This window comes from Vanellus vanellus, assembly GCF_965231255.1.
Source record: "Vanellus vanellus genome assembly, chromosome: 3".
Taxonomy (NCBI): domain Eukaryota; kingdom Metazoa; phylum Chordata; class Aves; order Charadriiformes; family Charadriidae; genus Vanellus; species Vanellus vanellus.
In genome coordinates, this window is record NC_138907.1 from 24,032,580 (window position 1) to 24,320,937 (window position 288,358).

The following is a 288,358-nucleotide window of genomic DNA, read 5'->3' on the forward strand; positions in this document are numbered from 1 at the left end:
CCCAGTTTCAGCCCGGAAACTCACTGATGTGGAACTGAAAGCAGTTATTTGTGGAATTTCTACCTCCACGGGCTGGTCAAGGGCCACATTTATATAATTCACATATTTTTCTGAGGACTATGAAGGCCTTTTCAACTTAAATTCTTTTGGTTGTATTTTGGGGTTATTTTTTGTTTATTTGGTTGGGTTTTTTTAATAAAGGCAAAACCTATGTAAACGTGGATTTTTTTTCTTTCACCAGCTACTTCTGTTCCTCCTACTTATATTATGATCTTTCCACTGTGGTCTCAGGGTGCTGCAATGAAGAGATAAAACCGGCTGACCATAGGCTGAGACCTTTTCCTTGTCACCCATCCTGGCATTGCTCTTGCCACTATGATCTATTCTGTTGTATGTCGTTTCATTTTAGCTACTTCAGAGAATTGCAGCAATTCCAGCATATCTTTTGGGAGGATGTTTGGCCATCTAATAAATTTTTCCAGTAGGAACTTTTTCCTCTTGTGCTCAGCCTAAATTTTCCATTTCTTATTTTCATTCCATTAGCCCCCGCTGCACTTTACTGTACCTTTCAATAATTCTTCATTCCTTCTGGCTCATCCACCCTACAGATCATTGCAAGCCATTAGCTCATCCTCCTCTATTTGTTGTTTAGCCAAGCTTTCACTATGTATCTTCAGACCTTTCAACCTTTGTTTCAGTGAAGTGCTATTAACCTTTCAAGTATTGACTCTGGAAATATAATAGTTCTTTTATAATGAGTTGCTCTACGCATGATAGTTTGCATGAAAATTTAATAACGATGCTTTATCTTCGTTTTAGAAAAACAGTCCCAATCAAATTAAGAATATATTTTACAAAACTGTAACAAGCGTTTTTGTAGTTCGGAACAGAGGGAAACTTTCCAGCGATAAAATTAAATGAGTTTGAGGTTTCTATTCTGTGTTGCTCTCTCGGAAATCTGAATGCTATTGATTACCTGTCTAATTTGTAGTATTTCCCTGGGTCTTGCCAGACGAACAGGGTTAGTACGCCAGACTATCTCCCCTCTGTTAAACACTTATGGTCTAATCCTTAGAGTCCCTCTCCACGCACAGAAAGTCTCTGCCTGCTTTATATGGCAGCTTCCTCTATGAACCGACCTCGCTGCTCGAAAGGGCAACGTGCTGCTGGTATAGGCATATTTCAGTAAAGACAGTTCCACCTTCTATCAGGCGTTGGCCTGTGTTCACCTTTTTTTAGTTATGGAGATGCATATTTTTGGAGTAGCTACAGTACATCTGGAGATGTCCTTGGTGTCAGGGCGAGCTCTGGAGCTGGAGGTTATCAGCACCGCTGCACTTGATGAAAGCGAGTAGCGAGCAGAGAGAAGGCAGCAGGAGAGACCCTGCGCTGGAGCTGAAGCGCAGGAGAAGTTTCTTCCTAAAGACCAGCCAGCAGCTACAACAATTCAAGGCCTGACCCAAAGCTACTGGAAATCATCCCCCTTTCATTTTTTGGTGCTGTTATCAGCTGTGGCAGCACTACCACTGCACACACAGGAACTCCAGTTGTGAACCAAGGCACAGATGGAAAAAGAGACTAACTGTACCTAAATTACCTTCTCTGTACTTAATTTATGCTGATGCTAAAGTTTGTTCTCTCAGGACTTTCCAAATATAGACACAAAATCCTGTTTCTGTTGGAAAGCTGAGCATCTCTCCCCTCCAGAAGGTTAGAGCTCCAGTTTATAACCTTGATATATTGTCTGATCCTAACCTTGTTATTTAATTAAGTCTGGGCTCCAGAGCGGTGCAATTCTGAGGTGCTAATACTGTGTTCAGCGAAGAGGAGGACGTTGCTTTGCGTTCTTCAAGGGAAAGCAGCAGGGTAAGAATGCGTGTTTAAATACAATGACAATTATCAGCCACAGGAATTACTTTTAGTTTTATAAAGCCTTTTATCCTTCTTTGCTTCCCAAAAGAAAGATCCAGCTAATTTAGGTACGTACACAATTATTTTTAGCAATGATTAATGGATTAATCTAACCATATGGAATTAGCGTATTAGTCTCAATATAGCATCAGATGTCAGATTATTTTTCTGGCTTAGGACTTTGAGAGTTCATAGAATTGTTCTGAATGGATTTGTGGAACAAGGAGGCAGTAAATTTCCTTTCTTTTTTTTTTCCTTTTATCTTTTTTTTTCTTTTTTTTTTTGTTTTGTTTTGGTTTGGTTTGGTTTTTTTAGTAGAAACAGAATACTGACCTCACCTCTCAGTTCCATCATACAGATTTTTTCAGGGGCTGCAAGGTTTCTGTGAAGAACTGCGGTAAGACCTTTCCATATATTGTTCCACTCCTTTTTGCCATTTATGGCCCTTTAAAATGACGTGAAATGGGTTAGCTGAAGGTTGCTGACATATCCAGCATTTACTATGGTTAGATAAACCTGCTTTATGTATAGCGGCAGGTTGTTTTGTGGTTTTTTTAAGGGAGCTATTTGATGTTGATCAGATCTTTTAAATGATAGAAGTGGTCCCAGTGGAGACGGATTAGTAAGCAGAGGGTAGATGAGGCAGTCAAAAGCGCAAGCTGCAATTTACCACATGGTCTGTGTAATTTATCACACAAACGTCTCCGACACATACGTGGTACGTGTGTATCCTACAAGTTTGATGGCGTTGTGCTTATCTACTCACTTAAGACGTTACCCAGCCTTCTCCTAGTACTGAAAAAAGGCTAAGTTGCACCGGGCGTTTGCTACCCTTCGGTCTACAAAGCATGCTGTAATAACGGAAACCTTCAAAGCAGAAATTCTTTGTGCTGAGGATCGCCACAAAATTTTTATTAAGACAGATGCTGAATATAAGGCTCACCCTCAGGTTAGGTACGAATGCGTAAGAAAGAGAAACGTAACCTTAAGAACCCGACACAGGTTAATTTAATCAGAAAATACTCCGTGCATGTCTATACAACCTAAATGCAGTACTGCACAGAGGTATCTGTGCTAACCAATACATAGAGATGTATTTTTTTGTGGTCTGCAGATAACTGCATGGATATTAATGAGATTCAGTCATTTGTGCTAGAGGCAACATTTCCGCTAGATCATTTTATTTGTTCCATGTTTTTATCTACTCCGCAATCAGAAGGTTTTAGTTTGCTGGAGTTTCTTTAAAAATTACATCGTGAAAACAGTTCAGGCATCATGCTGTGTGCACCTGATAACGTTCTGCACCATCAGTAACTCCTACAACGCTTTGTGCTTTTATGAAAACACTGAAACAGAATCAGTGTTTCTATGGAAAGAGCCTATTGATTAAAAATAACACATATATACTAACATTTTTTTCAGCTGGGACTATAGATCCTATATAGGTGTTTCAACAACCAAGAATGTTACCAGTAAAGAGTGAATAGTCACGATTTCTTGACTATGTTTTAAATTAAAAATAACAAATTATGTAGATGTTAAGACAAAGATGTTAATATGAAGAAAAACAGGAGAATAAGATACAAGTTTAAGGGTAGACTTTTAGTGATTATATAACTTAGAAAATGATTTATAATATCTTGCTATTTGTTAACACTGCCTAAGTATTGACTGTAAAAGATTTGTATGTGCAGTAAGGAGGAGATCCAAGCTCTAAGACGAAGAATATATAACATTTTCCTTGACTAAGGTTTGACCAAAGGGATACCCAAGACAGATCAAAATGAAATAGCTTGAAAAATGCATGAATTATTACAGTTCCTTAAATACTTAAGAAGTAGACTAGCCAAACAGAGGATGACTCCCAAAACCTCAATGGAGACAGATGAAAGGATTTGTCACTGCTAGCTGTGTGTACATGAATAATAAGTTAGTTATCATCCCAGCTAAATAACTGGTGAAAAATGAATGAAACGCTCTGCTTTGTTCTATTTTAAGGTAAGTACATTTCGCATACTCCCTCCTTTTATGTTGCAAACATGGGAAAGCTGAATTTTAAGACAAATTTCAGAATTCAGCTGAGTTCTCATTTGTTCAAATGTAGGAAGGTTTAAGCAGCACTGATGGTTACTGATGAACTGTTACTTAAGAAACCTACTAGAGTTGCCAGAGGAAGCTTGTGACATGCTGTAAGTTTAATTATGTTCAATTCATTAACACAATTAGAGCTGTGAACAAATTTATCGACACAGCCAGAATCACTTAGAAACAGCTAGTAAGTCATAGATTATGGGGACTTGTTCTCCACCCCTACACGTCGAGCATGATTCCCTGGCAAAATACATCAGCTGGTCAGTTGGGAACATGTCTTTAATGCCAGGGGTTTGCTCTTTTCCTGGATTAGATTAGTTTTATTTCAGCAGAAAGGTCTAATCACACCCTATAATGAAAAACAGCCTGAAAGCAAAGGCGTTAATGTGCATTAATATCAAGCAGTTGTGAACGATTCCTTTGCTGGATTTACCTGCTGATCCATTTGTTGATGGAGGAGAGATACGTTTCAGGTCCAGAACTTGATCAGAATCAGAATTCCCTCACAATTTCGGGGGAACCCCTCTGAGTTTGTTAGTATAATAAGTAAGCCAATGAAGTGATGGATTCAAGGAGGAATGTATAGGAGAGTATCTAAGGGGGGAAAAGGCTTCCCAAAATTTCTGTTCTGTGCTTTCGACACAGCACTTCCCTATTTGTGATCCAGTCCCCAAACCTGTGGCTCACAAGACATTTCTGCAAGGTCAGAATAGTCTTTGTGAACGTCTTTTGATGCCATTGTAAGAACTACACTTGGGCAGGATTGCTGACAAATCCCCGTGGTTGTTTTCACAGGCCCACTGTGATAAGCGAACCAAGCAGATGGAAGGAAATTATATGAAGCATTTTGGGCTGTCTTCCCCAGTCTGTAGCCTGATTTCTCTGCTTTTCCTCCACCTCGCGGGTTAGGAGATTTAAGGAAGTGAGATAAGCTGCAAAGTGAACCTTTACTGTCTTGATTGTGTGAAGAGTTTATGTGAAGGGTCCCTTCTAATCATAGATGTTTGGGAAATTCGCTCAGTTCAAGGCTGCGCGGTGCCAAGTTGCTCCTAAGGACTGTTGAACAGTCCCAGTTTTGTAACCAAGAGATGATGAAAGAGTAAAGGCTGTGTGCTTACTGGTCTTTTTTCTTTCATTTTCTTTAATACAGTTTTAAAAGCACACCTCTCCTCCCCTTGAGCTTCAGGGCATGGAACAGTCCCGGATAAAACAATAAGTTTCACGAAAGTTTGCTTTTCATATCAGCCAGCTAGGAACAGCCTAAAATTCACGGCCGTTAGGAAATTTACATACAGAGATTTGTAGTGAAGCTCAGAAACAGCTTGATCTCTTTTTCCAGGCAGGATTTTGTAGCTCTGGGGGAAATAAAACAAAATAAAACAAAATAAAACAAAATGCGGGAAAAGGGTACACTGCTTGTCATTAATCTGTGACAGTGAGGCAATAAACAGCATCATCACTGTTCCTCTGTTAGGCTTTGTGAACAATATGAATAGTCTTGATTCTGCTGAACAGAGGGCAGCAGTCTATAACTCCACATTGTCTGGTTCACAGATTTATTTCCTTGAAAATAAATTTGACCGAAATAGTCAGTTTCCAGTAGATCAGTAGTCAGTTTCCATGGAGGATGTCTAGAAAATCGCACACGGTTCTCTGTTGCGTCCTGTGCAGGAGGTATGAATTCTACATGTGACTTCTCACTGTGGATGAGTAATATTCTCTGGCACTAATACATGTTATCATTACTTTCCGGAATCACTAACTCTTATTATTATCTTGCAGAATGAGAAAAGGACAGGATAACCCCCCTCTTGGGTCAGGACTGGTGATGCCAGTAACCAAACACCTGTTTTAAACTAGGCTGGGATGAACTTACAAATTTGCAGATACCTGCATTGTGGGCCAAAGGTATCTTGAGAAGTTATATTTTTTCTTGCTTTCTGCTGAATGTTTTAAAAATACTAAAATAAAATATATGCTCTGGTATATGCATTGCAGAAGTAAAATTATTGTGCTCCTTTTGCAGCACTTGACATCTATTAATTGCAGAGATGTATCTAATAATGTAGTAGAGCTGTTGGATCTTCGTTAATTGCACTATTGAAAACCATATATACTGTACATACACTATTTCGCACGCAAGCCATAGAGCATCTGAAGGCCTTTAATAGCCATCATAAAAATTAATAATAAAACACGTGAAGGATAAGCTACCGCGAAAATTGCAGAGGAAAATGATGACCTGTGTATTTTAGATGAAGTAGCTTACATGTATGTTACGGTGTTACTTACATTCACTTAACGATTTATTGAAAAGCTGCATTTAAGGGTTAGATACCCTGATGGGTTAATGCACTAGCTTTTCACATCAGAAGACTGAAGTAAAATTTGATTTTGACTGTGAGCTGGGTTTTGCTAGGTTCCACTTCTTAATGAGTCTTTCAAGCAGCAAAACTGTGATAGACCTTGGTATAATTCATCAGAATTAACCTTTCCCGCACAGGAGGAATCCAGAAAAAGTCTATTGGAGGCCACGAAAGAGGTTGCAATGGAAAAGCTAAACTGCAAAGCTTCTATCTGACCAATTACGCCTTTCATGTTATTAAGCAAATAAAAAGTAATTCACTGAGCTGCTGCGCTGAGCATTATTCCAGAGCCAGTAATGGACTGGTGATAACAGACGATCCTTTTTATCATTAAGTGAAAGAGCAGGGAACGTGATTATCTGTAATTACATACACATCTCACTGTGTAGCACCAGGAAGAGATCCCAAGTCAACCCCGGGCTAGCTAGATCCAGCGCTTTTAGATATGTGTACTCTTGTGTAGATTCCTGTGTCCTTTCTGGGAAGCAAAGCCAGACTCTGTCCCCACCACCTCTGTTTGGCACCGCACTGAGCTGTGTTAGACACACCTGCCCGATTAGCGCCTCTGCAGGAATTTCTTATACAGGGCTGAAATGCACCAGTGTAAACCAGCGGTGACTCCAGAAGCTAATTTAACTGGTTTCTTTGAAAAACAAAAAAAAACCCCAGAAATCTAAAAAAGGTTTATATTCCTAAACAAGCAACAGCTTTCAATCTGTAACTATGCTTTTGGCTGTCTTAACACTAACTTTTTTTTTCCGCATTATGTTTTGGAACGATCTTTCAATGCACGACAGCAGAAAGTCATTGTGGATCTACCATTGCCATAGGTGTGGTATGAAACTTCCCTTTAATGATCAGGGATAGAGTTGTGCCCCTGGTTCCCCAAAGTCAAGCTAACCAGCCTCTTGCCTCCAGCACAAGAAATGTATCTCCTTGGAGTTTGAATCAGCAGAGTGGCTGAGACCAACTCACATGCACAGAAGCTGATTGATGAAGCATGATGCATCCCTTAATTAAGCAGAAGCTACTAATAAAAATGAACTTAGTGGATGATTTGTGTGATTCTTGCAAGGCAGCCATATGTGCTGCACACTGGTGGTGGGAAAGGGTGATATGCAGCTGATGCTGGGAAACTACAAAAGAGGAAACTTGTTAAGAGAGGCAGTTTGGGTGCTGTCACTATTTCAGGGCAGTCCATAATTAATGCCCTCCTCGCTTATCCTTTCTTCTGTGATAAGTTGTCCTCTCCTCCCTCTCTGCACCCTTGCAGCGTTAGTCCTTGCCGTCACTGCTGCTCCCACAACTGCATCTTTTACTTCTTCTTTAGCTGTGACTGCAGCATTTGGGGGATAAAATTCCTTGAATCTGCACATCTGTTCCCTTTTCTGTGAGCTATAAACATGTGTTTGTCTCAGCAAACCTTCACAGCAGTCGGGGTCCAGATGCCTCTTCCTGTGCTTGTCTACAGCGATTCACTGCAGCATTTTCCTAGGGAGCTGGAGTAGGAGCCCACTTGGTGGCTGGGATCAGGAGGAGGCTCCTGGAAGTCATTCTCTGTGCCATCGGCCAGCTGCAGTTGCTTTACCCAAGTATGCAGTTCACCTCTTGAAGATCCAAACTAGCTTTAGTAAGGTGGTACAACCTGGTAGGGTTGCCCTGCCAACCAAGCAACTCAGTAGCAGCCTAGAGGTCAGGACGTTGTGAAAACGTGGCAACACTTTCTTGGTTACTGTTCACGGTCTGCAAGAATTCCTGCTGCGAGCCAGAGATACGAGCACAGAATTTAAAGGGAGAAGCGATGTGTGACGCTTGTATCCTCAAGCTTCCCACTCCATATGTCTGAGAATTAAAACATGACTTCCAGATGTACGTTCCTTTAACAGGCTGAAGAAGACTCTTTCACCTCATTTGCTTGGGGGACATGATAATGTCTTCATGCAAATAAATATTCTTTTTCTGCAACTGTCTGCAGTGAAAAACAGCTAAGAAATCCCTTCTTCAATATATTCAGTCAACTTTAATTAAAACCATTTCGGAAATGAGCAGCTAGGCAAGAGTTCTGTTGGAAAAGAACATGAATTTAGCACAAATCAACAAAGCCAAACTTTAGAAAAGAAGTGAGCCTCCTACAATATTTCTGCAATGGGAATACATAACAGGAATGTCGTCCAGAACACGTGATACAATCCTTTCTTTCTGCTGAGCACAGCTGAGAGTGCAGCTCCAATATTCGGTTTCTGACGCCTTTGAGAGAGATGTAGCCCTAGTAAAGGGAACCCAAATTATCAGAAGTCTAAATGGGAATAAAATGAAAGAACTGGGATTGCATGGTCTAAGGAAAAAAAAAAAAAAAAAGAAAAGGAAAAAGCAGGGAAACATAGGAGTGATCTTCCTATTTGTCTTCCTATTTGTAAAATGCACCTGTTAAAAAAAAGGAATAAACTTTTCTCCATGACCTTGGTCAATAGTTTAAATCAGAGCAATGGGGATTCAGACTTAAACATTAGGAAAAACTTTCAAACAACAAGGATAGTTAAACACCAGAATAGATTGCCTAGGGATGTTTTGGAATCTCTGTGATTGGAGCTTTATAAGAACAGGTTAGACAAACATCTGTCAGGAATGATTTAGGTACAGTTGATCTTGCCTTGGGGTAGGGGGATGAACTAAACGACCTCTAAAGGTTCCTTTCAGCCCTCTTTCCTATGATTCTATAAAAAATACACGAAACGATTGCATGTAGAATTGAATTTGGCACCTTTTAGTAAATCTCATTGTTTCTGCTTTTCTGTTGTTCGCTTTGCAGTTCAGCCATGCTGAAGACTCCAGGTTTCAACAAGAATCTTAAAAAGCTGTTTGATGCCAAATAATGCTCTGGTTCTTTTACACTGTTACATTTAATTAGGGTTTCTAATTAATCTTCTCTGTGTATCACACTATATCCAGCCATCAATGTTAATAAAATCTTTGCTTAGTTTAAAGACTCTCTGAAAGTTTTCATTTGGAAAGTGAGACCATCTGGCCTCTCTACCTCACTAGGATTAGATTCTGGGTAAAGTGTACTCCATCTGTTTCCGAGATTCATGTACGTATTACACAGGAAAGTGTGTTGGGGCAAGGCTAAGGAGGGATTTCATTGCCAAGATAGCTGAAATACAGTCAGATCTGCCTAGAGAATCTCTTTGATATTCTCGAGGCAAAAAAATAAACAAATTTCCTTTTCAAAATGTTCTCAACATCTCTTCAGAGAAGGGTTGTTTATTGCTTCCCATCGTGTGAGGTGAAGTCTTCCACTGAGGATACACTTCAATTCTGAATGTATTTAGGATGAAATATTGAAACACTAATCCCTGTTTTACACTGGGGCTCCCAAGAGAGATTCTTCAGCCTACACTGGGTACTGCTGAGGCATCCCCGACAAAGGTGTCGTACTGGGAGCTACGAAAGTCTGCTGCTGACAGACAGGTACGGCACTGCAGAACAAGGCCACGTATTCAAACACAGATTGTGAGTGAGGATGAGCTCGGTCCCACCTGCTTGTTCATGCATTCATATCCCCTTTGCACCCCCCATATGATGACTGGCACCTCCTCGACTTCATTAAATAGGCAAATCAAACGCCTTGGTTTACTAAACAAAGTACAGTATGTTTTGCAAGTGGGTGTTCTGGCAGTTGTAGTTCTGCCCCAGCTGTGGTTATAAGGTGACCTTTTAAAATGGCCTTTCATCCAGAGGACTAGGTTTCCCAGTCTTCTCCCTTTACTCTGTACACAGCGAGTTATTTGGAGCGACCTTGTGGTTGAAGTCCCTGTGATCTGGGTTCTGTTCCAGCCACAGCACACCCTTCCTTTTAGTCTCTGCCCTCATCCTCTTACTTAAAGAAGACATAAAGCGGTTATGGGGAGGTGGCAGTCACACCCAATCATCTAACTGACAACAGATGCTTATTTTATCATTTTAGGTTCATTCACATCTTTCTGTTCTGGTTTAGATTGGAAGATATTTTAAAGATCCTGGGAAGTACTGTCCATACAAAATTTTGGGTCAGTCACAGATTTCTGTCCATCACTGGGTGAAGATCCAGGGTGAACAGAACGTTTCCCATAGCATTTTGATCAGAACAACTTGTAAGGCTTCACTACTGTTGAATTTAAATCCTATTTCTGATTTGACCTTGAACCACAAACTGTACATTGACATTTAACAGGAATATCATGCTTCCAGAACTTTTTAATTCAAATTTGTTTGCCATAGTCAATAGACTGCATGCATGGAAAAATGCCATATCCTGACGGGTTCTCATCCTTCTTTACTGAAACCCACAAAAATAAAAGATGTGCAAAAAAGCTTCGAACATTAAAACCACTTCATTAAAAATTACCATGGGTATGTGGAATTCCTTCCTCTTTTTAATGCGTCCTGGTTTAGTTCATGTGTTCTTTAAAAAAAAAAGAAAGCAGAAGGAGAGTTTTGAAAGAGATAAGTATGACAATTCAGCTCCTTGATGCAAAGAACCATTAGCTACAACTTAGTTTCCTCAGTGTGGCCATTTAGAACCTCGAGAAGATAACAGTGACTTTCATTGATACTGGCAGATTTATGGGGTCATCATTAAAAAAGAGCGAAGTGGCCTTGATCAATGTTTTCAATGGATGAGGTACATACTTGCTTTCCATCAATATCAGACATGCATCACTACTTTTCCTGCCTGTTCTTTTTTTAAGAAAAGATATAAATTGTGACCACGGGAAGACGAGCTCTTTGCTCGAGGCTCCCTGCTTTAGTTTTTGATGGAACAGACAGAGGTCCTCACAAAAATTTGTTCTGCCCCACACCTTCCTGTTTTCAGATAGGTTCCACTTCAGGTCCCTAAATAAAGATTTGGATTATCTGGGCACCATTTTTATATTTTGGAAAAAATCAACACAATCATTTTCTTTGACACATGAAAATACAGATTGTATCTGTCTTAGAATCCATCACTGAGTAACAAATACAAGCAGGCTTTGTTAGCAGAAGGGGCATCACTAGGATCACGAGGATGAATAGATTATTTTCAGCTTCTACTTCCAGTTGATGACATGGAAATAACTTTCACTTTCTATGATATTGTTGTTTAGGTATACTTTTTAAAGTCAGCTCTGTCAAAAAAAAAAGTGGTGTAAGAATATTTAATTTTGCACGCACTTTGAGCAACTTGTCAAAGGCTTTATGACGGAGAGCTATAAAACATATACTGACTACCTCTGATGTTCCAGGTGTGGTTCAAAGCAAGTGGTAGCAAACAGCTTCTGAACAGCCCCAGTAAACCAAGGCAGCCAGTTGGATTAGGCCCACAGCTGGGACCCTGACCCGCTCTTCTGGGACCCTCATCCCTCTGCTGACTTACTTCGCTCCTCAGCTGGCAATTTATTTCTACCTTCAGCTTGGTGCCCCATCACAGTCCCACTACCAAAGAGGAAAACCTATCATCTTCTGCATTAAGTTGCTTGGCAGCCACACAGAATTCCAGGCTCTTACATTGGTCTCTTTTGAATTAAACTCTTGCGCTGTCTATTGTGTAAGGCTGTGTTCTGGCAGCTAAGTTTCTAATGCTTATTGAAATAGGGGGCTATGCCATCTACACTGTTCTTCTATGTGTTTTATAGTACAGAATTTACTTCCATCTGTACTTTAGAGTACAAAATCATCTGTACAGAAGTTGAAAACTGAAGAGACACACATATGAAGCAACTAAGTAGTGAATGGTCCCCATATTCCTATTTTGTCGGTGCACTAGTGTCCCCTGAGTGACAATTCAAACTATGCCTTTTCATTTCTCTTTTCAGTTACTTGTAAGTACTCTAACACCCCAGGCATGTTCCAGTTTGGAGTAGGACAAATATTCTGAAACCACTGCCATTGTCTACTCAGAAAGCTGTTGGACATGACCAGGAGATCATTTCTGTGAATTTTAAATCTTTATTGTAAAGCCATTTTTTCTAGTTATAAAATTTCGCATACTTTTAAAGTCCTTTTGCCCTCCTTAATTACTTTCCCTTGTCAGAGATGACTTAGTTTTTTCTAAGATTATTCACTTATAAATTCTGCACAGAAAGTGCCAAGACCTATCCCCCTAGTCCTTGCTTCTAACTTCTACATAGCAACAAAATACTTAATATTTGAATTGATTTGCTAATTCTATGCGACAATCTGAGCAACAGATGTATCAGCTAAATGTGTTCTTGCTGTGAAGAGCCAGTTTATCAACATATTTTGAGAAAACAGCATGGCCAGATTCCTTTTATCAGTGTAAAAACTGGGGCAGCCTACTAGTTTTCAAGCTCAGCAGAAGGTTAATAGTGACTTGTTCAAGGTGAAACTTCTCTCACCTAAGTTACAGAGAAAATGTTACCTTTATTCTAAAGTGCCTGTAATCTGCAATTTATTACTAACTTAGTTTTGAATTAAAATTATTCAACTCAATCTATCTTTATGTACACATAATAAGGAGCAAATCTGTCTTTCAAATTTCAGCTGTTTATATGAGCTTTTCATATTTATAATAGAATTTTATATTCTTCAGAAAGAAGAATTCTCAAGAATCATTGGCACAGATGTTATTTTCTTCCCAAATGGACAGAAAACCACAGTTTAAAAAAAAAAATAATCCTGGCTAGCTGGTGGACTTTGAGAAAAATATATGAATAACAAAATTATAACACTTAGTAAACATTCACAAGACTGAAACACAAGTTTTAATTTTTCTAATTCTTTAAATGGTCAGAACAATTTTTTTTTACCCACATTAAGACAAACAGCTTTGTAAAAAACTACCCTTATTTTCCTTGCCAAGTCCTCATCTTTTCTTAAAAAAAGCTATGATGAAAGAATATTTTTTTCTTTCCAGCTTGAATGCCTTCAGCTAGAGTGGCTTTGAAAATCTTTTGCATCTAAACACCTTTACAAGTTTGTCTCTGTCAGTCAGATGTGTGAAGAGTGGAAGCAAAGACCGGTGAGAGGTGAGTGTGTGCTATCAAAATCTGCTGATTTGGGAGCAATCATTACCAAAGAAGAGCCAGACAAGTGGAAGAATATGATAGGAGGCAGAAATAGAGATACCTGAAAAAGTCAGATTTTACACACTTCGCTGCTGGGGATAATATTCTGGGAGAGATATGCAAAAGTTGTAATACTTTGTGAACTCAAAAAAATTGTGTACAAACCCTCACACACATCTGCCTGTACTCAGAGCTTCTAAAAAGCTCCCACAAAAGGGCTATGTTTGCACAATGTGCCTCGTTGCCTTCTTCAGGACAAATGAATAATCCTGCAAGAAACCTTTCCAGCCAGCGGAGATCCTCTCCCAGTCCAGATACGGTGATCTACCAGGTTGCTACTGAGCAGCAAATTACGTACCACATGCTATCCCTAATAAAGCTAAGTGTATGCATGTGGAACTATTGCAGCACTGGGAAGTTCCCAGCTGGCCATAGATTTATAATTTTTTTTCTTTATTATTGTGAGAGAAGTGTAAGTTGGCTAAATATCGATGCAGCAGAAGCACCTTGTCCTTTTAGGTACAATTATACTGGAGGAGGAATCATGCAGTCTTCACTATAAAAATATGATATTTAAAAAGGAGACATGCACTTGGAAATCCTTCGAGCATCTTATCTTGTTATTACACTTGCTATAACATAGGTGCTTTCATCTCAATGAATAGTAGCTGTGAAGAATTAAATAAACAGATGGATATATTTTACAAGAAATTAAATACACCATCGCTGTTTTCACTTTACTAGAATATGCTGGTGCTTAAGCAGAAATGAAATCTTCAGATCAACAGGACCAAATATTCTTATTTTTTAGCAAGAAACATATCTTCTTATAGTAAATGGTCAGATCTCACCATTTGATTATGCATTTGTAAAGTACAAAGTCATCAAAAACCTTTCCTGATTCTTGGTGTTCAGCAACAGCTGTGAGATATATGACCATGAATAGAAATGAATGAGAGCTAAATCATGTGTTAATCATTTCCAGAACTAGGTCACACATAAGCTCTCTCTTGATGCTTACAGACACAGCTGTCTGTCACGGTCATCCTCTTCAACTGTCATTAGACTACAAGTGACGAGTTAACAAGTTGCAGGAGCTGTGGTACCAAGTATCTACATAAAAAGTGGTCTCGGAATTCCTGCCTCCTTAGGAGCAACAGTGAATTTCCAGTTCATTCCTTAACACAGAGATTTGGCTTTGAGTCACCGAGCTGTAGATCAAGAGCAATTGGTCATGAGTGGCTCGCATAAGGTAGGGAGTGACTCGCGCTCTTGCCCAAAATAGTTCTTTCTCTTTCTTTTTCCTGTTTGAAGCCTGGATAAAATGTTCCCACGGCTTCCAGTATATGCCACTGGCTAGATTTCATGGGGAAGATTGTTTCCGTGGTTCTTCCAGTTGCTACTTTCTTTGTTTGTTTCCCCTGGTTCTTAAACCTGTTGTACTGTCTTTTCCTTTTTTAATTAAGTTTTTTTTCCTTTAGATTTGTGCAGCAGTACCAGCGCAGAAAGGTCTCTGATCTGAATAGGGCACGTGAACCCTCTTGTGAAACCACAACAATGTTTATCCTCACAACAGACCTCCCCCAAAAAATGCGATGGGCAGAGAGCTGGACAAGTTTTTAGATATATGGAGTCTAGTGCTCTTCCGTATCTAGTTTAACACTGGAACAACTATGTACTTCAGTGGAGTTGTAGCTGATCATATTGATTATAAATGACTTTGGAAACAGAGCCTAGCAATATGGATAGTTTAAAAATCATCCGGACTAAGGAGGGCTTAGGGATGAAATTTAAGTGTTAGAAAATACAGCTATCATTGACTACATTGATATATTCTGAGATTAAGATATAAGCTGTGCAGACAGACCAACGGTTGCAAAATGCTCTTGTTTATGGCACTGTCATATGCGTGTTCAGGCACCTGGGGAGAAATCAGAAAGGCCTTACTGTTCCAAAGAAATGTTTAGGCGTTGTTTAAAAGCTGCCCTGACTGCTTCAGAACACTCCATTTGCTCTGTTGTCTAGAGCAGAAGACTGCTGGCAAACCAATTCTCGTCTCATCTGCAGATGGCAACCCTTTGTGGTGGGGGAGGTACAGGAACTTAAGAGGGAAAGAAATCTTACACAAATTTCTTAAAGATTTGAGAATTTTATTCCCAATTCATCTTTAACTAGTTTCTGTCAAGGTTTTTTTACTCAGTTATTCGCATAAACTAGAGGTATCCTACATTGCAGGGGAAATGGAAGAAGTGGGAGGAAAAAAGCAAAGATCAAGCACAGAAACAAACCCAAGAGGGTGCACGATTCCTAACAGGTACACGGGAATCTCACCTATCTGGCACACAGCTTTGGAAAACAGGAAAAATGAAGCCAGCAAATGTCTTCTGAAGTAGCGAGAGACTCATGACAGAGGGTGTTTGGTCAGTGTCTGAAACACGGCTGACTATGCATTCTTATTCAAAACTGCTAGGCATGTGTGAGATTATTATTGCTGCAAAACCATAAAGTATGGGCAGCCTGTTCCATATTTTTTACATGCTATGCATATTTTCTCCTCTTAGCAGTGATTCATTGGCCCAGATTTTGGTCAAAATACCAGTGAGAAAAACCAAGAATAATCCTACTCAAGGGAGAGGAGTTACATTAAGGGCACATTAAAAGAAAGTTTAGCACCTGTTTTGCTTATCTATGAGCGATCACAAATTTGCAGCTCAACTCCTTTCTTTCTTTCTTTCCACTTTCTTACCACTGAGTAGCTCAGACTTCTATAAATCTGAAGAAGAGATGATAGACTGGAAGAACAGTTGCCAGTAGAAAATGATCTGGTGGAATCAAACGAAGCATGTGGACAAGGAATCACCACAATACCATTGTTACAAACTTAAAAAGAAAAAGTGAAAAGGAAACTAAACCCGGCCTCACCTTCCTCTCACAGTAGTACGCGAGAAGCATGTCCCTCTTTAAGAACGTTGTGAGGTGAGCGTGCACAGACTGCGATTGCAAGTGCCCCTTATTTGTACCAGGAGCAGAGACACAGAATGTAGAAGATTAGGTTTTTGATGTTGTTGAATATCTTAGCCCGAAACAAAAACAACCTTAACATTCATTAGACGGCACAAAGTAATTAAGGGTAAGAAAGAGGGTTCAGTTTGGGATAATTCTAATCTGGTTTATATGTGTTATTACCTGTTACAATAGTCTAAATTTGCATTTGAGTGTGAGATCATGTCACACATACAATAGCACCAGTGAATGATTTTTTTTTTAACTAGATGTTATACAGGTGGAGTCTCAATGTTTTTTCTTGAAGTGCCTGAGTGATTTATCTCAACAGATTTCTGCACTTAGGAATTTCTTAACCAAAAGATTCTCAAAGGAAGCAGTTTAATGCAAACTCTCAATATGTCACATTTTGGCAGTGATTGCTTAATGCAGCAGTGCACTAATGAATTGCTCCACTGCATCCTCTGATCATGAATATGAATCGGCATACTATAAACTGAACTCAATGTACTGATAAGTGACTGTATCTGATTGTGCCAGCAGCCAGATGATTTTCTCATTAATGAGCTGAACTATTAAAAGATGGAAGAATGCGAAACCAAGCCAGCTTTGCATTGTCTGAGCTTCTTTGCTGACATTTTTCCAGGCCCACCAGAAACCTTTGTCAACTAGCAAAAGAAAAATCACCAAAAAAAAGAAAAATATTTTATGAATGCAGTTGAGACAAATGAAAGCTTCAAGGCTCAAATTCTGTTTCTGATTACATGGATGTGACTCCTTTGAGCTTGTAGTGTTTCTGTTTTAATATGGGGTATCTCAGATTTTAAAATTAAGGAATTATGCGCATCCTCAGCTTTTCAGTCTCTGGTATCCTGAGTACAGGAGCTCGTGGCTGCTAGTAAAAGGCAGAGCTCCTCACCCTTCTAGCAAACTCTATACTGTGCAGAACTTCTAAATTCATTAAATTGAGGACCATGGCTTTATGAAAGGCATTTTGCAAACACACCCTGTGAAGTATCAGTAAACTGTTAGAAATATTTTTTTTTTAATTTTGATGCTTTCAGAGTCTTATTCAATGTCAAACATTGGCATGTCAAACTCCATTATTGTTTACAAGCGTCACCATTTGGCTTTGCAGTTTAAGTGAGGCTACACCTCAGCTGGAGACAACTTCCCCTAACAGTTCTAGACCTCTGCTCCTATAGAAATGTGCAGTGTGGCCTATTTAAAAATAAACGAAATAATAATAATAATAAATAAATAAATAAATAAAGCTGTTGCTTGGAAGCTACAGCATCACCGTTGGACCAGAAAAGTAGAGTAAATCTCTGGTCAACACTATTACAGCAATTCTGCCTCTAGAGGGCATTACAAGCTAAATGTTTTCTCTGACAAGCATTGAGAACATCTTGGATGAGCCCAGAAGACAGTTCGTAAATTACCTAAATTAAGAGATTTTCTGTGTTTCCAACATCAGCTATGTAGGAGTCAAAGAAAATTATTGGACAGGAACACTTAATCCACTGACTAACAGCAGACAGTTTTTGGTAAGGAAAGATGTCACCAGACATTTTCTAATATCCCTGAAACTTCTGATGCTGCCGTATGTTGTGTGCAACTTTTAGCACGTTGCTGTTCCATTTTAATGACTTTGCCTGCATCCTTTTTATGAGTGCTGTGATCCCCACTGGTGGTTAAACCCAAAGATCACTGGTCATCACCATAGATGCTTTGAATCCTTAGCTCCTGGCATGTAGGCCACTCTATGATCCATACAAATTGCTCAGATATCAGTGGACATCAAAGTATTATGTTCCAGGCTTTTTATGCATGAGACAAAGACATGTAAGTGACGTCTCAGAGATATTCTTTTAGTGAGCTGGTATGACAGGTTCTTCCTAGGATTTGATAAGCCTCTTCAGCCACACAGTATGAAAAAACCCAACAATATATTTTTTCCTCTGTACACATGGACTGAATCTGTCCAAATCACAAAAAATATCTGCGTTTCTGTGGCTGAAAAGCAAAGATTGTGCATGTCTTGCTGCATGCTGAAGGGCATATTATTGCAGAAAACAGCAACCAGGTCACTTTGATACAGTTTGGCTATATATGTTTTACTATTCACATTTGTTCAACTACAATTGACTGAAATACATTTAATGGGGCAATTAGAGACATTACATTTCTTTTTCTGAAGACTGATATAAAGCTTCTTATATTTGTCTATTTCTCTGGCAACACAGTGATTCTCTTTGATTTTTAGATACTGCTGTTCGTAGTTTGCTAAATGTCAAGGCCAACTACATTTCTAAGAGGCTACATGTCTTGCAGACTCAACAAGATCCATGAGTCCATTTCAAATTTTCAGTGTACCTCTATCTATACCCATTCTGTGTTGTTAAGATTTTTACTGTGAGACTAGATTGTAACACCCTCTATAAAACAGAAACATCTTCTCTGAAGTGCACGCACTATTTGGTATCGGAATTTTATAAAACAATTTTATTAATAAGAAAAACCTACCGTAAATAAAATATGAAAAATACATTACTCAAAGATGTTACAAAAAGTAATTTGACAATTAAAAGTGATATGGTAAACTATATAAAATAAGAAAGATAAAGAGGGGTAAAGTAAAATCACACAATCAGTGTTTATATTGATAGACTGGTTACATAACGACATCATCAAAATGCTTACTCTCTTGTTCACTCTATTATTGCAGTGAATAAAAATATCAAAATTTTAGCTTTAACTATCCCTAGATAAAATCTGTAAATTTGCTACATGCAAACATTTTGATTTAAACAAGAGAGCAAAACAAAACTTTCTCTGCCAGACAGACACATTCACTTGCTGCCACAGAGGGTTACCAGATGGAAGTGGTAGCCTATCCCATAGTCACAGAAATTAGGTCCACCCCAGGGCTAAAATTTATATTTTATCTCCTTTCCTATATATTACAAAGTGGCTAGCATTCACTTCCAAACTATTTTTTAAATTGTTCCTCTATGTAATAAAAACATACCTGTGTCTCTGGCACTATATTATGTATTCTGAGCTGCTTTTGTAATCGAGGGGGTCCAACATGCTGAAGGTATCCCAAGACTGGGTTCTTAATTATTATTAGCTGGTGGGAGTTTTCTCTGTCAGCCTCATCCGTACATAGAAAAAATGCTGGCGCAGGTTCTCTAGCCCACGCTCGCAAGGGTTCCTGGACTGTGCAGCATCTGGATAGGAATTAAAACTTAAAAAAAAAAAGATCAAGATCCATCTAAAGTTTCAGAGATTGATATGCTATTATGTTTCAAAATATCTTCAACTTAATCCTCTGTTAATCTCTGCATGTCTTTATATGACATTTAAGAGAGTAACGGAAATAATAAAAATCTGCTAAATAATGGAAGAATTGGTAGAGGTCCCACTAGAATAATTATCAAGTGGTTTGTATAAATGTACTGAACGAGTGCTGAATGTATTTAACGAGAAATGGAAGGATTCTGGGATTATAGTGTGGCCACACAAAATAGTTTGGATGTTATATGACCAAGAATGACATACGTTCTATGTGAACTCCCGTTAAAGAACAGTACTGGATTCCCTATGAAATGTAGTTGTCAGAAGAACCTGAAAACCCAAGCCTGGCAGGTAATATGGTTGCTATTTTATCAATTTTGTGGATGTTTATTTGGCTAATAAAATGAACAGACCTGTTTTTGTGTAAGAAGGTTTCTGGGAAGTAGCCAGCTGCTTAGAAATGACAAAGGTTGTTCTGGTTGTGGTGTTGTTTGTTTGTTTGTTTGTTTTTTCTTAAGAGGAGGAAAAGTGTGTATGTATGAAACAATTAAAATTAGAAGTGTTGGTTTTAACCTCCATCTCTGTTCCAGACCCTTAGCTATGAGCACTGCGGCCAGTGCAGTGCTGGTCTGCATGGTAGGCTTTGTTTTGTCCTGGGGTCAGAGATACTGGAAGGAAGAAAGAGAAAGAAAGATTAATCTGATAAAGGCATTGCCATTTCTAATCGGACTGATGGGAAACTGTGGTATGAAGTTAAAGAGGCAACACAGGGTGAATTACTGTGATGAACTACCTTAAAGCTGAAGCAATCAAATAGATAGCTCTCACATATAAAAATTACTGTGGCATCTTTATTCATCGACAGTTTTGCACAAGCGTCTCATGTTCAATCCCTTCCACGAACAACTACAGCACTCTGATACATTTGATCAGATTAAATCTTATCGAGGAAACTCAGCCACTGAGGCAGCTGCTTCTCACTTCTCAGAGGTAATTTCGCATTGCTGTGCAGAAGGATAAACTTTTCAAAGCTTGAAAGTGACAAACTCCAAAAAGTAACACCACCACAGCCCGGTGCCTGCTCTCGTAACCTACTGTAATGGAAATCACAGAATCACAGAATTATCAGATTTGGAAGGGACCTCTAGAGATCATCTAGTCCAACTCCCCTGCTAAAGCAGGATTGCCCAGAGCACATTACTCAGGACTGCATCCAGGCGGGTCTTGAAAATCTCCAGGGAAGGGGACTCCACAACCTCCCTGGGCAGCCTGTGCCAGTGCTCTGTCACCCTCACCGCAAAGAACTGTTTCCGTGTATTTGAACGGAACTTCCTGTGTTCTAACTTGTGCCCATTGCCCCTCGTCCTGTTACTGGGAACCATTGAAAAGAGCCTGGCTCCATCCTCCTTCAACCCACCCTTTAGATACTTGTACGCCATAATAAGGTCTCCCCTCAGCCTTCTCTTCTCCAGGCTAAAGAGTCCCAAATGAAAGTGCTTTTACTCTTGTGTGTGATAGCAGTAAAACTTTTTCACATAGACCCTGCAGAAGTGAGGCTTGTGACTCCTACTTCAGAAAGTATTCATACAAACAGACATCTCATGCAGGTTTTCTGCGGATCTGTAAGGGACAAAAGAACCACATAACAAAATTCAGTAATAAAAACCCTACCACTGAGTAACAGATAAACAGATAGATTTGATTCAAATACAGTCAAATGACATGAAAAGCAAACGCGCTATCCAAGAGAATTCAGGATAAAACTCCTGTAAAAAATCACTCACATAGTTTTAAGGATTAGCTTATGATTTGCTCTTAAGAAATGCTGAAGTCTTCCCATGATGCTGAAGTCTTTGAGTATTTTGAAGGTAACGGGCTCTGAAGATACTCAATGTGTTGCAGGATTGCATGCCAGTGAACACAGCAAACGAATATCAGTTTTGTATAATCAAATGTGTTCTTCCTTGCCAAGCATCACTTGATTATGGACCCACATATCAATCTCCTTAACACGGGACTAGGAGTAAACAAACAGCTATTGGTAAGGAAAATTAAGGGGATATAGAAAAACTGATCTAATAATAAGGCGTATATGTTGTTAGAACCTTTTTTTTTTTTTTCCAACACTGATGTTATATCACCTACAGAAGAGCTAAAAGGATTTAAAATAGTATCTTCCATGTAAATAGCCTATCCTGCCCTTCTGAAGAGATAGATCACTATCCAAAAAGAATATATACAAACACTGAAAATGTTGAACAACAATGAACCAGATACAGTTATAGTTGAGAGAAAAAAAAAAACAACAGATGTAACTTTTAAACATTGTTTCTTATTTTAGTGTTAACCTCACTTACGAATTTGTAACAAATACAATGTGATTCCAAGTCTTTTACTTGATTACTCTGGTTTTCTATCCTAAAGGATTTACATTAAATAAATTACAGCATTTACAGAAATCATTTTCCTAAGATAATACTTTTTTTGGCAAAACCACAACAATTTTTTTTTAATAAATCTTGGAAGCTGTATTGCTTAAAGACCAAACAAAATCAATTAACACTACTTCAGACATAGTATACATCACTTTACAGAAAGAGTACTTTATGGGACAATCAGTCAACACACTGCTGTGCATTTGCTGAAATACATTTATTGATTACTTATCAGGTGCCTTATATTGCGTGGTTTACAGGGCAATTACACTATTTGCCCAGCTCTGGAATAAGTTTTTCCAAACTTTTCGAAGAGAAGAATTGATGGTAACACTGTTTGGAAGTCCTAAAGAAATAAGAGAGACACAAAAAAGTGTTAAGTTTGACTTTCATGGTTTTACCTTTTCTTTTTTTTAAGGTATTTTAGAGCTCTAAACATTGTCTTTTAGTTACATTTCATTATAGGAGTTAGAATGTAAATTATGCAAAAGAATGCATATGAAATGTACATTATATGTACATTACATGTACATTACTTTGAAGAGCACAAGATTCATTGATTTAATTGCAAGTAAATATGTATTTCAAACTCTAAGTAACTATAGGCACTGCAAAAAGTCCCTGCTCCAAAACTCAGTTTTTATAGTCTTTTGCAAATCATGGTATACAAAATTATATTCTCCTCCCTGGCAACCAAGTAGGTTAAAGACAGCAAGATGTCCTTGCGATATTTTGACTTTTCTACCTTAGTTAACATTAAAACATGGATATTGAACCAGCTCCATAAGAAATGGCCAGAAAAAGAGAATATATATTAAATAAGTATCAGCGGCAACTAATTGATTAGGAATTCTGGTAGAAAAAGTACAAGCAGGGTGATTCCTGAACACTTTTTTTCCAGGAAAAGTTCTTGGTTATTACATTCATTTTTTTTAAAATGCAAATGCTTACAAATCTAAATTGATTAAGAGAAATGCAAGTGAACCTGTGCCTTAAGAGTACAATGTAAATACAGCCAACAAACAAGAAAGTAAAACAACCTAAGTATTCTAAACAGTATTTTGATTTAGCTTCTTACTAATAAACGCTCATGGCAAATGATAAGCAAGTCTATGGTGTTTAAGATCAAGGTTTTAAAGCATTCTTAATCAAATTATTTTCTTTGACTCTGAAATACTGGCAATAGTATCAGCAACACAAAATACTCGTTTTGCATTAAAATTGTTTTCCCTTTCCGAAAGTAACATGCCACAGATGAATTATCAGCTTTCCAGGATCTGATGATTAATTTTTAAGAAAGAAGTTGATCCGGACACTTTCTACTGTTTTCTATTGTCAACATGATGCTCTGTGAAAGTGCATGCCAACGCAATGTCTTCATAAAATATCTGAGGCCATGAGTGAATGAAAGCTAAAATCTTTACCATTTCAACACATTACACAAGTTGAAAGGTTTGGTTTTCTCTCAAAAACAGAATGAAAACTTTTCTTTTTTTTTTTCTGAAAATGACAAGAAGCGGAATTATCATTCCCTGTATAATTTAGATTTAGCTGCTTCACAGACTGCAGTTCAGCTGAATCTCCATAAACAGCCAGAGCAACTATGACTTCTGGTAAGCTTCATGCAAGCACTGACATGGCCCACCTGAGTTTCAACCGCACTGTGTATTGCCGAACTGTGTCCATATTATTTCTTACATCTCGTACCTATAGTTACTTGGTATGATTTCTCCAACAGTGTAGTCCATATATCTTAAAATAGCAAGACGTATACATTCAAAATGAAATATACTCCCTGCGTGGTGAGAAAGTGAGTACTGCCCCTTTCTTAACTGTTCACAAGATTTAATTTGTAATGTTGCTTTATGCCTTGTACTGCTCAATTTCTTATGCAACAGCCTATTTGCATATTTCCGTATTATACCTTAAGAGTGGCACAGTATTTTAATTTTCATTTCGTGTTTGGCATCACCAGCACCTTCTTACTGCAGGAAAAATTGTCCATATAATTATTATAATAAATATTATTATAACTCCAGCATAACAGCAAATAATTTCCTTCTAAAGTGAAGCTACTTATGTTTATTTCAGTAAATTCACCGCGCTAATATTGTTCACGGGAACGGAAAAAAAGCCAGCTCTAGTTGCCGAGAAAGCAAACAGATAATACAGCCATAATTTAGGATTAACAGCAATTCCGAGCAGAATACAGTATCCTGTATTTTGAAAATAGGAAGTATATTTTTAATTTACGTGCAGGACAGTTAGGTGCGGTTTAACAAAAAAAGCAGCGAACTTGGGGTAAGACGGGGAAACCAGTAAAAGGTGTACACCTCCCACATCAGGATAAAATCAGGAATGGGAAGTCTGAGCATTGAAGAAGTCTTCATTTGCTGGAGCAGACGGCTTTTGCTATTAGGATGCCTGGCCAAACAAAAACAATTGGCTGCCAAAATTAGCTCCTTGGGACGATTTAGGAGCCTTTGAAGTGAACAGTTTTTTGAGCTGGAACTAAGCCCAGGGCCAGCTTCAAATTCAAATCAAAATGACAAAGAGGAAATTTTCTGTGCCACACGCCCCCTCGGTGTAAGATTACTTTGGGTTGGCAGCTGTACTGTTTATCTTGTTATTTAAAGCTATTTCACTAGATACTCACAACTGAGCATTTAAACAACTGGCTCCGATTATGACGACAGCAGTTGTGTTTGACCACCTTTAGGAAACATCACGCAGTCTGATGGATAAATAAAAGTGTTGCTGGCTTTACAGTTAGACTAATTAAAGAAATTTAGAATGTGTACTGGATAAATGATGCACAGTATGCACATAAAATATAAATACCTTTCTAGGAAAAGAACCCCATCCATTTCTGTGTTTGAAGATCTAGATTTTAATCAGGTTTCGACAGCGTGAGAAAGTAATGCCTGAAAATACCACTTGGCCTTGCAAGGTCTACCTCACAGCGCTGAAGACAGTCTATTCCACTGTATCATTGTAGGACCGTAAAGGGAAAGGAATTGGGAGCCAGGTTCTCTTGTCTAACTAATTTGATGGTCAAATGCAGCTTCAGTGGCGAACTGCAATGCACTGCTGGTTGACTCTGGTGGACTGCCAGGATCACCCTGAGTTTAAGCTGATTGCTACGTAGCGTAGAAGTTATGAAGTTACGTAGATAATCCTTTTGAAGCTGCAAGAACAGAAGTTGTGAGTGGAGAAAAACAGGCTTCTTCAAAATTATTTTCACGGTCAGTCCCTCATTGTTGGTAGCTGCAATAAATTGCCTTACAAATATGGATTCCCACATATTGGTGAGGTTGACCCTACAGTTTTGCAGTCTCGGGATCATAGGAGCATGGAGCTGAGCTTTATGGAATTTTTGCACAATGCATTCTTAAATCATGCCATATAATTCTCAGCATCTGCAATTCTCAGGACCAAGACCTATTTTTAAATTCCCAAAGGACGTTAAGATAAGACTTCCTTTTTAAACTTGCCAAGCTTTGACTCCTTTCACTCTAGTAAACTGTAAGTGACTCGAGTCCAACTGACAGAGCTTAACAAGACCTATGGACCCTTTCAATATATTTGACTACTTGACTGTCGTGTCATCAGTTCTAAACAGAACTCATCAGTTCTAAACAGTGGAGCCAAAACAGGAAACACCAAGCCACCAAAGATTTGTCTCAATCAGCACACTCCGATGTCATCAATTAGACTTGCCAAATGCTCACATAGTTTATCTTTGAAATGTTAATATTAAAGCAAATTCTAAAGAGATTTCACATCTGAGTATGCAGACGTACAACTGTAGGTAACTTCTGTTAAGAACCAATGGCAGAAGGAACAACTGAAAAGCGGGCACAGCTGCTAGAATCCTAATTCTATGCTACTGAAAAGTAAAAACAGGGAACAAACTTCACTTTTCTTTAGCCTGAAATCAACATCCACAGGTACGCATCAAGACTTTGGAGGACGCAATGGGAAATTCTGCACAAACGTCCAGGCAGCAGTTATGTCCTTTAGGGTATGTTTAGGGTAAGCCCACTGAGCAATCTTGCTTTCCCCACGAGGCTGTTCATGTGCACACCTCCTTTGAAAACCAGGCAGCACTGCCGAGTGCCGCTGTACAGCCACAGTCCACAACCCGCTCTGTCTAATACTAAGGGCTCATATTTAAGTATTCCCTATGATCCTAACGCTTCGAATAGTAAAATTAGGGTTTTAAATTGAGCTGTCACAGTGAGCCTCCTGACCTACTAATAGCCACGGAGGGGTCTAACAAGGACGCAAACCAGAAATGGCAAGCTCTTATAGAAGGAAAACGTTGATCCAGCTAACTTTTATTCTTAGCAAATTTATCAATACTGGTTAACAATACTTCCAACTAGTACAGGGCCTCCTGACATGACAAAATGAGTGTAGCAACCCATTCTGTCAATACAACACAAATGTCATTTCAAGTGCTCAAAACCCACTAAGCTACCCTAAAAAAGATTGATTTATCTGCTCCAACGTTTCTTTGGGGCAAACTTTTCTCACAACTGAAACCAATTAGTGGGCCTGGCACTTGTAGTGCAGAATGTAGGTCAGCATCAAGTAATAAAAAAGTATTGACTTTTCTCTGTCTGTAAGCAGCATGAAAGGGGTGCCGTGGCCTTGTCGTATATGAAAAGAGCTCCATTAATTTCACTTATTTCAACCAGTGCTGTCAAATACTAATGCTTCTATTGCACTTTTCACACAAAGTACATTGACACCGATCCTGGCCCCAGCGAAACAAGTTTACAATATTTCAGTCGGTGAAAGGGGTACTATAATTTTTAATTCCCCGTTGTACATTTAGGCTCTTTAAGCAGCACTGCTCAGAAGACCTATTGAGAGAGATGAGCTGGGACATTAATAATGGCTACACGCTTCTTCCCATGGGCAACAGAACCTATTTCTTGGGCATAGCTTCAACAGCTAATTAGCCATAAAGTTCAGGACACAGTTGTTTGGCGTAACTCTGGTTTTGTGGCTGGTGGGCACAGACTGCCAATTTTGCTTTCCGCTGTGGAGAAATATCCAAAAACGAGGAGTAGGTCTTCTGTGACTTAAGGCTATAAAATTGAAAAGCTAATGTGTTAACCAATTGGGTCAACTAGCCCCTTCAAAGAGGGGATAATAACAAAAGCCTGGATGGTGCCTCAGGGAGTGGATCTCGTTGTGTCGCGCAGAGGTATTGACTTCCAGGGCGAAGCGTGCCTAATCCGAGTTCCCTGCGCTACACTGGACAAGTGACCACTGCTGTGACTAAGGGGGTAGAATTACACCTTTCCCTATTCAGCTTGCCAGCGCAATGCGGAGGAGGAGAATAAGGAGAGACCATCTATCTCCTCCTTCGACTCTCTACTACCGCTATCAATCTAAACCCTCTAAATTTTGTTCTTTTGGGTAAGTGCAATGAAAAAACCTGTGCTTGCACGAAGGCTTTATGAGCTTCTCCATATTGTGGATTGACACAGACATGGTCGAACTGACCTAAAATTTTATGATCTTTTTTTTTTATTTATTTATTTTTTTTTCCATTCTAGTTTATGGTTCTTCTTGACAAGCTTGAGGACTCTGTGTGAGGTCTAACTCATTCCCTAATTACCAAACATCATCATCAACAACAATAAAACTCTTTGATTTAAAAAGACTGGGTGACTATGGTAGAAGGCAATTTTCTACTTGTTTTAATGACTTCATAAGTGCAAGTCTTACCCTTTGAATCAACTTGTTATTAGATCTTAAAATAAAATGATATTGTATAGCCATCATAAAAGACAACTTTATAACCTTCGGTGTTACACTTACATCAGGCAAATTTTTTTCTACTTGTTAGTTTTAGTCTTTTATTGACATTATGATAATGTGTTGCAAAAAAATATCGGGAAATTATGTTCACAGTAGGAAATCCAAGAACGCTATTTTAATATCCTATCTTCCAAACAAAAAGAGAAAACATTAATTGCTATTTAATTTATGTAACAAAACATTTCATTATTATTACACTTAAACTTTCACGGAGATTTATAACTATCACTGACTCTTACACATTTCATCTTTTGGAATTATAAATGAGGAAGCCAAATTCAAACAGTGCTTGCTAGAAATTACAAAAGACTTCTAATTATGGTTCATGAGTTTGAAAAAACACTGATCTGACAATCACATAGGCTTAGATACTTTCTGCATGACGTGTCCAGTACCAGCAGCACAGCAGTGTGTGCTCCTCTGTGACAGCCTAACATAGAAACGACAACTCTATTCCTCCCTTTCTCTAGTATTCCGAGAAGAAAGTATCCTGCTACTAATCTGTGCTCACTCAAGTTTGCTTTCTTAGCTCAGCAGCTCAGCTGCGGTACTTTGTGCTTTGGAGATAACTGGCTAACACAAGTCAAACTCCAAAACTTCTTGTCCTCATCTGTGCAAGGTAGGAGAGGACATGTTCCAGCCTTGAAAAGAGCCTACTTCTGCTCCTGTGTGGTTAGAAGCAGCTGGGACAAAGGAACAAAAGCATATCCCACTGTACCCTTCCATTGCTGCACAAATTAAGCTATGACATGACAGAAAGTAATGATGCTTTTGAGAATGCGTTTGAGCCATTGCACAAGGAAAGCACAAATATTTGTGAATGAAAAGCATATTTTGCAATAGATATGTTTATTAAGGGTTACAAATGCATTAACACATACAGTGCTTTCTTACAAGCAAAGGCACGTTATCTGTTGGATTTGCTGGAAGTTTTGTGTAAGGAAGGACAAAGGAAAAAAGGGGAAGAACTTGGTCCAGTGAATTACTTCTTCTCATAAATGTGGCCTCTCTAAAATTAACCTGGCATCTGAAACTAGCCTGTCCTTTTTGTCGTGTGCAATACATCCAGCAATGAAGATCTGTGGTCCAAATCTCCATTTGTTACATTTACTTAGTACCCTGCAGTTGTTGTGGTTGCCCAAGGGTAAGGAAGGGTGGAATTCCCAGCTGTACCCTCTATGTTCATTCATTCCATTTACTGATGATCTGCAAGCCAGACACTGTCTGGTCCTTCCTCCCAAACGTGTACTAGCTTTACAATGCTTTAAAAAGAAATATGTTCTCCTTTATAAATAATAATTTATTTTATAATAAATTATAAGATAATGAATTTATTTATGTGCATAAAGCTAACCTACTGGAGAAGAATAAATCACCTTTATGTAGACACTTTTAAGGTACTTTTAGACCTCTTCAGAGCCAGTATCAATATTAAAAGTACAGTTTGCCACACAGAAAGTTCCGGTGCATGCTGTACCATACGTTAGTCAATGTTACGAGACATCATCACCCAAATTCTGTTCTGAATGTCTGTATTTGAACCAAAACTGCCAAAGATAATATTCTACTTTTTCAAGCAATGTAGCCTTTTTTTACAAGTAAATTGAATTAAGAAACCAATGTGAATTTCTCTGCAAGCTATTTCATACTTGGATACCCTTGAACTTTACTGAATCTGGGCTAAAAAACAAATGTGCATTTGAAATAGTTCAGTAGGTATTCAGAATCCCAAGAGGTGTTTATTTGCTATTGTCACGCAAGTGTCTGCTTCTTGCAGGGTATTTTACCAAAATATTTTTGAAGAGGGGAGTAGATGTTTGTCTTAATTTATTTAAGATGTATAAATAACATTGTCAAGTATGAAAACACACTGATGAGTAATACATAACCTTTTATGAAGTTATTAAATCTGAAGTGGAACTATGCCTAACGCTACTTTCCTGTGTACAGAAAAATACAGAGTCTTAAAAGCATCTGATGAAAAAGTAAAGGACACATTTTTGTCATAGTATTATCATAGTATTTTATCATAGTATTATCATAGCTTGTATTTTTAAACCGACTCCTCCGTGTCCTGTCCATCACAAACTCTGCTAGCAACAGGACTTGTATTAGAAAATAATGCACTTAGGGATAAGTATCTTGACCTGTGCCATTTATAAGCTGTCCCTTTCGTTCTCTAATCTGTTCAACCCCAACATTCTCTATCCAGCTGAAAATCAGCCAGTGCCAAGTGTCGACTGCCAAGCCAAACTCAGAACCACTTTTAACCTGCTGGACTAAAGCCAGAAAATGTTTAACCTGCCAAGATCAAGTTGCAACTATCTCTAACTTGCCAAAATCATGCCACTAGGCATTAAGGAGGAAAAATTCTGAGTTGAAATAATCAAGTGAGAATACATTTTATCTTATCGGGTTAAGTTGTATCTGTTTGAAAAAAAAAAAAAGTTGTAATCATTGAAAATCAATTAAAAAAAAGCACATTGATTGCACTGCATTTAGCATATGCGGCAAAAACAGTACTCCAGTTAGATTTCATCTGGTTTGGCATTGTTCTGGATGATGCTTTCCAATCCGATTGCTTTCTGTGATGAAATGACTAGATATGCAAATCAAAGGACAACAGTGGATGCTGCCTAGCTGAGCTTTAGCAAGGCTTTCAACACAACATCTCAGAGAGTCCTTTTAATCAAGTTGGTAAATTATAGTCTAGATGAGCAGACTAATAGATGTAATAACGTCTGGAGTATCAGGTTCAAAGCGTAGCAACGAATGGTTTGTACTCTGTCTGGAACCTGGGCACAAATGTATTTCCTCTTGGGACCTATCTTGTCTAGCATCTTCGTCAGTGACCCGGAGGTGGAGATGGAACATACCCTCGTCAAGTTCATGGACAACACCAAACTAATGGGTGCCATTGATACACTTGAGGGTTATCATTCAGAGTGATGTAGGCAGGCTAGAGGAACGGCCTGACAGAACCTCACAAAATACAGCATGGACAAACGCACCTGATACAGACTAACCTCAGGAGCAAAGCAGGCTGGAGGCTGACAGGCTGGGTAGCAGCTCTGCAGAAGAGGTCCTGGTGGGCACCTAGCTAAACATGAGGCAGCAGCGTGCCCTAGCAGTGAGGCAAGCTAAAGAGAAAAACAGCTCTCCTGTCCTGTAAATATAAGCTAGCTTCAGAAGAGACCAAAGTGATCAAACAGGAACAGACCTTTCTCATTTTGCAGGCAGCTTACTTTGGACACTAGCTAACACTAGGAAAAAACACTCATCTCCTGTGCAGTGCTCACAAATGTTCTCACCAATAAAGCTGGAACAATAGCTCTTAGGCTAACACCTACTGCTACTTTTTTGTGTCTGCATTTATTCATATGAAACACAAAGATGATACGTTATCATGGGGTTTTTTTAATTTTTCAGTGGCACTTTTTTTCTTGTCTAAACCCACCAGTTCTTTGGTACGCTCCAGGAATAGCATCAGCAACACTGATTACTCACTCAGGTGCCAGGGATTTGTTTTGGCATTGACATGAATCTAGTTCTATCAAACTGCTGCCGATTAGGAAACTTCAGGGACAGGAATGGTCGATATTTATAGCCAAGCATTATTTCAGATTCAACAGTGTTCAGAAAAATTAAGAGGATTACACATATTAGCACAAGATTAAAAACCAGATTGTTGAACACTTCAAAAACTAAAATCATGCTATCTTGGTTCTGATATGAATACACGTTAGATATACTAAATGTAACAACTTGTGCAAACATATAATATAGTAGTGCATAAGCAAAAGTTTATTTCATTTTTCAGCTGGATAACTTCCAAACTAAATTCTACACTCCCTTGTCCATGCTGAGGGAAGAATTTACCCTTAGACTTTAACATCTATGCCTTTAATATCTATGCAGAACTTTCAATGTATAGCCGAGTACTGTTATATCTTATAAATGAACAGGAACTAGGAGTTTTTACAATGTTTTATATGCTAATTTATTCATTGACAGTGTAGTAGCAATATAAGCTATACTGTAAAGTTTCCCATACTTCTCTGAGGACTTTGGATTTGACCTGAAGTGTGGAAATTCTTTAAATAGCAAGGCATTTTGGTCTTCCTCCTGCCAAAGGCTTGGGCAACTGCAAAAACTACAAATCATGCCAAACTCTTTGAGTGATATATGCAGGACCACAATCCACTAGGAAATAAGCTAAGACGAACTCATTCATTTCATTTAGGTCCTTCATTGGGATTTGAACCATCCAGCCCACAAACCATGTCTCATGAGATTGCAGTATACATCCAGCCCACCGTAATAATGATTCATATACATATATGTGTATATGCTTTATTGCTACCTTTAGCTGGATTAAAAGCAATATATCACATTTTATATTTCTGCTTCTTTTATTAGCTTTCTAGCATTTGATCAGCTGATAGAGGCGATAATGAAATGTTTTTTTATAAACTGGAGTTTGTAAGTCCTGTCCTGAGAATGTAATATTTCAAAAAATAGCCTAAGCTTTGGGGAAAAAACCAATTACAGAAACAGCATTAAAAATGCCAAGCACTGGGCAGAGGCAATTCTGGATCAGTTTAAAAAAGTGATTGATGAAACTCTAATCTGAGCTGAAGGAACAGTTTCACGACAAGCTGTGACCATTCCACACACTTCATTAGCTGCCATAATTAGCCTGGTGTTTCAATTTGTTAGAACTGGTGGGGACAATTTTACTCAGAATGCAAACATCAAAAAACAGGGTGCCTCAGACTTCAGAAGAGGCTGATGAGAAGCTTTTCTAGTCTCTGTTAACTAAAAGATTAATTACAGTTGATGGGAGGCTGTACTCTGATTGTCACTCTGTCTATGTGCATTACTTTTAGCATTAGAAGAAAGACATGGTTGACACTACACTGCTCAATCAAGCAGCTTTGCATTAGTGTACAAAGTCTGTTAATATGTAACGTTTTTATTGTTTCTCTTTCTTCCCCCCCCCCCCCCCCCCCCCCCCAGGTTTGGGACTTTCATACCTAGCAAGTTATACTTTAAAAGAGGAGGGTATTCAGTTGCTAATGATAAGCGCTTACCGCTCACTCATGCTGTCATTCCTTCGTACAACTACAAGTGAGAGATCCAAACACATCTCTAAGCTGCTGGCTGGGAATATTATTAGTTCCTGTTAGCACAGTCAAAATGTAAATTCCTCCTCAAATAGTCTCATTATGGAAAACAAAAACAATACAGTTGTGAAACAGACACTGTGTGCATCAAAGCCTTTATATCTTATCCCCTTCACTTTAGGTGCTATTACCTCTGTACATTAATTCAAAGCTTTAAGGTTATTTGAATGGAAGTGAAGTCTGAATTTGAAGTGCAAAGGTTATCCCTGAATAATTCCATAACTCTTATTCTAGAATATTAACACATAGTAATACACCTACTTGTAAATAACTCCTTCTGTGGATATGCCTTTCAGTTTCCCTACATATTTTATGCTGAGATCGACAAAAACTGTAAGAGAATAAAGAATATAGTTTATCTCTATCATGGTGGAACGTCCTTTTAACCTGAGTTTATAAAGGGCATGTTGAAACCCGCTCCTCATTGCATTAAATGAATAAACACTGAGGTGTATTCCAAACGGGATATCATACTACTGTTTAAAATGGAGCAAACTAGTCCTAAGCTGATTCATAACAAATTTTAAAGAAAGAAGCAGTAGCTACTTACCTCAAACCATTAAAGCAGCAAGCAGTCTGTACTACTTATAGTCTCTTATTCACCCCAATGTAAGTGCACAAAGCTATCTTTTACTGTGATTTGTCCTATTCAAGGAATGTAGATTACTCTAAAATCTAAAAATCTCATTTTACCGCACTGAAGTCCTACTGCTCTAAGAATAATCTACTCTTGCTCTCTGGAGCGATCATTAAAGCAACAAAAACTTGTAGTCTTTTGCTCAGCTTGAGCATACACCTGATATAACCTCTTAGAACCCATCCAGAAGAGCTACCTGTATTGACAACACTAAAAATTATACAACTACTCAATCATAATGGGTCAGTGTGACAAAATACGTCATTCAGGCATCATTTTAAGATGCAACATTCTGTAGCCCTAAGTGTATCTGTTGCAAGAATTCACTAGCATATGTACTTCTGATCTTGGACTTCAATTTGCAAACTCACCAGCAACGCGCATTTAAAGATCAGCTTAAAAACAGTGTCTATTTTTCCATGAAAATGGGTAATGCCATTTTTCCTAGAACTTTCTTGCTAAATAGCATTTATCTACATATTGATTATATTGTTATGGGCCAGATCCTTATCTGATGCAAATTAGCCTAGCTCCACAGATATATCTTGTTTATGCTAGGTGCTGAGGATCAGTTCTCATACCTGGATTTTTCAAGTTACATGGACCATGCAATTCTTAGACAATTGTGAAAAGCTTTCTGTTACTTTCATTTCAACTCTATTTAACCAGCCCAAACAGGGTCTAGGTGAGTATTATCAAATAATAAGTAGCTTGCTTTTGTAGATATGTTCCATGAAGAATTTTAAGTGACTTCAAAACATAGCCTTTTGAATCCAATATCGTGGCAGATTGAATCGAGTTCAAACATTGTTTGGCAGATATATAAATAAATCTACTTAATTCCAAGAATGCTGAACAGTCCATCCAAACCCATCATCAAAAGGCAAGGCCAAGCACTTCCCAGTTTAGTGTGAGGGTTTTCAGTTCCAACAAACAAAATAATATCCAAGCAGTGAAAACCTAAAAACAATGTAAACAAACCAAATTTGGTGTAACTTCAAACTCTACCGTTTCCAGCTCAACTGATTTTTTTTTTCCCCATTAAAAGCTCTGCCACAAGTTACTGTAATGTACTCTAAGAATGTACTGAAGGAATTGGTCAATATACTCTATTTCTAAATTGTTTCTGAATAAACAAGAGGCTTTAAAATGTTTAGGCAATGTGTACAATGGGAATTATTTAGAAAGTTAAAACATACATATATGTCCCTCAAAGAAATACTGGCTAAAGTCAGCTCTTACTAAAAAGATTTTCTTTTATGCTGCTAACATACAAGTTACATTATTAAATGAGGAAGGTAGGCAAAGCAAGACATTTATCATCCAACAGACAAATGACACAGGATTGCTAGTTAGACAGTATAATAAGTACCATCTAATTTTCTCTTTCGAATCAATTTATTCTTCAAAGCCTTGGATCATCATCAAGGGACTGCATTTTCCCGTTGAGAAATTACAGAACTGAAAATCAGGTTTTATAAAATATTCAACTAGTTGCCGGCAAACCCTTACAAATAACCACTAGAATGGATTTGATTAGAAGAGTGGTGACAGTATCTTTTCTTATGCAAATAACTGAACGGTTTGACGCTTCTCAGTCACTACTTTGTAGTATTCCCTCAAAATCAGACCCTGCAACTCATCAGTAACCTTCACCAGAAAGTTTTTCCAGCTTTTCTTTTCAGACTTCCAGTTATCCACAGATTCTTTTCTGCATTTAGTTAAACAGCAGCCAGGGATACATTTTCTACATTTTAATTTGCTTCACAGTGTTTACCTTACTTCTACACTTAAGAAAATAATGTGAAAGATCACTGATAGTTAATAATCATTTGCATTACATATATCAAGAGTAGCATTTTTCGAAGGCAGCCCAGCAGTGGTGACCTTAAGGATCTTCTCAAAGGAAACAATCAAGAACTTTTCCAATCACAGCTCTGAAAGTGGTCTTCATAACAAAGTGTATTTCCGTAAATATGACACAGTCATTCAGTAAAGAATCTGGAAAAAAACATTATGTCAACTATCAAAAGTTGAAACTGTCGTTTGCTTTCCCAGAAGACTGAATGAGTGCATGTTATAATGAGAGATATTTCATTCTAGTCCTGTGAATGAGAGGTGATATCTGGTGTTCCCACTGTTGGATTTGACATACTCTTGCCTTTAACATATTTGCTTCTGAACGGTACATTATGACATGTACTAAAAGAAAGCAAAAAATTCAGAAGTACAAGCTGCAAAAAAGTGACCTTAAGCCATTTTTTGTTACCCAGTTTCAGAGACCACTTGCTTATTAAGCTGGTCTGTGATATTAAATTGTGCGACATCGCTCGTTTGTACTACCTAACCAGTTGGCCAAACACCTGAGCTCCAAGGAGCTCGCAGTTCTGAAGAGTAATGCTGCTGTGGGAATCACCCTATACGGAGGTAAGGAATTGCTCAAGCTTATTTTCACATGAAGATACAGCAACGTTCTGAGAGCAGAAAATATATTCTACAGGGTACAACAGATAGACTTTCTATCAATAGTATAGGATAGGACGTATTGTTGTAAGACCAGATGCTTGGGTTGAAATTATTTTGTTTGGCACAGGACTCAGGGTAGGAAGAAAAGTGACAGAAAGCAGCCTTATCATCTTGGAAAGAAACAGTTGATAACTCAAACTAAGGGTCCATTTGGGGCATCTGAATAGCTACATCAAGTCATGCCAGCAGTAATAATCATACAGGTGCTATGTCATTGGCCAGGGATTGCTGGAGTGCAACACACTTTGGCAACAACCCTTATTATCCCAGACATGGCTCATGAGGAAACCAGTAGTGTAACAAGCAAACTCTTACAGATCATCCAGTAATTCCCCTACAATAGAGTCACTTCTGGCTGCCACATTATGTCAGCTCTGCATTGCCTAGAAAAAACACATTGCAGTTGAATTGGGGAACTAAGAATATGATGTTCAAAATACATGCTAGCTCTTCTTATTTTATATTAGTAACTTCTGTCACAAAGCACACTAGCAAACATGGCCTTAAAAGTTTTAGAACATGTAATAAGGCTGATAATACAGATGCACATCAGCTAATATCATACTGTATATAGAAAATATCCTTGTGTATTCTTTTCATTTTAATTAGGAAAAAAACCAAAACAAGCAAATTCCTTTAAAAAAGTGTCATGGAGTCACAACCTAAGATAGGTATAGTGTATGTGTAAACTTTTTCTATCTCAAGTCCAGTCTCTGCAAGGTTAGGAAAAATAGAGTTGAAATTTAAATAAATTTCAGTACAGTCAGGGATGGAAAATCATGAGTGTTCCAAACAATTCTGCCACATAATCACGGAATCACGGAATTTTCAGAGTTGGAAGGTACGCCTAGACATCATCTAGTCCAACTCCCCTGCCAAAGCAGGATTGCCCAGAGCACATTACTCAGGACTGCATCCAGGCGGGTCTTGAAAATCTCCAGAGAAGGGGACTCCACAACCTCCCTGGGCAGCCTGTGCCAGTGCTCTGTCACCCTCACCGTAAAGAAGTGTTTCCGTGTATTTGAACGGAACTTCCTGTGTTCTAACTTGTGCCTGTTACCCCTCGTCCTGTCACTGGGAACCATTGAAAAGAGCCTGGCTCCATCCTCCTTCAACCCACCCTTTAGATACTTGTACGCCATAATAAGGTCTCCCCTCAGCCTTCTCTTCTCCAGGCTAAAGAGTCCCAGCTCTCTCAGCCTTTCCTCATAAGGGAGATGCTCCAAGCCCTTAATCATCTTAGTTGCTCTTCGCTGAACTGTCTCCAGCCATTCCCTGCTGCTCTTGAACTGGGGAGCTCAGACCTGGACACAGTATTCCAGTTGTGGCCTCACCAGTGCAGAGTAGAGGGGGAGAATGACACCATCCACTAGACACATGATTGTTGTGAGTATATTGTTGGTCCTACAAGAGATGAAACTAATTTTCAAGTAGAACAAATCACTTCCCCCCCCCCCCCCGCTCTGTTTTTCGGCTCACAGGAATACTATATAAAGATAAATTTGCTGTAGAACCACAGGACACAATGGTCTCAGAAGAATGTGGAAGAAAATGAGTTGGCCATGGCCATCTAGAAGAGTCACACTCACTTTCTAAGGCACTGAGATTTTCAGGCCATATTACGTTCTCCTTGTGGACCTCTTCCCACATATCTGGAACTTAGGGCCCTACCTGACAATGTGATTCCACTTGGACCATAATGTGAGCAACCATGAAACCCACAGAGGCTACTGAACTTTCAGAGGCAGCAGACTATATACAAAAAGGATTAATTCCTTGGACACACAGGGGGTTAAGTCCAAACTTAGTGAAGTCATGTGAGAGGAATTATGCAGTTGAGACATTCAGAGATTTGACACTTACAATCTTCTTTACGGTTAAAAGCAAGTAATAGATCAAGATTTTTTTTTCCATTGTCTGTTATCCCAGATAGGAAGTTTCTGCCAGTTCTTGGACAAAGAACCAAATTTACATCAGTATAAATCAATGAGAGTCTGTACTTTGCATTGTACTTGTGTCATAACATTCTTTCTATAAACTCTGGCGTAAAGTACATAAACACCAGTGTGTCTGTCTGTTATATAGTCATGATTCAATTAAATACTTCCGCAACTTCATATAACATCAGTTGAAGGCAATCACAGCCCAACAAAATCGACTGAAGCTGTTGATTGTACCTTTATCCACGCTGGCTGAATTTGATCCTGTAATTCTCCGCCTCTGGTGACAAAGATGGAAGTGATATAATTTATACAAGGAACAACTATTGCCTGCTCTAATGGCTGCACAATAGTGTGAAAATGCCAGTAGTGTTGACTACAGCCCAATTTCTACTGTTCCAGAAATCGAATGGTGTTGGTGGCGAATTACAAAGGTAATTTTTCCTAGCCAAGGCAAGGCCACGACAGTCAGAAATATTTGAACTTGATATTTGATTAATGCTGGCAGTACTCTATAAGTGATTTCCACTCGACAATGTCTAATTATTTAATTATTTCACATTATTAATGGAATGAAACAATTCAAAACAAACAGCTAGAATGACTGTTTTGCAAGAAGCTCATAATCATCAATTCATACATGTAGAAATCTTCCTAAAATTATATTAAGCTGGCCTGTTGAACTTGAAAGGCATATTTTATCCCAATCAATGCATAAAAGTAAAATTATCCATAACTAAGGCATGTTTCTCTGCTGTACAGTTCAGCTGTAATGATCCCCACACACTGCACTTGCACATCAATTATGATAATCATAATCACGGTCGTTAAGCTGAATGTTCATTATTATCAGGATGCTGGTGACAGCAGATTCAATCATCGGGTGCAATGGGCAGGCAGTCACAGTCCCACCCAAGTTTCTGCAGACAGCGTTGTGCCACATTAAATCTATGATGTGTTCCACATCCCACTCCATTCCAAAAGCTGTAGACGGTAAAGGTCAACTTTATGTTCTGTGCAATATGCTTAGGTTCTCTAAATTAATTCTTTGCAGTACTGGGTATTTTTATGCTTTGTAGATAATAAAATTCTGTTTAGGGCCAAAATGCCTGTGCAAATAATGAAACAGTGATGCAGTCGTACTGTAATTCACCTATAATAAGGCATCAGAGGAAAGAATCTATCAGGAAGGAACATTTTGAAGTGTCACTTCCTGAATTTTGCAAATAAGAAAACATTAAATGCTGTCATTAAAGTCCGTTTTCTAAAATGCCTATACAAACTAATTCCAATGCCGATTAAAGGCTATAAGCTATCATTTCTGCCTCAGTAAATACAAACATACGTGAGTGTTTTGACAACTGAAAGATTACAGTTAGTGTATTTGATCCTTTGACTGTCCAGCTACATTGGAACCTGTCATTGTAGATTAATTTCATAGCGACTGGTAATTTTTTTTTATATTGATATTTCTCACTAATTCTATCAAAGGCATTCCAAGGTATTTCAACATACAATATTAAACTTAAAATATGCAAGCATTTTTATAGTGGTTTACAACTGGGTAAACTAACTAGATTCAGGTTCACTAGAGATATAGTATTCCCATTTCTTGTTTATTTTTAATGAAAATTAGAATACAACGGTTTTTCCCTTAACTCAAACTTCTTTGAAATGTAAACAGAATGAGACAAAAAAAATTCAGATTATAACTAGATGAAAAGAAGAACGATTAACTTTTCCTCACATATCTATGGTAATCATTATGTTTAGAGGAAGTCTATGCTAATACTTTTTCATTTTCCAGAAGAAATATAACAAGGCAACGTTTTTCATTGTTGCTCATTTTACTTCTAAAGTAATTAGATAATTTACATATTGATCTTTTTGTGACTTGAATTAAAATGCATACTAATAAACACATGAAAACCTCGGGAAAATACAACTAGGACATGCTCATGAATGAACACGGGGAAACATTTTTTATATGTAGTTTAAAAAAAGCCAGCCAATATCAAATAATACCTCAGCTGCTCAGAAGGGTCACTGATCCACTGACCACTGAACTGAGTCCTTGGAAGAACTTATGCACTAGTTTGTCTTAACAGCAGTGATAAGAGAAACTTTATTGTCAGAAGCTGAATATACCTCATGGCAGCTAGTCAGGGTGTAAAGGAAGTTGCATCCGCAAAAAATATCATCTCATGGGAAATTCAAAGGAGGCTTCTGTTTAGCAGACAAACTGTTAAGCAAAAATCTGATTTTTTTTTTTTTTTTGGTAATATTTTGATACACACCCATTAGCCTCGTGATTCATTAGAACAGGATAATTTTGTTCATAGCGCTGATATATACGAAGTTTTAATACAGTTTAGAAGTAAGAAAGGGACAGAGAGTTCTTTCAAATTTAACAGTTATGAAAGTATGACCTCACACGTGCCTATAGGACCTTTTCCATTAAAATGTAGTGAGGAGGTGGAGGTTTTGTTTTTTTTTTTTTCCCTGATAGTAATGACCCATTAAAGCAGCAGGTAGGTCATAAATAGCTCTTTTCTCCTCTTATCTCTCTGTTTGGGTAAGCGGCTCCTAATTGAAGCTTCATATTGATTTAGAATTGGGGTTGGAAGGCTGTATGTCATGTTGGGTTAATGTATACAGCTATTCACCTCCAGAGATTTAGGTTGAAATGTATCCAAGACCCCAAGTAAAGTGAGTTTAGTTGTTTCAGTTAAGCCCATAATTTATATAACATTATATATGTGATACAATATACAATGTAAGTATCTTTACATTGTTTGATATCATCATCTGAGCCTGATCAAGAAATGCTAAGGACCGGAAAAGGAAGAGTTTTTACAGGACAAGTACCACCAATAAGACTTTTAGATCTTTTTTTATATGTCATACTTACGCTGTGTGACTTCAGCCAGTCATATCCTCCATTCATCGCTTTTAAAAGAAATTCAGATCTTTTTGTTTTAAGGCTGATCTTTGTGCCTTTATTTGCAATGAGATTTAATTATTGTGTGTTAAAATACCAAACTTCAACCTCATTTTTAAAACTTAAAGCTGTGAGAAGCAATTCTTTTAAAAAATATTACTTCTCAAACTAAGATTCCTTGGAACTTGTTATATATTTACAACGGTTAAGTTACTTATGGGAAAATAAGTAATTGTATCTTACAAAATTGCTGAGGTTGAAAGAGGCCTTTTGAGATCATCTAGTCCAACTCCTCTGCTCAGCTAGACCAAGCCACCCAGGACCATGTCCAGCTGGGTTCTGAATACCTCCAAGGATGGAGACTCCACAAACTCTTGGGCAACCTGCGGCAGTGCTCTGTCACCCTCACAGTAAAAAAAGTAGTTCTCATGTTCAGATGGAATTCCGTGCATTTCAGTTTGTGTCCATTGCCTCTTGTCTTGTTACGGGAAACTACCGAGTCTGAGAGGAGGCTGGCTCTCTGTTCTTCATTCCCTCCTATCAGGTGTTTATAAACATTGATAAAATATCCCCTGAGCCTTCCCTTCTCCAGACTGAAGGGTTCCAGCACTCTTTACCAAATCCATTATCCTTCTTGTACTGGGAAATTTTAACGTGATTATGGTACCTAATACAAATAGAGGTAATGCAAACACGACACAAACTCATGTTAGAACATATTCTGAGGAAAATTACCTCTTGCAGCACTCCAAAGCCAGAAATACAAGAGATGCTCCTAACAAAGCAGGTAGTTTAATGAGACTACCTTAAATTAAAAATGGCTCTTCACTAATTTTTAGAGTTTTACAAAGAATGTAAGCACTAAAGTATATTTTTTTGGTTTTAATCAGGTTTTGCCATAATTTTCTGAAGGTTTATCTTAATGTGCAAGTGACTTACCTTGTTTGCTACCCACTTCTGAGGCTGTACTTCTCGGAATTGTTTAGTTCCATAAATTTCTTGGCCATATTTGCCTGACCTATGAATTGATGGGTCATACTTCTCATTTTTATGATATGAAGAAAATGGCAGAAACCTGAAATTCAAAGATATTTAAAAATCAGTTATGCTTTACTCTAAATGCCACAGGGTTGATAAATGGCAATGCTACAGGAGGTAACACGGGCCCATGTTCCTGCTGTTTTCCACTACCTTCTTAATGTTCCTCCTCAGTATCTCAAAACAATTACTGCAATTTCTCCTGTAGCTGCTTTTAAATTACATTTTGGGCAAAGAGATACAGAGTTTCAACAGGATAAAATGAAGACTTTCTGTAGAAAGATATAACCTGCATTACTAGATTATTACATTGTCTGTATCTGCACTAACAACTGGTGTGCTGTGAGGAGAGAATGAGCAGGGTCCAATTTGCTGGAATCCACACGTTAATACCTCGAGTCCTAGCAGGCGGTGCAGTGGGTGCCAGCTGTGAGTGGCAGGCAGGCGCCGTGCACAAGTAACGAGCTGATTTCTGGAGAACTTGCATCTATTTTGCAAGTCACGCGGGCCCCCAACACATAACCTCAACCTGATTGTTACATCAGGACAGCAACATTTCAAGCAAGGCAGCAGTGTAAGCATAAATCAGGGCAAACTCGCAGCAGAATCCTCTCTGTCCCTTAAACTAGGTATGCATCCTTTCATATCTGTTAACCAAAGCTAAATAAACCATATTCTCATTTAGCAGAACAGAAACGTATATAAATAGTACTGGTGACTTCCACGTATTGGCAGAACACAAAGCAAAGAAATTATTTCTTCTGAATTCACTAATTGTGTACTTTATGCTCAAGTTATAATTATGTCCTAATTAGCTATCTTTTGGAGCCGGATTCTTTCCCCTTTGGTCATACTGATGGGGGCCTCCCTGCTTACACAGTGCCACTGAACAGTGAAGCTCCAGCTACCTGCTTTGGGTATGGATGAGATTTTTAGATGGATGTCCTTAACTCTCATGGACAACTACAGGTTATCTGGGCAAGTTCCGCAGCAAACTGTACGGAGGTAGGTTAAAGATATCTTTTATATAAAGGATCTGAAAAAGACCCTACAAAGGTGTCTTAGGTCCATCTATTTCAGTTTGTAAGAGGGTTATGACAGCAAACAGGTACATTTTAATATAAAGTAAAATCTTGTTAATTAAGCCTATCATTGCTGGTATTCTTAAAAAAAAATGCAGTCTTAATTCTACAAGTGCAGGAAAAAATATTATACAGTAAAATTAGAAATATATGCTTCAGAAGTATAAAACATCACTTTAACTGCCATGACTACAGGTGTAGTTAATTAAAACCTTTTCTGAGTTAAAAGCTTTTTAGATTCCGGAGTCCCTATAAGACTTAGACAGTCAAACAAACTTTTGATAAAGTTGGGGATTAAAATACCTTTCTTTGTCTCTCAGTTGATACAGACTTAGAAAATTATTTATTTGGACTAACTGATCCATTAGCAACTGTTTAAATGTCCGGGTTTTTAAATTACGTGCTTTCTTCCCACTTAATAAAAAGAAACTATTTTAGAATTTTGCCAGCTATATCAATTTATTCTATAAAGTACCACAAAGAAACGTCATGTAAAGTTAGCAAAAGAAAAACACTGAGTTAGCAGACTTTTAAATTATACAAAGCTATAGTAGCATGTGTATACCCATGGGAAAGGACACTCTCACATAAGACAGATTATGGTACTTGTAATGCTAATTTGCACATGGGATGGACATCACACACACAAAAAAATTAATGTGGCCCCAGTGTCCCAGAGAATACATCGAAGGTGCTGTGAGCCGGCTGCTCCACTTGCAGTTTTTATCACTTCTGAATTGCATTTTAATAGTACATTTTTCTTTTGTTCAGACACAAAAGAAAATTGGCTTTCTCAGGGGACTGGATAACTGAGAAGACAAGGCTAGCAGTTTAGGGATTTGCCCATATATGCATAGAATTTAGTCGAGGCACAGCATTCATAATTCAATATGAATACTATGTCTGTAAAATTTATACACAAAGTGGCAAAAAATAGTTCTTGAGGAAAGTAGAAGATAAAGTAAATTATTATAGTTTTCCCTATAAGATTTCCTACATAGAGGTTTTGATTTTACTGTAGATCAGTTACACTGTCTTTTTGGCTAACCAATAATCAGAGTAACCTATGTTATACCACGATTCCAAACAAAAAACCACCACACATATGTTTTAACACTAAGGTACAACTAACACTATATTCTACATGTAGTTTAGCATATATGATCTTCTGCATTCCACTGCATGTCTCCTCTAAGACCATTAACTGGAGTATGTGCCATACAGCCTGAAATGTACGCCTATGGCTGAGGAAAAAAAATAAATATATATATAACTAGGAATTTTTGAGGAAGAAGATTGAACAATAACAAATATTAACATTTAAATGAAAGAACTTTAAAAATATTTGTCCTGGTTTGAGCACAATGTAATAGGTTTAATAGCATAAAGTTGTCTAAAGCATAAAGTTTCTTTTTTTCTTCTGTCTATAGTTCTGATGTCAGAGCCAAGTGGGCAGATCCTTATAGTGATAACGATCTAATTACAAGAAAGGATCATATGCTTGCAAATTTAATGCCTGTTTAAAGCAAGTAAGAATTTTCATTACTCTACGTAAATAAGTAATTAAAAAGAACATTAAAACATTTTTTTGTGTTAAGTAGGGTAACCAAATTAATGGGAGTCATACAAAAGTCATTAAACCCCCACAACCAATAATAATAGTAAAAAGCAATAGCACTGCAAAACACTTCAGTAATGGTATTGTGTTCTGGAGCTCTATATATACACCTGACACAGCTTTTCCTCAAATTAATGACAGTATGTGCTCTGAATGTGACAGAAGAGAGTGATGGAAGGAGAAGAAAATTAAATCCAGACAGTGGTATGATGCCATTATCAACTGCACAAGTTTAGACTTCAATTTTTTTCCCCCACAAAAAGCTCACTCACAGGATTCTTACATCTGGGTTTCAGCTTTTCCTTGTGATTTAAGTGTAAATTCAGAAAATCTTAAAGGTTTTCAGTAAATATGATGGAGACAGAAGTAGCAGGATCAAAGAAGAATTAAATTCCATATCAATGTTATATCTTGCCATAAAACATAATCAGTATAAGCTGAGCCTTTCCAAAAGCGGATTATTTTATTGGAGGTGAACTTTCCCTAAAGAAATAAAGTTTAAAAATGAAAAATTATTTCATTCCACCCACCACAAAGGCTTGAATGAGAGATATGCCAAAGAATACATTCAAGATGGGGGAAAGATTTGGAACCAAAAAATGGGAAACTATCTCAGGTTCTACAAATAGCAGTATTACACATACAGAAGCCAGGGGAGGACCAGGACCAAAGCTGGCAGTGTCACAGGTAATGAAGGCCAGCTGCGCTGCTGCCAGGACCACACTGTGTCGAACCTAATTAGTGTAAAAAGACCTAGAAGCCTCAACTTAGTAGCCTGTCCTGGACCAGACAGCCGCTGGTGGCATGTATTTAAGTGTCAAAAGATACCCTAATATTTGTTGTTAACAAAAATAAAAATAGCACTCTCCCTTCACTCATCCTACCCTGTACCTCCCTGCTACTACTAATTCCTTCTTTCTAATCCTTCTTTTCCCAACTTTTCTAGCCCTTCGTGACCTTCTTTCCCTAATTCCTCACCTACCATCTCTGCCCTCCGTTCTGTCTCTTTGATTGTAATATCTCTCGCTATTGCAACAGGAGATGGAAGAGGCCTTTTAGGCACTGACGACTTTCCATTTGGATCAACCAAGACGATAGAAGCAGCAGTAGGTATTGGGCTCTGGTGGCTATGGCAATGTGAGAAGACAGAGGGTAGCATAAATAGGAAGGAGGATTTGTCAGGTCCATCATTTACTGCTGGGCGGCAGCATCCCAATGCTATATGGTACTTGCCGACAGGACACAGTTCAGAGGCATTCACTTTTTCCTGAATTTAAGTGGCAGCAAAAAACCAGAGTGGTCCTTCAGCACGTTCTCTGGACCTGCCTAAGAGGCAAAATCCCAGGAGTCTAGCGGTTCAAGCACGTAATCCTGACACCAGAAACGCTTCAAACTTTACCCAGGCACCTGAGAAAGAACTGGCAGTAGCTGTACTGCCAGATTGCCGTACGGACTGCACAATAAGAAATATTTAAACCAAAGGAATGTTCTGCTTACATGATTTTTCAAACTTTCATAGTATTTGTATGTACTGCACATTTTTGTAATTTATTAGTAAGAACACTACCAAAATGTTAACTTTACATGTGCGATAGTGTTGCTAATTTTTTATCTAAAGTGGTTCTATTCAATAGCAATTCAATTCCTTGTTGTTTTTTATCTAAGTCAAATAAAACAATTTTATCCCACTTTGAAGACCATGAACAGTTAGCTCCAAACAAACTATGGTTCTCTATCAGGAAGCTGCAAATCTTTTGTCTTTTATTTTCTTTAAATAAAATATTAAATTAATTTTAAGCTTTCAAATTTGGATTATACCTGAAGTAATTTCTTCATCAAACCCAACAGTGTCTATCTTTTCACTTGGGAACAAAGGAGGAAGCACAATCATTTTCCGTATCAGAACAACTGCAGCAGGGCAGCCGTTATTTAGTTCATAATGAGTGCATATTAAAATCAAAGTGTTATTCACAAAATTAAAGACAGAATATTTCACTTAATATATCTAGTCGGGTTCCCTTTAGCGTAGTATTTTTGCCATAAGAAAGTTATTTTGGGTGCCTTATTACAAAAATTTTCTACAGTAATATACTAAGTACATACTTTTTCAATAAACTATCAGTCACTTTTATCCTAACATCAGTAAATCTAGGAAACCTCTGGCTGTTTTTGTTTAACCCCTGTCTGTGATAATGAAAACTGGCAAGGAAAAGCATAGTCTACTTCACGTAGGAAGTAAAAGAGATCTCGTCTGCAGCAAATTCCGGAACTTCTTAATTATACAGACTTATTATCTGCATCCCCAGTGTTACAAAGTACCAGAACTTCATTAGAAAAATTAAGATGGAAAAACGAAGGCGCTACTTTGTAAATTTCCAGTGGAAATTAGCTGGAAGAAGCAGAGGAATACTGGATCAAAAGAGGGTAATCATGCTTAACTGTGCCCTAGAGCACCCGCATGTATAATACGATTTGCACAGTAACTACCTCTCCTATTACTGCTTGTTTGGAGTATTCTGTGTTAATGGGGTTAGCTAATTTAGTATTTTAACTTAAAAAGACTCTGCTGATTAATAAATGTTGCACACTGTGCTAGTAATTAAAATAAATGGAAGAGTTACAAATAGAAGTTGAATTGTTAAGAAAACATTATCTGAAAATATATGATAATCCCTGTTTATCATAATACAATAACAGTCCAGAAAATATGCAAATTGCTGAAGTTGCACAGCATATGAAAAACTAAGTATAATTTGAAAAAAGTTTTCAGATGTGTTATATTTGTATGACAAAATGCAGTAGCCATTTTTACTGCAGCTAAGTCAGAAATACAGTGAATGATCTTACAAATGTAGAAACTGAGATTTTAAAATCTTAAAGCGACTTGCTTTTTTGCACTTTACTACCATTAATACCACGCAGCTCATAGCACTGCACTGATGCTCTCCCAGTATAGAGCTTATTGAGGTCATAACCTTCTCCGAAAGCGTACCTCTGGCGCACAGCGCTGTGTAGCAGAAGCACCTCAGCTGGTTCTAAAGGGAAGCATGATCTTGCCGAGTATAAGCCCCTGCGGAGCTTGATGCTGCGATGCTCGCACAGCGTGTGAGAGGCAGGGTGTGCAAACATTGCTGCACACAAGCGAACCAGCGTGTTCAGGACGAGCTTGGCTATCTCCAGTACAGCACCGAGCACGGACATCGCCAAAAGCCGAGATGCTTTGCCTGATGCCACACCAAAAGACTACAATAAATGGGGAAACTTCAGCCTTACACTATGGCTGGTTTACCCCTTGTCTATCACCACACCACAACTCATCCTGATATATGTTGACTTTATAAAGATGTTTAATAGTATACTTTGAAACATGAGGCATATTACGTGACACAGATTTCCGCAAAGTTAAGGAAAATAATTTACAGTTTTGTCCTCTGGAAAATTAGGCCGGCATGCAGCTGCGTGCAACTGAGTAAAGAACTTTTCACGCTTAGTGATCTAAATCCGTTAGATCCAGCACTTGGTGCTTCAAACTAGACACTAGTTTATTAAGTGGCCATCCCAAAGGAGTCCAATTGTCATTCCTATCCAAGCAGAGGGGGAAATCACTTCCTTTGTATGAAAAATAGCACAATAAAGCAGTAACAGCTTCAATTATATGAGAAAAAGGAATCATTCTTATTAGGCTAGATTACCCAGTTGGTCTTTCGTTACAAAATAGGAAATTCCAGTGGTTGCTTTATGCACAACGTTCTCTCTTGCTTTCATTTGTTCTGCTTCCACCTGCCTCAAACTCTCCCACAGTTTTTCAATTACTTCTGCATTTTATCAGAAGCAAAAACTTTCTCAGAACTTGAAATACTTAGAGAAAATATATTACTGCTTTAAAGATGGCCGATAATCAGTGGTGATTGGGAATTCTGAATGTGGTTGGAAATTGCAGGTATACACTGACTATTTTTCTATCTTAAGAGGTATCACACAACATTCACTCTGGAAATATACAGATCAAGGATTCAGTTTGTTATTTTATGCAAACACAAGGTTTCTCAACAAATGCCACATGCTTCTACTGCACATTCTCTCCTTATTTTCTAAAATAGAAGAATAATCAGCACAGGAAGCACTACCAGGAAGAAATACAGTCCCAAAGTACACAATTACATAGAAAGAGACAGAAATTTGTCAATTCATAATAGACATTGCTGAGAAAAAACTACTGTAGAATCTGAGTAACCCTTTGCTGACTCCTCCCTGGAGACCACCATCCCACACAGCAGCTGCAGCATTACTCATGAGCGTTAGTCCTGTTGATGACCTGCGACTGTGTCGTCACCTTTTCAAGGTTACGCACGTGACCCGTGCATGGCTGGTTGAATATGAAGCGCGATTGGAATGATCACAGCCTGAAAATATATAATACACTATGCATTTAGCGTGTATGAAGCTGAGAATCATTGGTGTCAGGGCATCGCTTCTGTGCATTAGGACAAGAGGAAACGGGTTCAAGTTATGTCAGGGCAGGTTTAGATTGGATATTAGGAAGCATTTTTTCACTGAAAGGGTTATTAAACATTGGAATAGGCTGCCCAGGGAGGTGGTGGTTTCGCCATCCCTGGAGGTGTTTAAGAAAAGGGTAGATGAGGTGCTTAGGGACATAGTTTAGAAGTGGTGGTGTTTTTATCAGGGTAGGTTAACGGTTGGACTTGATGATCTTAAAGGTCCCTTCCAACCTCACTAATTCTATGATTCTATTAAGGATGCACCAAATGCTTCCTTACTCATAAGGTAAATATAGACCCCTTATCAATTAATATCCGTCAAAGTTGGAAAGTCCAAATTTAAACTGTACAAGAGCAAAACTTCACAATTCACTCACTGAAGAGTCAGTGAAATATTTATTACAAGATCTGACCTTCTGAAACTGTGAACACAGTGATGACTGGGATAAACTTCATCAAAGAAAGACTGGGCAATATAGTCATGGCTGTAAATGAAAGATATCATCCATCCTCACATGGAATGCATCAGTCAAAACTTATACTTTGAAAAGGACACTTTCAGTGAGAGCAAGAACATTAGTTATTACCCAGTGTTTCATTTAGGTGGTTGGTTTTTTTTTTCTTTCTTTCTTTAAATTGCACCAGCAGAAGCTAGAATTAAAAATAAGAAAAAAATGGCCCAGATTTAAGCCGAGATGTGAAAGTTAAGCTGCTTCCCCCTCACCCCAATAAATGGAAGAACACTGAGACGAATAGAAAACTGAAGTACATTTTTAATTGTGACTTAACTCAGTTACATTTCTGATATAAGAAGAATAAAGAGTACTATATCACATTTTTGGCACCAAATATAAAAAGAAAAACATGCCCTAAAAGTGGCAAAGTAGCCAAACCAAGAAATTTTTTTTCTCTCAAAACTGTTTTTGAGTGGAATTTCCATTTAAAGTCTCTGTTAATATTAAATCAGGGAAAGTGTGAAGAAAATGGTCCAACAAGAAACGCATAAAAGCCAAACCATGCAAGTGCAATTGATTCTGGCATTCTTAAGTCCCAGTGCTGAAGTTGACACATGGCACCATGGAACTGATAGAAAAGCTTAAAACAGATCAAAGATAGCAAAGCATCATGTCCCAGTGAATCAGTGGATGACAGGCTGCTCATGAGGAAAAATGATTCCTTTCTGTCCTGAATTCTGGTACTGAAGTGTCAAAGGATTGCCCAGAGCAGTGAATTCAAGGAAAAAGTTGACAAAACGTCCTTTTTTTTTGTTGTTGTTAACTATAAATCCAGAGCAGGTGACTTAACAGGCTTTTATTATGATTGGACAAGAGAGTTCCATATTGATAAGAAAAGAATTGGAAATATTTTGGCAATAGCCTTAAATCTTTTGGGATGGGTTATGTGTGTATTTGGGATTGAATGGAAAAGAACTGGTCTGTCTGACAGTCTTACAGATGTTATGGCTTAGGAACCCAAACTGCTTCAAAGATGATTACAGTTTTTGCATCATGTTCTAACATGTGCAACATACGCTCCGTTCCCTTCCAAGTGAGCTTTGGTAGTCTACTGGGAGAGAAAGCAAGTCTCACTGGCATGCAACACCATTTTTTCCTCCCATAGTCTGTAAGCTCCCTGAATAAGAAGACTGAAACAGTATTTTTTCCGTGGCAAGGTGCGTGTGGCAAAACAGAACTCACATTTGTTTTCTTATTTCCCATTAAACCCATCTGTTGCATCATATATTATTATTACAAGTTCTTCTATAGATTCTTAGATATGGATGGCACATGTCACACGATTACAAGATAGGGTCTCTGCCCTCAACAGTTTATAATCTAAGGACACAGAATTTAGAAGTACGTACATAGAATGTTTGCTAGTAAGCTGTCAGGTTTGACATTTCATTTTGTCAGGCATGAAAGGTTTCTGAAAGCAACGGAATAAAGAAAACATTCTCATAACAATACAAGAAAAAACAAAGAACTTACTCATTGTCATGTATACGGTTTCTCCATTCCTCCTTTCTCATTTCCTCTCTGGCCTTCTCTAGTGGTGAACTGATTGATGCTGCCCCTCGCAAGGTTGGTTCCAAAGGCTTGTACCGCTGCTGCAATACTTCAGCAGTATCACGGAAAGGCCCCTGAAAGGTATAGCATAATGTAAGTGTTTTATTATGGGGTTACAGTTCTTTTCCTTCCTTCTTTTATTCATGACGCAGCACTGATGAAAGAGGACACAGCAAGTCTAGGAAGCGTAGCAAGATTTTTCTTCCAAAATAATTAAAGCAGTTCATTTTAACAGAGAGTTACACAAAGGTTGATAACGTGCTCTAAAGCTCCAAAGAGAAAATGCAAAATGACCACTCCAGATTTATTTAACTACTAATAAATATCTATTACAGAATCACAGAATCACAGAATTATCAGAGTTGGAAGGGACCTCTAGAGATCATCTAGTCCAACTCTCCTGCTAAAGCAGGATTGCCTAGAGCACATTACTCAGGACTGCATCCAGGCGGGTCTTGAAAATCTCCAGGGAAGGGGACTCCACAACCTCCCTGGGCAGCCTGTTCCAGTGCTCTGTCACCCGAACCGTAAAGAACTGTTTCCGTGTATTTGAACGGAACTTCCTGTGTTCTAACTTGTGCCCATTGCCCCTCGTCCTGTCACTTGGAACCAATGAAAAGAGCCTGGCTCCATCCTTCTTCAACCCACCCTTTAGATACTTGTATGCCATAATAAGGTCTCCCCTCAGCCTTCTCTTCTCCAGGCTAAAGAGTCCCAGCTCTCTCAGCCTTTCCTCATAAGGGAGGTGCTCCAAGCCCTTAATCATCTTAGTTGCCCTTCGCTGGACTCGCTCCAGCAGTTCCCTGTCCCTCTTGAACTGGGGAGCCCAAAACTGGACACAGTATTCCAGTTGTGGCCTCACCAGTGCAGAGTAGAGGGGGAGAATGACCTCCCTCGACCTACTGGCCACACTCTTCCCTATGCAGCCCAGGATTCCATTGGCCTTTTTGGCGACAAGGGCACATTGCTGGGCCATGGATAATTTACTGTCTACTGTCTATTGTTTCAAAACAATTCATTGTTAGTAGGAAAACTTAGTTTTTCCTTAGGAAAAAAAAATTGGTGAAATAAAATCCAATACAAGAGTACTAACTGTATCTAGATTCTGCTTAAGCAGAAAGCTTAAGTCTTTTCCTTTTCATTGGGTAAATAATGTTTTACCTTAAAGAATGTGCTTTTTTCAATTTAACTATAAAGCTCCCCGGAAGGGAGCTTAATACACGACTTAAGATATAATTCTTTGAATACAATTCAAACTAATGACTTCAATAGCATAGGTGTATAGTCCATTTTTGAAGAGTCTAATTCTGCATTAATTTCATTATTCTTAAAAGAAAAATGAAAGCTCATAATTCTTTCACAAGTCTCTCTCTCTCTATACAAATATATATCTTTTTTCCAGAATATATTGTTTAACAACTGATGATATCAGCAACTACCATTTAACAACACAGATAAATAGCAGCAGGAAGTCCTTTCCTGCACTGTCAGTGACATGTCCTATGTCTTGCTTTTAGTACTAACCAGTAAGAACTTAACTGGAGTATAATTAGCGCCATATTACGCTCAGGACAGTTTAGCGGCAACTTCAGAGTTAGAAGTGTTGCTAATTAATTTTTATTTTAATCGTTGTTGATCCTGCAATGAACTAGTGAAACCTTCTGAAACAAAGAATCCTAATCACAGCCTTCATTCTTAAAGATATCCTTCTTTAAATAGGTTATCACTAACAAGTCACAGCTGGAGTTACTGCAAGCACTGAGTGAAGACTGTGGGGCTAATAAAAAGAAATGATTCACGCCTCATTTATGTTCACTTATGTTTTACATTAATAGAAACCAATAATAGGAACCAGTTACCATAAAAGTCATGGACCGTAAATAACACAAATGGCAAATAAGTATCATCTAGTACTTTTCACAGCTGGACAGGAGGATTGCTATATTTGAGAGTAGTTAATGGATTTTTACTGGAACTTTATTTTTAAAGGCACAGCACCACGATTTGGAGAAAGATCGCAGAAAGCAAGTAAGCATAATTACACTTCTTGCAGATATTTTCTTGTTTCTATTTCCTAAATCTGTGTAAAAAAACCCGTTCATCTAATATGACCACCATAAGTCTTCAAAAACATAATGAAAAGTGTTATTGCTTGTGAGAGAATAATTAATACTAGAACAGGTCATTAAAACCAGTAAGCAATGCTCTAGTAACATATAATCTGATGATAAGTTATTAAAAAAGTTTAAAATTTATAATAAAAAAATTAATACTCTGTATTGCCAAATGTTTGCAGGAAGTGGATATATGGACCAAAGAGGAAAGAGATGTAGTATTGTCAAAAAATATCAAGATAAATATTTTTGCTTTTAGAAAAGAGTCTTTCAGAATATTGTATTCCTTCTTCATTGTAAAATATTGACATATATTCCATCAGGGTAAGGGCCAAATGAGATATCCAAGCAAGGATTTTTTTCCATCTCTAATTTCTAAGACCTTTTAACTCTTTCTCAATCCATAGTTCACATGAAATTAATAGAGCCCAACTTCTAATGGAAGGAGGGGGGAAAGAGTGTAACTAAGCAAAGGTCACTCAAACAAGGCTGTGTCATCACTAACGAAAGTGAAGTATATATGTTAGCATATTAAGATAATTCTAAACACTCCCTGCAGATTTTTTCACTCCTCCGAATCATGTTTTTGAAGAAACTTACCTAGCAATAGGCACCTAAGGAATATATCTAAGATGACAAGACATCTAAAAAAATCAATTTACCTAGCAGGGGGGTTGAACTAGATGATACCTAGAGGTCCTTCCAACCCCTACCATTCTCTGACTCTGTGATTTCCATTTTACAAGATTAAGATTTGTGGAATCTGAAGTTGAATGGTGCTTACGACTGTTTTCAAATTGGCGGTGCCTGCAAGCATTTCAGGCATCCTGCTTCAAAAGGGAAATGTTCCTGGGGAGGTCAGGCTAGGAAAGGAAGTTTCACCCTGAAAACAAATCACACAACTCTATGTTCTACGTTTGGAATTTGTACTGAGTAGCATAAATCTTTTCACTGCCAAATAAAGGTTAGCAGATCGGCATTCTTACTACTTTACCATAAAAGCAGAAACTTGTGATAAAAATTATGATCAACATGAAATCATATGTTCTTCACTGCCTTCCAGGAGAGATAACAGCATGCAAAAAATCCCTTAAAAATGGCAATATGTGCTTTCTTTTATTAATGCCTTTTAATGAACAGATGACTAATTTTAGCATTACCTGTGTTTCCATCAAACTGTAATTCTAGTTAACTCAGTAATAAAAATGATAGATCTAACTAACTGATGTATAAGCATCATTAAAACTTTTCTTTTAAATACACTATCTTACATATACAGAGCTTTTCTATAAAATGCTAAATACCCATTTCCCTAAGAGAAAGCTGATAGATAGCTAATTTCTGTTCTTTTAAACGTATATAATTGACATACTCATATAAAATATCCAACCCTACGGGCCATACAAATTTTAGATACCTGAAAGAACAGTGAAGTAACAAATGACTCACAGTGGGCCATATAGATATTAGAAAAAGAAGCTCAGTGCCAAAAAGTGTTACCACAGAGAACTAGGGCACAAGTATATCTAGTAATTAAATTCCTTATTGTCACACCAGACAACTTTTAGGATGATGCGTTCTGATGGGTTTTCATTTCCAGCTGTTTCATCAGCTCAAACCAGTGTCCTTTTCTTAGACATACAACCCTAAATTGTCAAAGTGTTGTGCAGGGATTTAGCCGTGTGACTCCCATTAACATCAATAAGAGTCGCGCAGCTAAATCCACGCGCTGTGCTTTGAAAATTTACCCCACAGTGTACATCCCAGGGTGCTGAAAGGATTAAAGTATTATATAGTAAATTCCCTCTTTGAGGTGCAGAAAATAAACAGAACTCTTCTGGTTTGTTCTAAAAGGCTATCTGCGCACGACTGCTGTGCATGCATGTGAACTTAGAAAGGTCTATAAAATATTAGAAAGCCAAACAGAAGCTTGTAAAATACTTTGTATACAGTAAAGCGGTTTTGCAAGAGCAACTTAACACTGGAAAACCTCTGAGTTCTGTCTCTATTTAAAAAGCATGACTCCTGTACCATCTCCACTAGGCAAAATCTTTCCCTCTACCCTTAGAGACAACGCATTCTGTCACATCCCACCGAAGGATCATCATAGCCCCTTTGGTCCCAGAAGGTAAGGATAAAATGTCATATTTATCTCAACTCCAAACTCCCTGATAACCCAAACTGTTTGTTGGCTCACAGTTTGTCTCTAGTCTAATGTGAGTCAATGAGTTCATTCAATGAGGAAGCTCAACCAGTCACGGCAGGGAGAGCATAAGGGGGGAAGGACAAAGGTGGAGAATTGCCCTGAAGTTGATCCTTACTGCTATAAGCAATGTGGATCTCTGTGCGGCTCACCTCTATTCCTCCAGAGGTATCCTGGCAGGCCTGCATCTTCTCCTCGTGCTCTATCCCGATTGCCTTTGCCTTTGTGTCCCACCACCGATACAGACTCATCCCACTAGTGACAAGTCAGTCATGACATAAAGATGAGAAAAGACTCTTCCGTGTGGGTTAGCCAGTACACCCATGGCTGTCCCCGCTGAAGAACAAGGTGGATGTAATCAATAAACTGCTCACAAATTGTGGCAGCTGGCATGCATACACATAGTTTGAAGCCAGCAGTAGCTCAAACCTAAGACTGTGTTCAGATCCCCTCTGCCAAGGGCTGCAATAATACAGTGAAAATAACCCCGTTGATTCAGAGGAGTAAAATACCAATAAAGATATATTATACATTGCTTATTGTTCATTATTGTTGTTTAATTTCTGTAGCTAAATGGTAGCTTCAGTGAAAGTTACTGAGAAGGACTTACTCAGAAGCATTGTCTTTCTAAGCAAAATACAGAAAACAAAATTTAAATGTATGACAGACTACAAAAAAAAAATTGTAAGAGGTTCTGAAGACATTGTGGTCATTCAAAGTCAAACCAGCACGGAAAGCGTATGTGAGAGGCAAGTAGAAGGTTCAGTAGATTGGGCAAACTGAAAAATTCTTCAGAGTAGAAGGACTGGATAGGAAAGACTGAATACTTCTATCCCAAAAGTACCTGTAACTGGCATTTACTGGCAAAAGAGACATGTTATTGTACTGTCATCAAGTGAGGAACATAAAGGTCTGAAAAGTCTATCTGCTGTGTATATTGGGCATACTCCCAGTAGGTTTTGATAATAAGGTGGCAAAAGCCATTTTGCCATCTTGTGGATGTTCACTCTGGTGCGTTATCTCTGAGATCTCCATTGTGTTATGGGAGAGAAAAAAAAAAGCTATCTACAACATATGTTGACGTCAACTGAAGTAAAATTGAGACCATGACAGTTAAGAATGGGAGCTGGGCAACTTGGCTGTGATGCAGAACAAAATGTAGAAATTTTTGTAATTAAAGCTGACACACAGCTAGTGGACACGAAAGTGTCCACTATGAGCTATTCTATACTGAAAGGATGCCTCTTGGCCTTCATACGGAAAACAATTGCAAAAAATTATCACAACCGGTTAATTTACCCTATTAGCTTTCATTTCATTTAAAATTGGAAATTAAGGACTCTACCTCTAATGAATCATAGTATTGATATTCAATTATATCAGATCTTCCATTTGAAATATCGTCAATGACATTTTGTTTCCCAAAGAACAAAAGTAAAGGCTAAAGAATCGCATTTCCCTGTTTGTACATATCACCTAGGTTTCTTTTTATTTGAGACAAATCTGTTTCAAAGACTTTATATCCGGAATGCAAGCACTGGATCTATATATAGAAAACAAATCCACTTGATGGTCCAACTCGAGATATTCAATGACAATCTGTGATAAAAGATATGAACGAAAGCTGCCTCAGAGACACTGAAAAATATTACCTGAGGTTTCTGTCTGCCAATAGGTGGCAGAGGCTGTGCTGTGGAGAAAATTGGAGGCCTTTTACAAGTGGGCCAGTCATAGAGCTCATAGGAAAAGGGACTCTTCATTTGCTGCCGCCTGTGGCTCAATGGCTTTGAATTCCGGAGCAGCAGTTCCATTGGATCTGGGGATTTTCTGAATGGTGAATTGTAGATGCCTGCAATCTGAGCAGAAGATGGGGTTATCTTTGGCTTCAACTAACTTAGAACTTATTCTTGCATTTATTCTATAAATCAAACCAATTAAGAAACCTGGTATGATAAACAGTTGTACACAAAGTTTCTGACAACTGCTGACATAGGATAGATCTATAGTTTAAATGCAGCTCTGGGCATTGCATTACAGTTACAAAAGGGTTTAAACAGGATAATGGAACATATACATTGGGTTTCAGCCCTTCAAATGTGGGTAACATTAATTTTATGGAAGGAAGAGCTTCCTGTATCTGAAACCCATGTTTTCTTTCTGTCACTTTCAATCTTCCATCGTCCACAGCAATAGACAAGAAACATGTCAGTTTTCCCTTAAAAAATAATTAAAAGTTTACAAATTTGCATCTCATTTTAAAGGCAAACTATTACAGTTGTTTTGAAATGTAAAGTTTAATTTAAATTCCGACACACAATAGGAACAAAAATATATTACCTATGATTTCCAATCACACATTTAAAGAGTAAAATAAATCCTTATGTAAGGGAACATAACTCTTGTCCCTTTAAACTCTGTGCTAGCCGACTGACAACGTGGACTAAGACAGTGGCAACTGCAGCCCTTTTAAAAGTAAACCTGCGTGATTAGTTAAGGGGAAATACAAGAAAATTTATGGAATACTAAAAACCAGTAATTGCTTTTTTCCAACAAAATGTTCACATTGAATTCCTTTAACTATTCGATTGTATTTAGTTTTAATAGTATAAAACTTGTAAAAAACAAGAATTTAGAATAAAAAAATTCTGAATTGTTAATTGAAATGAAAGATTCATTCTTCACTAAATTTGGTATTTCATTCTTTCAGGATACATCATTATTGACATCACTAGTATGATCTAATACAATAATTACTAACATAAAGCATACATTTCAGATTCTAAGATAGTAATCTACATCATTAACAATCTGTGAATATCTGGCAAGTGAAAATTATGTGACAGACTGTTCCCAAATCATTCCTATAAATGTAGGGATTTTATCAGTTGCATATAAACAATTCTCAAATAGACATATGTGAGTTTACTCTATTAATTATGAACTGTTAAACATGAGAATTCCTGTACCGTATTGCACAAAGGCACTAAATCTCCTATAAAACACATCATATACGCTTAAAATACACCTGGCCAAAATTAATTTAAAAATTTAAGGATAATTATATTTCCTACAACTGTCTGCTCAGAATATTAAGACTTTTAAAGCAGATTTGATCAGTTAAAATATATTGTCCTTTGCTTTTATCATAATTTTAATTGCTAAGAAGTATTAAATAAAAACAGTAGGAAAAGAAATCAGTTTTGTGATGCGGGGAAAAGTAAGAAAAAGAGTAAATGTTTAAAATCTTGCATTTCTCCTTTGGAACACTACTGAGGACCCATGAGAAAACTAAGTAGAGCATCAGCCTCCTCATAAAGTATTAATCTCTTGGGGCTGAGAGGATTGAACGCTCCCCAATTAGCTCTAATGCATTTTTCATTAATGTATCCTACTGGGAAGTTCCAATTTCTTGTGTCAAAACAGTTAAATAAGGCCCATATAAAACTTATTGTTTAATAGACAAGAATACTCAGAGATGGTTGCTTATTCAAAATATTGTTGGGCTATTCAAAATGTTATGGGCTATATTCTTCAACTCTGTAAATGATCTGGCCTTAATGACAATGTATTTTGGCACTCTGTTATATGTTGCCCTCTTAGTGCAAACCCTATAAACATTTCAGTTATACTATCAGTCTAAATGTGCAATGGGCACGAGGACAGGAATAGAGATAAATGGTAGAAACGTATGTATGCCAGACAACCGCTGGTTGTGCCTTCAGCTTTTCAGGATGCCAGACTAAAATGGCAGGGATCCACGCTTCGAATAGCAGGCAAGCAGAATCACCGCAGTGAATGCAAAATTGCAGGTCCGTCTGTATGATCTGGAAAATCCAGCTGCATCTTAGAACTTTGGTCCTTCAAGTCTGGTTCTTACTCACGTAAACATCCCACGAAGTTACAAATTCTCCTAATGCTGTTATTATTTTTCTAGTATTTCAGTCATTGTCCTATCGCAATTTTCTTATCAGCCCAGTACATTTTTTCTTGCAAACACTCGGTGACCTGTAGCACTACATCAACACAATTTCCATATGTTGTCTCAGGCTTTATTGCACTATTCCACAATTATTGAACGCATTTACACTCTATACTTGTTAGACAAGTTCTCTCAAATATAAAATGCTGCAGTCAAGATCTTCCATACAAATTAGATTCCACGCTGGAGATATACAAGGCAACTCTGTGCCATGGTCATTGTGGCTCTTCACCCATTAGTCCTATCATGGCCATCGGATCGGCCTACATTCTGATGAATTAATTTTTGCCTTCACTCTGTTGATGACAGTAAAATAGAAAAGTGATCGTCTGTGACTACCTTTTTTTCACATTTCACTGAGTTGCTCATTGTATCATTACTTTATCTTTCCACCCATTCCTACGCCATCTACGGTCAGCTGTTTTATCCTGCCTAAGGTGGAGACTGCGTGTTCTAGCCATGCCATGTGTCTGCAGAGGTCACCAGCTAGGGGGAGAGATACTGCTCTCTCACAGTACGTGTGTGAAACACATATTTTATAAAAAGCTACAATTTCACTGAAAATGTAAACATTTTCCAGAAGAAAAACATCTCCATATGCACCACTAAGAATCAGGATGATCTGGAATAAACCACTATGGCACAATAATGACCCCATGAAGTTGGCGGGCACAGATTTGTTGATCGGTAGCAAAACCTGATCAGGGCTGCATCTGCCCAAAATGTAGACCCCTTTTTAAGTCTTTTCTTTAAAAAATGAAATAAAATAAAAAAGCTGAAGAGGAAATTGGGTCCGAAATTTTAACCAAAAGGAATTAGATTATTTCAATGTACATGACACAGATTTGGGTTTTGGTTTTTGTTTCCCCAAAGTGGAAAAATACAACATCTTAAATAATTTAAACACTTTTCCTCTGAAGAATTACTGGCAATAACTTTCAAGTGATGTGTTGTCTAGATGATCTTTAAGGTCCCTTCCAACCCTAACCATTCTATGATTCTGTGATTCTATAACTCTATGCTTGACTCTAGGAAATGGCATTGGTTCTGTTAGTCATACATATATATATATATGCAAGTATAAATGGTTCCACGAATATAATGGCTTTCTGAAACTGCATTCTGCAATCTATATTGAGATACTATGTATACTCGATGTTTCTTTCTTTAAGTGTTTGGCAGTAGGAAAAACTCTAGTTCATAAAGGGTTCAAACACTGCGAAATGCTGCTGAATATCTCAAGGTGCACAAATAGGACTGGCTTTTAGCACTTTTAATGACACCAAAATCAGCTATAATAGGTGTGGGAATCCATTGATTCAGTGTCTTTTGAAATATTATTGATGAAAGGGTGTCTTGACAAAAAGCCGTATTTTGATGTTCTTTTTTTACATGCTATCAGGTTAAACATACAGATAGTGTACAAACTATGAAAATAGATTTGGAGTTTTAGTGAAACCAGTTGGACACTTTAAAAGTTGTTGCTTCTTCTACAGTTGAAACCCTTTGTAATATCTGAGTCAAAATTGATTATGAAGTGTATTTTTAAAGAATAATTTTTCAAGCAATCCTTGTTAATTAGTTTACACTTTAATTATATATGTTCAAGTATTCAAATAGACAAAGAGCACAGCAACCAGAAGAGTTAGTATCTAGATAGATAAAATTAATATGAATTTACTCTAAATTCCCCAAAGTTTGTGGTAAGGTTTCAGGCCTAGATTTAAAATTGGCAAAATTTGGCAGTACATAAAAGAGGGCGAGTATGATTCTACTTTCCAGTTCAGACCAATCTCTGGCAAAATTGCTTCCATTCATTTCTAAATATCTCTGCAAATCAGAGTCTTATTTTTGCAATTTCTTGCACTTGTGCTGTGCGTGATGGATGCCCTGTTCACTCTGTCCTCTGCAGGGAGCTGGCAGTCTGCAGAAACCTAAGAATCTCGAGGATCAAAGCCTTTGGTACTTAATAAATTTGCATATCTTCTTGAGACTAGTACAATGTGTTAAAAGCATTACTTCATCTTTTCCCTACTTTAATACAATATTCTCTCAACTACGAAAGCACTGTAGTTAATACTGCTTTTTCAATGGTAGAAGACTATCTGTCTTGAGATATTACCTCCTACTTTGATTCCAATATTTTCCCCGCCTTTAGTCTGTAAGAAAATATGTTACCCTCCAAAATATTATGATAGGTTACAAAAAGTACCTCTTGTCTGCAGGGAGAATGACACGTTTTTCTGTACCTGTGTTCTTCACAACTAAGAAGGGCCTCTGTCAAAGCCAGCTTCCTGGGACTTCATTTCCAGGAACAATTTTTAAAGTGACAAACACTATGGGGAAATCTGTGCTAACTATTAGAAAATCTACAACCGAGTTATTTGCAGTACTGTCATGCTAACTTCCACCTCAATAAGACCAAAGAAATCTCAGGAGGGGACTCTGCTAATAGCTTCTTACTGACCTCCTTGCATCAGGCCCTTCTGGTGAATGGTGGCCCAGTGGTGAATATGGCAAATGAGGTGTGAAAGCACAGATTTATTTTTTTTTAAGACTATGGTTCTGACTCGTCAGGGAAAATAAAAAAAAAAAAAAAAAAGAGAGAGAGAAATGAGTTATACAATAGATATATTTTTCCCCTAGAATTCTCTGCCTCAGACCTTCCATCATGGAAACCCAAGCATGACCTGGAATATTAATTGTGTAAGGTCAAGCATACTGGCAAATGTACCATTTGTTACCCAGTCATCCTTAGCATTACATTAATATTTTGAATCATTTTGCATTTCTAACACTCTATCATTTAGTTTCCTCCCAATCATTTTCTTATCTCTATAATTAATGGTGGCTTATAAAGAAAGAAAAAAAAATCATAAGAAAACAAACATTAGTTTAATGAACATTAGCAAAGAAAAGATTTGTTGGGCTTTTTTTATAATCTGTATTGCTTCCACCTCTAGTCCTATATTGAGTCTGTACTGTAGAATATCCATTTTTGTCTTTTTCTGTTTATCGTTTCTATACGGACAGAAAGACTTAACTGTTTTTTCCCAGAACACAACAAAGAAATTATTAAGGAGCTTGCCTTGAAAGCTAAACTATGAAGGAAGAAAGCAGCAAAAGAATAGACAGAAGGAAGAAAGAAAGGAAAGAAAAAGGTGCAGATAGAAAGGGAAAGATTGTGTTGATTATGCTGGATAATTCCTCAGAAAAGATCGGTGATCCCAAGTGGTATAATAAAACATGAACAGTTTTAGATGCTGCAATTTTTATTTATGCATGAATTATTTCTTATTTTTCTTTCTTATTTCTTGACTGAGTTTTAAAGTCTACATATAAAATCCCAAACAAAATATGCCCTAATAGATACAGTGTAGCTATTGCACTGCAAATAATTACACATATGCAAAATTAAAAATCGATGAAGTTCAGCTGAAGATAAAATGTAAGCATGAAGTCAACAGAAAGTGGTATCCTCATATCGTTAAAAAAATTACTGTAATTTAACTAAAAATAAAAAAGTTATTTTAATTATTTTTCTATATCAAACCTGAAAGTCTGAAATAATCAACACGTATCATGAATATAAATGTTTCATTTAACAGTAATTTAATCTTGAAAAAAATATCTTTGAAAGAGGAAGCCTTTGCAAGTGATTGTCACAGTAAGAACCTAAATAAAGTCCTACTTTCTCTTTCTGGTCTTTTAATGAGGAGTTAAACAAGAAGGAAAAGACTTCAAGAAAATAGGGACTTAACTTGAAAATCCTTTTTTGCCCCATTGTAATTTGTAAAAAAACTAAGCAAGCTGAGAGGAGAGGTAAGAGATCTTTAAAAGCCATAAAAGTAAAAGCATGAAGGAGAGCTGTGAATGAAATATTTGCTAGAGATGGGATTGCTGAATCAACACTGACCAGTGCACTTCATCATAATTATCAGGACATACTACTGCCAAGGGATTTATAAAAATCCCACTCAGCAAATAATTGCCCTGCTGTTAGGAGATAGTCGGAGTGTTAACACACTGTCACAGTCCAGAGTTTAGTAAGATATTCAACATTCAATTACTCTTGCTGAGAACTAAAAGGAAACATGATCATTTCTCAGCTACTGCAGTTATGCTTCCACATGAATTCCAGTGAACAATCTTGTTAATCCCCAGATATAGTTTCTCTAGGAGGTAAAAGAAATACCTTAAAACATTAATGATCCACAAGGAAAAAACATGTTTAAACGATGCTGCAACCATGTCTATAAAAGATAAGGATTTTAAAACTTCTAAATTACTAGTTTATTACAGGCTGTCGGAATATTCCGTATGTAGTGAAAAAAAGAGAACAATATCTTTCATATGAAATTTACTGGGGAAAGACCTATCTATAAAAATTCTGGAAATACTCTTCTAGCAACAAGTATAATAAAAATGTGTCCGTGAACTCAAATCTGAAACATAAAAATATTTAAGTGACATTAGAACGTATTCTACTAGGAATAATCTGTGATTTTTTAACTAATGTGAACACATTTTTATATTAACAATTAAGAAATACAATGTAAACTTTATTCAGACATTGTAAAAACACCAAAGTGTGGTTCAACATTTCAAACTGAGATAAAATTTCCTTACCATGGCTGACAATAGGAAAAATGTCACCCAGCTTTATGAATGTAGGTTCAGGTCTCACTGAGCTAATGCTTCTCCTTAGGCCTGATCCTGTAATCCTTATAAAAATATACTTTTAGGAATTTCGTCTAAATAAGAATCGGATGACCCAGCCTATTACTGTACCTAAGGTATTTTAGCTTTGTTTGAGATACTGCTTTTATGCAGAGACTGAAAAATTCATAAATGAGTGATGAGTAGTGTGTATTCTTTCAAGTGGGATTAATTACCTGTCTTCTGCTTAATATATATTCTGTTTAAACAGAGTAATAGAAGCATTAATTATTGTTATTCTGCCTTCAGATTGTAAAGCTTCGTTCAGTCCTTTTCATCTGTGAAATGTTTGCTTGATATAAAAATAATAGTGCAATCGTGTTTTAAATGCACATTTATAAGTAAACCAGGCTGCAATTTTATGGACTATACAACGAGGTGTTAAGGAAACATTCGAGCCCAGTATCCTGGCCACAGACCATAAAATCAACCTCTAAACCTGCACAGGCACTAACTGTTTCCAGTTGCAGGAAACAAACCTGTAATTTAGTCTCCAAACAGGTACCGACTGCTTGGGTGTTTAGGCAACAAGAGAAAAGAGAAAAAAACCCGTAGTTCAATGCACGGGTCATTGTGGCACAATATCCAAAACACAGCAGCCCAGCAAATGCAGAGGCATCCCAAAAATGTATCCACCTTTCATTGATTCTCTCTGACTGAGGCTTACTCTGTCAAATCTAATTCTTACGCAGGCTCTTGATGACACGACTAGATCAGGGATAATAACGTGAATGAGTGAGTGATGGCATGGGTAACAATAACCTTATGATGAAGACACCAAACAGAGACAGAACATTCAAAGTTCTCCTACTCAATTCTCATTTGACTTATAACTGATTTCAAAGCAAGCAGAAAAATACATTTTAACTCGCTTAATAACTTCATTTTAAAAATAGGAGTGGGAAATTCCATTACTGTTATAATTTTTTCTGTAAGAAGTGTTGGAGTGAGTATGGGATGATGTACAAATTATAGGAATCTCTGAAAACCAACCCGTTTCTACAATCATCCTGTATAAATGCGAATTTAAGAGCTTACTCTGAAGAATAATCTCTGAAGGTGATTTTATTCTTCTGTGTCTCAATAACTGTATATGAACACACAGATGGTATTTCCTTACTTCACAGGAATATTTTGAGGCTAAAATTATTTATGCTTGTGAGAAGTTTTCAGAGCCTTAAAACACTTATTTAAATATGTGATATTATTTACATCTTTAAAATTAAAATTCCATCTACTGTCATTGTCATAATGGGAAAGATCAGCTTTGTAAGAAAAAAATAAACTTGAAATTCACTCTATTTCTTACAGGATCGAGAAAAATCCTTGTAATGATACCATTTGGTATCTTTGAATTTGTAACATCAAAAGCTGCCTACAATAATATATCAGAAGACAGGAGAAGCTCTCCGTAAATAAATGGAAATAATACGGAAATAATAGATGGAAATAATATGGAAATTTCCTTTGTTAATGAAGTAATTGCTAAATAGGGAAGTCATTCACTTCTCCAAAAAATACATATACGCAACTAAACAATTTAACATTTAATTTCTTTTCATAGTTTCTTATGTCTCTTGCATTGTGCTTGCATGGGAATCTTCCCTCACCTTCCCGTCATCCCCACCATGGACATGTATTCTGACAGATTTATTAAACAATTTGCTGTAGCAAACCTATAGGATTAGACAATGACTAAAAACTCGAAAAGTGGCAGTATGTTTAACAAAGCAGTCTTCAATAAGACCAATAAACAATGACGTGAAGCTTTAATGAATGGTCATCTCATTGTATACAGGAAAGAATAAAGAAGAGGGAACAGAGCTGTGTTAGTCAGATTATTAAAGGTACTCAGAAATGAGTAGAGTGACATAATAAGAAAAAAAGGAAGAGATGAAGATTTTATTAAAAGATTGTTGAAACAGAAAAACTGGAAGCAAAGAGAACATGCAAAAGAAAGATAAATAAAACAACAGATGGGGAAAGATACACAGTTTTCATCACATTTGTTGCAGGACAGACGCAATTCCCAAATTAACAATATACATTACATACTAAACAAAAGCATTGAATATTGAGTAAACTGTGAAAGTTAATGAAAGAACTTTACCATTATACTATTCACTTGCCTAAGAGCTGGAAAACAAAAGAATTGGTGTGTACATCACTCATCTTGAAGTCTCATTAAAGCAAGGATACCATCAGTGCCACTTCTTAATCAACAGGAAGGTTTGCTGTTGAGAAATGTACAGCATTTTATCTTCATGACTTCTCCCATGCCATTCCTAACCTTTTTCTTCTTGTGCATTTATCTCTTATTAAGTGTGTACTTCTTCTGATATAATAGTTTCAAAAATTACCTGAGCAAGACCGTAAATCACATCAAACTTGTGCAAACGCCAGACAGACTACTATGCCTCAACCAAATTTATCCCAGTAACAATTTCAGGAATGTCAGTGGAGTTCCACTCTGTGTAAGTGTGCGTGAATGTGGCTCTGTGTGTGAGCTATTTATTTGATATTTGCACTACATTGTAATTTCCTTGCAATAGAGATTCTTTCTTAAATGTGTGTACCACATCATACACACATTCAATATATAACTCACCAGTTTTCTGACCCTGCAGCAATCCAACCCTTCTGCCACCCCAATTGACTGTAATACACAAAACATGGTCATGTTTTTCTAAGATCTCAGCATGTACACTTTTGATAGATCACACAGCTTGTCCTTTAAACTCTGCCATTAATCCTACCCACAGGAGTTGAGCAAGAAGTTTGTTGTCTAGAAAAAATCCGCACATACAGAGATTATGCAATTCAGATGCTGAAAAAGACACTTACCTTCTAGTTAGTGGATTTTTAAATGGCTAATGCTAGATGCAGAGAGGCTAAATGCTGTAGTACATGGTAGATACAGCAGAGATGCCACTGTGCTATAATACCATATGCTTAGTATGAGTGACAGGGCTAGAAACAAGCTATTTAGAAGAAGCTCTGAGAAATACTGCCATGTCTACATGGGTATGACTTTAAACAACTGAGCTTGCATAGGATCAAACACAAAACAGTACTCAAACTTTACACCCTATTGTGTGTTAAGCTCTTTCTAATGACAGATGATTTTTCCGCGTAAACTCTTTCTCATTTCTTTGCACAATTATCCAGTTATCAAACAAACTGAAATGATTTTATAATAAGCAGCCTTTAGGAAAAATAGAGTTTGCAATACTGTCACAGAACATGCTGAAAATTATTAAATTTGTTCTATTTTTAAGTTCATTCACTCACTAGCTTTAAAAAATAGGATGCGAATATCTTATTTTCTGGGAAGTGTGGCAAAAGGAGAAATTACTGATTTCTGTTGGAAGCACTTTAACTTACCACTTGTGCTAGAATGAGACTTATGAGAAGAGCGAACAGGAAGGAAGTACTTTTCACTGGCACTGGGGAGAAATACATCCAAAATGGTGCATAGCCATCTCTTTCTTATAGGAGGTAGGTTACGGTGTCAGCAGAATGCACTTCCCCATCCTCTTCCCGTTGCTCCCTAACGTACGGAGTTACCCTTTTCTGGGGATGGAGATCACCATGTTTGCTTGGCTTTGGCTTTGATTGCACTTGCTCTCTCTTGGGAGAAAACCACCCAGAAAGGCCGATTGAAAAAGATACAAGCAAAACTGGAAAATCTACAGAAGTTGTAAACTTTGTCACTAAATGATTTTGGCAGACTATGCATCAGACAGATTTTGGAGGTATATGTTGGCTTCCAGCACTTGTCTTCTTTTTACGCGACCATGATACTGTGTTGAGTAGCAGAATTAGAGTCCTGAGCATTCACAGGATGAGTAATTCCAAAAGGCAAGAGCTTGACTGAAGTTCTCAGACAACTAAATATTTTTGTGTGTGTGCAAATCACTTAAAGGTCATTTTTGGAATTCAGACCTAGTGGAACTAACCTTCTAGACATAAACAATTTTCTTTGTTCAGGTACCATGTCTTCCAGAATCACAAACACCTCAGTTACTGGATGCTTTCAGTTTACCTTACTTTGTCCTTCTTTTTGACAGAAACATTAGGCAATATTAACTGAGATTCCTTTCAAGCGAACTGAGATTGTGTGTATAGTGCCCCGTGAGGCACAAGAGTTGAATGATTTTCCTATAGTGAATACCTGTGAATAGACTGATACATCTGGCTTCCAAAGTGGAAGTGACTACATGAAGAAGGCTTGCTGATCAAACATACCTGTCACAAGTACTGTAAGAAGGATTTAATGTAAATTGAGAATTCTTTGGAAATAATATTTTGTAAAAACAGAACACTGTAGCATGAAGTGCTTTATATCCTAATGCTATTTAAATATAGCTGCAAGCCTGCCTGAGAGCTAGGAAAGCTCACTCTCTCCTCTTTAATTTAAATGGGATTTTTTATGGTACAAGCTTTGGAAAGTACTCAGAAATATCTGACTTCTTGGCAGAGAAGCGATGAGTGGATATTAAACTCCCATGGATAGGTGGGGATGTTCAGTGATAGGGGCACCTACATCTAAAAAAAAAATTAACCATTTTAGTTCATCTTCAGGAAGTATTAGTATGATAATTTCATCCCCTGAACATTTTAGAGACAGGATAATAAAATTACAACAGTAAAGAGGGAGGAAATAAAATGTAAAAGGTAAGACCTAATTCATTCTTCATGCTGGCTCAGTCCTTGGCCTTTCCTGAACAGACACTGCCAATAGTAACAAATTATGTATAATCATTTTGTGATGAGGACTGTTCACTTGGGACTAAGCTCAAATGACCAAACTCACAGCCTTGTCTCTTAAACTGTGGATCTGAAGATCAAAGGCCAGAGCTTTATCCACTGAGTCCTCACCTTTATAAGAATAAAACTGCCAGGTGTCCAGAGACAGAGTGGGTGTCAAACAGTGTCATTTTAGACCAATTGTTTTTCAAGCTCTTACAGGACAGCACATTAGGTTAGAAGCATATTAATCAGTTGTGTCTTCTGAATATTCATTAGCCTTGTCCAGGAAGGATTTTCTGGCTTTTTTTATTCCTCACTTAGAACATTTACACCTGATATAAGTATAGTAACTTCAATAGAATTAACCTTAGCTTTCCAGTAGTGTAAAAAGGGGAAAAATACAGTCAGCGTAATGTTTATGAATTGCCATCTCTGTTGACAGAAAAAATGTAACAAAAAATATCTTAGCATTGAATAGAATTTGAATTTAAAATATTTTACTCTATGAACTAACAAACATGAAATAACAACTGATTGCATTTGATAAAAGTGATATAATTTTGAGTTCTATAATAACTCCAGAAAAGCAAAATGAAACTGGTCTGATAAACAAAAGCTGAAAAGTAGCCCTGGGGCATATTTTTGCTACCTTTATACACAAAAATCCTAATCCAGAGTCCACAGAAGTTTGCTAAATTACTGCCATTACCCTAAAGTGGAATTGATTATGGAGTGTGGCTGTTACAACAGAGAGAGTAATAATGGAAAAATCTCGGTTCTTATTGCCAAAATTAGAAATTTTCACTGTTACTCACTTGATGCTAACATTTTCTTCCTCCCCACAGAACATTATTCTTATGTTTGGGGTTTTTTTTAATTGTTTTCTATACTGCTAAAGTATTAAAGATTTATTGTCTCACATGTTTATGTCTCCCTGGAAAGGGTTACCTCAGTCAGGACTAGTTCCATTAAAAATACTTCCTTATTTTATAGCACCAGTTATTATATCCCTACAAGTAATCCTTTCCAATGCCTTAGTTCAATGGGAATAAATATGGGCAAATAGCAGCCACATGTCTAAACGCATTAGCCTTGACTCAACAGAGAGACGGTGACACACTCGAGCAAGCACTGAAAACTGAAGGAACTACTGCAATCCAAAAAGATAACTCATGTCTTGTTACTGGCAGTTACTAAAAGAAAAGTCATAGATTCTGTAAGTTTTACAACAAAAAGGGCCTACTATTACACATGGGCTTTGTTCTTCTCTTGCAGCTCGAAATTACCTAGGAGCTTATGAGCGGTATCTGTTCACAAACTGCCAAAAGATATCAGGAGAAACTGTCACCCTGCTAAAGAGGGCTGAAAAGTGATGGGCTTTACTGTTGCTTGGAGTAGGAGAGGCAATCCCCAGAACCTCACCTGACTGTGGAGAAAGAATAAGGCACTTTGCAGTTGCATATTCTTCTGTGGTGGAAAGACAGAGACAGTATATGCTGTGAAATGATCGTGCTGCAAAACGGTACTGCAAGAAGAATGGGTGAACTTGGTCTTCCAAGGAAGAGCAGTTTGAGAGGCAGTGTTGTGGGCCTAGATCTTTTACCACACTCTTTTTGTTAGGTTATTCCTTCTCTGAGTATCAAGAGAGGCAGGAATTGGAGGAATACAAAGACAAAAAGTGAAAATACAAGTCCTTCAACTACAGATTGCTGGAAACTGGGAGACTATTCTTGGCACGTCGTTATTCATCTTCCCTACGCATGTGCTTTCGGCCACTGTCAAAGATAGGATGTTAGGTCAAAGGAACCTTCAGACTGACTCAGTCAGATCTGTTAATTGATCAGGACCCACCAGAAAGAAGATTCTGCACAAAAATCAAGAGTAGGCATACACAAACAACTGCATGATTGATTTTTCTCAAGGTTTCAGTAGTTAAAGCATTCAGACACAACAGAAGATCCCACAGAACAGAGGATCAGTATTAGTTCATCTAATCTCAGCGTGATTTATCACAGAGCAGAAAGTCCAGGTTCGGAAATGAGGCTGGGACTGAGTTCACCAGCCAAAGCAATAATAAGCTTAAGTGAAGCATATATCACATCACATTCTTATAATAATGTCAAAATATGTTTTGTAATTGTGTGACAAAGCTCTCAGGCTTTGGTAAGATAGATCACAAAGGGTCTTGGCTTTCTGGACTAGTGGTACCTTCATTTTCTCTGAAAAAATGTAAATGTGGTTTATCTGTTTCGAAACAGAAGAAAGTTGGGGAAAAGAGAATTAAGATACTCTTTTACCTCACCCAGTACTGCTTGCTATATAGGAAAAAACTATAGAGTAAAGGGAAAAGATTTGCTGCTCTGCTGATTCTCCAACCCTTTTCTCAGTGACAGGAGAAACTCTAATAGCAAAAGGCTTCTTCAGCTGCGGCACTCTGAAAACTGATTCTGTAGGAATCTTTTCCTGATCTCAATGACTTCACAAGACACATACCACTCTGCTCCTCCCACCACTTCTCCCGCTCTAGCTCCTTTCAGTTACCACTGCCTTCTGCTCCCCACAGCGCTGTGGACACACAGGTCCTCCACCCGGGTAGCAACAGTAGTGCTTGCAGCAGCTGACACGCTTGCTCCCGCTCACAGCCTCACCTCAGCATTGCTGCTTGCTCTGTCAGCAGATGCTTAAACAACACAGGTCTGCATTCCGGCTTGATACTGGATCTCTGGATTTAGTCTATTATACACCGAATTCTAACCATCTTTCTAAGACAAAGACCAACTGCAAAATTTCTTGGAAGGTTGGAAATACCGATGACAGGAATCATGCAACCACACGTTCCAACAAACGTGGGCTCTTCATACCCACTTCTACAAAGTGCCATCAACGTACTTAGCGATTCTGTCGTTCATTGGCTTTAAAGGCCATTTGTCAGCACTTTGCAAAGGATGGCCCTTACTACAAATGTCTGCCTTGCGAATATGACAAAGAGCAGAAGCAAGAACCTATTCGATTATAATATATTTTGTTAATGCAGAAAGGGGAACTGCAGGGATATAGAAGGGTAATCTACATAGGTAAACATGTTTCTAATAGAAAACCACATTTAATAAGTAGCTCATTTATTAATGACAACTAAAAAAAGGATTATTACCACTCTAGTGGAAATAGCATACTGTGATTATGGACTAATAAGAAAAACTTAATTATTATAAGTTTCATGTCTCAATAAGAAATTACAATGCAGTTCATGATAAAACAGATAAAAACAATGAAAAAGTACATGTTTCAAATAAAAAATGACAAGAAATACTCTTAACAAAGGCAAAGGTTTCTTAAACATGTACTGCAATTTTTATCACGTTCATCATGAAGTCAGAATTTATCAGACTCTTAAGGTAAAAATTGTTATAGATACATAAATTTTAAAATCTGAAATATAGAGAATCTTATTTTTAAAATGGAATTTAGTTTGTAAGCCTCAAAGTTGCTACCTCACATTTATTTCTTGCTGTGTTTTATGCTGGAATCTCTTCTAACAAGCAACCAGTAGGCAGAGCAGACAACACAATTTATCACGTGATAAGAAGGGCATGGACTTGACTGTTGGGTTTTTTTTTCATAATTAGGGGAATCATGTGGGAGAAATTTCCTTCAAACAAAAGAAGCTCATGTGTGTAAGATGTTACTTGACTAGTTATTGATACTACTGGCATATATAGCAAGTTGATTAAAAGCTCAATATTCCATTACCATGAAGTTTTAGAGCTCATGCTTTATTTCTCCAGACATTATTTGGCAACTAACTTAATTTAAATCAAATAAAAATTTACTTTCTTTTTTCAAGCCCACTCTTATGCCTACAATTAGGGTTATATTTGTGTTGCATGGATATTACTGGCACTACAGAAAAAAAATACATAGCTGTTTTTTAGTAAGGCAAAAAACTGTGTTTTGAAGTTGGCAGGATGTATAACATTGTACTTTCACAAAAAGACAGACAGTAATTAGATTATTAATATAAATTATTAATATATGTTATTAATAACAGCAAATTAACATTACTCCTGTTAGAAACTATTGATTATGCAAATATCCTAACTTCTTCAACTTTCTTTTCTTTAAACTTCTTTGCTAAAATACTAACATTCTTTTACTCAAATGAACTGCTTAGGTCTTATGTGGATTAAAATGTTTGTGTAAATGCAATGTATTTCTACAAGTAACAATGGGAAATAGTCATATTATAGCAAAATACACTCAGTCAACTGTTTCAAAAAAATATAGGAAAATTGTTAAGTATAATATAATACCATATGCTTTTATCATCCAGTGATTTCCCTGACTGTCACTTTCATAACAATGGTACTCAATACACCTTCCCCCAGAATGGTGGGGAACTGCAGACAAAACAACTTAAATGTGGGTATGTCTATATAATATTTTGTAGGTAAATCAAACTCCTTGTTCCTGAGTTTAAAGCATGCACACACTTATTCTGCCCATATTTTGAGCTGACCAGAAGCTGTGTAACTGCATTAATTCTTGAGCTAATATACCGTGGGTCTCAACAGGGCTAATTAGTTTGGGTTCAGCCCCATGTTATAGCTCCAGATTGGCTTGGAAAGTAATCAAAGCAAGCTCACATCTGTCTATATAAGACTATGTATATATACCTGGTACCAGTAACAACAAATAATGCATACTAATTCAGAGTTTGACATCCATTTCTTCCTCTTTTTTTTATTTTTCTTTATAAAGGTAACAGTTTATGGAAGAAATAAATGCTTGAATAGTAAGATCATTCATGAAAAAGACAAAACGTGGACTTCATCATAGGCCATGCTATTATATACACACTAGACACCCCTGTACATTCATGATACTTGCATTCTTACTTTTTGAAATGTAAAATAATGCTAGCAATAGGAATGGGCACAACTTATATAAATACATATAATCTGTGGAATAAGAAGAGCAAATTCTGCAATCAATAAAGGATTCATAGACTTCAAGGCCAGAAAGGATCACTGCATCATCTGCTACATTGTGCAATGCCACGATGTCTGATCATCTCTCTTTTTAACCTGTAACACACTTCTGAGATGGGTTTCTGGGCTTCAGCTTGTAGGCAGTGGAGAATGGAACTTGACATGCCTTTCTTTACTCAAATTGAGGAGCAACAACTCCTTACTTCCTTTCTGTCAATAAGCAAGCACCCTTTTCACAGCCTTTCGGCCTGTAGTAAAATAAAAAGATTCAAAACTACAGGATATATTTGAAACAATTATTCCCCATACAGATTTTGCAACGCTGTCAATATAACGTGGCTGAACATTGGCAGCCTTGATGCATGAGGTGGCTCAGCTCCATCATTGCACCTTGTTATGCATGGAAGGAAGGTGAGGAGATTGTTGCAAACTTTAGCAGATCGTCTCTGTAACTTGTTGGGCTTTAATTAATGCATAACTCTACAATAAGTCCAGCTCATCAACATCCTCTTTTCATTTCCTATGCTCCCTGCTTACAAATTGTAGTTTTTCCTCATATCACTTAAAAGTGTTGACTTTTGCTGTCTGGTTCTACTGAGACATGAACAGACCTTGCTCAGTACTACAATTAACTATCCTTTGAAGACAGCAAGACATAGCTGTAGTCAGATCAGGAGACCAGGCATATCAAGAATAAAATGTCACTGGCACAGGTTGCCCAGAGAGGTGGTAGGTGCCCCATCCCTGGAAACATTCAAGGTCAGGTTGGACAGGGCTCTGAGCAACCTGATCTATTTGAAGATGTCCCTGCTCATTGCATAGGGGTTGGAACTAAGTGACCTTTAAAGGTCCCTTCCAACCCAAACTATTCTATGATTCTATGATTCTATATTAATGTTTATGCATATATTTACATAAATTGTTCTGTTTGAAACAAGAGTTCCCAATATTCTACAGTTTAAAAAAATAGAAAAATACTGTGCAGATTATTCTTAATATTCTAGACCCACATCTGGACAAGTCAATTATTGTGAGCTAATTTCCATTATTAACTAGATCCCCTGTCTAAAATCCACTCAGAAAACTTTTAATGCTATTTTTTACTGATATTTTACTATGCTATTCTTTTGCAAATAAAATTACTTAAATTTGATTTACAAGTTGAGCTTTCATAACAGATAGCCAGTGAGTTAGACTATATTTCTATTTGTTGGATAGATCACAAATGATTCCCTAACAGAGGGAAAGACTAAATATTCTGTCACTAAGTGTCACAGTATTTTCCTGCATTCTTTAGGATTAACAGTTCTTACACACAGATTATAATTAACAAAGTATAAAAAACAAGCACTTAGTTCATCCCCTGATTGCGTGTTAATTCCTTGTTCATATGAAAAACAACAAGTCACCAAACATTTATGGACACAAAATATTTTTTTTTACAAAAGTTCACATAAGGAAAAAAAAAGGCAAACCCACAAGCTTTACCAATCATATCAATTTTGTATCTACTGCCATATTCACCTGTCTGTAAAGCAGCTTACACTAGAAAGCCTGAAAAAATATACCACTTCTATCAATACAAAACAAATTAATCAGTAAATATTTAAAATTTATGAGGCATTTCTACGTGAACAATCACACTAAATAAGCTGATTCAAGCAGTTCTAGGAAAAGCTTTAGCTGAAAACCTGCATTTACAATCTATCCTAAAAACAAGCAGAACACAACACCAATCCAAGCATTAGTTCAATTAAAAATAAGGAAAAAAATGAAATCCCTTCTCAGCTTAATAACTTGTTAGTTCTTGACAAGTGCAACAACACAACAATAAGCCAGTCAAAATGAGTTTTTAAAGCGAGGTTATGCCCTTCGTGTTGTGTTATCACAGAGGCAGATCAAACTGCTGACTTGGACTCTTTCTGCCAGCAGTGCTGATGCTGCCTCTATGAAGCTGCTGTCACAGAATAGTCATGGTACCTGCTCTTGCCTATAGAAAAGCACTAAATTGAACTCGAAGTAGTGTCTTTGTGATATCTTTTCAACAAGTCATGTCCCATTCAGCCTGCTAGTTTATCTCTGTCAGGCTGGGGGCCCAAGTGGTTTGCATGAGCTGTCAGGGACAGGTATACCAACCTGCTCAGTGCTAAGGAGGTAATGCATCTTTCGGGCTTGGTATTTCTTCTCCTTTTCTTTCTTTTCTAGGTCTTTCCTTTTCTCTTCATTTTCCTTCATGTCTGCATACTCTTGGAGTTCGTTCCTGTAATAAAATAAGTCCGCCAATTGTATTACAACAGTAAAAGCCAAGCCAATGTTTTATTTTACTTTAACCCTTTTATAGCTTCACAGCATTCTTCTATCATGTAGTAGCAGTATACTGACACCACTGGAATGCAAAATTACGGTTCGTTCAGTTCCACAGCAGCAGGATTGTACATGGGTATAACTGTGAAGAAATAGGATTAAAGTAATAAAAACTATGAACAGTGTATTAGTTCATATTGCTTGCTCTTTTGAAGAATATGTCCACCTACATATTTTTATAGCTTGATAAAATGGCATTCATATATGTCCTCTTTTTGTCTTTAAGAGTCATTTTAATTTGAATTTCTCTAAGCAGAAGTTATAGTTTAGTGGTTTTCCTTCAAATGGTTTCAAAATACAAGTTGTTCGCTTATGTTTTAGCTAGGAGAACTGAATGTAAACCTTTTATCGCGTGCAATGTCCTTAAGAGGAGCTTCCACACATGAGGCTTCGTGCACAGGTCACTTTCTACTCTGGTCGGATAGCAACGGTACAGGCCACTAGAAGAAACAGGAATATAGCTGCCCCATGAGCCACTGCATGACAGAGGTTTGCAAACACATAGCGTCATCTAAACGGCTGGGTCTGTGTATTCAATAGGTCATAGAAAATTCTTTCATCGTAAAAGAAATAAGGAACTGTACCTAATAACAGCTCTTGAAGGATGGAGAAAACTCATTATTTTCACTGAATGTTTGGAGGAAAACGTTCACAGAAAATGGGCGTAGATTTTCTCCTCAAAAGGCTTTTTTTCCTAGACCCAGGCTTGCCATAAATTATGCAAACAGTGGAGTGAATTAATGTTCTATAAGAAACGAAATTCCGTGCTATTGTGCACAGCGCATGTGTATGGAATTTTTTTGACCCAGTTAAAAAAGGTTAGTTTGATTAACATTTGTTATTTTTGTTATTAAGAAATGGCTAGTTCAAATTAACCTGGGTGCCAAAGACACCGAGCATATTCAGTCAAGCATTTAGATTGTTTCAAAGTTAATTAAGTGAGTAAATTCTAGTCTTTATTTTTTTAAGCATGTGTGTATATGAGAAAATAAAAAGCAAAGAAAAATACACTATTCACATATCTGGATATGTGAAATATTCCAGCAAAACAGATTATTTAGAGAGGTCCATATTAATAGTCTCAGTTTCAATGAGTACCAAATAAGACACTCTAGGACAAGGGTCAAATCCTGTCAAAATATGCACATGAATAAATTTGCTGATACGAATAATCCCATGGGAAAGTCATATTGCTCCTTAAAGTTTTTTTAAGATTGTGACTCAGACTTATTCTCAATATTTTAATTATCATAATGTTTTTTTTTTATCAAAATATGTGAAAGAGCAATAATTGCTTCATAAATATGAACACTATGAAACCACATTCTTAAATACAAGTTGCAATGTAGAATTTTTATTTGTGTCATGCTATCTTTCAAGTTTGTATCAACTAAAATAAGTAAAATATTAAGTAATTAAATAAGCTTTATTTCAAACGTTAAAGAAAAAATAGAACGAAAAGGAAATAAATTAAAGATCAGAAAAGATGTATAGGTCTGTTTCAATCTCTGGAAATATTTTTTGTTGCAGTTTACTGTTAAAGGCTGCTAATACAATATTTCATACAAGGTTACTTATGAAGCACACTGACGTTTAAAAATCACCATGCTATGCTTTTGCAGCAGTGTAATTTTTTTCCAACATAAGATTAAATTGCAAAATAAATGAATTACTTAGAGTGGCATGGCCCCCATTTTGCCACCCTTCTCTTGAAAATTGCTTATTAATATGAAAAAAGAAGTTGGAAAATAGCCTGTTTTACTTTATGCATAGCATTTCGGGGCCTCAAAGCCTGCAGAGCCGGACTAGCTGCACATTTTAGATTGTGTTGGCAAGCGGGGACGATGACCTTTCTGACCTGCATCTCAAGGCTATTATTAATCGCTAAGTAACCTGGTAAAGCCAAACAAATTTGTTTCCATTGAAAGGATCTCTATCTGTGTCTGAGAATTTGTGCTGTACCAAACAAACCTCATTAACTGTGTCCATTTTTGACAAAGAACTAGGAGTTGGAGAGATTGGCGACCTTTCTTTGTCCTTAAGGTAAAGATTTCAGAGTCACTGCATGTAGGCACATAAGCATTTTTACTTGGAAACTCTTTGTTCTATATCAATCAATCATAAACAAATGAATAAATAGACAATGCATATAGTATCAACTTTGTTCTTTTATTTTATGCCACTTTACCTCCAATATCAGAGTGTATGATCCATGTTTTACATATTTAATATTTCTTGTTCCTTTTTGATTAGAGTCTGCTATTCAGCTTTAGTATCGCTACCTATAACTGATGAAATATCTATCAACATGTTACTATAGTTCATTCATGTTCTTATATACTCATCTACTTCTCAAGAGTGGATACAGAAGCTTTGTTATTTAGAAAACAACTGGTGATGAAAGATTCCAAATAATGATAAAAATATAAATTTGTATTACAGATGTAATGGTAATGGGATGCAAAATGTTTCCTATTGTCATTAATCTGAATTTACCAGGTTATTTTGAATGAATGATTAATAATCATTATTTGCTGAAATTAAATGAAGTCTAAAATACTTGTTGAAGTTCAATGTAATTCACGATCTCTTTAGACAGTACTATCATCCAAATTATCATGATCCTTCCTGATTATCACACGTCCTCACTACTGCCGTACAATAATGCATTTAAAAGTTTGAGTTTTTTTAAGCAGTTACAAATAATTTTCAACATACTTTTGCAGCCTGCACCCTTGTCAATAAGACAAAGTGTGTTTTCCTTGTCATAGGGAATGCTTCACGTAATTGAAAATAGGCATAGGATTATCAACATATGTGATCAAAGCCCACAATTAAAAATGAACTTGTGTAACAAATCTGTGAAGCAGCTATTGATTTGTTAATGGTAAAATGATTTGCTTTATATAGGTTGAAAATAAAACATTTTCATATGACAGGGTAACTTATTGTTATTCTGATATTTCATTATGCAGTAGGCAGTGGTGTTGGTTCCAGCTATGAGATGCAAATTCGGTTGACAGTGCTCCTGCTGTCTGTATAAAGGTTAAAAATACACATATAATATTGCTCCTGGCACTTTTGGAAAGGTCTTCAAGTGATGATTTCAGCAATATACAGATTGTAATAATTCTGCATAGAACTGCATCATCTTACAAATTCACACTGACCTACATTTATTGAACTTTATCAAACTATTGCATTCTGTTTGCATTTTCACTGGTATTCTGTAGTCATTTGACCAGATAACCATAACGTTATAATATTAACCAAAGCAAAGGGCATCTGAGAAAATCAATAATCAGTATTGTTGCCTAAAGTACCCAGAAAGACTATAAAGTTATCGTGATTTTAAACAGTTCAGACCCCAAATCATAAAATTCCTGCAACACAGGCACTAGGCAGCCTTAGCATAAAAGGAGATAACCTAAATCGATTTTACCTTCATGACTATATATCATTCTCCCGGCTCAAATACAGAATATAGAAGTGAAAATGAAATTAGTGGGACAATACTTTTGATACACCACTGCATGCCACTTGCTTTCACATTAAGTTGGTGTAGGTGAGAATGGAATACGACCTGCCATCATAATATCATTTGACTTAATCTATTACATTTGGGAAAAAATTAAATATATGTATAGACTAGCCTAGGATGTAAAAATAGTTTAGAGAGCTCTGTACTTTAAAAGCAAAGTTTTAACAGAATATACAAACTACATACTTATGTTAGCTATATACCTTCAAACAGCTTGATCATCCTCAATCCTTTTCTGATTTTTGAATGAAGCTGTACAGATTTACTGAGCAGAACAGAGCAGCTCTTTAACACCCTTACTCCTCTCTACCATGATGTATACTCCAGTGGGTATCCTGGAGACAGAATCCCTTGACCAAATGTTTGATCTCGAGTTACAGTGAAACAGATGCTCAAAGAGGCAGTCCATTATTAGTAGTATGAGGTATCTTACTGCCTAGGAGACCTACCACAAATGGATATCCAAAATTCGTACTAATTTTAAATGTGAATGTTTACATCAATCCACTTGACAACTTAATCATGACACTTTCTCCAAAATCTGGAGGAATGGTACTGCTCTATCATTGCAGTACAATGAACAGGAAACCAATATAACTCCTTAGGATGAAAAAAATTAAAATAAATAAAGGTAATGTGTAGGCATGCAAAACCACCCTATAGTTTCTATTATTATTAATTTTACAGAAAGGCCTTAAAATCCCATTATACTTTGTGCATAGTAGAACATACTCTGCCCATCTTTCCTTAATCACATAGTGTACGCTGCCAATGGAATTAAGTGACATACCAGTTCAACTGTCAAGGTCCACAATGTGATCAATATACTACGTAGGAAATGTGATGAACATAGCAGCGAAGGGCATACAGTGAATGAATACCTTGTGCAGATCAGGAGATCAGGACACAGCATGTACCAGACGATAGGAAAGAACAGACTGATGTATCCTTCTTATCCTTCCAATTTCCACTGCTGCACAGTTACTCAAGAGAGTGCAACAACTTTTCAAAATACTGATTGCAGAGCCAGTTTATAACTAAAAAGGGAGTATTTTCCCTACTCCATTATATAGAATCTTCTAATTAAGGTTTCAATAACAACTCTCACAGAATTTTTCCTCACACCTATTTAAAACCTACTTTTTTGGTAATATATAGTCTTTTCAAATTATTCCATTCTCTGGAAACACGCAAACTTATTGGTCCAAATGTTTTTCCCTTGTGTATATAAATCTTTAAGCTGAATTTACTTCATACTCTTTGGCAGCACAAAATGCTGTGAAGTTAAAAATAGGTTTTTTACAGGTCTGAATTAAAAGATGGTGTTTTGTTAGCTTAAATATTTTGATTTAATTAAACTGTAAAACCCAGCCATTAAGGACATAGCATAAGAGTAACTACAACACTGAAGCTTCTGTTGGCTGAGGAACTGGATCCAAGTATACTGGTTCAACTTTATTTATGCTCAGGTCTATACTAATAAAGCAAACCACAGCAGGAAAAATGCTTTCACTCCACGTCTGTTTGCTATTTACCCCTTCAGGGAAAATCGGCCTGGTTGATTAGCTTAAACATTGAAATTAGTATTTGGGGATAACAAAGCTGATCTAGCCCAGAATGGCTAACAGAGCCCTAACATAAATTATTCCGATAGCAGTTTAGCAGCAGTGGTCATTTCTAGCACAGTGTCAGAGCTAAGCTGCTAAGAGAGCAGTCATGTTCTTAATTTTTCCAGCAAGATATAAAAGAGCATGTCTAACCACAGCAAATACCATTGAAAGTTTTCTAGTGAATGTCATGTGAAAGTATCTGTTATCTTCTGGCACTGCAACTCCCAGAAGACTATATATGCTACCATCTGCGCAGTAATAACTAGAGGAAAGCACACTGCTATGTTTTGCCACAGTTAAGCTGTTCCCAGTACTAGAATGAACTCATTTAAGCTGTTATCTCTCTGCTGCAGTGCAGGACAATGTCGACATATCTGTATTCCTTTTACTTTAATATATGGTACTTGGCAACATTTACAATATACAACATTATGTGATTTAGAAAGCAAACATGACGTTATAACTTCTAAAGGTCATCAGCTAAGTTGATTTTCTTTCTCAAGGTATTATGAAACAATTTGACTGAGGTCTACTGCCTGATTCACATTTTTCACTTACTTTCATATAAAAGTCTGCATATGTTTGCAAATAAAATGGTACGCTTTATTCACATTAAACAGGTTTTACAGTGGCAAGGCAGGGAGACCTTTTATGTATTGACCCATTACGTAAAGCAGAGCAGTAATGCCAGATCTCACAAATTCAGAGTGATTTTCACAGTACTTGATGGTTTTCTCAAATTCCATATTCACGGAACGGTGTTACCACTTGACCATCTATGATGTCATTTTTAATGAAGCATAGAACGTTATGAAAGACACAGCAAACAAGTATATTTTTATATAGCAAATGCAAATATTTTGGGAGAGATCTGATGCATTTTTAAATACTGCAGTAGGATTTGTATGTGATTTCACAGCAGTGGCTAATTACCAAACTGAAATGATCAACTAGATCCCAATTTTCAGAAATGCAAGGAAACCTTATCTCTTATTGTCTTGAAAACTTTGAAGCAATCAACATCCAAAAAGATCAGGCATTTTGCATTATGGCATGCAAGAAATTACACTCAGAATTAAAGTCTGTTCTCTGAAATTTGTGTTCTACCATATAAACCAGACTACATTTAATTATGTATTTAGGCATCCAATTATGCGTGCATAATGAGTACATCCAACACTAGGTTCTGATGTCTATACCTAAGCACATAATTTTCTGATCTGAGTACTAGATCTCTTCTTGAGTAACTAAGCACAATGCTAGATGGTTGTGAGACCTCCCAACTCCAAGTACAAGTAGGCTAATGAGTGCTGCATCATTTTGGGTGCCGTGCAGCTGAAAGATCAGATTAGTTTCCTAGACGAAGCTGTAAACACTTTGCAATTAGTTAGTTAATTGGACAAGAAAAGAATAGCGCATTTGGACAAAAAAGGTGGAAAATGTTGCTTTTTTGAAATACCGTGTCATGTTGATTTAGTTTGAAGGCAGTAGAAACTAAGAAGTTCAAGGTAAAACACTGGGATTTAGCTTCACTATCAAGGATATACAACTTAATGGATTCATGTAATTAACCCTACAAGGTGAAGAGTCTGAAGAATTTGAAAGGGGGATAATAATAAGTAAAAGTTTTGCACAGCTTAAAAAAATCATGCTGGCAGTATGAGGAACTATGGCTTTTAAAGGAGGTATTCTGAGTAGCGTTCATAGACATGAAGAAGTTCTTTTATGATACTGTGATGAAAAGGTATATAAATTGATGCATAAGCTGAGAATATATCAGAAGGAAAAAAAAAAGTATTATTTTTTCAACTTCTTATGCACCATAAGAAGTTGCCCTTGTTCTTGTGGGGGACCTCAACTTCCCAGATGTCTTCTGGAGATACTACGCAGCAGAGAGGGAACAGTCATGGAGGTTCCTGGAGTGTGTGGAAGACAACTTCCTAACACAGCTGGTGAAGGAAGCAACTAGGGGAAGTGCCCTACTGGACCTACTGTTTGTTAACAGAGAAGGACTTGTGGGGGATGTAAAGGTTGGAGGTCGCCTTGGGCAGAGTGATCACAAAATGATAGAATTTTCAATTCTTGATCAAGTAAGGCGGAGAGCCAGCAGAACTGCCACCTTGCATTTCCAAAGGGCAGACTTTAGCCTGTTTAGGAGCACGGTCGAGAGTGTCCCTTGGGAGGCAGTTTCGAAGAGCAAAGGTGCCCAGGAAGGCTGGGCATACTTCAAGCAGGTGCTCTTAAAAGCGCAGGAGAAGGCCATCCCCATGTCTCGAAAAACGAGCAGACGGGGAAGAAGACCAGCCTGGATAAATAGAGAACTTTGGCTGGACCTCAGGAAAAAAAGGAAAGTTTACATTCTCTGGAAAAGGGGGTTGGCAACTTATGAGGACTATCAAGATATAACAAAGGTATGTAGGGGGGAAATGAGAAGGGCCAAAGCTCAATCAGAACTCAGCTTGGCCACTGCAGTTAAAGACAATAAGAAGAGATTCTTTCAGTATATCAATAGAAAAAGGAAGACTAGGGAAAATGTAGGCCCACTGGTGAATGAGACAGGTGCCCTAGTGGTGGAAGACACAGAGAAGGCAGAGTTACTGAATGCCTTCTTTTCTTCGGTCTTCACTGCTAAAGCTGTCCCTCACGAATCCCATACTCTGAAGGCAAAGGGGAAGGTCTGGAGAGTGGAAGATTTTCCCTCAGTTGAGGAGGACCGGGTCAGAGACCACTTGGCCAAGCTGGACATTCATAAGTCCATGGGCCCTGATGGCATGCACCCCTGAGTGCTGAGAGAGCTGGCAGATGTTATTGCTAGACCACTCTCCATCATCTTCGAATGGTCATGGAGAACAGGAGAGGTGCCTGAGGACTGGAGGAAGGCTGACATCACTCAGATCTTCAAAAAAAGGCAAGAAGGAGGACCCAGGGAACTACAGACCGGTTAGTCTCACCTCTGTCCCTGGGAAAGTAATGGAGCGACTCATTCTGGATGTCATCTCCAAACACGTTGAGGAACAGGAAGTTATTGGAAGTGGTCAACATGGATTTACCAAGGGTAAATCGTGCTTGACCAATCTGACAGATTTCTGTGATGTTATAACTGGTTGGCTGGATGAGGGGAGAGCCGTAGATGTCATCTACCTTGACTTTAGCAAGGCTTTTGACACTGTCTCCCATAACATCCTCATTAGGAAACTGAGGAAGTATGGGCTAGATGAGGTGACAGTGAGGTGGATTGAGAGTTGGCTGTGGGACAGAACTCAGAGGGTTGTGATCAGTGGCACAGAGCCTAGTTGGAGGCCTGTAACCAGTGGTGTTCCCCAGGGGTCAATACTTGGTCCAATCTTGTTTAATATATTCATTAATGACCTGGATGAGGGGACAGAGTGTATCCTCAGCAAGTTTGCTGATGATACCAAACTGGGTGGGGTGGCTGACACCCCAGAGGGCTGTGCTGCCATCCAGCGTGACCTGGACAGGCTGGAGAGCTGGGCAGAGAAGAACCTAATGAGGTTCAACAAAAGCAAGTGCAAGGTCCTGAACCTGGGGAGGAAGAATGCTAGGCACCAGTATAGGTTAGGGGTGGACCTGCTGGGAAGTAGCTCTGAGGAGAAGGATCTGGGGGTCATGGTAGATAGTAAATTATCCACGGCCCAGCAATGTGCCCTTGTTGCCAAAAAGGCCAATGGAATCCTGGGCTGCATAGGGAAGAGTGTGGCCAGTAGGTCGAGGGAGGTCATTCTCCCCCTCTACTCTGCACTAGTGAGGCCACAACTGGAATACTGTGTCCAGTTTTGGGGTCCCCAGTTCAAGAGGGACAGGGAACTGCTGAAGAGGGTACAGCAAAAGGCTACAAAGATGATTAGGGGACTGGAGCATCTCCCTTATGAGGAAAGGCTGAGAGAGCTGGGACTCTTTAGCCTGGAGAGGAGAAGGCTGAGGGGAGACCTTATTAATGCTTACAAGTATCTAAAGGGTGGGTCGAAGGAGGATGGAGCCAGGCTCTTTTCAGTGGTTCCCAGTGACAGGACGAGGGGTAATGGGCACAAGTTAGAACATAGGAAGTTCCGTTCCAATACACGGAAAAACTTCTTTACGGTGAGGGTGACAGAGCACTGGCACAGGCTGCCCCGGGGGGTTGTGGCGTCCCCTTCTCTGGAGATTTTCAAGACCCGCCTGGATGCAGTCCTGAGTAATGTGCTCTGGGCAATCCTGCTTTAGCAGGGGAGTTGGACTAGATGATCTCTAGAGGTCCCTTCCAACTCTGAAAATTCTGTGATTCCGTGATTCCGTGATAACTGTGCCTGATAACCTGAAAACCGTAACCTGATAATCATAACTGTTCTGATGCTGACAGTATTTCAAAGAATGTTTGAAAGCCTGTCCAAAATGGTCGCAAAAATGATTTTAAGCAGAGATATAACATCTTGCAATGACCTCCATTGTTTATGTTTAGCACAAAGCATACTAAGAGGTGGCTAGATTAGTGTATGAATTCTGAATATTAAAGGAGTTTTCAGTCTAGTCGAGGAGAATATGACAAGAAGCAGTGGTTCAAAGACAAAATGAAACTATTTCAATGGGGAAATATGGGACATATTTGAACACCAATGGTAGTTAACTCCTGGAGTAGAATAAAAAGGGTATTTTCTATCTGTTGATGCTCTTAAATCATTGTTCAGTCAAAGTTTAACGGGCTTTTTATAGATATTGTTATAAATTTGTTATTGAAAGATATGATACTGGTGAGTCAGACTAGACCATCTGATTCACAATAACATTATTTTGAGCGTCACTATAACAAAAAATAATCCCACTTTTTTGTTATTCTTTATTACTGTTCCGGACTTTAAAAATAGAAGACAATTAGTTTTTCTGTTTTCTTCTCTGAGTGAGTACCTAAGAGAACTAACTCTTCTTAGATAACAGAAGGGTCTACTTATAATGATCTAGAAAATCCAAAAATAATTAGCCAAAATTTAATTATGGGGTTTTTTTTAAATCCCTTTTTTTCATTTTGGACATTTTTCTTCTAAAACAAACAAAAAAGTTATTATGAGAAACTGTATACTGTTTTGCATCTCATGCAATTCTATGATACTTCATGGGATGTTATAAGATGTACCAATATAAAGGGAAGGAAAATAATTTTCCATCATAAAAAAACCTGAAATGTCAAAGAAAGATCGAAAGATCAATAAGCCTCTACATCCTCAGTCGAAAATCAGATCATGAACTTGCAAAAATGCAAAGCTTAGATACCACACTTCTAATAACAAAACACAACTTTGGTGTGGCTCTTTTTAAAGGTCCTCACCACTGTAGTCTCTATTTCTCGCACATAAATGGGAATGAGAAAGGCAGTCTAGCCTCAAAAGCCTTCCATTGGGTACAGTGGTGCCAAAGAACACCGTACTTAGTTTGGTCTTCATTAAAATTCCTGCTATCTCTGAGTATTTTGTTAAATTGTGAGGTATACTACTTATTTAATAAGGAGTTATGAAGTATGTGATTTATCTTCTAGTTGCACTCAGACACTGTATCTTACATTATGATAAAAAAAGCATCGTATTAAATTGACTGGACATTGTGCATTAATTAAAAAAGAAATTGACACTTATGTCCTTTGATTTTCTTTCACACATGAGCTGGAATATTTGGATAGTATAGAGCAAGCTTAGTTACATAAACATTTGTATACAAATTGCTTCTACAAATAAAAGAAATATCTAATTTTCTAATGTAAGCCATAAATTCCTACTTTTAAATTTTATGCTTCATTATTAAACTGAAAATTACACACCAAAAAGAACCATCACTTTGTTTTAATGACAAAAGAACTGCTTTAAGTAAGTTGAGTAAATGGCACATAAAATTTGTCATACTCCTAATGACCTAAACAGCTGCAATAACTAGTTCTCCAAATGGCACACAAAAATATTTATATACTTTTTCACAAGTCTTTAGTCTTCAAACAGAAGAGCTCTTCCCTGATAACCTAGTATAGCCTGTATATAGATGGCCTGTCATGTCTCTACAATTAGATAAAACCAGAACTGCTATAATTTAATCAGTTACAACCTGAAAATTATATTTTGAAAATCAAGTTTATTAATATGTAATCTTTAGGTAATCATATTTATCCTCCTAATTTACACAATATTTATGATACTCTACACGTCCTTGAAATAGGGAACAGGGACACTACAGTATGAAAAGCGGCCTAGCTGCTGGAGTTCATAAATTTTGTTCAGCTTTGGATGAGTTCAAAGAATTGCCATGTAAGAAAAGCCTTACAGAGGGAATTTATCTGATTATGGCAGTAATAATTACCCAGCTGTTTATTGCAGATAGAGAAATAATTCATGTAGGCAATAGGCCGTGGTGGCAATGACACTCCGCATTTAGTAAATATGCAAACTGTTCACTTCTAATTAACCAAGCTAGAGGATGCCCTTATTAAATGTATAAACTAAAAGTGCCTTCCTGACAAGTGATGAATTGTTACATTGCACAAACTCTTGCCACAGAATTACTGGAGTGAACTTGGGGCTTAACTTCATTAAGAGATCTTGTGGGATAGTTAAATGAGGATGGACAGCATAACAAGACCTACCTGACAGTCAATGATATGTTAGAGCTTAATGAAACTGTACCTCTTCCCCTTTCCTACTTATTTTACAGTGAAGAGCCTACTTCAGACAAAATATAAGACTGTGAAATCTGTCTATATAAAACAATACAAAATGCTAACATTAGTTGGTCTTTGTCTGCAGAAAATGTTTTATGAGCTGTCAATAATTCTAACAGACCTATTTCAAAATAAAAAATCTATCCAGACACTACAGTGCCTTCAAAGCTCACAGGTATAAAACTATAATTATTCTACAATACTATGTTGTCACACCTATTTTACTCTACCTTCACCAAAAGTAATCAGCTACAGCACACACTATTTGGTCCAACGAGTGAATGCAAGGATCTCAATTCCTTTCTACACACTCAGATTAAAAATCTTCCTTTGGATAGAAGAGAAATAAAGCCTAATGTTACTCCAAATGGTGTGTTTAGTGCTATACACAAATACATGAGAAAATACAGCCTTCATATTTTTAAAGTCTAACCAGTTACTTATATTACTTATGTTATTCGTGTTTATCTCCAAACTTGACCTATATTACACAGAACTAGCTAAAAACATGGCAAGGCTGCCTTCACCACTTGCTCAAGAGAGGCATGAATAGAATAAGGCACACGAGGCAGAATCAGCAATGGAAATTCAGCTTACTGTGTAATCATAATGGTTCCTACCTTAACCTCACTGCATTCAGAAAGTGCTTTGCTATGGAGTTAAAACAGGGTATTGCCTGCTCTGTAACTTTAGCTAGTTCATTTCAATTCCGTGATCAAACTGAAGAGACAAAAAGTCCATCTTAAATGTCCTGGTTTGCAAAATGCATTAGTAAAAGCCTGTACGTATATAAACACATATGCTGTATAAAAGCATATACGTAAATGAAACTGGGTTAATATGCATAAAGGTAGGCAAAGAGCCTAAAAATGGACTGACTAGTCAAAGAGGGACTTTATGCTCGGAACCTGTGAAGAAAGATGGATTTATGGACAACATGATTAAGAAGGCACAACCACCACAAAATACATGGCTGTAGAGAATATTTTAATTTTTAATGAGTCTTTTTAAAATGTATCATTTTAAAGCTTTTCTCTGGTCTAACTCCCACTTAAGTTAATATAAGCATCTTAATATTGTTCAATGGAAACTATGTCAAATCCCAGAGAAGAATCAAATAACTTTTTTTTTTTTTCTCTTATTCATCCTAGCATCAGGTTTGTAGCTATGGAAGTACTCTGGGAGCCTCAGTGGATTACAATTCTAAGTTTCCTACAAGTTCTAGCAATTATAGCTAAAATCCGCTGTAAAAGGCATAGATGTCTCACATTATGTGCCCTCCCACTTAAAATTAATATTTAAATACAAGAAAGCATATTTGGCACTTGTCTCTATTTCTATGGCTCCCAAGGAAAGCTGAGAGGATAATTTTACATTCAGAAAATTCTTAGTACAGGTAAATAAGTTAAAAAGCATAATGTATTTCCTCTAGATATCTTTGAAGACAAGGAAAAGAAGATGGGTTGAAGATAAATTAGTTAATTAAACATCAAGTGAAAGACAACATTACAAAAATGAGTTTTTTATTGTTGCAAGAATTCCAAGGAGCTGTCTGAAAGGCTTTGACATTAATTGAAAATAGACTACAGAATCAATTGCTTCTGCAGTCAATGAGGAGGAACATTTTAATTGAATTATAAGACAATATCTACATTCTTCAAAACACTTTGACACTTGAGAAAATGGCCAGCACCTGGACTTATCTTTATCAGAAAGGAACAGACAGACGGAGGCTGAGCAAGTTCTCCTCATATTACTACGACAACAGATGATTTATTTCAAGCCCACTTCATGGAAAATAGTGATACCTCAAAAGTTTTAAGAAGCAAAGTACTTCTCATGTTAAAGGTAAATAGACCTCACTAATGCTCTAGTAATCAAGAATAAGCTAGATACTCTTTTCAGTAGTACATGCTCAGGTATATTTGCAGAAAAGCTAAACATTGGATTACATCACCAGCAACAAGTAACAGTGCTGCATTTCACTGTTCATTAAGATTATAAAATATCAGACTACACAAAGGATTTGTGAATATACATATTGCCAAGGAAGTGATTTTTACTTCTTTGCATTATCTATTTCCCTGACACTTCTTGAAGACCAAAAAGCTTTAATGATGACTGATATTCAATCTGCTGATAGAACAGCTAGTCAAACTTGGATGAAAGTCACACCCTTCAGGGCCACTCTCAAGGCTTTTTCACTACTAAAGCAAACAACAATGGAAAGGAGAATTTGGTGTCAAGCCTCTAAGTGTGTGAAATTCACAATTTACAATCATAACAGTGTTTACATACACTATGATGCCTGCTAAAGCTAGACTCAGGTCTTAGTTTGCTACCTTTAAGTCACTGTTTATTCAATAGCCAAGAATGCTAAACTACCTTCCTTGATTACACAAGAACCCCAAAGCCAGTACTTTGCCACTGCTTTGTTAGTTTTCTGATACTACTATCTTACTGAGTTCTGTGCTAAGGGAAAAATTTAAACGGTGCCATTCATCAGTAAATGGAGCACTACATTCCAAAATTTTATCTCTAGTTGCACACCTGACATACAGCAAAGTTGCTTTACTGTAGTTTAAAAGCCAATGTGTAGATAACCTCAGTCAAAGAACTGCATGTTAATCACACAGTTGGGCAACTGATGTCATCCATAAATTCTTCTGATATAATGGCACCAGCATGCTAATTTATGTGAAGTGATGTCCATTTGCTTATCATGGATTGGAAACTGTTTCACATAAAACAAAATTCTAATGCATCATATGGAGTTATAGCCTATGCTAATTGCTTTTGGCATATTTCCCCTTGTAACCATTTTGTCAGCTCTTAGAGATGTTAAACGCAGCTTTAAGAATGTTTCAAAACAAGGTATTTTCCCTTAAAATTAAATACACTAGCTTCACTGAGAGGTAATAGAATTTATTTTAATGCTTGCATTTATATATGCAACCACCCAACTAATCCATATTCAGACAGAACACAGTACGCGTTAGTATTTATTTAAATACAAATGGATGCTATAGATGAAGACTTACTACTAAATTCTAAATAGCAAGATTTTGGAAAATAAATATTTAAGAATATGTTTCCAATTTGGTTGGTTTAGAAGTTCCTAAATCTTGTAGGGAAAACAGGATTCAGGACTAATGAACTCATTTCACCATTACGCTGAAGCTAAACTGCACAAATGTCAAGAAAAATCTGAGTATGCCCTTATGCAGACAGAGTGCAGGGTTCAAATTCATTCCTTTGCCATCTGTCCAGAGATTCTTCGAATCACTTCTCAACTCAACTACCGGGGACCCTGCTGAAAACACCAGCAGCCATCACACCGATTGGTTCCGTAGCAGTGGGAAGTAATGGGAATGCTGGAGGAAAACCCACCCACTCTTCAGCCAGTCTGGGAGCTAAAGCCGACAGTTATCTTCAGTTCATACAAAAACAGTGCCTTAAGTTAGGATAAGCAGTCTGTTAAGTGAGTGCAAACTCACACATAACATGACTATTATTATTTAATTATATTTTAGGTCAATTTCTGTTAAATCAATTTCTGTTAAACTTAATTACATCCCTCTATGGCTTTAAACTGGGGCAGCTTCTATTAAGTTTACTTTCTCCTGGGGTTTTCACAGTAAAGATAAATGATAAAGGTCTGGCTACTAAATGAGGGCAGCTATTAAATAAGGACGCCTTGTATTAAGGCTGAATGGTAAAGATGTGGCTACTGGTTGAGAAAACCCCTTAGTAAGGGCAGTGTCCTGTATTTTGAAAAAAAAAAAGAGGTTGAAGGAGGAGAGAGGAGGAAACAAACTTTGTTCAATAACTCTTATAAGATACTCTCATAAGAAAGTAACAGAACGTCCAAAGTTTCATGGCAACTTCCTCTGAAGTTTCTCTTAGAAACAAGTGAGTGGTAATTTGATACAGGCTCCTCCTTAATGAAGGAGGAGAAAATTAGGCACAGCCCCTGGTTCTGGACCAAGAGGTAAAAACGTATCTCAGTCAGACTTGCAATGTGATTTCAGATAGTTGTTGATAAAGAAAAATTCTGTCAGCATTATTTGAGAAGGTAAGACCGAGAACAATATATTGTAATTCAGTTTAGAATTACATCATAATTCCAGAAACAACACAGTTTAAACAAACTTTTGAAATTATAAACTTCTAGTCTGCATTCTGTTTGGTGGTTTTGTTTTTTTTTTTTCAAGGCGGAGTGGAGACTTATACCACTCTGGAGTTCTTAAAATCAGTCTCTGCTTTACTTGCCACTATACCGCAATAATGCATATATGCTGATGAATATAGCTATAAAACAAATAAGAAAAAATGCATCACTTATGTATCATGCTGTGTTTTTTGTAGTGTTCTACAGAAGTGAAACACTCAAAGCCAGCCTAATCTGAGTGCACAAGTATATTAGTGGCTCTGTCCACCAACGTGTAAATTTCCATAATGCTGGTGCTGGAATAAACCCCAGCCATTTCATAATTGTAGTCCTTCAATTTCAGACAGTTCCTGGTGTTTCTTACAATGAATATCCACAATAATTTTATATACACAAAAATGTTTATGAAGAATGAAGTTATACTCTTCCACAATTGATGTGATGGCTGATAAAAATATGCAGAGAATCTCTCCTCCGCCTTGTTCAGTACTCCTTGTAAGAAACACGATGGGCCACCTTGGGGCCAAAGTAGTTGGCAGCAACTTAGCCCAACGACAGGAAAAATCTGTTTGGCTGAGGGCCTACACCCAATCTTTGCTAAACATCTGTTGGATTTCATAAGTAGAATGTTGAAGATAATATACATATTAGTTTTCAAATGTACCCCAGTGAAGAGATTTCTGCAGTGATTCTTGATTGCACTTGAGAACTGATGCCTTTTTAAAACAGAAACGATATGATCCATTTGACCAAATTCACTCCAAAATTCATTTTTAACTTTTTTTTTAATCTGAAAGGTGGAATTTTTAACCTGAAATACATATATTTCTGTGAAATTTCGAAGACAGAATTTAGCAGAATATCAATATATTGGTTGCCAGGTAAGAGATCACACAGACCAACTTTGACACAGTTTTATGTACCTGAAGTCATATTATTTGCCTTACCTGTTAAAGAGAAACAGCACAAAAGTATTTCTTGATTAAAATACCTAACCAATGCACAGGCTTTATGGTTTTTAATGACTTGGAACAAATACTAGGGAATTTGATGAACCTGTTGAAGTACTGAAAGATAAGTATTTTTGTAGTCCTCCAAAGTTAGATGTACCCAGCAGAGATCTGTTTGGGGTGTGGGGAAATAAAATAGAAAGTTCGCATCAATCTGCGTTCGGTACAATGGGAATACCACTTACTGTCTTGATTTGTTCACGCACATCAAAGGTCAATCAGGTCAATCTGACAGGTTATGAGCCTTCTTACAGATTTACGCAGGGAATGGAGATGAGTGATAGAACTATTATGAACAAAGAAGCAGGTTGTGTCGCTGCAGTTCATCCAGTTATATTCATTTCAGACCAGAAAATGACTGCTTCATTTACTTACCGAGATTTGGTCTAGTCTTCCTAGTACTCTACCTTTTCAAGAAGAGAATGCATTTCAAGGATTTCAGAACACAAAGGTACAGTTGAAGAGATGACAGATATTTTAAGTCTGGTTTTGCTGAGTTATGATGTAACTTTCTACACAGAATATATTTAAATGAATAGTAATGAGAGATTACAGGTAGGCAGTCATCAGTATTCTTCATTATATGTAACAACATAATACATGAGTTATAATTCTTTGACAAAGAGGATGTAGCATCAGCTATAATTGTGGAAAAATAATATACATTAATAAGCTGCATCCAAAAAAGTTGGATCATCCTTTTTTTTCATATATAACTTGCATATGCTGTTGTCTCCAACAGTCTCCTGGCTAAATTGTTTTTGCCACGTGATCTAGAGGAGACTTCCAGAAATTCTTTTTCACTAGGCTCCCTTATATTTCTATGCTTCAGGAGCCAAAGATTTGTCTCAGGCTTTCTGAACAGCAAAAACTGGACAGATTTTGTCCAACATCCTTTCACTTACAATAAGAAAGTAATGATTACGGTCACCCAGTATTATGTCTGCTTGTTTCCACTGTTATCTGAAGAAATAGTCATGGATCAGGACATCAAATGTGCTAGAGGGAAATAATTGCCTCTAGTTTAGAGAGCTTTCAACTTAAATACAGGGAAAGACAAGGGATGGATAGGAGAAATACAGTAGGAAAACACAGCAACAACAGTTCTAGCCAGAAATCTAACAGTCAAATTAATCTCTTCTGTAACTATGAAAAGAGTCTGCTTCACTATGTCCAGCCCAGTATCTTTCACAATTAATAGTCATAGTGTGGTTCATGCATGTAACTTAGAGCCAAATCTTCACTTTCATTTATTGTCAATAATTTTCAAACCATATTTAGGTCATAACAAGCTATGAGTTCTGAGCATAGGTGAAGAGACAAATTAGGTTTTATTAAACTGGTATAAAACCAGAGTACGACTAATTAATTCAAAGAAATTATTTTGGATTCATAACAATGTAGATGAGAACAGAATGTGGCACAACATGCACAGACTTAGGACAAAGAGAATGATGACTGATATATATATATTTTTGATAATGGACGGGAACTTACACTCAAAGAAATAGTTTAAATAATGCCATAAACTTTTTACAAATGAAAGAAGAGGAAATGAAGGCTTTACCACGTGGAGTTTTTATCTTTACCTGACAATCTCGTTATTCACAGAAATGGCTTCCAGGTATTTTTTCAGTGCATAATAATTATGGATATATTTCCGAATATAATAGCCTCGCCATCTTTTCTGAATCTAGAGGAAATAAAAATTTGTTTAGTATATTTCAAATCAAAAGTCACCAAAAGATATAACATATCTGCCGTATTTCCCAAATTACATGGTTTCCTTAAAAGTGGTATCAAGTAGAAGCACCAATATGTTTCAACAAAGAAAATGAGGGTAGGATGTAACATATTGTAGTTAAATGGTGATATGAATTTCCTATTAAATGCCAACATTAAAAAAACAATGTCAAGCTTTAAACCACTGTTTATATTGGGGTGTGGCAATGAAAAGAAGTGTCTGCTACTGCCAGTGGCATTGCTTTATGTAAGAACACTAGAAACAAACAACAGAAGTGGTGCCTTTTCTCAGGTACAACATTCATTCCCTACTGAGTCACTGCCTCACCAATATCTTCTGCTACAGTCTCACCTTTGTGCTCTGGATATAATCTAAACTGAATAGAAGCCTTCCCAGCAACTCAACGAATCAGGCTTCCTGGAAACACCATTTAGCGTTTGCAGTTCTTTCATCTCCAATGTAAGATGATGCATGTCTATTTGTTGCACAGTAGTTACAACCTTCTCACAAAATACTATTCCTCCTGCATAACAGATAAACCTTAAACTGGAAAAGGAAACCTCTTTATCTGTCGCTAGCCCTAAAGGTGTATTAAGAATAGAAATTAGGTAGCGTCCTCCACCAGAAAGGATTCATGTTTTGGTGCATTTTAAAAAGCATCAATTAAAAAAAAAAAAAAAAAAAAAGAGGGAAAAGAAAAGTCTAGCCTGACTGCCCAAGAAGTTATTTCAACAAAACAGTTTAAACCTCCTCTGATATTTAAAAATTCTAATCATGATGTCTCTGAAATCAATACAGGTTTACTGGCTATCTATTTTGTGGGAAGGGAAGTAAGTATTAATTAGGTAAAAAATTATCAGTACTGCCATCTGGTTAGCCATATTTACCCCTATGCCATGACATGTACAGGTGCCATGACAGGTACAGGTGGAAGATGTAACTTGCTCTATTCATTCATGTTGAGGGCAGCCCTCACTCCTCATTTTCTTTCCTATAAGAGGTCAGTGTATTCTAGATCAATACATCTGAAAAACAGATTAATGATCTTTTCCTCTGTTCTCAGTGTCTAGTTCCTCTTTCTCTACGTTATTCCATGCTTGAACTTATTTATCTGGCTGCAAAATATTCTTTACTTCATTCCATGCATTTTGTCTCCTTTTTTTCTCAATGTGTTTCTAAATTAAACTCGCAATTTCTGTCTTCTAATCTGCATTACCTTCACTGCTGCTCCAACTTCCACCACTTTGACCTTTACAGCTATGAAATCTTAAGAGATGTAACAGATGAAATGCAGAATCTACATTAAAAAAATCAAGACGACTGAGGTCTTATGATCCAGAAGCATCTCTAAGGTGAGAAGCTACTCACCTTCACAAAGTGCTGTAATTTGATAAGAGCTCTCCTTTTCCTGCGGGCTTCTAGCTACCAGACTTTTCAAGAACTTAAACTCTTCAGTGTATCTGCAGGGAATGTTTTTTCTTTTTTTTTCCTTTACACCAACCCTTCCCTTTCCAGAACTAAGGTATGACTTGGTTAGTGGAGTGCAATCCATGTGTTTGTGTTGGGTTTTTTTTTTTCCTTATACTATCTCTTATTCCAAAGAAGCATGTAAAAAAAAAAAAAAAATAAAAGGAAAAAAGAAAGTCATGTTTTGTTGTGTTTGATTCAGGAAGAATGCAAGGGAAAAAATTTGCCCATTGCCCACGCTATCAATCAATCTTTACACTCAGTGACTTCAGAGTCTGTATCAAGTCTTGGGAGTGCTCTTCAGAAATAGCCAAAATCCCCTCTACTCCTTCCAGTTCCATTGCAGTCCAACTCTGTATCATCGTTATAACTGACAGAAGTTATTGCAATTGTCCATCTCCCACCATTTCCTGAGCTGAAAACAATAACACACTGGAGCCATCTATAAGGAGATTAACTAAGGCAGGGTTGCACATTTTCATATTTTGTCTTTGGTACCATTTTGCAATCACAAAAGCCAAAACGCTGTTCTTCAAAGTAAAAACTAGTATTCAGACTCAACTGATGGCACCTTGTGGTAAGGTTGTGATTATCTCTCTATATGAAACTTAACAAGAGAGTAAGTATCACAGTAAAGCTTTCAGAAAGTCTTAGAATGATGTGCCACCAAGAAAATAAAATGATGCACTTGTGCATCACCTTGTGCATCACCATGTGTTTTCCTCTCTTCTCAAATAAGACTCAGAACTGATTAGAAAACTTGGTATTTTCTTTTACCTACATGCTGTTGTTTGGGTTTTTTGGAATAAAAATGGTTTGGACTTCTAGACTTTGTTATAATATCAATAAATAATAGTTATGTGGGCAGCTGAACATGGTAACAAGAAAGGTTAAGTGCTGGATATCCTTCTTTGCACTAGGTGATAGTAAATTTCATACTCTTTGCAACTCCACTTTCTCATACACAAGCTTACTGGGTTAAACAGGGATAGAGAAAGAGCAAAGAATGAGGACGTCTTCAGAGATCTGGGATTAAGCAAAATCCTTTGCATGTGCATAAGGATCTGAGCTTTGTTTTTCTGTTTGGCTTCCAAATTTCTCAACAAGAGCAACTTGGCTCCCATATAGCTCTGTGCTCATTAATGCAGGATTATGGTCCCTTTGAAACTCTTTCTGACAGTCTTCACCTCACAGTTATAAATGCAGAACTGGATATTTCTGGGTTAAAGGATCAAAACTCAAACTGAAAGACAAAAGACTCGAATTGTATAAAGCTATAATTATTTCCAATGGGCTCAGTGTACCAATTAAATGCTGCATTCTACCTTTATTTACACCACTTTCTGTTCCGAATGAGCTCACTGATTTCAAGTGAATGAAACATAAGTAAGAAAAATTGCATTATGTCTCAAATTATTTTATGCTAGATTTCTATACATCAGAGATCACAAAACTGAAGAGTAATCTTTTTGGAAAAGAACATTTTACACAAAGCTTCTGAAGATGCTCATATTTTCAATGTGAAAGTTCTAAATGTTTGCTTTTATAAGGAAGTATAACATGTTACGACTATAATTCTTTTTAATTCCAAGGTGAATGGTTAAAAAATTCTTGAAAAAAAAGAGACAAGTGTGTATGCCCTTCAAAGTAATTAGCAAGTTTCAACAGTGATTGGTACAAAACAATTATTGTCATTGATCAGCACTGAACAGATAATTTTAAACAAAGTCATTGTGTGCTCAGCAGATTACAGCTTGTTAACGGGCAAGTTCTAAATGACCTCTTAAGCTAGTCAAATCAATGATGCATATTCCTCATTAAGTAACATCAAAATGTAAGTGGTCTTATAAATAATGTTTATTTTAAGCACTAAAACAAATGGCAAAACCTTGATATATCAAAAGCCATCTGCTCATGGAAAATTTTTCCATAGGATTACTTTTGTTGCTGAAAATGTATAGCAACCTTAAATCGTTTAAAGGAGAGAATCATATTCTGACCTAGTACTCAAAAGTGAAATTGATTAAAACAAGTTCTCTGATTTAATTTAAAAAGGTGAAACTGATAGTTCTGGTTACAACTAAACGCAACCCAGGGAGACAGAAATGTAGACTGATTTTGAAACTATGAGCATGTGTATGCCCTCAACGATACTTCAATTGCCAAAATCTAAAGTGCCTTTCTAATCAGTGACTATAAATTGAAATAAATATTTTAATAATACTATGAGGCAAAACTAAGTGATTAAACAGAAAAATGTATGCACTCGTCGTATTTTCAGAACACTGAAGTATATTAATCATGAATCAAGCTCACAAAGTGTGAATATGAGGCACTGTTGGCTTAGGAAACCTAAAATCTGACCACCTATCTTCTGTGCAGAAACTCAACAGGCCTTATTCTCTATTGCCCTGGACCTTAGTTAGCTCTTCAAAAAACAGATGACAGCAAAAAAAAAAAAAAACATTCAGTGTTTCAGAATGGTAGCATTTTAAATCTGGTCTGCAGCTATGGCTGCGCAAGATTTAGTCAGAGGATAACTGGATTCTGACATTTGCAACTAAATAAAGATCTGTTCTATTGTTTTCTACTGATTTAAATTACCATTAAAGAAAAAGACATGACTGAAAAAATGGTACTTTGAAGATTTATATCACCTAATGATTCAACATTATATTTCCATTACAAATGAATGGGAACACATTCAACTTCTTTTAAAAATGAAAGACCAAATGCAAAACTCCATTTGACTAGAATACATAATTACCTCTGAAATTTGGTCTTCAAATGCCTTCTAAAATTACACAGTCAACTTTTAAGAGCTGGCTTGCATCTTGTGGGTTTTTTCACTGATTTCAGCTGCATGAGTATACAGCATTTATCCACTGTGGAACATTTTCAGACTAGCTAACTAAGAAATAACCTCAAACCAAAAAAAGCACATTTCTTAGGAATTAGATTGCTGTTAAATGCCTTCAGCTCTCTAACACGCACCAAATATAACATTTTCTTTTGTGCCTTTGAGAGAATCAGCACTAAGTCAAAAACTTGATGGGAACACATCTTTTGAGTCTGAGTTACTCTGGAATCAGGAAGGCCACAAAATTAAAATCTATTCTGAGAATCTTCCTATTTTACAGGAGTTTCCTTGGGTTACTTTCCATCCCCACCACATCACTACATTTGGTAGAATTCAAAAGGCAAGATGCCTTGCCTAAAAAGATATAGGCCTCTAAAGTAAAACAGGTTTATTCCAGAAAATAAAAGAATTAGGTAAGATAAAAAGAGTTCATCCCAAGAATTATCTCATGTCCTTCCCATGTTTGTTTTACATATTTGTTTAACTGCAGTTCCAAAGTTCAGGGAAAAAAATGCTAATTTCTAGTTAAATATATTTTGCTTTTTTCCCCATAACTTCATTTGCTGTATATTTATTAACGTGCAAGGACTGTTAATGCTCTTCTTCATCTAGCAAAATTCACTCATAATATCATCAATGAAATCAGAGCAGTTCCACCTCTACGTTTAGGCAATGAAATTGTCCTGTGCTCTCTGAGTAACGCTTTTGAGATTCACTATATCAAATGTCGTGTATTAACAGAAGAAAAAGCACAGCCACATCAATGAACATAAAAGCCCTATAGTTTATCAGAATTTTAAATACTTGTCTACATTTGTAAGAACACTCACAGATAGAATGTTTGAGGGTTTTATCAGTATCATATACAGTAAGGTACAATGAACATTTAAATGGGGCAAGACATATTCAGATGCCTTAAATTCAGCTACAGTGTACAAATACAACCCAGACTACTGAGTGTAACTTTAATTTTTAACTATGTAGTATTTCCCGCTGTTGCCATCAGCATATCAATCAAGTGTATATTATTCTGGTTTGCTCATTTTATTAAAAGCAAATTCGGAGCACAATTGACTTTTCATTTGTTTAACAAGTGAAGAAATATTTACCCTGACAGCCATTTCATTGTAGAAATTCATCTTCATAATAAAATATGCTGTCTGTGAATCAAGGAAAAAAAAAAAGATAGCATATATTTCAGTTACACAAAGACAGTGCTCCTATTTTTACATATAAAAGATAAGAATCTTTATACATAATACATAATAAGAGTTCTAGGCTTAGAGAGAATAAAATCAAACTTTGTATTGAAGAGATAGGCTTCCTAATACATAATGCAGGCTTAACCAGAAAAATCTATGGTAGTCAAACTAGGAGCTAATGGAGATATATGATCATAAAATGCTCTCCGCTGAGTTTGATAATCAATGGTGCTCTACTGAGAGTAGAATAACAAAGCAGAAATATTCACAAGTGCTGGTGACACGTAGTATTGTATGATTTATTCACTGGGGTTCTTTTAGCCAAAACTCACAGAAACATAAAAGGAATTCATATTTCAAGACGTCTGGTTTAATGAAAAATTCAAAGAAATGCTGTCTTCAGTCGAAATCGTTCAAGGATACGGATGCAGTGATGGAGCAAAATTGTGCCTTCCAACCATCTGTACTAAATGTTATGTACTTAGCTGCCTCCCGAGTAATCCTTGCGAATTTTGTTTCATTTAATATTCATTTTAACATCATAAAATCATAAATACAATGATACCATGTTACAGTGAATCCCCTGATATAGAAAATATTTCCTGAAGTCCTGGTTTCCTTCCAATAAAGTAGAATTCCTCTCATAGTGAACGAATCCCCTATTATACTAAGCAATCACTTGGCAGCATAGGTTATTTTAATGGATACATCACTTTAAACTAAGCTTTCACATCTGTTCCGCCCTCTAATTACAAATGCAAAATGAACATAATTCACAATTGTATCATAAAAAGTAAAATATAAGTACTTTGAATGCAAAAGTATGTCCTTTATTTAGCACAACATGCAGCTTTTATGTGTTTCTCATGTTTTAGACACAAATCAAAGGCAAAAGTGCTTTCCCCTGATATAGTGATTTTCTCCCCCATGGCAAACAGGAATTCACTATAAAAGGGTTTCACTGTAATTAGTGTTATTTGAATTGCCTAGTCTGATCCAAAGCAAATTGTCTGTGGAGAGCAGCAGGACTGGATTATTTATCAACAGTCTGGGCAATTAAGAAACAGTTGGCTGCAATATGTTATTTACAAATGAACACAATGATGCTACTTCATTTTAAATTCTCTTTCTTCATTACATTAAGCAAGGCATAATTCCTGCAGTTTAATTAAGGTGCATTTTAAATGCTCACTTTAATATTATACCAATCTGCTAATAATGGAAACAGTAGAAAAGATATTTCTTATATGAAAGAAAAATGCTGGACTGCTAAATTTCAAAAAAGTTTCACGTATATGCATAGAAGTATACGCACACACATATACATATATATATTTGAGGGAATCTTCACCCCAAAGGTATGAATTACAATCAGTAGTGGACTCTGTCTATTTTGTCTCCATAAATGTTTTCTGAGTGATACTAACTGTAGATAGCTAATATTGGAATGAAATAATGGTTGGTAGGTCTAAGTACATTCCTAAACTGTTCAATTGAATTGATATAATTTTGCTTTGCAGCTCATCTTTTCTTTTTTGGAAGGGAATGTAAGAGTTGCTGCACCACCAAGTACAAGTACATTTTTAAATTTCTAAGCTTAAAAATGATCATCAGATTTCTGTCCATCAATAATTAAATTAAACAATCTCACACCTTTTTGTTTATTCTACTCATATTTGAAGGCTGTGAGCACTTAGGTCTGAATCCATCCCATTTCACTGAAGAACCTAGATTGGAGACCTAACATCATTATCACCTTTATATCATCAATACTGAAAGACAGCGGGACCACTTTCCCTCTGAGCTTGGCAAAGGATTGAAGAGCTCAGCAATTGCGTCTATGTCTATTTACAGAGATAGTCCATGACAACTAGGGTTCTAACTTGCATAACTCACTTAGGTGTGAGAACTCCAGGCCTTACCCTACCATCATTTAACAAGGTCACTCACAATAAAAAGGAAATTACCCATTTCTGCTTTTACTCAATTTCATTCTAAATCACAAGCCAGGCAAATGCAGAATTGCTCATACAACTGCCTTACAACCTTATCCTTGTGCCAAAAGCCAAAGCCTGTGTCACCATCTATGTTCTTTGGCAAATGGATTTGCTTCCTCTTTTTTAATCCCGATTAGAATAATATGTACTAGTTCTGCTATTACCAGTGATGGTGAATGTGTTCATCCCTATTTGCAAAAGTATAGCCATAGCCATAATTTAGTGCTCCAACCCAAGTCTATATTTATGTGCTTTCCTAGTAAACAAAAGATTCTTTCCTGAACTGGGGACTATGTGGAGAGGAGACTTCTTTCTTATGCTTAAGCAGAATTTCCTGCATCTCAGCTTGTGCCCATTGCATTGCTTCTCATTCTTGCACTGGGTTCCAATTCCAAGGTGACACTGCATGGTTGATTCTCTGGAAAAAATTACCTTGCCATCTCACCTACATGCACCACCTCCACTTCCAAACTGTGAAGTCTTTGTATCTGTCTCTGATGTTAATGTACAGATCTCCCAACCAGTTTACTTTAAGTCTATGATTCCAAAATATATTTGAAGCCTTTTGTGTATAAACTGTTGTCCTACTTTGTCCTTTTCTGTTTAAAAGCATGTTTGGGGATCACCTCCAAATGTGATCTGATCCTGATTGGTGTTTTCTTTTTAATACAAAGAGACAAATTCAAAGGAGAATCAGAAATTTGATTGAGAGTAGATTGAGAGAAGGAACCAACGCATGGCCTAAGTTGGGAACAGGCACTTTTTTTGTTTTAGATATAGAGAGCAAATAAGCGTTAACCTAATTCCTATTGGACTGGGACTATTTAAAACTGCTTACTATTTTGGGTGGTGTAAAACTACATCACATAAAATATTCACTTTTTCAACTGCATCTCCTTCCAAAGTGAGCTGAAAATATGGTCATCATGCATGCCAGCTTCATGTAACAATGAAATGCTATAATGCCCTTTTTTTTAACAAGTTATTTCTTGAGTTTGAGGAATATTATAAAAAGGAACAGTGACGTACAGTTTGATTCATGTTCCAGTGTTCGCCTGGTTTTAAAATTCATACTTTCCTGCAGGTCATGCAAGACTTTCAGAATCCAGTACAACCAATGTAACTAAGTTATTAAGAAAATTATAGGAGCACAGTTCTTAATTTTAGCTTGAGAGTAATATTAGGAAACAGAGCTTTATACAAAGGCACCTATATTTAGAATATAGAAAGTCACATAACTTTAGTCATATAAACACCATCAATAGTGTTTTTTTTTTAATTTAAAGTATTTCAACAATCAAAGGAAGAGGCACTAGAGGAGTAACAAATGAAATACCAGTAGTGATGCACATATGGACAGGCAATCTGATGAGCCTCAGCCTTTGTTATTTTCCGCATCAGTACCACTCACATTTCACAATTTTGAATATAATCATTAAAATGATTTATTATCAAGTAATCATGGGTATTTTGTGCATATGCTTTGCCTTGTTTGCTGGCAGCAGATACCAATGCAATCATTATCAGTGGACAATTTTAAAGTGACCAATTTTTTTTTGTATTTAAGGAAGAATCATGTCCAATGTATCGTGTTTCATAATCAGGAGTCATTACAATAGTTATTAGCAAGAGTTCAATGAAAACATTAACTGATACTTTAACTTAAAAGTTACGTTAAACCGCTAATAATATTTTTGTTTCCTTTTAAAATATTCCAAATTCAGCCACTGATTGAGTAAAGATAGTATAACAATGAATATAAGGAATGAAATTGTGTATTTAAGTCCACCCCAAAACATACAATATTGAATATAGCAGTCTAAAGGGAGAAAAAGGTGCCTTTTTATCTGCTACTTGTATGGTTTTCAGGTTAGCTTCCAATCAAGCTCTCCTATTTAGTCCTCTCCAATCAAAGAGACAACAAGCATAAAATAAAGCATTTGAGGGAAAAAGGTGGTTTTCTATGCTGATTGCTGTAAGCTTGCTGGTGAGATTCTGTTTCTCTACAGCCCTAACTTATGTTGGATAAGTACTGATATCCAGAAACTGGATGAATTCATGGTCTGATTTAGAATGTGTATATTAAGTGTGGGCTTGCACAATTTTTTGTCCTATGTTATTCCACAGACTTCAGATTTGGCAAGGGCTTGTCAGTTTTGTCCATTTGAAAAACTACATGTGAACCAGGCTTTATTGGTTAAAGTCTTTTTTTATTTTTATTTTCAGAAATATATTTCAAGAACAGAAAGCTGAGGGGTTTTTATGATGCTAGCTATCTCAGCTTGGCTATTACAGAAAATCTCTGCTAATTTGAAAGACTATCTTAAAATGTAACTTTCAGAGTGTTTTTTAAGAAAAGAGGGCAAAAGAATAAAGAAGTAATAAAGAGATGAGGTAAAAGACCTCCAATTTCATAGATGCATAGAGCAATTGAGGTTGGCAAGGAACTCTGGAGCTCCAAACCATATTGTTCAAAGCAGGGTCAATTACAGCAAGTTGTGCAGGGCCTTGTTCAGTTGGGTTTTGAGTATCTCCGAGGACGGAGACTCTACAAAAACAGCTTCCACTCTCTGGGCAACCCATTCCAGTATTTGATCACCCTCACAGTAAAAAAGATTCTTTCTTATCTTTGAGTGGAATTTGCTGTATTTCAGTTTGTGCCCACTGCGTCTCATCCAGTCACTGAGCACCAACTCCAGACGCTGTTGCAGGCATTATCTTACTATCTCACCTACAAAGCACCACTCAGAACAGTGCAATGGACAGTAGGCATAGTGGTGATGTGTTCATTTTGTGTCTTACCTGGGCATCCCTGTTTTTACAATCTTTATATATAAAAATAAGTCTCTGAAGTGACAACATTCTGTTCAAACTAGAAAACTGATTACTATTAACAAAGAAATTAGCATTTGAATATGGAGCGGGCAAAAGATAGCTCCTAACAATTTGGGGGAATTGAAAAATATGTAAACTGGCCACCATCAGACCTTTGTCCTGCTTAAGCCCTCCTAAAGACCTAATGATCAGATGCCAAAAACTGACATGACTCTTATTCTCATCTTGAAAAACACAGAAACACATAAATCATCTTGTTTCCAAAGTGAAATTCACCACTCTACAATATCTAGAACTTGTTGTCATGAGATGAATTCACCTAAAATATTGCCTGAAGCATATCTAAGCCATCCATAAGCATTTGTCTATCCTCCTCTTAAAAACAGAATCACAGAATCACAGAATGGTCAGGGTTGGAAGGGACCTCTGGAGATCATCTAGTCCAACCCCCCTGCCAGAGCAGGGTCACCTACAACAGGTTGCACAGGACAGCGTCCAGGCGGGTTTTGAACGTCTCCAGAGTGGGAGACTCCACAACCTCTCTGGGCAGCCTGTTCCAGTGCTCCACTACCCTCAAAGTGAAGAAGTTCCTCCTCATGTTAAGATGGAACTTCCTATGTTCAAGCTTGTGCCCATTACCCCTCGTCCTATCAATGGGCACCACTGAAAAAAGACTCCTCCCATCCCTCTGGCATCCTCCCTTTAAGTATTTGAAAGCATTAATAAGATCGCCCCTCATTCTTCTTTTCTCTAGACTAAAGAGACCCAAGTTCCTCAGCCTTTCCTCATATGAAAGATGTTCTAATCCCCTAATCATCTTTGTAGCCCTCTCCAGCAGATCCCTGTCTTTCTTGAACTGGGGAGCCCAGAACTGGACGCAGTACTCCAGATGCGGCCTCACCAGGGCAGAGTAGAGGGGGAGGATGACCTCCCTCGACCTGCTGGCCACACTCTTTTTGATGCACCCCAGGATGCCATTGGCCCTCTTGGCCGCCAGGACACATTCCTGGCTCATGGTCATCCTGTTGTCCACCAAGACTCCCAGGTCCCTTTCCACAGAGCTGCTCTCCAGGAGGTCAGCCCCCAACCTGTACTGATGCGTGGGGTTATTCCTCCCCAGATGCAGTACCCTACATTTACCCTTGTTGAATTTCATTAGGTTCCTCCCTGCCCAACTCTCCACCCTGTCCAGGTCACGCTGTAAAGCAGCATAGCCTTCTGGCGTGTCAGCCACTCCTCCCAGGTTAATGTCATCAGCAAACTTGCTGATGGTACACTCTATCCCTCTAAACATGCAGTAGAGGTAGTTACACAAGATCTTTTGGCAGTATGTGTCAATGTTTCACATAAAGTTGATTTCTTCCTTCCCTTTTCTCAGTGGCTGCATGGATCCTTTCTTCTCATTAACAAATTTTAACATACGTTAACATTATCATGTCTCTCTTCTTCTACAGAAGCTTTTCTAGATTAAACAAACCTTCCCTAAACTCAGGGACAATATTCAACTGAAGTCCCCTGTTTTTTTAAAGCAGGACCCAATCCAACCATGCAGCTATCTGCCTGGTATTCAAAAATCAGTGTTTTAGAAGACAGACTAAAAACCATAGCCTGAAAGGATGACTCATAATTTATTTGTTAAGCCAGGTAAATAGGAAGAGAGAAAATCTTTAATTAGATTACTGATAGACTTGGGGGAAAAATAGACAAGCTTTCAGGCATGCAAGTCCTGCTACTTGGAAACATAGCTTAGTAGGAGGTACTTAGGACTTTAGCCTGTAATATATGAGTTATTTGGCCTCAGTTTTTTTGCTTTTTCTTGACTTGTCTGTTTTGACTGAAACACAACAACTTAACTTAAAATTAGTCAAGAATAAATGACTAACGAGTTTAAAAGGACTGCAAAATATTAACATAAATTGATAAATTAGTGAAGCAAACTACATATTAAAAACTTAATTGTTTTATGTTAAAGGTAAAGTAGTTTCTTCTTAATCTCCTAAACCTGTTAACAGAGGTTTTAGCTTGTGTGCTATCATACACTTTTGCTATCTTCAAGTCTTTCAAGGGAATTAGATTGACTGTGATCTGCTGTGTGCCTTAAGGCAAAACCTCAAATACTTCAAGGTTCATTAAGTAAGAAATTTAAACCACTAAAACATAGAACAGCAATGTGTAGACATATTGGCTTATTTTATTTTCAGAATTAAAAGTTCTGCCAGGAAAAAACGCACCCTGAAAAGCTCCAATCCTGCAATCAGCATCATGCGGGCAGGCTTCTGCATGAGCAGATCTCATTGCTAGTTTGGGCACTAATACTCCAGAGCTGCAAACACTTAAACACGGGCTTAATTTGACTGTTACGAGTAGGCTTACTGAAATAAATGGTGCTTTTCATGATAGTAAAGTATGTGTCTGTGTCTATAAAGGATCAAGTTTCAGCTTTTTAATTTCAAGACCAGTGAATGAATTACTTCACGTGTTCTATAAATAACCAAACAAAATTTTTAAAGCTAGTTTTCTACCTCCACCATTTTTCTGAAGTATCTTCTGCTTCGATAACCTCTCCACCACTTCTGTATAATAATCACCATTTTGTTCAGATATCTAAAATGAAATATATTAACAAAATTATGATTATTTTGAGACTTCACAATATAACTATATTTTTTCCTAATATTAAAAATAACATAGTGTATTATCCATACTTATTCCAAACAGAAGGCCATTGCAAACATACTTTATACATATACATGTATGTATATATACATATGCACACACATACACACTTATAAACCAATATATACATGTATTTATACATACACATATACTTTGCGTTTGGAAATAATGGGTTACTGCAAGCTTATGTATATACTATCTCAGTTATCATTACAAAATTTTAATGAAATAGACTTACAAACATAATTTGCATGATAAAGGATTGTATTTTCATGGATTGTTTTAACCAATGTATCTGACCAGTTCAGAATTTTTTTCAGTCACATGCAACATTTTCACAGCTTTACAAATTTTAAATATTTGACAAAACTCACAGATATCTGGAATTTTTAGATTAGTTTTTTGCTTTCATAAAATTACACCTAGCTTAATTGTAAGTAAATCTTTACACCGATTTATTTTTTATAAATATATACACTTTATTATGCTACTAAAAATTCCATAATTGATGTCTCACATCAATTTTGCAGAAAATAATGCAATCATTATTTTGGGACTGCCTAGAAAAAGCTATTAAGGGGACCATTCATATCACCAAACTACGGACTTCAAAGTTAGAAGCCTTACAGTACAGCTGGAGCCACAGTGGAGGCAGTCTTTGCCAGCAGCTAATTCAAAGGATGTAAATGAGAGGGTAATTCAGAACAGTGACAACAAGCTATACTGAGCCTGTGCTCCTAAGTCAGACGCCCCATCCATCTTTGGAAAGAGGACACTGAGCAGGATCGCTCTGTACACAGTTGCTCTTCTACACTTAGCTGATTTAGTTCTTCTTTCTTGCCCATTACAATTATGTTGTTCTTCTTACATCGGTCATTACTAAATATAAATGTGTGCGTGGAAGAGCATTTTCCTATAGAATTGATTAGCAACGAGACTTGGGTTTTCACTTCTGCAGCATGCTGTTGTTAACTCATGTGCTGGAAACAGAGTGGCACTAACCAACCCTCTCTCTTCATAGGGGCTTTTGACATTGATGGCATAGCTGATATTCCTTGGAGAGCTGAAATACCATGTTCGTTTGCCTGCTGAACACTTGCATGTGATACCTGCATCCTGTGATAACACACTTGAACCAGCAACAGAAAACAAATCACCAGTGTTTTTTTTAACAAGTGCACATAATGGCTGTAACCTATCTTTTTATGAGGGAAATATTGGCTACTAAGTAATCAGTGTTATTTAACCTAATAATTTTTTAGGCTTGATACAGTATGTCTGCATGATACATAATGACTTGCAATAGGCAAGAAGTCAGACTAGAAGATGTAACAATCCCTCTACCTCACAGCCTTAATTTTTATGAAGATACAGAAATTCGAGCATGAGTGACCCATTGGGCTTATGATCATAAAAAATGGAGGAGGGGCTCCTGGGAGAAGGGACCAACCATAGCGTTTCCAAAAAATTTGTATCAATGTCAATATGGCATTTCACAGAACAAAGTAATTGTGCATGATCTCTTATAAAATTATGCAAAGAAAGATTTTTTTAAAATGACCTGGTCAAATCCAGCAGTAGAACTTCTACAATAAGAATCCAGCTACCATACACTCACTAGGCAATTTTTCTGTAACAGCCACAATAACAGACAAAAGAAAAGTCTCTGCAAACAGCATTAGCAGAGGGACATCTTTTTTTTCCCAGTCACGCCAAGATTTCTTAAACAATACTGTGTATCTATTCTGAAGACAGATTATTTCCATGCTACTTATTAGCATCATGCCATTTTAATTTTATGCAGTTCTGAAAATCTAAAACAACTATTTCTTACAGTGCCACAGCATATATTTCATTCTATTTTAAAGCAGAATAAAGACAGGGTTTCTTTTCAAAATGTTCCCATTTTATTAAAAATCAAGTAATATCATGAGAAATTTGGGAAAAAATCAAGATTGAAATACAGATGAAGATAGGCTTAATATACTACCGCAGATAGGCTCGGACTCTGCATCCTCGAAACCAGCTCTGAATTTTGATAGCAGCTTTGTACTCTATTTTTCTGTCTTCATCTACAGATCTGAAAATATAAAAAGTAGTAGTAATAGTTGTCAGTATGGTAAGTTAGTACCAAAGCAGAAAAATTCTTCTAAATATGTCTTACTGTTGCAGTTTATGATCTTTTTCACCAAGTCTTTGACTTTTTAATTCTAGTAGTTCAATAATAGTAAGAACAACATAATTTACATTAGTTGCATAGTATAAAGATAATAAAGATAAAGATTATCACAACTTGTAGATGATGTAAGGTTTGAGAGAGTGTATTTCTTATTCCTATACAATACTGAATATCCATGTCAGCCTGTCATAGACTTCTTCCACTGTAGGTGAAATATATGGATAATGCTTTAATGATAATTAGGCCTGAATTATGACAAAAATCCTGTAGCTAGGTATAAAATTGTATATCTACATGAACGTTAAATAAATTAACTGTGGTCAATATTATCAAGATAAATATCAATTGAATTAATAAGAAGCATATATTAAAGGGAGGATCTAGTTCAAATACATTGTTTTATGACCGATACAAAATATCTTGTTTATTACCTGAATAGTGATAGCATCAATAATGGTGACAGATACACTCCTTGCCTGTAGATTTTTTAAATGAATATGAGCTAATCTTACAGGGGGGAAGTAGAGGATTTAGACCTTTTAGCTAGTTTCTTAGGAAGGAATTTAAAGAGGAGAAATATGAAAAAGAAGAATAGGTGACTGAAGGAAAGTGAGATACAAATGCAAGTTAAAACTATTATGAGTTAGAACATGAAAGCATAGGAAAGAAACTAGATGTGGAAATTTCCAAGCATTAGGAGGCCTGGAATATCAGGGTATGAAATCTTAGAGTGGCTAAAAAGGAAGTCAGGAATTGGAAAAAAAAGCTATTAATTTGGATAGATTCCAAAGGGATGACCATGGGGATCTTTTATATGGAATTATAGTAGTCAATGCAACAGCTTATTGAGTCTTGACAGGACTTTTCACAATGGGAATTCAAAGGCACGGATTTTGGAGATAATGTAGAAATGAAACTGGCAGCGTATTCGCATGTGCTGCAGACAGGCAAGGAAGGAACAAGAGGAAACAAAAGAATTAGAAAATATACTAGGGTTGCAGCACTGATTAATATAGATGCTAGTGGAACTAATGAAAAAGGAAGGATACAGAGAAAGATGAAGAATTTGTTTTTAAGTTACATGAGAAGAAAAGTTAGAAAGTGATACTGGTGAGGCAGCTAAAGGTAAGGATAGATGTAGGAGGAGCATTGATGACTTCAAGGACATTTTCAATAACTATTAGCTGTCAAAGCTTTGTGTCAAATGACATAGTAAAAGGAAAAGGCGTGTGCACAAGGGGAAAAGAAGCACAAGTAAAAGTACCTCATCAGAAAGTCAGAAAATATTTCCAAGAGATAGTCCTTGCTTGCCTCTTTCTGTGACTCTGTCTATTAGGAGAACACTGTTGTGACAAAGCTAGAAGTCACGTAAGGAAAACCATGAGATTAAAGAAATATATGAATCTGGAAAAGACTTTTCAGAGAGTTTAGGAAGAAATCATTACTATGATGAGTTTCAAAGCCAAGGGGTAGAACCCAGCTATGAGATCACCTCTAACTTTTATTTACTTTTTTATTGTTTCAAAATGTCAATAACCGTCAATTCTTTGAACTTAAAATTATATTTTAATTTTCATGGATTTTTTGTTATTCCATTTTTATTAGGAACATATTTACCAGTTAGTTGAATTTGTTACAACTGCCACAAAAGAACAGTTAGGTTACTATTAGTTTTCTTAGCTAGTTGATATTAGTTAACTCTCCTAACAAAGTGTTGTGTCAACAGTAATTACCTCAGTAAACACCAACAAGATTAGTTTTTATCTGATAAATTAGGATTATCCTCATTATATTTCTTGAAAAACTAAACACAGATTTACTACCAGAGGTCAAGAAGCATTAGCTTCATTCATTTTATATCATCTGGTGTAGCACGTGCTCTCAAATCACCCTAAGTGGGCACAAATTTTCATCATCATCTGACATGCATCAGACATGTCTAGTACCTGGAAACTGTGGAAAAAAAGACTTTTTTTTTTATCTAAGATGACAAAATAGGTCAATATCAAAGCTGTCATTTATGCTAGAGAGCTTCTTGTTCCTTGTGCAGCGTCCTAGACTTCATAGGAAGCAGACACCTCCAGATTCCTTTTACCTAGAGGTAAATGATTTTGATTAAAAGGGTATGAGCAATTTGGCCTTGGACAAGCAGCCACAATTACAGTCTGTAAATGAAGGGGCTGTGTCAGAGGTGACAACTCCAAAACCAGCCCTACTCACTTGGCAATAGCAAATCTGCTTCTGGAACAGCAGAAGGCTTCTCTATTACTCCCTGTTAGGTTTTTTAATAGGCATTCTGTCTTGCCTGGCTGAGTCAGTTTAGAAATCCTTGTAAACGATTGAAGCAGACCAACAGATTTGTTTTTCTTACAGTATTGTTCCACAAACACTTTCAACTGGCCTTGCGAGCAGAAGTAGTTTGGGGTATAAGTTGCTCAAGTTGGTATCTGCCTTTCTGATCAGATCGCATAGTTGTCATACTGTTAAGCTTTTAGAATCACACATACTTCTCAAAGACTTTACTGAATGTTAAAAAGGCATACCCAAAGTCAGCATCTGACATATAGATGTTACAATAAATAAAAGTAGGTTCTTAAATAAATAAGTGATAAAATTGTTTAATGCTTAAAATAAGAGAATGCACTAACAGATCCTGTATAATCTAATTCTAGGGCAACTAAAATGATTAAGGGATTGGAGCATCTCCCTTATGAGGAAAGGCTGAGAGAGCTGGGACTCTTTAACCTGGAGAAGAGAAGGCTGAGGGGAGACCTTATTATGGCGTACAAGTATCTAAAGGGTGGGTTGAAGGAGGATGGAGCCAGGCTCTTTTCAATGGTTCCCAGTGACAGGACGAGGGGCAATGGGCACAAGTTAGAACATAGGAAGTTCCGTTCAAATACACAGAAAAACTTCTTTACGGTGAGGGTGACAGAGCACTGGCACAGGCTGCCCAGGGAGGTTGTGGAGTCCCCTTCTCTGGAGATTTTCAAGACCCGCCTGGATGCAGTCCTGAGTAATGTGCTCTAGGCAATCCTGCTTTAGCAGGGGAGTTGGACTAGATGATCTCTAGAGGTCCCTTCCAACTCTGAAACTCTGTGATTTCGTGATTCTGTAATGCTTATCCTGACAGAGTATTTCTCAAGGTGCAGGCTTATGGTATTTTTTGCTTTGTGCCATCATTGGACAAGTCGTTCCCTAGAAAGGTGCTTCCACTAAAAAGTCAGTTTAGGAGACCTCATACCTCTGACATAAACAGAGTTCTGCATAAAGAATGACAGGAATCTTATTAAGATCAGAGGAACATTATTAAGATCAGGTAAACCTGTCTAATCACAACCAACAGGCGAGATATTACAGTCATTGACCTGCCCTAATTTTTAATGGAACAGGTGTACAGTCTTAAAATAGCAAATGCATTTTGAAAGATAAAGAAAGTTTCCTAGTTTGGGGGTTTACTTTAAGGCACTTCAATTACTATGTTCCTCCTGCAACAGTAATTGCTAGTAAGAGTACTTAGTTTTCACCAGGCTTGCTTTAAGTCAAGCTGCTCTGGAGGGTCTATGTGTTCTAGATGTTCTATACAATTCTGCTTTTGGGTCTTGATAGATAGGTAAAGATAGATAGTTAGGTAGGTGCTTTTGTCTTAAAATGTGTTTGACCCACATGGAACGAAATCCTTTAGGTCTTATGATTGGAGGTATTTGCAAACAGGGCAACTCATACAAAAAAAGGTAAATACTTGGTAATCTATATTCTTCTGCAACTTCTGATACTTCAGATCAACCCAGATCTTGTGAGGAATCTGGTATTTCACTGCAGAACACTGACTTAATAAAGTAACCTCTTTTTTTACAGTATCATGTATTTTTGTCTGAATGCCCTCAAACTATTTGTGAATGATGAGTGACTGCAGAGATTACACTGGTTTATGTGCTCACAGCATTCCGGATTTGATAATTTTAACAGATCTATTACATTATGTAGATAAAGCATAGTTCTGAAAGGGAAGTTAAAGCTGTTGTCTGACTTCAAAATACAAATGCTTCAAAAATACTTCAAAGACCACAGCAAATTGGACACAATTTAATGGCCAGAACTTATTTGTTAAGTTTAAAAGTTAAATAATCTACCAAAATCTCTAAACAAGATATTCTGATTTGTTTCATGATTCTACTGAAAGCTGTGTTGAAGTAGTCCAAGGTTTTCACCCTAAAGAACAAAGATCAGATTACTGATCAGCCCTTCAGTTGCTGAGCTGGACTGTTTGAAGCTTCTCATTTAAATTCTCAGTTGAAAATCTGAATTTCAAGAAGCCGATGGATTATAGCCTATTCTTAAAAGGGAAACAATTCGCTTTTGGAAAGCTCTGCCAAAAAACAAATCCCCAAACATCAAGCATGCTGCCCTCCAATGGATTTCCATGTCTGGCTCAGCCTGGTCTTTCTAACCTGCAATATGTGAAATACAAGCATAGTATCCTGTAACTGATGCTCTCTTAGTGAACTGCTGTGTGTACAGCCACAAGAGTACGAGCTGAAGTTCAGGGAAAGAACAGGAAAACACAACACTTTATATGCAGGCAGGACTGGAACTTGGTGTATCTTTTAGTGATGTTAGCAAGCTTTGTTATTCATGCTAATGATGTTGTAATTGGATTCTAAAACAAATGCGTCATTAATTAGAAAAAGAAAAAAAAACACCCTACAACTATGCTAAACATGCTTTTTTTCTGTTTGAGTATTAGCATTGCATGTTCAGCAGCAGCAATACAGCTGAATAAAAGGGTTTAAAGGACAAATCTATGCAACATTAAAACAGCTCTTAAAACATTTTATTTCCTAAAATCTGACCGGGTAAAAGTTGGCCACCACCATCTTGGCAATCAGAAAACTCAGCAGCACAAACTCGGTGAAGACAAGGACAAGGGGTGATCTGATCGACCAGCCCACCGCTCTCTACATGGGACGTTTTTGATTTTTAGTAGAATAAACATGTCCTTAACTTAGCAGGAAAAGACAAAACACGTCCCAGGTACTAGAAAACTGAAGCCGCGTAACCTAATTGAGAAACGAAGCTCGATTTTCAGCAGTATGGGTATGTGGGTATCAAACATCAACACGCTCAGAAGCTGGGGGGGGGGCGGGTGGTGTGGTGTGTGTTTCTCTCTCAAGTAACGAAAAAGAAAAAAAAGTGGTGCCTTTCAACAGGATAAACTCAAAGTCCAGTAAAAGTTACAGATTTGAGCCACCACAGCAGGGGCTCTCGGGCTCAAGAATGAATAAAGTCCTGGGAAGAGGTGCGGCGTCAGAACGGGGGGGGGGGGGGGGGGGGAAGAGGGGAGGCCGGTTCCTGAGGAGGAAGAGGGGAGGCCGGCTCCTGGGGCGTCCGCCCCAAGCTCCTGAGGATCTCCTCAGATCACTCTGGCAATATTTGGGGGGGGGGGGGGGGGAAGGGGTTGCTCTCCTCAAGGTTTTTAAAGCTAAACCGTTTACAGCCGGAGCGCCGCCATCTCGTTGCCGGGGGCTGCCCGCCCCGCCGGCCCCAGCCCAGCGTGAGGAGGTGCGTCCCGCCACACCACCGGCGCGGCCCGGTTACCTCTTCCTACGGAAATACTCCTCCCGCAGCCCCGATAGCCTCGCCTGAAGCCGGGCCAGAGCGACCATACTTCCCCGCCCACTCTCCCTCCCGACGCCGCCACCATGGCAACGGGACCGTACCACTCCGCGCGGGCGCGGGGGTGGCTCTCCCCACCGCGGCCCTGCTGCCAGCGAACGGCGGGGCACCGGCGGCAGCGGCAGCCCAGCGGAGCGGGACCGAGACGGAAGCGGAGCCAAGGCGGGGAGTGCAGGAGGAGAGCCGGCGACCCTGGCCAGCGGTCCGGAGAGGGAGGGGAAAAGGCGAGATGGTCGCGTCCGGCTTCCTGCCGGTGCCGCAGCTGCTTCCGGGCTCTCATCATGGGGGACTGAGAAGCAGCGCCGGCCGCCCGCGTCCTCCCCTGCCGGCCCTCGCCCGCCAGTCCCCGGCGCTGCCGCCGGCCCCCGCCCCGTCTCCTCTCGGCCCAGTCTCTGCGAAGTGGCGCCAGCCTCCCCGGGGAGCGGCCAGGGGAGGCGCCGGGTTCATGTTCCGGGTCGCTGAGCCTACCCCGACCCGAGCTCAGGCGGCGAGAAAGAGCTGGTAAGCCCAGGCCCGGACGACCGGGGGGCGCCGGGGCCTCCCGGAGGGGGGACGGGACGTCTCCGCCGCCCCCTTCTCTCTCGCGGGGGCGGTGCCGGTATTTGGGGGAGGGCATCAGAGACGCCGTCTGCGCGCCTTGGCGGGGGGCTTGGAAACGTGGGGGCAAGCGCTGCCTCTGCCCCTGCCCCGGCCGGCCCTCCCCGCTGCCCGGCGTGCTGCCAGGCCTCGCCCGGCCTCGCCCGGCCTGCGGCTCCCCCCTCCCTCTCCGCTGCTGCTGGTTATGAGGTGGGAGAGGCGTCGGTGCTTTCCTCTCCGCCCAAGGGTTCCGGGGGAAGAGGGGCCGGAGGCCCGGCAGGTGCCCCTGGCACCGCTCTACGGCTGTCGCCGCCTGGGTAGGCGAGCAGTGGGCTGGGGGAAGGGACTTACCCCTCGTTGCTAAAAAAAAAGGACAGCAGGCAAATGATAAATCAAAACTTTTGTCACAAGCTTGTTTAGGGTTTTTTTTGTGTGTATGTTTTTTCTAATTGTGGTAGACCCTCTAAGGCCTAAACCTGTACCTTAGCATATCCTAAACCTGTGTGCTGGAGAAACATCCAGGTAAGTGTGGTTGGTGCTCTGAAGCTATTTTGTTGCAAACCAAGAATCAACAAGTTCAATTCTAGCCAATGAGTAAGGAAAATATGGGTAGTTCTACTGCAATATAGTTTGCAGATTTACTATTTTATGTAATTCTGTATGATAGCATCATGACTCCAAAGGCCATATTGTTTTTATTGTAAAACTGTGAAGAGGGGAAACTGAGTAACAGAATAGAAAAAGGTAAAAGTTAGTTTTGTTAATAGGTCATGGAAGTGCGAAGACTGGTAGTGGAGAGACTTCATGGAAGCTAGACGTCCAAACCAACCAGCTAGGAAACCTTTCATTTCCTTTATGAAATTTTAGGTATCTTGTGATATGTTAGGTATTAACTGATGTGTATAGTTTCTAGTTCATTTCACTTTTACTAATGGAAGTGGAGAGGAGCTGGTGGGGTTTTGTTTGTTTTTTTTTCCTCGAGTGTTGATAATTCGAGGCCTTGAGGCTGTTATGTATACATATTTGTATACATATACTCCTAGAGTTACCAGATCTGAAATAGATTTTCTTTTATGTTTTTCTTGGGGTCTTTTTGGGGGGATGAGGGAGAAGAGGAAGAGAAAGGCTTTGCACTTAGTTTTCTTACATAGGAAACTCCATTCCTCTTCCCCTTCTGCTGATATCACCACTTTTTTCCTGCAGGTATTTTCATAGCTTTTTTACATTTTTCTAAATGAGAAAAAATCCCTCGTCAAAAGTTATTTGCCCAGATAATATATATTTGCTAGATATATTTGCTAGATATCTATCTATAGCTAGATAATAGCTATTTGCTGGTAATGCTGGTAATGAGAATTTGCCTGGTGTAAATGTAACTTTACTTCTGTTTGTGTAATTAGGAACACTTCAGAGAATGTGGTATACTCTAGTGGCAAAAGTATTTTTATTTCAGTACTAATCCTGTATGCACTAGGAATGTTGCCTAAGGCATTTCAAACTTGTATCTGTACTCTGAGAAAGTTTTCATTATATACTTAACCTGTCATTAGTCTTTAAATTTTGCTATTTTGTGTCCACATAAAGTAACGTAGTTCCAGAGGCTTTAACAACAGAGTGCAGCAACACAACATGTGAGAATTTGGCATATTTTTTTGTAATTGTCATCAGACAGTAATGATTTTGTTTGTGCAAATACACTGATCAGAAGAATTCAGTACAGAGAGAATTACTGAAGTCTTATCTATAGGACTGTTGGTTCAGCAGTTCTAAAGGAAGATCTGTTAAAAATCTGACTATTCCTCAGAGCCACTGACTTTTCTTGTACATGTTATTTCAGAAGCTGTCTGTTAAAGGAAACCCATTTGAGTGAGATGCAGGAAAATACTTTTTTCAACATCTAATACTTGATGTAGAAAATAAAGAACTTGTGCTTGCTAAAAACAGTAAGACCCTAAAGAAGTAGATTCAGAACAGCCACAGAGTAAGAATGTTCACTTTGGGTGGTAAAGCTCCTCTGCAGCTGAATGTTTTTCATTTATATTGTGAATACACGTGACAATTTAGGAAGAGTTTGCATTTTAGGTACTTACTGAGCACTCTGATTCTTTTGATAATGATTTTGGTGCTATAGTGTATTACCATCATTTGACAGTTCATGTGATTCTCCACCTTGACAATTAATTAATGAAGTCATACTTCTGAAAACGGTAAGCATACCAGTAAATGGCAACAATGAGATTGGAAGAACCTCTCATGATAAATTGCTCTAAGTTTCATTTCTGGCTGATGAATTCTTCTGTTAGAGCCTTATTAAATACACTCCATGTCAGCATCTTTCTGACTGTATACCATTGCTCTGTACTGAACACTTTTTCACTGTTAAATATGAGTAGACTTGATAGTATTTATTGTTGTGCCTTCTTAGATAAGCAGCAGTTGTAGAAAAGTCAGATGTACTTACTGCAAGTTTGTCTGGCCCTAATTCTTAGGGGGATCAGTGGCATAATTGCTTAATAAAATTCCATCATTTCTCAAATACTAGTAACTTTTTATTGTGTAGGACAAGTGTAGGGAAATTCCAAAAACTTGTCTAAAGAAGTTTCTCAAGTGCAGATTTGGTACCAAGAATTGATGTGTAGTACGTGATTGGAGGAATAAAATGTTGCTAGTAATTGTATGCCATTAAATGTTTGGGAGCTGCATATTTGATATACAAAAGAGTAGAAATGGAACTTTCCAGCAAGTGTAGTAATTATGTCTTTAATTGTAGAATGACTTTAATAAATTTTCATTTTTTTAAGCTCCTTTTGTACTATTTTATTTTGTGAAACTGATTTATATACGCACATAACTGAGTGCAAAAAAAAGAGTTGGCATACCTCGAAGATGAGAAATAGCCTGGTATTTTGGGTTTGGTTTTCCCTTTTCAGATATAGATGTGCTCCAACATAGTATCCTGACTTGTCTCAAGAGTCCTCAATTCTTGTAACTGTTCACACTATCTTGTATGAAACTCAAAATAATTAAGTTTTCTGGCATTTAATTTCTGTGAGTTTCTGTTCTGACAAGGTCACATTTTTAAATTTTATAATATGAAAATTACATTTGTATTAAGTTTATTTGGTCTGCATGTCAGATTTACTTGTGAATGTGTTGCCAGCATGTTGGCTCTTAGTCATTACAGGAAGCACTGGGCAGGATCCTCGGAAGTGGAAGAGTATGGGGATTCTCTGTAGCTTGGTAGCTAGCTGTTATTGCCCCCAGCGATGGTTGGTATGGGGTAGAATGCATTTTGGTTGTTGTGCAGCTTTGCGTACCTGGTTGTCCAGCGGACAATATCTAAGGACATAAATAGGTGTGGACGTAGAACTGGATGTTTTGTCCTCCTCTTGGGGACAGCCATGCGATGACAGCCAAGTTTAAATAATGTAGGCACAACTTCTATTTCTGCTGTATACCATAAACTTCTGTGTAACATAGATTTATCAGTTATTTCCTCATCTACCATAGTCTCTTGCTAGCTATTTAGTGCTTTTAACTAAATTGTATTGCTCCATTTTGCTTTCCCCTTTGTGTATCCCAAGAACCGTGATAGTTCTCTTTTTTTTTTTTTTTTTTTAATCTTTAAATTCTGCAGGCAAGGTGGTGAGATTTATCATCTGCTGTTCTCTCCCAAATGCTTGCACCTGTTCAATCTAAATTTCAGTCACATTCATCAATAAAGTAGAGGTCTCAAAACTAATACTTCTAAGGCTTTGTGAAAATAACTTCTGAGGTGGAGAAATGGGTTTCTAATTAGTACCTGTCTGAGCATAAAGGTACACTGTGAGTACAGCTGTGTTAAGAGGTGTCAGATAATCCGTATAGGAAAAGATTATAGAAAGTCAGGTTTTATAATCCCAATGTTCAATGAACTGCTTGATTTTTCTTGTGCTCTTAGGTTGTGATCAAAGAGGGTTGTGAAGGCAGCAAGTCATGGCTCTTATCAGAATTGATGAGACATAGATGCAGCATAACTTTAGCTGCAAGAAACTCCATATTTGTTTCACAGGAAAAGGTATAGAACTATAAGGTAAATATAAATGCCGCTGTCAGTTTAGTAAAAGATACTGTCTCTGCCTGTGCGTTGTGCAACTAAATTAGCTTTCCTGTCAGTGTGTAAGTATTTGTTAAATATTTTGTGAGCAATCAGAGCTCTACATTGTTACATGCTTTAGGTGGGAAGTGAATAAAAATGAAACTTGATTTTCACTGAAAAAGCAAGTGCCTATTATTTCCATTAGGAGTTTCAATACTAATAGTAATACTGAACACAAGCTGTGTGGACTGTTCTGGAGTATGTGAAAGCAGTTACACTGTTTCCTGCAACAGTACTTTTATGGTCTGTTCTGGTAAGGGTTAGAGAGGAAATGGGTCAGCCTTTGGTGAACTACATTAAAATTACTTCAGATAAATGTAAAGGTCAGTGTAGGCAAACTAGGTTATTTTTTTTTATAATAAAGTAGAATATTCTCCTGGTGAAGACATTACAGTTTATTGCTAGCTGTGGGCTGTTGCTGTAACAGCATTTTTATAGCCTTATGTGAGTCATGCTAAACTATGGCTCAACTTAATATTTTATGTACCTCAATATGTTGTTCTACATTCCTTATTACAACCTTTGAAATTTCTCATCTTGTTGAATGCAGTTGGTACTCACTGGTAATGTCTTTAATGTTTCTTGTAGTTATTTTTCAACCTATTTCAAATGCAAATATTTTTGTTACAGTAACATCTGCAGCAATGATTAAAATTACTTCATAGGTTTGGAATACAAGCTTGACAGCTGGTTGTGAACAATGGAGAAAGTTGAAAAACTGAGTTTGATAAGTAATGCTGTAATAGAAATACGGTCTTGAATTTTGGAGACACGTTTTAGATTAACTCTTCTATCTAGTTGTTGCCCTTTTTTTTTTCTTTAGTTACAGCAAGAGAAATGAGAACTCCAATAAAATTAATCAAAAGAGATTTCTTGGGTTTTCAGGAGAAGTAGTTTTAATGTGAACCACTGGCATGTTGAAAGTGCAATGTGAATAAAAAGCTGTTGTTGTATGTGTGTTGTAATCTCAATCTATTACAAAGGAGCTTCCAGTGTCCCAAATAGATCAAGTAATTCTCATAATCTTCCTAAGGAAACATGTTGAAGTGATTATAATATTAAGTTGTCTGATCTGTGCAAGAGGTTATGCAGTTAGGATACGGTTATATTATACATGAGACCATGGCCATAATTTTTAGGGTAAACAAGATTGCTGTTCTGTACAGATCTTATGAAGAGACTTGATATTCAACAGAAAAGATTAGTTGCAGGAATGCGTAAGATTCAAAGTTATAGTCTGATGGAAAGTAAATGCCTTACTGCTCAGGGATAATATGATTCTTAAAAGGCCCTTTACTTCAAAAATATTTAAGGGTATTTGCTCCTCTTGAGTTTCATCTTTTGATTTGGCACCAGCTGTATTGACAGTATTTGGTGGAGAATTCAAGGCAAGTTTAGATCAGATATATAAATCCAAACCACATATATTGTGTTTGATCTTGAAGTATTTCATAGAACTAAGGCAACTTTATCACCATATTTATGCCATTTTCTGGAGTAAATTGGTATGTCCACTCTAGGAGCTACATTGATTTTTAGTGATAAAGTTATCCATATGGATTAGGGGTACTGAATTGATCAAATTAATCATAAACTGTGGTGCAAGACATTAGTGTCCCTGTCTTTCCTTTCCCTTTTACTTTGTGCTGCAAGGGCCATAGCAGAGTGGGCTATAAGAGATTATATGTGCTAGTTCATATTCTCGCATGTTAGCAGAAACCTGTTTGTTTTGAGAACTGTGAATGTAGGTCTAAGCCTACTAGTTCAGTTTTTGGTGCACCTCCACTTCTATCGGTTCGCTACAAATGTGAAAGCCTGTGGCAGGAGAGCTAGGTAGGCAGCTAGGGGAACTGGTGTCTCAAATTAACCCAAATAAACGTACTGAAGTTTGTCTGTTCAAGTCTTATAGCTCCTGTTATATTAGCACAGAAGTATTAGAAAGCCCTTTAAATCTGAAGGGCATCTAATTTCTGATATACGCACCTGCAAGGATAGCTGTCTTCATGGGTGCTTAACAATAAGGCTAAAGGAGCAGTGCCCTCCCCATTGTGCAATTATAGTTACTGAGAAAGATGGGTAATACATCTGTTTTAAGTATCATGCATAGAAACCTTGTACAAGTATACCTGGACTTGCCTCTGGTGGTTGAAATTCCTACTACACAAGCAAAAAGAAAAAGCAAAAACCAACAAAACCACCACACATACCCCAAAACCCTTCCACAGTAATTGAAACGGAAAACTTGAAGAATTAGTTTTAAATCATTTTGAAGCCATGTCTCAAAGTAATGTCTAGGTTGATTGACTTCCACTCTTCTCTTTCTCTCTGAATTTTCAGAAAATTGTTGCTTCATTTGCAATGCTTTTCCTACTGTGTTGCTTCTCTTGCTTCTGAGAAGTATTTTTGCGTGATTATGAAGGTTTTGATTCTTGTGAACCAAATGGATTAAGGAGAAAGTGTATCATTCTTCTAGAGCTGTCTCATCCCTTACAAGATAATATGATGATTCTGCTGTACTAAGAGCCAAAGAAAATCTTAGGTTAAGAGGGAGTAATAGGACTAGAGATTACAGCAGGATGGAAAAAGAGGTATGAGAAATAAATGCAAGTGACACGGTAGATTCAAGAATTGAAAATGATCTTGTGTTTCTATCACTCTCTGTGCTTTTGGTGATCTTACAATTGTAATGTTTAAAAAAAGTATTTATGAAAATGGCTGGAAAGGAGAATATATGATTTCTTTAGGTAAGTTATTTCATGACCAGTTTGGATTTCTCCTTAAACATGCTCTTCAGTTCCTCCATTAATACTTAAAATTTGTGAACTTTATGATCATGACTGTTGATTCAGTCGTTACCATTAAGTACCGTTAACATTGGGGTTTGTGGTAGGTGAAGAGAGAACCTGTGTGCTATGTGTCCAGGTTTTCTCCACATCTACAACTCTGCTGCTATGGGTAGAAAGCTATTTGTTAATTCTTCCATCAATTTATATTGTAAAGCAAAGTGAAGAGTCTTGTTTTTAAATGTCCTCTACATAATTTGCTGAGTGTCTTCCATATTTATCAGTTGGTGTAATGTAGTAAAGAGGGTGAACATTATTCTCTGCTTTACCTCAATGAAAGGGGTCTTGTGATGCTTTGATTTGAGAATGATTGCTGTGTTTACAGAGAAGGTACACAGCCTTCAGAGAAGGACTGGAGTTCAGCAATCACTTCATGTTTTCTCTTTTTGTAATTATGTTCACATAATGCATGGGTGAACTTACTGAAGTGTAAGTTAACTACATGCAAAACACTAGTGAAATTTGAGGATGAAGGGGCAAAACATTTAAAAAGATAAGGCCTTAATCAGACACTGTGTTTAAGGATATTTTTCCTTACACGAGCGTGTGATTCTATGGATGTGAGTGCCTACATGTGATGGGAAACTTTGCATTTGCAACTCTACAATTACCTGTAGCAGGGTATTCTCTCAACTTAATAGCACTACACTGAATCAATATTTTTTTAAAAAATCAAACAGATATCAGCCATTTGGAAGGCCAGAATTAATTTCTTTTTACAAAAAAAAAAAGTCATATATTATCGAAGAATTACTTTCTTAACTTCATTTTGGCATTTAGGCAGCATCAAAAGATAATTACCCTTAAAAATATTTTATCATAATGACAACTCTTTAACAGAACCCCCTAATATACTGTCAAGGAGAAACATTGTATTCCATTTCCCATTCTTAACTTTAAAATGCGCTCTCTACCTGCAGTTGGAGTGAATGGTCTTTGATGTTCTCACCATGTGGAATCCCTGAAAATCATAAAAATGTGATGAGGTAAATTAAAACCAAACAGTAATAGGGAGATCAAAACCAAACAGGGAACCCCCCACTCCCCAGCTTCTTTCCAAGACTGAAATTCGGGACGATACCTTTTAAAAGGAATGTGTGCTGATGTGTTGCAAATTGCATAGTACTGGTTGGTAAGGTTTTGTCTCTCAGCAGAAATAGAATAATCTTTATAGGATGGACATTAAGACTACCTTGGCCGAAGTGACTAAAATTGTTTTGACAGGTAAAATTGTTAGAGTTTATGCTTAACACTTCTGATTCATTTGTTGTTTTCTTGTGTGTGTTCTTTTTCCTTGAAATATATAGGCATTTCAGTAGGACTATGGAGGAGCTGGTTCACGATCTAGTCTCAGCACTGGAAGAAAGTTCAGAGCAAGCCAGAGGAGGTTTTGCTGATACTGGAGATCATTCTCGAAGTGTGTCTTGTCTTCTAAAGCGACAGGCAAGGAAAAGGAGGGGGCGAAAAAGACGTTCATTTACCACCCATCATCCCTGGGAGACTGGTCACTGCTTAAGTGAAGGTTCTGATTCCAGTTTAGAAGAATCAAACAAAGACTACAGGGAGAATCATGCTAATAAGAAAGACCACAGTGACTCTGATGACCAGTTGTTGGTTGCTAAACGTAGGCCTTCCTCAAACTTAAATAACATTAGAGGCAAAAGACCTCTGTGGCATGAACCAGATTTGGCTGTTGACAGTTTGGGAAACAGAACTTTGCGCAGGAGAAGAAAGGTAAAACGGATGGCAATAGATTTGCCATCAGAAGTCTCTAATGCACTGACAATAACTCAACAGCAGGATAACAGCAGAGATCAAGAAATGGACAATAACAATAAATCATACCAACACCAAGAGTTTTCCAAGAGCAAAGTAAAAAAAAGAAAAGTAGCCGCGGCTCGACAAGGACCGGAAATCTTGGATGAAGGAGTAGTTATAGAGAATGAAGAAGTGAACCAAGCAAATAAGGACAAAATGGAGTATGAGGAGCAAAAAGGCTCAGATGAGAACATGAGTGACAGGTTATTCTTTCTCTTCCTTTTTACAGAAACTTTGGATAATAGTTGTTTACTTTTATTACTATTGCTTGTATTGGGATCCTTTGGATTTTTCTTTAATTCCAGAGTTAAAATGCTAACATCAATAGTATCTGCTTTAACAAGTTACTCTTAGTTTTTTATTCTGAAGTCTACTATTTTTAATATATATTGAGTTGCTTAGTTTAAAGAATTCAGCATGAAACAGAGCCATGTAGCAGAGGAACAACCAAGAAAACAGTTTCTTGAAATAATACATTTGAATTGTTTCAAGATTAAGTATGACAGAATATACAAATGATTAATATGTTTTGGGTTTTTTTCTGGGTATTTCAACTGGTGACAGTTCTAAGACAAAAATTAAGTGTTTTTCCAATTTCCAGACATTGGTGCTTTGATTGTTATCTCTATTCATCATAAAGGTTGTCAGTGTTTAGAGTCACCATTTAGACAATATGTTCTTATGTGTCATGGGCATAAAAAGTCTGCAGGTTGCCAAGGATATACATCATTTACGAAATGCAAAAACCAATTTACAGTTCAGAAACACCTGAGCTTACCATTAGAAAAATGGGGGAATGATGACCCTTTGGCAGTATACCTCATCCATCCATTCCAGACAGCAGTCATACTACAATGGTAATTGTTTCCAAAGTACTATTTTGACAACACAGTAAGGTGTACGTCATTTTTCCACCATGCACAAGGGATGTTACCTGCAGGGCCTGGTAAGCCTGACTATGTCTATCCTATGTGCCTGGTTCTGAATGCAGAACTGTCAATAAGAAAGACTTATATTAAAACACATAATTTTGGTCAGTTGTTTGACAGCACTAGTCCCTGGCTTTTTGTGGGCATTTTATCTGTAAACTGTTAAGCCTTTTCCTTACTGGAGAGGCAGGATTGAGATGCAGAGAGTACCCAAGGGTTTTGACCACAGCAGACAGATTGGTTACTGTAATACAGTATTGGTAAGTGACTAACTCCAGTTAAGGTTGGAAAAGTTCTTCTAAGTCTTTTTATTACATACTAGTTTTGTCCCTCACCTGTGGACAATAAGCAGCTGAAAGAGCTGAATGAATCCTGAGTCTTAAAGAGTGTTCCTAAAGTCTTAATTACTACAGCAGAAGTGGTCCTTAAGGGCGGCCAGAGTAGTTTCAGACATCTCACTCTCACTTCCATGTGCAAGACAGGGGTGTGTGTTGTCAGGAAGCCTTTAGAAAACTTCCCTCTTCTTTGATGATACTGGAAGTCTGTTCTCTCACGTTTGGTACCTAAAGACAGATGATTAAAAATTTCCTTGGAGCTAGCAACCATTGCATTGTTTATCATATGTCCATAGTCTTACCATTTATGTATTTGTAAAACAATTTTCTGTTATGCTACAAGGATAACTGTTCTCCAGCTCAAAAATTCTGTAGCTAATTTCTCAGTGGAGAAAAGAGTGATCAATATGAAAACCCCCTGTAGACTCCCAAAACTGTGCTACTTCCAGGTCAGTCTGAATATCTTTCTATTTTTTCACAAAAGAAATGTTATTGATTTAAAAATCCATCTTCCTCTTCGAAATGCTTAATGTTTTGTTACACCAAATGGTGGTGTTTTTCAAATCATACTTTAAACGTTTGTTTCTCACCCCAATAAATAGCCTTTAAAACCATTCTCATCTTCATAGTGTTTTCTGCTCATGCACATGGTTGAGTGATGGTCTGTCACTCTACCGAATTTCTCGCAATGGTCATCTGTACCTAAAGGTTTGGAAACCACTGAATTAGAAAATTTGCATTCCAAAATATGATTAGAAATCCACCATACCTAAGCATCTTGGGTCCATACTGTATCTGAATATTTTGTGTGCGAATAATTTTAACTTGTTTTAAACTAACTTGACTTAAATGCAGTAGTGCCTCTATTGCTTGAGATGATTTAGCTGGAAGAATCTGAAACAGCTAGCAAATTGTTCCTCAGGGTATGTTCTAAAAGTAAAAGCTGATATTTTAAAAGAGAACATTAGTTTTGCAAGATCTCACAAGATATGGAGAGCTAACAAAGCGTCTTGTCTTGGGTTAGACTAATGCTTCAGCAATGCTTGCTGGAAGAGGAAAAATAAAAAGTATACAAAGCTGTCCTAGTTCTGTACACTTGTGTGCATACAGTTTAATAATATTTCCCCCAGAAAAGGATTAATTTTTTAGAAGTTCAGTTTTTGAAACAAAGCCAATAATTATTTTTAATGGGAGTTAAATTGCTTGGATCTAAAACTGGTGAGGAGAAGTTTTCAGTGTGTACATGAAATTACTTTAAAATAACATATATATTTGAAGTGCACATTAAAAATGCTAAGTGACACTTCTTTTGCAGTCTTTTATCTGTGTGTGTTCAAACACCAAACACAACAAAACCTGGTTTTTAAGTGTAGGGATCAGGAGTAGTAGGAGGAGTCTTCAAGCTCTTAAAATGTCAGCATCTAAATGGTCCCAAAGATGAATTCCTGTGAGGTTGGTTTTCAGCCCTGGAAATTAGATTTTCACGATCAGAACCTGTCTTTTCTGCTCATTCTCCCTTGTCCTCAATGCTCAGATGCTTGGCCAGTTCCAGCCAAATTTGGCAACACATGGAGTTCTCGATGATACTTAATTCCTGCAAGCTGTGGCAATTTTTTGTGTTTAAGTGACTCAATTGCCCCTTTTGAAAGAGAGCAGCAGTGAAACCCACCCACCAGCCTGCCAGTCGCTGCCAATACAGTGGCTGCTCAGTCCTTGGGGACAGGCTTGGTTAGTAAACAAACATCACAAGCCTCAAATGAAACCAAGGTATGGGACAGTTTGCTACTTATAATTAATAAAAAAATATTTCTTCTTTGTTTACACAAATGTATAAATAAAGCTGTGAAAACCTTTTGGATAGCAAAGCTGTTCCTTGCAAGTTTTTGGTTGCATAGCCTTTTTTATCAGACTAGAAGGAATCTGCGGCTTTTTTTCTTTTTCCTGGAAGTCTTGCTGGGAAAGGAATTCTCAGTACAAAGCGAAGGAATTAGAAATATGCAGTGCAAAATTATATTAAAACTGGAAATAAATTCTATCATAACAGCTTCCATGTACTTAGATATTAATGTGTTAATTCCAGAGGTTTTGAATTTATTCAGTTAAATGACTGCCATGTAGCAATTATCTTGGCTGTAATACCTGCCCTGTTTGACTGTGGCCTGAGGAGAATGAACACTGTGACCGCCATGGATATGCTGGTGTTCTGGTTTGATTAAAAAAAACCCAAAACACAAAAACAAACCCCAAAATGAAACAGTATGTGTAATTTTAAAATTTCAAGTGGTTATGTTTTCATGAACTGGCTAGTCCTTCAGTAAGAATTATTGCACAATTAATTTTTTTTTTTTTTTTTTTTTAAAAAGGAAGGAGACCTCAAAACTGGAAATTTTGGCGGGGAAAGTTGCTGAAATACTAGAGTTGAAAGGATTTCCTAACTTTCCTTTTAAATAGTACAATTAAACAATAAGTGGACAAGAGGAATCTATGAAAAGAGAATTTTTTTTTTCTTTGAGATGTATGATGTAAAATTGTGCACAATGAAATGTAAGGACAGTAAAGCCATCTATGTTGTAATTAAAGTGAGAATGGGGTGATTGCTGGAAAGAACTACTAAGATTTGCAACATTAGGAAGCTCAAGTTTTGGTCTCCCCCATTAAAGATGGTTCCAATCTCATTGCATGCCTGTCATCTATTTTCTGCTTAGGGCATTTGTGCAAGTGCCTAGGTCTGTTCTGATTATATTATGTATAAAAGATGGTATAAGTATTGCTTATACAGTAAGAATACGGATAAGCAGAAGATACAGCAAGGATTCAGGAAACTTAATCTTCACAGATAGGTCTGTGTATATATAATTTTTTTTATATTCTTTTATATATACAATTTTATATTTCTTTTATATATAATCCTTACTTATGTATATAATTCTTAAAAAAAAATAACATCACTGCTTTCTGTCTTCTGATGCCATATTGTGTTGCCTGTGATGCCTCCCAAAGCAAGATGTATATGTATACTTATAATTAAACACAAACTAGACTAATTTGACAGGATTCATATTACAAGCTTTAAAAAAATTGAGGCTTATTTTTGTAAGAGATTAACATTTAAAAGGCAATAATTTTCTGAAGTGTACTAGTTATTTAAAAACAAAAAACCCCTAACTTATTATTAGAAAATAACTGCAAATAATTGAAACCAGTTGAATTCAAGTATAGGACTGCACGTACATTTTAATATGAGTAAATGCAGAAAGGTAAGCAGACCACAAGTTCTTATAAATAGCTTGTATGGAACATTGAGAATAGCCATAGTATTTATAACGTGTACTTGAATTTGTGTGGTGAGCTGAAGTGATTTTTTTTCAAATTGTTTTCTATCTTGGTGTAAATAAAATGTGATTAAATTTTGGTGAGAATATTCCTTCCTTAGCCAAGCTACTTTATTGACCAAAAAATGAAATAAATGGTTTACAGAAAATCCTTTCATGTGAAACTCACCAAATTGTGATGTGTGTTATTAAAAGGCAAGTCTGTTATACTATTTGGAGACAGGTGGAATATTGTTAGTAACAATGTGTATACACAAAAGAACAAAATACTTTAACTACTGAGGTCTGAGTTTAGAGGAGTGTGTGCATGTTGTGTACACGCATTCTAATTTTAGAGCCATGATAGAAGTCACAGAAAAGTAAACTGTACCTTGCCTTTTTTGTTGATGTTATGATCATTGATGATACTTATTTTCTTCAGGGTGACCTTTATTTTGATTTAATTGGCTACCTTTTTTATAAACTTTTTTCTTTCTTCCCAAGTAGTATGTCAGGAAACCTTAAGTGCTGTCTTTTCCAGAATACTTGCAAATGATGTTCAGAAGGGTAATTTGATTTTCAGACTCTTATATTTCATGTGCTGAAGGAAGGATTAGGCTGCTTTTGATTGAGACTTTTCCTATTTTATTGAGCAGTGGCGTTCCAGGATCAAGCTGAATTGCACAGCATAAGAAGGAAGCAGTGGGCATTTGATGGAAGCAGATAATAAAATGCATCAATTGTGTCAGCACCTCGTTGCAGTCACATCTGGCTTACTCTCAGGGTACCATTAGATTCCTGTGGCTTTATGTGCCAAAAATAATATGCTTTGTAGTTAATGGAACTAGGATGTTTGCAGTTTGATTAAAAAAAAAAAATCATCCTATTTTCTTTCCGATCTTTGTTGGGCTTAAGTTCAATTTGAGCACAGCCTTGTCTCCTTAAAATTTTACGACTGAAAGATCAATTGTTCTTTTGATCTGTTTCTTTCTTTCTCTTATTACAGTGAATCCAGCAGCCTGAGCAGCAGTGATGCTGGTTTGTTTACCAATGATGAGGGAAGACAAGGTATTGAAACAATCTTTCCCTTCTCCACCCCTCAAACCACATCAGTTGAAATTCTGTAAGCGTTACAAGTCATTTCATAGGTTAATTACTATATTTCAGTTGCTATTACTATTTTAATGAGTTGAAGTATAGCTTGCTTTCTGGGTTTTTGGAAATGTTACTGGGGGTGTCCTGAATCCGTGACTTAGTCAAAAGGTGTCTTGAGAAGCAGTCTCTGTAGTATAATCAACTTCCTATAATTTGAGCATCTCCAAAAGATTATCTGTACTAAATTTTAATTCTTCAGTTGTTCTAATTTTCGGACAGGACTCTGTGATCATAGTACTCCTTCTCAAACTATTTTTGAGGTGGCTTTTTTCTTTCTTCCAAATTGATGTGGCAGGATTTTATAATTCTTTTTCATTCAGTAGTTTGTTTGAAAAGTACTTTCAAACAAACAACTTTTTCAACGGTCTAAGATTGACATTAGAAGATGCATGTTGTTTAAAGTCTCTCCCCTCTGAAAAATTTTTCTTTAATCTAAAATGCAGTGAAAATGCATACTAAAAGAAAATTTTGAATAATGTTATCACATGTTTTCATGTGATAAAATCATTGAGGGTGGAAGTATAAGACTTTTTTTTTTTTTCAGGTTTAGTGTTTATAGCCATTTTTAAATACAATGCATTTACTTGTATTATTTTAGCATCTTAGTGTCTAGCTCATCGACCAGGAACTTGCTGTCTTTGACAGTATGCAAAAATGAGGCAAAAGTAGTCTCTCAGGTGACTAAGACTTGCTTGTCTGTCCGCAATTCTAAGTTAATGGTAATTGAGATTTTCTTATGCGGTTTGCGACAGAGTACTTGAGTGTGTGGAAGAAAACACTTTCTGACCCATTCCACAGTAGTGATCTAGATTAAAGGGATGTTTGGGTTTTCGGGTTGGTTTTGCTTGTTTTTGTTTTTTTCTTTTTCTAATGTGTAATTCAGTCTCTTCTGTTTTTTTTTTTTTTAACTTCTATTTTAACATTTTAATAGGAAGATGATTTTTCAGGCTTAGAACAGAGGTGTTCCTTTCCTTGCTCAACAGTGCTACATAAACTGTATCTCTCAGTCTGAGTATCTGGTTTTAGTTGTGCTAACACATAGGGTTTTTTTAAGAATTGGGCTGTCTTTGAAAGTTTAGATTGATCTTTTAACTTCAGATTAAAAGTATTTTAATATAAGACGTCAAAAAGATTTGCTTTTACATCCCTATATGAATTTTTCTCCTGACTTGCAATTTTTTAAACATTTGTTCTCTATATTCATATGTAATATGACCTACCACATTTCATAATTACACACATTTTTTAAGTGCCCTTCTGATATATTTGTATCAATATTTTTGTCCTTAAATTCTGAACTAAATTATTTAAATCTTTGAATAATATGGTTGAAAACATCTTGGTTGCTTTCTCTTTTTCTTATATATTTTGCGGGAGGAGAAAAGAGGAGGGATCAATGAACTACAGTGTTCTTTCACTGGTGTCATGTTACCTTTTTTAGCGTTGGTTCTTTACTATAGAGCTATAATTCTTATTTTTGCCTGCTTGATTTTTGAATCTTGATTCACTTTGGTTGTAATTTTCAAACAGAAAGCCTTAGACCTTAAATTGTATTCTGAAATTTAAATAAAAAAGCAATAATTAAAGCAATAATTAAGCTTGAGAAGGATATTGTTAAGACAACACTTTTTTTTTAATCTCTACTTTGAACTAGTTATTTTGTGGATATGAACAGAAGACCATTAGCTTCGCGCTGGATCTCAGACATTCTTATATCTGCATTATAGCTTTGGTTTTGTGAAGGCTCTCCATGAAAGTACGGAGATCCTACTGTAAAACCAAAATTGTTTATTTTCTAATAATACTTATTCCCCCAAAGAAAATGCTAGTAACTTTATCTTTACACTCCCCTTATGAAGTAAGATGAGGTTATTTTATGTCTGTGAATTAATTTATAGCTGAGCTAAGACACATACAAAATTGAAAAGAATGAAGGAGAAAATAAATCTGATAAAAGCAAAGGAAAAGCCTAGGTGAGAGAAATGAAGCTGGAAGAGGACAGGATGTAGATGTTTTAAGAGCAGAACTGGCATATTTTGTTCTCTGTTTTTAAAAGCTAGACTCATTCCTGTCTTCCCAGTGTCCCTCCTCCAGGATATATGTTCAGAACATCAGCATCTTTACCTCATTTGTAGTTCAGATTTTCTGCACTTCTGACTTCAGATTTTCGCTAATTCAAGTGGAGAACCAGAGATTAATGCCACCTGGTCTAATATTTGGTTTAAATGATGTGCCTGCCATCATTCAGAATTTTGGGCAGCAGAGGACAAGATGATCCTCTTCTCCAGGGCAACATTTGTTCGTGTCTCTGAGATTAAGAACCATATCTCATTTATTACAGACAAATATTCTTTATAAAACCCTAATTAATTCCCAAAGCATATTCATCCTATGGGGCAGACATTCTAGAAAAGAAAGTGATCTCAAGCAGCAATTTCTTCAAGCAGTTGGCTAGTCAGTTAAATAGTTGAATGTTTAGTTCTGAACTTTGGAGTGCCTGACCTTGCAACTTTTACTGTTTTCCAAAATTGTTTCAGAAAACAAATGGAAATAAATTCCACCACAGTAACTGTACTCTTCTGTGCACAGACTCTCGAAGGAGCTTCAACTTCTGTAATTTGATTCAAGAAAACCAGCTGTAGCTGTAATTGGGGGTAGTAGTGGATTAATTGCTAGATATATTTTAATTGCCATCAATGGCTATGATAAAAGAAAATTGTTGAGACTTGAAAGTCCTGTGTTCAGCTTCTAATATGTGGTGTGCCCTCTAACCTTTTTTAAAAACCTTTATACCCTTTTCCTTTCCAGCCTGCCTCTCTTCCAGTCTCATAGCTTTTTTGTTTGATTTGTTTTGTTCCTATGAAGTCCTCATCTGAGCCTAGCCATGCTTGTCCTCCTTTTCCAAGTTATCCAGGTGCTTACGTTAGGTCACGTGAGAGGGCAAAAGCAGCTCTCTTGCTGTGCTCTATTCCACTGCTTCTGAAGTAATTGATACTCAATGTTTTGCAATCCCAGTGTGGCAAATGTTTTTCGTCTGTGAAACATTGTGTACCCTGTACAGTTAGCCTGAAAAGTCTTAAAGAGCACAGAAAATGCTCAGCGCAGGTACAGTCAGTGGAGAAGATAGCTGCTGAACTATTAACAAACCTCAAGTGAATTCTTACGGGTTGTATTCTTTTCAAAGGTTTGTAAATTGGCCAACTTTGAGGTAGGATTTAATATAGTTAGCAAAAAACCAAAATCCTACGCATATATATCAAGCCCTTGAGCCCTTGAGTATGAAGGTGGGAGAGCCTGCCGACAAAGTGATTGAACAGTGGCTGAAGCGTATATATCAGAAATCCTTGTGACTTTCCTTTTTCTTCCTACTCTTTCCTTTGTTCCTAATCACATTTTCATAAATGGCTGTTTTGCAGTTATTAAAATCTTTAGTAATAAGCAGTGTTATGCCCGGTGTGCAAAACTTCTGCAAGAAGAGTTTCAAAACAAAAGGTCTAATCTTACATTGCAACATATAATACAACTCTATTGTAGGCCTAGCTAGTAGGATCACCTGCAGTTTCAAGGCATTTTACAGATGCGCTTTACAAAGGCAATTTGTACGTTAAAAGGCACTTTATAAGTTAAGCTTTCAACACGACGTTAACCAAACTGTAACGTTATTCATATACTAGTTGATATTATAGATGTTTTGGGGAAAAAAAGTCAAATTGCAAGTATATTCTTTAATGAATTTTATAGTGTGGTTATGGCAGATAGAACACTTTATTCTGCACTCCTTGTCCACCTACACCTACTAGTACACTTGGGGAAATTCAAAGTTTGACATAAGACCTCTTAAATCATGACATGCAGCACTTGAAATGTCCTTTAAGATCTAAGCAAGTAGGAAGGAAAATTATATTAATAAAGTGTTAAACAGTTAAAATTGGAGAAGGTCAAGGAATGTCGTGTGGCTAAGCCTTTAAAGATAGCTGTTCATTATTTTATGATTAAACATATATTCATTACTGTGTCCTTTATGAAGATGACCCACTACTGATTCAGTATTTGAGAATTCCCTCCTTTTGTCTTCTCTAGCAAGAAACTAATTCGGACCTTGTATAGCATCTCAGTAGCTGCAGGTTTCGGTCTCAATATATAAAAAATGGAATGTGCAATGCCAGGTGTAATCACCACCCGTTTTCAACTGTTTTGCCTAATTAGTTTATAGTCTTTGCAGGGGATAAAGAAATAACATGAAGTAGTTGTATTTGACCTGAGTAGTTGAAATCCTAAATATTGCATGTGGATCACACTGGTAGAGATCAACATAAAGCTGAGATCGCATGATATCCTTCAATTCCTTGAAGCACTACCCACAAAAATGTTTGTTGTATTTTAAGTATGTGGCTAGGAGCATCCATGGGCTTGCAGATCAGTTTCTGGGAATCTGGAAGTCATTTTACCTTTCCTGTAACTTGGAAGAATACGATAGTTTGGTGTAGTCTTGTGCTGAATAAGCATCCCTAAGAGGAAAGGACAGTGCAGTGAATCTTTTGAAGTATTTTGAAGTCAAAAATATTGCTTTGTATTTTTAATTCTTGTAAGTTCATGCTTGCTATGAATACTGTGTTGCCTTTTGAGATCTGCAAGTTAAGTAGGATAAAATCCAAGTATTTGGTTACCAAACTCTTGAGCAGGGAGGCCTCTCTGTTATATTGCCTATACATATGGGGTCGGGAATTGATTAAATGCATTAGTCTTCCCGGACTCCTTTTGAAAATGGCATCCCTTCAGGGTGCAGCAACTGGTAAACAAAATGCCTGTGGGTGCTAGCAGAGAATAATAGTAATAGGTTTATGTGTGCCTCAAGGTACTATGATTGAGAATAGTCAAAGGATTCAAACTTGTTTAAAGTACACAGACAAGGAAGCTAAAAACCAGGTATACCTGGATTCTTCTGTCAGGTGGGAAAAGCCTATGAGGTTCAGATCTCAAGCCTGCCTTTGGCAGAAAGCAGCATAAGTGGTTAGGGAAGTGTATAATAGCATAACGGGTGGGAAGTCTTAACAGCTGGTTGCTTAACATACTAATATTCCTATTGCACAAAAAGGAAAAGTCATTTTGTATGTTTTCCCAAAGACCCGTTGTTGGGCATATAGTGAAGATACTGGTTTCTTTCCATAGCCACTATTTGCCTTATCCTGCAGTTCACCAACCTGTCTTAAGTTCCGTCTCTTCTAAGCCTGTGTTTCATGCCTCAAACAGGCTTCTGTCCTTGGGCTGATGGTGAAATTCAGTTTCAGAATTCTGTATTGTGTAACAAGACTTCTTTTGAGTTCCTGATAGTATTTCTTATTAGTCAAGGTGTCTAGAGCTCTCATCTTATGACAAAATATTCAGACAAAGTTTATCTATGTAAAAGTTTGGAAAACCAAAACAAAGGAGTTCAAACTTAATTCTGAACCACAGATCAAACTAATGAAAGGGTATGATTCTCCCTCCCCACAACCACTGTCTCTTAGACATCCTGCAAAGAAACCACACCTGGCTGTAAGTAAATGAGGATATAATTAATGGCGAATGCCTTTGTGAAATGTCATAGCTATAAATGAGGATCAGAATAAATATGGAAAGTAATCTAAAATGCTCAAGGAATGTAAAGGAACTTAAATCTTATTAGGACCTATGTATCTCTTTCCACCTTTGTTTTCCCCTTCCTCTGTCTAAAAATTCCTATTCTCTAGCATTTGCTAATTTTGCTTTTCATAGTGATCACTAAAGACGTAAGGGTCGCATTTCACCTGCGAATGACCAGTGAGAGATCTTAATTATTCTATATTTTCTTGAAGTACTTGTTCTGATGAATGTTTACAGCCATTTTCACTTGTGCTTGGTCTCGCAGTATTCTTTTCATTGCAAAAATTCATTTGGAGAGAGTGTGTTGAATTATTTTTTTTCCTCAAATTTTGGTTTGGGTTTTCATTATTTGTATTTTCTCACTGTGGGGTTGAGTGGCGATGAGATTTTACATGAATGCTTTTTGGTTTTGAAAATTATGTCTGATAAATCTTGCATGTGTGTCTTGCTTAGTTCTCCCTAATTAAAAATTGAAATGCCAAGCAAATAATTTGTACACAGAAATAGTGAGGCATGGTTGCAATACTTTAAAGTAGAATTAAAATATACAGCACTGTCCTGCTTTCAGCTGGAATAGAGTTAATTTCTTTTTTTTTCCTAGTAGCTCTTGTGTTTTGGATTTACTATGAGAATAATGTTGATAACACATATTGTTTTAGTTGTTGCTAAGTAATGCTTATATTAAGTCAAGGACTTTTTCAGCTTCCCATAGGGAGCATAGACAGGACAAGCTGGCCAAAGGAATATTCCATGCCATAGATGTTATGCTCAGTATATAAATGGGGGCTGGCCGCGGGGCAGGAATCCACAATCACTGCTCGAGATGAGCTGGGCAACCGATTGTCGGGTGTTGAGAGCAAGTGTATTGCATCATATAATTTTATATGTTCTTTTTGCCATTATTATTATTTTTCTCTTCCATTACTTTTCTGTTAAACTGTCTTTATCTGAACCCATGAGTTGGGTTTTTTTTTTCCTCCTTCTTCTCCCTACCCTACTGGGGGTGGGGAGAGAGGGGGGCAGTGAGTGAATGCCTGTGTGGTCCTAGTTGCGGGCTGGGGTTAAAGCATGACAAGCACACACTTTGCAATCTAATTTCTGGGTGTAAGAAAGGAAATTTGCCACATCTTATGAAGGTATTTTCAGATCTTCTGTAAACTACTTGGTTTGTATAAAAGAGCATGTTTTAAAACAAGCATAATAATTTATTATCAGTGTGTTTACGAGCTAAGTTTAATGTCAGATTTTCAGTCTTGTCTTACTTTTGACTTTAAATCCAGGTATTTAAATACTACATCTGTAAATATTGTCAATAAAAATGACCAGCTTTGTGGTATAATGCAGTATAATTCTCAATTGCATGATACTGTCAGTTTTCATTTAAAATCAACTTTTTCAAAACTTATTTCTAAATGAACTTAATCTGATTAACTTCATTTAGTCACATCTGTTCATGATTGTTTTTCCCTTTTACTAGCCATACAAATCATGAAATTAAGCTAATTATATACCATTATCAGCTGCAAAGAACTAGTTTCACAGTTTTATACCTTTTAATTCCCTGCAGGAGATTAAAGCTTGTTTTTTGTTAATATGTAAAGTGCAGTAACTTAAATGGATTTCCCTGCAGTGATTGCCAAAAGATTAACTAGTTTATTATTGTTTTTCACTATTGTAAATTGGTTTTAAAACATTACATTTTATGTGGTTTCATTGATGGCAACGCTTGTCATGCTATTGAGAAACGTTTTCCTTCCAAATAGAAGTACTATATATGAGTATTTGTTATACAGCAATAAAGCAAAAGAAATAATTGTCCTGTCAGAGGGTTTATTGATGGTAACATCTGATTTTTATCTTCTCTGCTCCTCCCTCTTTTTTTGGGGGGATACTGCCTTCACACAGGTGATGATGAGCAGAGTGACTGGTTTCATGAAAATGAATCTGGTGGAGCATGTGGAATTACAGGGGTCATTCCGTGGTGGGAACAGGAAGACTCAACAGAACTGGAGAGAGAATTGCCTGATCCAGTCTTTGAAAGTATCTTAACTGGTACTTTCCCTCTTATGTCCCGTTCAGGGAGGAGAGGTAAGTAGCAATCAAGCAAATGCAAACTGTAGAATCACTTGGGTACAGTAGAAAGATATCTGTGGATTATAAAAAAAAAAAAAAAAAAATATGTAAACTGTTGACAAGATCTTGGAGTTACCAGTTTGTTTCCTTGAACTATTTCATTTTTAAGATATCATTAGAGAGAAATAATTTTAAAAAGTCAATTATTAGAAAAGTCAGAAAATGTAAAACTTGGTTCATTTGATAGCCTGGTCTGTTATTTGTTGTCTCAATGTTGTCTAATTAATTGAGAATTATTAAGCGTTATTTAAAGGGAACCCTTATATTCCGTTTTGTTCCTAGCTTCTGTGATAACGTTTAGAATTCTGCAGAAGTTCGTCAATTAAAAGGCTGAAAAGACTAGTGTGACCATCTGTTTTGCTTGCTTTCTGCTTGGGCCATATTGTTTGTAGAGATGAGGGAAGGTTTCCTTTAGAGCAAAGATTGAGATTGTAACTGAGAAAATATCAATTTTTTTTTCCCTTTAAAATACTTTAGACAATTGTGTATCCAATGGTAAATTGTACCAGTGTTAGATTGCATTTATAGCTAGGAACCCACTATTGTCTAAAAATTGAAGATGTCAGGCCTCATCTTGCTGCCAAAGAACTTTTTTTGTACCTTCCCTCTGCCACAAGGATCTCCTTTCACATTCAAATATGGATCTTTTATGTCGTCAAATCACTTTTAAAGTACTCTGCACACTGGATGTATTGAATTCTTTTGTGAGACTTATTTTCCAGATGCTTGGAACTGTTTCTGAGGACTTAGTCTCTGCATATTCTCTAGATTTAACATTTTCTAAGGAAGTTGTAAGTGAGGTAAAAATCATTTTCCTACTGTAGTTCAATATGCTCTGCTTATGCAGCCAACTGTGCATAGGACCAGGACGGCAGTAAGAGTATCTGCAGAAATGTTCATTTTCGTGACAACTTAGCCTTTCTCTCTTCCTATTCTGTGCTCTTTGTTTCCACCAGTACGATGTTTGACAATATTAAGATGCTTTTGTGTAACTGAAGTCAGGTTGATAGATTGGTGGGTAATGGTGAATTTTATTGGTTGTATGGTATAGGAAATATCCCTAAATCAATTCATATTTCTTTTGTGTAGGTTTCCAGAGTAGATTTAGTCATCTTCATGGAATGCCAGCAAGAAACATAAAAAAGGCTTCAGGAAACCAGAATGCATTGGTAGGTGCTTTTATTATTGTAAGCTAATGTACACTGTTCTTAGAGTTTTTTTTAAAAGGCATATTCTTCTCATGCTTGTTTCCTAATGTTGTAGATAGGTAATGGAAGGGTAAGACTACAGTGCCACTGCTGCCTGATATTGTATGTTTGATTTTTTTTTTTTTTTTTAATAGATAGACTCTTCCTACAGCAATTCTATTGTAATGGAATATTTTTTGTGTACTTCAATGGCAGAAACAGTCTGATACTGTTTCTCAGTACCTATTTTGAACTGAGTGAAGGAAGAGGCTTGAGGGGGTGTTATTTAACATTTTCAGTATATATCTTCTGTCTATCTGAAAATATGTTTCTCTCCTCTCAATGAAAATCAAACCAAAGTTATTTTAAGTTTTTCTGATATTGAAAGCAGTCTAGGATGGACTGTGGGACAATTCTGGTTTATTTTATTATTCTTTTTCTTCCAAAAGTCTGGCTTGCAAAATCTGTCCTTATTCTCTTTTGTTTGAGTGACTTCTGTGTGGTCAGAGAAAAGGGTATATGCAGAAATTTTAAAGCAAGTTAGTAAGGCACTTGTCATAGACATCATGCATTCCTTTGGACTGAGTCTGTTTTAAGCCTGTGACTACAAATGAGAGATGTTTGGGTGTTTTTAGTGCCTTCAGCTCTAGGAGCAATGTTTATAAGCGAAGGAAAAAGTCCAACTGTCTCTGCATTTTTGTACAATCTAATAATTGGCTTTTCCTGTAGGTTTTTTTATAAGATTCTAATGAATTTTTAAGAATTTGTTCATTGGAGGAGGGCATAAGGAGAAGAGAGACTTGAATTAAAATGTTAAAATGTATTCATTGTAGTGCTGTCTATTCCTTTCTTATCAGAATAGCATTTGGAAGAGAAGGAGAGTGTGGGACACTCTTTATCAGTGTGTAATAAATGTATCCCAGCACAATAAATGCTGCAAGATCAATGTTCTTTATTATTTGAGAACATTAAATGTTTTCAAATTTTAATTTGCCTGAACAAAGTAAGGTGCTTCTGAGAAATGTAAGAGCTACCGTATGTGGAGAGAATTGAAAGGAACTGTTAGAGATTTAACTGGTTTTGAAGAGGGAAGGTTTTTGTAATTGAAGTCCCTGTCCAATAATTGCCATTTGGAGCTGAATAAAATGCTTTAAAACCTTGGCCTGTGATCTCTGCTGTTAGTGGTCATGAATTAGATGAATGCTATCTAGTTCTTGGTTTCCTATCTACCTATTTTTATTTTTGGTTCAATGCTTGCTTGAGCATATCTGGGATTTGTAGCCCATTTTCTAGGCTTATTGCAATTTCACTCTGGTATTTTATAGGAGCTATTATAACTGATAGGTTAGCTTCATGGTATTGATGATACATGGCTTAACTACCCTAAAAACTGCCTTTTCCTCTAAATTGTAAAAAGGTGATTAAATTTCAGTTGATGAAGATATACTGTGAATGCGTATATATAATAAAGAATCCTAATGTTTATTTTCTGCTACGCTTTCTGGATTGTCCTTAGGAGCCCATTTTGTCTTCCAGTCATGATATCTCCTATGTAAAGATGGTATCGTAGTTCCCCTTATAACAAAAAATGCAAGCCGATCTACTAAAGACTGATAATTCAGTTACCTCCAGTTATTAAATATATCACTTACATAGTGTTGTGAAACAAGGTTGACATGTGAACGTGTCTTCTAAACCACTACATTTAGGCAGGAGGGCATAGATAGAATGGATGTGCAGTTGGCTCTTCAAATGCAGTTTTCTGACCTTCTTAATTACTATTTATGTTTGTGGGCACATCTGCTGCATCTGTCTTTGCAAACGTATCTATATAAGCCAGAGCTCCTGTGCTTCCTTTTGTCAGTGTTTGATTCTTAAAGAAAATCTTTTTTAGATACTTCAATCTAATGAAAAAAAAAAAAAAGTCATTTAATACCTGTGACATCTGATAAAACAGAACAAGAAGTAATTACTGCTATTAGGTGGTAACAGTGAAGAGCAGCAAGAATGCTTTTAGAAAGATTAATATCCTGAGGAAAGAACAATGCAGACTTAACTCATTGAACAGAGTTGTGGTGTGACTTAATTCCTTTTTAACAGCGAGGTGTCTGATGTCTCTATCACTGCCTTTACACAGACATTAAAGGGAGACAAAGTAAAAAATGGACTTTACTACTGAGATACACTACCTGAAAGACACATCATATCCTGTATTCAGTCTAAGGATGTGTAGTTTGTATCTAGGGAGTATAGGTATATAGTTAGCCCTTTGCATACAATCAACGTGTGTTTAAACTTTTTGGGGAAGGTTTAGTTGAAGAACCACAATTATAGCAACTAGCAAAGCCTTGAAGAGATTACAGGTTTAGGGAAGGCAGAATGAATAACTGTGATACCTTGATATACCATCATCCTCTGTCAAAAAGTGTTTAATGCCCAACTGTTTGTGTGTTTTCTTGTAAGAGGAACATCAGGCTAAGAGTGTAATTATTGCTTGCTATATAATGAGGAAACTGCCTACTTACACCATTTTCATACCATGGTTTCTAGAAGCAGTGGGAGCTGAGAATCAGAGGAAGAATGCTGCTTGCTCTTTATGGACCAGTTAGTGAACTTTAATTTGAAGTAGCCACAGCTGGCACTCAGATTCTGTCCAGATGCTCTTCCTGCATTTCACTGATGAGTTGCTTAATTTGAACAAACTCATGGGTGTTTCTGTCATCAAGTGCACTGCCTTTGAGTCAAGACACATTTATAACGATCATACAACACTGGACAAGCAAGAGAGAAGTGAAAACCTAGCATGCAAATACTATGAAAATCCTCACTCAATCCAATATGCAGGTTGAATGTTGTTATACAACAGATGACAACTGAAAAAGCTGAGCAAGAAAAAAGAAATTAATCAGAACTGGCTTCTTTCCTTTGGATTGTTCAATTTACTTAAGATAGGCACTTTTTTATGGAATCTGTAAATGATTTGTCAGACATACAGTTGCAATGCAGACTTTTCATGTCTTCATTGCTTTTTGTTGGCAGCATCATTTGTCAAAGAACTTTATTTGAAAAGAAATATAAAAACCTGTGGCTTTTCTAATACACTATGCTTTTGATCCCTCCTGTGTCAAGTTGCTAGTAGCAACTTTGTGATTATCATCAGAAATATGATACACGTGCTTTCCTACCATATCAGTATTTAATGTACTGTTTTTAGTAAGGTATATCATATGAAATCTTGTTGCGCTTGTTTGAATTCTGCCGCTATCTATGACCTGATCAACTGTTCCCAACTCCTCCTTTCTTTTATGCTAGGCAAAAGTTCTACAACTTAAAAGTAGTGTTCTATGAATGAAACGCTGATTTCTGAAAAGGAATGCTTTTCTTGCCCTGCCTTTTTTCTATATGTGTTTATAGACTTGCATGTCATTTATCTAGTACTGTATCTCTGTCCTTTCCAAAAAATTACATGTGAAACTTTGGTATTTAGCAGAATAAAATCAGAAATCTAACATTTTAGATGCATCTGAAATGTGAACGTTCATTTCTATGATGTAGAATACTAGATGAACTCTTTACCTTCAGATGGATTCCTGGGGAGATCACAAAAGCCTTAATTAAAGAAAATAAGTGTTAATAATTATATTTAGTGCAAATAGAACATGACTACTTCTTTGTTCTTTCAAAATGTTTTGTCCAACTTAGTACTCAATGACTGAAAAATTTCACTTTTGTTCACAACAGCTCCATACAAACAAGTGAAGGTTTTAAAAATCAGTGCTGCTGTCTTAGCTGTTCCTTGTGTGGTTCTAGATACAGTTCCTTCCCTGAGACAGGGAGACACATTGTAGGGTTTTGTTTGAGGACTCTTACTTGTCGTTTCTTTCTGCCTGGATTCTCTGTCTGGGCTGGAAGCTGGGAAGTGATTTCAGTGGGCTAAAGTGCAAAAACACATGACCAATAAAATGGATGGTTTCTTTCCAGTCTGCCAATTTTTCCATTTATCACCTTTATGCTATGGGTTTTGATTTCATGATATTAAAGACAGCCTATTTTAAGTCTTGCACTCCTAGGATTGATTTTTTTTTTTCTTTTTGCACAGCTGTACTATTGAGCTTTACTATACATAGTTGTAATTATTCAAAAAGTACATAAAGAATGTAAACTACATCTCAGAGACCTGTTATCTGGAGGTGTCTGGGTAGTTCTGTCAAATCTTGTGACTCTTTCAAAACTTCCAAGATAAAAGAGCTTTTCTCAAAAAAAATGTTGTCAGATAACTACTACTCTATTGATGAGAGAAAAGATGTGTTGAGCGCTTATGCTTTTTGTTAACTGCTTTCAAAATGTAAAACCAAACTAAACATTTCTGCTTCGAAGTTCTTTCTAGCTGAAGAAACAGACAGGTATTTTCAGGAATTCTTTTCGTGTCAAAATATTTTGGAAATTGAGTGAAATGGTGTTAGATAAGAAACCTTCTTACAGATCTAAGGAATGTTTCCTTCAAGGCTACATTAGGTGTTGTTTTTACAGTATTGGTTGGAAGCCTCTTTATGGATGTTCTTCAACTTTTGGAAAAATACTACTTCTCAAGTTCAAGTTGATTTGGTGTTGTGGAGAGTTCTTTCACGCTGGATGTGTGACATACAGTCAGACAAAACACAGTTTAGTTTCAGTGAGGTGCATGAAATGACTTACCTATGGGGTTTTAATTATTCTCTTTAGTTAATGACTTTTGTCATTTGGAGCGATAATCTCTAGGTCAAACTCCTTGGAAATGTGAGTGGTATTACATGATGTCTGATAACAAAACTAAACTCTTGTTGGATTCCAGACTTTCACTCATTCAATATCAGGAATATTAGACCTCTGTGTCTCAGGATGATGTTTTGAAACCTTATGCTGCTAAAGCTGCGAATGAATTTTCCTTTAAGTGGGTAGGATGGTAGGGGCTTTTGGTTATTGTAACGGGGCTTTTATTAAGATTTCCTGTCATCAAATATATTTTCAGCTATTTAAAGCATTTCTTGCTGTGCTCTTCCTTTTATTTTTTAAAATTTTTCCTTGTTTGCGGTTGTCTTAAATTTATGTCTGCTTATGCAAAATGTAGTGAATAAGTCATGCTCTTTTAATCCTCACTTTAGTTAACTCAGTACCTCAGTTTTACAACATAGAGTAGAGGGAAAACTTCCTTGAGGAAAGTGGGTGGTTTCCTGCGCTCACATGCTTTTTGCAGATACGGTTTTTCAGACAGAAAAATTCAGGTTGTTAGCAGAGGAGGTGCTGCTGTGATGGCAGTCTAGGCCCCACCTTTGATTCTTCCAGTATTCAGTCACTAGTAGCAAATATACCACACTTTTCCCAAGGAATGAGTCAAATGGCATTCTTCTACATGTCAGAACTTAGTCATGTTAAAATAGCTTTATTTTATGAGAAAACAAAAGAGAAAAAAGCTTCTGTTAGATTTCAAAACCCCTTTATAAATAATGTGGGTTTCAAAAATGGGATGCAAATATTGGGGATGATGTTATCTGTGACGTTCTTAACTTCATGTATCTAATATCTTTTGGGGGAACTGCTTACTCTTCTTATACCTACTGTGTATTTTGCATAGTAAGAGGTTCTTTTTTTTTTTTTCCACAAATCAATTTTCAAGTGCACTTTTGCTAAAGCTTTCACTTATACTGATGCAAACTTAATATAATTTGTTCTGCCTGCCATGGTAAGCACCTGATAGAAGGGTAAAAGCTTCTTAGTGACTTTAGTAATAGTTAGCATGCTTCCTCATCAAAAGAATCATAATTATACCTGTACCATGTTTCATGATAGGTCAGTATTTCCCAAAGTGGTCCCTATTGCTTGTAGTACCAATGGTGGTACCCATACTTAAAGCACAGTTAAACGTTGTGATAGTTCAAGGCAGAGCATTAGTATTAGAATTAGTAGATCGGTTTTGTCAGTATAGTTGTCATTGTTGCAAAATATTTTGAATTCTACCTATCCTTTATGAGATCTGAAAGGTTTAATAAAGTCTGCCTTACAACCTAGGTTTGTTTTAACCAATAGTGATTTATTTTTTTTTTAACGTGTAATTGTCTAATGAAAATCTATGATCATCTTGGTGTCATCAAACCAGTAAACAGGCACGAATAGTACCACAGCATTTCTGTCTCATTTGAAACTGCAGTTCAGTAGCCAAAAATTAGTTACAGGTAATTCAAATACCAAATGTTTAGATTTCAACAAATATAAGTTTGGTCAGTTTTGTTATTGGTTCTGTTACCATATTGTAAAACCCCTCTTCCATAATTAAAATAACTAGAGAAATAATCAGCTGGCTTGTAATAGTTGTAAAGGCACTAAGTGGTGAAGGTGAGCATGTGTTTATTCTATTCTTTTCTTCTATATCACTTATTTTGTAAATTAGAGTGTATAGTCGTGAATTGTGTCTTAGTTTCATTCTTACAAAATGTATGCGTATCAAGAAAAAATAGTTTAAATGCGTCAGGCAATTAATAGCTTGTAGAGGTAATGATTGCATTTTATCAACAAAATGAAGATATCACCTAGGTATAACTACTGAAACAGATACTCTGTGCAACACAGCTCGAGATGGGGTTTTTTGGTATATTTCACCTGCTGTGATAATCAAAGAATACCTTTACAATATCAAAGATTAACTTCTGTGTGTAGCTGAAGTGAATGTGGAGACTTAGTCTCATTTCTTGGACTCTCACTTCAAGTATAGTGTCAAAACCAGTATCCTGCTTCAGCAAAACCATTGCCTCCAGCATTAGTCTCAGAAACGCCACATGTGTTGCTTATTTTTTGAATGTATCTTGTGGTTTATTCATGGTGACAAGTGCTATGAACTGTTAGTCTGAGCCGTACTCCTTGTAATTCACCTTACCCAAACTGCTCACATTATAATTGTCCACAATTTCACTGAAGTTTACTTTTAAATCAGGGCAAATAGCATGATGATATCCCCTTTATTCTTCAATTAGTGTCTGTTTTGAAAACACATTTAATACAGTTCTACAGCACTTCTTACAGACAATAATGATTTTTAAAATCTCTGACTTCAAAATACGAGGCAGCCTAATTGTTCCTCTTGTTTTCTGCTGCTTATCACAAAGAAATGCCCCTTTCTGGTGTCCAGCTGCATGAAATGTTTCTTCTGCGGACATTTGAAATTTGCTTGTTTTGACTTCCTAAGTTCATATTGGTTCTTTAATGTTTTATGTTTTAGTGCAATTCTAATGGAAAGAATATGTAGTTGGTTTTAGTATCTTTTCTGCAAAAATTTCACTCAGTTGTGTCTCTTCTAGAAAATTCTTAATTCCTCGATAGCAGCATTTTGAGGAATTAATGGTAAAACAACAGCATCTGGTGTCCAGAGTCAAGTTAAGAGTCATATTTTCTTGAGATTCTTGGGGGAGTTGATCATTTAATGCTGAGAATAGACAGAAAATCATGTGTAATAGGCAAGGAACGCATGCACAGATACCGTGGCGTACCTGATGAGCATGATCTCATTTATGCTGTAATAACAGCGTAAATGTCAAGTAAATCAGTGCAGTGATTTCAGCTAACACATTGTTTAGCATTTTTTTTAACTGAAAGCAAATCCAAGATCAGATACAACTCCTGAACTGTTGAAAGTGTCTTGCTAATTCAAACCATAATAACTCGTTAACATGAGTAGATTTTTCACTCCAAAGGAAACTTTGTCTTTTTTGCCTAGAATAGGTGGTGTGGGGGAATGAGGGCTACCAATAGACAGAACAACTTGATAGTCCATCTGTTTTTTCAGTGTCATTTCCTATGGTGGCAGTCTATTGGGAAAACAGTGGCACTTCAGATCTCTAATAGAAGTGCTCTGCCTATCTCTAGACATCTAGATTAAGCTTATTAATAGTGACCTCCTAGATTTGTTCCGAGACACACAATTTATACTCAGATGCAGTCACTTGTTTTGTTCACTAGCTCTGTTCTAGCTTTACTTTATGTAATGCATTTAAAAAAATTCTTGTCTGAAAAGTGATCAATATCATTAGCAGCTTATCTTTGCTGTAAGGCAAAGACGGGGCATTAAAATGTTGGAATCTTGGTTGATTTATAACAAAAGCAAAAATACAAACTTCAACTTAATGTTGGGGTTTCTTTCTGTATACAGTCTGAGCTCATATGGCTTGTACCCAGAGTAAGAGGCAGCTGTAAAAATAGTGCATTAAACTGGTTCTTTAGTGTCCTGTCCAGCACTTTGTCATGGAGATGCATATATCAAATAACTTCAAAATACAGCACAGAAAATAAAGTAGCAAACACACATGATGCATTGTGTTGAAACTGAATTGCCCAAGAAAATTATTCTGCTGCTTTTGTAATGTGAGATATAATATGTGAATGAAGAGGTACTTCTCTGCCATTGTCTTTGATTACTGTGACTTTAGTGAGATGTAAAGATGATGTTCCGTAACCTGTTGACCATAAAGAAGCGGAGCTAACCACGGTGGTTGTAGCCTAACTTACCTGTGACTTAGCTGGAAAATGACATATTTGTTACCGTTTTGTTTCTTGAAATAAGAAAATCAAATGTGCGTATTGAGAGTGTAGTTTTCAGGAGGGAAGGAAGTACAACTTCTCATAGTTATCATGTGGTATTTACAGCAAGTACAGGTGTAACTGAATGCAGAAGAGACCCTTTTTGTTACAGAACTGTAGGCTCTGCTTAATGTGTTTCTGAGAGATCTTCAAATTGAATGAGTTGCAGAAGTTAATACTTTCTTAAACATGTTTGTCCAATGTCAGAGCCTGCAATGCTAACTTTAAATGGTAATAAGCAATCGTAGAATGGAAATGTTGTTTCCTGAAGATAATCAGTAAATTATTAATGCTGCGAGTTGTGAGGTGAGTCACGGGAAAACTTGAAGTTCCTCTGTTTAGTGGTCTCTTGATGTGGAAAACCCTACATACAATGTTGTGTGCTCCTTTCAAAAGTATAGTGATCTTTCTGGTTTGTGTGTACTTAAACCATTTGTCCAATTACCAAATCACATATTGTATATCAGAATAAAGAGGACAACAAGAAAAGGTTTCTTAACGTCAGCACTTCCAACTGAAGTGGTTCAAGAGACTGTTGGTCTTTGCCTTTTAATTTTAATCTCTTCAGTTAGGACACAGCTGCTGCTTTTTTAGTTTCTTTTCCAAGTGAATTGTAAACCATTATAACTGATCAAATGAACCTTTTCAGTCCAACAGTTTTGATAACCTCAAAATCTGTTCCACTCAGTGTCTTTTGTTGTGGTTTAACCCCAGCCAACAGCTAGGACCACGCAGCCGCTGGTGCAGTTCTCCCCCTTCCCCCAGAAGGGCAGCAAGAAGATGGTGAAAAGGAGGGGAAAGGTGAAAACAAACAAACAAACAACTCCTGTTTTGAGATAAAGACCATTTCCTAGGACAATAACAGAAAAGGAAAATAACAATAGTGATGACACAATTCACTCTCACCTCCCAGTGAATTGGCACTATCCCAAGCACTATCCTGGCCGCCCTCCAGGCCAACCCCATTTATATACCGAGCATGATTTCTATGGTAGGGAGTATTCCATTCGCTCTTAGATTGTTCTACCTATACTCCTTCTCAGCTTCTATAGGAAGCTGAAAAGAGTCCTTGAAAAGTATACACAACGCTTAGCAACAACTAAACCAATAAATGCATATTTCTTTCACAGCAATCACTAGAAAGGAAATTACCTCCTTCCAGGCTGAAACCAGGAGACCTTTGGAATTTGATTCAGAAAACTCTTACTCGATGATCTGATTTTTGTTGTGGTTTGTTTTTCTTTTTCTCACTATTAACTTTAAGTTAGTAGTTAAGATAGGTAGTTATAAAACCTGCATTCACAAGTCTGAGAATAAGTTTCTTATTCTGTTGTTTCTCAGCCTTGACTTAGCACTCCTGCAGATCAGGGTTTTAAAGGTCAAGGAAGAAACTTATCTTCAGTTTGGAGAACTGAAAATTGTTTATTTAGGCGGTCATTTTCTTAGTACTAGCTGATTGCCAAACTCTGTTGTAACTGTGCTGCTATAGATGTATTTTTCTAAACACTTGTGAAATTCACTTTAAAGAGCATTAGATGAAATGTGCACCACTTCCCTTTCTCCCTGACCCCTTCCCATTGGAATGCTTAATTCTAAAACACTTATTTTACAAAGAACTAAACAGATAGATATAGTAGGTTTACCCTAGATTGCATTTTTATTCTCTATAGAATATAGTCAAACTGGAGAAAAAGAAACCTTCTTCCTGTTTTATGTCACATTGTTATGTTTTGAAAAAGAAAGCATGCATGTGGCGATTGAGATTTTGTTGCCATACTGCTTTTTCTCTTTTGTTTGTGTTTTTTAAAAATCTGGAATCTAATTATTGGAGTAGGTTTAAGGCAACTTGAAGTAGCTAGAATAACTTTAAGAACATTGCTTGTTAGAAGTCACCATAAGGCAGCTTTCCCATGCAGTAAAATGTAGCACTTAAGCGAAAGATAGGAAACGACCGCTTAAAAGCGAGGGGGGTCTTAGCATAAATAAAAGCTAGCATTTCAGTGTTAAGTTGGGCATAAGTATTTTAAAAAATATTGTTATCCCCTGTTCAGGAGCATAGAACACTTAACTATGTTTTGTCAGATTATTGAGAATAAAGTATGTGATAGTCACATCATATATAGTATTTAAAAACTGAAGGATTTATGAAAGTTTTATTTATACACAAACTGATGTCTATAAAAATATGCATATTTTCTTTAGGGTTCAATGTGATCTTTTTGTTTCAGGAAAACAACTTAATTTACATAGGATGTTTTACTGAATCTTACATTAAATATTACTAGAATGTGGGAAATGTTTTAAAAATATTTGGGGGTTGATGGATTAGTACTCTTCAAAGGGAAACAAAACACTAAATATTTCTAATCCTGCATTATTTACCGCATGGGTGGTTAAATGCTACTTTAAGCCCCATAAAATTAAAAGGGAGAAATCTGCCAACTGTAGCAGGAATTGGATTTAGGAAGAGTAGTACAGAGCCAAAATATTGCTACAGAATTAAATGTCAAAAATCTTCTTTAATAGTAGATATATAGTTCACAGTGCCTGGTTATGATTAATACATTTAATCTAAATCACTGAAAGTTGCTCTCTCCTTTTCCATAAAATACAATAGGACACAAATCAGTTTTACTGTAGGTGGATAACAATTGGAAAATAATGCATCTTCCCGCCCAATAAATTGTCAGTTATACCTTTTAACTAAAATCAATTCATCTTTCCAAAATTTATTACAATTTCTAAGAATAAATCTTTTCAAATGTTTATTCATTTGCTTTTTGATACATTTGTGGCACTTTTGCTATGGTCTAATGTTTTTTCTTTTGATTCATTGTAAATTAGAAAATCTATTTTGAGTCAATTTTCTAGTTAAGAAGTTAAAATCTATAACCTAGCCATTTTTTCATAGTCTCCTTTGCACATTTTAATACCCTTGAACTTAGATACAATCCAGTAAATTCTGATCAGAAGGTGATTAAAAGACTTTTCGCTGCAACTTCTTGACTGAGGGCCAGATTCATAAAACAAGTACATTTGAGATTGTTCGCTGCTTCTCTCCTGCACATCTCCTTGATTCAAAGAGGAAGATTGAAACAATTGTAGCGAATGAACAGATGCATAGGTTTGGGCGAAAGATTTTTAGTACGGACAGTCAGAACTGCCCTTTTGAATTAGAATCCAGCTGTGACCATGTAGGGTATGATCGAAGCCTCCTTTTGTTGTCCCTGTGTAGCAGCAAGACAATGATAGTGCTGGAGATCACTAAAGCATACTATATGTTTCCCATTGTTTGTTGTGTCTGCAATTATCCAATGCTAACTTCTTCACGTGTGATCATCTGCCATTTCACATTCTTAAAAGTAACACTTTTTTAAGAAGAAAATATTTTAAAAGAAATTTTTCATCACTTTCTCTGATGATTCATCTGCTAATGTGTGTTGTGAAATTGTATTTGCTGCTCAGCAGTTTCCTGCTCTGTACATGATAAAATGTGTTGGAGAGCGATAGTCTTAATTTTTTAAAAATCTATAAGCATATTTCCTGGTCTGATCCAGTTAAACAATGTGATCTTCTTGTCAGTTTTCTGACACGTTATGTATGAGAAGCTTAATCTAGTACATAGCCATATCAAATTTCTTAAAGCACAAATCTGTTTTGTTTATATTATAAATGTCACTGTAGGCAGAATAGAGGGAAGAGGGTTAGAAAATGTTTCAAACATAACTATGTAGAAAATTACATTCATAATTTGAACCTGATCTACAGTATCACTTATTGGTAAATTTGTGTAGCTGAAAGCATCGTGGGTTTTAAAGTGATTGATTTCAGAGTTAAAAAAATCATTTGTGTGGATGGATTGGAATTCATTAATTTTACTAATTACACAGTGAAGAAAACAGATGTTTTCTTAGGCAAAGATCAGGCTTTAATTACAGGTCTTACCTGCTCATCTAAAAATAGTGTCAATATGTTAATGTCTCTCAAAGTTAATTTCTTATTTTTATATGGAAGTATGATTATTACACATTTGTTAAGCCTTACTCTAATTGTGTACAAATACAGATCTGATACTCAGAGTACTTATTAAGGGGTACATATGTCATAATGCCCATATTTAGAAAATTCTTCAAGAGGAGCTTGAGTAAAAATTGCCTCTGTAAAATGTCAAAATTGGTACTACCCAGTACTACTCTATTTCCAGTTATAATAGTATGTGTTACAAAAACAGTCAAACACACTTGCAACATAGCTGAGTTTCCAGCAATCATACGAGTCTGTCTAGAGTCCCCTTAGGACTCTTATTCTGAGGTATGTACTGTGTAGGACTACACCCCACATGAGAAAGGCAGAGTAAGCTACCAAAGAATTAGAGGAAGAACCTAACAGAGGTATTGTGTATGTTCATTTTGTCCTTTTGCAATTTTTTATATGTTGTCTGTTTTGCTTTAAATATGTATTTGCCACTGTTATGGGGCAGTGAAGATCACCTAACTAATGCTAATAATTGGCAAGATCCAGAAAGAAATTACCTTTGAAAGGAGCATTTGCAACCGACAGCCTGAGGATGCGTGATCTATAGAAAGAGTAACTCTATTTTTGCCACATTCTTCTGTGCTTGGAAGAAGTGCCTAAGAGGAGAGAAACTACCAAAACATCAGTAAACCTAGTTGCTATAATGAATGTTTAATGGAATAAAGTTATGCGAGGCTGTAAAAGAACTCAGAGAAGTAATAATTGTCATATTAGAAAAAACTTGATCATTCTAACTTTGTGTAATATCTTTCTAACTTCAAAACATAATTTTCTCAGTACTTCATTGCATTATCCTTTCTCAGATTTTACTGTTTGCCGTGATTATTTATTTCACAAAGTGCGTATGTTGTATGGAAGAGAATTCTTATCTTTTCAGTGCAAATGTGTTTTCTTCAAAATCAGGAGACTGTCCTGTAGTGAGCACAGTATCTACCAAAAAAAAAAAAAAAAAATGCGTGCACAGTAAAGCAACACAAAATGACAAAACATAAGCAGAGTCAATATAACCCATTAGAAGCAGCCTCCATTGATTGTCCAGAATTTCCATTATAGTCTTCTCTTTTAGATCTTGTGGGGTGGGGAAAAGTGCTTTCTAAAAAGCAATCCACTTTTTTTCTGTGGAGGCATATTTGTACATGCTTTGCTTATTTCAGGGGAGTTACTACTGCAGGTGGGAGGGTCAGAGCTGTTGGGCAGTCTTAGAGTGCAGCAGACCCAAAATCTCTCATGAGCATGGAAAATGTCAATATGACTACCTGCTTTTAGTTGTGGCGATTTATTGAAAGATTGTAGGATCTTGGAGAAACAGGTCCTTAATCATTTAGTGTTCTTTTAATGCTAGGTTAATAGATATGAAACTACTATATTGTGTTAGATTGTATCCATTGTATCTGTAGTCTGCCAGTTTACCGTGTAGTGATGATGAGAGTAGCAAATATTTTTATTTCAGAAAGCTTTCACTAAAATGCTAGCAAAATTATCCAAGATTATTGCAGACTCTTGATGTACTGTTTGTAACTTGTTCTTTGAGAGAAAATGCTGACCTTTCAGTTAATGTTGTGGGTTTTTATGTTCAAAAATTGTGGATTTCTTTTGAGTGTTTTTCTTCTACAGTTCTTCCGCTAAATTAGTAAGGCAAAGAAACATAATCTCAAAATAATTGAAATGAAAACATTGCAGTGTGAAGAATGTGTTTGTATCAGTAGCTCTCAGTACTCATCATGGCTGTTTTGATAGGATACTAAATGTTATGATGATACCATTCGATTTTTGGTTTTGCCTTTCTTGCCATGAAGATCAACTGCAGGACTACTATTCTTGAAAGCAGATTAATTCTTGCCTCCTCTGCATAGAAATGTTTAGGGAACAGGTGAATGTTTAGACACTTGGCTTTGGAAGGTAAATAATGTCCTTGAGGTATTGTCCACTATGCAATCTGTGGCTTTCAAAGTGTGTTACACAAGTGCAACTGTTTCTTATGCCTTCAGAAAAAAATAAACAGGCTCTTTTGTCTACCTTAACTTAAAGGGAGACAGAAAACTGCCTGGAGATTCAGGTACATCTGGTGTCCCCTTTATTTTACTGTCTTGCTGGAGAAGCTGAAAGTGGCCGGCCGCGCTGTCGGCGTACACGTGGCCCAGAAGTCTCAAATGGCATTGACTTGCGCAAAATAGATTATTCCAGTAGGGTGACAGAGCTGGTTGGCTGTTAAGAGAGCTAATCAAAGCAGACACAAACCCAAGTATAATACCAGTTATTAGAAACTCTGCTGGCATCAGAATAATTAATCGTAAACACCTAAAGCATTCATTTATTTTTTATCAGTTATCAAACTGGTGAATAGCCCACAGCTGGGGAGAGGTGGGACTTTTTGACCTCACTTAACCTTTCTAGTATAACTAAGAGGATTTGTCTTGGCAGCCCCCTCTCTAAGGGGAGATCATTGAAACCATTAATGATCTGTCCTTTGGCAAAACGCCTGGCACAAATTCTCTGAGCAGACTTTTTGAAGCTTTATGTGCTTTCCTTAACACACATCTTCTGACTCTGAGTGTTCTGAGGAAGCTGGTGGTTCTTCTCTAGGTTTCTACGTAACTCTTAAAGTTTACATGGCTGTGTGCTTTGTATAGATCAGTCCTTTGAATCCGCATGCCCAATGTTGTTTAGTGTCATCTAGATGTTGTGTGGGCCTGACAGAAAAGTATTGCTTATTGTTGTTTGAGCAGCGAGACCTATACGCTTAAGAACTTGTCTCCAAAGAAGAATTTGGGGAAGGCTGACAAATCCCAGGCTCTTTAAACCTTCTCTCACAAAAGTGATAATCCAGAACTGGCATCCTCATTAATTCTCTCTGTGCTAATTACACCTGGTCAAGGATGTCCTGAGAGTGCCTACTCTGTGGCAATGGCTGATTTGAAAGCTGTCAAACAAACGAGGTTAGATAAGCAGTTTTCTTTTGGCAGGCATTACCATGAGTTTTTGTCACATGCAGCAGGATGGTGCGTTGTAGAAGGTTGAGATTAGGGAGACCCCTTTTGAGATTGTCCAAGTGTTTTGTTTTAATTTGTTTGTCCTCTTCCAAGTGAAGCAAGTTGACCTAAGAACTGTGAATTATGCCTGTCCTTTGCTTGTGATCATTGTGTGTCTTTCTCTTGCCAAGTGATGTTATTGAATTGGTGTGCTCTCCTGGCTATGGATGTCTCTGAATTCTGTATGTATTTTTGATTACATTGGAAAGCACTGACTTGGTTTTGTGGGCTGGAAAAATGGGTGCTGCTTCTATGACTTTCGGAAACTGAAGTGCATATGTTTACTGTGTTTGATTTCACATAGCAGAGTCTGAACATCCATATTCAACAGGTTGAAGGTTTAACAAATGCCTGTTTGCATGTTAATGATAAATAAAATGCAGTTAGCAAATAAAATTCTTCTTGACCATCACAAAGAACTGTAGTTTCTTAAGGATTTCTTTCTGCTGCTACTTAAAAAAATCCTTTAGCTGCAGTAACCTTAGCTTCCCTCATAACTCCTAACTGCCAATTTGAAAAGGGACAGCATATGATGTGAATCGTTCCAGGGTCCATGTGTAAGCTGGCTGAGTTTGTGCTGATGTCTCCATGGAGTGAGGGCAGTGGTTTGGGTGACTCTGCCCATTAGGTGTCACAAATGCAGACTTATTTTTAAGACAGCTCTCCTTTTGGAGCCAGCTGAAATTTGCTAATGGGCTTAAAAGCGGGTGAGGGAGTGCTAGGAGGTCAACATTTGCAGATAATTATGCAGGTGTCCTTCTTCTCAGAAGACCAAGCTAAAAAAAATATTTTGTGAAAGCACAAGTAGAACAATGACTTTTATAGAACAAACAATATAATAGTAAACCGTCTTTACAGGAATAAAGCTCTGGGTTAGTGTCATGGTTTAACCCCAGCCAACAGCTAGGACCACGCAGCCACTCACTCACTTCCTCGAGTTGGGATGGGGAAGGGAATCCGAAGAATAAAAGTGAGGAAAAACTCGTGGGTTGAGATAAAGACAGTTTAACAGGAAAAGCAAAAGCCACACACATGCAAAGCAAAACAAGGAATTCATGCACTACTTCCCATGGGCAGGCAGGTGTTCAGCTATGTCCAGGGAAGCAGGGCTCCATCATGCCAAACGGTTGCTTGGGAAGACAAAACGCCATCGCTCTGAACATCCTCCCCTTCCTCCTCCCTCCCGCGCTTTATGTGCTGAACGTGACGTAATATGACATGGAATATCCCTTTGGTCAGTTGGGATCAGCTGTCCTGACTGTCTCCTCTCAACTTTTTGTGCCCTCCCAGCCTGCTCACAGGTGGGGTGGGGTGACAAGCCCACTTCGCATTCCCTCCAGACACCTCTGCTCCCTGCTTTTTGGTCTCCATTCCGCTTGCTGTACATTACATTCAGTCCCTTGGGTCAGATGGTGGGAGGTGCAGGAGTTGGGAGTCAGTACATTGTGGTTCCTTTTCTTTTGCTTCTGACATGGGTTGCCCCACCAGCGGCAGTCCCTTTGGGGTCGTACTCCCCCTTGGTCTTGTCTCCAGCCCTTGCTTGTTTGCTTCAGCAGTTTTTCTGCTGTGCTGTCTGCCCTGCCTGTCTTGTTTCTCGCTTGTGCCTGTTTGTGTCCCTCTCCTATCCCCGTATCCGCTCTTGTGTCCGCTCTGTTTAGCGTTCATCCTCCTCTGGCATCTCCCTTCTTTATCCTCTTGTGTGTGTCTCCTTCTGTCTTTTTTTACCTCACATTACTAAATATTCTTTGGCAGAGGCATCAGGACTCCTTTGGTTACATTTTGGTGCGCAGTGGGTTCATTTTGTCCATCACCAGCTGTGTGACTGGCACAGAGCAGTCCCTGACCACCCTGCACACAGGTCACCCCTGCAGCCCCCCACTCCAGCTGCCAAAACCCTGCTAGCTGTGCCCAATACAGGGCAGATAACCTTGGCTTGGTTTTGTATATGTAGATGATTACAGCACTACAAAGAGGAACCTGAGAAAATGGGAGGAGGGGAAGAGTTATGTTTGAAAGTGGGTGGTTTTTTTTCATTTGTCTATTGCTGAGGTTTCTTACAAAACTATTTGCTTCATTAAAATGCCTTGGAGAAGTTAAAATTAGAACTGAAAACTGAATACATAACTGGTACAAAAAAACCTCTTGTTTGCCTGGATAACACCTATATGTAATGTACATAGCTTACTAATATAATCATACTTGAAGAAAGTGATGCAAATTACTTCTATGGTACCCGTTTGCTTCCTAACAAGGAGGAAGTAAATAAATTTCCAAGTACAGTGGTTAGTTTTTCAACGAGCTGTGATTTCCCTTCAGTGTAGAAAACTATAGTTTTAGTAAATATGCTCGCGGTACCTCATATGATTGTATGTTATATAACTTTCCAGCAGTGACTATATTGATATAATCTCATGTTTTACAGAGGAAAAAGTCTATTTTGAGCCTGTAATCCAGATTCACAGAGGCTAAATTTCATCTGTTTCATCCAGTCCAAACCTAGTGTTGTCTTAAGTATTTCTGAGCAATTAAAGCTAATAAAAATCTAAGGAACAGAGACTTGGGTGGAGTTTACACTCTGTAAATTTAAATTTACACATCTGTGGCTTTCATATCTCTCTAATAGCTAATAATACCTTCCCATTTGATAGAAATGCAAGAAGAAAATACATAGCAAGTTGTAAATAATGTGTGTAGGATATGGATTATGAGCATGGAATTGTGTAACTTTTTTTTTGTTAATTTCTATTATTATACTATAGGACCAACTTCTCAGTACTGTTTGAATGGATAGCAACAAGCCCTAGTGAAGTTCTTGATGCAATATATCCGCTTTTAAGCTATTGATTTGTGGTAGTTTGTGAATTTACTGAAAAGGATTCAAGTAACATCTTGAAAAAGAGTGATCCTGGAATACTGTCAGAAGAACCTTGAAATTGAATTACAGCTTTAATATTCAAACTGAGGCATGTATTGTTATTTGTAGTATATGTAAAATGATTTTTATAGATGAAATTTAAAATCGGTGACGCAGAATAGGGTTTATAGTGCATGGGCTTTAAGAAGAACAAGGGAAGATCTTTGATGTATAGCATGTAGCAGAAAGATGCATATTTATTAAATAAAGGAATTTTAAAATGGGGGCATGGAAAAAGAAAAGGTTATTCTTCCTGATGTGTTATTCAGATGATAGTCTGTGTTGCCAAAAAAAAACCAACTGCAAAGTGTTTCTCTGCATAAGTATTTTATTAAATAAGTATTCTTTAGATTTACTAAAAACAAATAAAATCATGAAATATTTATCTTGTAAACCAATGAAGAACAGCGTTGTCAAATCTTAGTGCTTGAGGCTTTCATTTGTAGGAGTCTGGTTCTTTGTGCTGTGGTGTCTGCGCTGCCTGTGTTTCTAGCGCGGTGCTGTGCTTTCTTCCCATCCCTGGCATCCTGTCTGAATTGTCAGACTCGGCCAGTCAGGCCTCTCTCACCTGGCTTAGATGTATGAATTCCAGAAACCGCAGGAAAAAAAAATCTGTGGTTCCTTAAGACTCAGTGGACATATGCAAGCTAGCAGAGGACGAGTGTTTGGAGCGGCACTGTATCAAGTACCCGCTCACTGGCAGCGGCCTCCATCATGCTCTGTTTCCTACCATGTAAGCCACTGCGTGGATGCACACATTACATGACCCCAGACCATTGAGCTTCGTATATTTGGTAAGAATGTCGAGTTCTGTGGTGCTCAAATATGAGCTAAAAATTTCTTGCTTAATCGTCTTGTTTAAGACAAAAAATAAACCAGAACCCTCTCTGGCATCAGTCCTGCATTGGACTGCCACTTAGTATCACTGCAGACACAGGTCTATAAGAGGAAACAAAGGCGGCCACCTGCTGTATTGTCATATATAATGTTTCCCAGACTCATTTCCCATTCATTTATCTTTGTGTCTCTTCTTAGCATTTTCTCTTTCAGTCTTTTTGTCAGTATTCTAAACAATCATTATTTCCTTCCTTACCAGCGTTGTTTGCACTGATTTTGGTAGTAATTGCAATAAATCTATTTCTCACAGTAAGCCTAATGCTTACTTACGCGTGGCCATTAAAGAGTGGTAACAGCAGAGACTGCAAAGCAACAACAAACCTTGCTTGGCAGGGCATCAATGCCGAACGCAATGCCGTAGCAGCTTAGGAGCACGATGAACTCTGGGCTTCCAGAGACCAGTTCAAGACAGTCATCCCAGCAGAAGGAATTTACTTGGATTGCAAGGGGTGGAGTATTGTAACCAGCAACCCTCTTCCATTCAAAGTGGAAAATTCTTAAGACTTTGATAAAAATCCTTGGCAGCTTACCAGGAAAGGTCAGATTTATTTTATTTTTCCACTTCGCAAAGTACAACAAAAAATTTGTCATGGGATGGGTGTGTAGGCTGAGAGAGAAAGCTGATTTTGAAGATAGAATCCAAATAATCAGGAAGACGGTTCAGTTGCTTTCAGTGTACTTTTGTATTTTTCACTTTTAGTGGCAATAGCATGATAAATATTTGTTATTAATTATGTAATCCTCTATTCAAGGTATAATGTCACATGAGAAACCGTTTTAAAGAACATTCATGATATATTAAATGCACTTCTCACTGTCCTATTAAAGGATACCAGGTCAGCTTGCTGGGCAGTTACAGCAATCTGAAAGACTAGAACTTGATAACTATAATAGTATATTTTGGCATTTGCACATTCCAGTGGAGTTTAGAGGCAATTCTTAAAACACCTTTTTATTTTATTATCCACAACCATTTCCCAGGAGCTGTTTATGAGTTCATGCATTTAGATTTTAGCTTCAGGTAGGGGTTAGCTATTAGAAATGAACATATTACTGGTCAGTGTTTACAGGAAATGGAGAGGAAAAGAGAAACGTTTTCTCACTCTTAAGATCCCAATTGCTGAAATTCAGTTTGAATGATTTAGTACTTGGTTCTAATCTTCTCTTGCTGTACTTACAAGTAAAGTAATCCGTCTTTTACCATTCATCGCAAATTTAGCATAGCATCATGGTGAATGAACAGTTTGCCTTATTAGCACTAATTTTTTATGATCAAAGTTGTAGTCCAATTTCAAATTCCTACGAACTTGATGAATTCATTTGCAGAAACAGCGGAAAGTTTGATCATATTTAGGCGATAGCAAATAGGACAAACACAAAGAGCAGTAGTGCTGCCAAGAAAAATTTTAGTCTGTACAAGTGGTATGTAATGAAGGTGACATCATTGTTTCTAAAATAGGAAATTATAACTTTATAAATTTAAGACATTTGTTTAACACTTGTTTAACTTGAGATCCTTTTAAGACTGTTCCAGCTTGCCTGTTCCTTCTCCTCAAATAATTACTCTTTCCATAAATAGTTAATAGATTCCCCCCTCATCTCCTTTTATTAATGATTTCATACCAAGCTTTTATTTTCAAACTTGCTGAGAGTGTATTTTGCTGAATTAAGAAGACTCTAATTTTAGCATAGTATGTTTTTTAATACAAAAAAAAAAAACCTGTTGCTTTTTTTCTCTATGTAGCATACTTGAGTCTATGTTAAAATGTAAAATCGAGATAATGGATTTTAGATTTGTATATTTCTACTGAAAGTTTATTAAATTTAGTACATCTGAGAGACTATGAAATTAGGAAAGGCAGCAATGTAGTTCTGAACTAGCATGGGGAGAATGTATGGGGGCAGTATTATACCATAAGAAAGAAATGAGGACTCTACTTACGCTTGAGGCTTTAGAGCTGCTTTTTTCCTCTTTTTCTTTTCTTTCTGCCATTCATTTTATTGAAAACTGCCTTGGTCTGAACTTTATGACAGTAGCAAGGAGGTGGGGCAGATTGCAAAACAGACAAACTGAGAGTTTTGATAGTTTTTCCATACTCTCCTCTCCTTGACTTCGTTAGGTAAATTCAAGCCAATGGTAACAGAGTTCATTTCAACTTGTTCCTATTTTTAGCTAGTATATTTTTCAGAAAGTTTATTTTTTGTTATGTGTTACTTGCATCTGAGCTTTGCATACCATCTTGTCTTATCTTGTCAAAAGTACCCAACAAGCAAACCCCTCTGATGATTTGTATGTGCTAAGTGCATAGATTTACTGCTGCAGTTTGAACATTTTTAAATTAAAATATATCGCTTGTTCCAGATGTATTGATTTACGCATCTCTTTGTCAATATTAAGTAGAACAACTTTTCCAATAAGTTAAATAAGATCTGGCAAGGTAGACTACATTTAGTGCATTGGTTTAAGTTTATATTTCTACATGTTACTTGTTTGTGTGTTCTTACTCTTTTGCCCTTTATTCTCAGTCACTGTTACAGGTATTTGTAACGTCCCCTAACTGAGAAGAGATGCGGACAGTTGCACTGTGAATTCATACAAACTTGCAGTCATTAAACTATGACCCTCCCTAAGCTTTCTTTCTGAGTTTTCAACTCCTACTGAGTGCTTAAATATGAAAATTCTGCCTAAGGTCAGGGGTATTTTTAATATCTAAAAATTAAAATGGGTTTCAGAGCTCTTAAATTTAATGGTCATGTAATAGTAATGGAATCTCAAAATGACTGCTTTTACTGTAAGAGCTCTTGAGTAAAACGCTACAGTTCTATCCCTTAGTTTTTTTGAGATAACAGTATAATTAGCTCTTTTGTCCACTGCTTGTCATCAGCCAGCTGCTAATGCAAGAGTAATTTGTTTTTAGATTCTGTGTATAAGAGTTACCAGTGCAAATACTGCTTCTCTCTTCTCTTCTCTTCTCTTGCACCTGGATGTTAAACTACTTCATTTGTCCTAAGTGAGCAAATGAGTTGATGGACTACAGGGGCATCCTCTAACTAACTCTGTTAAAACTTCTTTGTCCATATCTCTCCTTATGTCTGCTCAGCCTGTTCTGCTGATTGCTGATCTGAAGAGCAGCTGAGATGTAAAGCTGGGCATAACATTTGCTAGTGGAACATCAGTCTGGTGCAGATCAAGAAAATACTATGGATTTGAGCCTTTTTTTTTTTTGTCTGTACACGTAGACTTAGATCATGCTTACTAAGTTCATATAAATCTTTCCAAATGCCAGATAGATCCTCTTACGGACTGACCAGTTCCCTAAAAACTGTGGCTGTGTTTTTTATTTTTTTAATTGTTAAATATTGTCATTTCAGTTGCTTAACTCTAGAAAGTCACTAAGAAATTCTCTTTCATAGTGATGGATATAGGCAAGGGGGTGTTTTTCTGCTGAAGAGGAAACTGGCAGTGATTTTCTTCTTACTTCTAAAAGGTCAAAATTTTCACTTCATGGGATCTAGCTGGTATGTATCTGTTGGTATTAAACACGCATGTTACTTGAGTTTTAAAAGCAAATATCTATTTTAATACTATACAGATTTTTAATCTGAATACTTGCAGCAAATTGAAAGAACAGATTATTGTAGCAGCTACTTTGTTTTAAAGGAAATAGCACGTTAAAGAAGGAAGAAAAAGAAAATTGTAGAAACATTTTCATGAGCCGGTGAATCTTCATTTAAGTGATATTTGTCACCAAAGTTGTAGTGAAACTTCTGGAAATTTGATATGTAGATTCTGTATTCAGAGAAAAGTTGATCGTGGTTGCCAGAGCCTCGTAGCAGTGGAACATCTAAGCATGCTGTGAGGCCAGTGGTATTTGCTCTGTACACAGGCAAGAAAAATTATTTATACCACAGCTGCTTCATATCTGTAGAGACAGTGTAACTTAGGAAAAAAACATTCAACAGTTTTCTTTGTCTCTCCAAATGACGTTAATTTGAACTTCTAGGTATCTTATCTTAGACTCTTTTATGATAATGAGTTGAAATATATAGCTAGCTTTGTATAACCCTTTCTGTGAAGGTGTATTTTCTGGTGTTGGTACCTCTGTTTTTTCCAGTATAATAAATCTGGTTTCTCAGGGAGATTGAGAGGGGTGTGTTATCCATTGTCATTCTCTAGTGGAAAGCCAATTTTCTTTTTCTTTTTTAACTGGATTTTCTGTGGAAGCGAGGTGAGCTAGCATCAGTTTTCTTTCTTCCTTCCTGCCTCATTCCTGTATCTTCAGAAATTCCTAGTTAATTTGACAATCCACTTAAATCTGACAGTCATTCCGATGTGATTATTAAATACCTTAAGTTTCTTTAAAAGAAGTAGCCAGGATGAGGTGACAAACCTAAATTTATTAACTCCCTTGAGGAAAGGCTTGCAGCATAAACTCAGCGTGAGAGAAACCCATGTGGAGAGAAACCCAACCTTATAGATGCTTCAACATTTGATCAGTGTTTGTGCCTTCATTAGATCTCAAAGTCAGTTAAATGTCAGGTGTAAAGCCATAAGAAGCCAGGTGGAGTTGCTTGTTCTGTTTCCAGTTGCCTTTATCTCTCTCCAGAATGCATGATAAACAGGTAGAGATAGAATAGAAACTTCAGAAGCACTGATTGTATTGATTTGCTGGCCGGTTCGTTTAGTTACGTTTAGTAACTAGTATCCTCTGTTACCCTTAATTATTTTAGACAATGTTATTTGTATTTCAGTTCGTTATACTTGAAGCTTTTTTGCCAATAGAAGCCATACTGATTTTTTTTTTTTTTTTTTCGGATGTGGCTAGATCTATGGCTGTAGTGACCTCTAAGTCTTTAACTTTTGTCTGAATATTCTAAAAATGTTGTGTTTGCCTGTTTCAATAGTGTCTAAGGTTAAATTTCCCTAAGGTACTGACAAAAGATAATGCCAAGAAAATTCTTGGCAAATTTTCAAGAAGGGCAAATCCCTTGAGTTCCAAGAATGATGGGTCAAGGAGGAAGCAGACGTGCTCTCTGGTAGCGCAAAATAAGAATTGGGTCTCTGCTGGGTTTAGTCAAGTAAAGCATGGTACCGAAAAGGTAGTATGATTCTTTCAATTTGGACTGTATGTGAAGCACATTGACATCAGCACTAATAAATATTAAATAAAATGAAATAACTATTGTGCATGCATCTTCCTATCTTCTTTTAGCCATCACTTGGCATTTTGATTTTTAGAAATTCAGCAGCTTCATTCCTTCTAATGTCCTCTTACATTGTACTATGTCACCTGCCATTGTCGATGTTTATCTCTACCAAATAAGCAAACTGATTAATACAATGCTACTAAGTTGCTCGAATATGGTAAGTTTCTTCCTTTGATTTGCATAGAGACAGAGTTCGTGCTTCAGTCCTGCTGATCTTGGAGGAAAGAAACATGTTACAGCTGCATAGTTCTGTGGGAATTAAATACTTTTGCTGGAAACAAACATTTTCACTTGAAAATAATGGCATTCGGGAGATAAGTGTTTGATTCAAAAGAGAATTTGACGCAATCTGTCCAGGAGATTTGCCGTATTTGTGAGTAGTATTAGCATCCTCAGTAGTAAGAAATAGAAACAATTAAAATTTGTATTACTTCAGCACAACTGAAGCTTCCTTTGCACTGATTGTGTCCCTTATCTCATACTAAGGAAGTTTTATGCTTATGAATGTAGACCATGGGCGGAAATTGTTTGCTAAGTTTTTGTGTATTGTTGTTCCATGTAAGTACACTCTTTACATGTTGAGTCTGTGTTTAAAAAGAAATTAATGATGATTGTAGCTGATAAGGCCACCTTGCAGCCTCACAGCTGTATCAGTCAAAATAAATATTCAGTAAGAATTACAGGTCTGCCCTTTTTCACATTACCTAGAGTATTTTAAAAGATTTACAAATAGGTTATGAAGTTAACTTCTTAAATGTCGGAAGTCCACTGACGTTGTGAAGACTGCTTCATTTAACTGAGAGATTTTTATGGTTTCATTTATTACATTAAAAGTTCTCAAGAACTAAGAAAAATACCTCTAACATAATTTAATTGCATTACTTCATGGCATTCAGTTAACTGAGGGTGAAGTGAGTAGTTAGGTTAATGTCACATCATACTCTTACCTTAGTGGACTCCACTTCAATACTGTATTTAGGTTTTGGCCTGGTCTTGTGATTGGCTGGAAGGCTGATGTATATAACTGCTACTTCAGGACACGATCAGAGTTATAATACTGTATTCTGTATAACATATTCCCATCTGAGTTTTTTCAGGCTTTCTGTAGGGGAAAAAAAAAAAAAAACAGAACAGCAATGCTAGCTGTATATTCTGTCATCTGCTTAATCCTTATCCCCTTCGCATTGTCAATACTCATCTAATTCCACTTTAACAACAGTAATTGGCTGATGGAGTAGCAGATATAGATTTGTTTTCCTGATGACTCCTTGACTTTTTTCCTCTGGTAATACTAATAGAATTCCAAATCCTTACTGGTGTGATCATGTCATGAGTAGGTCAACAGTCATGTCAAGGTCCTATTGGAAACTTCATAGCCAACATCTTAATTTAGACTTAGCTATCTTTTTCTCTTGTATGTGCAATTGTAAGCAATTTTTTTCAAGTATCACACTCATTCCATTATAACACAATTCGTTTGATGCGAATGGAGGCGGTTCTGCATGCGAATTGTTTACAGAATTGGAGTTTGTCTCACACAAATTCAGTAAGCCTCTTTCCAGCTGTGATGCATTATCTGAATTATGTCAGGAGCTTGAAGGAAACAAAATATTGCTTATTTGAGATTTTTGAAGTTATTTCAGTCTCTCATGTTGAAGAGAATTGAAATGGATATGTGGGGTTTCTAATATTTAAGGAAAACGTGTCTGAAAATTTGAAATGTAAGGTCTCTGTGGTGGCTGAGTTGATCTAGTGGTTTCCTGCCACCAGAAGAAAAAGGCTTGCCTCCTTGTTTCTTGCTTTCTTTAACTGTGTCCTAGCTCTTAACCCCTTTGCCACCTGCTCCAGGCCACGTGGTTCCTCCCCTACATCTTACCACAGCTCTGGATTATAAGACCCATTTCTGAGCCGCCTTAATTCACTAAAATGGTGCGGGGGAACCCAGACTTTTTCAGGCTAGCTTTCTGATCTCTTTAGTGAACTGGAAGCGATCTGGAGAAGGTTAGAAACATCAACTCTGGCAGGAACGTGAAGCTGACAGCCGTATGGAAAGGAGGATGCAGCACAGCCCCTTTTAGCAGTTGCGAGTCATTTAGAACAGACTTTCCTGGTGGGATTTACCTTTAGCTTTTTATTATATAAGTTAAAATTGAGAAATAAGGCTCTATGAAGTTGTTTGGAAACCTGTCTAGGTTTGATGGGCTAATGATAGTCTTTCTCATCCTCATACAACTTTGTCTTTTCTATTACCTGAAGCTTCATATTTATTTTTGGCACTAGTGTGTATCCAGTCTGGAAATGGGAAGTAGCCTTGTTGCCTTTCGTGGGCTTGAAGCAACATTGCAGAAGTTTTTGGTATTGACTTGAGTAAGAACAGGGTAGACTGCATATGCTTAAGCTGTCAGAAAAACCTGTAACAACTGATTAAACACCTTTTGTCTCTTAAAGCATGTCAGATTTAATTGAGTGGTTAAGAACCAGTTTTGGCAGAGACTTAATCTCACTTAGTCTTTTGGCTAACTGAATAGTACTCAATATTGAAAGGGTGCCTGCAGTCTCTTGATAGAGATTTATGCACTTGACCAAGTGCTTAAATTTTACAGGGAAACATTTAAATTCAAGTGCTTTGGTAGTCCTACATCAGAAGCAATGCCTATCTTGGGAATTACCACTGTTAAATCAGCAAGGAATGTTAACCAGCCAGAGTCTACAACCTGGCCGACTGCCTTATCAAAGCTCCCTCTTTTTGTCCTCTATCCAAAACCTTCACTTCATGAAGTTGTTGACCATTTATAGTGAAGTCGGCCATTAACACTTCTCTGTCTAATGTATCTGCTTGAGTGATAGGTAGAAAGCAGAAAGGGGCAGGGATGAGAAGAAAACCCCCAAACCAGAGAATTTGCTGTTTAGCAGGGAAGTTATCTTCAACATTAGGTTTCGTGCTGCCAAGCCATGCAGGTCTTTGACTTCCACTTTAAAGTACAGGTACGTCCCAAAATTATTACGCTTTCTGAGAATCTGGCCCAAAATATGAAATGTGCTTATGGAAATATTACAGAATCACACAGATTCTTTTAGTCTAAAAAAATAACAAACTGCTTTACTGAAAGTAAAAATGCATACTATTTATTGAAATCTTGTTTATATTGTTTTGCTGCTTCTGGAAAAAGAAGCCTAGAAAACAGAAAAAGCTTAAAAATATGCGTGGTTTACATTCTCCCCTGTTCTGTAACTGAAGCAAGAAACAGTAGTTTAGGATGTTAATCTGTAGTTTTAGAAGCACAGACTGCCTAAATATCCAAACTCTCAAGAATGGTAATATCATGTTATACTAAATTCTTATACTGAAATTTCATTTGATAATGTTGTACGTGTAATAACAATTAATACTTAATTTATAAACAAGCGGAACTTCAAAAATTTTTTGTCTACGCAATAAAAGATAATATATTCATTGTCCCAGCAAGGTAATTCTTGTAACCAGTGTAAGTTTAACTTTAATAGACCATTGCTGCCTCAAGGAAACATGCCACCTTTCTAGTGTAGACGTGTACAAACACTGTGTAATAATAGAGCATTGTTACATGCATCATTTTATTTTTATCGCTGTACAGTGGGTATATTATCTTCTGCTTTAGAGGGAGCGGCTGAATTCAGTTCCCCCATTTAAGGAAAAATTTGAAATGATTTAGTTGAAATATTTCATTTTTCTTAAACTTGCATGTTTTCTGTATTAAAAATATATGACAACCTAGCTATTAATCAGACTGGGATATGAATGTGGCTACTAATGATAAACAAAAGCACCTTGAAATTACTTTTGTTATTAACCTGAAACTCAAAATAATCTTTTCCAAAGAACAAAAATCTGGATGTGACTGTGGTGCAGTTTTAATTAAAAAACGTTTTACTGGCTTCTTTCACCATCAGCATACCAGTCTCATTTCAGTCACATATTTTTTCTGTCGTTAATCGTTTTGTCTGGAAGGCTGAAATACATTGTGGTTATCTAACTAGGTGAGAATTTAAATTTGAGGTAATGTCTTACTTAACTTCAACGTGAGGACAGCTGAACAATGGAAGAGGTTGCCCAGAAGGGCGTGCAGTCTCCCTCTTTGGCAGTTTTCAAGACCCAACTGAATAAAGCCTTGAGGAGCCCAGTTTAACCTCAGATCTGAGGAGCAGGGCATTGGACTAGAGACCTCCTCTTCTCACCTGAATTATTAATTGATTCCAGCCAATGATCCCATCCTATTATATTGGGAAGTACCATATCATACCTGTCTAATTATGTTTTTTTTTATATGCATTCAACTCCCTTGTTAAATTGATTTTTATCTAGCCAGTTGTCGGATAGACAAGAGAATATAACTGAAAAGTTACCAAAAATGTTTTTGATAAATGTGTATTTTGTCATTACAAAAAGTCAAGAAATCAGTAAATATTTTTAAAGGTTAGCCTTTGTTTTATTATAAAATTAATGTCTTTGTCAGTACTTTCTATGAAATACTTTTAATAGGCATGAGGTCCTTTAAAAAGTTATTATGAAATATTGTTTCAAATTATAAAATTATTGAAGACTTTCTGATTTAATGTCAATAGTGTAAAATAATTGAAAACTTTCACTATGATGATTCATCTGCACTTATTTACTAAAGTCATTCTTTAGGGAAACGTTTTCTTGGGGTTTTTTTCACATATGTATTAGATTTTCTAGGGGTTTAACTTGTTGGCTTTTGGATTCTATTTCCGTCTTTCTTGTTCAAGGTAGAATAGGTTAAGTCAGCAGTGTGGCCTTTGTTTCAGTAAAGAACTTGAAACAATCTTCTATAGTAATCTTCCCCTGCCAGCACCCTGAAGGTTAACAGTTTATTCAGTATCTTAAGGAGAAGTTAAATGGAACAGCTGAACTGGCTTAACAGCTTGCGGTCCCTAAAGGAGGAGAGAGTGAGAGGATGTACGTTCTCGGCTGATTCTGCTCCTTTCCACCTAGTGCAATAGTTCAATATTTCACTGAAATTACTCAACTGGAATTTGTCCACTTGCTTGCACCCTCCCACCCCTCAGCATTTCAGTGGGTTGAATCAGCTCACTAAATCCGATAAGTGTCATAGCTGGTGGAAGGTGCCAAGGGATATAAGAGGAACATAGGAAAGGATGGATTAATAACACCATTTCCACTCTCCAGCTGCAGTATGCTATTACCTTAAGCTGTTCTGCTAGAATAAAAAAAAATAAAATTCCAGAGCAAGGCTACACCAAGCCTAGTCTAGAAAAGATAACTATTGAAAGAAAGAAACCAAAAACATTGGCAGATTCAACTTTTACTGTTTTAATTGGAGGAGTTCATTAGTCACTTCTAACATATTTACCACTTGGGATTTTTGTTCCTTGTGGACTTCAGTGTCACATACTTGTACTTGTTGTTTGTTGTTCTCGCAAAGCAATAGGTACTTTCCAAATGTAAAAAACAGTCTCTGCCACAAGGAGATAAACATACATGCGAAGGAGATTGGGGGAAGCAGTGTAGCAGGGTATTTGACTGTTGGCTGGTAAATAAGAATAAGCTGATTTATTTTTTTTTATTTTTTAATTAACTTGTCAGTATAAATCAGCTGGATTTCCCATGGGCAGCATGGCAGATGAGGGCCTTCCAAAGGGAATTAACTGGAGGAGGGGTGAAAGTTGTGCAGATGAGTTCATGAACACTGTTTTGTGCACAAGAGACAGTAAAAAGTCAAAGAACTTCTAATGCCAGGAACATTAAAAAAACAATCTTGCAGAATCTGGTCGCTGTGACAAGGGAGGAAGAGATGGCATGAAAGAAAACAGGGGAAGATGGGGGGAGGCATGAAAAATGGTAGAGGGCTTGAATTAGATTTTGTGATATTGGTGGTGGAATTCAAATAATCCTATAATCTTTGAGTCTGAAACCTCACCTTCTGCCTAAAATGAGAAGAGCAGGCCGAGAGGAAGATTGGGACATCAGGATCACTGCTGGTCACAGTTTTGTAGGGTTATTATAAGATTTTGGAAATAGGATCAAGGAACAGGTTGTTTGTGTTTTGTTCTTTTAGAACTATACTAGCATTAAACTGACCCTGAGGTGTCTGGGTGAGGTTTCAGGAGAGGAGCTGGTATCTGGGTTAGCTGGAGGCTAACAAATGGAAGATAGGCACATGTTCTGCATTGCAGAACCTCAACTCCCTTTCAGTTTTTCAGGCTGCAGAGCGAAACATCCTCTATAGTGTGGACCGAGATTGGTGTAAATCCAGCAGATGCTTTCAGTAGTTGCTGAAGGAGGACCCCCTCCATTTGATTCTGCTGCAACAGAAATCAGCTGAAACACCAGGGAGAATTCTGAGTGGGTTGTTGAAATTGCTTCCCATTTCAATCAGGCAGAACCTGATTGAACACGCAGAATCTTGGAGATCTGCAGAACACATAGGAAGACTTAGAGTTTCTCCAAGAATTTCTACATAGGAGAAAATTAAAGGAGAATAGGTGTTTAGAGCTCTCTCCAGATTCTTGTATGATGTGCACAGCCATGCCTTATTGATTGCATTGGAGATGGTGAGTAACAGCAGTGAAGGAACTGGTTCTAGGGAAGTTGCTTCATAGGGTCTAACTCTTACGAATTTAGATTTTGGAGCCTCAACTCTTAATTTAAGCACTTGGGTAGATAGTGGGACTTCTAAAGAGTGATTCAGAGCACTTGTTAGCTGTACGTTTCAGCAATTTCCTTCTCCTGTCACCATTCCACCTCTAACAGACATCTGTTGGTAGAGGTCCCACATTCTGTTTACAAGTATTTGGAGTAACAATATAAAATATAACCCTTATGTATGTAAAACCAGACTGTTTGTTCTACACATTAAGATACCAGCACGACTAAACCACTTTCACTTTCAATGTATTTTTTTTCAGTTGTTGCATTAAAAGAAACCAAAGTGTCTGTGAAGCTGAGTCTCTTCAAGTGAGTTTAGGAGCTCACTTTACTTATTCGCTTGCTTGAGCCTGAATTCTGTATTTCCTTCAGAAATTTCTTCCTGTGCTTTCATACTGTCACAACATTATTCTGTTTTCAAGCCTGATTTTTATGGTGGTATAATTAACAGACAGAGTATGTTGATACTAAAAAAGACATCTACTGGTTTTGACACTGAGAATTAATTATGAAATAAAAGACAGATTTGTGCTCAGGCTAGAATTAGCCTAGCAGTTCAAAATATAAGCAGTCACCTTGAAATCATGTAACAAAAAGTGACACCCTTTCTTTTACTATAGGCTAAATATATCTTGTGAACTTTAGCTACATAAATCATCTGTATGTCAGTTCTATCTGTTATTCTATTTAATTAATTTGGAAAATAGTTGTTGCTTTCTTTTGACAAGCACAGAGTTCATGTTTGTTAGATACTTCAAAAAAAATGGTTATGCTTTTTGAAGTGGTTTAGATTATTATCAGAGACGTTGTTCATTCTAACTAGAAAAAGGTGACATTCAGCACATCATCGGTAGCCAATTTTAAATGAAGTAAAGTTTCAAAAGAGTATCTCTAATACTGTTTTTCAAACCCTTTAATTAGTTTTTGCATGGCAGAGCCTGCACAAAGTGCTGGCATCGTATTTTGCTCTTGTTCCTTGCAAGTGAACACAATTTGAATGCCTTTAATGCAACTTTCCTTATTTTATGGCAACAAAGACTCCTCTAAATATCTCTCGCTGGTTAATACAGAAAAACATTGTGCTAGCATGTTAATCTTGAGTGCATAAAGAATCACTGGAGGGTAAGACGAGGGCATCTGTTGGATAAGCTTTCAATATGATGGGAATGATAACAGACCTACGACTGGTGCAAAAACCAGCTAATCTTTTACAATATGTGATTAAAACCAATGGATATCTTCTTTTCAAAATTTGTTTATTGATGCAGAGGGGAATATTTCCTAAGCAGACAAAGAGAGGACTTACTTTTGAGAAACCTGGCTGTTCTCAGCTGCCACAATTTATACTAGCTGCAGTGACCACTTCAAGTTTTTCGGCCTATGCGTTCTGGGTGGGTTATTTTTGTGATGGATTGTCACTGTGATGGACGATCCCCTACTACCTCGTCTGTGTATTTGTCAGTACCATAGTAGTTGTAGTAGTTTTTAGACTTTTATAGGAAGAATTCTTGGGAAGATCAAGAAGTTATAAATCATCTTGGAGTTTTGCATAACTAATGAAAAAGCTTCTTTTATTACAGTGAAGGAGTGATTATGAGGAAGAAAATGAAGATGCTGAGAAATCGGCTTTGGAAATCAGTAATTAATTTCTTCATTTCCTGCTGAATAACATAGGACAGAGAGTCCTCCTGCATTTTCAAGTTCCAGTGTAATTGAAATTCCCATGCAGATTGGACCTTCCTTTAGAAGATGGGGATTTTTAAAGATTTAGAAAAGAATTTGAACTATTGATGTTGCTTTCAGAAAAGGGTTTCTCAATGGTGTACACTATAAAAATGACTAGCAATTAAAAAATTTACAAAACAGTATGTAATAGTATGTAAACACTTTCCAAGGGCACAAAGTATGGTAACTGTCAGACATTTATGCTACCTTGTGCTTAGTTGGCAGGGAAGCCACCAGCAGGTGACCGTTGATTATTCTTCAAACTCAACAAAAACTACATGTAGAGCTAGCTGATCGCTGCCAGGAAGGATATTCCTGGGTTTTGTACACAAATGTTTGTTACATTCACTACGGAGCTCTTCCAAGCTCTATTCAAACATTAACTATTCCTATGAGCTGGCAAGCGTTAAGGTAAGACCAGAAGTTTTAAGGTAGCATACATGCAAGTTTGTGGGAAGCTAGTTCTGGCCCACAGTCACTTGTTTAGTATCGTTTGAGAAGTTGCATGTCTAAATAAATAAAGAAAGAAAGAAAGAAAAATCCTCTGTGCGCACATTTTCTGAACATTAACAAAAGGCAGACAGGACAATCTGGGTTTAAGTCTTTGGGTCTCAGTTTTATGCACAAACTTGTTCTATTTAATAACGCTCGTGTATTGCAATGTGTATCACTTGTTCGGTTACCAACGCTGGTGAAGCTTCATTTGGATTTGTAGTAGATACATGTCTACTCATATATATTTTTTTTTCATAAAACAAAAGAAATTGGGGCTTTTGGTGTCAACTACAAGAATGAAATGAATGTGGAATAGAATCAGTTCCTTGCTCATTAAATCTAGAAGCACCTGCTGTATTATTATTTGGCTGTAAACCAAAAAAATATAGTTTCGTTAAAACTGGGGGGAGGGAGGAAATCATTTAATCAAATTTATACAGCTTTCTGAAAGTTACTGGAACTGAAGTAGTTGGTGATGTAATGTATGAAGTCAAAGACTATTTTGCTGTGCTGGAGAAAACTAATGGAAACATTCACTTGGGGTAAGACAAATGGTATTAAATGAGAAAACACACCATGAATTGCAAATGGAGCTGAGTTAATTTGTTGCTACAGTAGTGTTGCCCTACTGTTAAATGAAGGCTGTGTAATTATCTTGCTGGCAGAGATAATGTCAAAACCTCATTTCTCCTTACATGCCTCATTTTTACATGAGGGCTAATTGAGCTGCAAGGTGACAACTGATTATATATGGCTATCATCAGGTCCTCTTGCTCAATTTGCAAATAATGTTATCTTTTTTAAGTGATGATTTTTATCACATGTCAAATTAAGGCATTAAAAAACTTTTTAAAGCTGTTTTAGTAATTTGTAGCATTGCATTTCTGTCACCATTTTATTTATATTTTTCAGCATTAATTAATTCTTCCTCTAAGATTCTTGACACCCGTTTACTTGCCACCCCTTTATTTAAAGCACAGACACATGTACTAGTCAGATTGCGTCCTGCCTCTTGATCATTATGAATGAAAGGGCACTTTATAATCCCAAATATATTAAGTTTTCTTTTACTTTTCTGTTGAGTTTCTTGTTCATTGGAAATGCCTCTGGATGATTTTTGTTAATAAATATTTGATTTAACAAATACCTAGATTTAAAGCTATTCCTTATGCACAAAGAAGCCCAAGAATGTTGTGTCAAATAAAAGCATTCCCTCTCTACCTGTTGGCTTCGCGAATACCAAAGGACCACTTCGTTAACGCAGAACTAAAGGCTAATGCCATTTGGCTGGACACTTTTTCTTGGTCTGCTTGGTCTCAGCTTTGCCCATCCATGCAGTGCAGTCTCTTTCCAAGATCTCCGAGGTTTTTGAATCTAGCTATGTTCACAAAAACTGAAATAAAACCAGTTCATTTTGCATTCCACTACGTTCCACTAATGTAAAGCAGCAACCTGGATTTCCATATTCCTGCCTAAAATTGCTAAGCTACAGAAGCAATAGTTGAGATGAGCCTTAAGAACACGCTTGGAAAAAGAAGTTTCAAAATCAAAAGTTTCTAATCCTGAAAAAAAAACAATTTTCACTACTCTCCATAAGTTTCTTATGTTATTTTGGAACACTATTCATAAACTACATGCAATATAGTTGACAGCGAATCTGTTCTGAAATCATCTTAGTATATTGACTACACTTTCCCCTTGCAGATACAACTTACTCTTACATGGAACCTGGAATGTTTGATACCCTTGTAATACCTGTCTTGTGTTTCAGAGTGCTTGAACTCTTACCAGGGGGTTAATTGTACTCTAAATGGTATCTTATAACAAATTTTAAATAGGAAAATATTTTTAATTGTAAAATGAAAAAATAGCCTCAGCTCAGTTTGTGTTGCATTAAATAAATTTCAAAAATAAAACAATGTAACTTGTAACTGATTGAAGTTTAATAAGATCAGACTTTATTGTTTGCTAAACCCCTATACTTATTCAGGATTCAAAGCAGCTATATACTCTTCCATTCTCAGATCTTTTATTAAACTTAAGTATGTATTTTTATATTTTTAAGTAGATTTACTCCTTTATCAGACATGATAGAGATCAGCCCTGACTTGGACTTTTAAGTAAGTGAAATAATGATGCAAGATTGTTTAAGTAAACAGCCTCCTATTTTGCTTTATATTAGGCAATAACAGAATAAAGCTTTGCTCTGAGATGAAAAACCTGAAAGGTGCTTCAGTATTTTCTTATACTGACACTTTTCCATACTATTTATATCTTGCAGTGTAGCAAAGATACTCCTCTTTATTGGAAACCTCATGACTGAGACCTTAAATCATTTTACTTTATTAGATAGTTCTGTATTTGGAAATTAAATGATGCTGCTTAAAAAAAGAAATTACTCCAAGACAATTCTCTGTCTCTTGCTTGTCTGACATAGGGGAAGGGGAGAAAAAAAAATCGGAGAGCTTCTCGTGGATGAAAGGAGTTACTTGAAAGTGAAATGTGCAAATCCACCAGTGATATTTTAATAATGCTGGGTCATGTTGAGTTCTGAATAATTTAATCATTTGGTGTATGTTTGCATTTCTGTATGAGACTTTGTTGGAAAATACCTTTTTAATGACTGACTTGAATCCTTAACTATTTTTTTAATAACATCAATGTTCATGTGATAGTTCTATAAATCTGCATGTGTATAGTAAGTTTATACTTATTAAATTTTTCATAAATATAACATAATTCTCCCTCACGCAATATAGCTAACATAGGAACTGAAAGGATACTGCCGATCTAACAATACCAGATCAGACTTACATTTTATCTTTATTTTTATTTTTTGAAAGCTCCACATTTTGAATAACTTCTACGTAGAAGCAGTTCTACTGTGTTGACTTAGTACTTACTGTGAGGTCCTAGTTAACCCTCTTTACCAATGACCTTCAGGCCAGCTTAAGCCTGAAGAGAATTTTAATTTTTTGCCTTCAATCAAGCCACTTGACTAAAACCCTGACTTGTTCTCTCCCACCTTAAATGACTGCCTGTAACGAACAGCAGAAGCATTATTCTTGGTTTCCATATATTGAGTTTTAGGGGGTTTAGAAAATTGTGGACATTAGAGAAATTATCAGGTTTTCTTAATATTACGTCCTCAATTGCTAATAGAAGATAAGTCCATGCTTCACGAGATTTTCACTTTAGATAATGGTAATTGTTCTAATAATGAAAAAAGAAGTGAGTATGGAGGGTATTATAATAAAACCAGAAAATATTTCAGTAAGTAGTGGGAATGGAGGAGGACCTGATGATGAAGCAATGTTGTCCTTTCAAGACAGCATTTATCTACTTGAATGTTTAGCAATAAGGAAAAATTCAGCAGGAAGTAACCAATTTTCACTTCTAAAATATTTATGCAGTAAGAAAACCGTGGTAAAAGTACATGGTTCTTTGCATGGAATTATTTTCTTAAGCTCTTTATTTTTGATTTGTTTAACATTAGCACAATACGCATCATTTGTTTTGTAGTCTTAAGAAAGCCTGTCTGAAAAGTACGCTGCCATTGTACTTACGGTAACATTAATTCTTTATAGATATATAAAATAAATATTAGTTTACAAATACAGAAGAGTTATGACACCTGCTCACTGGTTTCTGAAGCAGGTGTAAAATTTTATAATGTTGTTAAAGAATTAGAACTTCAGGGATGCTCTGAAGCGTGTATATACCATGACTACAAACAAAAATCTGGCATTCCAAAATGTCAAAGATGATGGTTCCAAACATACCAGGAGTAACATCAGTGGTATTCGCTGCAAATGTTCGTGGGGACTTGCGGAGCTCTGTGGATGTTGAGCTGCCCTAGCTGGTGACCTCATAATTTCCAGAAGCAGGTGGAGGTGGCAATTATAGCTATGGCCACTATCTTGAACCTTCTGTAGTAGGTGATGAATTGTAAATGGCTAGACCCGGTGCACAACAATAAACTCAAATAAATCTTCAATGTGTAATAATGACAAGACTGAAAGACTGGCAGTTATAACAAGGCTGCTGTTGTCACCCACTTTACTGTAGCCTTGATATCCATCATTATCAGCTGGAGCTAGCTCAAGAGTCGGACAAGAAGGTCTGAAGAAGGATGAGTTGTTTGCGCTGAAGCGTCCAGTAGGTCCCATCTGGCGGAGAGTAAATGGGATTTTTTTGCCTGTTCACTGGGCCAGAGCTGTCCATCATTTTGGGCAGATATCTGATCACTTCATGCTGTGGGACAATATGGCTTTGTGCTGTTTGGTACAGCAATGGCAATTAAAATAACTAAATTTTTCATTTATTTCAAGCTTCTGTTTTATCTTAGACAAAGGTGATCCTAAGAAGTAATCTTTACAGTAACAGAGCATTTTATTTCTTTGAGTCAGGAAGTCAAGTTAGACCAGTCAATGCCAAGTTACTGGAAACTTTAAGGTAGTGACGCAAAAAGATTTAGGGATACATGCACAATGGAGGGTTTTTGTCTGTGTTTTCCCCAGTAGCACGCTTTAGACTACCTGAAAATAGCAAAATAGAACACAGGAATTGGCACAAATGCAAAGACATCATAAATGCTACTACAGAAGTAGTAGGGTTGCGTAGCCCCTGGCAAGTTTCTTGTAATTGCTATAAATCCTAATTGCCTTAATGCATCTTAACTTGATACTCTTCTCTGCTAAGTATGACTCTGCTGGGTTTACATCACATGTGTAGCTTTCAAATGTATTTATCAGACAAGCATGAAGGATTATTCCAAAAAATATGGTACACCAGAAATACAAACGTGAAAACTGAATACTGCTTAGTTTAACATGGCAGCTTATCTAATATTCGTTTGATCTTTAGACTTTTCAATGAGATCATAGGATTAATCAACATAACATGTTAATCAGTGAATCCCAGATTGATTCCCCCCCTTAGAGGTGTAGCGCTTCTTCAACAGAAGACAATTGAGTTTATTGAATATTAATTTATGAAGTCAATATAATTGCACTTTGCAAATTTGTTTTGTACTTGTGTTTCAAGATGCTTAGTTGCAAAAAAAAAAAAAAGAAAATCCCATCAGATGTCATTTTCAAATAAAGGTGATTTTATTAGAGGTTAGAATTTTATATTATCTAGATTGCAAGCTGCTTAACAGCAGTTTCTTCTGTAAAGCTGTCTTATTTTTGCATTCAGGGTAGGTTCTTACAAAGCTTAATCCTGGCTTTAAAAGATTCAAAGTTGTGAAGTGATGCATTATAGATACGTAGAGTCAGGTGTTCTTTTAATTTTAAGAGTATTAAGTGAAATGGGAGACTATTATTCTAGCTTGTGCGTTCTTTTGTTTATATTTCAAAAGTGTTTTACTTTATGCATGCCTCAGCTGTGTGATAGTAGCTGTTTTACAACATTTGTTGTTGTTTTACAAACATTTTAATGTCTATGATGATTAAAAGTCTTTTGAGATTTCCTTTCTTCCAGAGTGCAGGTTCAATAGCTGATGTCCAGGCCGACTGACATACCATCATTCATTTTTTCTTTATTTCATAATAAATCTTGAAGCCTGGAGGCATCAGACCCATGCAGATTTCTCTGCATTTTAGTGTCTTGACGGAATAATAACTTTGAAATTTAAAGTAGTGGCATATTGTATTCCATCTCTATAGACTTAGCTTGAAACAGCGGTAGCCACATGAAAATATGTCAAGAACACTGTTTTCTCGTCTTGGAATTTAGGCAATTTGTTTTCAGTCAGAGAGCTGTTTCTAACCTATTTTTGGAGCCCCTCTGTGGCCTGACCATACGTTCTAACATAATTTATGGTGGCACGGTAACATATGGACTTTTCATCATTGTCCAGCTGAAATCCTCTGTTGGACATGGATGCTACCCCCATGTGCAAGCTCCCATGGCAGGTATTTTAGAGTACTATTTAGTTTTGTGTAAGCTGAATTCGTCAGCGTGTCTAGCATGGTGTCAGGGTTGTTCTGTCCTTTTCCTTTGTAACAGTAGTAAGACTTTTGTGTGTGTGCGTGTGTTTTCTACCTGCAAATCATCCATGAAATTTGGGGGGTTTTAGCAAACAAGCTAAATACTGGTTATCATATTGGAATGCGTCATAAGACCACCTAACGAACCACAGAGCTTCAGGTTCTCATTGGGCTGGGCAATACAGAAATAGAAAGTAAAAATAATCCTAGACCCAGGGAGCATTACAGTTTTAAATACCTGGAACAGTAGAAGCAGGAAGCAAAAAGATTATCTCACAAGTAGTGATACCTTGTGACTGAAACAATATTGTGTTTGTAAGGGGTATGGTTTTTTCTACTACTTTTTGATGGGATTGGGTTGGTTTTTGGATGTGAAGGCATGAATTGAAGAAGGAGGGAAGGCAGCAAGGGACTAGTGTGGAAAAAACAAAGGAAGGATAGTAGAATATAATGGGAAGAATTTGGAGACAAGTGACTGAATATAAGCAAGTTGAAAGAAATAAGATAATTTTTTTTAAGTGCTTTTGTTTTAATTCCCTGTAAGAACAGATGTAGCAAATGGTATGCGGGTGGTATTAAGAATTTTGTGATAGTAACTGGGAACTGTGAAGTGATATAAATACTAATAGTTAAATAATGTTGTTTAATTTTATTAATAAAATTTGAAGTTTAAAAAATTTAAAAAATTACTATAAAAATTCTTTCTTCACGTACCTGTGCTTCTTAAAGTCTGTGTCTGACCAAATGGAAGCACTGAGAGATTAAAATTCCATTTGAAGGATAGTTCTTTTCATTCCCTATTTTTTTTTTTCTTATTTGTGTCTTTGTTTTCTATACCTACTAAAACTTAATTGCACTACTTAGAAGATGAAGTAGGTTTTTTTTCTCAACAGTATGTCTCCAAAAGGTGGCTTTATTTTTCTATTGACCAGTGGCTGACTTGTTTACTACAAAGAGGATAGCAAGGCTCAAAAGATGTAAACATCGACAAGCTACACTTCAATAAGTATTTTTTTGGCTTCTGATTGTTAGAGAAAAATAGAAAATATTTTAAAATATTTTTAAATATTATTTAATTACTTAAAATAACAATTTTTAAAGTTTTTTTCAGTTCCCTAGTGTCATACTCGGTGCATGAGCATTTCGTCATCAGACCAAAAAAGTCACGCCCATTAATGCACAGAATTAACAAATGTAGAGATTTGACTGAAACCTGCTTTTCCTTGCAGAACTTAGGCTTTTGGGGCAGGGTTGCAGGCAAATTCCTTTCCCGAAAGAAAATTTAGATTTCAGAGCCTTCTCATGAGAAGGCTGCCTGAAGCTGCGTAGGCATCCTGGGAAACGGTGCTGGAGGTGGTGGCAGAAGCATCATCTGGTCTTTGCGCAACTCCTTACCATTTGTCATACTGAACAGGGTAAGGGCAAGCTCTAGGTCCATTGTCCATCTCTGCTAGCAAAGTTCTTTAACGCACATCTTGCATCTCAGCCGACAGTCTCTGTAATGACCAGCTTATAGGGCTGCGTGCGGGCACCGTTCTCTCTTGCCGTTGATGTTTTGTCATTGAGCAGACTGGAAAATAGGACTTGTGGGCAAGAAGCAAAGCAAGCAAGAATGTAGCCTGTTGGTTGAACGTCTATATTTCCGGAATTACTTCTGGAGTTTCTTCAATGACTGTCTGCTAAAAAGTGTTTATCGACACATAGGACTGTTTATATATACTTTAATTTATCCTTCAGTAGAAAAAAAAAAAAATCATAACTACTGCAGTTTTGCGCACTAATTCAAGGGTTAGAAAGTGACGGTGTAGCTGAAAAAGAGCTGGCTTAGGGTCAGGGAACTGTGACACGTCGTGACAGGAAGAAATTTGCAAGTTCTCTTCCAATTACACTTTGAGCACATTTCATATCTAATTTGACAAAGAAGAGTAGTCTGGATTAATACCTTTAAATGAGTTTCAAGCTTTCCTATGGCTAGTGCTCTGATAAGCCTGCACCTTCTTCAGTTCGGTTATCTGGCTAGATGTCTTAACAAACAAACAAACAACAACAACAAAACCAAACAAACCAGGAACGAAACAAATGGAAAAGAAAAAAAACACCCAGAAAAACCCAACACAAGCAGAAAAAACTCCGCTGATACTCTAATTAATTTGGCATCAGAAATCAGAACTATAGTACTGTTTATTAATTGCATTAGTGAATGCATCTGGTTTGTGATGAATTTTTCTTGTTGATGTGGTGGAATCGAGATACTTCAGTGATGAATTCTGAAAACCAGTGGGTAGTGTCGGTATTCTCATAGTCAGCCCAGTACTGGTTGGTATACTAACGTGTTTATCACCTGTTGTACTATAATGATGTTTTTCTCTCTTCTGCAGCTACAGTTCCCTGGCTTTTTACACAACAAAACTTTTAGTGTGTAAAGAATTAGTAGCAGAAAACCACACGAATTCACAATTTTGTGCATAGAAACCTACTGTTTAACAAAAATTATGATGGAAGCAGTTTCTGGCAGGAGACTTCTTAGTCTGTTCTCAGCAGTACAAGATACATTTCAATTCAGTACCTTAAACTATCTCAAACTTTCACTTGCAACGATTGCTTCCGTTTCTTTTCAACTGTTCCCTGGTTGATCTTCATACTACAAAAAAAAAAATTGCTAAGGGTTTGAAACTTGATAACCATCATGCCATCTTTGAACAGATGTGCTCCTGCATTGTTTGTTTGTTCTATTCCAGTAGTGCTTCTGTTTAAAAAGGAAAATAATTCTACCCAAAGAATAGACAGAAACAATTATGGTAGTACCTCGTTTGGCCCATTTTGTACAGATGTATTGCAGCTCAACTTAGTTTGTCTTTTATATGGTAGAGCAAAAGCCCCTTTTATAATATGAGCATCTCTATGCCAGGAACTGTCTTGAAAATCTAGGCTAGTTTGATTACAAAGTTCAGACTCTTAACTCGCATATCATTACAGATATTTTTAATTACATGGCTGCTCTGTCATTTCTACTGTTTGCGTTTGCCAACAGTTTATTCTGGAAGAAAAACATTCCATCATTTTAGTCTGTGATATGAACTGGGTATTTGAATGTAATCCACAAGATAAATTGTGAAAGACTCTGGAATCTCTTAAAATGGTCTTTCATCATGTCAAGCAAAGTTTTTAGAAAGCCTGTGTAATTGCACATGGTAATTGTATAATTGCACTTCTTAATTATTATATTTCTTACTTAGCAAGTTATATGTATTTGCACTAATTATACTAACAAAATGTTTAATTACTAAATTATAGTTGCATATTGGGTGGGGGAGGGGAGGGGGGCTTTAATCTGCCAGCTGAAAGCAAGTTTGTAGCTAGCATTCTACAACCATAGTTTATAAATAAAAAACAATAATACGTTGTTTTAACATAAAAATGCTGGTATACTATTGTAGCGGTCTCAGTTTGCACAGAAATAACAAAATGGTTGTCTGAGAGAAATATTCATGATGATACAGCTGAAGACAGGACAGGGACATACCAGCAGATGGAATAGGAGAAAGAATTTAGTATACAGTATTGGTTTTTAATTATTATAGCAAAGCACAAAGAAAACCAGTTTTTATACCAAGAAATTATCCATAACTAGTCTTTATCCCAACCTCACACAGTCCTTCACCTCTCACCTCTAATATTCCAGTATCCCATCTGGGCTATCATTATTTTATTTATTTATTTATTTATTAATATATATGGCACTCCCTTATTTAATCACTGTGGAGAAAGCTTGCAGCCTTTGTCATATCAGTCAATAGTGTGTGTCAGCTTTGACTTAGCTTTCTTTCTAAATCCTGTTATTTGGCTGTCTTGCTGAGAAACAGCCTTTCTTTTGCTGTCTTTCTACACAGTTTTAATCTTTTGCTCAGGCTCCCATCTTTCTGTATTTTCAGTTACAGTTTCTTGTCTAGCCTTGACAAAATCATTCTTACCTGTTTGTATCCAGTTAGAATGTGGTTATGAAGCTGCTTTTCTTAGCTGAATGTCTTTGCAGTATCATCCTTCCACTGCCTTCCCTTCCCCAATTTTTTTTCAAACTTTTCTTTGTCTTAAGATCCTTCCGGATTTGCTTTTGTAGCCAGCAATCCAGTACAGCGAGGTATCTGAGTTGAAAATGTGGTTTAAGAGTCACACCTTGCATTTGGGGAATTTATATGTGGGGTTTTTTTTCTTTTCTTGTGCCATGTAGCTCTGTGCGCGAGGTACTAAGATTACAATTTCATCTTGCTGCCTTTGTTTCTTCATGTACAATGCCCAATATGAATGCAGTCAAACTGTCACCTTAACACCAAAAGCAAAAACAGTTCCTCCAATGTGATGATGTGGTCTTCAGTCATGCTTACTAGCTTGTATTGTCACTTACCTTCCGTTTCAAAACCACAAAGTCAGGTCTTGGGTGTCATTCTATAAAGCTGAAGAATCTCCATCCTTGGGGTCTCCCTATGCATTTTGCTCCAGCGGTCTGTGATCTTATCCTAGGAAAGTTGTTTTTCTCTTCTTTAGTCTTAAATCTACCTTCTTGCAATCTTGAATTAAGTGATCATAGATGACAATTTACGTGCTTTTCCTTCTAGTAACTTACTGTTTTTGAAGTCCTGTGTGCCATGCTTTCCCTCTTCGTGACACTAAGCCAGCAGTATGGAGTGTAAGTGAGTTAAGGTATGAGAAACCAAAGTCCTATCACCACTGTTCAACCAGTGTCTTCCCAGGTGTCCTCTTCATAACATTATCGGTTGTTTCGTAGAAAAGAGCTGCCTCTGCTTTTTATAAGAAATGACAGCGAACGACTGGAGAAAGCCCTCACTATGAAAGATTTACAAATATCAGTCCATCCCCTTGAACAGAGTTTGGATAATCCGGTATTTTCTGAGGAGGAGAGATGAGAGTTTAATGAAATAATTCAGAATTGCCAAAAATCAGCAGCCTCTTTCAAAAGGGCAGCTTGAGAGCTGTGAAAACTGATGTGTTCACACTTGCCACAATAGCAACTTCTAGATTGCCTGCCTGCTAGCTGCTGTGAATTGCTGTTTGTTGGGGTTTTTTTCTAGTTTCGCATTCTTAGCTTTTTGCTGTTCAGTATCTTTGTCAGACTCCTGTGGAGTGCCACTAGGAGTAGGTCTATTGGAAGAAGATTCCCCATATATAATTATTTTTGAAGATGATCAGCTGTGATTTTAATCCCTTATATGTATACTAGGTGGTATATTGATTTTTGACTAATGATAACTTTTAATAGACCTGTCATGCAGTATCAAGTCAGATTCTTTAGAGAATTCTTTAGGCTTAGATGTGCTTCATAACCCCTATATGATGCAGTAAGTGTATTCACCTTAAAACAGTTGCGTTTTCTCAGTTGATGAGACTTAAGACATTCTTCCAAGCATGCGAAGAGGATCACTGTCAAGTACTTTGTTTATTACGGAAGAGATGGTGTTTTGCACCAAAACCAAGTAATAACCAAGACATATGTACACACTTTGTGCACAAACATTTTCATTTCTTCTTTTCTTTACAGTTAGCTGAAGTAACATACTAGTATGTGAAACAATGAAATTCTCAATGTATGAGATCTTTGTTAAATTAACAAATTTTTATCAAGGCCATATTTTGTGGAGGATACAAATCCAAAATACAATATTAGAAAAACATTGTGAGACTCTTCAGAAGCATTGTGCTTTAATTTATAATGTATAATCTATACATACTGTATAAACTATATAAAGAATCAAGCAATCATGTCTTTCAGTGTTATCTATTGCCATCATTCCCCATGCATTGAGGCTCTCACTATAGCTATTACTATAAAACGTTCCCTAAGTACATAAAGGCTCTAATCGTTAAGATTTTTATTACCAGCCACACATACAGAGCTGCAAATTGCCTTGTTTCAGATTTATTATGTATTACTCTAGAAATTCTATAAAGATCAAAAGAACTGATTACAATGTTGACCTTTGCATTAACTCATCTGAATTTAAATTCAAGTGTTTGATTTGGGAAAATAAGTCCATTTATCATAGGTCTGCTACTGAGGGGATTGTGCAGCCCTGATTGGGAGTGCTGAGACCAAATTTATTTATTGAGCGTGGGCTTGAAAATTGTTTGTAGGACAAGAGGAACAAAAGTTTGACCTGCCGTTGTGTTGCACCCAGGGAACAATGTGGCAGCTGCCCTTTTCGAATATCTAGCAGTCTGTTCTTGCCGAAGAGCCAAAAGATATTTATAGTTTAAATATATATAACTACTTTGAAAATGGAAGCCAATGAGCCTTTTCTCACCGTGAGATAATTAACTGTTAAATACAAATATTACAGTCCAGCAATATGGAAGAAGGCATGAGGTATTCGGGATCTTAACATTTCCTTTTTCAAGTCTATTTGAAGTTTACTGTCCTGGAAACATAAATATTTATGAGTGTACATTTTAGAACTGGCTCCTCAGCTAGTACAAGGATGGTAGCTTTATCAATTAATTAATTGTAGCTCATTTAATGTGCATATTTATACCAGCTGAAAGGCTGGTCCCTTCAGAAAAGTAAATAAGGGTAAAAGAAATTGGAACTAATAGAGCTGGAAGTAATGTATCCGTACAGAGTCTTTGTAGCAGCGTTCACTGTCTTGTGAAATGCTAAAGGTTGGGGTTTTGTCGAAGAAGTGCAACTTACACTTTAAAATGTCAGAATTGGCAGTTTCGTGGGCTTAGGCTGAGGTGTCAATGTGTGAGAGACATAATTTACTACTTAAAGATACTTCCATTCTGGTTTGGAATTAACACATTGTATTTAGTGTAAACTTTAGGTAATTAAATTCAGATAGAATCTGTTCGTCATGTAGTGGTAGCAGGTCTACAAATAGTGCACCACGATACATAAAGCTGCGTGTAAAACAAGACATTTGCTGCTTACATGCATGCTTTCTTACTCTTCGCTGGGTAAATGCAGAAAAGCTACGGTGATGATGCACCCGGTACCTTTGTTAGGGCTTTTTTGGATTTTTAGTTTCCTGTTAAGGAAAGTAGTTGTTATGCTGAATTATTTCATCAGAAGATGCTTTGGTTGAAACGTTAGTGTATTGGGAATGTGTTGATGTCACGACTATATCCCCAAATGATTCAATTAAAAAAAAAAGAGAAAAGTGGAGATGAAATACCATTTCTGGTACGAAAAGCGGCTCGTCTTGACATATGGGGTGCAACGTTTTGGACTAAGGTCGCTCCAGACAGCCAGCAAGAAGGGCAGGTTTCAGAAAATAAAGTTAGTATTTGCTTCGTCCCTAAAGAAGTACATATCATATGTGTTTAAGACACCTAACAAAGTTTGATTTGGGAGCTTACTGTTCAATGGAGACGTTTTGATTTATGTCTCCAAGTCACATGGCTGAGAAATTAAATGCTCTTAGTGGGAATGCATTTTTTGCATATTAAGAAGAATTCAGCTTTTAAGATGTGTGTGTCATGCATTAAGTAAAAATGGTATTCCCGTTTAGGGTTGTGTCCTGGTTCCGGCAAGGATGGGGTTAATTTCCCCAAGGAGCCGGCAGGGGAGGCAGGTATTCCATCCCACGTGCCCCGTGCCCAGCTATAAGAGGCGCTAGCCGGGATGGGGGGGGCAGTCGCCACTTGGGGGGTGGGCTGCGGCGGTTCGCGTCCGGTCGCTGCGGTACTGTAATCGCGTTCTTATACTCCTTTACCGGTGTTACTGTTTTTCTTTCTTCTTCCCTTTGTCTGTTCTGTTAAATTATAATATTTCAACCCACGAGTTTTGCCCTTTTCTGCCGATTTTTCCCACGGCTGCGGGAGTCGAGCGAGCGGCTGCGGGGTTCCTTGTTGCTGGCTGAGGCCAAACCACGAGGGGTTGCTAGGGCTTTACATTTTGAACCATCTTAAAGGTTACCCGTCCTGTTGTTCTGCTACTCTGTGGCATCTTTAAAACTTCATGTTTTGAACTCGAGCTCTTCACTTGTACGAGCTGAATGCAAGCGCTGATTCAATAATAGAGGACTTTTAATGCATGGGAAGGGTGGTAGGTACACCTGGTCCTAATCAGCCTAAAGTTTTATGGGTTCTGAAGTCGGCAAACTTTCAAAACATTTGTGAGGGATGTTGTTTTGTCTCTGGTGTTTAGTCCCTTTTTAGACGTCTAGTGAGAACATAAGTGCTCCCTTAAAATGAATGGCCATAGCTTTGGGGGAATTAGTGGGGGTTTTGTTTGGTTTTGCTAGGTCTTTTAAGTCTACCACACATTTTGTCACCTGCAGCATTGGATGCAGGGTTATGTTTTTGCTATGTGAAGAAACGTATTCCAAACTTGGAAGGAAAGAGCTCCATTGGATTAGGGGTAAGATTTTCAGCTGAAAATTGTTAGTTGTTTATTTAACAAGGACTCCTGAGGAACTGCGAAAACTTTAGCTTTTAGGAACTGCTTTTCCAGAACTGTATTATAATGGGGGGCAATGGGGAACTAACACTGACCTTAAGTCTCTGGTTTCCTTTCTGATGCCCCGTATTTGTATTATTGTATTTAGTTTCATCGGTAATAATTTTGAAACCCTGCTGCTGCCCTCTCACAGTATTGTACCTGGCTTACAAAATAAATACCTTTTAATGGGTACCAATAGCATAAATAGTCTTTTGTGAGGATGCAAAAAAAGGGCAATTACTTCTGTGTAGATCGGAATCCTAAAGCACGTTGGGAAGAAAATATTATTCAGACAGAGAAGATGTAGTGTCTGTTCTTTTGGCATGGATGCCAACAGTCATCAGTTGACTCTGATGTCAGGTGGAAGGAGAACAGACACTGAAATGCTTCAATTTGAAAAGTAACTCCTTTATTTAAACTGCAGTACTTTCCAAGCATAATATATTTTGAAAAACTGTTAATACAGATATACCTACAGAGTCAAAACAGAATTCCTTGGTCCTCCCACCCCTTTTTCCCCTACCTAGGTCTTGTAAATTTTAAAACGTTAAGCCTGGTGGTGTGATGAATAAAACATACTGCAACTGCCTAAGGATGATCTGGAAGTATGTCCTATCTCTGTTTTGAGGTATCGGGGATTTTTCTCCTGCTATTCTCTGTTCGTTTGTTTCCTGTTTGACTTCTAAAACTAAACCTTGGAGATAGTATTCTCCTTAAATATTTTTAAATGGCAGAAATTGCACAAATATTTAGGTTTAACAAGATACAATGTTACTTTATTCTTGATTGAATCCAGAGCCCTGTATTGTGTTGTTGGCTTATGTTGCCTTATGTTGCCTTTCACTAGAAATATTTTTGCACATGGGAAGCTTAAATCTTATCTACGGATGAATGAAGTCCATTCAAAGAATTCAAGAGGCATGGAAAAGTCCCACAATGTGAAAGAGGAATCATTCTTCAGGATTAAATGGTGCTATAATGTTGGATCATACAAAATTATAGGAAATACCTTCAGAAACTTAAAGCTAGGGTACAAATGAAAAACATACTATTGTTAATTTTAGCCACAAAATCTGTCTTAAGTAGTTTGCTATGAAAACTTCTGGAGCTGGTAGGGTTTCAATTTGAATCAATCAAACCGTAGTTCTTTCCCCAAATCTCATGATATGCATAAGTAAGACTTCAGTTAGAGCAGAACCTTAAAGTTGATCTCACATGTCTGTAAGTAAAAGCAGGAAATAAAAACTAATTCCTGTCGTGGACTGAAGTCAAAGATATTTCTGAAAAAGTTTCATGGGAGTCAGAATTTACCCACTGCTTTTACCCTGGCACCAGAGATTCAGCTAAACTAGCTGTGGAAGGAGCTGAGGTAAATATTTTTAACAGTATTTAAAAAAAAAAAAAAAAAAAGTAATTTCTTTGTGGATCAAGTTAGGCGAATATGAAATTTTCAAGGTTCGGGACACTTCATATTGTTTGAACCTGGTTTAGTAGAGGTTGAGGGTAAGCTAGTCAAAACTGCAGTAGGGCAAGTAGTGATAGGACGAGGGGTAATGTCTTCAAACTGGAAGAGGGTAGATTTAGAAAAGATACCAGGAAAAAAAATATTTACTCTGAGGGTGGCGAAGCACAGGAAAAAATTGCCCAGGGAAGTTGTTGATGCCTCATCCCTGGAAGCATTCAAGGCCGGGCTGGATGGGGCTTTGAGCAACCTGGTCTAGTGGGAGGTGTCCCTGCCCATGGCAGGGGGGTTGGGACTCGATGATCTTCAAGGTCCTTTCCAGCCTAAACCATTCTATGATTCTGAGAAGTATGCTTGCGTCACTCAATTTCAGACTTGCAAGGACTTTTTTCTCTAAAGATTGTACCAGTTGCTTTTCCAAGAAGGTATCTTGAACCATGTCACTAGTACCATTTTTTTCTCCCACCTTGAGGAACAGGCATTCCCTTAGTAGGTACCATCTTTTGATCCAGTATTGGACAGATGAGCTCTGATTTAATAAAAAGCTGGGGTTTTCCTTTTGAATATGAACTGTTTCAATAACTTTCCAGAATTTTCTGTAAGTTTTCTTTGTTCTACTGATTATTTTCCTCAGCACATGATTATATGCAGGAAGAACTTGAAAATGTTCCCACATATTTCATGGCATTTATGGCACCTTTTCAGTGAACATCTATCTCTTGCCAGCAGCATTCCTCCTAATTAATATATCACTATATATTTGTGGTTTTAGAAATCATAAAAAGCCCTAAAAATATATTTTGTTTTGTGCTACTTAACTATCTGTGGATTGTAATGCCAAATTCAAACATCTGTTTCCATATATTTTCCTTCTTGGACATCTGCACGATTTAACACTATCGGGGTTGCGATATGTACAGCAGCACTTTCTGCCAATATATACATTTTCTTGAATGCTGCCATCAAATGCAATTTTTTAAGAGATTCAGCCAAAGTTACAGCTGTGCCTGGTTTTTGTTTTGTTTTCCCACGAGTTGAACTGTTTATTTGCTATAATTCTTCTTAAATTCAGAGTTTCCAGTTAACTTTGCGGAACGCAATATTTACCCTGTTGGTGTCCAGTTAATAACTAAATAGACGAGTTTGCTCTTGACCAGCAATTTTCACTTTTATAGGACAAATCTGAGCATCTTATCCACAGTTGGGAGCCTACCGTGCTTTCTAGTCTTAAACCTGCCAGCAAACCAAACCAGGCCTAATAATGCGCTGAGCGCCCTTAATTCAGCCTCCGTTCCGGTACGGCGTCTTTAGGTATTTGGTAGGAAATGGAATAGCCCATCAGCATAGTATTGCTTCGGTCGCTAAATAAAAGGTACTGATCCTGAAACTTGCGTTTAGTAAGCAAACAGCACAGATCTGCATTGGCAGCAAATGGAATGCAAACTTAGTAATTGGCTTTATAAACTGTGCCCAGCGTCGTACCACAGCCGACGTGAATGGCAAGCAGTGGGTTCAGCAGGGCTTGGTGCTGGGGGTATTTACTCGACCTTCCTGGGATGGGAGAGAAGATGAACCAGGTTGTATTAACCTGATGGCTTTGAGCCTTCAACAAAGCAGAGGGTTTCAAAGAATTCCCCAAGCACCTGTTTTTAAAAGGGATAGCCGCTATTATCCTTCAACAGCCTTTTAGTTTTTATCTTACTGTAGATTTCTGTGAAGGTGTGCTTTTCAAAATACTCCATTTTTTTTTAATGGTAATCTTTACACACAGTGCCTTCTGCTTTCATTCCAGCTCATTTTCCTCTTCCTTCCTTCCCAAACTAAAATCACATGTATTCCAGCATCCCGTAGGAGCATGCTTACTTTCTGTACTGGTAGTGAAAACACTTCCCTTGACTGAAAGTGAAGTTTGGATCTTGGAGACCGTCGTATTGTACCACAAATAGTCTCTGAAAACTTCTGGACAAGTAGAAATTTTTAACACCAAGGCTGTCACTCAGAAATAGCTGGATGCGATGTATTTCCATGTCAGTACTCTGCTGCTTCCATCTCCTTGTCTTGGACATAGGCTTGGTGGGTCATGTCATGCTCTTATATGAGTTGTAAGCTTTTAGGGCAATTTGTCTTTGTTAGAGACTAAGTGAGCTCTAGGTATTTCCAGAATCACATACCCACGTAAATGCAAAATGTTGGTATTTGGTTCATGATACTCTCTGTGACAAAGACCCTCTATTTGGCTTCTCCTGAATTTTTTTTCCTCCCTTAATAACGGCGAAAATAACTTTCTCACTCCTCAGGGGCAACTTAGAATTCCCTTGGCATTTTGCATGGAGTTGCTGACAGCCCCTGCCCATATGGGCTCCACCCTGAGGGGGGTGGAAAATCAGTCTTCTCCAGGACCTGGCAAAACGTGCTTTACAGCTTCATGTCTGAAAAGTAATGCTGTTCTCTGTGCCCTGCAACACATTAAACATTTGCAACAGAGAGAAAAATGTTCTTTCCTTGACCCCCTGTGTAGTCAGGACGCAACAAACCCGTTACTCCTCGTGTCCTTAGTTCTGCAGTGATTCTTTGAAAGCAGAGGATATGCTTTTGGTAGCCAACGGTTACCTGTACATGATTTTATCCAGAATTTCAGAAGCCCAAGGCAACCAATACGCTGCGTAGTGACCCAAACCTATTCTTATGGATCTGGCAAGAAAAGCGAAAGTGATGCCACCAGACACGTTAGGGGAAAGTGAATTGCCTTTCCCCCACGTTAATCCCAGGAACAGAAGAGCCTGTAAATGAGAGCAGTGCCCTGATTTCTGTCTTGCAGCTGAGTCGGACACCTTTCCCTGCCTTCAGTCACGCACGCGCACTCGCCTAGCCAGTGGTTGAACTCTGTTTCCTGTCCCTAGTTTTAAATTTTAAAAGAGCAAAAGTTTTTCACGTGCTGAACAACTTTCTGACAGAAACGCTGTTAGTAAAAGTAAGTTTAATGTCACAGCACCATTCCGGAAACATCCGCTGGTTTAACAAAATAGCATGAAGCTACCAAGGAAATATATATTGCGTGCCACCAAAAACATAGGACGAAACATAGCAATGGTATTGTGATATTTCACCTTGCTGGAGGAGGGGATAGCAGATACAAGCAGCGTTCTGCTCCTAGAACACAGGCTTCACCTTCCTTTGTGAATTAGCTTTTGGGGATACCTATCGCTTTAATGCATTACAAGTTTAAATTACTGGAAGGAACTGTATAGGCGCTCTCTCTTAAGAGAGTACTGTGTTGTTTTGTATTACGCGGGGCTCGATATCATTCTAGGAGAACATCCGAGCACTCTTACTGATAAGGAGGGATTTGAGGGTAAGATAATAGAGTTCAGTTTTCAAATCAAAGTTAATGGTGAGTCTCCACAATCCATTCACAAGCTTTTGGTAGGATACATCTTCAGTATCCACATTATGTTAGAAATTTGGAAATGCAATGCTACCTTATCCAAGTGTTGATATCCCAATGTGGGGCTGCTATTAAGCTTAACAAGCCTGACAGTCTCTTTTAAAACGTATGTGTGGAATTCCCACTTTTGATATTTTTTCCCCCGTTAGAACCTACTTGTTTCCATTTCTTCTATAATAGAAGTCATAAATTATTTACGTTTGATATTTGAAGACAAGATGAGGGAAAAGCTCAAGAATGTCTTGCTAAGAAAAATTACATTTATTGCAGTATATTTTAAAACATATTTTATTTCTGCGTCATTTTGCTTAGGGACAAAAGTAAAAAAGATTAAGCATGAATTTAGCTCGACCTTAAAAGCGCCCAATGGAATGTTGAGTACGGAGCTTTGTGCTTGCTTCTCCTGTTCATCTTTACTGGCATTTAAAATTTGAAACAATGGTTATAGTCATACATTAGATGTTCAGATGGCAGAGAAAGTGGCATGTATGGAAGGATTTCTAAAATCTACCAATCATCTAAGCTTGCAGCATAAAACATTTACATACAGGCAAGCTCAAAATAATGAAAAGTGTCATCCACATACAATACTGTCAACAGTGAAACTGGCCATATATATACCTGAAACTCCCCTAAAGCCTTTTTCCTGCTGTTTCACCACTTGTGTGAGCCCTTCTGGTGGAAATTTTCACTTGAAATGAAGAAAAATTGTATGGTGGGCACTAATTATTTGTTATCTAACCTAAAGGGTAATTCTTTTCTTTTAGCCATTCAGATGTATAAATTTCATGAGGTCTGTTAACTGATCAAACTGTATAAATGTTGGAAGCTATTTTATTCCAAATCTTCCCAAAATGTAACCTTTTAAATCAAAATTTTCTGATACTTGAATTATTATCTTCATGTGGGACATTCTCAGGTACGCTGCTATCTTGTGCCCGGTCTTCCTATCGTCTCGTTCTCCTGCAGATAGCTTGGGTCTTGTCTGGATTTTGTTGCCCAGGCTTTAAATATAGCTCATTGGGTGCCACTTTTCAAAACAAAAGGTAACGAGGTTTTCGTTCAAATGCAGCTTGACAGATTCAGGACTTTAAGACCGCGCAGAACTGTGGGCGCTACAACAGGAAGCCCTTCTGCGGCTGAGAGGGAGAGGAGGGTTATCGGTTCTGCCCACCTCTGGGTTTGCCAATCCTACCGCTTTCCCAGTCGCTGGAAACGTAGTAGCGTGGAAAAGATGGGACAGAAAGAATGAGACCTCTCTACTGCTGTCTGCTCCCAGCCTCTTTTCAGTGAGGTGAAGCTGGGGGCTCAGGGCAATGCAGGCAAGGGGGTAGTCTGTTTAATTGCAGTGGCTGGCCACTTGTTTTTCATTTGGTTATAATTTAGTGAACTAAAATCCCTGAAAATAAAGAAGGCATTACTTGCAGTTTGCATTCCAGTCGCGGTATTTTTCATCTGTTTTCTGGTAATAGCCAAAACCTGGCATTAACATGTCTAAATATGTTCCTGGCTGTATAGATTAATGGAACTGATGCTAGCGTGTTTAAAATGAGTTTTAATGTGCAAGTAAACCGAAACTACTTTAAAACAAATTATTTGGCTCGAAGCTCCATTTATACGGTGTATGTTTCAAGCTAATAATCAGGGCTTACCGTGGGTCAGCATGTCATATCCCAGTGGTGTCTAGTGAGATGGAGGGTTATCTTATATGTCAGCTAGATAACCCTGTGAACAATTTTGAGCTGTGGAGATAATGGGACTGAATTCTGAAATGAGGTGGAACTCTGAAATGGGGCAGAATTCAGAACGGGAGCTGGAAATATCACAGAGTACAGCGTTGTGTGCGAGCACCGTACAGCTCCTTATGAAGGCGATCACCTTTTGGCATCAGTGGCCGCTTATGTTTGACAATAATCCTTCTTGATAGGGCGCAATTAAAATGTGGGAGAAAGGCAAATCAGGTATATATTCCTATAGAAAAGAAAGGTGAAGTAAAAAAAAAAAAATTCCCTGTTAGAGATGCTATCTTGTGGGGGTTTTTTGATCAAATCTTTTTTTTTTTTTTTTCCAATATGGGTATTGCATGACAATCTAATAAGCATTTTTTGCCATGTTTTGGACTTTTTTTACTCGCTTCAAGTTGTGCTGTCCGCAGTTATTGTGGTGTTTAAAGCATAATTTGTTTTTAAGTGTTTCTCTTTTTCTTAATAAAAATATAATTTTTATGTACTTTGAGGAAACTGTAGATCATCTTTGTGGCCATAGATGCAATTTCATACTTTAGTTGTTTCATTTTTCTATTATTCTGTATTTTACAGTTTTTAACTTTATAAATAAGGAAAAGGCTAAATTTGTTGCACATATATGAAAAGAATAGTTATGTAGTCTCTGGTTTCATACCTTCTCAGATAAGACAACGGGCTTTCTAATTGTGCCTCTAAATCAAACCATTGGTATAATAATTGAAGTAATTCAGTCTTCATATAAAATATATAACTTATATAAACAAATACCTGAGTTTAGGGTTGTTTCCACCGTTAGAGCTAGCACAGTCTATCCTGATGAATTCCATTATCAGCTTGTTGAAAATAGACTTTTACGTGTATATATTTACAGTGTATATTTTGACAAATCTTAGGGGTCCCGGTGTTAAAAGTATTTTTTCCCTGCTGTCTATTGTATCACCCATCTTGTGTTTGCCTTTTATTTTTCGCCATAGCGTAAGTGAATTATCTAGCGCTGACGAGCATATTCTTTCTTTTCGCATTCCTTCACGCACTTGATAACCACAGTTGTAACTCACAGCGAAAGCTTAGTGACTTCTGTAGCCTTTGGTCAGCCAGTAGAGGCCACTCCTAGCTTGCTACTGAAGCCGGGCGGTGATTTGAAAATGGGGGTTTTATTGTGTCCGTGGGGTTTTTAATCCACTCTGAGTAAGCTTACGCTGCCGTGAACTGTCATGGTAGGACTTGTACCTGCAAAGAGTTCTGATACGAGTGATTCTGCTTATATATGTAAATGTGTTTAATATTGACGGGTTTTCTGTTTCCTTTAAGTCCCGTGGCAGTAGGAATAAAAATCACTTTCAGTCGTATACTTCAAGCAGTCTCTAAGCGAATGCTTTGATGGCATCCTTTGTCGTTAGTACAATCTTTACTGTCGTTAAATTACGGTACTTTAATGAAGTAAGGAAAAACTATTACAGATTACTTTGGGGGTGGGGAAAGGAGGGTCTTGTTTGTATGTTTTTCTTATTTTTCCCAAATGAGAAACTGAGCTGCAGAAAACAACTTCCCAAAGGTCAAACCAGCAAGCTTGCAGCAGAGCAAGGAATTGAACCCATGTCTCCCAGGTCAGGGCTGGTATCCTAATCACTGCTCTGCGCCTTCCTCCTGTCTGTGTCACGGTGTGGGTAACTTGACTCGTTGATGATAATTGTACAAGTAAAAACATTATTTCAGCATTTTAGATAATTCTTAACTCGTAAGGGTACAGTTCCAGCAATACTGAAGTCAAAATCCTGTTGGCTTCGGGAAGCTAAGATTGCACCCTAGAATGAGTTTTATAGCTGAACAGGGAGCTAAAAATGCCATAATAAAGATATTTTTATACGCAGGATATTACTACAGCGTTTAATTAGTAGCTCTTTATACGAAGGGAAAATTGGTTTCAATTAAATAAAATTTGTTAAATTTAGCTATTTACAGAGTAACAAAGTAGCAAACTTGGGCCATTCTTTTGTTGCCTTATCTAATACAATTCGGACAGCTGCCCTGAAGATTGTCCTTTTCCTAATATAAAAAATCAAAATTGTAGTGCTGTGTCGTGTGTTTATGCAGTCCTGAGTATCTTACATTTGCCTTTTAACAAGGAGTTGGTTTAGTTTAAAAAAAAAAAAAAATCTTGTTGATAGTTTCTTCTTGAGACTCAGAATACGCCCATTTTTTTGCAGTGCTGTGAGCTCCTGTGGGAGCGATGCTGCCTGTTGCCACATAGTACCATTTTATATTAAATATTAGGAATCTAAAAAGAAACTTTCCTAGTGACTTCCTTGCAGATAGGACACTTGCCTGATGCTTTTTCCATAGACCAAATTATTTTTTTACCTTACACACTAATACTTACGTTCTCTGCTTTACTAGCTCCTACAATGTTACCATATCACATACCGACACTGGCTTGGGTTAAGGTTTGTTTGTTTTAAATGGTAACACTAGCAGAATCATAGACCGTATTTTGTCCTAAATCTTTGTCAAAGGGACAAGCTTTTACATACTATAGAATAGGAAACAGAGTAAGTTTAATGATGCATTGTAATGATAAACCTTAGCGCATATATGTTGTCTTTAGGTATGTGATATCCTTGTTAAAAGGCAAATGTAAGATTCAGGTTTTGTCTTAAAAACAGCAGAGAACAACTGTAATAGCAAAGATTTACAAAGAAATTCCCCACGTTTGCTTTTATACATGAGATTTAAATTTTCCATCTTTCTCTGAAAGAGCTGTGTTTGATAATGGTCTTTTCTTCTTTTAATCTCCGATACCATAGTTTTTCTTTTCCATCTGTTAATCATTCAGCTGAAAACCATATATAAAGAGATAGAGGTATTTTGATCAGTTGTGTGAAAAGAAATGTCAAGAAAACTCTTAACAATGTGTGAAATCACGAGAGAGATTGGGGAGCAGGGACATATTCTTTAACTCCGAGAAACTTACTGATTCTTATTTTATCAAGGGTGTGTTGTTCTTTCATTTCTTTTTTTTTTTTTTTTTTTTTATTAAGAGAACACAATAAAACATGTACAGGGAGATGCGTGTTTGCTTTAGGATTAAAGTCCATGTCTTTTGACCTATTTTTCTTGAGGTTTTTCCCTTCCTTATCACTTGCATATATTTTGCAAGCAGAATGGCAATGATCCATTGATTTTTGCAACTCTATGTTAGTAAGAGGTCAATTTTAAAGAATTATAACTAGAGTAGCAAGAAACTGGTATAGAATTATTCTGCCAGTGACCTATGTCTTCATGAAGAGTTTTTGGAGTTTGACTGAGCATCGCTTAAATAAAGGTAATCTGTACATTAAAGAGACGCTTCTCTGGGATGGCCAGTTTGGGCCCTTCAATAAGTGTGGTTGTAGAGGGAATAAAAATGTAATGGTAATGTCAAGCTGTAATGTCATGCTAGGGTTGTGGCAATGATTCAGTAATGTATACTGTGAAAGCTGCTTTTATTTTCTGTGTTTTCTGTTTTGCTCCAAGTCAAGGAATTTGTACCCATGTATTTTTTAAGATGTCTTTTAAATCCAGAGGTTGGTTTGTTGTAGGTGCTTTCCAATGGTTCTAGTGCAGAAGCGATATAAAATAAGTGATAATAAATTGATGCTGAAAATAATAAGAAATTGCACTTAATCAGTGCAATGAAATGTAGAGAATAGATTTTCTTCCCTTGACATAGTTTGATTTAATTTCCTGTAAATTGTCAATTACAGTTCTGCGAATTATGGAATTGCCATTGTGATGCTGTAATTTCCACTATAAAATCCTGATTTCCAGGATTTGATTTTAGTTGCATTTTGTTTTGGACAACAACTTGTTTTGCACAAACTCCTGCCTGAGAAAATTGTATTCATCAATATAGCATTTTTAGGGAAAGATACTCTAAATATGTGAACCAAGAAAAAAGTATCTTTTCTTCTGGAATTTAAAAAATTTGATTAATATAATTAACTTTTACATGTGTCAATCTGTAGTTGATCATAGCAGTTAATTTATAGAGTGGAAAAATGCACCTATTCTCTCATTTAGAAAAGTGGTTAGCTCATTTGTGTAACTAGTGTTCAGCAAAATTTTGCTGAAATTTTACTGGTTTTGCATACTATGAATGTGACACACTGTGATGGCTAAGTTAAGCATTCAAATACTTCCATAATTATTTATGTGAATTTTTTAAATACATCATGGAATCATTTAGATTGGAAAAGACCTGTAAGATCATTGCGTCCAACCATAAACCTAACCCTGCCAAGTCCACCAAATCATAGCAAGGAAATACCATCCTGTACAAAACAAGCTCGGTAATGTCTTTTCACTGCACATGCTGTGGAGTGTTTGGCATAAAATCCAATTTAAAATGCAAAAATATCACTTTCAGTATTTAACAATTACTTAACTTTTAAGAAATTCATTTTTTCAGTAATTGAAGACGTATCTGAGTTAGAATTATGAATAGGACATAGTCTGTATTGTTTCAAAAATGTATTTCCTAGGCTAAACATAAATTATGAAGAGGAAGTGTACTTGCTCGCTTGATTGTGTGATAGCAAGGGAAAAAATAGGGAGAAGAGGTATGGTTGAGTAGACATTTTAAAGTTGTTTATATTATTTTAAGTATTAAGGAAATACTGTGTACGGAACACATCCGTACTTGGGAGCTCTGTATTATAGGTGTCTTTAAAAATAATTAATGATTTCCTATGGGTTATTCAGTAAGTGAACATTAAAATATAGTTCAAATGAGAAGTAAACAGAATTGCTAAGTAATGATGTAACGTATTTTTGGTTTGTGTTAGACTTACTGTATTTTTTGTTGGCACACGGTAGTACCTTTTCTTTAAACTACAGCACATGTAAAGTAAAATAGCGCTCTAATATTATTGTATGAAAAGATGCATAAATTGATCCACTAAATTGGTTCTTTTTCTTTAAACAATGTTCTATATGGACTCCGGTCCTGGACACCTCTTACCCTATTCGTGTAAAGTAACTTTTCAAGCAACCTGTGACTGTACCGTAGACATTTTTCTCCCTCTCACTCAGTGGCATCCAACCGATGCATCACCAACCGATCAAAAGAGATGACTGTGCCGCTCTATTCGGCATTGGTGCAGCCTCACCTTGAGATTACTCTGTGCGGTTCTGGGCCGCACAATTTAAGAGGGCTGTGAAGGTCCTTGAGTGCATCCAGAAGAGGGCAACAAAGCTGGTGAAAGGGCTGGAAGCAATGTCTTACGAGGAGCTGCTGGGGACTTTGTGTTTGTCTAGTTTGGAGAAAAGGAGGCTGAGGGGCGACCTCATTGCTCTCTGCACTATCTGAGGAGGGGTGGTGGAGAGGGAGGTGCTGAGCTCTTCTCCCTGGTACCCAGTGATACGATGTGTGGGAAGGGTTCAAAGCCACACCAGGGGAGGTTTAGACTAGACATTAGGAAGTATTTCTTTAACAAAAGGGTGGTCAAACACTGGAACAGGCTTCCTAGAGAGGCGGTCAATGCCCCAAACCTGTCAATGTTTGAGGCATTTGGATAACGCCCTTAACGACATGCTATCTTTCATGTCCTTCTTTTTCTGGTTAATCCCACCATCTTTCCATATGTCACTTCTGAAGTTTCTTATATATAATATCTTGGGCAGCAGTGTACACTGTTGTGTATTTTGAGGCAAAACCCCTTAGTCTTGAATACTTTTCCATATTACTGTGTCCATCAGTGTAGGTCATGATTTCTCAGGCGAAACAGGAGTACTTTGTCTCCGAGTTGGAGTACCTGTGTTTCATGGGGCTCTGTAAAGAGTACGCAGCCACCACCTTGTCTTATTCAAGCAACGGTAAAAGGACTCGTAGCCAGAAGAAATTAACAGTTCCAAAGATGACCCTAAACTTTATTCATCTGAAAACAGTTATATCAACTGTAGATTATAGTTATCTCTTGCGCAATGTGTTACTGGAGAGACTTTGCACAAGAGAGAGATGAAAAGCAAGGAGGCTCAACCATTTCTCTAGTTTCCCTTTACACTCCTACTTATTTTGCTGCTTTATGCAACTAAGCCACAGGAGAGGTTGCAACACGGTTGGGCTGTGTGAAGAACCATGATATTTCTTATGCACTTTTTGAAGGTTGATATTGTTCCTTATCCTCTAGGACATCATTCCTTGTCATTTGCTACATCTAGTAAGCTTTTTAAAAGCCACTATTCTTAATTAGAGGAAATAGTTGGACATATTTCTACTTTTTATATTAAAGGTAACTTAAGTTCCAGTATGAGTGTGGTTATGTTCAGTTATGGGGTAATGCAACTTCTAGAAATACAGACAATTAAATATACTGCTAAAAAGCTTGAAAGAGGTTATTGGGCATTTTCTAGGCATTTTAATGGCTCATAGGAAGGAACTTTTGAAACCAGAATTCTGTTCATGTTGTGTATGGACTTTAAAGCGTGCCATGGCATTTTTTCCCAAAAGTTTATTCATCGAAAGATTTCAAAAAAATATTGCTATATTTATATTATCAGAAAAAAATCTGCTGCATTTTTTCCTGTAAAGCACGTGGCAAAAGTAGTCTACAGCACTTCTTGGACGTTATCAAAATGTGCTTTTTCAGATTGCACTTCACTTGCCCATGGTTCCGGTGTTTGTTACAAAAAAAGAGAAGGCGCCTCCTCCCTCACTCTTTTAGAAGGAACAGTAACATAAAGACGTCAGACATAAGCAAGGAGAATTTGATGAGAAGGAAGACAAGCCCACTTCAGTTCTGATGTCTTTCTCAGGTGGCTAGTCCTGGTGGCCTTGACCCCTGTGGCTAAGAACCATCAGGGACCATCAGTGCTACCTATACAGCGTCAGCTCTACGAACTCGTGTGCTCACAGCTGATTTAGCATATGAGTATGAAAAGCTAACGCTCTTCTGGATGTAAGGAGGTTGTTTAATAGTGTGTAAGAATTGACTATTACCAAGAAGTGTGTTGTTAATGAATGAATGTAGTTTAAAGTTTAAAAGAGGCCTGATCTGTCAGTCTTCTAAACAATCCCATACGTTAAATTAAAAAAAAAAAAAATCTTAGTTGTGCAAACTTTCAGCTTTGCTTGTTCTTAGTATCCCAAGAAAAAGCTAGTGGTTACTTTAACCCCTGATTTCTTCTTGTGCACTGGGACTTCATCACCTAAACCAATTCTAGATAACTGCATGATTCTTTTTTTTCATTAATAAAGAATCTGAAGAGTTGAGAGGATATTTGTTTTGATTTTAGTGTCCTGTGATCTGCTGCTGCTTTCTGGAGCAATTGGTGCTCTCATCTGTGGAGACTGAGCAGAACTTTGTAGTAGATATTTCTAATAGTGAGTTAGCAGATGAAGATGGGCTTTTGTTTTGGTTTTTTTTTTACACCCTAGATAACATTCGTTTTCAAATACGAATTCATTTGCATAACATATTGCGAATCTTACAATAATCAACATTTAGTTGTATGTAAAAATCTATATGTGTGAATTAGGAGTTTAGTTTTATAAATCTTCTCTGGCTGCTTGGTAAGTGAGCTATCGAGGGCGCGCAAGAGAAACCTCAGCAGTGTACTTTCTGATCAGTTGTAACTCTATTCCAAGCAAGTTCATATTCTCATATAAATTAGTGGCAAAGCATACTTCTGTGGTTTAGATATTATTTTAAAACTGGCAATTTATCAAGTGATTTTTCTTGAAATTTCCATGCTTATTAAATTTCAGATTCGGTATTTTGAGTAAGCTGGAAACTTAAACTTGTTTCCATAAGTATGGCTGCCGGTAAACAACCAATTTTAGTCCAGAAAATAGCTTTTGCTTCTGTCAACATGTTGTTTATTTTCTCCCTGAGATAAAAAGTTCAGTTTTCTGATATTTGTACCAAGATAAAGTCTGTAAACAAGATTAATATAGTGTGGAAAAGGTTGTCAGCAGCCCTGGCAAAGGAAATAAGTTGCCTGTACACAGAACATACTGTAAACTGAATAAAAGTGTCAGGTCCACCATGAGATAATGTGATCATGAACCTCTAACAAAGCATGACATAGGCACAGTCGGCTTTTCTTATAGCCACAGTGTAGAAAATGGATTACTATATTCCAGGGATACCCACTGGAATAGCATGAAAACCTCATTTTTAGATTAATGCAGGATGTAACTCTCAAGAGCTGAGCTACATGTTTACCTGTAGTGTTAAAGTAACAGTTTAGTTATTAATCTTAACATTTGGAAATTATATGCTAAAACACTTGTCCATATTTCTAGGTTTGTCTTTGTGAGTTGACATTTCTTGCTCGTATTAATAGGTGAACTATGACATTGCAAAAGTAACGTTTGGTCACTATTTTATTATTACCGTGTGGCGATAAAAAGCTTCAATAAGTCTAGTAAAACAGTAAATTCCAAATGCTGGTAAAGCAGTAGGTGCTGTTCTCCAAATGTAGCTGCCATGCCTACTGGGTAGGGATTTGTATGTTTGCCGAGATATTTCTGGGGTGAGGTGTTACCAATTCTTTTCGATTGCCACCAGCCAGAAAAGTGACAACACTTTAGGGTTTCTCAGATTGGCCCCAAGTGACGCCATTCTTCAGGTCAAAGAAACAGATTTTTTTTTTTTTAACTGCGTGGAGCTTTCAAATTATTCAGTGAGTGTTCTTTGAAGGTTTTCCAGATTTGAGGCTCTGACTGCCCTGGCTTTTCGCCAGCCTGAGACCAGATGAATAGGGATATTTTTCTTTAAAACTTGAGCGCATTGTTCTTTTAATAAAGAATAGGCTCCTTTTATCTGTGAATCTTTTGCTTATGTACTTTCGGCAAGCCTGAGCCATATAACTGTATTATCATTGAGTTTTTGTGGTCTCCTTTCAAAACTGGCAGAACGTCTGACTTCATTCCCACCTCTGGACATCTACTGACTATAAAGCTATCTCCAAGGAACTGAAAATTTGTTCCTGCATTCTTTCCAACAGGAAGAGTTTGTGTTCTGCTCTGGTTCTTCAGGCATGAGTTTAATCAGGTGGTCTCTTATTCTTCTGCTTTTACCGATCTACGAGCGCAGACAAAATAACGAGATTCCAAAACCAAAAGTAAAGCTGTTTGAATGCATCCTTGAGGAGTACCGGAGTATCACATCATCTGCAAAAGTCTGCATGTGCTAACATGCATTCTTAGGATCATTCTTAAATTGAGCATATTATGTATTTTTGGGTTCAGTATATATAAAGCACTAGACAAGGACTACTGTACAGTGTGGTAAAAATTATTTTATCTTTGCTTTCTATCCCACATCAACTTGAATTTCAAAAGCTTTGTGTAGGGATAAAAAGGTTGGGAGTGATTTTTGATAAATTCACCATCCGTATCTGTGGATAATACGGAAATATTTTAAATATGATTTTCAAAACATCTAACTTTCTTTTTTTGGAGATAAAGTGTTTCATGAACTTTTCAAAAGTAACCTAGGCACCTGGCATCTGTAAGTGTCTGATGTCTGGCATGCAGTCAGGATTACACATAAAGGATTTTGGTAAACCTTGTATATATAGCACTTTCTGCATTCAGACTTTACTTAAAAATTGCAGATATTGCTAATTGCATTTACTGCATCTAGTGTATTGTCTCTGTTTTGTATTTAGTATTGGTGATATGTTTTCTCAGTAAACAGTCACTGTGCGTGTATGCTGCCCCATTATTCAAAGACTCTTTTCCAACTTTTTTCCATTAGATAACTCCAGGACCAGGCGGTAGCAGGAAAACGGTTCACTTGTCCCAGGATTCTCTTCACCATGAGTGAGTATCAGTGATGGGAGTTATAACTTTTTATTATTGTTTGCTTCACAGTAGTACCTCTGTCCCAAAGCCACATTGTACAACTGTACAAACGTGTGTTAAGAGAACCTCAGCTCAACTGTGTAATGATCTTTCTTTAATAATAGTATTTGTAATACTTCATAAGTCATTTTGTTTGTTAAAGGAATGTGAAGTTCAGTGCTTTGTAAATGTGCTTTTATTAACTTGCTAAGTATATGCTTTCCTAAAACACAACAGTAGATACCAAGTATGGGTTGTTTAAAAGGGTGGCTTTATTTTTCTCCATTCAGAAATGCCAAGCCTGAATATATAAAAATAAACAAGCATCACATCTTTGAGTCTTAAACATGAAGAAGGTTATCATAAATTACACAAAAAGACGCTGAATTAATTGTTTGGCCACATGTAAACACAGAATGTCATTTGGTTTGTTTAGTTACTCCAGTGCGCCTTTACTGTAAACTCTTACTCCATTCAGCTGACAACATTAGCAGCATTATTTCTTGGTTATCTCTTTTGAATGGTTACAATAAGATGGTTAAATTTTCCTGTACTTTTCCAAATCAGAAATCTAAAACACAGACACATGTGACTAGGAAATTATATATTTGAGGTTACATTTATATGTTTTAACTGCTACTAGATACAGCATCCACAGTTTAAAACAAAACTTGCCAAAGCACATATACTGCAAACATCAGTTCCTCAGTACCAACTGTTTTATGCTACTAATCGACTTCTGTGGCACCCCGTGACTTGCTAATGTGCATGTTAACTACAGAGAGGATGATTTCATAAGTTATTTCTACCCTGAAGTAATTTTTTACGGTTTTTACTTTTGTTTATTTTATTAAGACAAACAAGAAAAATACTCTAATTAAGTCAATGGACAAAATTATAAAAAAGCGTGACGCGAATATCACATTCTCATTAGAAGAGGTCTTATTCTTTAGGAAGTTTTTTTAAAGTCTAAATATGAGATGCATTCAAGTTACCTTGATTGTATTTTCTCACTAGAAACACATTTTACTGATGAGTTAGTCTGTAATCCACTGATTTGCCACAAACCAGCAGAGTTTGTGTGTGGGAGGATACCTCAGTTTGCTGCTCCTCCTTGAGCATTTGCTGTTGACACTGGTCAGGGACAAGACTCTCATCTTTGTGGAATTTAGACCTAACCCATTGTATTTCTTATCTTCATCAGCTTCTGGATGTTTGTGACCTTATTTGTTGTGTCACTCACAAATGTGACGGTTTTTCTTTTCATCCACTGCCAACATCGCAGTTGTGCGCATGAAATCTCCGTTTTCCTCAGACTGTGAACTATTTGGAGCAGTTGATGAATGTTTCATGTCCAAAATATATAAATAACTACTAATTTTTATCTCAAAGTATATCTTTAATTTTACTGCTGTCATTCTCTTCTCATTTCCTACTCCTTTTCCTTAATTATCTTAAAAGTTGAAAACAGGAGTTAGCAGCACACAGGTTTTGGTGACAGCTAGTCTCATATACAAGAACGAGAGGGTTGACTGCTCATCATCAAGCTCACAAAAAGTGAGTGACAAAAAGCCACAAAACTTTCAGATTGGTGACTTAAAAAAAAAAAAAGATTAATTTAGACCAGTCAATTCTATGGAAACCGTTACTTCTCTGTAGATTTATTAAAGTAAAAATTTTAGGGTCATTATGTGGCCTCTGTGGGGAAAAAATGAGAGTAAACTGTATTGAATCTAACTACTTCAGAAAAAGCGTGACTAGGTTAATCTTAGAATCTATGGTTACACTTCTAGAGGAACTTACAAGCATAATAGCAGATAAAGCAATGGTCTTTTTGTGCAATATTATAACGGATGGAATTATTTTATCATTTGCCCAAAACCTATTGCTTGCTTATATGAGTAATATGTAGGTACTATATGTAATTTCAGATCCCCCTTGTTTTAATCGTTTTTCCTTCTTTTCATTTTGCAAGTGTCAAGATTTGCCCCAGGTTTGTATGTGCTCCCTTACAGCTACGTTCAGATGTTAATTCCGTTCCACGTGCTGGCAGTGTGTAAGCCAACCAGTATTAATATGCTTTTACTGTATTTACAGTATTAATATACTTTTACTTAGGGCAACTAAGATGATTAAGGGAGTGGAGCATCTCCCTTATGAGGAAAGACTGAGGGAGCTGGGTCTCTTTAGTTTGGAGAAGAGGAGACTGAGGGGTGATCTTATTAGCGTTTATAAATATATAAAGGGGGAATGTCATGAGGATGGAGCCAGGCTCTTCTCAGTGGTGACCAGTGATAGGACAAGGGGTAATGGATTCAAGCTGGAACACAAGAGGTTCCACTTAAATTTGAGAAGAAACTTCTTCTCAGTGAGGGTGACAGAGCACTGGAACAGGCTGCCCAGGGAGGTTGTGGAGTCTCCTTCTCTGGAGACATTCAAAACTCGCCTGGACACCTTCCTGTGCAACCTCGTCTAGGTGTTCCTGCTCCGACAGGGGGATTGGACTAGATGATCTTTTGAGGTCCCTTCCAATCCCTAGCATACTGTGATACTGTGATACTGTGATACTGCCATTGAGGGAAAAGTCACGTTGTGAGTTCTTGTCCCTGCATGTCAACGTCTTAGTCCAAATTTTCGCCTTTGTGGAATAAGGCTAGCAGTAGTCAAACTTGTGCAATTGTATGGAGATATGAAGCCACAGAATTTACGGACTTTGAATTTCACTTTAGATTCAAACTCAGGCGTCAGTTTGTGAAATAATATATTAACAACTACCAAGTAGTCCACAGTACTTAAAAATCTTTTTAGTTATAATCTTAATAAGTAACACTTCAGTACTAAATATGGAATTACTTTATTTATAGCACTTGCCTTATAGTATATTAAAATACTATCATTTATATATTATTTTAGCTTGTTTGACAAAATATAATTACCTATAAAGCCAATATCTACTCAGAAGCGAAATTTGTAGTGCATTCTTTCAAAACTGTTGCAGACCCAACGAGCTCAATAAAAATATCCCATTAAAATAAAGCATAGCCACAGGCTGTATTTTCCTGGCAGACAATAAAATACCCGAAAGCACGCACAGGCTGGTCATATGACAGCATGTGCTTTGTTAGTTATATTGTTAAACCTGTCTTTTCTTTTTCTCCCACAGCCACTGGTTTAGCCCTGGGGCTAGGAAGGAACATAGCCAGGTAAGAACTGCTTTGATCAAGAACAGTTTACTTGAGGTGTGTAAAGGAATTTAACTACCTCTCCTCCAGAGGTAGTGGGCTAATATTTTAAGAAATTATAAACAAAGCAGGTATGATTTCATGTTTTCTTGTAAGAAGACGTATTAACAGTAGAGCATTTCAAAAAGTCCCTTAATTAAAAATCTTTAATCACTTAATTTCAGTTAAGCGTCTTTGAGTTTTAACAGGTTAAATGAAAAGTCTGGTTATTTTTTTAATTATTTTGTTAATCGTAGTATCTCCAAATGTTGCGTTTCCCAAAATGCTGGAAAGCAAAACATTTGACTCTCAAAATCAAGAAGTACGGAACAGTGACAAGATTGGGCAGGCTTCTACAGGGAGATCTTCAGTTCCATTGTTCTGCATTTCATTGGTTAAAACGACCACAGCAGTAAAAAAGGAACTGTTAAATCTCCATCACAGTGCAGATATTGATGAAAGTATCTCGCTACTTTGTCTGCGAGCCCCTACAACATAGTCCCTAGGAGGTCCAAGCCTAGACCTGTGGTTGACGGAATGTGGAGACGTGTTTAATACTTGATTAGCAACATAGCACTTATTTCTTCAGCTTGTCTTCAAACATGGAGGAATACCTTTCTCTGTGGATGGTAGTAAGATCTAAACAGAACATACTGTCCAGGAACTTTATAGTGTGAAAATAAGTCTGGTTTCATTTCATGAACGTATCGTTAACTTCAACTATTCAGTAAAAATAAAAGTAGCTGAATATGTCAGCAATGCATTGAAATTTAAGATTAAAGTTCCACAGTAAATTTTTTAAGTTGGTAAAAGTTGATATAACACTGTTGATTTCATTAGATCTGTGCCAGTTCGCTAGACCATTTACAAATTTAAATAGATTTGAAACTTCAAAAGGAAATAACATCTATAGAATCTTTGAAGGGTTTGTCAGAGGATGATCTATCATGAACGCTTGTACCTCTCGTGAATCATAGTTTAAATCAGTGTATACTTTCCTGTCCCCTCCCCCTTCTTTTGAACTCCAGAGCAAGCTGAATCTCTAAAAGTTATATTACTTGCCCAAAACTGCCAGAGTGGATAAAACCTAGTACAGTTTTAGCTGTAAATTGTGAACCTCTAACGTGTTACATTAAGATGACTGACACTTAACATCTAAACAGACGGCTTTATATGATTCACATTCAACTCTCATTATTTTGTAACGCATTTCCTAGTAAAAGAAAGACATTAAAAAGACCATTTTAAATATGAGCATGCTTCATCTTAATTAATCAAGTTAAAAAGTTCTCTTGGGTTAATCTTTATCCTCTTCCTGAAATTCTGATGCTATAAGTAGTCAAATTTGCTAGATTAGAATGAGTTTGAGTGAATTTTTTTTTTAACTGGATTTTTTAATATATCAATAGTCTCACATAACAGAGTAGTTAACTGAAGATGTACTGTTTGCTTCTTTAAAAGATTCTAAGCTTAAAACAGTATGGAAATTTCCTTGCTGAGAAATATGCTAACCTACATCATTCATACGGGCAATATCCATTCAGCATAGAGTGTGAAAAACGTCTGCTTAGTTGATACATAATGACAAATTAATTAATCTTTTCTCAGATAATAGTAGATTTGAATTAATTTTAATTTTTATGTGTTTATTTTGTACTTCCTAAGAGCTGTGTTTTCAGAGCTTATCTGAAGTTCACTGTATTTGTAAATTACAGATTACTAATGAATTGTAAAGTGAAGCTAATGTCACCAAATGCTACTGGCATATAATGGGTTATTCTTTTAGACAGGTAAAAGAAAAGAGAATGACGGTGCAATGTAATTATGACAATTTTGACAGCCTATAAAATTCTGACTAAATTTGTGAAGATCCGTAGTGTATAACTATCGGTTGCATTGGTTTGCTACTTTCTCTTTTAATTAGTTTCTGGAGTTGAAGTTGGTTTGTTAGAACACAAGTAATTAGCTAGCCAAATTTAAAATCTGGCAGGTGATCTGTGTTTGTACATGCTATAACTACAATTTACTTATCAGCCAGAGAATATTGATAAGACTGTTCCATACACATTGTACGAATGTCATGCTGGTTAAAATTGTGGCTACATTTCAATATGAATTTTAAGTGCTCCGATTTGTTGATGATAAGAAAATGAAAAAGTTATTTTATCAGAATAAGGTGCCTTACCTTTATGTACCCTTCAGATTGCCTTTTAAAACTGGACTGCACTATTTCTACTGCATCTGAGAACTAGATAGTTGAAATGACAAGGAGCATTCCTTAAACAAGAAGCAAGCTGTAGAGAATTGGGGCAAAATTAATCAAGTGTAATTGGTGTCATTTGTTGGAGTCCATGCTCACGTACAGCATTAAGGTGTAGTTGGCCAAGTCATGAAGTTCATAATTTCCTAATTTCCAGTAGACTTCTAAATGTGTTTGCTGTGAATATTAGATCCATTTACCTGAAGTCTGTTTCTAAACAGTCTTTCATTCTGTACTTTCTTCAGTGTATGATTAGTTTCAAGAAACATTTGTATTTTTTTTTTACTGTCTAGTTTTAATGTCTTGAGTGTAACTTTTTGGCAGTCGTTTTTTAGTGTTACTGCCGCTTTACTCATTCTGACAAGTATCATAATGCTGGAAATAGACTTCTGAATATCGGAGATAGTCTCAATAAAAAGTCTTCCTTTATTTGTCTAAAAAGAAATAGAGTAAAACAGAGCTTGTTCCAGAAACTGAGTCACCGTTTCAGTTAAACGAATCTTTCATTATTCCTACTTCCCCACTATTATCGGAGGCTTTAATACCGTGTTTTTGTTGATTCTGCAACTTTGAAATTACAAAAGCTCCTGGGGCTTAGAGGAGTTTATAACTGTTTCATAACTGCTTAGATACAAGTGCCAACCTGAATAGTTTTTCGTGATATAATTTCAAAAATTTAAATTGAAATTGTGAAAATTGTAAAATTTTATAGCTGAGTTAATTGTAAAATTGTGAATTGCGTGGCTTTCCAATGTGCTTTGAGAATGCTTTAATTTTTACTTCCTCAATTATTTAGGAATTTTAAATTGGTGGATATATCTTGAAATATTAATTATTATTGTAAAATTCTGTGAGATGTCCATCTCTTCTAGAGTCTTGGGTGAAAACTATTGAAAGATTACCCAAGACAGGAAAGAATGGCATTGTCGGGATATCATTTCTAAAAAGCAAATAAAGGCATTGCTTGTGAGACTGTTCTGAACATTTTTTTTAATAGCTTCAACTCTTGCGAGACAACCGATCAGAGAGAGGACACAAGAAAAACAGCTCTGTAAAAACAGCCAGCAGGTAAGTTAACGTTCCAGCTGTCCTTAATACTGTTTATGAATTTGTTGATTTCTTAACTCTCAAATGTTTATATAAGAAATGACGCCATTCTTTTGGGGTGTGTTTTCAGAGGTCTTCTGGGATTTTTTGTGATTTACTTTTCAAGAATTTCTTTTATATGGCATGATCTTTGCCTTAAGTGTAGGTATTGGACTTTATTGGTGACTATATCCAACTATACTTGCTGAACTTCATCTCTTTAGTGAACACCACAATTAAATGGAAGCAAAAGTAAGGTTTGTGCTTCTGGCACGTAAGTTAAGTGCTGAAAATGTATAAAATTACCATTATACAGACATGCTTTTGAAATCAGGAAGATAACTCAAATACTGTAAAACTTGTTCTTATATCACATTTTGACAGTAAAAGTTTCATTGTGAAGACTTATTAAAAACAAATCTCGTTCTGATCTCTGCTTCTTTCCTCCCGCTCAAAAGACCAAAAATGCAGCACTGAACTGATGGGCACTGGTCTAGGAGTCTGTTCCTAGAGGGTTTTTTATATATATGTTACCTTCTGAAGGTATTCTGCCAAATAATTATTTTAATTCTATTACTTTTTAAAATTAGAAACTAGAGAAATGTTTCCCTTGCTATGCGCAACACCTTATACAATTTTTACATTGTTCTGTAAAGATGAAAGTGTACTATCAAATTATGTTTTAAGTTTTTTATAAAGATTTATAAAAGTTTTAAGAAGATTTATATCATAATGTAATACTATGGGTTTCAGTGAGACAGTTGTCTTTCAGGCACTTGTCTTTTACTGTATATGTGGTCATCCTGAAATAAGTTATTAATATTGTTAAATACTTGCTTTGATGAATACCTGTAAAGGGAGACGAATACTTCTTTCAAAAATATGCATATTAAATACGAATCTATTTCATTGTATACAAGTCCTAGTTACATGCTCGAAAACATTGGTTATGCACATGTTGGTCATTCATCTTCAGAAATTGTGGTTATCTTTCTCTATTAAACCTTTTATATTAAGCCAAAAAAATTGTGAAAATTTCTGAATACGTTTTCTGGCAAGCACACTTGTTAAGTCATATTTTTGCTCAGAATTTTAGGTATGAATTTTCACCATAAATGCACTCTTACTATCAGGCTGCCTACATGGAACTTAGAGTATAAAGTGGATATAAAGTGAGCAGTGAGGAACAGGTTATATTTAAAGTCATTTTAGGATCTTTTTTTTTATGCTGTAGCAATGTAAAACGGTGTCAGAGGAATTCAGAATCATAACTTACGTGTTTGTTATTCCGACCAATGAAGCTCTCGTAAAGTGATTGCTACCTACGCAAGCAGTTAGTTAGTTAGTTCTTTAAAGTGAGACTTGAAGAGAAATTCTTAGACTTCTATGAAAATGATATTTTGATGAACCATCTGCTGTCCTAGAATATCAAGTCATATATGTCTTATTTACAAGATGTATATTGAACAAATTTTAACATTCTTGCTACAGTTCAGCTGCTGAAAATAAGAATTTAATTCCCACAATGTGCAAACATTTTTTCTCTCAGGCCAATAGCGTGTCTGGTGACTACTTTCTTCCTGTAGCTTAAGTGTTCTATAACCTAATATTTTGCTTTTTGTCAAAAGCTGTTACAACCAAAACAGAAATTGAATTCCAGATATATAGGAACAACACAGGACAAATACATAGTTCATCTCCTCATATGTTCATAAGTACCTATCCTCATTCAGTTCAAGACAGTTCCTCGGGGATTCTGTTCCTTACAAATGAAATTCATTGTGCATAGTGACATATGTCAGATTTATCTGTGGTTAATATTGAAGGCTAATTTTGTTATGACTTAATTTTAAATTATCACTTCTACCAAAAGGGTTAATCTTAGTTTCACCGGGCAATACAGAGAAGGAAAATATTTCTGTTTAACAAGGTACCTATAGAAATTACTGGTTTAGTAGCAAATATTGTTCACAGAGTTAATAAAATGATGAACATCACCTTAGTTGCAGATGGGCATCTTCATTACTGTGTACGAAATCTTAAGATGCAGAAATCTAAATGACAGATTTCCATGTGCCCAAATACTTTAAAAACCACTAAACTACAATGATGCCGATCAAATGCCACAAGGTTACGTTACAGAATTAAGAAACATTTTAGTCAATCTTTCATTATTTCAGTGTACTACATTCATATGCAGTTAAATCTTCTGTTGAATGCAAGTGCTTGCTCACACCTGAAAGTCTGAAGCTTTCTAAAATTGACTCTAAATTAGTCCGTGCATGTGTCAAACTAATACAGTTAACACATCAAGGTAATTTAGATTAGTAACCCTCTTAAAAAGAGGCATACAAAAAGTAGTGGCTGTGGCCTTATATTGTCTTAATGTTTGTCGCTAACAGCAGTGATAGAGCAGCAGCAGTGAGTAGGTGTTGGAAATTCTATAAAATTATTGTACTTATCCAGAATGCAGTTTAATCTGCTTTTATTGCAGATTATTTTATTCTCTGGGTCAGTCTTCATATAGTTTTCACGTGCCCGTATTTCTTGTTGTGGGACTATCTTTTTTTTTTGCTTTTCTGAAATACGGTTTTTCTTGGGAATACGAGATAGGCGTATACACACACATTTTTCTGTGCTTGCCTTGACTTTTCTTACCCCTTTTGGATGACTGAACACCATTCTCGTCTCAGCATGTAGACAATATGTAAATACCCATATTACATTAGATCAGTGACTTGTGGAATAATTTACTCTGTAAATACATCAGAAAGGTGTGGAGCTCCAAACACGGCAGTGGTCTGCAGCCGTCTCTTTGTGGCGAAATAATAGTGGTATTTGCTGGGTGAACTTTAATGTACTGGGTTTCTTCTATTAGGTTTCTTCCGTCAAAATTAATAATAATGAGCCAATCCCGTATAAACTACCACGACCTTTTACTAGTGGCAAGGTAATTGGATCGTTGAGAACTGTTGATTTGGCTACTGATGAACCAAATGTTAAGAAGGGGAACAGTCCTGCACCACAAAACTTAGAACCTGGATAGACTATGTTATACTGATACAGTTCAACACATGATCTGTATTCAACACGTTTAAATATACACATATATATACCTATATATATACACACCTATTTATGCTACCTTTACAGACAACTACTAATATGTAGCTTTCCCATTAATTATTTAAATGATATAAGCAGTACTAAATAATACTAGTTCAGAAACTGCATTTGTTTCTCCTGTATAGCCTTGAAAAAGTTCTCTGTTTACATAATTTGTCTGCATTTAGGACAGGAGCAGTCCCCTCCCCAGTCCAGCTACACTGCTCAAAGGTGTTAATTCTTCCAGCTGCTTGTTTCCATCCTCCACTCTTTTGCCAGTAAAGAAGTTTTTTTTTGTCTGCAGTTTTTAATACGCTTCGGGCAAAACCAGCCTGGTTAGCTCAACTCACCTATTTAAATTAAATTGGCCGGTTTTGTACAAACCATATTATGGAGGGCTCACATGATTTCTTCCTCCGGCAGAGCTGTGGAGATGATAATCTCCAGCAGATGTGTGATAACAAATAGCTCGGGATAGTAATGTCTTCATCTGGCGCAGTTGTTAGCAGACCAAATGTCTGTCTGTAGCCCCAGGCTGTGGGCAAACAATTGAACATGATTGAGTTATGGCGAGTTAACAAGTTGCTGCTTGGCAGCTGAACTGCCATCGCTGATCGTGCGCTCCTTGTTTGCCTGCTCCCATCAGAGGGTAAAGCACATTTCCTTAAGCCCCCTTTGTCAAATTTTTTAAAAATGAGTTCTACCTAAAGAAGATTCCCCAGGGCTACGAGATTCGTTTGGTCGGCTGTGGAGACAGCGCTGAACGACGTTTTGCTGAGCTGCTGTAACGTGATTTTGAACATGTGATTGTATTGTTAAATATACGGGGGACCTCCATCACACAACTGTCTGCCTGTCTCTTAATATTTAATGTATTTATCCTCACAATACTTTACAAAGTTAGGAAGTACTTTTATCCGCATTTGACAGAATAACCAGAATCCTCTAGCAACTTAATATTTTGCCTTTGGTCATACAGTCGATGCCATAACTAGTTAATTTATGCTGTAATGTAGAAACAACAGAATTGCAGATTGGGAAAACAGAAGAAGTTAAACTTGCATAATTATTTCCTTTACTATATGTAATGGTCTCGTGTCATATTTCTTCTGCAGTGTGCTTCTGTTAAGTATCGTTAATTGTTTTATTTACATACTTATTTTTTCTTATTGTACTCTAAGTAGAATTTGACACAGGCATGAACTGAGAAACTGAAAACAGTGCCAGAAGTTTTTCTGCTTTCCAATTTTTTTTGGTCATATCTTGATAATTCTATGTTGGCTTTCCATGCTCAAATGCTCCCTCAGAGATCTTTAAAAGGGAAAAAAAAAAAAAAAAAAAGCTATTTGTAATTCTTATGCAGTTCGGTTCTGGCTTGCAAGAAGGCTAAGTCACGCTCATAAAAGTGATTTCAAGGTGGTGTAGAATTATACAAGTGAGGTTTCAACTAGCTAACGTGCTGCATTAACAGTCTAGTCAATGTAGCGGCAGCTTAGTACGAAGTAATTTGCCACTTCCTGTGGCTGCCAAGTAGTAGACCATAGCTCGAGGTAGAGGTAGTACCTTGATATTTCTTTAAAAATCAGCGGGATCCACCTAATCAGCCGTTATTATAGTGCGAAAGGAGGACTGTGTGCCAGTCGGCCAATCATCACCTGTTGCTGCTCTATTTTGATCTGGCAAGAAGTCTTTGAAGTCTTCTCCTGCGGTGGTGAACAGCACAGCCTGAAATACGGGTCTTTGCACGTGTGGAGGAGACATTCAGGAAAGCAGACTCTGGAAGTAGTGTGAGAAGGGTTACGTAACGGAAATATGTCAGATGCTACTAAATGGTGATGCGTCAATAAAAACCCAGAACATCAGTCATAACTTCCCTGTGTTTTCTGCAACTGTCTCTTTCCCTCCTTTCCCTACAACCTGATTTAAATATGTGCCTTATGTTGGTACAAGAGGATGAAGATGGCTCTCAAGAACTTTTGCTTTTTATGGTTAACAGTGTTCTCTATGAATTAGTATTTAAAGAAAGCTCCGAGGAGAAAAATGACACCAAACCTGAGGAGAGCTTTTCAAAAGTGTATTATTGCTTTGGTTAGTTATATGACTTTGTGCCTTTCCCAGTTTGGAAGGGAAACCCCTGTTTGTACATTTGTACATCACTTACTCATTTCCATCTGATGATACGGATCATGGCACTTTTTTACATAGATGTGACAAATAGCATTACAGCTGCTCTTTATTTGATCTTCTAAAGAGACAAAGATGTGCAAGGATTCTGCCTGCTCCCTCTTTCCCACCGTGTCATCTGTTGTTTGGGAAAGAGTCCTAATTTGCAGCAGATACAAAACTATTTGTCGAGTTGCAGGTTTGCCAAAAATAAATGAAACCATTAATTACTACATTTTTTGAGCAGCTGTTAATGGATTGGGATAAGAAAACTGTACATTAGACTACTGGTTAATTACAAGAACTGTAATTGTTTAATGTGGCTTTTGCGGAATGAAATTACAATACCAGAGGAGGTAAATTCAGCCAATTTTTGAAAATTATACATGAAAATGTGCACATACTTACACTGCAGTAAAGCTAAGGAATGCATATCTGGTTTACTCGGCAATTCAATTCGGCCATCACTTGTGCACGTATTCCCAACAAAAATACTTTAAAAGAAGGTAATATTTAAACACGCCTTTTAATTCAAGTGTAAAATTATTAAAGGTAGTAAGTTAATATCTTGTAACCCCAGAGCTAATAATACAGGAGATTCGGATATAATATTAAAATCCAAATGTGTTTACATCATTAGAAATTAACAACTAAGCAGTTTTATCTGCTCTTTGGAGTGCCATGAAGCAGTAACTGTACTGTTATGATTGGTGCTTAATAATATTTGCAGTTCCAGATTAAATTAGGTGAATGTTTGAGGACACATTGCTTTCCTCCCTTGCCGTCACCTTCAGGGACAACATTATTCCATCAGTTTGGTTTTTTTCTTCTCTGGGAAGAATAAAAGATGGTGCCATTTTGGAAGAGGGCAATTCCTGACTGACTTTTCTATACTATGGCCTTATTTTTAAGGTCCCAAAAAGCTTTTCATTTTGGGGGAGGAGGACAGAGCGACAACAGTTTGATTGTTATTTCGAAATGTAGCCGGAATGTCATGCTTTATTCTTCAAACCTCAGCCTCAGTTCATGGATAGATTTAAAATATCCATTGAGTAAATGAACTTTAGTCACTAAGTGTCTTAAAAGTATCGTATTTTAACTCAAATTCCATGAGAACATTTGCAAAAGTAGCAGAAATTTTGAAGAGACCATGCTGTGTTTGGAAAATATGTTTTTCTGTATGATCTGAGCAGTTTCATTCCATCTTTACTGTCAGGGTGGTGAGACACTGGAAGAGGTTGCCCAAAGAAGTTATGGATGCCCCATCCCTGGAGGTGTCAAGGCCAGGTTGGACGGGGCTTTGAGCAACCTGGTCTAGTGGCAGGTGTCCCTGCCCATGGCAGGGGGGTTGCAACAAGATGATCTTTAAGGTCTCTTCCAACTCTAACCATTCTATGATCTTTAATGCAAAACTAATTAATTACAAAACCACAAGACAAATTTTGTTGTTATTGCACTAAAATCTAATATACTTTGTAATACTGTACATAAATAAGCTGCTAAATGGTACTGAGAATTTGTCATTTAAAATTGAATTCCAGGTGCACATGAGTATGTTAATTAACAGGAAGTCAATTAGCCCTGATTTTCAAAAATATATGTAATTAAAAAATCAGATAACCTCTAGAAATTATGTACTTCTGGATCCTCTTGATGTACCATCTGGATTGAATTTTCCCCTGGATGAATTGATAGCAAATTTCTTAATTTCAATTTTCATTTTCAAATTTTAGCACGTTATGCTTGTTTCTCACACTCAACAGCATTAGACTCTCTTTTTTTCTTTGAGGTCATGCTCCAGAGCTCAAGCTTTGCTTGTCTCAGCTTATTTGTTAAAATGCTAATGGCATAAGGATAAAGTTAATTTGGGCTTCAGAGGTGTGAAGACCATTCCTGCTGTTTAAGGTCGGAGCAGGAGCTATGTGCGGTTGCATTGTAGTTCCAAAACCTGCTTAACCTATTGTTAAGCAACGTTGCAATCAAAGGAGGCCATTTGGCATTCTGTTTTTCTGTTCTTATTGTAAATTAAACTGTGCGTGCAGTTTTTACATTGAGTTCCTACTAAGCTTAGAGGGATCCTTGAATCTCATATACACAAAGCAGCATCCGCTGATGCACCTTCGCTAAAATTCTGAGGCGCAGGCACGCTGGCTTCTATCCAGACTGGTTTTGTGTAAGGAGAGAAAGAGTTTAGAAGAAAATTTGAGTAGTTTGATTCAAATTATGTAGAATTTTTGTGTTTATTTTCTGTTTTGCTATTTTGAAATTGTGATCATTTATTGTAATAATACATTTCGGCCTATCTGGAAACTAATGTGCAGTACCTGTCATAGCCAAAAGGAAGACAAGGACACTGTTCAGCCTCCTCATTTTTGGATTTGGGAATTTGTTTTGCCAAGGCTCTTGTTACTGTACATATATATATATATATATATATATTTTAGAAGTTTTAATACCACTAAGAAATAATACAGAGCAGGAGTACATAAGTAAAGTTTTTGCTGTTAAAGAATGTTGAAACTAAAAGGGACCAAAGAAAAGTAAATGTTTCTTTCACTTTCTCTTACCTACTCCTTTGTTATTAGAAAGTCAAGTTTTGCATTCACTCCTACACATGCAGACCCCTTGTACTCGAGGGAGTTGTGTGACAGTTACTGAGGGGAATGGGTACAGTGTTAGGAAACATAATTTGCTTAATGTTCAGTCTTAGCTTTAGTCATCTATTTTTTTTCCCCCCATCCCACCTTGCACACAATTATATCTTTGTTTATCAGATTATTATCTGCATTATAACTGTACTATCTTGGCCAGACAATTAGATTGTTTGAAGAGTTGGTTTCCAAGCATAATATTAAAAATAGGGAAGCAGAAGGGACTGAGGAGGAGAATGCTGCTGGGGTCCAGCTGCAGAGCTGTTATTTTCTTGGAACCGATTGGAAGGCAGTAGGTTAAGGACTGGCTGTAGTGTTTGTAATGTGACAAAAAGCTTCTGGATCGCTGGTCGAGATCTAGGTCTGAATGACTGATTAAAAATCATTACGTTGTGCTGGCTCTTTACCTACATTAGTTGAATTATTGGTCTCTTGTAGTGGACCAAATTCATTCCCGTTGGCCATGCTCGCTCACCTTCCCAGCACAAAGGTAAGGAAAGAAATTGGCATACAGGTTGAGTGTTTCCAACCTGATAAGACATTTTGCTTGTTCCATTTCTGAGCTACTATATTAGATGTTTGTGGATTTTTATAGTGTTACTTCTTGCTCTGTACCTGTTCTAAAAGGAAAGGATTTTGAATACGGTGCTAATGTTTGAAATAATTTAACCTAACTCTGTGAGAGTGTAACCCAGAACTATATAGGTAGGATGTGGTTTTTAAAGTCTTTTCAACAAAACAGATTTATCCTGCGCTGACTTTATTTACTGAATATCACACTTAGTAAACAAATAAGTGTCCAGAAATAGCTGGGAGAAAATAGTGTAGCTGAGTAAGCTATCAAGTCCTTCTGTGGAAGTATCTGTTCAGGCCCATGGTTATTGCTCAAGTCATATTTTCTAAATCACTTCACAGCTGGATCAGGGCCCATATCTTTTTGGATATCAACAATGTTGTCACAAGATGAGGAAGGTACGAAAGAATGTTTGCTTTAGAATTTTTGAAACAATATTGTCCTGTAACAGGATGCTATTCTATTACTGCAACCTATTTTCTAACTACAGTTCACCATTACGCACATGAGCATTAGTCATTTTTATCAGGTGTTGCTTGACATAAAACAGTATTAGAACTTGCTGTCAAAAATATTTGGAAATATCCTGAATGAATGTGATTTATATTCTGAATGAGCATAAATATTAATTTCCTTTCTTGAAAATGTGAAATCGTGTCATTTGTTGAAGAAAACTGTAAATTATAGCTATTTAATTTTTAACAGAAGTAGATTTTTTTGGTTTATTCCCTCGGTGTTCCTTTGTGACTTGTTTGTACACCAAGATATTGGTTTGGATTTGCCTTTATGTAATTCATATACTTTTGATCAATTCCAACTCATGCCCAATTATATTACACTAAATTAACATAATTCAACAGATGTTGATATTTAAATGTTTCCTGGCATTCACATCTTGGACAGCTGTCTTAGAGCTTGGGGAAAAGGCAAACATTTAGAGTTAAATGCTGAACATATGCTTAAATTACTAATTAGAAACAAGAAAAAACAATGCATTATCCTTTCTGAGGGCAGTAGGCCTCTACTACAGAAGTTTTTTCTGGAGACTCAGTTCGCAAATAAAGTACATAAGTGACTTGAGATTGGGTGTCAAAACATATGTAGTGATGTAAGTTTTTATTTTCCATTGTGTTTGCTAAAATTATGTCAGTGTGGAGTTGAGTGTGTGGATTTGTAAAGTTCAGGAAAATTTTTGGCTACTTCTGTGTCTGAATGACGCTTAGAAGTGCTGAAAAAGATAACAGAAAGGAACGTATTAGGATATAGTATTAGGTGATGAGATAATCTGATGGGGCCGGGGGAAGATTGTATTCTTCTCATAATAGGATTGCACTAAGACTTTCAATAATACAGGTATGTCACCCTTATGTTTAAAGTTATGTTGAGAACAGATTGGCATAGTATGAAAGGAGGTTGATAGAGTTGCATGGTTTTATCACATCTGTTTAAGATTTAATAAAAGGAAAATAGAGTGCGTAGCGCTTGTGGTTAATGTAATGGTTTTTGCGCTTGCGGAGGCAGGTGTAGCAGTCTATTATATAGATGATGTCATTCTTTAGACAAGTCTGAAGAAAAGCTTTACTGTTTGTAAAAGATGTGGAAGAATCAAGTGTGGAACTGATTTTACCTGAATGATGTCTGAGAAAAGCGCTACCAAGAAGAAATGTATTTTCATCTTCATAAGCGTTAAAAATTAATATCTATGCTGCATATACATTGTATTTCATTATTATATTGCCAGTTCTTTAGCACTGAATGAAAAGTTTCTGTAAAGACTTTTAATGTATTTGCAGCAGTATTGGTCTACCAATCCTACCCAAGAGAGAAATTCTATCAATACTGTCAACTCTGGTGTTGGGAGAGGTGGGGGTGGTTCTTTCTACAACCTCCAGAAAGTTAGCATGAGGGAATATGTATGAATTTGTGAATTAGTTCACATATTAAAACCAAAATCAAGCAAACTATAAACCAAGATTTTTAAGTTTCTGATTTCCAGGAATCTGGATATCTCCTGATACTACGTATCATGAATGCTGCTTTTATGGATTCCATAAAAGTCATTAAATCCTTCTAATTCACTGGGAGGGTTTGATGGAAGTAGAGGTAGACCTCAGGTACAGCCTAAGCACACAATCTCAGTATCCCCGTTATCGAAAGTATTTTTTTTTTTTTTTTTTTTGTGGAAAAAGGGCTCAGGTGCAGAGCTGTCCACCAGGAATGCAGCTGACACAGTAGTTTTGATGTAGACTGTGGTGCGTGTTAGGGCATTTACTACACTGACCGCCTAGATTGCCACCAGGCACACATGCATGTGACTTGTTTCTCTGGAAAATAAAAGAATAGATTTCAGACATCGATTTGACCTAAAGTCGAGTAAGCTTGTGCTGAGTGAGGTTTATCTCAAATGTTCTTAGCAAAACATTACAGGATTGTTTTTCAAGATTGCTAATACTATATATATATATAATACTAATACAATACTAAGACGTGGAGTCCAAATCTTCATTGTTAAAGCAACTCTTTTGTTCACTCTTACCTGTTTTCATCTACTCCCCAGAAACATTGACCTCAAAGTAGTGTCCTCTGTATCTATTTGAAGTACACATGCACTATACGTATTTTAGAGAGCAAAGGAATGTGAGTGCCTTCTTCAGAATGGACAAGGTGCCATCCTTCTCTAATCGTCCATGGGGCACATACGTTAGTGCATATGTTACTCTAATCTGGGTGTTCAAATGGAGACCAGAGGCTGTGTCTGTTTTGGCCAAGCTGGGTGCTACAAGGGAAAGAGGAAATCTTTCCTTATAAAATTCCTTAGCCATTGTTTTTCATATATTTTTCCTGAAAAACAAACGTGCCTTCCATTTTTCAGTGTAATATTATGAAATCGACATATTATGAAACATTTTCTGTGGTTATACTGAGATACATGCCAGAGGCAAAGATTAGAAGTATTTTTTATATCTAGATAATAAAGAGCAGTCTTCCCAGGTTTACAGCACAGACTGCCTAGTACGTGTATTTGAAGCGGTACCTTTGATTAAGTCCATACTTCCAGAGACTTAGGCAAATGAACGTGTGGAATTTTGTGTTCATCTTATCTAATTAGCTTATAGTGTGACTGGACACTTAGAAATACATATATGACAGGTCTTTAACAGTCTTTACCTCTAAACTGATCATAAACTGTTTCATGGACTCGGGATGCTCAGGAAGCCATTGTCTGCAACGTGATCAGGTTTAGGAAGATACATTAAGAGTTAAAGTTCATCCAAGCTCTTTCATTTAAGCAGTGCTAATGGACGCGCTTCCCTTGGCCACCAGGTACAGCAGCGTCTGCGTTTTAAGCCCTGTAAGAAATAAAATAATCTGTATTACAGATCCATTCTGTGTAACGATGAGAACCATTTCTGTGATATTTTTGTGTAACAGGTACTTGAGCAATGGGAGGTTTGCTCAGATTATTCTTTGATTTTATAAAGTTGAGCAGTTCCACACATTCCATTCTTTTAACCATTTTATTGGCTTGCTTCTGTTACCCAACGGTGAGTTCCCTTTTTTTCATTTTTAACTGCTGCTGTCAACATTGCTTCACACATTCCCTACTCAATTTCAGTTTATAAGAAATTGTGCAGTCATTTCAAGCTTAAAGTGAGTCGTGGTCCTCACTACATTCTCGCTACAATCGTATCTGTGTTTTAAGACTGAGGACTGACAGTGTCAATTAGGTTTCCCCTTCAAAACAATTCTCTCAAGCCCCTTCTAAAATGCAAACCAGTCCACTCTTGCCTTGTTGTAATCTCTTGTGAAAGAAGTCCACTTGTAAACTTTTATCAAGCCTCTCCATTAGCTGAAGCATTCAGTGGTGATAAACTTGCAGAGTTCTACAGCCATCTGCAGGAATGCATTGATACTGTGGCAGAACAGCGGGTCACTGCTTACCGTGGATTTGTTCCTCAGGTGAGAGAGATGTTAATTGGAATATAATTGGTAGGCGAGTATTGATCGTTACCGATTCATCTAATTGTGCTATAGAAATCAGGCTTTTTGAAAACTGTATTGCATCATAATAGTATGCAGCATAGGATTCTTCCAAGTACAGAGATTTAATAAATGCTGTTAAACAAAAAACAGACACTCTTCCACCTCTGCCTTTGTTAGTGATCAGTACTCTTATGCAATTTTGACAGAAGCAAAACATAAACCCATCACCTTTGTTACTTACAAGTAATCTTTCCAATGTCATAGTATTGTCTGGTAAATGGTTTGACACTAAACACGCTAAGGGACAAAATTAATTTTGCCGTCAATGATGATGTAACCATTGGCACAATTGCGGCGCACCCAGGAAAAGCAACTGCGCTGATACCAAATAAAGCATTGCAGCTTGCAAGGAAAGTGACAACTGCTAACAGCAGACGGACAGAGTGAAGTGATCAACAGACACGTTGTTACAACGAGACATATAAAAGAAACATGCAAGCATTTTGTGTTTAGTACACTGGTACCCACAGTGTTCCCCCAAAGGAGGTGACAGTTTTGCTAGTTTAGGCCATTGTACCAGTGCACGTGAAGCTACCTGCTGTGTAACGCTGTGTCTTCGTTGCGTCCTTCCGAAGAGACTGTGGAACAAAAATTACCTAATTTGAATAGGGATTTTTAATTTGGGGAAGAAGGGTGGGGTTTTTTTTGCATTTTGCTTAGGTTTTGAGGTTTGGTTTTGTTTGGTTTTATTTTTATACGTGGAATGATAGTGATTGCAGAAGTATGTAATAAAGCAGAGAGACAGAACTCACCTTGAGGAGCTTCTGCTGCCCTACACCCGTTTTATTGTATTAACCTTCTCGGTGACTGGACTGGTGAACTTAGAACTCTGATGGCGGCAAAGGTGATAACTCAAGTGAAAGAGTTAAGAACCACGTGGTGTGCTCAGTTGCTCAGGTGGTGGACTGCAATTAAAGCAGTGCAGCTGTAGGTTCCCCCCCAGAAGAAACCTTTATTTGGGGAATGTAACCAAATGGTCCATTGACCGCGAAGGTCAGGGTAGATAGAAATCTGACATAGCCTATTACAAATGTCTTGGAGAGGTGAACAAGTGTAACTGCAGAAAAGGCACTCATCAAAAATGTGAAAATGATGGAAAAAGAGGTTTTGTTGTGTAGGCATGCATAGAAACGTTTGGGGAGTTTGAAGAGACAATTCTAGGTGTGTTACCGTAGTACAGGGCAATTACCTTGCAAAAGGAGATGATAGGGAGACTGCAGCTATTTAAGACGGAGATGACAAAATTTCTGTCTGAGTGAATGTTTGTCACAGGAATGCACAGGTGCTTGTCAATTGCTTTACATGTCATTGCTTCTCTAAAAGTATTTGCTATATCAAAACTGCATTTTATTGTGTTCATTATTTATTATTTCAATAGCCTTTTTGTTGTTACTGCCTCGCCTGGTCCGTCTTCATTTCTGAGGCTTCTATTTACCACGTAGAAAGGAGAATCTAAAGACTGCGCGCGAGATGAAAAATGAATAAAAATTGACAGTGGCTTTTCCCCTGTTTTCGTTTAATACGTTGAGGCATGACACAACAACAACAACAACAACAACAATAAAATTCTTGGCATGCTAGTGTAAGTTCACACCAGCCTGGCTTTTGCAGCCCTTTTATTTCCCTCTGCCGCAACTTTGCCGCTGCTATGACACTTGCAGGCCTGCTGGGCCGCGGTGCAGCTGATGCCCTGTCCATGCTCATATTTTTCTTATTGACAGTGAGTGTTCTTGCCAAACGCCAGGGACCATAGTCACATCTGTTTGTCTCCCAAGCTTGTCTGAGGCTGCTTGGGAACACTTTTTATCCAGAGGGCAGCTTTAACTAGGCCTAATACTCTGAAAAGCTTCTATTTGTAAATGCATACAATGAGGCGACAAGTTCCTGTTGTCTTTCCTTAAAAATTATTCCATTTGACACTGCTTGCTCCAGTCCCTGTCACCAGCACGTCAAAAGCCAAGTTTTCAGGCAAGGTGGTCTTAACAAGTTTTATTTTTTTCCCTAATAAAATGCCTAGCTTCCCTCCAGAGCACTATTTATAAATGATAGCTGGAAGCAAGCTAGGGGTAAGTAGAGAGAAGTCTGGCAAATAGCTTTTTTTCCCTTCTGTAATCCGCGCTCTTCTGATTTAATGCTAAGAAACATAATGCTGAACTTAGCCTGATTGAGGGTCAGAGTTCTCTCTGCTTTATAATACCCCCATTAGAAGCATTTCGAAATGGACGGTGCCGCTTCAGAATACTACTTCATTTTGTCTAACCTGCCGGCTCCAGAGCAGCGATACTTCTTGTCTGTTCCTCTTTAAAAAAAAAAAAAAAAAAAAAATAAAGCTTGCTTTGTTTTGCTGTGATCCACGTTGACAGAGCATATCAAATGTTAAGCCCTGGCAAAAGTAAATGCCACTTTAGAATCGCAAGTTGACTGAATGTTTGATGTTAGTGGCCATAACCCGGGGTTTGACAAAGCTTAATTGGTGCTCTAGCATATTGTTATATATCTGTGGCGTACAGAATCTTCGCCGCCAACAAAGAAATACCCACTCTCACCTTGGCTGGTGATCGGGTGGTTGTGCTCGGCAAAGGCGAAGAATGATTCACTTATGCTGAAGGAACAAGGCTGCCTTTCAGACGTTCATTGATTTTAAATTAAAAAGTAACTGCTATGTTCTACATGAAGGGTGACAACAATAACAAAGTAGTCCTTACTTAGTGTTATTTGTTGCAACTCCATTCGATGTGCCTGGAGGAAAAGTGGGGAGACCCCAGTACCATAATCTTACAGATCAATAATCTAGATATCTCAATGTAGTGTAACAGATAATCAATTCTGGGTAAAATAACTCAAACGCCGCTAGCTCCTACGGCTGTAGCTCAGGTCTTCAGGTTCAATTGCCTGACTTTATTAATTTTTATCTTTCATCCTACTTGTATTCCTGGAGACTTTCTCTCTTTTTCATTCGGAAGAGAAAACAGAGGCTTGCACCCTCTTTAACGTATAATTTACCACACAAATTATTCTGCGTGTTTTTATATCAGATGTATACATCTCAAATATTTTTTCTCTAATAATTGTTTCCCCGTATTGTATTTAAATATGAACTGTCTTTATTGTACAATCAATTATGAAAGGGATACACTTCTTGATTTCTTTCTAAATTTAGAACTGAAATTTATCACCGTACTAATACACTGGTTCAACTGCGTTCCGTTTCTGGATGTTAAAATAGGATGCAATTTCAACTTAGAAGAATTTCCTTAGAAGGAAAACATCTGTTTTAAAACAAAGAGAATTAAATAAGTGTTGAAATAGGAGTTCACTAGGTGAAGCTAGAGTGCACATCTGTGTGAAACTTAGATTTCTTGGAATATTTTACTATTTAAATAAAAGCACTGTGGTACTTGCTAATTTACTGTAACTTTTTAGAAGTATGTAGAGGATTGTACATTGTCATCTTTTTCATCGAGGTGGTGTTATCACTATTTTACATTATTGAGCAGACCTGAGATCTCTCAACATTATATGACCATTTGTTATTCATTTAGAAGCAGCACAGCTTTAAAAAGTTTATAAATGCAGTAAAGGATAAGTCATATATCCACACTGAAACCAGATCCTGTGAGTGACAGTGTGTTAATGTGCTACAGTAGACTGTCAGATGCAATTCTCAGCTTGTAATTTTGTCAAAATTCACTACGCTTCTGTGGTTAGATTCACAGTTCTCAGTAACATTCATGGAGACATATTAAAATTGTGGAGTTTAAAAATTACTGCTTTCCCCCCCCCCTTCTGTTCTAGTTCTTTCAAAAAAAAAAAAAAGCCAATTACATACATTCCATTCTACAGGCACTGTACATTACTTTAGCCATAATTGTCCTTTAAGATTATATTCCAAACGTCAGTATTTGAAAATTCCAAATTTACCCTTGCCTGTGGTACCTGACTTCTAATAGCTGGCTTTAATGCAGTAAGATTTGCTTGTTTGCCATCCTCTGCAGCTCCAGCAACTTTCCACTCTCCAAGTCTAAGCTCATAACCGTTTAATGAGCGTAGCAGATACTGTGCTTCCGTGTTATCATCCTCACAACTTGCCAGTGAATTGGAAAAGGACAAATTGCTGTGCTACAAGTTTTTTTCACGTACCTTTGAAGAGTTTACTGTTTCACGTTTTCTCATTCATTCTTCATCTTACCTTAAAAAAAAATTGATAATACTTTTCGTGTAATAAATGTTGTTCTGACAGTCGGGCGTTACCAGCCAATTGATAACCTACCAACAGTATTGTGATCTCTTTAGATAATTAATCTTAGCTATTTTCCTGTCAGGAGCAACAGTGTTTTTGTTTTACGTTGAGCTAGAAAGATTGCCAGTTTTGAAAATTAAAAAGCATTCTCTTTATATTATTCATTCCAGTAACGATTTACGATGCTGCGTTTAGATACTGAGCGCTTGTCAACAAACATAATTATGCTTCGATATAAACAAGATTGGTGGCTTGACTGTGCAGCTTCATCTTGGTTGAGAATGTTTTGATATAGGTTCAGATTATACAAGCTGTGTATTTATGTGGCGATTTTCTTCCTTTGTTAATAGTTTTCTCCTATAATTACTTGCAGGCAAACCAGTGTACATTTAGGATCATTGTGCATGGGGGACATCAAACGGAGAAGGAAAGCTGCTCCCCTGCCAGGACCCACAGGTAACCAATTTCCCTGGGACAGAACACAAAACGCAAGATGTTAAGTCTCTAAATACGAAGCAGTAGGTCAGTGACCTGGGGAAATGCTTGATAAATTCAGTAGCTTCCCATATAACTTCAGGTATGTCCTATCCTTATGTATTAATAGAGACTAAGAAAAAAATAGGCTCTCTTAATTCTTCCTCAGATGTTTCCGATTTCTAGTCCTTTGTAGCATGGCGCTTCTTTAAAGAGAATAAATCTCTTTTCATATACTGAGAATCATAGACAGTAAAGATTACTGCTTATGTCTGTTCAAGCATTGCGAGGTAGAAGACGTGAGGCATCTTTTTTTCCAGGAGGAATGCATATGAATACTATAAATATTCTGCAAAATAAAGATAGGATGTGAATTCTTGGGCAAACAATTGAAAATGTGGAGATAAGGCTGTGAAGCACAACTTTAAAATTAGTGCTCTAGATTAAATAGGAAGCACTTGCAAGCACATTTCTGAAAGATTTTTACAGATGCGAGGTCACAACCGTTGGACGCATTTTGCTGATGTCACAGCTGTGAAATGACTTTTTCAATACTTAGCAGTGATTTATAGGACTCTCATCAGTTTGTTGTATTAATTATTTATGTGCATACTGGAAGGATTAGACTGTGTGTGTGTCCACGCGCCTGTGTGAGGCTTTTTATATATTGCTGGTATGGAAATCTCGATTGCGTGTCCTAGTCATATATCAATTACTATAGCAACATATGCAACACATATAGTTCTTCAAATATATTCTAAATGTATGTCTTTAGAGAATCCTAATATTTGTATTCCAACTGAATTCCCCTTCCTGAAACTTCTGTGTTTCAAACCTCAGTGGCAGAAGCACACCAAGAATAATATTAAAAATGTTATTAAAGCACCTTAGTGGCAGCAATATGGAAAAAGAGAATGTATGGGTCAACTTCTAAGACTCTGAACATATGTGAAGTGAGAAAGAAAAATACTTAATGACTGAAGAGAGAATAATATAATTATTTCTACAAGGTGATTTTCACTTCACAACTTTCAAGTACTAGAGGATGTCATTTTGTACTGAGAGGGTATGAAGTATCATGAAATTAATTTTATTATTCATTTTACCTTGGGCTTTCAGTGTTTTAGTATTTTATTTTACAAGCTGGCTCCTCTGCATAACTTTGCAAAGCCAATATTTTGATACTAAGGCAAATACGTTATGTGATCATTCAATGTTATACATCTATATATTCGCAAGTTTAGAGATTTAGTTTTGCCCCCAAAATTTGCCTTTACCTGGAGAGCAACAGAGAATAATGGTGGATAAAGGTTTCATACGAGGTGCCTTTTAACTAATGTGTGGGGTTTTTCTCTTCAAGTTCAAGGTAATCTTTTCAATTTTGTTCTTGGCAGGAGGACTGAAAAAAATGACTGTGCTCTTATAAAGATTTTGTTCCTGCATTTCATCGTTGTACATTTTTAAGCAAATAGAAACTTTGGTAAACTTTGAGTAAACTCGTACACATGTGTAGATAATGTATAACGTTTTATATATTATTACAGTTTTCTCAAAGGTTAACCTTCCCACAGCTAAATTATTATTTATCCATCACAGGCCTTCTTTGTTTGTCTTTGTCAGTAGTTCATACCATTTGATGAAAGAAACACGGTTTCCTTTTAGAATGGAAATACATTTAGAAGTTTGGATTAAAATGAAAGATTGCTATTTGATTATTCTCCTCTCGGTAGTTCTAGTTAGCTAAGATACGAGAACAGAAGGACTAGATTTTATGTAGAAGAATTTGTAAACGTTTTTTCTTGAAAGAAAGGAAGGACAAAAATTGCATATATACATGAACAAAAGTAGGAAATGAAAAGAAGCATTCTGTCCATATTTAACATCATAGTGAAACCTGAAAGGCTGTCTGTAAATGAGTCATTAACCGTGAACATTTTCTTGGGCTATATGTGCTGTGAATTAGCGAAGTTTCACCTAATATGAGCCAATCCATTGGTAAAAGTATTTTCAAAATCCTCATCTGCATTTTTTGAATAGATTACATTGGTAAATTAATTTTTGTAGCAGGACAGAGTGTTGAAAACGGTCATTTATATGTTTAGATTCAGCAGTGCTGAAGAGAATGACCGGTGATCCTAATGAAGTATCGAAACACGTTCTCTGGGTTTGAGTCTCACAAGGGTACCACCTGCTACTTTCAGACATCTTACAAAGCCGTAGAATTCTGTGGCAAGCCGTGTTATTGGTTAAACATTTATTAATTGTGACAAGAACACCCAATTTATTTCGGTACTCCAGCTTATTTACTGCTCTTTCACCTTTGTATTTTGTATTGAAAAAGTAAAATGAATATTGATAGAGTTAGATATTGATTTCTAAATTTATAGCCTGTTCTCAGCCTGGAGTCAAAGTCACATACCAATAGGTTTGTGTATATTAGTAACAAAGGATGTAGATTTACTTGTACAGGAATGAGAAACTATCGAAGCAAGAAAGTTTGAGCAGCACGGAGCGCTTTATAGTTTCGAAAATGTCATTTGTAAAGGTGAAGAAAAGCTGTGTTGAAAAGGAATGAAGAAAACGGGAGATAATATAGGTATGGCTTGTTAGGAGCTAACAGAACTAAGACAGCAGTGTCCTATTTTGCCTTTTTTACTAAGATAAATTTTCTGGTTTGTGGGTGCTTGATACAGCCCCATCTGTGTGTTACTGAACCTAGACAGTTAATTAGTTTATCAGCTAAGGAAAGATACTAGTAAAAATCATTTACTTCCTATGCTTCCTTTTAAGAATAAGGTGTTGTACATTGTAAATACCTACTTTTTTGCGCAGCTTCTTCCATGAAACCAATGTTATTTCAGCGATTCTAGTTAGATTTGGGACCAGGTCATTCTCAATGACGTTATGTCCTCTCTGACTACCTGAGTGGTAGAGCTATTTCATATGACACCCTGACGTATTTCATCGCAGCAATACAGTGCCCTCAAGTTTGTATAAAATCTTCTTAAACAAACTAATACATCATCATGGAAATAGCCCCACCAAAACTGGGCCCACTATTAATGAAAATAATAATAAAAAGAAAAAAAAAAAAAGAATTTGTATGCGAGAGAAAGGACGCTCTCTGCAAAGTATTGTTACTACTTGGAACACATTCATTGGGAACGTTTACAGTAATTTCAGTCTTAGATTACCTATTTTAAGTCTCATATCAAACCAGTAGATGCTGCAGAATTTCAGACGTCATGTTCATACGCTGAAAAGAATATGTATTTACCCCAATTCCTTTCCTATTGACTCTTCTGTGCAAGCTTTTTTTCTCAATCAGCTCCTGTTAAATCTCCAAGACCTTTTAGATTCTTTTTCTCTTTCTTTTTTTAATAAGAAACCTCTAAATCTTAAATGTTGGAAAAAATTGTCAAATGCTGCAGGACCTCACATCTGCAGGATCTTTATAACTTAATTTACAGAATGTAGAAAGCTTTATTCAGAACAAAAATATTTAAGTATTGTAAATAGCCATTTCTTTCTATTTCAAAACAATCTTTTTTTGCTCTGATGTTTACATGGCATGTTTTACGTTTTGGAGCAGCGGTGAAAACCTGCAAAAATTTATTTTAAAAAGAGAAAGCTATTTTGTAGTTAAAATACCGAGAATGTACATATAAAATATATAAATTATTGTGTGTGTTATGGGCACTTTAATGCTTACATTTTGCAAAAGCAAATTTCAGATGTCATTTTCTTTATCTAGTTGGCATATTGCATGCTACAATTCAGGCTGGTACTGATTGAAATGACCAAGTTAAAAGTCTCATTTTAAAGAATGTGTTTTAATGAAAAATATGACAGATTCTTAATTACAGCAGAAATACTGAGCACTGCTATAATGCCATCATGACTCACTTTAACAAGGTAATCAAAAGGGTACATGTTTTCATTCCTTTTTAAAAATTGCCAACGGAACAGCTAAGCAAACTATTTTGCTGATGCTTAATATGTCAGTGATTAAAAATCAGACCTGAATATCTGCAGTACCGAAATGATGATTTGAAAAAGATTGTGATTACACTATGATAACAGAGGTGGCTGAGGCTAAGTTTGTGGTGAAGGTCAACTTAGTGAGATGGTTGCAGGGAAAGGGGAGACTTTTGTGTACTTGGATGAACTGGCAGTAAATTTCCAAAACTCTAGACAAACTGTTATATGCCTACTTTCTTTTTAGCTTGATTCACAGCTTTTCATCTACTAAATGTACCACTCCGTAGACAGAAATCCTTTTTCACAAGGCAATACAACATTGGCATGTGTTGTGAACACTTTCCCTTATTGCCTTGTGCCATTTCTTATCCTAAGTGTACGAAAGTCCTTTCTGCAGTACACAGCCTACCTGCTTGATCGTCCAGCCTGTGGATACTCTTTCTTTTTTGGTTGGTTTCTGCAGCAGATTAAATTTTAGGTCCTCCTTTCTGTTTCTTCTTTTTTTATTTTTTTTTTTTGGCTACCATATTGTCACACTAAATCAGTTCAAAAATTAAAAGATCGCAGAGTGCCATTGGAAACTGCTGGTTCCATGTTGACTTTTCACGTTGAGCTGAGGTTGTTGGTTCAAGCGAGACCCCTTATGTATAAACACCAGAGTAGCAAGGAGAGTTCAGTCATCAACTTCAGAAGATCCACAATGCAGTAAGAACCAGCCTTTCACTGGGAATTTGCTGATGGATTACTTGTGATTTAGAGAGAAGACAGAATTCTTTAGGCTGTACGTGCAGCCAATATAAAGTCAAGAAGAAACCTTCATGTTGATAGAGGATGACTGTACCTGTCTTTTTTAAATGTTGTCATGTTCTGAAATATGGAAGGTTCAAAAATAATTCCCCAGGTTACTCTGGGAGTCTTTCCTAACATAGCTGTTTCTTTCTGGTTGTGAAAAGTATTCAAATTGACTCCACTGGGAGCTGGACTTGATGATCCTTATGGGTCCCTTCCAACTTGAGATATTCTATGATTCTATGGACATCACTTTCAAGAATCATAAACCAGCTCAACAGAGTCTATGACCAATGAGAGCATCCTTAAAGATAACATACAAGAAATTTCTGCTCAGAAAAGGCAAAACGAGGCTTTTTTTTCAAGTTCCAAAGGTATGTCTCATAAGCCAGTTGTATGCTTGAGGAATAGCTTTCCATGAAACTGAGAGGTGTCAGTAGGGAGACTCATCCTCCAGGTCAGTTATGTGCTTTGCAAGTTCTGCTTGTTCTCCACCAGCTACCGTAATAAAGTGGTTCCCCACAAAGACGAGCCACCTCCATTTTAGATGCAGTTTGTTATTACCCTCACCTTTTTCAGATGAGTTGATGTACGTTATGTAGTTTTCCTAGAACTCAACCAATAAAAGCAGTACCTGATATTTATCATAGAATACCAGTTTGGAAGGGACCTCAAGGATCAGCTGGTCCAACCTTTCTTGGCAAAACCATGGTCCGGACAAGACGGCCCCACACCCTGTCCAGCTGGTTCCTAGAAGTGTACAATATTGGGGAATCCAGCACTTCCCCGAGGAGATTATTCCAACGGCTGATTGTTCTCATTGTGAAAAATTTTCCTCTTGTGTCCAATCGGAATCTCCCCAGGAGTAACTTCTACCATTACCCCTTGTCTTTTCCATGTGACTCCTTGTAAAAAGGGAGTCTCCATCTTCTCTGTATCCACCCTTTAAATACTGGAACGTGGGGAGAAGGTCTCCCCTAAGTCTTCTATTCTGAAGGCGGAACAAACCCAATTCTCTCAGCCTTTACCCAACCTATTTCTGTCAGTCTACTCTCGTTTGATGATACCACAGGACTTCCTTTAACCACAGAAGGTTTGGGAGTGAAAATGTGCAAGGAGGGAAATCTGTATAGTTTTTTCCCAGCCGATAGAACTTCTTATCTCAGCTCTCCACAACAACCTCTCAGTTGATGGTGACTCGTTTTTCTTTCTCCTGAGGGAATAGGGACCACTGTTACAAATAGGCCCTGCTGTAGATTATGCAAAAATCACTTTTCTTAAAGGTTTGTTGGCATGTCATTTACTTTGTGAATAAGGAAGGAGGCCTATGCATAAACCCGAGAGCTTCAAGCAGGAGGTTTTTGCCACTTCAAGGGAATAAAAATAACTGTTTAAGATATGAGAAAATATTTTCATAAGGTGAGAATATAAAATTCATTGATCAAGGTTTCCATTGCAGGCAGGTTTGCATTTCTATTTTCTGTCTTTATATAAAAGCTTTGTGATTGGTGGGAAAGTTTCTGATAAAAGCTCTCATAGATACCTGTTATACTCTGGATTTCATAAAGAAAATTTTTGCTTTTGACTCCCACTAAAATGAGAGGAAATTTTGATTTATTGATTGTAAGAGAAGTTTACCTGTCAACCTATATCTTGAGATTGCTAATGTTAATGTAGTAACTAAGATTTACGTTCTGATCCCTTCATTACTGATAGAAGGATCACAGTGAGCATTGTTTGCATAAATAAATAGGCAAATGGTTATTTAGCCCGTAGTAAAAAATATGCAGATGTATTTGCCTAGTTTTAATGAATTAATCTTCATTTTTAAATTAAGATAATTTGACAGAAGATAATAGTCCAACCTCATAGGCACAGAAGAGGCAGTAGAAGCGGAACTTCACCTCCAGTATCCTGGCAACCCATCCCAACTTGGGTTAGGGTCAGATAGAGCTACTGTAATGTGCGTAGTCCTAATAGCAGTTTAATCCGCAATCTTTCTGCTGAAATTAACGATAGCCACGCTGTCTGTTTTGAGCATTACTGTGATTTAAATCCTTTCCCTGTGGGTTTCAGTGTAAGGTTACAAGTCTTTTTTGTAAAAGTCAGGGAATGCTTATCAGAAGGGAGCAATCTTGCTGAGTTTCAAGGGGTTTGAGCAGAACTTTGGAATGGTCACTAGTGAGAACCCTTCTTCCAAAATGCCATCCAGTGACAGTCTTTCTGTCAGCATAGACAAGGCGTAAAACTGACGTGCTTCGGACGCAAATGGAAAGACAGTCAAGAGATTTCCCTTACTGAAGGATAAACAGGAATCTAATAATTCGAACTCTTCCCAACCAATTTTAGTTGTAGGGAAGACTGAATGGGCACAAAGTTACACTTCACACACAGTGTAGTCCAAACATAGAAGACGACCACCTACAAATGCATTTCCAAGTGATCTGTGATACTGGACGACCAGTTGAACCTACAGTTCAGTGTCTCAATTTTCAGCAGTATGTGGGTTTATGTTTATATATTCAGGAGACTTGAAAATGGGTTTAAATCTAGGCTCTGTGCTGCAAGAAAGAATACGTTTACCCATGCCACAATTATGCGACAATTCCTTGAATGGTCCGTGCAGTGGGGCAGTAGGAATGAAACTATGGCAGTGCAGGCATTAACGAAACTCTGCTGTGGATGCTGGGTAACTATGGATGTTTCCAACACCTACTGAAGTTACAGCTCTGTCCTCTCTGCTGTTGTTCTCTCTCTACTAGATAGAATAAAATAGAATGCAAGCAGACTCACGTGAACTAGAATCATTTTAAAGTTATCCTTTAGACACAGGCTTAGATAGCCCAGTGTGAGGGATATATGAAAGTCTGGTATAAAAACGCAATCTCAAATATTCAGCTAAATAAGGCATTTTCATAATGTTTCTTTGTTGGTTTTTTTTTTTTTAGATATACAGCCATGGTATACTGAATTTTGAAAACCACTGCAGGTAGTAATTTTAAAAATCGCAGTATGGCTGTCGGCTACGCTCACGATGCTGACTGTGCAATTATCCAAAACAGTTTTAAGAATCTAAACATCTAGGCAGTCTGATTCCCATTTTGCTAGTTAGAGAGAGCTGGCATAAAAAGATACACTACAGCAATATATTATTCTGATTACATTTCTTGTAAAATTGTCTTGTGTATCCGGATCAGTCCCTACTGTTCTGAGCTCATCTGTCTGGTGAGGAGTCGGAAAAGAAAAAGAATAGATGGAATATTAAATGCTTTCAGAAAATGAGGGGGAAAGCGCACTAGCTTTTAAAGTGAAGCAGCATGTATCGTTTCTCCTTCCATTGGCTGTTTATCCAACATCAATACAACACTTTAGGAGCCAAATTGCTAAACAAGCTGCCAATTAGGCTTGCAGTCAGCTGGATAGATTAGTGGCTAAGAGAGGCAGATACAAGATTTTCATCTCTTGAGCCAATTACGCAAGTGAATTACCATCCACAATGCTCCTTGGAAGATCTGAGGTAGAAAGACTGACTCTGCTGTGATAGACATAAGTGAGATCCAGGGTAGGGGGTAAGGGTTAGCAGGCCATGTATTGCAAAAATTACCCAAGCAAAAAGAGAGCCTTCTAGGAAAGGATTTAAAGGATTTAAGGCTGCTGGGAGCGATAGAAGAGGAAATAATAGTTGTGGTATGCTCTGCAAAGGCATTGCTGTTCTGCTCACAAGTCTTAATCATATAAAAGAAAGATGAAAGGCCAAGACTATATTTGTGTACAGTGTCATTTTCTCAGAACGTTTAAAAACCCGTTTTCTTAACATCAAAAACAGTTTGGTGGCCAGAGATGAAATTACTTCAGTATGCCTTCATTTGTTTCTTACGACTGAGGGGGGGGGAGGGGGGCGGGGACACACACCATTTTCTTAAATAAGGGTTATTTAAGAGATTGGAGCTAGCTGTACTAGCTGTATTCTGATTTTCTTCACCCCAATATAAACCAAACATGGTTGATGTTCATCTTATCCAGAAACTGGGCCGTACAAATAAATATTGTCACAACAGTGGTTTATGGGGTCACAGTTCCTTTATGATTTTATAATAAATGATAACTTAATTGCTGAGCTTTTAATTTTTTTAGAAGCATTTTGCAAATAAAATGAATCTGTCAGATCAAAAGTGCGCAGAGGCTCATTTGTTTCCTGCTGAAGATGTTGTACACTGGTGTAACATTGTTTCTTAGCTATGAAGCAAATTTAAAATCTGAACTTTTGCAAGCTGCTGTATCCAAAAATGATTAAACAGATGTGGAGCCTGCAGCAGCATTAGACCTCTGATCTGATTTTAGCTTACAGATGGAATTAAATTAATTCATGGCAATCACTGTAAAATCAAGGGTATGGCACTGAATGCTAGTGTACTGTTTAACCAGGACATACCTGTCTCAACAGCTGTTACGAAAAAATTACATACCTTTATTTTTCGTTGAAACCTGCCTTTAATGCCATCGTAAATATCATACCAAAATGAAACAACTGTGATGAGTTTTTTGTTTTCCCCTTCCCAGTTTTGCCTCTTTCTACTCATAGGTTCCATATTCCATGTATGTACGTTCATATGCGTAGTACGTGTAGACCTTGAAGTGATTCGCGTACACAAAGTTTGAGGATTGGCCGCTTTTTTTGTTTCAGTTGGCAGTATTGCAAAGAGAAGGAACATAAGTGAGGGTGTATTACAGTGCTGTCTTTTCAAGCAAGGTACTGTTCCTCGGTGTTCGCTCCTCACTTGTGTAACGGCAGCCAGGTCTACATGCAGAATACTCATCTGGTAGATCAGGATAGATATCAGATAAGATAGTCTGTAGACAGAAAAGGCTCTGCGCGGGAGATTCCTACAAATTATTAGTACAGAGATTTCCTCCTAACTCCTGAAACACCGCAAAGCCTCGTACAGCAATGAACTTGGAAACGTGTATCCCTGCTTTTTTTCCTTAACCTGATTTTACATAGTTATTTTTTGTGGGACGGCGCAGTGGGTTGATCTTGCTCTTGCTCCTGGGTGGGTCGAGACTGAACACGTCCCAGAGGTAGCACAGCCGTTTTCAAGGCCAGTGTGCTTGGACCGTTCTCTCTAACAGGCCCTACTGGCTAGTCCAAGAAGTGCCATAGGCATGAATTAAAAACTGAACTTGAAGATGAATATTGCAAGGACAATTACTGCTTTTAATTAGAAAATAAAAGCCCAAAGCACAGGAATGGGGGTCAGGGGAATAGAGCACAGTGTAGCATGATTTTTAAGAGCGCTCTCCTGTCATGCAGTCAATCAGCAATGCAATTTTTTTTTTTTCCAATTGCTGAGTGGTTGTGGAATGGAGGGAGAGGGCAATACCGCTATCCACGTTCTTCTGACTCAATTAAAATGTGTTGCATAACAGATAAATTTTTCAAATGGTGGGTGAAAATTGCAGGAATATTGAAGACAGATATAGATAGTATTCATATAGAAACTGACTGTATTGCAAAAGAATGGCCTGCATATACTAAATATTCTTCACAATTAAAATAAAAACTATCCGTATGCACCTCATTTGCAAGGAGGAGTAATTAGTCAATTAGTAATATAAGCAAGTTGGGTGGGTTTTTGGTTTTCCCTTATTCTTGCTGAAAGCCTCCCAACACATTATCCTTTGGACAGTGTATGCTGTTTTATTGTTTGCCCAAAAGTGAGTTGTGAAGCCAAGTTTATGGTGGTTTCTGCTCTTTTTTTTTTTTTTTTTAATTTGGTGACATATAAGAATAAAACAGAACTCTACAGGGGAGGTTTCAGTCTTCTAATTCAGTCAGGAATTAGAAAAGTATGTGCAGTGATGGGAAGAATAGTTATAGTATACTTTCTAGAAGTACTTTAAAAACAACAAGTATTCTGGTTATCCTGTCAGTCACAGAAAAAAAAAAAACATTGAGCTACTTAAAAAAAACATTACGAAAAATAGAAACATCAATTTATTACATAACACACCATGGGACAGATTGTTATTTCATATATCTTTTTTGCGAGGTTGCTCTTGGCTGTCTTGAAAGTCATATAGAAAGGTACATCTGTTACAGGAAAGGTCTGTGGGTTTTTCCCCCAAATGGACTAAAAAAATAGCTGTTTACGTTGTCTCAGGCTATGCCTTGCATAGCATTCCAGCAGCATTGCTGTCTTTGCTTAAGCAGCATTATGAATGGTTTAATATTTCCAGTTCTTAGATGTCATGAACTATACTCTTAGCCTTGCTCTTTCCTGGTGGGCTCTTGCTTCCCTTTTATGTTTCCCCCTTAATTGCTCCACAGACGTTCATTGGAACGATGCTCCGTTTCTTACCGTCGCTTGTAAAAAGTGAACCAAAACACATTTCCAGGATTTTACCTGCGAGGTTTAACGGAACTTTTGTTGAACTGTAGCCTTTTTTCTTTTCCTTTTTTTGAGCCAGAAAGTATAACTAAGAAGGTTGCAAAGCCTGTGTTGTGCATGCCAGGCAGTGTCAGGGACTCGTCTGCATGAAAATTACCCTGCCCGTGGGGGCCAGAAAAGAAAGGAAGTCTTGGACATTGAATTTCGTTCTGGTCAGTTCAAGAGGAACCCTCTGGGGGACCGGAGGCTGCTGACTTAAAAGCCTTTATTTTAAGCCTAACATTAAGCATAGCTTCAAACCAGTATTAAAGGATGCCACCTCTCACTGCGTTTCCCTTTTTCTTTGGCTCAGGGACTGAGATACTAGAAAGGTGTCTACCTTTTATGTAGCCAGCGTTTCAGTGAATATGGACAGGCCTATCGTTGGATAATGCTGGAGTTACTGTAAATCCATCATCGCAATCATCGTGAGGTTTTTAATGTGCACCTCTCATTTTAAACTTCTGTCTGTGTATGCTATTTCCACTGTGGGACTTTGCTTTTTTGTGCGCGTGCGTGCTAAATGAGGCTTTTCAGAAGTGTATCTTCAACTTTTCCGGTGTTCGTGTTTAGTGAGTTAATATAACGAGCCAGCTGCTTGTCGGTAGTAAATTCTTGATCGAAGACATTATAGTGTCCAAAACCACAATAGTCTCTTTCTATGATATTTTTCAAAAAGTAGCAGGCCAGAACAAATAGGTAGAAAGTTAAACAGATAATATTGGAAGCTGGGCACGTGATGGGTTTGGGGTTTTTTGTTCTGCTGCCAGGGGCGAGGGAGATGTTGAGCAAAGCTGAGAACTGTCTACACGCGGCTGCTTGCGTTAGTTCCAAACCTTCAGCCCTTTTTAAAATTTTTTGTATGGTGTAACTTGGTAGGTTTTACTGCTGATGCTTGAAATAGATATTTGTATTCCTCATGCAAGACGGTTATATATGGGAAGGCTTATTTGTGCATCATCTCCAGACTCTGGCTTGAGGAGTTTGGTTGATGAGGGGAAAAAACACCTTTGTAACTTGACATTCACTTTTTTTTTATGATGCATTCATGGAAAAAAAGAATCTGTTATTAAGACAAAATGAAATGAATCTGTTAAAAAAATGAATTTGTTATATTGACACTTGCAATCCTGATCATCTTTTCTGCAGTATGTGTGCAGTTTTTCTCAGAGATCTCGATCGTATGGAGAGAAGAGCTTAAACAACACTGTATGGCATTGAAAATACCGAAAGTAAACTTGGATATATCAAATCTGTCTTACAACATTCAGCAAAAGAGAAACTGAGTAAAGATATAGTTGCATTTCAGAATAACAGACCGCTTGTCTGTACTGTTTCTGTAACAGCTGTAATCGCTTAATCAGAAATTATTTGTTGTGTTTTATTGAAAGTGGTCTTGAGCCTTGATAAATATTGCTGAGACTGGAAAGATGGTCACGTTAGTATGATGTGCCTCAGCTTAGTAACTGTATAGGACAAGAAATTCAGCTAATCTTGCCCAGGTATTGGTATACTTGCGCAGGTGATGCACGCTCTTTGAGACTGATGTCAAATCCACCGTATTGGAATATAAAAGATCTGTGACAATGTTGGTCGTACTTAAAAACTGAGCGAGTCTTTAGAAACATTAAAAATAAAGCGTAAGACTGTGTTGTTTAGAATCATATGCAGTCAGGAGGTCAACATGTGCAAAGACAGCCTGTTCTAGCAACCTATTAGATGAATTAGGAGAATAAGAAGGTTTAAAGCTTTAAGGGAGATTATCCTGCTCTTCTCCACATGGCAGGCAGTGCTGATTAATGCTGTGTGTTTCTTTAATCTCAGGGTTTGTAGGTGAAAACACCCAACCAATCCCAGAAAACAACATTGGAAACAGAATGCTTCAGAGCATGGGCTGGACCCCTGGCACGGGCCTCGGACCGGACGGCAAAGGGATACCAGAGCCGATACGAGCCATCCAGAGACCAAAAGGACTCGGACTTGGATTTAGCTGACAGAAATGCACTCTGGCTGCCCAATAAAAATAAAGCTCAAAAGTTAATTTAAAAAGACAAAAAAAAAAAGAAAGAAAAAAAAGAAAGAAAAAAAAAGTCAAACTTCTATTATTGGTTGTGATCGGCAAATCCAGTTATTCTTCTCTCAAAGATCACTGAAGTCAATGTGCTTCACGTGAGCGACACCAGCTGCAAGGTACAGCCACAGTGACAGAACCGGCATTCGAGTCTGACTTTATAATGGTGCTAAAATGTACAAAAACTTCTACTTTTTTATTTTCTGTGATCTTAAAGTTTGTATTAAGCATAAAATTCAGTATATTCACTTTTTTCATAAAAGCTTCTGACACAGCAGGTTGTCGTATATAAGCAAAATTTTTTTTTTGTAAGTTTAATTTCATCTCGAGAGTCTTGAGAAGATTTGTCGAGGAAAAGGGAACTTTTTACAGCTATTGTGTTTTCCCCCTTCTCAGGCAAAGTTTCCAAACCCGGTATTTCTAGTGTTTAACAATATTTGAGGATAAGCTGTCATTTTGCCCATAAGATATACATGTTTCCCACTGGAAGGTGATATGATATGCAATTTTGTATAGGAGCATGAAAAATGGCTTTGTTGTCATAGGAGTGCCATTCCAACACCATTATCTGGCAATGTATCACTGTCTTCCACATTCAAGCTCAAAAGTAAAGCTTTTATACTTGTTTTTACACTTACAGGATTATCTCTTTCCAGCAAACATTTCTAAAAGTTAAAAGTTTATTCTGACTTTGGATTTCCCTTTGTATTAATAATCCTCAGTGTTTCCACATTTAAGAATAGTTTGAGCTTTGAACCAGGAAATTATATTTTGAAGATGACTGTCTTTCAGTGTTTGTATTCTGGGGTTTAGCATATTTTAAACAATGCAGTGTTCAACATGGTGTTATCGTTTGGTTTGTGATCGTGCTGGTGCCAATGAGCCACAACCTTTAAGGATCATGAGCAGAAAAAGGGCAAGGAGAAGCAGGATTAGGGTGGAGGAAAGGAAGGAAAAAGATACTTTGATGGCATCTCACAAATCTAAGCTAGCAATTTAAAATCAAGAGGGATCATTAAGTGTTTTAATCAGTATCCTAATGTATCTAATGTCAGCAGAAGCAATTTCATTAAGCACCAACCAATCAAGCTCCTAGGGTACTTATTGGTCTGCGGTATAAAACAAATTCCACTTTAAAATTAAATGATAGGGCTGAAGGAAACTGTTGTTCAGATGGACTAAGGAGAAAATCCTGCCCCCCCTCGCCCACCCGTGTCGTAGCTGGCAATATTTACCCTGACTGCAGAGGGAACAGGATTTGATTCTCCGGTCTTTTTGTCTTCAAGACGAGGATCTCTCCCTTCCTCTGCACCCAAACTGCAGAGAAAAATACTTACTTCCAGAAGCTCGCAAAGATATTTCCTTAGACTAAAAAGAGCGCAGCTTCCTTCACGTCACTGTGAGATACAGTGCTGAATTTTAAGAAGTGTTTTTATTACTTGTCTTTTTCTCTGAACTTCACCCATTTTTCCAGATATAATAATACTAGGAAAAGAAGTAGCAGCAGCGTTACAGCATTGAATTTGCTTAAAAGAAACGTTCGTGCTTTCCACTGTGAGTACTGTCAGTTTGGGAACGTTGTTTCACCGTACACACAGTGTAGAGTAAAAAGTTGGTGCCTGATACTGTTTTTAATGATAGCTGAATGCACCTGTTCTCTGAGTTTCAGAAGAACTATTTATGGCTGTTTAAATACTTGATATGATTGTGTGGGTTTGGTTTTTTTTTAATGATAAGAAATTTTAAACAGACTTGGGATTTATAATCAACACATAGACTTTTTATTGGAAGGTTTTGGAGCATAGCATAATGCGAGTTCGCCACTTCAAATGTATCTTGCACAACCAAACTGAATTAAATGCGTTCCATATGCAAGGAATTTCAGGGCCACATAATTGCAGAGGGCTGAGAGCCTGAAACCCTGCAGCTAGCAGAGGTGCCCACTTGTATAAGTGTTATTTACAATAATGAATTTACGTGGCGTGCTCCCATTCTTTCCATGCGATGTGCCACTGAGAGCAAGTGAATTTTAAAGACCGCTTTGTATTGCACACCACAATCAGAAATTCCTTAAAATAATTTTCAACATGTGAATTGTGAAAGTGATTGTTCTAGCTCTGTTTGCAAAAGGAATGTTGATTCTCTGTTAAAATTCCATTGTTGTGCTTTGCTTACAACACCTACATATCTTGGGCTGGAAATTCTAAGTGTGGCACATATAACACTTGTTTGAAGTATTTCTGTGCAATTTACCGTAGCGGTAGTTCCTCAAGAAATCAATCTGCAGCTCCAAAAGTACTTGAAAATGTTTCCTGTTTTAAAAAGATAAGAGGGAAATAATGGATACATGTTGAGAGAAAACCTCTTTAGCCCGTTCAACTCTATTCATCCGTTCATACAGATACAGTGAAGCTGCCAATCTAGTAAACAACCGTAATGGAAGAACTATTTAGTCTGATCAGAAATCTTACAACTTTTTGTTTTAAATCGGTCTATTCATGAGAAACTATTAAACATTGACTAGGCAAATTGATTTTGACATAGAGATAGATACACCTTGTCTGTTTTTCAGCAGGTATTCTCATAGATGCCGCAGCTGACAGTCAACTTTATCTCTTAGAAGCTGTAGAACAAAGTGATCCGTTAAAATACTTTAATGTAGTGTTTTGAGACATTTTTGTGTTGCAGTTGAATTCTCATTTAATTTCTGTTTTTCCACATCTCACAGGAGTGGTTTTAAAGATACTCCAGTAGTGTGATTTTGCACAGTTAAAACTAGTGTTAAGAAGCAAAACAAAAATGCATTGTACGCTTTTCTTTTTTAAGTTGTTGCAATGTTTGTTGGCTTCGAAACAAGTCAGAGTACTTGGATTTGTTTGTTTTTTCTTCAGGTCTTTCCCATACCTAACTTGCAATCATACTATGATACCTGCTACAGAGCTGGCTTACCTTATTTTAAAATGCATATGTAAGTATTTTCAGGTAATATTTCCTACTGGCTGTGACACTGAAGGTTTTTTGCCTACATAAATAAATACGGGATCATCTTGTATCTCAGAGTTACCTTCCATCACTCACCAGATTCTTTCCATTTAGGTGTTTGATGAATCCGTAGCTCAGCTGTTACCATAATATTCTGCCTATGCAGAATGTTTAGTGAAGAGAAGAGACATTACGTATTATCAGCATTGCGTTTTGCCACATGTTCCATGGTGTCTCAAAGTTCTGTGAATCGAGCCATTAACTGTTAATAAAAGAAACCCATGAGCGGTATCTTATTTTTAAATAAATATTTGTCGAAGTCAGAGAAGCATTATCAATATGCTCACTTTAACAAGTTTGTCCCTGCATTTGTCTTTCTGCAATTAGGTCAATAATGGGTGTAGAATGGCAGTAAATAGCTAAATAATATGTATAGAACGCTTTGCTTTAATAACACAAATGCAAGATGAAATAAAATAAATAGACTCCATTCGACGTGGGTTTTGTATGTTCTTTTCTTTAAACTGCCCTTTTCAGTAGCATTGTTATTACCAGGTGAGTAGAAAAACATGCTGTTTCTGAAAATATAATTAAGGTTGCTAATACCTTGTAGCAAGCAGATGCATATTATGCTAAAGCTATTATGCGACATATAGTATTGTATGTACCTTTTTACTAGTACTTCTGTTCCAGGTTATTACTGTCAGCTGAAAAGGTTACGCCACGACATCAGGAAATGCCTCAAGATGTTTGCAGTACTTTTGTTATCGTATCTTCTAAGACTTTTAAATACAAGTTCTCTTCACTCTTTAAGTATGCATATCCTTTGATAACTGTGACAGGACTTTGTGCTTTCTCTTCAAACAGTTCTCCAAAACTGTTCCTCCAAGGAGAACTCGCACAACCTTTGTTTTACCTTCCCTCTACCCGCGCTCCCAGGGCAGGTTCAGTAAAGCCGTACCAGAAATGGGGATCCCTTCCCTCTTACTCTAAAGTTAAGAGACCTTTTAATTAGACTTTCATCCCCAGCAGAGTTTTCAGGAGCCGCGGCATAGTTTGCACACAGCAATTGCATAACCGAGTTACCCACAACAGTGTCCCATACCTAAGGGCACTGTGTGTGTTCAGTCTGAAAAACACAGAATTATTTCTTGATCAGCCTGTAGTCCAGCTGTAAAGCTAAAGTAAAATGTTAAAAGAGAAAATGGCATTTTTAAATATTGTTATATGTTTTTGCTTTGAATTCTCCCTGGAAGAGGTTTTGTTGTGGTCATGTGGGGTTTTTTTACAAGCGCAATATTTAGGATTGGGATTTTTTTTTTTTTTAATGACCTTTTTTTTTTTTAATGGGGTTTTTTGCTAAAAAAACTATGTAAAAACTCTGCCAGCATAGATTGATATAAGCTGTATCTACTAAGCTATAAAAGAGTTTGTCCTCTAAAACCGTCAACCTTTTTAATGTAAGTGTGTTTTAAGTTACTGTGGAAAACTACAAAAGCAACAAAAGTTTCATGATTAACTGTCTAGTGGAAATGTTTGGGCTTCCTGTGATTCTCTTCTCCTGTCCTACAGCAAAACAAATATTGGAGGCATTTTGACCGTGATGATATATTGCTTGTATTCCACTATTCAATCTTTAAGTAAAAGGCTGAAAAACACTGAGATTCTGTAATCTTGATCTCCTGCATCTATGAGAACTGTGGTCATTAACAGCTATGAAAAGTGGTTTGAAATAATATGAGGCATTCCATCTATAGAAAATTATTATTTTGGCCTGACTGCTCGTGGCATATTGCTACGATGAGTTTAAGTATTGGGGAGTCTGACTTCTGAAACTGAATAAAAGTCATTAGTCTCTGAGTAATGTATGTTTTATTGTAATATATTTACACTGATTAAATATGTGAGCTTATTAAAATTATATTATCTTTCAGAATATTTGATCATAGATATGCTTAGTTTAATTGTGCCTTGTCCTTAGTGTTGTCTTTCATCCTTAATATTTGTCCATTTTTCTGAAAAAGTGTAACCATATAGATGTTTTAAGTGATTATACCCAATGTTTTCTCTCTTAAAGTGTAAACTCATGTGTGTACTAAGTGATGCCACTGAGGATTTTCTATCATTTCTGTTAGTCTAGTGAAGTTGTTTTTCAGCACCTCCTTAGACCGGTTTTGTGAATGGCGTACTGGTGCCTTTGTCAGTAGTTTTAAGAGATTTTAAAACTGGAGACTTGACATTTTTTTAGCCTGGGCAGGCTGTTGTGTTGGCCCCCTGCTCTCCTGTACCCCCCACACCGATGAAGACTGGTAGATATGTAACGCTTTCTGCACATAAATATCTCCATTGGCTTCACGATGTGAAGTACTAGGTCTAAAAATAAGCGTGCATGGAAGTGTTTGCAGATTGGGGCCTTGACTTCCTTCCCCGTAAAAGATACGGGTCCTAAATTTTCCATGGCATCAGAGTTCCCGCGGACCCCTGGAGTCCGCTGCCCCTTTGCTGGATCGTGCAGGCCCATCTCCGGCACTGAGTTTCTTTAGAGTGCCTGTTTGGCTGCTGCGACATACGGGTTGGATGTGGTTAATGTCGGTCTGGCCTTTCAGTACCGAACGCGGGTACGTCCCAGCAGTGCAGGGAGTCAGGGTGCCCCTTCGGCCTGGAATCTCTCCTTTTTGCACAGCTCAAAATAAAACAGGGAACTGCTCATGGCCAGGTTTTCTGGGCCACGGTTGACACCATCAGGCAGCCAGTCTAGTACTGGGTAGCCGATTCTGTATGTTTTGTGTAGCCTTTCATTCCAGCAAAGTAACAAGAAAGAGAGGAAGAAATAGAAAATGTTTTCAGAAAGTAAGAATTGTAGGTAATGGAAGGGATCAAAATCACTTCTGAGGCTATGATACAATGAGAAAACTGAAATACTCTTAAACTTGGGGGCAGATAAGCAAGGGATAACAGGCATAAGAAATATGAAGGGGGAAATTGTAAATGTCCCAAGTAATATTTTCTACTTATAAAAAAAAAAAAGTAATTTTCATTTTCTTTTAAACTACTATTATGAACGATTAAGAAACACATGAAACAGGAAGCTTAGTACCACAAGATACTGAGTCAAAGTGTTTGGCAAAAGAGTCTCAACGTCTTGGACCCACCTATGAAGGATGCCGGCAGTTTTAGTACCTGAGGTATGTTAAACTCACACATCTATCACTTTGAATGCTTCCAACTTTCTCAGTGAGTCAGCTTAGTCAGCTTGTTCTACACTTGTCCACTCTCAAACTTCCTCCATCTTCTTCTCAAGCATCTCTTGGGGTTGGTGCCGGACCTCAGATTGCTTCTGGTTGTCCATTTCCATGAGTTTCATTTTCTGCTTTAATGAGCTGTGAATGTTTACGTTTAAATTCCTTGGAATTTGCCCGTAATGTGGTTTCAACATATTATCCTATAAGGTATATTTAAGTGGTACAAGGAGATAATTTGTAGAATTGGGACTAACGGTTTTCAGTTTTTCCTCCCATAGAATGTTTCTGTATTTGGATCCTTGATTTCTTTGAAGACCTTCAGTGCTGTTCACCATAGTCCTATTGGTTTCTCTCTCGCACAAACTTGACTGTTTTCTTACAGAATACGGTGTGGGACGGCACAAGAATTTCTCCAATTGCATTTACAAGTGCGCAAATCTTCAATTCTGTACTTTTGGTTTCAAGTCTCAAGAGTTAAGTTTGAATTCCACATGCGTTGCCTTATTTTTTTCCAAATGTTCCAAGTTATCTCAGGCATCTAGATGTTATGCCATTTGTGAAGAAAGTGGAATATTTGTCTAAAATTTTCTAAATGCCAGACTCTCAGCGTACGTGATGCTGTCTCTCTCATTTCTAGTAGTAATAGATATGATATACAACATAAACCATGCATACATAAGTACACTTAATTCAAGATGTACACTTCAAGAAATGTAAACATTTCTTCTTCCTGCCGGGGAGCAGTAACATGGGCATGTCTAGAGACTCCAAGTATGCAGCAAGGTCTTGGAGCACCAGCTCAACAAAATACATTTTGAAAAACACATTCTTGCTCCGAAACTTCTTTTGGAACTGTTGAAGTTACCTGTTAAAGCAGCTTAAAGAAATCAGTTGTCTTTGCCATGAGAAGTTTGGGTTGTGGTACTTCTTGATGACCACATCCCCAGCAGCCGCTGTTTTGCAGCATCATCTGTGACCACTGCAGACCAGTGGCACGTTGACTCTGATGGGCTAAACGCTTCAGGTTTAAAGGTGAGCACGGGGAAGGACCAGCACCAGTTTCTGAGACGTTACCGATGGCATCCTGGTAAGTGCAGGCTGGGACTTTCCAAAAGAGTCAAATATACTGATATGGAGTTTGATAGCCACCAGCGTGGGGTTTTGTTCCTGGCACAGACTGCCGTTCTACTGTGAAACAGAGCATCTGGTTCATCTGTGAGGTTCATGCATCGGCATGCGGGATCGGTTACAAATTTTTAGGCGGTGGTTTGAAGTGGGGATCATTGCAAATGAACCACTACAAGACTAATTGTACCAGACCATGACAAAAAGGTTACAATGTCATGGCGAGGGAAATATCCTGTGGTGATTTTTGTCACCATCCAGGGTAGTGGCTGTTTGAAGAATTTTGGCCAGAACCACGTTCCTGCGCTGCCTTTGGACCTGGTGAATCAAAAAGGCAAAAGTAAAAAAAAACATGCTTTACTGCGTAGTTGAGAAAATGCAGTCATTTGCCTGTGTGTGTCTATTCAGGCAAACACGAACACGCATATAGATGTAGATCTCTATAGAGAATGGCATAATAACATAAAATTATGAAAACAATAGTTAAATGTTAGGCCATTTGTTAAATTGTCACCCCACACCGCTCACAGAAGCCTCTGGTTCTGCTAAGCCGGCGGTACTTAAAAGGGGTGAGTTGCTTCTGTGAAAGTCAATAAATCTGCAATGTATTGTTTCATATTCTGTCTTTATGTAAACCTAGCCAGGGTTTTTCAGTTGTCTTCTTCCTAATCAGTGGTAAAGCACATTTAATAGCTCACTTAAGGTGTCATCCATTACTATGAGTTACTGTTAGAACTAATTAATAGAGCTGAAATTATTTTGTAATGAGAAATTGAAGTATTGCATTGTTAAAAAAAAATTACTGTTCATAGCTAATTAACGTTTAACAATGCAAATAAGCTGATAATTATTTTTCAAGCCATAGAAAAATTCTGTGACACTTTATATACTACCTTTGTGATCCTAATTGTTTCTGAAAAATATCTTTAGAGAGAAATAGTCTGAAGAAATTTCCCCGCATAAAAGGCAGTTTCTGAAGTGCACAATGAATGAGAGCTCTCCTTTTGTTCGTGCGGGGCCGCCTTCCGCCGCTATTTCTCATGGTAAATACTCATGATGAGAAAGAAAAAATAAGGGTCACGAAGGTAGGTGGAAGGGGAAATTATGCCGGATCTTGGCCAAAATTTCCCGGCTGCTCCAAGTCAGCCGTTCTTCTCTTCGGTTAGTGTAGGTATTACAAATGCGGCCCCGGTGGGATGAGGTCGTTTGGATCCTTCACAGGAAAAGATGCTAACAGCAGGGGAACACTGTCACTTCAGCAGCAAAATGTATTTTTAGGTCATATACATGGTAAATCAATGCAATTGAACCACCCAAAAACCAAAAGGCAAACGGAAAGTCTCACCTTGTGTGACAGTGTGGGGCATGAGAGGTCACAGTCCCCCAAAAATCAAGACGTTGGGGTTTTTTTTCCAAATTTCGTCACTTTGGATGTTACTTGAAGCAGGAGTTTTCCGAGGAAGCACTAAATTGGTGGGGTCTTTGCAAGTGACTGGCCTGATGCCACGGGCATCACCTGCTGATCAGGCAGGGGTCATTGCAGGAGCAGGTGGGAGTTTTGTTCCGTTCTGTGGCATTTTTCACAACCAACCCAAGTAAATATTAAAACCTATTCTACAGTTGCACAAGCTGCCACTTTCTCGTTGCTGTTAACTTTGGTAGATGAAATGTGATCTTACTCTGTTTTGATTTTTAATCCAAGTTTGTAATCTGTTCTATCTTAAAATGTCAGTTTAAGGTCACAAAAAAATTATTTTTATTAGAAGTTTTTCTGAAAGTGTAGGGTACTAGCTTTTTTTTTTTTTAATCAACTGGTAATAAATGCTATTTTATTTACCAGGTTTATGATAATATATAATCAAATAGCAAGTGAATCACAGAGGCTCCTACTAAGCACACACGCATTATGTTATACACCTGATGCTTAAAGTACATCCCGATTCCTCTCCAGCAGGACAGTGCCACGAGCTGCCAGGGCTATGATCTACTCTTGCCACTTTTGGTTTTATCCGTACATTAGAGTTGTCTTCTGCCTTTGAGTTGTCAGACTCTGGTTCACAGACACCACCGTCTCTACCACAGAAGAGCATTCCTTGATGGTTCTTTAATTTTCCTGCAGAAGGTGGGGTATTTCTTGTCATCCCACTCTCCGCTGCCCTTTCCCACCCACTATGGAGCTTTCCTCCAGGACTCTCCACCACTACTTTTTTCACTGTTGAAGTGGTGGTCTGCAAACTGGTATCAATCCATCTTCCTTTAAAATTAATTTGAATTTTTTTTGTTGGTTTTGACCTCAAATGAGGCCCTATATAATCTTCTGGGAGTCTCCCATAATAACGTATGTTTTCTGAAAGCCACCGCTTCTGTTTGCGTGTTATCCATGCCAAGCTTTACCTGGAAAACATCACCCATTTGTGTGCCAGAGGAAAGGAAAAAGAACCATGAAGGTAATATTTTATTTTCTTAATTGAATTATTTTAAATTGAAATTATTAACTGATGGAAGAGGAGTTCTGAGTCAAGACTTCCGAAAGTTTGGGGCTGGCAGAACTGGGCCTGGAGGCAGGTGTGCGCTTCGGTCAGCACGTGAGTCACATAACCTCTTAAACCAGGGGGAAGAAGCTTGTAGACCAGCAGCAGCTTAATGTCCCGAGGTTTTCCTGCCATCAGGAAGGGTTGGTACAGCGCTTGCCGATGTTTTCATCATTCCGCATGTTGATTTAATAATATATTAAACCCATTCCATAGGTCAGCCTGTCTTTGGTCAGTATTTTATGCCAGTTTACGCTAAATGTGTAATGACCGGTGTGGCTATCGTGGTTGAAGGCTGTGATTTTTATGAATTCCTTTACCAGCTTTGATGAGGATTGTTACGAGCCCCCACCTGAGTAGTTTTCGTACCCACGGAGCGGTCCCGTGCTCTGCTCCCCGTGCTCTGCAGCACCCGGGGCGGGCTGGCTGCCTGCCCCAGCTTCGGACCCCGGCAATCGCTTTCCCCGCTCAGCTCAGAACAATTATTTATGATAGCTTGCGTGCCTCTGGGGCTAAAATTTGGAGATGCTTTACAATTAGGCATTTTTTCATATTAATTTGGATAGGTGTATAAGAAATGTAACATGAAAAATAACGCTTCCGGCAGATTTACTCTCATGTCTTGCATGTTGTGTTTTTCTTTTTGCCGAGGGTGGTGTCCGAAAATCTTACCCGTGTGTGTTACAGGGCAACGCAAAGATTTAGAGAGGCAGATTTTCGGGGCAGACAGTAGTTGAAGTACAAAACTTTTTGCAACTCGCACCTCTGCCATAGCTGTAGAACGTCAGGTGACTTAAGGGGGGGGGGGGTTTAACGGCAGCAGTTCAGACTCTGCGGAGCACGGATGCTTTCAAACGTTTTAATTTCTAAACAAAACTTTCCAAAAGGGAGGGAGAAGGCTGAGAAGCCTTCCTGTCGCGGCTCTCGCGCTCTTGTGTTTCTCCGTTACACCCGTTAACAACTAGGCTAGAAACAAGCAGCAGATTTTTTTCCGCTCCGTGAGTAATTGTCTGCACAGCAGTGACAGATGTGCAATATAGCAGCTTCTTCAGGAAAAAATTAACAGTTTGTCCAGCATGTCAGCTCGCTCTTTTTAGTGCTTCGGAGGTCTTGGCCCCATTATGGATGATTTAGAAATTGAGGCAAGCTAAGACCAGCTGCCTGGGTTGAAAGCCTTAGTTAGTAGCCCTCATCTGCATTCCAGTATTCACTTACATCTAGAAATTGGTAGGGCCCCTCTGGCCACAAGATGAGTATGGGCTGACAATGCCTTGATTTGTTGAGAGAGAGAATAAATGGGTTTTTCAGAAGATGAGGAAATATCACCATTACTGGCCAATTTACAGCATTTTATCCGTTCTTCAAACATGTCACTTTTGTTATTGTTGCATGGTAATTACATAGTGAAACGGAAAGAAAACAAATTCTGGTTACATATTCAGATGGATTGCAAAATCATATAATCCTGATAAATGCCCATTTATGATACACACGGATGAAAGGTTCATTTTAATTTTGAATAGCTAGCACAGCCATAAATAGGATATAGGATTAGATCCCACAGAATCCGATTACCTAAAAGCAAATAGTATTTTTCTTCACTTTTTTCATAACCAGGAAATTCAGTGTGTGCAGGGTATTTAAATAAGCAGGTTTTCCATAAAAATATATGAAGTAAATACAGTTCTATAATTCCTATATTTGAAATATAATCATTTAGGACCATTCAGCTAAGTCTTTTCTGACGTACTCATTTCTAAACAGACATCAACCCATCAACATTGCTGAGAAAGATACCTCACAGCTATAGGCTATTGCAAGCTATACATTTATGACAAACAGAAGGAGCTCTGCTTATGGGATGTCTAGCGCAACAAAGCAAAAGATGGTCACTACTGCACATGTACTGTGAATTGCAGCTGCTACACGTTCTTCACAGTTTTAAAGAAAGTTTTAGGGCAAATGATGAATTTAAGAAGCAAGTTCTGACAAAACCCCAGGTAGCTGCAATTTTGGCAAGAGTTCTCGTGGCCGAGTCGTTGCCTAAAATACGGGAAACTTCATTTTCCTCAGTGGGAAGGCACGAGGAAATGAGTGTGGTGAAAATACGTGTATGTATAAAGAGAAAGCGGTGCAATTGATTACTGATCATTACAGAGGTGAAACGAAACTGCTTTGTAACGCTGTCTGCTCCGCAAACCCTTGGTGTCCAAATTACCTTCATGAGGTGTTGTCTTCTCAACTTTAGGGAGGGTTTGCCATTGCTTCAAGAAGAGTAGGGGCAGCAGAGCGGGGAGCACGCGGGAAGCGTTCATCGAGTCCTCTCTCGCCCCCTTCCCCGTGGGCGGACGCCTCTGTCCCCGAAGGGAGCCAGACTGACGGAGCCCTGCCAGACGTGGCACAGGCTGCCTGAAACGCTTTAAACGAGCTCGGCCGCGGAAACGGCCACCTACACGTTGCACGTGATTCCGAGGGAAGCTTTGGGTCTGTCTCACTATGGTGCCACATGGTACCAGGTTAGACATTATGTTCTGGAGTAGAGACTTAATTAAGTTAAGATGGTTAATCAAAATTCTCTCACAAAGGAATATAATTAGGCCCCTATTAAACATTTACCCGTGGCAAAGTCTAGCCTGATTTTTTTTCAGCTCTTTTTATTCAAATATGTCATAAACGTAAGTAGGCACCAGCGATCTGAGCAGCCAGACCTCAGTTGGATCTGGTCTCAACCGATTAAATTGTATCTGCCTGCACTTGCCCACCATGCAATCATTTAAAGGTTTAAAGTTTGGGATCAGTTGTTACAGTTCAGTTTATGGCTACAATAAGCCTGATGTTATCACGGGTAAATATTACTGAAATGAATCATACCGTTCTCTTCCTCACTTCCTCCTTCATACACTGCATTTGTAATAATTTAGCTTTTCTCCTTCTTCTTGGCAGATCCTGAATCTCTGGATAGCTATTGGTAAGACTGGTACCAATGAAGGATTTCAAAAGGCAACTTTATTATGGGTCAAACTTTCTGGTAGTCGGAGAGGGAATACATAAAAAGGGTGACTTCTGGGAGGAGACAGATGCTCTGTTACTTCAGATGTTTGAAAAAAACTTCCAGTGTGTTAGGGATCCCTGCATGGAGGTGGCCAGTGGGATGACTTCAGGCAGGGTGATGGGTGGAAGAGCTGTTGTTCATGATTTCAGAGGGAACTGGATGATATGATCTGGATTATATTCTTCTGTGGTTTTACAGCAAGCGTACTGGAAAAGAGCCTAAAATACCCTTTCTATGTTATTGTTAGTATGTTACTTTCATAGCTCTCTGCCCCTGAGTTTTGTTATCACTTTAGCATCGACTAACTTTTCACCTGAAAGGTTTTTTCATGTGCTTCAGGGTAAAGTAGTGGCAAATATGCAAAATGGCTACCAGAAGCCTACGCTGGGAGACATATCTGTACGATAAATTGCTGCAGTTGGCTGAAGGTGTTCAGATACAGTAAGTGCATTTGCTGCAGTTGTGAACACTCCGTTCAATCTCAGAGCATTAATTATGTACTATTTTTTTGTTAATTTACCTTCAAAATCCCTTCTGAAGATTGTGACATAGTGCTGTTCATTGTGACTAGTGATGTTCATTCCTCTGCCACTGAAGGAACCACCCAGAGCCTGAAATCCGTCCCCTGTGCAAGCATGCAAAGTCTTCAACAAAATGTATTTGCCCTCATAGGTACATAGTAGGATTTGGAAATCCCAGTGCTGGTCCCTGCTGTTTCCCAGAGTGGAGAGCTTGTCCACAGCCTACACGATGACATATCCACCCGCCACCCCCCTCTCCTCCCCACACCCGCTCGTGGACACATCTGCCCTACGAGAAGTGACCCCTCCTCTCACTCTTCATAGTGGCAGGGCTGCTGTGTCCCTCCTGAGCAGACTTTCTAATGTGACTCGTCAACAAAACCAGTTGTCTTGAAATGATGTGAGGGCTGTTCCAAAAATGGACTCGCTATATTTTCTCTCTGTGTGTGCGCGCGTGCGCATGCTGGAAAAGCGACGTTTTAACTTGAATGCCATCGAGAAGAGTTTTTCACTTCAGCATTCAGCAGTTACTCAGTATGATGATATATGTACACTCAGAAGAAGAATGGTATACAACAAAGCAAAGACTTCAGCTTTGGTGAGTCACTGCCTTGTTTTCCCCCCCTCCCATTCAGACGGAAGATTTCCTGCTGCTTTACACACACTAAGCAGAGTGTTAGGTGAGGCTACGTGCTGCCGTAGCTTGACTTTAAACAAGCATCCAAAGCGGCTACTGAAATCGGAATAATACTTGGTCATCACCTTTAAAAAGACCATAGTTTTGCCATGAGTGAAATTATGAAGAAGTCCTTCTGTAATTATTATTATTATCATCCTGAATTTCTTAGTGGCACTGAACCTTCCATAATATGCAGCCATTTGGTACAATTGCTTCCAAATACAGCCTCGCGTTTGATTGTAGGGTCTGGAACATCAGCCTGTAGGGATGTGCTGTTAAAGCGTCTTCCTTTGCTGTCTGATGCTGAACAAACGTAGGATGTTGAATTTTACTCAAAAGCCCTAATTTTTTCTATTTTAGACATATCCATAATAGGTGGGATTGTGTAGGCAATACCCCAAGAAGGCAAGGAGAAAGCCACAGCAAATTCCAGCAAAGCTGAAAGCATAGCAGGGATGTGGATATACTTCATATATAATTAGGATGAAGTGCAGTTATCTTAAGGGTCCTTAAAATCACTTGTTGAATTAAAAAAAAAAAAAAATAAGAAAAGAAAAGAAAAAAATGAAAAAAAAAAAAAAAGCTCTTGTACTGGGAACTGGTATAAGGTCACTAAAGCAGAGCTCACCAACAGGAATTGAAACTATACCATCTTCATGCTAGTAATAGAGTAGGTAGTAGTCAGCTTCCCCACCCGCCCCAGCTCCAGCAGAGAGAGGACTGGGGCAGTCAGAGAGAGGTACAAGGCTGGCACAGTCCCCAGAGCTGGGAAGCACTGACGCTTCTGCTCCTTGGCCTGTGCACGGGGACAGGGCTGCCAATGTGCCCTCCTGCCCTTTTCCTGCAGCAGCATGCTCGGAGCACATCAGGATCACGTCAGGATCCTCCGGTAGAGGGAAATGGCACTTACATCCCAAACAGTTTCTCACGTCTTAAAGCCCAAGCAGTACCCAAGTTCACGGCACGCAAGGCGTTTTTTGTTCCTATTCTCAAAGCCACCGCGTTTTGTACAGGTAGCATGGTGTTTCAGGGACTGTTTTGAAGATTTAATTAGAGGTGACACCAGGCTTTCACTGGGACCTCGGTGAAGTCATTTAATCTCTCTGTGACACTGTTCTCCCAGAGAAAACCCAGATTATTCCTATGCGGTCGGTGTCTGCACATCCCTTTGTGTCTCCTTTTCTGTGACATCTTCAAGGTATAATATTAGTCCAGTGCAAACACAAGAGCTGTCAATGAATTTAGGTCAGTCCCGATTACCATTGTCACCATGCTATTTTTCTTTACATTTGCCAGCATCCAGATGCGTAGGAGAGGATGTAACAGGTATCTTTGTGAAAGTCGAGGCATACGGGAGCACAGTGGTCTAAGGTAATTGGCTACGTTGATCATAACAGACAGTTCAACTGGTTGAATGGTTGATGACTAATCTGGAAGTCGATGCTTATTTTGTTCGGAACTTGCGTCTTCAACCTGCCAATTCGCTCTTCATTTCCTCTGATATTTTATTTATGCAGCTAGTCGATATGGCGGAGATACTAAGGCAATGCCATTTTCATAAATTATGTGGTTAATCCAGAATATAATATATAAAATGTGTATGCTAAATTCAAAACAGACCAAAGAAATAACGTTGTGGTTAAAATACACCAAGATCAAAGCGCTGCCTAGTTTCCAAGTCCTACTTACCTTGTACCAACGTGCAGACACCTGAAAAGTACCGTCCTCAGCTTTGAATGGAGAGGAGACAGCTATTTTTTCTCACCAGGTGTGGACTTCACATCCGTAACCTGAATTAGTTTGCTAAACCTGCATCCGACTCTCGTTTCTTATGTGGCACCTTTTGGTTAAGAGGGTAACCTACTTTTTAGTATGAGATCTGATACCCTTCAGCGACAGAAGGCGAAGCTAAACCTTCAGAGGTCCCAATACTTGCCAGGTGATCTCATCGGCGTGCGTTAGTGACAAAAAAACATACCACACTCCCGAGGGCCGTATGCACTCACAGGGTCTGCTGCAGGTTGCGGATTTTCATCTCCACTGCCCTGCAGCCAGAGGGATGGGACGGGGCATCCTCCTGGGAAGCTCCAGCAGGGCTCATGGTGAGACCCCCGGGGCAAAAGGAAAGGAGGGTGCTTCTGGTGGGGGTTTCCTGTCAGCCACCCAGCCACGTGAGCGAGCACTCGATGATGGGGACAGGATGGGGCAAACGGCCAGGTCTGGTGCGTGGCTCAGCAGCATCACTGACTCTTTAAAGAGTAAATGCTGCAGGCTGAGGTTTAAGGGAGTGGGTACCCGGCGGCTGGAAGGATCCCGTTCTCTTTCCGTAACAGCAACCATCGCTGCCGGTGACAGATCACGACAAAACTGAATAAAAGCAACAGCTATTTTTCACACTGTCCTCTGCCATTCCCTCTGTAAATAGCAGGGATTTGTATGTTAATGTTTCTATTGTTTTAATATTCTTGTTTTCCTCATTCATATTCGAGGGTATTATTGTTAGTGCCAACTCATTTGATTTATTATTTAGAGAAAGCACTTGTTCAAAAAGTCAGCCCTGGATATTAAATGATGATTGCTTGCAATGAATTTCTTCTTAACATCTGCAAAGACAATTTTGCCTTTTCTTCTTCCACTTAACTCTAAACGAGAGATCTTAAGCATAGTTAAATAGGATTCATAATATCATGCTGACTGAAAATCATCCTGAAATGGGGAATGTGAAGGCAAGAATAGTTATCCGCCTACAAAGCCCTCTTCCCTCTGAATTTTAAAAAAGAGGCAAGGGGAGAATGGTGTCTCTGGTTGTACATTGCTATTCCTGATTATGTATGTAGTGAAGAGAGGAAACTCCAGGGTCAGAGCCACAGCTTTACTGGAGATGCAGATCTGACCCATTGACTTCCTCTCCCTGTCCCCAGGTCTCAGGCTGTTGAAATTAATACTTTAGTGTATGATTAGCAATTGGAAAAAAAAAACAAAAAAAAAAACAAAACACCAACAAACCATAAGATAATGCAGTTATTTTTTATATTCCAACTATATGCAACCTAAAAATACAGCCAAAACCCATTGGATTAAAGAGAAATTTTTCCACAGGTTTGTTTAAATGTTGTATCAGATTCATATTCACTCAAAAATTTTTTGCTATTATTATTATGTTCTGGCCAAACAAATAACATCTCAGTAACTTTTTCATTAGCATCGGCGTCATGATAAAGAAGTAAGATAATGCCTCCATATTAATTATAATTTTTACGCACCGCTTTAAGAATTCTTGTGCAAGCGGAGCTGCTGAAGGCACTTCATTTCATTATCCTTGAGAAACAAACATGAAAGTAGCTGTAAATAAAGATGCAGTGTTCACTCCCACTAGCCAGGTTACAAAGATGGACAAAATGAGAAAAAAGAGAATTAAATTACAGATTTAATTAAAGATAATCATCAAGAGGGCTGGTAAAACAAACAAGTGTATTATTTTATAAATGTCCTAACATGAAGTGTATGAAGAGACTGAACGTTTTAGAAGTGCTTTGGTGATTCTTTTTTGTAGTACAACTTTTTTTTGCCACAAATGGGAAAATACTACTGGGTAGCAAGTGAGTACATCGATGTCCTACTTTGCTACGGGGAAAAAAAAAATAAAGCAGCTTTGGTTTAAAATAGTTGGCTCCTTTAAAAAGTTACAGCCATAGTAAAACACTGAAGCAGAAAATCGTTTCTGGCATAGGATGCAGCATTGTATTTCTGAATATATTATTATGAAGCTAATTGTCACAGAATTATGTTTGAATCTTATGACACATCCTAGCAACAGTGACATGAGATGCAGAGCAGGCATTTCTTACATAAATATTTTGCCCCTTTTCCCTTCCAGATTGCGGCAAACAGTAAAAACGACTCCAGCTACGGTACACTTGGAAACCGCAAATTGATTGCGCGCTCACTTTAAACCTTGTCGTTTGAGTTCTTTACCTTTAAGCTTAATCTTACACATCTGCTAGAGAAAGGAGAAACATGGTAATGCGAACTGGTTGGATACTTGGTGCTGAGGGCAGCAGCTTCTCCTTTAGCACTTGGTAATTAGAAGGGAATTGGAGAAGGACACGATAGCAGAGTATTAGTTTAATTTTTTCTCCTTTTATTTATAAGATGTAGTTGTTTTATTAGCTATCAGCATGCTTGATGGTGTGATGTGACCTAAAGTTTCTTTCAGCATTCATTAGACGTGGCTTTCTTACAAAGAGGAGAATTCAGACTTAAACCTGCCAACTATGTCTCTTTTTTCTGCACCATTATGCATTCCACAGAGGCCACACAGGTTGCAAAATATTATTCTGCAAGCAAATTATTCTGTTGCAGTGCCTTTTGTTTTGTTTTTTTTTAACATGTCTCTTCATCCTCCAGTTTGCCTTATTTTCTAAAGGCCGTATTGTGGGTTTCAAAGGAGATAAATTGATAACTAATGTATTTTAGAAGTCTGTATGATTACTTTGGAATGGGTAATTTTCAAGAATATATGTAAATGTGTACATGCATGTAATTCTTCTTGTTTTCAGAGAAAGTTTTAAATGGAGACGGGCTGTCATCCGGAAAAGCGGTAACAAGCGCGCGTTTAAATCTCACTGACTTCAGACGAAATGTATGCTTATAAATATTGTTCCGAACAGGAACACTCGCCTGACCTGGCGCTGGGCGGAAAAAACGCTTAAGAAGATGCGGGCGCATAAAGAACCTTACATGTTTATGCGGCTGCGTAGGTGGGACTCCAGCATGATTGATGAGCCCAAGGTAAGCGGCGTCTGCACGGTGGTGGGAAGGTGCAGCCGGCTCCCCGTGGAGCGGGGAACAACCGACCGAAATAGCTGCCTGAGGGAGGAGCAAAACGTGAGGCCTGGGAAGACCTCCTTGACCGCAGGTTGAGCTCGGACAAGGGCGCCCGGTGACACCGCAGGGAAGCCTCACTTACACAGGGGACACGAAGGAGACTATGACGGCTATTGATCCCATAGACTATAACAGCTCTTTCTCAGGCTGTGGATGTCTGATGTATAGAGCTGTGTTTAGGGACTCTTAGCCATACCTCCTGAACGACTTCACAGGCCAAAACGGCTTCAGCAGAGGTGTTGCAGTTGGTGGTGTAAGTCCTTCTCAGTTCTCAGGTAACTGAGCATCACCTCCGAGGCTGCCTCACGTGCGCACCACTCCCAAAAGCTGCAAACGTTAGTATTAATGCTAGGATTTGTGATTTCCTTTGTTCGTTTCGTTATGGTCACCGTTTTTAAACCTCTCTTTCATATGGTCAACCAGTAGCAACCGAACGAAAGAACTGAAACCAGCTGGAGACTTTTCGTCACGGAAAAGAAAAAAGCTCCTGAAACCAGCTGTTTCTTTGTCTTCTGTAACTTAGTCTTGCTGTGTACATTAGTGGGGGGGTTTTCTTTCCTGTTTTTCTCTTTCTTTGTTTTTTCTCCCCCCTAAAGCACTTCTGGATTGCATTTTGCATATGAAATTTCAGCCTAGAGCTAATTGTTACTGTTGGTGAATTATAAACTGCTTAAAGATCAGGTTATAAAGGAAATTCTGGCACGTTCTTGAGTGCGGTAGCACAAGCTTGCTTCCCGGATACCAAAATAAACCATGTTTTCCTCCTTAAATAAGGTCTATTAAGTCATCCACAGCTTTCAAATCCTCGTGCATTTCTTTCATGCTTCCCCTGTGGAGTTATCCTTGTTGTTTTGAAAAGGATAGTCTCGAGTCTGAGCCTGCATTTCCAAGTCCTGCTCTTTGTTGCCTAAGGAGTATACAAAGGTTTAGATTGCATCTTTTCAATGCATTATGGCACCGCAGCCTAAAGCCAATACTTGTTTTTTAACTGGCAACCTGCCTGTACGAATGGAGGAAGCAGATTGCCTCTTTGCTGAACGCTTAGACAAGGTACTGATTTAACAACAGTGGACAAGCAGCTGGGAGCTGGGCTGTCAGCCTGTCACACACTGACAAATCTGTTGTTCATATTCAGGCAGGATGTTCCAGTTAGATTGCCATCAGTATCATCCGTCTACCACAGGCGTGCGAGCCGTACCGGCGCCTCCCTGCATACCCATAGACGAAATGCTGGTGGTACAGCTTTCTGGGGGATTCTAGGGGAATCTCAAGAAAACAGCTAATTTGCTGCTTTGGGTTTTTTGTTTGGTTTGCTTGTTGTTTTTTTTTTTTTCCCCCCCAGTGGTCTCCTGCAATAAGACTAGGAAGGCGGCAGATTCGGGTTTTGCCTCTCTGTTTCCTCATTTGGTATGCTGGAATTACGCGTGCAAATTGTTGGTTACTCCAATTTCATGTCTCAGGCATGAAAGGAAACCTCTGTATGGAGCCTTACCACTTTTGATAAAGCCATGAAAGCTTTTTCAAAAGCCAATTCAATAAAATGCAGTCTAACTAAAATAGAAATAATAAAATAAAAAATTATGATTAACAAAGACATACTGAAATTGCATTATTCAGGCTTGCAGAAGAATTTTGAACGTATTTTCATACAGCTGCTAGATTTGTAACACTGAAGCAATACACTCCAGAACTATTTTATTTGCATAGTCAAGCTCAGACTGTGGGTGAACTCTCAGCTAAAACCTGCCTGCCTATATTCACGTCAGTCAGTCGGAGTCAATCTATATTGGGTTTGTGGAGAAGAGTGGGTGTGGGGAGGGGGTGTTTAGCAAAGCTGTGGGACACGTGCTGTAATTATTTTATTACAGACATATACTTGCCTATTTCTTTTTTAATTTGGAAAAGCTGCTTTTAAATACTCTGATTATATATTCAACAGATTATAGTTTTATATTATCTGTCCTTATGTCCAAGTTATCCAATTTGTGGCCCCGTGTGCCCTTTATCTTCTCCTGTTCCAGCTCCACATCTATAATCCCAAAGCCCACAAAAAGAACTCCTGAATTTAGCTGGGGGGGGGGGGGGGAACGGTACATCTGTATAATTTCATCTGAATTTGTCATCTGATTTTGCTACTGCCTGTTCATCACCTCTGAGTGATAGAAATAACCCACAGCTTTCTCAAGGAGGTGACGGAGGAAAGAGTCCAGTTAACTTACTACTTATTCTCACAGTGGCATATACGATTTTACATTTTCAGACTGGCACTGGTGTAATTTAAAACAGTAATGGCTCTGAAAAGTGGTAAGCTCGTCACATTCTTAGTATTAATCTATATCTTTTTACATGTTACCTTAATACTGTAAAAATCTTAATGCGACATACATTTACGTAGTGTGTAATTTAATCAGCTAATATCTTTGAGCCCTCTTCGCAACCTCTTCAATATAATACCTTTTCTGGTCAAGAGAGCCATTTAACTTCACCATATTTTTCAGAGTAAGGCTCAAGATCCTCTGGAAAACACCGAGTTCATGTAGATTAGTTAAGTTACCTATCGGAAAGGCAAAGAAGAATCTTGCAATTTTCTGCCTTGTGTTTTGTTTCGGTTTGCTTTTTTTGAGGTATATCCATCAATAAGAAAGCTCATAAGTAGAAATTAGTACAATACAGATTGCAATAGATTTCCACACAATGCTGGAAAGAATATAAAAGGTCAGTGAAAACACGTGTAAAGAAGGCAGACTGATGATTTTCTATGTTTCTTATGCGATATGCTGCTGATTCTTCATTTTTAGAAAAAGTTAATTTGATGTAATCTTTCATCCCTCCCCTCCCCCCAAAGGAACCTTTGTTATCTTAATCTTCGTTATCTTTCCACACATAAGAAAGGGATAAAAACAGAAATCTATGGGTTTTTTATAAAAAATTTTGGTCCCAAATATGAAAACTTGAAAGAATCTCCAGGTGAAGACACTTTTAAATTACTGAAATATTGTTATCTCACTTTGGGTCATATTGAGATGAGGGAACTACATAGCAAATTTCCCAAATGATGAGCTACAGTATTTTTTTCTTTGTTGAATTCTAGTGCTTGGTCTTTTAAAATAGCCCCACAAGTTCATTGTGCAGTAAACATGGGCTGTAGACGTAGAAGGTAAAGGCATTTATAGATCCTTGTTAAAATATAAATAAAATCTGAGGGAATCCAACCACTTTTGTGGTTGAATGTGAATAAAAAGCATGCTTTGAAGTCTTTTATACACGGTCACACGTGGAGGTTAAGCACCTACTTTTTGTACACAAAGGTAACAATATCAGCTCCTTATCTTTATAAAGTCTCTGGGCGTTCTTTGCTCTGAAACCTCAGTGATTTTTGATTGACAGAAAGATTACCTAATAAACCTTCACCACAAACTAATTAATCACTGCGAATACAACACTAAATTGGCAAGCATAAAAAAGCAAATGAGATGGGTGTTGAAGACCGTTTTCAAATGACCTTAGTTAAAAGCCAAGTACAGAGGGTTGAAAGCATCAGTAATATTGCACTGCCAGTAAACTTACTTCTTTCCTAGAGCTGCCTGCTCCCAGGGTGAGATATTAAGTCGCGCCAGTCATGACTGCACAAACCCGAACGCGTTTTGGTTGGTGGGATGGCAGTAAGAGATGGGCATCACCTCTTCTGAAGGCACGTGGGACACGGGCATGACTGGGATCCCGTTTATGGCTCCTCTGCCCTTCTTTTGCGATTATTAATTGCAAATATTTTTCTCAAATAAAAGACATTATTGTAGTTGTTATCCTGACAGAGAAATTCCATTGCATCCACGAGCTAAGGTTTTATTTTACTGCAAGAGGGTGGCGGTGTGGTGGCTATGCAGCAAGTGGGTTTCCTCTGGTCACAGCGGCCCCCGCGAGCTGTGAGAACACCTCTTCCTCAGGCACAAGTTTAACACAGATAAAGTCACCACAAAGTGATATTCCTGACAAGTTTATCTAAGTCTGAGGCTTAGGTCAATATAAGATCTGAGTTCTCCACTTTCCTTTTTCTTTTCTGATGATTGAATACCACTACAGTCTTATTTATGGCTCAGGTGTAGGGTATACCAGCATCACCGCAGGAAATACACTTGTCAATTTTTTAAGCCTTGAAATTAAAGACAGGAGAAAGCTCTGATGGTTTTTATCCTACTCAGATTGTTCCCTCTGTTCAGGGAGGCTAATATCAGGGATTTTGTTCGGGCAGTCCCTGCCAAGGTTGAGATACACAACACCCCCAGGAATACATCGCCTTTGAGAGAACAACTGCCTCTGCTGCTAATTCACTTTCCTGCGCAGAGCTGCGGAGGGGGTGGCTTTGCTCGGGGGGGGGCAGAGGGGACCATGGATCCGGTGGTGGGGGTAGGAAGAAGAGGGGCTGCGGGAAGGGATTGTGAAGCCCCTCTGACACTTAGAAGCGTGGAGGAACAGAGTGGGAAAAAAATAAAATAAAATAAAATAAAATTCAAAAGTAGATTAAAAAATACTGCAGCAGTGAACCAAAGCGGTGGGAAGGGTACGGCGGTTTTTCTGGCAGATGAAGGAAGCGAGAGCTGTGTTTCCATCTATAACTACAGCCCGTTAAAGCCTGTTTCTGTATCACTTCAGCTATGTTCTGTCGTGTACCCCAGCTTAACGTCAGTGTTGTGTTTCGTTAATGTGTTGGTTCAGCCGTTCATCTGAAGAGAGGGTGAAATAGGCTTTCTTTCCTGCAGCTCTCAAACAGGTGTGTCTGCACACCATCTCAGTGGCTTTGCTAACTTTTTCTTTCTGATCTTTTGCTTCTTCAACAACTCCTATGTAAGCCAATGGAGATTGTTTCTGCGTGCCACGTCTGTGTGAGCAGACAGGTGCAGCGACTGATGTGAATCCAGCTGCGTTTCCCCTTCATCCACCAAGCTGGAAATCCACTCGAAATCATAATTTCACATCTGTGGACTTGGATTATTATTTCTTTTTCTTGCTAAGTGTGTGGTTCGTTATTCGACAGACTTGTTTAATTTTAATTTTGTAAATTATGCTATAATCCCAGGAAGGAGGGCATGGGGGAATAGGTAACCCTGGGCTCTTTCATCTTGTGGCACCTGAGTGTACACAGACCCCTCTGGTCTTCAGCCTCCCGATACCTTGTTTGTTCAGCCAGGTAGAGTTTGTGTGGCTGGCTCTGTACCGTGCCTCATTTCAGTAGCTAAAGAACCAAGCAAAACTCCGACACCGCACATATCCTGTTCAACTTGGTAGGACTACCGACAGGCACCTAAGGGATGCTGCGCAACGGGTGGTTGCAAGGTTGAAGCCGCTGAGAAGACTTTAAACAGGGTCCAAACAGACCACAGCCTGAGCTGGACTACCGGTTTTCGTCATCGCATTTTCATCCTTTTGTCCTCTCTCTCCTCCACGTTGCTTTCACGTGAGTACCAGCGTAATTCGTGCCTCCTCTCGCCCCGGCGGTGGGTCTGCTGGGGTGTCTCGGAGGAGCGCGGTGGCCTGCTGCTGGGTCGGGGCCGCTACGAGCTCCCTGCTCGATGCCCAACCTGCCTGCCCAGCTCCAAACACAGACGTCGCCTTTCACGACGAGCAGCAGCCGCCGCCGCCGCTTCCAGGGATTTTAATGAATTGGCCACTATTCTCCAACCCACTTATTTGCCTCCTGCAGCCGCCCCCACCCCCCAACCAGTCTCTTTCCCTCCCCACTCCCATCCTGGCTGCTCCCAGGCAGCGGAGAGAGGGAGAGAGGAATTATTTATTGCGTGCCTGTTGAAAATGAAAGGCTTTTACATTTTAATGAGCACTAAATAGGAGCGAGGAAATATTGTTCATTAGCTGTAATCTGTGGAATTGCTTGAGTGAACTTCCTTTGGAGGCCGCTTTAAACGGTTCACTCAAGTAAAGCAGTTTGTATGGTAATTAAGGGAGCATTTTTCTGTCAACATCTGTGCTGCTATTTATAACGCTGAAGGTATCTTATTACTCCACCAGAGAAACATTAAAAAGGGTGGGCAGAGGAGAGGTGGTATTTTTTATATATATATTATTACTGTTTTCTCTCTTCAAAACCTCTCCCTTTTCCTTGGTTCCTTTTTGCTTTCTTCTTCTCTTCTCGCTCTGCCCGCCACCCCACAATTTGCCAAGGAACACAAAAAAAAAAAAAAAAAAAAAAAATCCTGTCCACTGTTTCCTGATCGTAAGGATTATGATTCTGACATCTTTTCATTAATCATACCCTTTGCTCAGCAGCCAGGCAGGGAGACCCAAGCTGCTTGGCAAAACCGAGAGGCCCGTGTCTTTGGAAACCGTTCCTCGTCCCGCTTCTCTCCGCGGTAAAAGAGATGCCTTTTGGCTGGGTTGTCGCAGTGTCCCCGGAGGGGTGACACACCACCACCTCTGTGTGCCTCCGGTGGCACGGCTGCGCTACGCCCGGCCCAGGTCCCCGCGGTCTGCAATGAGGTGGTGGGGGTGATGGGGAGGTGTAGCCGTCAGCATATTCAGGGGCGTCATACTATTTAAAATGTGCAGTTGATACTTTGACTTTGCTGCTCTGAGGAAAAGAGATTGGGTGTAAGGAATGGACCTGGTTTTTACACACAAAAACGGAAGGATTTTTATTTGTTCACTTTCATTTGATGACTCCCATCCTTTTAACCCCCACCAGCCGCACGACGCTCAGGCAATAAAGAGCCATCACCAGGTCTAGTTTTACCCTTACTTTTTCTCTTTTTGCTTTTTCCTGTACCCATAACAATAATGTTCACGTCCCGAATGCAGCTCATGGCTGAGGGATATGGGAAATTACATCCTTTAAAAGTTGGAGTTGCGGAAGCGGAGATTCACAGTACCCAACTCCGCTCACTGACGCCTCCCAGCCCGCTTGGCTCCAGGTGGTTTCCAAAGAGCTCCAAGCCACCTCCTGTCAAGGGAATGTGCAATTCCCACTTCCCCAAATCTAAATGTCTTCCACCTTCCTCCTCTTATGTCCTGAATGTTTCAATTACGCATCAGCTGGTTTAGTTCTCCCTTTAAACCTCTGACATAATTTTCTCCCTCCCCTAAACTAAATCCAAATCTGAGATGGGTTTTTCTTTGGTGTTTTGTGTACATGCTAAGAAGGCTCTGGAGAAGAAAAGGGAACGTTCATTTAGTTGTGTAAAGATTTTACCTTTTTTACTAAAAGAACCTCACAATGCATGTGGAAAAATGCATGTGAATCAGCAAGAACTAGAGTTAAAGCTTGTTAGAGCGCACCAAAAACATTGCTCTATAGAAATTAAATATGCTGTGCCAGAGCCAATAACTTTTATAGATTTTCCTCCACCTGTAATGAAGGAAAAACATAAATGACTATCATAAAAAGTAAACATTAGAGACAGAAAATCCCTTTTACAGCATTCAGTCCATCTTTCTGCCAATAACAAGTTGTTCCCTGTAGTATATTTTTCTAGTGATTCCTCCGGTCTAGTGTTAAACATTTCAAGTGATGGGCCTTTCGCTCCCCCGAGAGATGGGCTGAAAGCTCAGTGCATCTCAATGTCAGGAAGTTTTCCTTGGCAACTTTAATTTTCTCTGTCTGTATTTCTTCCTATTGGTCTAGGGATATCCCTATAATTACTTATGTTCCTTCGAATTTTCTTAGCGATGCTGTTTTGGAGGTATCTGTAGCCTAATTCTGCATCACCATTTCATAACTCTGAAGCAAAAATTCCAGCTACACATTTCTTTTCAGTCTTGGCTTACGTTTTAATTTATAGGTAACATGTCCTTAATGTTTTCATCCTATTTACATCGAGAGACCTTATCATATCACCAGACTCAATATCACTGTTCTTTTATTTTAACGGGTAACCAAATCACGAGACCCTGACATCTGCTATTTTTGGTAAGGGGCCAGCACTGGTTTCAGAAACAGGAAAGTGCTTCCAAAGAGAAAAATTACAAGCAAGCAGAGGAAAAATAATGGAGAGCAAAACTATCCAACAAGCAAGAGGTATAAAAACAAAGGGGAGAGGATTTTCAGAAGAAAGCAGACGAGTGAAGGCTTCTGATACAGAAATGAGCAATTTGCCTCAAGAGATCGAGAGCCTTTGTAGCGAAGGAGAAGTGGAAATGTGTCTGAACCAGCAGCACACATACGTGGACCTGTTCTGGAAGAGCTATACCATGCCGACACGCACCCACCCACGGAGGAGATCAGAGAGGCTACCGGCACTCCTGCGCTGCAGCTAATGGATGTTCAGGTGCGCACCCGCTTACAAATTGGGATCACAGCGAAGAGCCGAGGGCCGTTTCGTGGGGCTGAGGAATTTGCTCGTGAGTTGGAGCCTTTCCACGAAAACGTTGGCAGGAATGGTAGAGGCTTTCTGCCATGGGCCTTGCGAATATAGACCTGCATCTCCCGGGCATGGCCAATAGGGAGATGCAGTCCAGATTGTGACATATCGGAGTGCTTGAAAAATTAAACCTCTGCCTGGATTTCAGTATGTCTAATTGACTGTGTGATAAACGCCAGAACATGGATCCTGGAAATTTTGTCTATCTTGTTTTTGTCAACATTTGGAGTCTCGGTGAAATGCATATATTGGAGGCTTTTAATTGTGCTTGGAAAATCATCTCCCTCGGAGCCTCTGAAACTCCAACAGACGCAGTGATTTTCCAAATAGCACTGAGAAGAGACGTGTTTACTGTATGGATTCGACACAAAATGTTTCACAGCGCGGCATGCTGACTACGTGGAGACAGACTCGGCGCCTCCTCATCTGTTGGACAGTTCAAACAGCAGAAAAGGTGGCAGGGAGACATCTATCAAATAGCATGAGCATAGCTAATAGCAAAGCACCACAGCTTGTTTCTTTGCTGAACTGGAAGAAAAAAAAAAATTGCTTACTAATCAGGAAGTCGATTCATTGCCAGGAGGCAGCATTAGACCTTCTGTATGTCACACAACTTTACATTTCTCCTGCATCTCAGTGATGAGCTCAGTTTGACTAAAGCACAACTTCCCACAGTTACCCAATCTTGATTTGTCTCATTTTCTTTAATACTTAAACCTTTCAGGTACTTTTCAGCCAAACCCACAGAACTAGCGTAGGACAACTCCAGAAGAAATGTAAAGACCTCCACTCGCTAACAATTCGCTGTGCCACTGGAATTGTACAATCTGCCGGTAAAGGACTAAAAAAGAAGTCTGCCTAGTAAGTAGTTACTTCTATCTCTTACAAGGTGTATTTTATTTGTTTTTTCATGAGCAATTAATTCAATTTAGTTGTTTAATACCTCTTATTTAAGGGGCCTCTCAGTGAAATAAAATACCATAGTCAAAAAAAGCAGGAGAGGAGGAACACAAATCTGTACAGCAATTGTTCATCTTCTCCTCAATTCTATTTTTAATTGTCAAAAAACCAAGAGATGCCAAATGAAGAAGCAACTTTTAAGCATATGAAATGCTCCTATCTTTTGTTTCTATTAAGGTAAGTAAAGTATATTTTAAAAACTTCTTCCTTTCTTGTGACCAAATTGTTTTTCCCAGCACTTTCATGTGCAGCATGACGTGGCCTCATGTAAACGTCAGCTTCACAGGCAGCTCTGGCTCTGCACCGTCCGTGCAGCTCCTTCCAGCAAGAAGCTTCACACGCGTGCTTATCTTTAAGAATGTGTAACTTCTACTGGAGCTCAATGGAATTTAAGCCCATGGAGAAACTTTAATGCTTTGCTGAGTGGGAGTGCATTTTAGTATACGCTCGAGTATTTTTCTCAAGAGGCTTACCGCACACAAGACTTCTTGAAAGGCCCTTCTGAGTTAAAAATACCTGAAGCTCTTTCTAATGACGATCTGTAGCGTTCTGCTCAATGTAATCAAGGCTCACAATATCTCGTATTTCAAAATCCCTATTATGAAAGAATAAAAAGGGGTTACATTAGATACAATAATCACAGGTTAGAGTGAAAGATTAAAATGGAGAAGGAAAACAGTAGAGCAGAAATACGTAGGCTTCTCTTATTGAACTTGTTCGTTTATAACGTTACTTAAGCTGTACCGTATTTACCTATAAGCTCTTTAAGGCAAGGATTCATCATTCTGCATCTATACGAGAGGCCGAATGTGGTTCAGGGTGCATTTTAATATTTAAAACCAGACCGTTTTCTGTGAGTGTTACAGAACTTATTTGCTTTAATACTGTTTCGGTATTTATTGAATATCTGAACAATACAATAGACACAGACAGACGGGCAATTAATCATTATATTTTTCCAAAGGTCAAAAACATCCTTCTGGTTTTTTGGAAGCTACGTCTGAGGTTTCCCAGGTATTGCACCATTGTAATATAATATTAACACATGACAGGACATGTTTCAGAGCTCCATTAATACATGCTGTAGATGTGCAGCCTCATGCATTCAGCCACCGGAGGCGTGTATCAACGGACCATTAAAACATGCCCAGGAGTGTCTTAATGCTATTACAGTAGGGCTCTACAAATTTTAATTCAACTCTTGTATGAAACAATTCTTTTCAAAAATACAATTTTTACTATACTCTGAAAACTCTCCTATCCAGCAAAGAAAGGGTTTTTGTGACATAAGAAGACAGCAGGACATGGATATATAAATACCATTTTAATACATTCACTTTTGCTTTTATATTGTTTTATAAATAGCAGAGTCCTAAGGCCTGATTTTCATTTTTGCTGACCTACCTTTCCACTGCTCAGGAAGGGTAAAGAAGTCTTAAAATGCCATAAATGTAAATTACCCCCCCAGACTACTTAGCTTGGTTGCTAATTTCAATAGACATTTCTAGGTTTCTAGGTGAGTAAGACTTTTAAGCAGCTTTGGACTTCTGTTAAGGAAGAAGCAAAACTAGAAATCCCAGCAGTTTGCCAAGTAAGTTTTGCAGTAGAAAGCTAAAACCGGGGAGGGAAAAACTGGGGCGATCATGGGTGGTCAGACTCTTCATACCCTCAGTAAAATGTTCTCACTGACCACATCAGTTTCACGGCGAAATCTCTATTTAATAAAGTCTATAAAATAATGTTGTCATTCAGTACTGTTATTTTATTACTGCTGTACACCAATAATACATAAATTGTTATTTTTATTATGCTAGTACAGGAAACAATCATCCGTGGTCTTATACTAAATCCTGAGTGATCACATACTGCAAGCTGTGGACCAAACCTTCTCCTCCCATGTCATCCTCTTGCTTAAAAGTCAGGAGCAGCATAAAGAGCTTGGAAGCACTTCAGCCTGGCTACAGAAGATTTTTTTTAATGATAGTGCTTTGAAAGAAGGCCACAGGCCACCCTTCAAAAAGTTTACCACCTGCCCCCCCCAAAAATATCGTCTCGGGTCAATTTAAAAATTGCATTCGGATTTTGCCTCTATTTATTTATCCATTTATTACTGCGTGCCATTGCGTGTAGCTGAAGCCACCAGTCATTTTGAAACGGAGCTTTGCAACACATTGTTCAAAAAAGATTGTAATTATGTATCAAAGCATTGTTTTCCCTTGTTTCTTCCTAAAAACTATTTAAGGGAATTCTTTGCCTCTTTCTGAATTAGTTTTCTGACAGAAAAGTCGCAGTGGAGCTCAGCATTTAGGCTAGCACCGCTTAGGGCTGCGTATTAACCATTATCATAATAATAGCATTACACTGTTATTACATATTACTCCTCCTCTGAAGTGAATAAGTAGAATGAGCCGTAATTTGTAAATAGCAGTGCTGCTTGAGCTGCACTTTTCGTTCACAGTGCTGCAGGAGGAGCATCAGAACAACGCCAGGTTTAACGGCAGCATCACCACCTCAGAGCATCGGCTCCTCAGCCATAAATCCTCGGTGCGGGTCAGCACACAGGCAGAAGGTCTGGAAGGATGCGTGGCCGAGTCGCTGGTGGGACATGGTGTGGATCTGGGACTCTTCTTTTCCTGCCGTGTTCGTATGAGAGGTATGGCGCTTGTCAGCCTCGGAGCAGGAAGATCTGACTGATGGGAATAGTATGGTAATCTAAAGCATTGTAACAACCCGTTGGATGTGAGAGCTTTTTTTCCTGTTTTCCCTTCCCCACACTGATTTCAACCGTGAGGAGTTTTTTAAGAAGCTTTTTGAAAGGAGGAAGAAGGGATTAGGGGGCACTTGGTTTCGAGGGGGTAGTGGGATTTGGCTGCATGCGGCGCTAAGTTCCTATGTCTGCAAATACAAAGAAAGGAAGCTTTTATTAATATCCGTACTCATGAATGTAGCCTGTAAACCCAAAACCCAGTGATGATGACTGAGGTCTTATCAAGGCTGATGGTGTCAGTGTTATCTTGCAGTGTTGTTCGGTAGGTATGGCAGTGTTGCTGGCTGTTGCCTTCCAGGATGAGCTTGTAGCCTTCTTCGTAATTAGATTTTTCAGTCGTAAAGCAATCCCTCAAAATTACACGTGTGCTGAAATGAACTATGTCACTTATTTTCTTTGAGGTTGAAATTATACATACATTTAATATCGAAATGACTTAAAATAATTTAATCCAGTTAGAGGAAAATACATGGTTTGGACCAGGAACTGGAGACAGTGCTAGTTAGGCACTGCAGTGTTTAACTTTTAAGCCTGTGGCTGCCAGAATTTAATATAATCCAGTATTAAACACCTCATCTTCCTCTACAGCTTAGGTAAAAGGCCATACGCTCCACAAGTGTCATCCAAAAAGTGAGAGCGTGGAGTGGGAAATCTAGTAGATCTAATCAGTAAGCAAAGAGCTATCTCGGAATTTAGGATACATTTGCTTCGGGACTCTTCAGGGGTGTGAAGGAAGGACCGAGGTGCAATGCTGGACCCGATTATGTGAGGAGAATGGGACCGAGAGAAGGAATCAAAAGCAGAGAAGAGCAGCATAGGGAAAAGGAGTGTCTGTAGGGCAAGAGGCTGAGACAGTCCAGCTTGGGGCAAACGTGCGGAAGTACAGCTCCATTACTGTATGCTTTCCTCCTCTGCTCAGAAGGGCCTGGATTTTTACCTTTTATTTTATATGGTTTATATATGGTTTATACATTATATATTTATTATACATTGGATTGTATATTTATTGTATATTTTTATAGTCTATTATTATTTTAGTCTCATGCATTACTTAAGAGAGGGCCATTACTATTTACGGTCAGAACTCCAAGATGTAACTGTGATTTATAGCTTATCCAACCTTAATTCAGTCCGTACAACCTGAAAAGTAGATACAGCGTGGTTTTGCCATAGCTAGCGCTGTTATGCTGCTTCCGATACATAAGCTAGTTAGATTTACCTTGGGCACTATGCAGTCTAGACGTTCATAATTATCGTAAAATCATAGAATAGTTTGGGTTGGAAGGGACCTTCAGGATCATCTAGTTGCAACCCCCCTGCCGTGGGCAGGGACACCCCCACTAGACCAGGTTGCTCAAAGCCTCATCCAGCCTGGCCTTGAACACCTCCAGGGATGGGGCATCCACAGCTTCTCTGGGCAACCTGTGCCGATGTCTTCCTCATATTTATGAGCTGGGCAGCTGTCTGTTCCCCATCCAGGCCATGCTGTGATGAAGCAATGCAACAAGAGAGATGACACACTTGAAGTGGTCTGTCTGGTGGGGAAGGGGACCAAAGGCTGAGTGACTTTTAAGACAGACTTAAAGGGACTGCTGTTCCCCTCCTAAAAGGCAGCTCGTGGGAGTGTTGGCTCTTAAGATATTTGGAGTTAGACATAAAATAAATGAGAAGACTATTGTGCATGTATTGATCATTAAAGTCAGGTCATAATTACTACAATCAGTAAGTAATGGGATTAACAGGTATTTGTACAGCACTTCGGAAAAAAAAAAAAAGGTAAGAAGCACAAAAGTGCTCTGTACAGCTAAGTACTGGGTTTAGTGTTATGATAAATGATGCAGGTATGACATCCTTCAGCAAGTGCCAATTATCTCTAGAGCTGTTTCAGAATGACTTTTGCAGGGTTTTTTAAGCACATCAGGAAAGAGGGACCTATTTTATTGTACAATAGAGAAGGTATCATCACCCTTATTGAATACCAGTTCAGCTGGTGTTTGACCCGCGAGCCATATGGCTGCCTCTAGAAAGGTCCCAGCTTAGTTGTGCCTCAGTTTTGAGACTGAGGTAAGTATTCTAATAATGTATTTTTTGACAAAAGTAGTGAGATTTAAAATATAGTATTGTTCAAAATCATGCTTTGGTATGCAAGTGCAATTCAGACATAGCAGAATTTGGTTTCCCACCCAGTGCTGGCATTGCCCAAACACAAAGAATTGTCATCTGAATTTTAGTTTTGCAAAGGCAACTGTCCAGTCAAAATGGTTTGGTCCCAGGTCCTGTTTTAATTAAAGCAAGAATTTAAGAAGTTAATTAGCCAGCGCTGAGCCTTTTCAAAAATTCTGCGGCTTTTACAGGTTTCCAGATGAAGGAGGTAGAAAATTCCAAATGGTTGTACTAAAACCTTTTTTTTCTACCCATTTTTTGTGTCAGCTTCTGTAGTGATAGGGGAAGACAGGGATAAAAAATGCATTCAAATTCTGATTCCAAAAAGCCACATGAAAGAGCTTCTAAAATACTGCCCCGTGATGTGCTCTGAGATTGATGTGTAATGATAATGATGCATAAAACAGCTCCAGTCTTTTTCTTTCAAAGGCTCTGCAGTTCCCTCTTTCTGGGTAAACCATGTCAATGATGATACAATTTGGAGTGTTTCCTGGCGAGACGTAGTAGCAGCTATTTCAGACATGGGCGTGACAGGTGGGAGAGGGATCCACACCTCAACCTAGACTGTGATATACTTACTTTAATAGTCATGAAGAAATCATTAGAAGACATGCTATCCCATTTTAAACACGAGGACAATCACAAAAATGATCTCTCTTAAAAAAACGTGTCTCTAGAAGACATGTGTGGGAGGAAGTATGAAACCAGACTGGAGAATATTTCATAAATTGTCTTGAAGGTAGCACTGTTGTTACTGGAATAGCATTAAAAACCTGCAGGGTGTTCCTGGGAAATTCCTTCACTGGGGTGGCTTTAACCTACCGCCACTTAAGCAGCAAATACTAAGGGAGACTAGATGGGACGCGAGAAGAGGAAATCAGAGTATCAGTGCACAAATGCTGACTACCATCTGGCACAGATGTCATTTACTGCTGTTCATGAATCAGGAACCAGTTAAATTTAACAGATTTAAGCAGTCAGTCTATCCTTGCGCAATGCTAGGTGTTACAATAATTATTCTTCAGAGTTGCAAACTATACTGCTCCTTACTTTGTGAACAGAAATTCTTGATAATTTTTTTTAATTTAATTTAGTTCTTTTAGCTTTTAGGTTTAAGGTCATATTCCGAATACACATAATCTAATAGCGACATAAACATCTAACAATAGTAATCTTTCACGTCTAGAATGTGTGTGTTTCGAGGCTGCTTTTTGAAAGAGAGCTATCGGGAATAGTTCTCTGAATGGTGGGGTTTTTTCATTCAGTGGAATAGAAGTGGAAGTTTTAAGCTTAATTTTTTAGAAAACACATGCAAATTATTTTTTTCTAAAAAATACAGTTATTTTGCTAATTATCTGTGAATAAAGCTTTATGTACGGCATTATGTAGCCATCCATATATTTATTTAAATATATACATTTTATAGCATAAAAAAAAAATCCATAGCAGAATTGCAGATAATCTACTGTGTTTGCATCTTAATTTTTGGAGTAATATTTACGTGTTTACAACATTCAGTGATTAAGTTAAATGCCCTCCGTCCAACATTTCCGTATAAAAATAAACCTCTGAATACATGAGCTGTTTATGAGCTGCAAATGAACATTTGGAGGTATCGATATTGATAATGGCAGCCAGTTTATTTTGCTTATGTGTTGGGTCACAAAAAGCATCCTATACGGGTGATAGAAGATATTAATTTTATTAAAGCTTTATCAATTTTCAACCCCTCGGACTCTTAAAATTTGATGTAACTAGATTTTTTCCGACGACAACAAAAAGTGCTTTCAGAAGTTTGTTTTGGCAGTCTGGGCCAAGAAACAAAATGACAATGTTTTACTCTAAACAGAAAACAAAATGCAGTTTAAACCTGAATTCTGGCCTGCAGGTGAGGTCGTGACAAAAAAGCAGAGACGTGGGGAAGCGGTGAAAGCAAAGGGAAGCACAGCCACCGCGCCCGCTATAAAGCTTTTTTAAAACATGGTTGCTTCTAGAATTATACTGTTAGCATTAACTACTCTGCTAAATGTAATTTCAGAGCAGCTTGGCTATGCTGGGACCAATAATGTTTCAGCAGATGTTAACAGTGAGGGAATTTAAAGATTACAGAGTTTCATGGGTGTAGTAAAGCTGCAGTGGGAACAGAAATATTACCGTAGCTGTTATGTTCTGAGTGCACCACATTTACTGACAAGTAATACATGAGTGATAGTGAGGACCAGGGGAACAGAACTTTATACTTACTGGTCAGCAGCCTATAAATTCCATAAATTAAACAAAGTTTTATGTATTTTTCATTTCTTTTCAGAACGATCCTCTCTAAGGGCCCCTGCTTCATGTTAATTCCGTCGACAAAGCGTAGCTCTGCCTTTCAGCCTTTTTTTCATAAGGGTATTTCCCCACATACGTGTTCCCTTTTCCTCCTCCCTCTGCCCTCCACTCGGAAGGTTTTTTTCACAAGCGGTGCCTTCTCCCCAGCCATCCTCCGTGGGTCAAGCCCTGACAATTCATCGAAGAGCCGTAGAGATCAGCTTCTGTAGGAGGAAGGCCATCCACAGACTTTTTTTTCCAAAATGGGGCCAGCCATTGTGTGCCGGACCTCGGCCCACAGTCTCAAGGCAAGGACACAATCGTCATGACTTACTGAGACCACTAGAGATTTACAAAGTCATGGAGAAGTTGATATCCTTTAATTGGCCTTCCTAAGACGTTAGAGACGCAAACCTGAGATGAACAAGGCAAACAAGAAGGAACTGGCAACCCCCACCATGTAACAATGTCCAATGCAGTTCTAGCAGTAAATGGAGGGTGGGGGTAAATTAATTGGCCAGACATTATATACAGGTGTCAGATGTGAAGCGCGTGTCCGCTTGTGGATCTAGATACAGAGGTGGACCACGAGCTGAGTGCATATTGCAGAGATCTGCAGAAAGCAGGAACTGCTGTATCTGAGCTCAATTGCTTAAGTGTGGATAAAGTCTTAAATTGAATTAGTTTAAAATTTTATGTTTAGTTGCTATTTATCTGGTAGTCAGCTTTTCATGATGATGCCAGTCAGCAACAGCATCGCTTACCAGTCAAAGAAAAAGAAACTAGGCTTTTCAGAGAAATGAAGAAAAGAAAGAAAATTTATGGTATTTTCTATCAAAGAATGAAACAGATTATAGTTTAGAGTGAATATATCCCGCACTGCTACAGAAAGGAGACCAGGAGAAGGTAATTAATGTATTCTTATTTTAAAGGCATGCTCTCATAGACTACACAGGGCCTACTGACTTCTTTTCAGCTTTCAGAGTGGGCATTAGGAGGGAAGCAGATAACCTTTCGTCAACTCTTCCCATCCCAAAGTTCAGTACAAGGCATCACCGCTGTAAAAGTTCCCTTCCCGTGATGCTGACTGTGCGGAGCCCACTGCCAGTGTAGGTCCTGCCCCAGACCTTTCCCTTCGTGAGTCAAATGTGCTCATGAAAGAAAACAATACAGTACCAGTATGGTGCTGGTTAGGTTAGAAGATCGCAGTGCAGCAGACTACATAGTGAAAGCCTTTTTATTTTGATGGCAGTCTTTCACTGTCTATCATAAACTTAGTGAAGCAGGCTTTCTCTATCCAGCTCTCCTTTTATTGGGCACAAATCACTGCTGACAGGAAGTTTTATGCCTAAATCCGTTTACTGTCCTTGTTGGTAGTCTTTAAATTAATATTTATAAGCTGAGAGGGGCCTAAAAGGATGCAGCAGTAAAATATCTAAATGCTTCAGTTTGGCTTGAGCTGAATTTTCTTCTTCTCGACCACTGACATTCCTTAATTACTAGTGACCCAGGCATGTATTGTCTCTGCTGCTCCAAGCCTACAAATCACTCCCTTCCATTGTATTGTGGCTGACAGAAGGGGAGGTTCAAAGCAGACTAGTTTGTATGATATATTGGATGAATAGGTGTGGGTACAGGAAGAAGAGAGAAGAAAAGAAATACTTTAAGAGGAATGCCTTAAGAGAAGCAACTTAAAGCGGAAACAAATGATTTGGCTATGAGAAAAAACGAATAACATTTGAATTGGCAAAAGTAACAGATTTAGTTGCTATAATTTTTAAAACGGTGGGAAATATGCCAGAGGGCATACTGAGCTCAGAAAAACTCAGCTGGGCATATACAAATCTTGAATGGATGATACATACGCACACCCTCAGCAAAATGACCATTTTCATTAAATCAGTATGAAGGACACCTCTTTTGCATATCAAAAACTGTTGGGCAATCTGAAATTAGAACAAAGCTGATTAAAAGTAAAATTTTGTTGCATTCAATCTTTTCCTCCTTTTTGTTAATATTTTTTTTTCCTTGACGTTTTACTTCTGTCAAAATAGGTGAAGGGTGTGCAACAAAAGAAAAGCAAATATAATAAAAACCAAATCAGCTGTCACCACCTTAGCACATAAACACACAAAAATAATGAGGCTGGCTAGACTGGAAAAATGTGAAGATAACAAATGGTGGAGTCATCTTGAAATGCCATGCTAGGAAAAAAAATAGAGAAGAGGGATAGAAGGTTGTGGCCTGCGAGGGTGAATCTGCACCCTGGTTCAATCACCATTGTCTGTACACTGAAATCTTTATCATAAGGAATGAATGAGACTTTTATGTTTTCCAGGTAACAGAGAAACAACTGATTAGTTCATAATAGAACCACTGAAAGATGCAAATAGACATCTTTCTAATCTACTACTCATGTCCTTGTACCGACTAGATCTCTGTCTATAGGGACTGTCTAAAAGGTGGGTTAATACATATCCAATTTGTTTTGGGAATGAAGCCATTCATCACCCTATTTTCTTTACTCTGCAAAGGCTAATTTTGGGGACATAAGAGATAATTTTTGCTTAAAACTTCTGTTGACTATTTCATATATTTGCAGATTTGATTTATTACGCTTGACCAAACTTTCTCCTACATCCCTGGCTGCTGTACCTCTGAACCAGTGTGCTGGTAAGTCTTCATTGCTTCCCTTCCCAGGAGAGCTATACTTCATACGTGCTACATTCACACACTACAATAGGATACACTTGATTAGGGGGAAGAAGACTGGGAAGTGAACCATTAATTCTTTAGTACCTCAAAACTGCTGTTCTTTTGTGTTCAAAAGCCTAAGCTGCCTCAGGTAGTCTTCGAACTTCTTTATAAACAGTGCTCCTGCCAACCGGGATAGCTAATGAATATAACAAGCCTACTCTCACAATTATAAACCAGGCACGATTATGTGTTCTATTAGAATGACTCAGACTCCCCCTAAATCCTATTCTTCCCAAGCAAGATAAAATTATAAGACTTGTAGAATAAGCCGATCATCTGCTGAGGGCAACTAATTCCTGCATAAGTCTCTCTGCTCTTGGGTAATCAAGCATCCAAAGTGATTCATTCTAGAGCTTAAAAGGAGATGGCATTTTGACACCTGGGCCACTACCCTGAGTCTCCAGACACAAAGACACATGTGTGAAACTTGAGGCAGGACATGGGGATGTGACGGGATGTGTATGATAATAGAAAGCAAGATGTAAAATGCGGGATGATGTGGGACAAAAATGTAAACTTAATGAGTGCTAAATCAGCCAATTAACTCTTGGCTCACTATTTTTCGACCTCACTCTTCTTTCTCTTTGCACAAATAAGCGGTAATAGATAAGGTTGAAAAAGCAAAATGTAACGACATTTCCAATCAATCACCTTTTTTCCTTGAGTTTTGCTTTTTACCCTTCAAATACATTAATTACTCAGGGGTACCTTTTCTCTATGCCAGCGGTTCCCTACGCCTACAATGAGTTATTCAGCCTTCCTTGAATTGATGTCTCCATTCAAGTGAACCATAGTGAACAGTAAACAGTGCTGCATTTTTTCTTAGGCCTTACAAAAATTATAACTTTAGCCTCCTTTGGTTTAGATGTTGGTTCCTCAGGCAGACCGTGGGGCTGACCAAATTCAAACAAGATATTGACATATTCTGTGCTTTTTCAACTTCTTTAGGGTTATTTGAGCGGCTAGTTTTGCTTATGCTTTTTCTTAAAGAGAAAAACATAATTGGAGTACTAAAGCAGTTTATAAATGTTTGGAGAAAGAAGGGTCTAAATACCTCCATTTTGTTCTAGCTGTTCAGCAGCTAAAGTAATACTGTTAATGTATTGTTTCATTTTTTCCGTCACCAAGACTGAAGGCACTATAGTTCTCAATAGCGTGTCAGGAAGGCTGGTCTACCAGCCATAAAATAGCACAGCAGTTACTAATGACTCCTCCTTATTCTGAACCTTTTTTCCTATCAGAAGATGCCTGTGTGGAGTTTTTCCATGCAAACATCACTGAAAAAGTCCTCACCACGTAGTAGTGTTTTTCTTACGAGTTGGATGAAGATTACATGCACACGCAACCAAGCATTTGCTGAAGGAACCTGTGCTTGTGGCTGAGGCACGCTTGCTAAATGGACTGTTGTGCTTTCTAAATGCTCTTTCCCTAGTGCCCTGACCTGAAACAAAGCCCGGTAGCAATAGTTTTCCATAGCTGAGAGACCTTTAACTTGAAATGTTTGGGAATTGCCTTTCCATTGGCTCCAACGCGTTGTTCTCAATAGCCCACCTACTGTAACTTCCAGCTGCCCGAATAAGGACAGAATAGTCAGTTCCCTCTTCCCTGCTGTGCTGTCAAATGCCTCCCTGTGTGCTGGTGGGCAAGCTTTGCTCCTCTGGGGGAAAAATCCTTTAGAAATCAGGTATTTCTGACTTGCACACCAGCACGCTGAATATCTTAGCCAGGATGTAAATTTTCTGTTAAATTATTTCACACTTAGAGGGTAACAGCTGTGACCGAGTTTTGCGTTGGGATTCCTGGATGGTGATCCTAATGTTGTGGGGAGTTCATGAAAGGCTTTTTTCTTTTCATGTACTGTTCTCCTCTACCTCTGCAGGTGGCTCATTGTTTGTTGTCTTGCCTTGGTTCTGTTCATTTCCCATCGCTTTTCCTCTGCTTTTCCACTCACTATCCGGAACGTAACAGAAACAGCTTTTTGGATTGGATAAAGTGCATTTCTCTCTCTTCTCCACAAATATCTTTCCTCATTCTTTTAACTTAGGGCCTTAATGCTTCCTCCTCACCACCCACCCCCCATTTCCCTAGTAAATTTTTTGCTGGGGGGAGAAGGGCAGGGGATCAGGACAGAGGAATCACTTATTCTTATGACCTGAACCTGAACTAAGACAAGATAGTATTCATTACAAGGGTTTCATGCGTCCTGCCCGAAGTACACAGGATTTCCTTCAGGTCCTGGAGTTCTTTAGAGAGGCGATGGGATGTGGGTGCTTAGATGCCTTGAAGTCTGATCCTCCATCTCTTCTTCCCCTGGGCTGAAAAGATGAAATCTTGCGGCGCTTCACATAGCAAGGTCTTAGTACCAAGACTGATGCTGCCTTCGGAGTCTGAGGGAATTACAGCCATCTGTGTTTGGCCGGAGTTATGAAGGGCGGGATGGTAAAGAAGTTAGAAATAAAAGGAACAGGAAGGATTCTTCAGGCTGCAAGAAGGCTTTGGATGTCCACATCCAATCCGTTCTCCAACCAAACTCCTCTGAGGGCTAAAACCATAAATAAGGAGCTCTGAGCGGCAGCGCGAGACTTCAGTGCTGCCACATCAACAGCTGTAAATCTGCTCTCGAGCTCTTCTTGCTTACCCTGTAGGGGAAGCAAAATTCTGCCTGGATGAGGCAGTAGCATTTGGCAGCGGCACTCTGGCAAAGAGACTTCCAGATGTTTGATGAGAATGACAGCCTCAGAGTGGGAGTGCTTGAGTGTGTGCACGCATGCCACTCTTTAAAATTCAAGGCTAGCTTGCGGCATTATCAGGGAGTGAAAATGTCAAAAGAAGACAGTGTTCGTAGCAGGCATCACATTTCAGGCCTTAGGAGAAGAAAACGAGGGAAGGCAGCGCTGAATCAATTTTAAAAATAAAGAAAGGGAAGGTCCGGTAGTTCGAGCACGTCTGGGAAATGTGGAACAGCCCGTTACCCCCAGCCCAAACCTGTGTGCCAGCACTCGTCTGGCCTCATTGAGGGGTGCTTCGGATCTCTGTGCCTCATCGCATCTCTTCTGTACCTCCTCCCCCTGGCCAGTCCCTGTTTCCAGCTGCCCTGAATCCAGGAAAACGGTCTCTGCGTTTTTCCCTATGATGTCTGGCTCTTGCTTCTGACCTTCTCCTGACTTCTGTCGCAGATGTCCTTGACTGCCGTGCCATTCCTGCAGTCCCCCCTCATGCTTTTGCGTTTTTTGCTTTCCACACACCCTCTGTCCCTGAGGTTGTGTATCTTCCTTCTTTCCATCAGCTGCAAAGTCAATGCCATTTGCCTGCCATTGCACAGCACATGGCTCATGCCGTATCCTTTTCTCTCATCCTTTGTCTATATTGCCTACCTAGGTTGCAGGTATAATAACAATATGCTAACCCGATCTTCTTTTTTTTCTTTTTCCCATTATCTGGAATCTTACTCTAGATTTTCCTGATTTATTGCACATCTGAGTGGAAAAATGTATAGATAAGTGAATCTACTAAGTAGCATTATAATTTCCCAAACATCTTTTTTTCCAAGTTTGAGAGATAATAATGTTCTTAAGTATCTCAGCTGTTGTCATTTCCATATTGTTTTATTTCCTTGTGATGAAAGCTTTTTTTGAAAATCATGTACCGAGGGCATAAGTAAGTATTTATTGGTACGAAAATGACAACATTTCTGTGTTCCCATTTGGATATGCTCCCCTCTGTGTGGAATTCCTGCTTTCCAAAATATTTCATGCATGCTTCTCATTTACCTGGTGATCTTTGCAAGTGTACATATTTTAAATTTAAGCTTTGTTATCCCTGCAGAAAGGCAAGGCATTTGCTTCACACATAAATATATGACAATCTTTCTTTTTTTTTCTTCCACTTGAATGTAAATCTCCTGTAATATGACCCAATATCCCTTTGCAAAGAGAAGAATCTTGGTTTGGTTTTGTTTGGAAAGAGATTTCAGGTGGATCCAGCAGTGTTGGGCAAGGCATCTAAGGGTCACAGTGGCTGAGTGCCCTAATTGCACCTTCCTGCCTCTGTGAGCCACACCGAAACACAGTTTTTAAGAAAGTGCTTATACATTATTCTGATAACCACTGCCCTTCCTGTAAAGTATCCATACCACTCTGCTGAGGGTAAGAAAGCTTATGGCTCAGTGCACTGCTCGTATTCCAAAGCCTCTGTCGTCTTCCCTAAATAAACACAAGGGACCGATGCTTCCCCTCGTGTAACACCACTGACCTCTCTGAAATTGCACCGGGGATGAATTTGATCAGATTTGTCGTCGAATCCATTTTGTACCAGCAGGAGCACAGACGAACGAGGCCAGCCATCCCGCAAGTCCCATCCAGGGCTTCTCAGTTGCCCCCGCTATTACCCCAGGCTCCTTCCTCACCTTAGGCGGAAGGGAATGATAAGGTCCAACTTGTCAGGACTTATTACTTATTCACGAAACTATCACACCTTTGACACATCTGTCAGTTTTTATACAAAAAACGAATGAGCAAGGATGCTGAAGTTTCCTTTCAGCGCACCGGAGGGCAGTCCTTTTTACCACACCCTTAAGGCTTTCATGTCAGGGCTTAGTCGCAATGACAGAGCAGTGTGAGAGAGCTATCATTTTGGCTGGCCATACTGTGCTTTCCTCTGGACAGATTATACTTGCCCCCCGGTATTTAAGAGAATTACGCTTTCATCCGTTGCAAAAAAAAAAAAAAAGCATATAAATAAATAGATGCGGGACGTAATTGTTATAAATACGTAACATCAGGCACCTAATTTACGTTAGAGTTATGGGTTAGATGAAGATATTTCCTTATTTGTCAACACTTCCTAAAATAAACTTGGCACGCTGCCACATCATGCAGATCGGTCTTTTGCTAGAGCAGACAGCAAATTTTTTGTAAAAATATGAAATCAAGAAAGGCAAAGCACAGAATAGAGCAGCACATTTTCTAATGAGTTTGTGGTCAGATCTGTAATTTAAACTTGACAGTAGAATCACAAAATTCAGATTAATACTGAAGCCACCAGGGATCTTAGGAAACATTATGTTCAATAGAGTGTATGGCTAATGGTTACAAAGTACAAAGGGTATGGATAAGCATGGCTGATTTATGAAAATTCTGCCTGTACACAGAATGTATTTATTCCAGCATTTGGGCTTTGGTTGCATTTAAAATTAAAAGAAAGGCTGCTTATTAATTTTTCATGAGCTTTTTTGGCTATCGTCTTATTTGGGGCCAAGTTCCAAGCAATTTGCTGCATGTTTCTCTACACACAGTCATTACATAGCCTGAACTGCAGAACTGGTTCTAAGTTTCCAATGCTTCAATAATCCTGTTTTCACAGTCCCCATTTTTCTAAAAATCACCATGACTAGGATCATTAAATCATTAATATCCCCAGGGACGAGAAAGAAAAGGATGCATGTACAACAAAGTTCTTCAGTGCCAACCAGTACACCACTGCGGTCTGAGCTTTTCTTCAGAATCCATACTGCATTCAAAACCTGAAGTTCATAAACTAAACTTTTGTTATACGTTTCCGTGCCGGCAGTGAGCTTGTCAGCCCTTCGTGAGCGCATTTGGCTTATCCATATCGCAGTTCTCATGAGTTTTGGTGACTTCTAAAAAGTGCAAGGTATTAAATAATAGTATTGCTTTTAAATGTTATGAAAATAAATGCCTACAGGTACTGTATACAGATTGGAGCCACCTTTTATAAAGATGTAATGCTTATTCAGTCACACATTTGGCATGTTTGTGTATATGCATGCATATATTTTAACCTAACCAAGTTTTAATCTATTTGATTACTTCAGACAAGTTTGACGGAACAGAAACCTTTAAGATTTTAAAAACCCTCTACTGTTTGTGGAAGGATGGGTGGAAAGATGGTGAAGAAGAGACACCCAATAAGGACCCTGCCTAATGACAAGACTGCAGAGTGAGTTCATGCATTATTAACCATAAAGAATCCACACCGTATATGTATCTATATATTTCTCAGAGAGTGTGAGAGATGGACCATATGTGCCCCACCCATGGGAAAAGCTTCAACTGTACTTCACAATTAATTATGAGACACAAAGCAATAGGAAATGGGGCCTCATTAGTCCTGTTCTTGCAAAACTACTTATTTACGTTTTTATTTTCCTTCCACGGCACTTCCAAACATAGATAATGTGACACTTCAGTGTACCTCAGGACTTCTTTATATAGTTATTTTGCTAGTTCTTTTCAATTGGTGGTAAAAAAGAATGAGCACATATGCTAAATACCATAAATCGAGTGCAGTTATTCTTCCTTGTGCGCCTATTAGTCTCTTAGTCCATATCTTCTCTTTAGTAGTAGTTGTAATAATAATTTAAAAACCCGCAGACTCTCCTCAGTGATGTAAGAGTTGTTCCAAACATTAAAGCTAGCAAAGGCTGATTCAGGAAAGATAAAGTGGACTGAGCCCCCAGACAACATTTCTCAACGCGTATCTGTGTATTATCACTTAAACATGATTCTCATCGTCATCAATGAAACGTCAATGAAATTGAACTGCTTTCCTGGCTCTGACTGGGGTGTGTCTGTATATGAGGAGGAGAAGAAAGGGTGGTAATTGCAACAGGAACATCTTCAGATGAGCCAGAAATGTCGTGTGAAACAACCGCTTTTCCCTGCTTTGTATTCTACCTTCATTTCCAACTTATTGGAGAGACGAATGAAGGCAGTACACAGTCAGAATAGCAAAATGGCCATAAAACAATTACATCATCGAAACTAACATCATATTCTGTGTCCTAATTACTTAAAATGTGGTGGTCCAGAAATGATGCTCCAGTTCCTTCCTCAAAGTATCCTGACTGCAGCTGAAGTCAGATCAATTTTGAAACAGCTAAAGCCTTGTTACTGCACTTCTGTTGCAGAAACAAATCTCCCCACGGCATTGCCTTTCCCATTCTTGCACAACTCAGTTCATGTATTGCTGCAACAGATTCAGAGCACCGTATCTACCGAGAGCCCGACCTGGCTCCCACTGAAGACAGTGGCAGGACTCCCTTTGACTTCGACTGCAGATGGATCTGGGGTGGAACATGAACGAGCAGACACGTCCTGGGTGTTTAAGAAATGTATTGACTCTCAGGCATCAGTTTTGCCCAAAGCAGAATGAAGTTAAACAACAATGGAATAATGATCTTTGTTTTGAAAAGAAGACAGCGATGGGGGGGTGGGGGTGGGGATGGGAGGGGGTAAAAGCGAAGCACTCCTTCTAATTATATTACAGACATAACAGGATGCAGAAGTGCGTGATGAGGCCCCGCTACAGCAAAGCGGCTAAGCACAGGCTTAAAATTAAGCATTTATTTAAGGGTTTTGCTGAATAAGGATGAGATCATTCACATACTTAAAGTTAAATGCGTGCTTAAGTGCTTTGCTGAATCTGGGCCCAGATACATAAACCATTAAACAGTCACTTTAAGAAAACGGTGGAAAGCTGTTATACAATTTCTAGACCTTTTAAGTCATATCTCCTACATTTCCCACTATCTCTTTCTTATTAGCTCAACGAGGAGGTTTTTAAAGCTCCAGTTCACCAAAAACGATAATGTTCATTGCTACCCGATTGCAATTCAAATTGCTCCGCGCAGCCCCAAGCATGTGTTCAAACATATAATCAAGCAAACAGGGTACTCGAGCCTTGCCAGTTGGAATACTGTCGGTCGCAGATGCTAGGCTTTTTTTTTTTTTTTGCCTTTTTTTTTTTTTTTTTTTTTTTTTTAGCATAAATGAAGAGGGGTAGAGAGGTTGATAAAAGCTGGCCTTTGCTGTCCATTTTTGGTGCTCTGTTCCTGTGGCTTGGGTTATTTGGGTACATGTTGCTTTGTGTCTGTGAGGGCTCTTTTTTTTTTTTTTTTTTCCCATCTCTCTCTCCCCGTCTCTCCCCTGGTCAGAGAAGCGGTACTCATCACCTGGAGTGAAGGCTGACAGGAATGAACATAGGCAGGAAGCAGCGTGACACACACATTGTCATGCATGACTGACCAGCAGCCATCAACAGCAATTAAACATCGAGAGCAC

The 288,358-nt window shown here is 37.7% G+C and overlaps 2 protein-coding genes across 2 annotated transcripts; one reads left to right on the top strand and one right to left on the bottom strand.

Annotated features, from left to right (window-relative positions):
- Positions 1 to 22,414: 22,414 nt before the first annotated feature.
- On the bottom strand, positions 22,415 to 116,326 carry SPATA17 (spermatogenesis associated 17; the record flags this gene model as incomplete). The annotated part of the gene is given in 11 exon segments (XM_082481644.1): positions 22,415 to 22,495; positions 42,157 to 42,292; positions 51,443 to 51,594; positions 57,490 to 57,693; positions 76,412 to 76,535; positions 95,252 to 95,355; positions 100,843 to 100,893; positions 108,290 to 108,371; positions 110,434 to 110,523; positions 116,221 to 116,302; positions 116,305 to 116,326. Coding segments are annotated over 11 exon segments (1,128 nt in total).
- A 402-nt stretch (positions 116,327 to 116,728) lies between these two features.
- Positions 116,729 to 242,214, top strand: GPATCH2 (G-patch domain containing 2). The gene is made up of 10 exons (XM_082481432.1): positions 116,729 to 116,799; positions 125,163 to 125,876; positions 131,255 to 131,316; positions 138,931 to 139,113; positions 140,248 to 140,327; positions 204,763 to 204,827; positions 208,012 to 208,051; positions 211,327 to 211,397; positions 228,566 to 228,648; positions 241,689 to 242,214. Exons 1-10 carry the CDS (start codon positions 116,744 to 116,746, stop codon positions 241,856 to 241,858), a joined length of 1,524 nt encoding a protein of 507 aa, XP_082337558.1. The 5' UTR covers positions 116,729 to 116,743; the 3' UTR covers positions 241,859 to 242,214.
- Positions 242,215 to 288,358: the final 46,144 nt, after the last annotated feature.

What these genes read in the sequence shown, in the direction of transcription:
- GPATCH2 (XM_082481432.1), top strand. Translation starts at nt 116,744, where the DNA reads ATGTTCCGGGTCGCTGAGCCTACCCCGACCCGAGCTCAGGCGGCGAGA. An exon ending in TCTGTAAAAACAGCCAGCAG is followed by an intron (nt 211,398 to 228,565) that starts GTAAGTTAACGT and finishes AATTACTTGCAG; the next exon opens with GCAAACCAGTGTACATTTAG. An exon ending in TCCCCTGCCAGGACCCACAG is followed by an intron (nt 228,649 to 241,688) that starts GTAACCAATTTC and finishes CTTTAATCTCAG; the next exon opens with GGTTTGTAGGTGAAAACACC.